A 288,358-nucleotide genomic window follows, 5' to 3' on the forward strand; every position below is an offset into this window, starting at 1 on the left:
TCAAGCTTCTCATGATGTAACAGTATTCTCTGATACTTTGCAAGATTCCCATCAAAGAGAAAGAAGACAGAGAACACAGGAAAAAGTATTACATCGTAGTCGATTTTTGAACTCACTCAGCAAAGAAATACACATCTCAATGAGAAATAGCCCCTGGATACTTTAAAAGGGATACGCTTTTCAAGAATTATTTATCTGAATTTGAGCGCCGCATGCTTCAGAGTTGTTCTAATTACTCCACTTTCCCCTCCCCACAAATAATAGGACCAAACATCACATCTGCAAGATCAAAATACGCATGCATTTATATCTTACAGAAATTAAATAATGTACTAAATTACTTAATAGGTTTAATGCAATTAATTTAAATTAAAAAAAAAATAATGCTTTCAATTGCAATCATTAAAATAATTTATCTACTTCCTCTTTTATTATTCCCATAAATAAAATTGAGATAAACCACTTTACAAAAGTAGTCCACTGCTGTTATCATTCAATATTTCTGAGTCAGTGACAATTCTCCCTTTGAATTTTGACCCACCTTTATTTTAAGACAACATTTTAGTAACATTTGGTAACATCTTTAGAAGTGCCTACAACTTGGAAGAGTTTTATTCTAAATCAACCGGCTTTAAGCAAAGTCATTAAGGGCTTCTGAAAACTTTACTGCAAATATCTAACAATTCATGCCTGTGACTGACTGAATTGTGGAAGCCTACAAGTTTCATAAACCCACAGCCTAGGGTGAAACCTGACTAAATGTCTGATCAATGTGCAATGGTTAGTTCAGCAAGGCTGACCTCACTGTTTCATCGAGAATAAGTTCTTATTGAATATCTTAATGTCTTGGAAGTACTTAGTACATGCACTCAACTCATTTAAAACTCCAGCACTTCAGTCATCCTTGTGGCTGTCCTCTGGACCTGTTCCAACAGCTCTGCATTCCTCCTGCACTGGGGGCCCAGGTTTGGACACAGTACTCCAGATGGGGCCTCACAACGACAGAGTAGAGGGGCAGGATCACCTCCCTGTCCCTCCTGTCAGCCCTCTTTTGATGCAGCCCAGAACACAGTTGGTCTTCCAAGCAGCAAGGGTACACTGCTGGCTGGTGTCCAGCTTTCTGTCCATCTCCACAGGGCTGGTCTCAATGAAATCTCTCAGTCTGTAATTATATCTGGGATTGCCTCCACCCAAGTGCAACATCCTGCACTTGGCCTTGTTAAACCTCATTAGATTCTCATGTGCACACTTTCTGAGCCTATCCAGGTCCAACTGAAAGCATCCCTCCCTCCTACTGTGTCAACGGCAGCACTCAACTTGGTGTCATCGCAAACTTGCTGAGGGTACACTCAATCCCACTGTCTGCCTCACTGACAAAGATGTTGAAGAGCACTGGTCTCAAGACTCCCTGGGGGACACCACCCATGACTGGCCTCCACCTGGGCATAGAGCCATTGACAACACCCTGACTACAACCATCCAAATGATTATCTGCCCAACAGTCCAGTCATCTAGCCAATATACATGACAGCAAGCTTACAGTACATGGGTGATAGCTGGCTCTCCTCAGCACTTGTTCACTGCAAGATACATTTTAAAAACAAATTTTAATTAAAATGTGCATTTCTCAGCTGCCAAAAGAGAAACAGGGCAATAAGAGTTGTAAAAGGCTCTAAACCACCTTCAAGCTTAATTTAAATATCACTTAAAAATTAAGATGAACTATACATACACTTAAATGTACTTAAATTTACATATAATGCATATGGACAGTTGTAAGAAATTTCAGATTTTGAGAGCTAGTTACTTCACCAGATTCACTACTGTAGAAGCAAATCAATTTGTTGAATGTATTTATTCATTCAGCATGTGAGCTCTGTATTGTTAGGAATCTATGAATCCTTACGAAATTCCTTATGACCATACTTAGGCCTGCACACAGGCCTGGAGTGTGGACTATTTTCGGAAGGATGCTATTTCAGTATTACAGCTCGGTATAGTCTTGCTAGAAAACAAGGAGTGACAGTTATTTGCACATAGTTTCTCCCTCTGTAGATTATTAAAAGGATGGGTTTTGGAGCAGGAGGGGATCTGGAGCTTCTTATAGTATGAGGTTTTTCTCTTCTGATGAGTAAACAAGTACAGCTCTCTCTGAGGCTGCGGAATAGCCTACGTCTCCAAGACTAACAATGAAAGAAAACAGATCTAATAGGTGAAGGCATACTGACTGTATGACCCTGGAAAATTTGCTTGGGGACAGATTCTTATCCAAGTTACACTGCTCTAGGTCACTGGTTTAATTGCTCCAATGCTCTTCATCTAACAGCATAACCAAGGGCAAAGCACTGCCCTTAATCTTCTACTGCTGTTAATATTAATTGTGTATTAGAGAAACAAGCGGCCTTTTGGACATGATTTCTACTTTCACATTTCACTGAGCAAAACAGAGAAGCAAACAAACACCAATTAGCTGACTTTAACTGATTATTAAGAACCTCACACTCATACATGTTTTACCTTATTCTTATTTGACTGGCAACAACTGGTGCCATTTACTGCAGCTGCATCTTAATTAAAAACTAAAAACGTGTTACATATCTCAAGTTAGGTCATGTGAGTTCAAATCTAGCGAGGAGAGGCAGCCTCATATTCACATGAGTTTTCTTTGACCTGCCTGCTCGTCTGAAAACTGCAGCTGACTTGATTGTATAAGAAATTTCATTTAAAACCCACATTCCTTTCAAGCAAAGCGATGCCTACAGAGAAAGGCAAAACTCACCGCTTGACGGGCAGCAGGAAGAAGTCATGGCTGGGGAACACAATTTTACAAATTATTTTACTTGGGAAAGCAGGGAGCTCAATGTGAGTGGGCTTTTGTGACTCACTGGATACACAGGCAGTCTGCAGCATGAATGAGTATTTCTTTACTTCAAAGCATTGGTAATTGCTGCCTGCCCTTCACATGGATAGATTTGTAAGAAACAGAATCTGACTTTGTTTTACACCAGTTTTTGCATTTTAACTGTGATCTGAACTGTTACTTAATCTCAGTAGTTGAGGAAACTTGACTCCAGCTCATCATTTTCCTGCCCTCATGGTATCTGTAATGGACAGCTCATGTAGATTCTCTGATGCCCAAATGGAGAGGAGAAAATTCAAGCTGAAATCTTGATATAATTGAGTTAAAAGAAATGTACAACAACTCTGAATAATCAGATTCAAATCCACTGGAAATCTGCAGACCTCAATAGCACCCAAATTATTATTATTTAAAAACACAGCTTCTCTTATGAAGTCTTCTGTAGTCTTATCACCCAGCTATCATATAGTTCTTGGATTGTAACAAGGAATCAATCATAACTGTGCTAAGACAAAATGAAATTACTTCCTGGAGAGGAATAGCTGCAAAACCTAACACAAATTCACTAAGCCAACAAAGTCTCTTTGGATATGTTACTCAAAAATGATTCATATTCAGATTCATTTTTCATTTTTGGATTTAGAACATATACAAGCATTGTAAGTAATGTTTTCCAATTCACGCTCCTTACCATGTGAGCTAAATATAAGAAGTGTTCTAAGACACACTGAAGGATTTAGGTTCACTGTACGGTCTTTCTGCTTTCATCTCAAGCACTGCACACTTGAATTAGCACTGACAGCCTCACCAGACAGCCTAGGTAGTTTGCTGATGCTTTGCTCAAGGAACCAACCCAGAAACCAACTGAGCATTACAGTATATACAAAAATAGAAGGAAGAGAATCAGTATTTCATTTTTCAGATGTAGGACCTAATTCTGTCTTTCCTGCACTCAAGGAGCAGCTGAGGTCACTTAGTTTGTTCAGCATAGAGGAGAAGGGAGGGAAGGCTTCACATCAGCCTACAGCTCTCTCATGCAGGGACTGGGGGGAAAGGCTCTGATCTCTTTGGTGACAGCAACAGAACCAGAGAGAATGACATGAAGCTGCATCAGAGCAGGGTCAGGTTGGGTGTTACAAAAAGGTTCTTCCCCAGAAGTTGGTCAGCCCTGCAAGAGGCTTCCAAGGGCAATGGCCAAAGCACCAAGCTGCTGGAGTTCAAGGAGCATTTAGACAGCACTCTCAGACACGGGATATTAGTTTGGGTGGTCCTGTGTGGAGGAGCTGGACATTATGGTCCATGCGGGTCCCTTCCAGTGTAATGTGGGATATTCTAAGATTCTATAATTCTATTAGCTTATTCAATTGGTTGATGTTCCAGAGGATGGGGTAAAGCACTTCAAAGACAGAGGAAAGACTTGTAGTTTCAGGTGCCTCCAGTGCCTCCAGCCAGGAGAGAGCAGAAAATAAGGTCTACTTAGGGGCAGAGCTGAGAGAATCCCAATAAACTGTGTATGTATGAAATCCTACTACTCAAATTTGTCCTTTAGAGAAGGGTAAGGTGGTATATGTGTCACCAAAGAACATGTGACACTGACTAAAATTTCAGTATGTTCCACAAGCAAAGGACAACATTTTAATGTAATGCAATATCTGAGAAGATAGGGGTTTTCAGCTCCTGTGATTAGAGATGTATCTTCAAACTACATTGAAAGTTTAGAGGTTAGTAATTTATCAGAAACATCACCATTCTGAAATCCATGTTTACTACTATCTAAAATATTACATTACCAGCATAACTTCCATCATAAAAGTACATCGTATTATCAGATATTCCTTAAAAATAGCAAGGAAACAATCTGCTACATGCTCTATTCTTCACTTTACCCCTTAGTTTATATAAACTCATGTATAATTTGCTTGAGATTAAAATAACCGGAGACAGAGTATGAATCATTCCACTGGTGTTTGTTATATTTACAGTTATGGCTATCCAAGATGGGAAGAGCCTTTAAACATCTTTTCTTCCACCTGATTTCAAACTACATATGTCTTCAGCTACAAGTTCGAGCAAACTACAAAAAAAAAAAAAAAAAAAAAAAAATCTTTCTAAAACTTTATTCTCCCTAGCCAAAACTGAAGATAGATGAAATCCAGACAAATTGAAACTGGAAGAGAAAAATTCCATATTAGACACACATCTGTATGTGTAAGAGTGGATATATACAACAGACATTAGGAAAACACAGCACTTGTAAGGTCTTGATGGCACTGAGTTATGAATCCAAATTTACTTCTACGCAAAGTTTTCTCAAACATAATAGAACAACTCAGGGAATAAATGTATAAATGTATGGAATACCTCTGGCAGACAATTCTCACAACTAGAGTATATTCACAGACAAAGCATAACATGGGAATTCTTCAGACCATGTTTCTCTGCGTAATGCTGCCAGCTGTGTCTGGCTCATTGAAGAAATAATCTCTAGACACCACTCTGTACTTGGAACTGAGAGGGCAACTCTGATAACAGTTGCTTCCCCTCGTTCTGTAGGAACAAAACAGTAACACTGAACTAGTTTTAAGGTTTCCCCTTTTTTGATAGCAGCTAGAACTGCCAAGGCTCAAAGAAATTGTTGTTAGGTTATAAAAACAGTATAGCTAATCATTGCTTTTGAAAACATCCACACAAAACAGCTTACTCATTCAAGCATGCATAAAAAAAGAACATTCTGTGAAAACAATAAAATAAAATGGATTAATGATTCAACTACAAACACCACTGCGAAAATTGATCAGCTACAAACACTACAATGAATTCTAAACAAACCTTCTGTGCTGAAGGAAACACTTTCAAGGTCAAATAAAGGATTCTTCACCGTATAATGAATATAGCGTGGAAATCACAGGAATTGAGGTTGGAGCAGAGCTTTCTTCTGTTCCAATATCATAAATATTTCATTCGTGCTACATGTTTTTATAAACATATCATGGATTGACAGTGTAAATGGTATTTTTTCAAACGTTTCTAAATATTTGGAAATAGTACTCTGGTAGGAACACTTCAGACTTCTATCAAGACACAAGAAAACCCAGCAGATAATTCAGATAATCCAGAATTAAAAACAGCTTTCCAAAGTCACATAAAGCACACAAGCCCATGTATGCTGGAGCATGGCAGACATACCTACAATACAAAAGCAGACAAAGAACAGCAAGCCCAGACCGCTCAGACTTTAAAAGATTATCTCCTCAACTCTGGTTAAAGACACTGACACTACTTCAGCATTACAAATGAAACTGAAATCTACCTTGTGGGTAGATATAGTTGGGGACATCAAACCTGCTATATAGAGGTCATGAATAGTAAGAGATGGAGAAAATTACAGGGAATGTGTAAAAGAGGAGATCTTTGAGGGGGGAAAAAGGGGAAAATTAATGTGGCAGAGAATACTCGGTAGGCAAATCCAAGGTCAGGAAGATAAATTTCAGCCAGCCTTTGGAGATGATTTAAAATAATGATGTCTGTCAAAGCAATTCAAAAGTGAATGAAGAAATTCTAGACATCTCTATGTAAGAAACATGATAGTCCCTCTTTTCCCTCCTTTGTGTGAGAAAACAATCTTCTTCCTGGTCAAGAACCCACGGCTCTGGAACTAGGAAGCTTATTGGAAATGTCCTGTGAAAGCTGAAGCAGCCCATAGCACACAGTGATGCAGTCATACAGGCATGACTGCAGGGTAACTGAAAATTCAGAGAAGTGAGCTCAGAAGACAGTTTACCAGAGGTGTTAGAACTACCAGATTAATTAGTAGGCTGAGAAGAAAACTGCTACATACAATTTGAGATAGAAGCTGAAACAGACAAAGGAGTTACTAACAGCTTAACTTTTACTCAAGAAAAACAGCTTTTGTATTTGAGATTGTCCAACTTCATAAATGCTGGAGGCAGTAGAATTTCTCTTCCTTAAATGATTCCTCCAGCCATTGCATTTACTAAGAACTTCCAATCTGCAGGGCTGAACACTGGCTTGCAAAGAGGAGAATGACACATGTCAGAGCATGCAAGAAGCTAAGGAATCTAATGGGCTATACCATGGAACCCAGGACTTCTTCAGGCTACATAAGCACCTTTAGGAATGTTTGGAAAAGAGAGATCACATTTCTGTACTGCAGATGATACTAAAATGACCTGAAAACACAAATCTTGGAGAACAGGCTAAAAGTAATAAAATGTATTCTAATACAGAATAAATAAAATGCATCTGGAAATTATAATTTGAAAGAAGAGAAAACACACGCACACAGAGAGGACATTTGTGAAACAGTAATGGCTAAAGTGCCCTGGTTATAACAGCAGGTGGAAATTAACTACAAAGAACATAACCTTGAGTTGCAACCTAGCAGTATCAGCTCACAGCACTAGGAGAGGACAGTGCTTCTCTATGTGGATTTGGTATAGTTACATACTAAGAATTTCAGTTGACTTACAGAGGATCTAGAAGAGTTTCAATGAACAATAATTAGCTCAACCAGGGGCACAAATAAAAGAGCAGACAAGATTCGGACAGCTAGTCACATACAGTTTGGTCTTTAACAGATAAAACAGTTAATGATCAACTACACAGACTTGCAAAAAGCACTAAAAGGAGATGAGGAAGGAGGAAGAAGGAAGTAAAATGACTCTAAAAATTAAGGAACAGTAAGAAAGGATGAGAATAACTGCATTTCTTGACACAGGAATGTTGAATAGTCAGTTTCCAGCAATGTCCAACTAATTAGTGGCATCATTGCTTATGACAGAAAACGATAGTACAAAATTCTTGCAATAGTGAGGTGAAGTGAAAGATATAAGCAAATCATTAGTTTTCTTCTCTTACATAACTCTAAATATCATTTATGAGGACTTCCAAATAGCTGCTTGGCCCCATTTAATATTACTCTGTATCCAACAGTACGGAACCTCATATATGAAAAATTGTGACTCTTGCAAGAATGTCAATGGTAAGTATTTTTCCTTCTAACGCTACGCACAAGATTCTAGTTCCTACCTGAAGCAGCAATATTACTTGTCACAAAATAAAGAGTCACCTTTGATCACTTGATGCTCTATCAGTTAATTAGAAATTTCATAGGAAAAAAATGTTTATTGGTTGGCTTCTATATCCTTTAAATTCTAGAAAAATTATGCATTTTCTATTTCGAAAACTGTGTGTTTAATTCTCCAAACTGCAGCTGGGGAGAGGAACAATAGTTACAGCAATTACAAACAACGACTCCTGAACTCTGTCACAAATGAGTGTCACAGTTACAGGCATCTTTCTATTATTATCACTTGATATGAAAACATGGGTTATTTATGTCTATGCTCAGATCTCTCAGAGTTAAAAATAAAATAAAACCCAACAACTAACTATGCAAGTAGCACCATTCAGGACACTAACAATTAACGTCAAACTTGGACCTCTCAGCTGCCCTTCATGTGAGAGTCTACCTAGAAATTCAGTTGTTTCCTGTCTCTGAGACTTACTGGATAGCGTTTCTGAAACAGCTATGATGCTGCTCCATAATGCTAACAGATGGATTTGAAAAATGGATTCAGAGGCTAAATGGTGCCACTGTATCCCTTCTGTTCAAAAGGAAAACGTGTACATGACCTGGCCAAGAAAAACTTCTCCCATCTACAAACCATAAAAATATGTTGCAGAACACTCTGGTAATCCAGCACAACAATAAACTTCTGAAATAAATACGAAAACATGAGAGATCCTCAAACAATAGGGAAATCCAGAGACGCAAATAGTTTACATAAGACAGAAATGACATTTATCATGTAAAACACTAATGTAAGATTTTTAGACTAAACAGTTTTGATGGTCTCAAATGTTTGGATGGGAATGAAACTGATTTATTCAACTGAAACTGGCCAAGACACCAATTCCAGCTGTGCTGATAGTTGTATACTGTGTTCACATAGTGGAAACGAACACAGGAAAAAACAACTTTAAAAGCACATTAGGAAGACTGTATAGTTTAAGCCATCAAGAGGGAGAAACATCGGAATGAAACATACTTGAATAACCTTAAATTGGCCCCTTTGTATGTTCAGATTATGACATAGACTTTAATTGCATGATTACATACTATTTTTCTACACAAATTCTGACTCATTCAGCATAATGAATAGTGTGTACTTAATGAACAACTTTTCTTTTATCCGCTATTCACCATTGTTCAGTAGTTCCAGGACTTATTTGCTACACATTATTCAGAGTCTGCTCTGAAGACAAAATTATGAACTTCATTGCGGACTTTTCCAATCACCTCATGGGTTTTCCAGGCTACTGTGGTGCTTGGATACTTAACAAATATTCAGTAGTTTATTTTGAAATCATCACTTGGAGGGAAGGCAATCATATCACTTCCATTTTACACCGAGAAAACTGAGGCACAAAAAGGTTGAGATAAACAAATACTGACTTTCAGTACCTATTTAAGATGGTTAATATATCCTTTGTTAAAGCATTGAGCACTGTGTTACACATGTTCAAAATCTCACTCACTCACTGAAATCAGCTGCCACTGTGGACTCGCAGTATTCCTGAAAGCCTCATTCCTTGGTATTAGAATCAAGCAAGCAGAAAAGGAGGAACACAACAAGTAACAATCCCCTTTGAAAATTAGGTAGCTCTTGCTCAGTTTCATGCAGAAAGTCTGGAATAGCCTTCAGGACAGAACTAAAATTGCTTTCTCCATTATTTCTTTCCCTACCTTTCAACACGCCACTCAACTCAGCCAGTATCCACTGTATCACATGAAGTATCCTATCACCATGTCAGTTCTGTCTGCAAAGAGGATGACCCATCATGTCTGCAATTTCTTAGGATTTACAGAACATCAGGAAAAAAAAGGAAAAAGAAAGAAGAAAAAACACGTAGAATTCTACCCATAGCTTCACCTCAGTTCTCATACAAGTAACGTATTGGAACACCTAGGTACACAAGCAGCCATCTCTCTGTACCGCTACCACCTCAGCTAAAGGGCTGACCACCTGCCATGCCAGACCGTCATCCTTCAAACAAACAAACCCAGAAAAGGGGTGTCATGCTTTGCCAGTAGATTTTAGATATCTTTGCTGGCAAATGAACAAGAACTACAAGGTAATACTGGGATCATGTCTGGCTTTTGAAGATTGCATGCGCTCATATGTATTGACCTTTGTCTATGAAACCGAAGGATGGCTACTTCTATACTGTTCCTTGAGTTTGTTTGCATCTGCCCCTGTTCACTGTTCAAGAGTCCTGTTTTTCATTCCTAAGGCTGCCAGTGGAATCCTGGCCTCTTCACTGAGCAAGACCCAGTTACATTTACTTACTTCTAACCTCTGCTGTCTGTATTTCCCTTTCCACATTCTCATACCTTGTTTCTTCTTTGCAGACAGGTCTCCAGGTTTACTTTTCACAGGCTCCCATTTCTAATTCCACTCTCTTTTATCAAACCCATCTAATCTAGGTGAGCATCCCCTCATCTTTTTTCCCAATTTTATTTCTCTGTGCATCCCATCAGAATTTGGATTGCCTCCCTTGCTCCTTCATTTTCTTTTCCCATTCTTCATTCAAACTCATTCTTCCTACCTCTGTTCTCACATTCAATCTAATCCTCACAAACATCTCCACCTCTTCAATTTTTCCTGTTCTTCCACCCCTGCCTAGCCACAGCCTGTCTCTACTAGCTCCAAGGCCATGTACCTTATGGACCAGTTCTTCTCCCCACTCCAAGCCTCCGAAGTTCCAACACAGTTGAAGATTTGTTACTCTGCTCTTCTTTCTGCACATCCATAGGTACCTTCTTCTTTCCAGCCACCTCTGCCTACTATAAAAGCAGACGACAGTGGCACTGCTTTCCCTCAGGCAGGATGCCAGCAGCTGAAGAGCAGTATCTGTAGGGGGAGCGCTGCACAACCATAACATGAAGCTTCACGAAATTCAGATGTTAAAACCTAAGACTGTTCTACCAAGTATCTGAAAAGGACTGGTTTTTAAAAGGTTTATAATTTTACGCTGTTATATATATTTCCATAGAACCGGCCTGTTCATGACACAAAAATCATGCATCTACTAAAAGCTTAAAGCCTAGGTGGGGATAATACAAAATTTATGAAATTGTCACCAGAATTTTTAACTCAGCTCATTCTTTCTTGGCCTAAATTCACAGAAACTTGGCTACAACATCTACATATGGCAAAGGGAAACAACACAAAAGATGAACTCATCAGAGTTTCAAGGAACTAAATGTTAGAGTGTGCAGCAGACATATAAAAAGCTGTACCAGTAAACTCACTGAAAATAAGGAATGATAGATATATTCATAGATCACAAAGCATGCTAAAAGTAAGAGCTAATAACCGGCTTTGTAATGTTGCTTTCCCTTTAGGCCAAACCTTACCAGATGTTTTTATTTAAAGATTTCCAAAAGGCATGTGTTTGTTTCATTTTGTCTGAAATTGTTAAGTTTTCTAAATGGTCTGATTCATTGTGAGAAGTGGTGGTGCTTGAAAGAGCATTGAAAAAAACAGAAAAAAATACTATAAAGATATGAATCATAATATCATTAATTATTTGCTCCAATTCCTGGATTTCTGGCTCCTGCATTTTCCACCACAGGATGCATAACCCCATTTTCCGAGCACAAAATGTTTCAATATTAATTCCTTCATCTTAAAAATACAAGGCAAAATATTTTGGTCTCTGAGAATCACAGAATCACAGAATTGTAGGGGTTGGAAGGGACCTCCAGAGATCATCGAGTCCAACCCCCTGCCAAAGCAGGTTCCCTACAGCAGGTCGCACAGGTCGGCATCCAGGCAGGTCTTGAACATCTCCAGAGAAGGAGACTCCACCACCTCCCTGGGCAGCCTGTTCCAGTGCTCCGTCACCCTCACCTAAAGAAGCTCTTGTGCACATTTGTGTGGAACTTCCTATGCTGCAGCTTATGTCAGTTTCCCCTTGTTCTGTCTCCACCTACCACTGAAAAGAGACTCCTCACCACTATGGCTCCCACACCTTAGATATTTATAAACCTAGATCAGGTCCCCTCTCAGTCTTCTTTTCTCAAGGCTGAACAGACCCAGTTCGCTCAGCCTTTCTTCATAAGAGAGATGCTCCAGGCCCTTCACCATCTTTGTGGCCTCCGCTGGACTCTTTCCAAGAGATCCCTGTCTTTTTTGTACTGGGGAGCCCAGAACTGGACGCAGTACTCCAGATGAGGCCTTACCAGGGCAGAGTAGAGGGGGAGGATCACCTCCCTCGACCTGCTGGCCACGCTCTTTTTAATGCACCCCAGAAACATCCCAGAGAAACAATGCCTGCAATTCTAACTTAAATATGCTGTAGAATTTATAATGGTTGAATTTGTAAGGCTATCATTTTCCTGAATGCCTTCACTGTTATTGCTGGGGAATAAAGGGCATTTTCCAAAGGTTAAAAACTAGCTTATTTTTAATTCACTACAGGTAATATATTAATTCTAATTGCAAAACTTTGACTGGCCTTGGTGATACCAACACACTACCTTGAGAGCTAACTCTTTCACAATTAAGACATCCTAAAATAAATTATGATACAAATGCACTAACTAAACTCACGTGCACAGTTTGGGATCTAAATGGGCTGCATATGCATTTCCATGCTTATCTAGAAAGATTAATGGCCAAATCTTTGCTTGCTTCTTTTTATGATCCCATTTAAGCAATCTTTTTGATACATAAGTGCCACCTGTAGGAAGTACTGAAGTATGCTCAAATACAATCTTGTGCCAAGTAAGGCACCAAGTTGCATATTTTGTATGTCCAATACAGGTTTCTCTTTCAGAAATTCAATCCTGTACTGTAAGAAGCAATGAACCTGTATGATAGTGGCTTACTTGAAGAAGATCAGTTTCTAAAGTCAGAGCTACAGGAATAACACTGCTTGGTAATGCAGTCTATTCAAATGAAAATTCAAATTAAAAATGAAAAACACTACATTGTTTCCAGTTGCTGGTCTGTATAACACTATTCCATAGAAATCAAGCAGTGCTTAACTATGCCATGTCAAATTAAATAGTGCCTGCAATGGCTAAAATGGAGTGCTTCACCATAGTTACCTAAGGCAGACAAATACTAAGGAGTGCATAACATCTACTTCCATTTCTTTCCAGAATCAATAAAAAGATGCTAACTTGAAAAAGTGTTCTAGCAAAACAACAGTCTGGCTTCTACCACACCACACACACCATTCAGTTTCTCTGTGTAGTGTGCTAAGCATGAATGGATGGAAGTGCAAACGCTACCTTAGATCCAACACTGAGAGAATCCAGTAATTTCCAAAGCCACCATAAAAATAATTATGAAAAAAGAGTTTCCAATTCCATAGCAATTTCTTTGATATTTCAAGAGAAATGGGGAGCTTAAAAAATTAATTGCTTCAAGTATTAAGCAGACGTTCATCAAAGAAGAATTTAAACACAAATAATTTGTTAAAAAAACAAACAGTGATTGAGAAAGCTGGACTGTTGCCATAAACATTACCTACAACAGTTACATTCCATAAATGCATCACAACAAGGAAATAGTTTCCTCAGTTCAATTATCTCACTCACTGATGAGGTATTTCCATCCCCCAAGATATTTACCAGGTAACACTGTCAAAGCAGATCACATTAAAAAACAAGAAGTTATTTTTGATCACATAGACATACACAGATGAGAAGAACGGCCCGATACAAGGACAGAAACGATACTCTGCCCTCCTACGGAACAATTTTTCATTGTTCTGAACATCAGTGCCTCCAGTTTAGTGTAGTAGGTCGCTGCCACTTGTGCACGAACGACGCGCGTTCAGCGTCGCGGCTGCGATCGCCCTCGGCCGCTGTCGTGGGCGCGGACGGCGGCTCAGCCCCGCGCACAGCGGCCCGCTCCGTGCCCGCCCCCGACGGCGCCCGCCGCGGCGGTGCTGTCCGCGGTGCTGAACCCTCCGCGGCCCCGCTCCGCGCCCAGCAGCGCCAGCGCCGGCAACAAGTTTCGCCACCGGCGCGCGGCCCTCGGCGGACGTGCCCGCGCGTGCCGGGCTCGGGCACCGCCGTACGGCACAAAGCAGCTCGGGGCTCGCGGCCGACAGAACCGCGACGCGGCCGCCGCTCCGCCTCCGGGTGCGGGCTGCGCGCTCCGGCCCCGCGGCCGGTCCCGGCGGAGCGGCGTCGTGCCGCAGCTCCCCGCCAGTACAGCCGCACTGCCGCACCGGGGGGGCTCCGGGGCGCGGCGGCGCGCCCTCCGCTCCCTCCCGCAAGGCGCAGCCTTCCGTCCGCCTTTTGTTCTCGGCGCGGGAGGGCGGCGGGCGGGAGGGCGCGGGGACATCCCCTGGCAGCCGGGCTAACAAAGGGCCGCACGCAGAGGCGATTAACTCGCCTTACGTCCGCCGGGGCAGCCGCGGCGCGCGCCCGGGAATTACCGCGCCGAGCCGCACTCACCGTCCCTCTCGCAGAGCTGGATCGCCTCCAGGCTCAGGTTCTTGATCACCTCCTCGCAGGGGCTCGTGGGGCTGCCCACGGCGTGCGCCAGGCGCGGAGCCTCCATCGCGCCCCTCGCCGCTCCCTGCTGTGGGGCTGGGGCTGGAGCTCGGGCGGTGCAGAGCCGCGGCCGCGCTTCCCGGCGCCGCCCGGCTGGCTGGGCTCGGCGGAGGCGGGCGGCAGCGGATTTGTCGCCGCGGCGGGCTGGGGAGGGGGCAGCAGAGAGGCGCGCTCCTCGCACCCCGGGCGCCGCGTTTAAAGGGGCCGCCGCCGCCGAGGCGCGACGGCAGCTCGGCCGGCTCCCCTCCCCCACGCCCTTACGTAACGCCGGCGGAGCGGCCCCGCGCCTCCCCGCTCGCTCCCCGCCGGCTCCTCGCGGCCCCGCGGCGGGGACCGCTACCGACGGCCGCGGCCGCGCGTGCTCGGGAGGGCTCCGCTGCGCTCCCTCAGGCTCCCCGCTGCCGCCTGAGGCTCCCGTCCCGAGGGTGCCTGCAAGCAGGGAGGCACCGGAGTGCGGGGACAAGTGCCCGCGGTCACTGGCTTCCCGCGGGGAGCGCTCGGGGAGCACGTGGCGCCCAGCACGGCGCGGAACTGCAATGCTGTGTGCAGTGCTTTGAGCCTTCGGTTACACAAGGAGCTGGAGAAATAAATGTTGGCCATTGCTAAACCGAGAAGGATATACGTGTCAGGACAGGGTGCAGGAATTAGTCATTCCTGCCTGCCTGCCCTGCACGCGTTCCTCCTGCACTCAGTGCAGAAATTACCAGAGAGCACTGACACCATCGCTGCCAACACCAACACCATTTCCACCAGCACGACTCCTAACAATGCTATCCCTATCAACAGCACCCCCACTGACCATCCCCACGCCAACCCTGCCCAGCCTTTTGCATGAAGCTCGATTCATTCCTATCAGGGAGAAGCAATTCCATCTCAGCTAACAGCTTCTGCAACAAGAACTGGGCTCGAAGGGAGAAAATTTAATTGGAGAGCAATGATATAAGAACCCCAAACTGCCAGAGCGCTGCACAGCACACTTTTATGACGGCCCTGCTCCCTCCCCATAGGCCTTGGTGGAGATGAAGGCCAGGCCCTTGGCAGCACAGCGTGCTTTCCACGAGAGTCAGCTCTGGGATGGAGCACGGCTGGATAGCCTGTGTCCAGAGAAGCCAGTGTAAGCCTGTATCCTGCCTTGCGGTGCACTAAACAGTCCCAGCCCATCAACTGCTGTTTCACAAAATCACATTTGGTTCCATGCGGCCACTGACAAACTGCAGCCACTGGCAGCACACAGAGTAATGTCTGTGAGTCCCTGCTGTGAACCTGAGCTACTCCTGGTCTGCACCTGCTTGGTGGTTCCAGGAGAAACCCAGTGTTTTTTCTGCTCCAAAATGGACAGCAAGCTCCACGCATGGCTAAACGATGGTCACAGAGGTGGATTTCTACCCGAATGCGGGATCATCCTGTTCTTGATAAAGGATCCTAGGGACACTAATCTGAGGAAATGAGCTCTGGCATTACTGTGCACAAAGCCACAGCCACGAGCTGCTGTCTGAGAGAAAGGAGTAGAATGGAGCCCTGGCTGGCTCGGCACTTTCAGAGGTCTGTGGTGCAGGATAGGGAGAAGTGTGACACTGAGTGCCCTTCTTGAACTGCCTGCACTTTGCTCCCTCCCTGCACTTTGCTCCTTCCCTGCCTTGCTCACCTTCCATTTGTTCCCCCTCTTTGTCTCTCTCCTGCTTTTTCATCTCAGATGAAAATGTGTACAGGAGTGTCAGGCAGGGAAAAAATGGAGTGAGTGGGAAGGAAACCTGAAGGAAAATGAAAGGAAAGCAGTAACAGACAGGGAAGGAGTGTGAGTCAATGGGCAGGTGGGAAGGGAGAGGAATATATGAATGAACACACAGACAAAATGAGGACAAACGGAGAATACGAGAGAGGAGAAATGGAAGTGGGTGAGACTGCATTCATCAGGTTTAATTCTGGCTCTGACAAGCATTCATTCCCTGCACAGAAGCAAACCCTTCCTACTCAGTGCTGCGAACATTCTTAGCACACCGTCATTCCTCCATAAGGCTGGGTAATTTCTGTTTGATGACTGAAGGTGTGTTTAGTCTCTCGGCACTATGTTTCACGTTCGCTCCTTTCCACAACAATGTCAGATGTTGCAGCAGCTCACAGAGCCGCGTTACTTATTTGCCAAAACACTGCATAAAGCCTTTCTAAACCAGACATCATTGCTGAATATTGAGACAATTTGCTTTTTTAATATTATTATTTTCTCTGCCTCTGTTTTGTACATTCTTCTTTCCCCTACTTTTTATTTTGTGCTACTGAGGTTGAGTTTTTAAGAACTGGTGAATTTTGCATAGGTCTTTGGAAGCAGACAGCCTTAGGAGTGTTTCCATTCCTCCAAGGCCTCTCATTTCTCAGCTGCCTCTTGGCAATAATCACTGGTTGAGCTGCATCTATTCACTTCCCCAGACCACAAGACTCTTTTTTTTCTGAAGAAAAAACCAGTTAATCTACAAACAGTGGCAGACTTCTGTGGAATGGTGCCGCAGAGAAACCTATTCCACAGCTCTGCCCTTCTACAGCACAAAATGAGCCAGACCTGCCTGTGACAGCATTTTGCAGAGTCACTCCTCTGACACGCTTCCTCCAGCCAACAGCTTTTCCCATCACCTGTGCTACACAGAGACACTTCTTATAGCTCAAATTGCTCACAGACTTCATTCCATTTACTGCACTGGAATCACTCGGTGATACCGTAGATATTTCAGTCTCAAAGCACACGGAACTATGCCTGTGGTCCTCTTACCTGAAAGAGCTATACTCTGGCTGTCTCCTGAATGAGGAATAGTGCTATCTGAGGGACAGGTTGTGTCTGTGCTCAGGGATGACAGAGCCTCAGCTATAATCAAAAAGTTTATTCTGAGATGGATTATCCTTGACAGTGTTTAGCAAAAATGTCACATACCACAAATATGGGTCAACATTATATAATGGGAAGGCTGCCAATGGCAGCAGAATATTAGAGACAACAGCATCATGTGTCTAGAACTGCAAATGCTTACAATTTACCACAGCAGCAACCTTTAGCACATTCAGCAGTAGATAAATAGGGTATTACCAGTTTCTGTAGCTCAACAAGAGTGTATCTATCTGTCATCACAGCAGACTCGTGCAAGCAGAGAGCAGCAGCATTTTCTAACACATTACACCTACCGGGAACACGAGAAGTGGCACACACCCTGTGCCTGGCCAGGTGCAACAGCATTGGCACAAAGGTCTCATTGCAGGGCTGCCATGTACAGCAGACAGGCAGAGCAATCCCCTGCAGAAGCACACGGCTTCTTCCCTAGAAACCACCACCTACTACAAGTTCAGTCCTGCCACTGTTATTTAGCACCCCATGTGGGGAAAGCTGCCCCAAAGCAGCACGGAGCAGTAAGGCAACCGCATTGTTCTTATTTGAAAACACTTTCACAGTTCACACTAGCAGGATTTTATTCGCGAGTTGAAAAAGAAACCTCCTTTCTCAGACTTCAGCAACAGTTCCAGCTATTCCTTCCCATTTGGGAATAAAGAAGACTTATGTCATTGCTCAATGGGCTGTGGAAACAGAAGGCAGAAAGGCTACAGACATGGCTTTCAGAAAAGGAAAACAAGGGAGAAAAAAGGCCGCCTTTTTTTCTATTAATATGTCACCTTTGAGAAAAAAACATTAAAGGACAGAAATATAGAAGGGTCAAAAATACCATCCAGTATTTTGGATCAGTCCTAAAAGGAACATTGACTAAACTTAGCAATTAACTCCTGAAGTTTCTTGGAGAAAATACTCTATGGTTTCACAGTCATTCTTTGTCTTTAGAGGACACTGCAGTAGAAAGACACATACTTGTAAAGGATTGTGTGCAAGATATTCTTGAAACACCACAGGACTGAAGAAAATCCTCACAGTAATGACAGGAAGACAAAAAAAAAAAAAAAAAGATTTAAGATCCTCCAGTGAAAGCCACGACTGTGCACAGTTAATGTGCAGTGTGACACAGCTTCCTTTTCTACACTGAGAAAGACATTGATGTATGACAATTTGGCACACTAGGCTCAGAATCTCGCTGGGAATTTCTTTGCTTTTTCTCAGACAGCATAGCAAGGGCCCCCTCAAACACTCAGACAGGGAGGGTGATGGCAACAGACACTCTTGTTTATCTGGGAAAATCCAAGGCAAGCAGCAGAGAGCTCCTGAGTGAGCCTTCCTCCCTCTCCCCCATCTCTTCAGGGTGAGCAGTGCAGCCAGGCACCCTCATGACAGGCTGCAAGCCCTCTTGCAAGGGATCTGCTGCTTTCTTCCCTAATGGTGCTAGAGATGCTGGGAAGCCCTCATAATTTCTGGGAACTCTCCGGTGAGATAAATACAATAGCTCCTACAGCTCCAAATGTCTCTCCTCTCTTAGGAAGGCTTCACTGCATTCAGTTCATGCATTCAGGCTATTCTTGCAAGGCTCTAAAGCATATTACAGAACATCAAAGACAAAATTCTGAGGTAATCTTGTGACTTCTGGTGCCATGGGGCACACTCAGGAACCTAGTTTTTTGTATAGCAGGGATGGAATGGAATATGTATGGGGAAAAGCTAGTCTGCTACGCAGGCAAAAAGCCCATCAATGAGAGAATGAGACAACTCTGGGGATATGCAAGAGAGGGTCACAAAATTAGCACAAACAGGGCAAACAAAGTTTGACTGTTTTCCCAGTCTCCCAGGACAAGTATCAGACAGTGTCAAATGCACTTAAAAGCAACCAGCTCCAAAACAAACATAAGGAGGTGGCACTTGTTAGACTTGTAGAACTGCTTGCCAAAGGAGAATGTCAGTGCTAAAGTTTATCTCAGTTCAAGGAGAGGCTGAAAAGAAATCCTTTGGAACTACTAAAAGCACAAGTGATTCAAGGTCCCTAAGATGAAAACAATTAGAGGCTGGGGAAGCATTACTGAGGAGTATATATGCATGCTTATCCTGCTCCTCATCTTCTCTCAACATCCGTGTACAACCATTGCAGAAGATGGACTTGCTGAATGTTTAGTCTGACCCAGCACTTCAAGGAACTGCCCTGCTGCCTGCCCCTTTATTCCCCGTTCCCCACCTCATCCCCATCCATAATAAACACTTCAAAGAAGGCCACTCTCCAGCTGTACCATCTGGATTTGCAACTCCCAACCTACTCCGAGCAACGTAAACAGTTAAAAGAAAACATTCCTCTCAGACTAATGGAAAAATACCAAGCAAACTATCATTTTATTAATGATATTTATGCGCTTTCTGAATTTCAGTTTTCACATCTGCTTTATAAAGCCCAAATAAGCATTTAGAAAAGACAGACTATGTCACAGATAACTGTGATGTGTTTCTGGTTTCATAACATTTATTTATTGCCTAATGAGCACCAAGTACTGTTAATGTTTGGCCATTATCATTTATTTATTTGTTTTTCTTTTAAGTTTAGCCTCACTTTATTAGATCTATAGTATTTAAGGGGAACAACTAGAACTTTTTATATTTCCTCTCTTGTCTTTGCTGCTAATCATGCTCCTTACTTCAGTATCATTTTCACATTTAATTAATGATTTATCCTCCAAATCTTGAACCATAACTTGACCTTCAAAGGATACTATTGAGTGCATACCCTTAAAAATGCCGACCTCTATTCAGATTTAATTTCTGTCTATGGTTCTGTGGCCAGCCTGTAATACCTTTAAATGAATTTTAGCCCAAATTGACTTCAACCAGTATTTCCCTTAAGAAATTCCGCAGTAGAGCATCAAATGTCTTTGTAAAGTTTTGATGCCTGTCTGTACTCTACCAACTTGTCATCATCTTATTAAAAAAATAAAATACATGCAGGAAGGAGTTTTCTTATTACAGTTTACTTTACTGTAGCACTGGAACCATGCTCTTAAAACAATAATTTTCACAGTTACTCTTAATTCAATTTTTAAAGACTTGCGTCATGCTGACACTTATTTGTCTCCTGATACCTCCTCAATTCCCTGTGATATTTTAACAACTAGCTGTTCCATCACTTCTATAAATACCCAAAGGGACACCTCAACTATATTTGTTCAAGTGATGATATTTCATTATGTACTTCTTAGTTACTTTTTCCTAGCAGTTCACAATTACATAAATGATTTCTTAACCAAGTCATTATTCAAAGTTTAATCACCTTCCCAATAAACTTTATGGCAAAAGTCCAATCAGTTTTACTGGGAATAAGAACTGGCCCCAAAATTTATCTCCCCATTACAAATTAATTACCATTAGTATTTTCTTGGTTAAGTCATTTTGCTGTACTGTACCTTCAGGACTTAAAACAGCCTCTTCACATTATCTTTAACCTCTTGGCAACCATTTCAGTGTATCCTTTGCCTGTTCCTATTTTTCTCACGTGTACTATATCAGAATGTGAAAGCCTATTTTGGTGGCCATCCAGTTTTCTGTTTCCAGTGTAGTTAATATTTTACTTTTACTTGTTCAAGTAGCCCACAGTGACCAATTCCTTTCTTCAGTATTTCCCATTTTCACTGAAACAAGATACATTTCTGCTGGCTTTCCGCTGCAGTATCAAGAAGTCTTTCCCACAGCCCTTCCCCTTTCCAAAAGGGCTTTCTATGATTATTTTGAATGGTCCTGCATATTAGATTTTCCTCATAATACTACACCTCTTCATTGGATGACATAGAAACTCCTTCTAAACTCCTTTCATGAAGAAGGTAACACATAAAAGGAATAAAGACAGTCTAAGTGAGTGATTCTTCAATGTCATCTACCAACCTAGTTTTCTTACACCTACAGAGCTTTAGGCTTGTTTTGCATAGGCACAGAAGATGGTCATTCCAGAATAATCCTGGTGCCTGCCAGTTTTTGTACCATCAAGGCTACTGTGGCTCAGGTGATGTGGCAAGACAGGAAAGACATCGTTGTCTTATTCCCCACTGCTGCTGTGAACAAAAGCTAATTAACTGCTAAGGAAACAGAAGAAAAATCACGCTAAATGAATGAGAAGGGGAACACCCAGATGTTCCCTCTCATTGGCTCAGAGCCTAGATATGTAGTGGGACTAGTCTTATATTTCATTCACTTGACTCATAGTCACTTACTACTAGCTCTTATACTCTCTTTCAGACCTCTGATTAAGTTCAGCATCCACAATTAGAATTTCATAAAGAAACACATTAAAAACAGCAATTAAGAGCGGTGTTTTACAAGTTTTTGCTCTTATAGGAGTGTATGCCTGCTTCACCAGCCACATCCAGACAGATAAAATAGGGAGAGTACGCAGACAATAAAGCAACCACAACTTTATAGCACTGTTTTAACATTCACCAGTATTTGAATTAAACCATGTTCTGCTCTGAGCAACATCTTATCACCATTACTTGTGTTCTGAATATACGACAGCCCTAAAGGATGCTATTTATTTTCATCATTGCAGTCTTTACAGGCTTGTTCCAAAACTGTTCAGTGAATGATTCCCTGCTCCTGGTTCTTATACCAGGCCACATAGCAGGACAGGTGCAAAGACTATTGTTAGCCAAAGGGGTTTCTTTGCCTTAGGATCTTTCCACACCCAGTGGGGAGAGGTAAACTCCCAGACAGCGTGTCTCCACCAGAGCTCCTTGTAGGTGTGCTCAGTTGCCCCCCCAGAAGTGCTTCCTCTTGATTTTACAGAAAGTGAAAGGGAAAAGCATCCTGAAGCTAAAGCTAGTCTTTGTGAATGCCCCCCCCATAATTCTTATATATTCATAACAGCTGCCACTGATAACCTGCAGGATACACTGTAATGAGAAATGAGAACAGCAAACAAACGTGGCTAAAGCTGTGCCTCCTATGCTAACGTTAGCCTTCCTAAAAGCCTCTCAGCTCCCTGTCCAAAGTTCAGGGGCTTAACATACATCACACACTTGCAGGGACAGTGCTGGCTGCAAAGCAGGGCAAGCAGTCATTTGTCCAAGCACAGCTGGTGCCTGATGGCAGAGATCTGACTGTGGCCCTGTGTGATGGAGCGTGGGTCTGTTTTCTGATTTGTATGAACACAGCTTATCTGTAACCTGCTGAACTCACATCAGAAGCTTGTCATCTGTAGATCTGTTCTAATTTTCTTTTCTTCTTTCACTAATTGCTAACCTGGTATCTTGCATGAACTCTTCTTACCTAATTTACTACAGTTATTCCTCTGTTTTTCCCTTTTAGTATCAGTATTTTTCATCTTTTTCATCTTATTTCTTTCTTATTTTTCTCCGTTTTTAGGTTAACCGTGTCTAATCTCATCTGTCTCAATGCCCACTTCTAACACTGATTAACATATCTCCACATAAATTCAGTGTAGCCACTGACAGTACTTTAAAGGTTTGAACACGTGACATTCACCGGCTCATTTGTGAGTGGGGAGGAGAAATGAGGAGAAATGAACAAAGAAAAAGTCAAGCAACTGTTTTCAACATTGAAGATGTTCTTTTTAGTGAAATTAGTTTTACTGGTGTCTTGTCCTTAGTGTGACTAGTAGCTGCTAACGATAAAGCTGTTTCCATGGATTTTATCAGTCCTGTAACATATTCCTCGTCATGCTGTGGAGATATGAATTTGCATATAAGTGATAGGAAAGTTTTAGAATAGCAGATCAACAAAAGTAATTGTATGAGATGGAGCTACAGGTAGGTTTGGAGTTTAATTGCTAGTCACCTAGATCAGTTCCACCATTTTGCTCTGGCAATAGCTGCACCGCTACAGTATACTTTCTTAATTTTTTTTTTTTTTTTTTGAATGTTCACTACCCTTTAAAATACATTTTATAGCCATAGCTACATCAAATTAATTTAGAGGTTGCACCAGCCTAATTATACACACCTCTAAAGTGGTACAGCTGAAGTAATACAGAAACCGTAAAAGAAAAACCTCTTAGAAAAACCCTTACTTTCTCTATACCACTAAACACCTGCCAGAACCAAATAAGCCCTGGTATGAATATTGAAACTTGTGTGTATTTTGTGAGCAGAGCCGAATGTTTCTTTATAGCCAAAAATCTAGAAACATACTACTATCTGTGTATTTACCTTCATAAAATTGATTCAAGTGAAGTACTCAGAACAGATATATATGGCACAGAGTGACCCAGAAGACAGGTGGAAAACTGATATTCTTCAGCACTGACCAAGAACAACTCACATTTGCCTAATAGTGCAATAGTGGCTGAATAATTTGCCACTATGAAGCTGGGAGAGCAACTGAAGCACACATCAAGCTAAATCCAAGGTTAATGAGATTAGTAGATATCAGATCCATAGGCTATCTATAGCCTGATCACTAAGTCCCACGCCCTCAGGAGTTAATAACAGGTCTATTGCAACCACCAAAAATGCATGACTGGCCTCTACCTGAATTGCAAGCAACCCTACTGCTTCCAGCACAGCAGTAGGGATGTCTGACAAAAACGTGACAGCAAATAATCCAGGAAGAAAAACAGTAGGATGTTCCAACATGTTGTCAGTGTTTCTCCTCATGCTTAGGAGGAATAAGGAGTGATTACTGAGACAGGAGACGCACAATGGGAAACCCAGCTATGAAAGAGAGAAGTATCTACCCCTACTTCTCTCACCAGATTGCTCAGAACTGCTTTCTTCACTAAAACATGCAAAGAACGATCTCAAAAAAATAAACTAATTAACTTAAAAAAAATGTGGTGAACAGGATAGCCAATGTGAGGGAAAACAAGCTGTCTGCAGCCTTGGTTTTATTTCAGTGTGCTGTACTTCAGCATTTGAAACCTTGCCATCTAGAACTTCTGAGAACAGTCATTACCACCAACAACATGAAATAGTAGCCATTTTGAACAAAGGTGCTCACTCTTGAGGCATGGCTGCTGGTTGCAGAACACCAAGATGAGGAGTGCCAGGAATTTCAACATAAAAAAAAAAATGGAGCAAGCAGTCGGATTAGATTCCAGTGGTGTTAGGTTTTTCAGCAGTCATTAAATTGACTGCATGACAGCACAGTCTAAATGGAAATATTGCACAACTTTTCTGCAAACTGTGAATTCATCTTTCTGTATCTTACAGAGAAAAACAAGTTCCAAGACAAACATATTCAGATGGAAATCGAACATGCAACCAATTTTAGAGAGAACGCATGGTCCTATTTTCTCAGTTTGGACTTTTCCACCCTCTCTAGCAAGGATGGTCTGAACTCTATTCTGGCAAGCACTCGCTGACCTGAACAGAAAATTGCTTATCTCAAAACAGCTGAGCAGTGCTGCCAGCTGCCTCTCCATCAGCCAGTTCTTTCTGCACTGGGATTGCAATCGTGTGGTTGCAAGGGAGACAACTGAGAGCAGGGCCAGTTCTCCAGCCTGTCTCGTGGTGGTTCCACAGACTATGGGAGAAAAAGTTTGGCTACAATACTTGGGAACATCTTTCACTGCTTTTAAATTGTTTTCTCCCCTTCCTTACCCCCAGCCAGCCATGCAATCTTATCACTGATTGATCCATGTGAACCTCAAGGCAAAGTTTTCAGCACTGGGCACACTCCTGCTGAGTTTCCTATGAATTATGAGCCAGGGTGTTTAAATAGTACATCAGTTCCCTTCCCTCAGGCTGTCTTCATGAACGCTTATTCATCTTGAAATGATGGTACACTGAGAAGTCATTTAAGCTCTTAAGCTCCCCTGATCTCATGTCACAACTTGAGAGAGAACAACAAAAAAGGGGAGAGGAAGAATGCTCTCAAAACTGAAGAAAAAAAGAAACTGAAGTCACAAACATCTTTGCAGTTGCTGCAACTGCCTTTGAATAAAACGATCACTCCCTGCACAAATATAACAGTGCAGTTTGCTGCATCGCTCATAACAACTTTTGATTCACATTAACATTCATGTGGACAAAATATTGCCATGATGTCCTTCTTGCAGAGCACTTTGGTAAGGTGCCAGGTTGCAGGCCCCTCCGTATGCACATTTTTAGAGACTGTAAAGGAGGAGAAGCAAATATTAAAAAGATCACCAGTCCTCACCCATTGTGGGGGGACTGTGGTCTCTTCCTGACAAGAAGAGACTCTGCACAAATCCCTTGCACTGTCCTCCCCTCTAACTAAAGAGCAGACACTGACAAACCTCAAGGGCTGGCTTGGTGCTTGTCTGCAGGCAGGCTGTACTTGCTGTGTCTTACACTTTAGTGCTATAGTTCAGGAGTATAGCATTGCTTCTCTTTCTCTCATGCCCTCTGCCACATGCCAGCAAGCAAACAGGAGCATGGAAGCAGCTGACTGGTTTTAATGCCAAGGTGGACTGTAACAGTCTGTGCTTGCCAGCACTTTGCAAAAGAAAGGAGAAGGCAGTGTTCCTCCCAAGCCTCGTGTGAGGGCAGAGGGAATGAAGGTGAGAGAATACTGCTCTCTGCACTCTTTCCCCTTTTATGGGAGCTAAGCAGAAGTCAGATTTAAGTAAATGTATGAACATTATACCATGGCAAGCTGTCCTCTTCACACAACATAGCAGTTACAGCAGTGCTGTCAAAGCCATGCAAAGCTAGCTGTCCATGTTGGGCTCTCACACTGCAGGAAAGCAGGCAAGATAACTGCACATGAGCTTTGGTTCACCCTGACGCTGCTTCTTCCCTTCCCAGGCCGCAGCCTAGTTGCTGAAGCAGACAAGGAAACACCACAGCAGTGCTCCCAAGGCTGCTTTTCCTCCTCCAAAAAGTGAGCTTCAACAGGTGGCACAAGTAACTTTCCATTTTGGAGGTGACGAGCAGTGCAGTAGGGCTCTGTTCTGCAGACATGTGCAGGTCACATGCCCCTCTATGAGGACAGATAGCAGCACAGTAAGATACTCTGACTCTTAGAGGCGAGGAGACTCCATTTGAAATGCACCCTGCGATGCCTACCTGTCATCATGCTGCCCTAAATCCAAGTCTGCAGGGGCCTTGAGCCACAGGAGGCTCACAGAAGGAATGGGCCAACATCTGCATCATTCAGAGACAGATTATTGATCATTTAAGGTCAAGTCTGATTCTATTTTCAGATCTGCGTAATGACTGTTGATGACATCTGCCCAGGATTGGCAACAAGCATTGATGAGTATTGTAAACAACCAGTTTCCAAATGCACTGCCATGTGCATCCTTTCTGCTTCAGGCAACTGATAAAGATCCATCAATGGTAGTTGCTCTTTAATATGGTAAATGGTTTGAACATTACAGCCTTAGCTTATGTAATCTCATTACATAAGGACTGTGAAAGCAAACATGCAAAGAGCAGAATGTCTACAGGGGATCTGGACCTCAGCACAGGTATTGCCTTCTTAACACTCTTTTCTGAGTATTGAAAGCTAGTGAAGAGCCAACTGAAATAAAATTCACTGACTTTTAAATAGATACAAGAAAATTAAATAAGAGTTGTCTCGCCACAGAATCCTGTGAGACCGTTCACTGGCTGATGTTTAGTTATGTACATGTTCGGCACATGAAAAGGCAGATATCCAAGCAAGTAAATTCTAATCCTAAGTAAAACCAAAACAACACCAAACAAAAAGCTCCAAAACATAATGTTTAGAGATTGCAAATGGCTTGTTCCTGGGTTGGAGAAAAGGGAGTCGCTTCTCCTAACCAGCGATCGTGGGCTGACACAGACAGTCTGACACTTTCTGCAGGCTGATTTAGGAACCAATGCCATGTTACTCTTCCTGTTCTCAGACTCCCTGTGTGCTGTGTCAGAGGCTCCTGCTGTAAGCACGTTGCTGGCTGCCTGTTGCTGTGGAAGAGTGCTACATTTCTTCTTTGCCGTTCCTTTCCCATGCTTATAGCAGGAAAAGAGAGGGAAGGACTCAAACTGTTTAAAATCTCAGTGGCACAGGGAGGAGAACATGAAGCAAAAGATAAAGAGAAGAGAAAGAAGCAAGAGCAGCAGAATGGATGGGAATCAGGAAGAGGGTCTATTGATAAAATCATAAAGTCATAGTATGGAGGGGGTTGAAAGAGAAACCAAAGATCATCTAGTTCCAAACTCCTGCCATGGGCAGGGTTGCCACTGCTAGGTCAGGCACTAAATCAGGTTGCCCAGGGCCCCATCCAACCTTGATGCCTCCAGGGTTGAGGCATCCACAGGCTCTCAGGGAGCTTGTTCCAGCTCCTCATCACATACTGACAAATTTCCCCAACATCTGATCTTCCCCTTTTTCCCCTTTAAATTCATACTTATTACTGTCAGCTTTGTTTATCTTTCTTTGTGATATCATTTATCATACTGCAAGCTTTGAGAACACAGTGTTCAGATAAACTGGCAAAACACCAACACGCAAGACCTGAACACGCCAGAGAGATTAAAAATGCCCATGGGCGGAGGCTGTGTGGAACGACGTGAGAACTCAGCAAAACATCTAAGTTAAAAAAAAAAGGTCAAAATCAGGAGGCAGCCTGTCTTGTCTCTACTTCTGTGCACAGGGCATAGGCAGATTTACAAACCTCAGTATGATTGTCCCTAGCATTTAGTTTTTCGCTGGTTTTAATTTGAGATTTGAATCAGTTCTGAAGAGAGGTGAGAATATTCTGGGATAGTATTCACCAGTGTTTGCTCAAACTTTTCAATGAATCCAGTTCAGCTATGTCTTTCACATACATTCTAATAAACAAATTCGGATGAGACTCACTGAAACCAAAATCATTATGCAAATTACTCAGTGAATGATTTGGAATAATGCAACAGCAAGGACTAGATCCTTAAAGACAGAAGCAACAAAGGAAATTTCTCCTCTGCTTTCCTACATCAGTTATAAGCAAAAGAGTCCGTAAGATTCCTTTTCTTTTCAAAAACTTGTAATTCTGACATTGTTAACCATAAAAATACTTTTCATGCTCTATTTTATCAGCTGCTCAAATGAAAAATTCTGCCTAAACACACATTTTATCTAAATCACGTCATCTTTTTTTTCTGGTTGCATTAACCATGCAATCATATGATACATATAATATGATACCATAAAATGTACACATCAGTTGGCGTGCATTTCTTTGGCAAGAATATCAAGGCCAAAGACAAGGAAAAAACAGGTTAAAGCTCTCAGTATTGGCTCTGGTTACAATTAAATGTCACAGATGGAACAAATCCAGACACAGTTTGCACCTATCTTTGCTTCTCAAATAGCTCTGAAGTATAAGGTAGAAAAAATCGCCAAAAAGAGGGAAAGGAAGAAAAAAAAATGAACACCAAAAGTTGGAGAAGATATAGTATATGTTCTTATTTAATGGAGGAAAAACAGTAATGACATATTGATCATGTAGCTAGATTTAGTCAATGAGAAAGAGAGGCTTTCACATGTTCAGTACTGAATTACCACATGACCGAGGTGTTACCACAGCAGCTGATGATGTCAACCCCTCCAAGCTCCCTACTTCAGTAACTCAGCACTGCTGCTAAAAGCCACCAGTGCTGCCAGCCTCCTGCTCTGCTGCTCTGCGCCCAGCGCCTGGATCTGTGCTCCTTACTGCTTCTACAGATTCAGCTGTGTTATCCAACTTGAGATAAATTCCTTGAGAGAGTTCTGCCGAGCTGGTAACCAACAGTGTGCAGGTACATACTTGGCTGAAATTTCTAAACTAAACCTTTCTTTTCTGTGGGACAGACATACTAAAAAAAAAAAGTTTTCGAGTGCTTTGCTATCAACTGTCACACTGAGAAACAGAGACACGAGAAACTCCTTCCTGCTCCAAGATGCCTTTTCTATTAATGATTTTCCTGAACTGTCTCTGCAGTTTTTATAACATTCCTACAGCACTCACTCTCCTTCCACTTGCAGCGTACTTTTCCATCACGAGCAGTAAGCTGGCTGTCTGGATCTCTTCATTTGCTGTGACATTTAGGTACTTAAGCCTGAGGCTCCAATGTCTTTTGAAAGGTTGCACAGGGTGGCAGTGCTTTGGTTCAGAAGATGAAATGCATCCAGACACCAAATTCTGAATTTTAATTATTTCTTGACCTACACTGACAATTCACACTTTTTTCACCCCACTCACTTCTAGGTGGAAGACATTCAGTTATTCTAATATTTCTTTTGGATACAATATAGCTTAGTTGCAAAAATAACAGAATGTACACAAACAGGAGACCTTATTTATGGCTGCTCTGTTTCAGACGCCTCCAATAAGAAAGCCTCCAATAAGAATACTTAAGTGTAGCTGAGCTATTTGTGTTGGAGGCAGCGGCTGCAGAGCAGTGTCATTTGGCAGTCACTAGAAAACTGAGCTTTCTTCGTGCTCCTCTGTACATGCCCCAGAAGATATGACTATTTTAAAAGTCAGTATTAACTACGTATTAGAATTCTGAAGTGACAAATTTTCTCTGCTTCTACAAACTTATTGTTATTCCTTTTCACTGAAGTCACGGTTTTCATTCTCCTCCTCTCAATTCTCTTTTGCTAAGTTGTCTTCTTGACTTATTCATCTGATAACAAAGCATAAATACGGAAATATTTCTATTAAATAGCACCTACGTACCTTGTAAGTAAGGAGTAGATGGTAAAGAAAAGCAGAAGGATAATACATCTCTTACAAAAAGTCCAGTGAGACCAAGATTATCAAGAAGGAAGTTTGCTGACATCAATGCACAGGTTGCAAAAGAAGGATTCCGCTCAATTATCCTCAACAGAATGGCACAGAAGGATTTTCACGGGAAGATGTTCTGAAATGACACCTGTAACTTGATAACACTGTATTTCAGTGTTAATTAAAATAAGTACTTTTTATCTGTTTTGACACAATCTAAGTGGCTTAAAGGTAATATGCCCTGAAACTGCAAACAAGCAATTTGGTGGTGATCCAGAGGAACACTTTATGTGCAGTAACCCCTCAGTAGGGGAATATCAGAAACTTTATCTAGGCAGAAGAGCCCTGCTTTTAGAGGCATACCAGTGATGCCTGTTTTTACACTTTCCTTCTAAGCTATTCAAATGTCCAATAAAACAACATCACACCAAAACATGGGCTAGGTCAGAAGGGAATACTAGCAAATACCATTGCAATGTACACACTCTAGAGGTTTTTACTTAAGAGTAAATAGTTCCACAGTGCTGCAAGGACAGAACTAGAACTGCTAAAAGGATTAACTATGACCCTCTTGTATTTCATCTCATAAGTAAACACTCTGTGCAGGACAATAAAACACCAAACAGTGATGGATTGTAAGAACAGAAGCTTAGAGAGCACTCAAACAAGGACGTTCCAGAAGAATCTCTCTTGATTTAGCGCACAAACTTCAGACAAGAAAAGCACCATTTGCATTTTGGCATGTCATTAACTTATTTTGATATTCTGTCAGTGTTCTACGGAAGCTGCCATCAATTTCTTAAATAATGTGCAGCAGAGTTGCAGGATTTTTCATTGTGTTTCACTGGTCAACAACAACCACAGTATGATTTTTATACACCTCTTACTTGTCACAAATCTACTGAGTATAAAATGCCTTCTAATAATCAAAATGAAGCTCCATGGACAGAGAAAAGTGATCATACAACCACAGAAATGGCACACACCAAATTCAGCTGATTTTTTTTTTTTTTTTTTTGAACATGAGAAATGTAGCCCCACTAAAATCAGGCAAACACATGTAAAAATAAAAATGGACACAAATTCAAGTCTTATATATGATCCTGCAGCATAATTTGTATATTCTCTTATTACAGACTTAGATTTGAAAGAAACACTTCTAGAGATGGAAAATTATCACCAATTATTGCAACCTCCATCTCTATGCATGTTTAGCTTGATGGTGAATATATCACAGGCTGGAGGAGCATGTTCTGGGAGGGCAAAGCCTATGTGGGCAGTTTAGATAAAAATGGTGGTTATGGAAGTCATCTTATCTTGTTGCAGAGAAGCACCATACCATGGGAAGCCTCCTTTAGTTGCCTGCTCCTACACAAGCCAACCAACATGTCTGCAAGCAGATACTGCAGAAGGCCGTCTCTGGGTAGGATGAGAGGCAGGACCTCTGTGATTGTAGGAAGCTCTACCACAGCTCTAAGTATTGCTGCTTGCTGCATAATGAACACCAGCACTCACTCTAGCTGAGGTTTCATGTCCTCACTGTCTGCACTAATCTATGGCTCTTTCATAATTCCCACAGATAACGCTAGGTATTTTCTGGCATTAAGAAAGGCTTAATGACACCAGGTGTGTTCTGGCTTGACAGATTGCTGTGTATCTACCTTCGTCTTTTATTTTCTCACAAAAATCTGCTAAATTCAGGAGACTGAAAAAAAATTGTGTTTGAGCATTAATTGGAGCAGAATGGCAATTTGTGGATTTGAGGAATACCAAAGGTGCCACTAGAGTGTGTAAGTAGGCATCTGGCACAGTAGCTTTTGCCAGCATTTGTGTTGATGTGGGAGTAGAGCAATATGGTAGCTGTTATCATTGTAGTCAACAAATCTCTCGTCATATGTGAAGACCTGACTAGCCTTCTGGAAGAAAAAACTGAGTATTCTCTGCATTTGCAGCAGGATTGTATGTGTAATTCCAGCAAATATCAGCAGGACATCAACAGTGCTAGAATATATTGCATACACAAAACTGCTTCCTTGAAATCTCGCACACAGTGAAATAGTGAAATAATAGTGAAGTAATTCACAAACTGCATTATCCAGAGAAGAGCAGTGTAATGCTCACCATTGCACCGTCTCCCAGCAGACTCAAGGCTTAAGGAAAAAGACACGAGCCTGCTGCTGTCGAGAGCACATAACAATCTGTTACTGTGAGATTTAGTCTCTGTGTGCTGTGTGCATGTCCAAGCATGCAAGAGAAGAACTCTGATTTTCAGCATGTTTTTGTTGCTATTAGAATAAGAAGAACATTAAAATTACTGTTCTAAGACTAAGGAAATGGCTTCTTTTTCACAAAAATGTACTATATTATCACAAAATAAGTATATTTTTCAACACCAAGAAATTCTAAAACAAACATAACAAAATGCCCTACCAAACCCACAGAGAAACTATACATAAGTGATAGAAATTTTCTCCATTCTTTGATAACAGTGCTAATCCAGTCTTCAAACCAGTATCCAAAATGAGAACACATAATACCAATCTATCTACAGAACATTACCCATGTTTGTATTTTTAAGCGTACAAAAACATATCTGTCTTTTACAAAAGAATTTGGGAAAGTAAGGTGGCAAGGGGAGAAATGGCAGCACTAAATGACAGTACTATTTCAAACTAAGAAAACATCACAGTGCTTATGTTACTATCATGTAAAAAAATGTATTTTTATGTGTAGGAAATTAAGTTTTATAGCTTCCCATCCAAATAACAAGAAGGGCCGTTTATGCTGTGCAACTGAAAAGTTAATGGCTTGTACTTCCCTAATATGATACTCTTGGCAAGACTCATTAAGTAGGCTATTTACATTGGTAGTTGATTGCTATAAGCTTAAAGAAGGAAGGCTCTTTTTCTACTCTACCCTTTAAGCCTAAAAGCTTGAAATTTATATCAGTAGAGAAATACCAAACTGCAACGTTCCCTAACAGCATCGACCAAAACACAAAATTGCACCTTCTAAATGAAAACAAAGATGCTACAACGTTGCTCCAGAAAGTGAGGTATCAGCAGACTGCTTTTAGCAGCAGGCAGCCATGGCAGATCACAGTGGGGGCAGATGTCATTTTTCCTGCCACTGCGGGGTCAGCCCACTGCTGGGATCATAGAATCATAGAATGGCCTGGGTTGCAAAGGACCACAACGATCATCTGGTTTCAACCCCCCTGCTATGTGCAGGGTCGCCAACCACCAGACCAGGCTGCCCAGAGCCACATCCAGCCTGGCGCTGAATGCCTAAGGGATGCAGCACCCTGCTGCCTGCTGCCAGAAGGCATTTCTCTTTTTGAGCACAAATGACCTGATGAGTGAAGTCTGATTGGTAGCAAATCCCAGGATAGCAATTCTATCCCATTTTCAGCTCTGTATGTTTTGTGCCTTTGATAAAGACAGGAGAAGGCTTTAATCTTGTCTGTACTGGCCAGCTGCCTCCAGCATGCCCTCTAAATACCAAACAGATCTTCTAAGAAATATCAGCTCGAGAAAGGCACAGATGTGGTACTAAGAACACAGCTGAGTGGGGAACATTGGTGGTAGGTGGATGGTTGGACTAGATGATCTTAGAGGTCTTCTCCAACTTTATTTATTCTATGATTCTATAGTAAGGATAGTCAGAATTTAATATTCCACATAGCGTTCCAGTAAGAATTTAAATTAAAAAAATAAAAATCAGTAAATCTGAGCATGCAGATCAGTGTGTGATCTGTGAAAATGGAAGGTTATATGCAAAAATTTTATGTAGCTTAGAAAGTATTGAGAAATGTACAAAGCCAAGTGCTTGTCATTCTTCATTTTCCAGAGTCCCACCATGCCATTGGGTTTTACAACCATAAAAACAAAACACTTCAGCTACAGACTGAAATCACCGATTTCCCAAAGTAGGTATCAGCTTAAATAGTCTGACATCCTACGCTGTAAAATAGATCATGTTGGAGATGTGTAAATAAATACAACCCCAGTCAGCAAAAAAAAAAAAACCAAAACCAACCACCAAGTAAGAAAACCTTTATCCTAGAGCATCTGGAATTCACAGGCATTCAAGTCCAAGAGAACAAATCGTATCTGAACTTTATCACATGCTAAAGAGGTCTAACTATCCCTCCAGAAGAAAAAACTATCTGTTCAATTTTCTTCCCAAATCACACTCATGCACTCTCTCTTCAGCTCCAAATAAAATAAAATGTATTTTTTCCACAGAAAGAGCCATAACTTTTTGAACAGATGAGAAGCTTGATGGCCTGAGATGCATCAAATCCTTTACTTAATGATTTCAAGAATAGAAACCAGTTTTGAAAGTAGTTATTAAGATTTTCCCAGCTCCATGGCTCAGAAGATCAGCAATATGGAAGACTACGATTTTATGTTTTTAAACTCGGGAGATAAGGGATCCAGACAAGCTTGCTTAATTTGAGCAGTCCAAAAATTTAAAGAAAAATGCACATCAGATATTTCTGTACAATGTAGGCATTCCCACCCAAATCTCTCAGACATTTCATTCAGGATTGCACCAATCCCTTAATTATACAATAATCCTCCTCCTGCTCCTCCCTGCATCATTGTTCTCCCTACTTTCTGCATTTCTGAGCTTCCTGGATCTCACTTTCCTTGCAGGCAGTGGGTCACATTCCTCCAATCCCTCAAGTCCTGGGTTCTTGGCTCTTACCAGCACCTTTCTCTCTTGGTTGTTCAGCTCTGCTGTAGTTCCCTTCCTTGCCTCTTCCCAGTCTCACTCTGCCCCGGGACCACCATACCTCATGCACAGGGAGATGGCTGGATCCCTGCTCAAGGAGCCTCCTTCACTACTGCAGGAGATGCCCACTCGTCAGAGGGATCCGTGCTGCCTTCTGCTGCAACTCCCCAGCTCCCGCTGGCCCCCTCCGTTGGATGCAGAGAAGAGAGATTTGTTAAAGTGGTGTTGGAGCCCCTGTGGGGAATGGCCCTGCCCACTGTGGCCAACAGCCAGACTCCAAAGGCACCAGAAATGAAGGGGCAGTCAGGACCTGGGATGCTGCTGGTGCCATCCCAAAGCCATGCAGATCTGAACTCTTAGCTCAGAAGACAGCCTGCCTCCCCTGGTCCCTTCACAATCAGTACTCGTGGAGACCTCCTGCTAGGTACACACGCTCACTCTGCACCAGGACTAGGGAAGGCAGACGGGGAGGAGGCTGTAACCAGGCTTGCCCTGCCACAGTTCCCATCACATTCACATTACAGAGATGATCTGGCTGCCTTTGTGGGGCCCCTTGGCAGGAGCCCAGCAGCAGCCTCAGTGCCACTGCTCACTTTGTACTGCTTGAGCATAAACACAGGCTTGTCCACAGCACAGTCAACAGTGCTGGAGGAAATCCACAATTGTCCAGTGTCAAATGGGCTAAGGAAACTGGGCACCTTTCTGTACACCAGCAACTACTGCCCGTATCCCAACCCACATCTCTTGTGACAACATGGAAATTTTCTGGCATCAGAGAAGAAAAGAGATCACGATGGGATTGCAAAAAATACTCTCACTCACAGTTTGATGCTTCAAAATTGCCTTTGATGCTCCACTGACTAGACAATATTGAGCATTTCTCAGGACCATGCCATTGTGCCTCAGATTTAAATAAATGAGACAGAAAACATATAATGCTTAAGTAAAAAAGAGTTACCACTGTCAGGAAAAACACAATTCTAAAACCAGAACAGAGCACCTCAACCAATCTTCTCTCTACACTAAAAGTATTCAAAAGCAGTAAAAATTATCAACACCCTACTCCTTCCTGTCTAAACTCTCTCTGTAAGGCAGGGTAATCCCAGAAAGAACAGAGACAAGACCTTTCATCAGCACCAGAGGCTTAATACCCTACCACTAGGCACTATATATGAACTACCAGTGCATTACTCTCCCTTTGTATAAATTTCAAGCCCAAGAGCCCAGAGCTAGACCAGAAGGAAGCCAGCATAGTTGGTACTTTGCAAGCTTTGAGATTTGTAAATCTCGAAAAAAAACCTCTAGAAAAACTCTAGAAAAAAACTCCCCTGTATTATCAGAGCTTCACTTGCAATCTCCTGGCCTTCATGGTTCAGCAGCTCTCCCTGCCACAGCTGTCATGCAGGCCCTGTTCTTGTCTTCTGCAAATATGAGTGTCAGACTTCTCTAGAGTCCCACCATGTACAGACCAAGAGTTAATGATGCTCTTACAGTAAACTCTGGGGAAATTCCAGCAGCTTCAGCAGAGCTGGTGTACGCGCCATAAAACAAAATTGCATTTTTTCTTTTTATTTATTGCTTGCAGGAGTTGCATTGCCTGCAGTGGGAGCCTGCCCTGAACGCAGAACCTGAAACATAGGGCAATGTAGGTGTGCAGGCAGCAGCTCCAGCTCCTCTGCTCAGCCCACTCTACTGTGGAGCAGACAGCAGGGTAAAGCACATATCCTATATACACACTGCCAGACTCTGCTTTGCTTGCCTCTAAAACACAATGTGGCATTTCACTAAACAGCCCTCTCTCTACAGGGTCAAAAGGCAGGATGACCCTATCCAACCTCTTGGCTTGCTGCAGGAATCATTTAGAAGCTGATGTAAGTTATCTTAATTCCACTGTCCTCTATGCATCTTGACAAATTTATACCCACTGAAGAACTACATCTTATACATTACTGCAATCTTGTACAAAGGAATCTAGTAATAAAATCAAAATGCAAATACGGTTATGAAAAGCTGCTATCCTGTCAGATTTCCACAAGACCATAACAGTGTTGGCTACAGACTTACAGAACACAAACAGATTTGTGTTCCCTCTGAAATTAAGATTGCTTCAAGGAAGCCCAATTTTTGTAACATTTATCCTTTCTCAAATCAGCTACTCTTTCCTGTTCTGCATTTATTTTTTAACAAGGAATTAAATACATATTCTGATCAAAAAATCAACTTCCTTTTGAATTACCCAAGTGTTAAAACCACACTTCTGTGGTGAAGAGATGGTGCTCTGAAGAACAGAGACATCTACAGAAACCTTTTTGATAATGGCATCCTTCTTTCAAATCCAAGCATTTCCTTGATGTAGAATACAAATTGAGCTCTAGTGTATAAGTCAGCTAGGATTTCAAAGTTGGCCTTTATACTTTGCCATTAATTAATTCCGTCCAAGAAATTCAAACAAAGATACAAACAAAAAAGTTCTCTAAACACGTTACATAAGGCATTCAGAATATTCCAATTCATTCCCCTCCAGGAACACAGCAGAGTCAAAGAATAGTGTACACAGCATGTTTAGACTGTAGAAAAAGCACTAGGAACTGTAAGAATAGTTTAGAACCCATTTATTTAGAGCTCTCCATTATAAGAGCTATTGTAGAGTATTTGCTAATCAATCTACACTTCTGAGTTCTAAACAATTGCAGGCTTAATGAATTGTAATTTCCTTCACTTTCAGAAGTAGGAACAAAGAGTTTTGTATTAAATGGGAGGAAATGAAAGCAGAAGGCAGAAGACCTCTTGCAAAACTTACTGGGGCTTCAGAGCAATTTAAATATTAAATAGAAAGTCAGCTGCTATTATTTTGTATCTTTATTTTGGGGGAAAGACACTCTTCCCTGATGCAGCTGTATAGCCTCAAAGCCAGGTAGAATGAATATTCTCTCTGATACAATAAGGAGGGCCTCCTAAAGTCTGGCAGGGAAGACTCATACAACTTAGACCTTTTTGTTTGTTTGTTTGTTTTATTTTGTTGCAACTATTGCAGCGTAACTAAAAGAGAAAGTGAGAACTGGGGCTGGAGGTCAGTCATCAGGAGGACAGATCATAGAGAGATCTGTCACACCAAGCCATTAACTATGTTTTCTGAAGTAAGGAGCACAGCATGAGGTAACACCGCTGCAGCACCTCTTCAGCCTGAAAGAAAAGCAAGAGCTCTTCTTTTCTCAATGCCTACTTAGTCTAACTTATCCAGAAACATAAGTGAAGCTTGCCCCCTAACAACTTTGACATGAAACTTTCTATTATTTACTCACCAGAAAAACAGGGCTGGTAGACAGTGGAGAAGGCAGAGCCACAGATGTTACGTCTCACTAAAACCAATGCGAAAAGCAGACTTTGCTGTGCTATTCTGCAAGACATGTCTCCCTTCCTGTCCCTCTAGTGCTGCTATGACAATCCTCTGTAAGACATCACAGAGCAAAGAGCTACCAGCCTATCAGTGAGACAATCCATGCCCATTTTCAACTCCTACTCTCATCTCTTTATTGTTTGGAGCCCAATAAGGAGCACAGAGGTTAACTCTACAGACTATACAAGGACAGAGAAGCATACATCTCTCCATTTTTCATTTGTGATTTCTTTATGTTAAGGCTTATAATTCACTGTATTTGCCATCATGCAAAATTAGATTTTTCTTTTTTTTTTTTGAGACACATTCTAATTAGTGGAATTCTTTTAAATATTCACAGTTTGCCTATGGGCACTGAACCACCAGCACTGATAGGCGTAGATATATTGCCTGGAAATTCAGTACCATGTATTTTTGTACTAAAGCAGGATAAATGAATTCAGGATACATCTAATAGTCACAAGGACTTTGTGAAAGACCACTAAAGCATCAGTGAGTAATGATGGCATGTTGATTTCGATGGTACAGATTAAAAAGGAATTGCACCCAAAACCAGGAGCAAGCAAAAAAGTGTTCATGAAACCATAGCAGCCTTTGATGTTAATATGGATTTCAGAGGAAAGGTGAAATTCCCATTTTCTTAAGGAAACAAAGCCCATCTGATATCACTTAGCATTACACTGCATAGCCAGGTACGCAGATATGAAAAGAAGGTGAGCAGTATCATGTGAGTAAACATTGTGGCTTCATTGTGACTATAGTTTACAGACTGGTGTGGTGACAGATGAGTGCTTGAGCTGCACAGTGTGGGACGACTGCCCATTATGCTAAGGGCTCACTGTAAGGAAGGTTTCCATGACAGCATTCAGTGTATCATTATTATTTGGGAAACAGCATTTAGGTTTGATCTCTGACTTCTACAGATTTTGTTCCCATGAAACATGATATCCAAGTGGAAAACAGACAGGGCTGGCACGCATATTTCACATACGGCCAGAAATGTCTGGAAGTAATATCCCTGTGATAAACCACAGAGCTACTGAATAAATACACCCATTAAACACCTTTAATTACTCTCTCTACCCTCTGTCCAGTAACCTTGCTCTCTGGGACTTGCTCTGTTTTTATTCTGTTGAGCAGGTTCAGGCAGCTGGCACTGCCAGCTTGCTATCCACGTTAGAATACAGACATTTCATTGTAAAACACCTCTGCCTTGAAGCCCAAAAGAGGTTAGGTTCAATCCTGGGCCAAAAAAGTGGCTTTCTATACATGAAAATGTGATAGCTTTTAAGGTGTATAATCTTGTTCCACAGAGCTGAGGATGTGTTTAACACTGAATGAGAGGGGAGCACTAGGAGAGGAAGGGCCTCAAAAGTGCTTCACAATCAGACGTTTATAAAAGTTGTTCCAAGTGAGTTTTGAATCTGTTTTGCATCTCTCCTTCTTCCATGTTTGGATGGGAATTTTTCCAAAGCATCTGAAGGATTTTACACCCCAATTCTTACTGAATATCAGCAGTATTCTGCCTCTTAACTCTGATGTCCTGCTTCACAGGCTGCTAGACATAAAACATAGCCTCTGCACACTAGCACTGAGTATCTGTGATTTTTCAAGAACAAGGGCAAAATACAGACCTTATCTGCAGCAGAGGGACACTGGGTGACTTTGTGCTAGTTTGGAACTGGGGACTTCCTAAATTCACCTATGAATCTGATAAAGCAAATGATACTATCACATTATGCATATCTGTCTGTAAGCATGTATGTACAATTTACATACAATAAAATATCTAACTAGTTGCAATCTGCTTAAGGAGCTTTTCTCTTAATCCATTTGCATTTCAAAGCCAAGCTAAAATTGCAGGGGGAATTTAATTGTATACAAGATCTGAGCTTGGATAAGCGATCCGTATGGATTCTTAATCTTTTGTGGGCAGCCAGTACTTCTTAATCAGCATAAAAAAGAATTCAACAATAACCACTATGAATGGGTTACATTAAAAAAGGGTGTGTTTCCTGGTGCCTGTGGAGGTAGAGCACACCAAATTCCCTTCTGATAAAGGGAAAGGAGATGCACTATTTTCAAAGTGCAACTTCAGTTGACTGCAGTTCTTAGATGATTATGAGAAAAACATGAAGATGTTGGCAAATGGAAAATACAGGCAGTATTACTCTCAAACTCTATTCCTGGAATAAATTCAGTAGTGTTTTTCTGTACAAACTTTAGTTGGGAGCATTAACTACTGGTGCTCCACTTTTGTGTGTGCTCTTCCATTTCAGGCTCCAAATAACCCCCAGAATATCCCAATACATTACCATCTGCACAAATGTCTGCCAGTAATCCTGCAGTACTTCAGGAAAGCCATTTGGCTGGGATGTGGCATAAAACCAGCCACTTGCTCACTGTGAAGGATGTGCACGTTTAGCTTGTAAAAAGCTTTTTTATGTAAAAGACAATGTGATATCCTTTAATAAAATATATTGTAAAATTAGAGCTATGACTGTAATCAACATGAACAAGATGCACTGGCCTACTTTCTTGCAAAAGTAGGTATTGCCTAACAATTAATAAAGAAAGAATCTGCTGACAGACCATGGCTAAGGAAGAGACTAAGGTCCTTGGTGCAGCCCCAGTGGCAAGGGTGCTACGTGCCATAATAACTTGTATATCTCTCCACATTTACAGCAAGAGAGGGATGAGGTAAGGTGCTGAGGAAAAACATGCAGGTGTAGGGAGATTGTTGCTAAGTTTATTGTGATAATTTTCTTTGTCCAATACTAGAGTAAAGCAATACTTTTAATCATCTTCAGTGTAAGGTAATAATCTCAGGGAGTCCTCTTTTTAACATCACTCTAGAAAACACCACCTTGCACAACTGGAAAGATAAGCAAATGGAAACCTGCAATCAAGGATAAAGTAAAACTGACACAAAACAAGTTCTGATGATGAAGCGTTTCCAAAGCAGACAAACCAGACGTATGCCATCTTCAAGCCCAAGTCACAAATAAAAGCAATGAGCGACTGAACAAGCTGCAAAGGAAGCCAGAGAGGAACTTGGGCTCTGTGAGGTCCTGGCATCTGATCAATGCCTGAGCTGGAGCAGGCTGCATTATCCAACCTGGCTCTCCTGCACAGGGAAGGCTGCAGAAGACACATCAAGCTAGCATCCACAGGCAGCAGAGCAGCACAGGTCAGTAAATCGGAACATGCAAGTTTGCAGAGCATGCAGATACCCTATTTTAAAATCCATGTGCCATAGGAAAGTGAAGATGGATGTTGGGAAGACTTTCCCTTCTCCCGAGAATACAATGGCAGTGTAGGCATGGTTACTGTGTACTCTGCATGCTTGCCTTGTATCAAAATCTTAAACCGCAAAGTGCACTGACATTTCTTTGGCTCAGAGGGATAGGATTCCTTATGTGTTTGGGGTTTTTTTCTTCCTTACCACCAGAAAAACACTTGAGCTATAGAAAATATACTTTAAAATTCCTTCTTTCAAACGCACACCATTTTATAGAAGCTGGCAAAGTCCTGTGGCTCCTTACTTGTTATAGATCTTCTATCTGACTGCCTCATGAGCTAGCCACGTAATAGCTGATGCTTATAATTCACTTACCAGAAGCTATCCTACTTTTTTTTTTTAATCCAAAAAAGAATACCATGCAGCTCTAATCACAGTTGATGTAGATCAATACAAGCCCTTGCTTTCATTTTATTTAAAGGGACGAATGATTTATTGATTTGTATATCAAATTTAGCACACGTATTTTCTGTTTTGTCTGCCGTCAGCATGCTATAACCACAGATCTCCATGTCTAAACATCATTCAGTACAAAACCAGTATAATTCCATGAAAATTATCAAGCAACAACAGTAACAAAGAACACATTTGTTTTATGTTGTGTTCAAGTTTGTACCATGTAAAGGCCCCTTCTTGAACATAATGAAGTAAGGTAATGCTCAGGAAAAACATTGAACTGGAATGGCTGTGCTTTTAAATATTATACAACATGGTTGCTTACTGGACATGAGCACGGTGTATTTCTACATACTGAAATCTAATTTAGAATTAAAAGCTAATTTATCCTGTGTCATTGGTCATCAGCTAAAAGACCCAAATAACTAATTAAAAAACAAAGGCCACACTCTCTGCTGCCATGTATCCTTTGCCTAATGTGCCTTTTTCTTGATTATTATTACTTTTTTTTTTTTACAATGTGGTCTGATTATACATCTGACATGAACTGATGACTACAACGACCAGTCAGCATTTATCTCACTAGCCATATACAGCCATGCATGTGATAGAGCTTCTCTACAAGCCATGCAATAGGACAGGCACCTCACCTAGCCATCGCTGCATTGGGACCCTCTCCCCAGCCATCTCTACCCAGATGACTGACCATGGCTAGGAACTTGAAGTTTAGATAGCCAAATACAGAAGATCTGATTCCAGCTGCAGTGAAAGCTTCTGTTCTTTCCTTAATTCCACAAGTTTGATCCAGCCCTATGGCCTTGTTTCAGCGGTGCATTACAACTGGCATTCCTGCAGCCCATTTCCACGAGATGAGAGCACTCATACAGTCAGGCAGGAGCAAAAGGGACTCACTGAATCATGTCCTCAGTCACAGACTCATGTTCTCTTGTTAAAGCATGTGTAAATCACACGCCACCCTTAACCGGATTAATTAACATAGTATTAAGGACAAAGAGCAAACCTCTGTCTGTAGTATCTCATATTCTGAGAGGGGCTTTTAGCACCCTTGACCTTTCCTTTCCCAGCTGAAGTGCAGAAATGTCATTCAGATTTATTTCCACTTGGATGACAGGAAAATGAACATGAAAAACACGTTAATATTGAATGATTGTCCACTATGGAGTTCTCATCACCTGCTAAAAATCTGTCTTTTTTTCCAGGACATGGGGCACATCCATTATGTGCACTCTGTGTATTAGCAGCACTGGGTTTGGGGTCAGAGAGCACCAGTTTTACTTTCGCTAGATGAATAAAAACACAATCCTATGTGAATGACTCACTGATGTTGTGTAAGCTCGTACAAACCTTTGCGTGAAAGATGAAGGCGTTTTAGTTGAGCCTACTTGAATCAGTGCTGTCCTCTCAAGATTGAGGACATTGTACTGAAGAATATAGACCTGAAATGTGACAGGATTTGAGCTACTGTGTTATTGGAAAAAAACTTTCCCAAATCTCGGTTACTAAAGATTCTTCACTTCAACAAACAACTCAGCAGGGCTGAGGAAAGGCCTCTGGTCACGATCTCTTGTGTAACTTTGTCTCCAGTTCCACAGCTTTTCTGAGGGCAGATAAGGCCATTCTGAACAGATCCTGGTTAAGGAGTAGGTCTAAGCTGTGCACCAAGTGCAGTTTATTTAATGCTGACATTTTCAAGTGATTCATTCAACACTAACAGATCAACCCTTTTTTCTTCAATCACTATTTACAGGCTTAAAGAGAAACCTACTATTTTTCTTGCCTCCACTTTTCACCAAACTCAGCCTGTCAGATCTAAGCATCCTCAGATAAACCTCCCTCAGCACCTCTGCCCAGTGCTCACTGTCAGCTGGATGCACCACCACCGTTCCTCTCTTCTCAGCCACACTGCTGCCAGAGGAGAGATGCTCAGGGATGCCCGGCCTGCCAGGCGCACTGCTCAGAGAACTGCGCTCCCTGCCATGCCCACATGTGGCCTGCTGTCACTTGAGGAGCTGTTAGCTGGGAGGGCAGCAAGCAGCCTGCTGCATGGCTTTGCCTCAGGGGGTCTCCTGCATGAGAAGCAGCCCAATTTGCTAAGTTCTGGCATGTTCCCTGGTCACAGGACTGGAAATACATAGGGCCTTTACAAACTAAGGACTATTATTTCAAGCAATGCTTCTTACTCTCCTATCAACTCAGGAAACTGTATTAGCAGATACCAGCACTGTATTAGCACAGCCAAACAGGAAAATCCCATACAAGTTTATCATCTTACATACATGGCCATACCTAAGAGATAGCACAAGACATGAGAAGCTTGAGAAAACAGACACATTTCACAGGCCGCTATTCTTTAGCCATTCCCAACAATGTGTTTCTCTGTTGATTTTGCTTCCCTGGGCAACTGTGCTGAGGCTGCAGCACTTCCTTGACACAGCTCAAATGCCAGTTTCTGTTTTGTGGAGCTACACGATTTGATTTGCTTCAGTGGTTCAAAAGTTCAGCAGGGAAGAGCTCCCATGGAGAGGAGAGTGCAAGCAGCTCGTGCTAACAAATGGGTGCTTGCCTTGAAAAACAGCACACGTCTGTTTGCATGCATCCAAACTACCAGCTGCAAAAGCATCCCACCGAGAGCGAGCCCGGCAGGGGAAGCAGCTCCACAGACCTCCGAGTCATCAGAAGCAATGCAAACGGGAGCCAGAAAAAATGTCTTGCTGCTTAAAAGGGAATTGCTATACAGTGCTTGATGAAGTTTATTGCACCAATTTGAGGAATCAGAAGGGAAAACAGTACCCAGTTCTTTGAGGAGAGCATTCAGATGTTAAATCTGACCTCAGCTCTTTGGTGCTGTTTTGACTGGCTAGAGACACATTGACAAAAGGACACACAAAACCCCTAGCTGAGAAAGGGAAAGAAAGGCTGGTAGCCAAAAGAATCCCAGCTGCTGCCTAAGGACATTATAGTGAAGTCCAAAGGGAATCACCCACGTCCAAATCCACTTTCAAGGCAGAAATTAGGACAAAGGCAGTAGTACTGAGAAGGCTTCAGTGACTGTGCCTTGCTAAGGTTGAGTAAAAGAATTTTCAAAGCAAATGAATAAAATAAAATGCGTTATTCTCTATCACAAAAGGAGCAGTTTGAATAAGAGTTATTTCGCAAGCACTGTATGTTACAAAGAAATACATTCCTCAAAAAGAAAGAGTTCTGCACTAAGAGAAAAGAATGAGACCTGTAGAGTAAGCAGAGATACAAAATTTCCACACCGCCCTACCACATCTATATGGCATCTCTTACCCCGTAGGATTTCAAAAACACTTGTCGTGCTCCACAGCACTAAGACCACTCAGGCACCAGCCTACACAAGCTTCTCTGTGGCTTCCCACCAGCACCTCTCCCTGCCCGTGGCTTCCAGGACAAGGTGGAGCAGTACATCTTGGGCCACCACCTCCTCCGTACGCTACCAAAGAGGCTGCACGACCTGCTGCATTTGAATAGACCTAAAGAAATGTTTTAGAGCTGAAGTGACCTGCTGATCACATGCAGTCCTTTGAGTCCTGTGTTTGAAATTTCTGTTTAAGGTTTGTTATTTTTCTCACATGATATGCAACAAGTTGAATGATGAATCCAGACACTTGTAGAGAACAGAAAGATCAAAACATTTTAGACATTGTGGTTAATGACAGCAAAAAAGCAGTTACTTAACTCTGTGGTTTACATAAAGCGCTCTTAATGTTATTTTTTAAAGACACACCAGACCTAGAAATACTCAAGTTGGGTGGTCAGTATTTTTGTTTCAGTCTCATGCAATTCATGGAAAGTAGGATCAGACTGCCACAAAAGTTTAAGCCTACCTTTGGCAGCATTTCTGGCAAGAAATCATTGCTCAGTCTGTAAATGCTGCCACAGTCTACAAGAAGAAAGCTGTGGATGAAAAGTTATCTCAGAGCTGTGTTGGTTTTAACATGAGGCTGTTATGATGAGACAGAGCTAAAAAAATAAAAAAATAAAAAAAAGAATAAAAAAAAGTCCAAAACCACTGAAGGCATTTTGGCATTTGTTTCAGACAAAAGAAATCTCCTGCATGTTTCTATTTGTGGTTTATGATGCATCTGCACATCAGGAGCATGTGCACTTTGATTTGTAACGGTTCAGAAACAGGACAGGAGACCTGAGCCAAGGATAAGCTTTGTTTCTGCTTTTTTTTTTTTTTTTTTTTTTTTTTTTCCCTGATCTGAGATTTGGGCTGAGTATGGCCCTGGAATGCTGGAATTATACTTCTCTGCCCTTATACCAAACAAAGGCGCTAAGAAGAAAACCATGTCAGAAGCCACCTTTAGACACTTCATTCACTTTCAACACTTTCCCCCAGCATTCTACAAAACAAAATGTTTCTAATAGTAACAGCGAAGCTCTTAAGAAACCCAGGAAAGAGAAGCTTAAATATCTATCACCAAAGTGTTGAAGCTGGGAGCTCAGCTGGCGCTGTTGCCTTGCAGCTGGGGAGACGTGGGACAGCTGTAAGGGCCGTCAGGGCAGCACTCGAAGCTGAAGGATCCCAGCACATTTGCCAAGGTAGAAGCTCTGGCTCATGTCCTGGGGGAGAAATCCCTGAACTGGCAGCCCCTTACTGCAAAGGTGCGACACGCTGAAAGGCTGAGTGAACTGAGTCTGTTCAGCCTTGAGAAAAGAAGACTGAGAGGGGACCTGATCCAGGTCTATAAATATCTAAGGTGTGGGGGCAAAGTGGCAAGGCCGGACTGTTTTCAGCAATGTATGGAGACAGGACAAGGGGAAAGGGCCAGAAACTGCAGCATAGGAAGTTCCGCACAAATGTGCACAAGAGCTTCTTTAGGTGAGGGTGACGGAGCACTGGAACAGGCTGCCCAGGGAGGTGGTGGAGTCTCCTTCTCTGGAGATGTTCAAGACCCATCTGGGCACCTACCTGTGCGACCTGGTGTAGGGAACTGCTTTGGCATTGGACTCGATGATCTCTGGAGGTCCCTTCCAACCCCTATGATTCTGTGTTTCTGTGAACCTGATGGAGCTGTAGGTTTCCCTGTTCACTGCAGGGAAGTTGGATCAGATGACCTTTAAGGATCTCTGCCAATTCAAAAGATTCCATGACTGTGAGTAAGGTTGCCTTAGGCAAGCACTTGACTGGTAGATCACGAAGCTGACAAACTACTTTTCCATTAATCTGAAATCTTAACTCTACCAAGATGCATTTTGCTGATTCAAGGCATTTTGCTGATTAAAGCAATTAAAAATCTGAAAAAGAGTAATAGGAGAAGAATCACTGCTTGGCATAAGTCACAGTGTGTTCAAAAGCTTTGTAAGTTCAACCAGGCTCAAAACAATGTTCAGCTAGTTTTCTGACATAATTGGGTTTTCCCACTTGCTGGTTGTGAGCATTTTTACTTCTTCAGTTGCACCACAACCACTTGTTTGGATAGCATGCTGTCTTCCTCCACGCCCATGTTCCAAGATTAAAAAAAAAAAAAAAAAAAAAAAATTAAAAAAAAAACAGGCTGTGTATGAGAAGAGCAAAAGAACTCCACCTCAACCTCTAAATCTTTCATCTTAAGATCTGATGGATGCAAGTGGTGCCTCACGCACACAGGCAGAGATTTTCTGCACGCACAAGCACAGCTATAGCTGTGTGGTTTCTGGAATTTAGACGTGGCTGATGCACTATAAATACTGCTGAGTTCCTGTCTCTGCCTGCAAAGGGCCAGCTCTCTGCCCTCATTTTCACTATTAGGAAGCTTTTGAAAGGCTCCCTGTTATTTAGTATTTCGAAAGCACACTCTCTCTTCAAGCATAAATTGTTGGCACTGATAAACACCATCAGTTTTTATGCAGTGAATTGATCAGATTATTTTGTTTAAAACTACTGTTCCAATATAATCAGAGACTTCTGCATCTTGGATTGAGTTCTTCTTGGCCCCATCACAGCTGAAATTGTGACCTGAATCACATATAAATATTTGCCCTCTTAGCATTTATTTTTATTTTAATCCATTCTCAGAGTTAGCATTTTATTGCCTTTTTTAGAGAAGTATTCATAAACTGGATTAAGCAGATCACTTCGCTACACAGCTTTGTCATGAATCTCTCCTCTAAAGAGCAAGATATTATTGCCAGATTTTTCTTTCAATCTCTGTAAACATTTACTTTACTGTCCTGTAATTGCTTTAGCACACATTTTTGTGTGTAAGTTCACTATTCTCCATTAATTTTATTAGCAGGAAGATTCTGTGTAATGTTCAAATTCCTTCAAGGGGTAAACTCATCCTTATTTATTTAAATACCCCCATCAGGCTTAGTAAATTTAGTACCGTGCTTTGCAAACAGACTTAACCCCTACTTCTAAAGTGGCCTTTGCAATGAAACACAATAATTTTAGGAACATGCCCCGAGTCTAATCAAAAAAGGTCCATTTCAGACTGTAAAGGTGCATCTCTGGCACTGATTGATCCAAGAATAGTGTTTGCATGTCCACTACTTCATCTGGGGACAGATTCTGGCTTCAGATTTGGATGAGATGAATGGCTGGTAAATTAATACATAGGTCACACTGGAAGAAACTCCCATTTACTTCCATGGAAACCACAAGAGGTACAAAGAGCACTACAACACTACCTGAGAGAGAAAATTCGCAGCTACAAGACACTCCTTTTCAACACAGTCACCACCAGTAGCCCTGCATTTTCACCAGCCTGAACAAGAGCCTGCATGTCACCTTTATGAAAATCTCCACCAGCACAGGTGACCCACTGTGCTCACATCCACTCCATTCAGCAAGCACCTGAATTTGTGAATGTCTCTGGGTGTCATTTTTTTCCACGTGGAGGAATTCAGTGAACACCTCTGCATCATAAACACTTTCATGTCAGATGCCATTATGTCAGACTGCCATTCTCCTGCTGTCTGTCACACAGCAACAACACTTAACAGAATATTGGTGGGAAGGTTCTACTGCCGTACCACCAACGTCTGCCTCTGATGTCAAGGTACAACTGACACATGGAAAACGCCCTGTGCCATATGGCACACATGTGCCAGGGCTGCCCAACGTTCCTCAGTGCATCACACAAAATCGTCTTCAGGGCCTTTGCTTTGAATACTTTTAAAAATATACCTTGTCAGAAGGCACTCTGTTTCTACCAAAGCTTTGGGGAGAGGAAAACGAATGTATCACAAGCCCATTTGAAGGAAGCTTCAGAAATGTTCTAACTTTATGACACTCTTGTATAGAAAATAAAATCATGTTTCAGCCAGTCCAATTTGTTATACAGTAACAAGATGCACTGTAGTCCATCATCATAATCAAATGGTGAAGTTTCTAATGTTCTTTTCCCAATATACAAGTGTATACGCTCTAGAAAGATATTAATAGGGCATCAGAAGGGAAATAAGTGGATCTTGTAACTAGAGCTGCTTATTGAAGGCTCCTGAACTGAGCTCAGCCACTACGGTTGGACCAAAGCACTGGAAAAAGGCCAATAGTAAGGAACCGAATACTTCACAGGAGTGCATCATCTCCTTTGATATCTTGTTTCAATAGTGAGTTACCAACACCATTCAACATTGTTTATTTGCTATTGGCACTGCAGCTTCGGCTGATCACCTTCCTCTTGCCTTCCTCCTCAACACTGAGGAGCCCATTAAAAACCACTAGGGTATTTATACCCAGTAATCAAGTCACCTCTCAAGCCTTTTCCCAATGAACTAAACAGATTGACCTCCTTAAGCCTCTCTGTGTTAAGGCACTATCTTCAGCACTCAGATCAGTTTGGGAATTCTTACAGCATCACCTTCTCCTAGAAGTACTTAATGCTCTCCTTATTTTCACCACACAGCTCTCAGATTATTTCCACACCACAATACCAATTTCTGAAAGGTTACAAAGCAGCATCACCCATTACTCCTCCTTACACTATGATTCCTTCCTGCCACCTGGGCATTTTTTTTTCATTCTTGAATCCACACCAAGAGCTCCACATGGAGTGCTGCCCTCTTGTCCTGCTGCACCACACAAACAGCAATCCTTGTCCTAAAAGGTGCATCACTCCGAGCGGTGCACCTGGGCAGCAGCTGGGTTAGATCTACCCTTGTCTATCCTTCTTATTTAATATTCTACTAGCACTCATATCATTTTAATATCTTACTTTCAGATTATTAGAAACTGTGCCTATCATGTAGCCCATCCATCACTCACTGAAGAGTGCTGTACAGTTACAATGTTGCAATGCTAAGTGACGGAAGCATACATCTCAGTTGAAAAGCGCCTTCACCTCCAAAAGTGAAAGCAGGCTTGCTTGACCACATTGGTTACACTCTTATTCTTCAGTGCTCTCTGTCAAACCTTTTTTTCTGAGGATTGTTCTCGTCTTTCTCTGCAAAATGAGAACTCATCCCTTCTTCTGGACCAGCTGGAAATGTCACCAAGCAAACTCCCTGCTTTTGCAGAATATTCTTGATCTTTTTGTCTCTCCCTTTGTATTTTATAGCTTGTAATGTAAGCTGTTTCTATCTTTTTCTCCACTTTGTATATTCCATACTTCTAATTTATTACTTTGCTTTCTCCTAAAGTGGGATATGCTTTTAGGCAAAATAATATTTGCACTTTGCCAAGGAATTTGAGATTCCTTGGACATTTTAATGTGCATTTGTGAATATATGGATCTGTGTTGTGTATACAGACAATGACACTATATATATACATGCAAATACCATATAGTTATATCAACAAGGAATAAATATAAATATATACATGACTATATGCATGTATATAGTCATATTTGCTCTTACTTTTCTCCAGCTCTGACAAAGCAGACCTTGGAAATCAGCCACCACGCACAGCAGCAGCTGGGATTGGTCCTCCTTCCATCACTGATGCAATCAGGCCACAGGATTTTGAGCAAACACCAATTTCTGGCCAACTGACTAACTCCCTCCTTAGAAATTAGGCTTAAAATGCAGCTATCATATAACAAAAGCAAGATATCTTTGAACAGAATATTTGGCTTTACAATTAGAAATGCTGATGATGCTCCACTTTGGGTGCTTTCTTTCATAAACCCTAATTATTTTCCTCCCCATTTTGGAGAGGTACTGATGAAACTGCATGCCATGTTCTCCTGCTTTATTTCTGTCCCACAAAAGGTTCCCTGCCAGCATCTTCTGATGGGCTTTGCAGCAATAATGCATTCAAATAAAAGCTAACCTGTTCTCATTTTTCCATTTAATTAAAAGATAATATTTCAATTAACAGACAGATGCAATATCAGCAAACTAATTAAGATCCACCCCATTCCAGGTTCCACATTTTCCCTAAATTTTATCTGAACTGCATGCAGACCAAATGCTTTTGGTAAACTTAGCAAATTAAATGGTTCCAGTTACCTTAGTACGATCTTTTTTGTTTTATATGGCTTCAAATCCTATCTGTAAAATCCTTATGACTTAGAAACACTGCCATAGAAGAAAAACAGTAAGCTGCTTATCATAGTTTGAAAGTCAGATTAGACTACTGCAGAATGTAACAGTTTTTCTGGAGAAAATCCATGCATGCAGCAGCTGGAACTGTGTCTCCTGGCCGTGTAAGCAGTCATCTAAAGCCAAGCTGACACTGGGAGGGCAGAGCTGCTCTTCCAGCACAGCACGGTGCAGCCCCACATGGTGTTGCTGCTGGCCTGCCAGCTGTGCCCAGTAAGCTGGACCTTCATGCAGCTACAGCAACTGGAAGGCTGCTGGGCCACAACCGGCACCCAGGAGCTCTCTTGTGTTATGCCAGCCCTGTGTGCAAAGCTGCATGGTCTGTTTTATGGATGACTAATATACTGTGTGATTATCTCTATTTTTATTCCTTATTCCAAGTGACAGATTATATAAACATGTTGTTACAGCTTTACGTACAGCACAAGAGAACTAAACTTACAAGAAGGCTGAGCTGCAGACTCAAAGGAAACAGTGACAGCAGAGGTGAGCTAATACGGAGAAGGAGGCTCAGAACATAAAGGTAAGATCAGGTGAAAACACACTTTGCCATCGATGGGATAGGTAACAAGGTGCTGAATACAAGAGAAAGGAGATGTTTAGAGAACTGGTGTGTGGGTTGCTGCCCTGCTGCCTGGTGAGCCCATGGAAAGACTGGGTATGCTTCTGCATTTGGGAGCAGCTCCTTGTGTCAGAGCAACGTAGTGAGAATGACCTCTGTGTCACAGCTGGGCAGGTAGGGGGGCACATGCCAGCTGTGCTGACATTCCTCACGCTGCTTCAGCTGGGAGGTTATTTCAGAACATCTGACATTATCAGAGAGCTCCTATCAGGCTTTCAGATAAGGGCAGATGCAACCAAGCCAACCGAGGGACTTCTGCTATTGGTTAAATTGACAGCATAAAATGGTGAAGAAGTCCAAGAAAGAGTGGAACATCCGTAGCAAAAACATTGCAGTGGACAGATGATGAAGAATTCTTATTATAGCTAACAGGGAACAGGAACCAATATCTGCACTGATGCAGAAAAAGCAGCGAGCAAACACGAGAACAGTGACTGTGACTGCAGACATGCTGAAATCATTAAAAGCCACGACAAGAAAGGTATAGGCATCTTATGCAAGATTTATGAAGCTGCCTGAAGAAGGCTACGCAAACACTGCCAGAGAGAATTAAGCAAGAATTAGAATGATATTGCCTAAAACATATGTAAACAAGGTATAATGGAAAAGAAAGAGGCAATGGGAACACTGGAAAGTAACCTAGACACTGGGGTCAGAAACCACAGCATCAGCACTTTGTCCTACACCAGCAATCATGAGGAAAGGACACTGAGGAACAAGCACATGCCTACTCCAGTAAATCAAGTTTTCTGCTCAGGTACATCACAGAATGCTGCAGCTAAGAGGCTCTCGTGCATTTTTCACCCTGATGGGCTGTCTGTGCTTTAGCTGGGAAATCAACCAGGAATAGAAAGGTGGAATAAAAACGCAATGTACGTGTGCCAAAGGAACAAACCGGAAAGCCTGAGAAATAGAGTTCAGCAAACTACAAGTGCTTGAGTGCACAGGCATCTGAGCCTCTATTCAGACCCCCAGTTTCAGAAACATTACTAATGCATTAGCCAGAGAGAATTCATAGTTGAAAGTTATGTTTTTCTTTTAATATACGCCCTGATCAAAAACTGAGATGAAATTTCTCAGGTTTAATTGTCAGCATTCAAAGCATATTTCCTTTTTGAAGTTGAGATCTTAGGTGAAATAGCACTCTCCTCTATGGCTTACAGTCACTCTCTGGAACAACAAGCTACGTGAGTTATTTCCAAGGCGCCTTTGTTATTTTTGACTGACAGAGAAATGTTTCAAATTGAACTGAGCACTTTCAACTGACATGAGGAACTTTAGGCAGGAGGTTTTCAGTCCCCACCTCCTCTGGCCCTCATGCTGTCTGAAGAATTATCACAAACAGGAAAGGCTGATTTCCTTCCACAGGCTGCAGGCATGACAAGCCAGCACTGATGCTATAACAAACGAGCTCCCTCTCACAGACCAGTTCCTGATGGATGACATAGAAGGACTTTCTGCAAAGGCCTCCTACAGCACCAGCATAGAAAAAGCTGTGCTCGTAGCACAAATGAACTTGTACCACACCCACATGGAGAGAAAACATTTTTCACATTTTGTCTGTGTTTTTCACATCTTGACCGTGTCATTACTCTTCTATTACCTAAAGCCCCCTTCAGCAGCTCTCCAGTATTCTGCTGACTGTCTGAGAACAGGACTTGTTCCAGTGTGCTGTGACCTGCCGGCTGTCTGGCAAGTGCTTGCAAAGACTCCAAGCCAAAAAACCAATCTCTTCCCAGTTCAGAATCCACAGGGCTTTAATGAGGTCTTGGGGAGAAGCAGCAGTTATCAAAGATTCATTAAAGATGAGGATGTCCTCACACAGCTACTAATTGCTCTAACTTGCTTGTTTGTACTGTTGGTGAAAACTGCAGCTTGCCAAGCAATGCTCTCAGTTTATATAGTCACAGTGCTTTGTGCGTGCCCTGGAACTTGTCTGCTCTGCTCCTGAATGGAAGCACAGAATGGAGTTACTTGCTTTTTTAGCACAACAGAAGAGACTTGTCCTACTGGGATCCGGGAATACCCTTATCTTGCTAAATATGCAGCTACTGAAAGCTATGCCATTGCAAACCTTCTGAGTAGTAATTATAAAGGTATCACCAATAGTATGTTCCTACACACAGTATTTAACTACTAGACTACACCCTTTTCTAAACTACACAATGACTATTTTGTTGCTACAGGTCTGATTAAAACTGCAATGAAATCCCAGTCTTTTTTGAAGAGATGTGGCAAATCAGTACTTGCTGAAAAAATGCATTATCACAGTGACACTAAAAAGCCTCCAGCACACACTGCTTTTGATCTTATTAAAAAAAAAAATCCTCTTTGATTAATCTGTTCATGCTTTTTGTGCATGCAGTAACTTCCAGTTTACCCAAACATAGCTGTACCCACAACAATCATTAACTACGGCACTTATCAAAGTTCACATCTAATGGTGTTTAAATGAAGGATGAGGCAGATCACAGCTGTCAGTACCACTCATTTTGCTTAGAAGTACATTCTGGAATCAAGGTTTTGTTTCAAGCCTAGGAAAATTAGCTCTGAACCTATGCATATACAGACCAACAACAACTTGAGAAACTCCACCGGGCATCAGTTATTCCGCTAGAAGCGTACGGGCACAATATTAGCAGAGAGGTATGTAAATTAAACCCAGCAAGGTATTTGAGATCTCAGACATTTTTAGAAGAGGCAAATGGCAAGAGCTGCCACCTGCAGCTTTCAGCTATGTGCAGCTGACACCCCACACCATACCTATGAAAATCTACCCCAGTGCTGCCTCCCCCTCACCTGCCTGGGTGCAGCGGATGGGATGTGCACCTGACAGACATGGGGCTGATTGGTTTTATTTTATTCTTAGGGTTGTAGTTTCTTGGGGGTGTATAGGGGGGAATTATCATGATTAGCAGCTGGTTAAAAGCTCTACACTATGGAAGGGGCAAACTTGGTCTATAAGGATAACCTTCATTTGATGAGGATATAGTTTGTTGTGTAGTGCATGGCTATGAAAAAGTTCTCTTTCCCAAGCAGAGGGGATCAGAACCTTCATGCCTTACTTAAGATAAACAAAAAAGGAAAGCAAAAATTCAGAAATAAGACTATAAGAATCTCAACTCCATTTCATAAAGATCAGCCTGTCCAGGTTATTGTGCAGAGAGGCCAGGAAAACTGCACATGCAGTTGCACTTGGCACTGGCTACTTGCTGACATACTGTGAGGTGCTGCACTGCTGCAGCTCCAGGCAGCTGTGTCCTAGCTGCAACTCGGGTTCCCACTGTGCTTTAACACCCTCTTCCCACTGGAGAATGAGTCTGGCTTTCAGATAAATCGGCAAAAAATTTGTAGTAGTAGCTGTCAACTACAGTCCCTTGCTCTCTATTTTAACTATAGCAGTTTTTATTGAAGGGGCAGAAGTGGCAGGTTATCAGGGAAACAACACTCTTTGGAGAAGCAGTGGTTATTCCTGATGCTCCTTCCCTGATCCCCGAGGCTCTGCCAGCCTTAAGGCAAGCAAGGATTTCCTTTCTCCCTCTGGATTTCTCACTGAGCTGCTGGAAACAGCCGAGGAGACCAAAAGCCACCAACACTTCTGCAAAATCCATCCTCTACTACTCTGTGGAGCTCTCCACAAGGCCCCTCACCCCACGGAGTGCCTGCTGTGGTGTTGCCAGGGTGACTACCCTCAGCCACCCGCAGAGCCATGGCCCAACAGCAGTCACACTGTGACACGCAGCCAACAACTCCATCCTGCATAGCATCTGTGAGCTCACTTTGAAATGGATGGCAGAAGCAGCTGCACAGCCAAAATGGAGCTGTCGGTCCCGTGGGAAGGTGGCATTGCTCCCCGGTGCAGCCACAGCACACAGCCTTAGGGACATGCTGCAGGGCAGTATTCTGCAATGAGATGTGGCAGCTGCTAAAGGCAGCCGAGCAGCACAGATATTCTCTGAAATGTGCAGGGAAAATCTGTTTGCATTCAAAAACTGAACAGTGACTGCATTTGGAAAAACAGCATGGAACTTCCAAAGCAGAAACAGCATTTCCGTATGCATGCTGTATGGCATGGGGTATTTTCTCGGCACTTGTGCTCAATGATTTCAACAAACATTAGTTCTTACATAATTAGCTGTTCAACTTGAAATGGACACACAGCCTTTACAGACCGAACGAGGATGTCTGCTAGCTCATGGCCATCACCCCGCCCACCCCTGCTGCCAGGCTCTGGGATGGGACCTGGCAGCAGCCCTGCATGCCCACAGGAGCTGGCAGTGGCTCCATACCCTGCAGGACGTGGCACTGTGGAGTGCTGTGTCGCTGCTCACAACGCAGCAAGAGGGCACAGCATGGCACGAACACCCCATAGTGCTGCACAGCTTCTCCAGCCACAGGGCAGGGCTCAGGCCTTCAGCACAAGCCTCAGTCAAGGGGCAATTGGTGAGCAAGCAGAGGAACCTGCTTCCAGAAAAGCTAAGCTGCAAACCCCAAACCTATTCTTTGCACAAACCTATGTTTGCACAAGGGCCTATAGAATAAAAATGAAACACAAATGCTCCATGCTGTAAGAGAAGACAGCCGCACAAGCAGGCACAAGGGTAGGTCTGTTTCTGGAAAGTGTGCTAACACAGCAGATGTGATGTAAGACTTCATTCAAACCAGTGCTGAGAGGATCAAAATAGAACTGAGGCAAAGAGGAGAAACGTGGCAGGGTGAGTTAAGGGAATTAACACAGCTAAGAAATATGCAGAATAAATTAGCCACAATAGCTAATTTATCTTCGATGAACACATTTATATATAGGCCTAAATGAATGAATCAGATGAGCAGAATTTAACTCTGCAGGTAAATGTTCTCCAATTTGCATTTACCCTAGTTCTTACTGTGCTGCTCTATCTCCATTTAATTACAAGGAGGATGACAAATCTGTTCCCTCAGTAGCCCTGCAAAAGGAGAGGTCTGTCCAGGCGCCAGCGACAGCCACAGGCTGAGCTGCTCAGGGCACGTCGCTCGGCTTCGCTGCACCTCCTCCATCTGTGATTAAGAGACAGGAGCTCAGCCGAGAGAGAAAATGAGCACTGCAGCACTGCTCCTTGCAGGCAGGAGCTGCAGAAGTCCTAGAGACAGAGACAAGTATTTGAAGAACTCTAAGGATAGATGCAAAGTAGTGGAAAGTGAATTTTCCTCTGTGATTCATGCCTTCCAAATTTTTCAACAACTGATATTTCATATTCCCACACTATTAAGGGACACAAGCACAGGCTTGGGTGCTGCAGCAAAGAAGGATTCCTGCTTGAGGCAGTACTTGAGGACACTGAGGTACTCAAGAGTCCACCTGCTATCCTTGCTGGTATCTTCCTGTTCTCTCTCTTCTAAGGAGGAATTCTGACTAATGATGTGCCACATTCTATCAGTGTCTGGCTGACTACGCTGCGTACACAGAGTGCTGTACATGAGCTGCAGGGTGCGATTCTACCTCAGAACAGCCCTTGAGAACAGCATGTCCTGCAGCCATCATCAGCAGGTATACATCACCTTGTAGGGAGACTATTACATCTGCACCCACCAGAGGCAGCCTCTGGCCCCAGATGACAGCAAATAAGAATGTCAAAGAGCTGACAGAAGCCCCACAAGGACTTAGACACCTCCTGTAGATCTACAGAGGCAAGAATCACATTTTTCCCCTCCAGTTATTCCCTGTTTCTCAGAAAATTCAGCTTGATTCTTGGACAGGTATCCAACACCCTGTCCCTCTTCCAAAAGACACCTGTGTTTCCCAGCTGAAGAGCACACATGAAGGGTCAGCAACACCAGCTGCCAGGCTGAATAAGTGGTTTGTGAATGCCACAACATACTCATGTGAATTCACCACAGCTACATAGTTTATCTACTATGTAGATAACTACATAGTACATCATCTACTGTAGATAACTGGTACATAGATCTACTATGTGCCATTTAGTATCATGTGGTAAATAATTTACTGTCCTCTTCTTAAAGATCCACTAATACAGCACACATGGAAAATTAACATGACTGACAAAAATCTAGCTTGTGAAAGAATTCTTGCATTTCCTGAATATGAATAAGTTATGTCCTGTACAATATTCAGCTGTCACAGTATTCAGTATCATTCTGCCTGCACAGTAAATAATTTATCTGTTTATTTCCATAGATGTCGTATGAGCAATCTTGAATGGCAGCTGATTACATGCCTAGTAAGTACAGCCTGAGAAGGGACTTGCAGCAGCCATGTGACAGAGCACTGGCTCCTGCTGCCAGTGCAGAACAGCTGGGAAGCAAACCCACTCCCTATTGATAAACCTTCCTTGGGGGAGCACCCACAAATAGATATGCCCTGTGCCAGCACATCAGCTTACCAGCTTACTCTCTGTGCTTCAGTAGCAGTGAGGGGAGAACCAATGGATCATTGCAAAGGATGTCATTGGCCATTCCACATTCATTTTTCTAAGCCATCTTAAAGCTTCTCAAATGAACCTTAACAAGACATTTTGATGTCCCTGTGGCAATGAAAATGCGTTGTTTTTTTTTTTCCTCTGAGATTATAGGATCACCGAATTGTTAAGGCTGGAGAGGATCACTAAGGTCATCTAGTCCAACCATCAACTCACCCCACTAACCTTGTCCCTCAGTGCCACATCTACATGTTTCTTGAACACCTCTAGAGGCAGTGACACCATCACTTCCCTGGGCAACCTGTTCAGTAACATAGCAGTTGAGTAAACACTTGCCCCTCAATAATTGCCCTGCATAATAATTCTTTATCTAATTTATATCTTAACATATCTCTTCCAGGTAGGAAACTGAACTGCAAGACAACCTTTCCCATATTCTTCCAGAATCAAGGATTTGTGAGGACTCATTGCTATCTCAACAGGAACATCCTCAAACTTTCAGGCTCTTGAGGTTTCCAAGTCCTAGACACTTTGCCACTGAATGTATAATCCCAAGTGAATAGCAATAATCTCAAACGTGGCTACATTGCTGCACTCCAATAGGAGGCTGAGAGTACAAACTAGTATTTTTAAAGATTATAGCTGCAATTTACAAATTTGCCTGCTAGTCCTCTTCCACCTGACAAAGAACACATTTCTGTGCACTGCTTTTGCTGCATGCCACTGTGCCCAAGGCTTGAACTGAGAAGCGTTTCACTTCTAGAAATCTCCCTGCAAACAAAAGATTGGTCATTCCCAGCAGTGGCTCACCTAAGAGTGCAGCCGGGATCTGATCTTTATGTGCCATAAGCACTCCTGAAAGAAGCCCTCGCAGCAGTTCATAGGCTAATCTGCTCCTCAGAAGAACTAAGAAATCAGATTCTGCTGCCAAAGGCAGTATTTCATCTCATTTCTAACCCTCATGCATCTCTGTGTCGCTTATTGAACGTCATACAAAATTGTGTGGTTGAATTAGTAGGGTTCATAATGTGTGCCAAGTCAGGTTCTGTCACCTACTTCATGCAATGCCTTTGAACTACATGAACTCAACACATTCAGCACTTTGTATAGCTTCTGAGAGTAGCGGTTTTGATTTTAAAACAAAAATGCTTTGGACTGTGAATTCAATGAGATCTACTTGCTCTTCACAGTAGTTGTAGATTAATTGATTTCAGTTGAAACGGAATTACATAACTTCTTATGTCAGTGTCATTAGGAGGAGAATCTAGACTCCTAGCACACAGCATGACCTGAAGACACAGTACTCAGGCTGAACTTTAAGATGCAGGGTTACAAGGTAGCATTCATTTCCCATCTGTCTGTCTTAGCAAGTTTTGTAAAACAGCCAAGAAATAGAAATAAGACTGTTTGGAGACTTCAGAATTTCTTACTGACCTCCATTATCAGGAAAACTGGATTTTGTGCTGAAATGGAAATTAGTGATCCTGCCAGGTTTATTTTATTGATATTCTATGCTTTTACATAATATGTATGTCTCTATGGGCTTGGAAAATTCTGGTGGCTTTTTAATGAAAATAGGCTCTGTATTAAATCTACAAAGACATATGCTATTGCCTGCACTTGGAAAGACATTTTGTTGAGTATATTTTTAGTTTCAGAACTGTGTTGTGAAAATCCTGAGTTACAGAGAGTTGAATTACACATGGGATTACTAAAGCTGTGTGGTTTGCAAACAGCATGGGTTTCTCACATTACCTGAGCTATAAGTTACTCCAGAAGTCTGGGCACAGGTTTGCCCAGAGATGCTAAGCAAGCTGGATACAGTGCAAAAGTGACACCAGTGTGCCGTAGGAATAGAATTTACCTCTAGCAGAAGTTTATATCAAAGAAGGAGAAGTAGAGCAGAGTGAAAATTTCTCTTTCAGTTTTGATGTTTGCTGTGTCAGGTGTTTTTAAATGTTTTGTCCCTCTTGATAAGGAACGTTAAATTTTCATTCTTTATCAGATCTTTCTTTGCTATTCATTTAAATACTTCCCTCATGAAATAATTACAATTCACTGTATTTCTATAGTCTCAGTCTCTATTGCTACTAACAAAGGTTTTCTCAAAGAAGCTGCTCACCAAATCCAGACTAAATGTGGAAATAGCCCTGGTTATCTGGTTATCTGGATGCTTTTTTCTGACCCACAAACAAACAAAACACTAGCACATGCACAAAAAACAGTATTTTACCTGCTCTGCACCTTTCAAAGAAATCAGGGCAAAAAAGCAAAATAAGACTACAAGATGCTGTTTCATAAATTAGTTGTTTGTTTTGATTGTCTAGCTCCAATAACTACCTCCAGTGCCTACCTGTAGCTGCCAGCCCACAGTTTAAAAAGAAACGAACTCTTGTCCAGCACATTTCCTATTCAAAGCATTTCACAAGTAGTAGCTAAACAACCCTTGTGACATTCTCACACAGTATGTATGTAAATAGTCTTTAGAGGCAGAGAGAGACAGGATCTAAGCAACTTGCCAGAGGGCGACAGGAAAGGAATCTGCAGAAATTAGCACAAACTCTGAGCTTCCCATTCCCACTCACCACGATCCATGGTTATTACAAGAAAAAATTTCTGTCCTTTTCACATCTGGGCAGGAGTTAAGATATGGCAGCCGACACAGAGAGGCCATATCTCACCGACCCTTCAGTAGCACCATTCACACCATGACATCCTTGCCTCGACCTCCACATGTCACGTCTCTACTCAGCCTGCCGGAGCTGGCCACACACCCAGAACAGGACAAGGTGCAGCAGGACAGCTCAGCACAGCTCTCACAGCATACTGGGGCTGCAGATCCATCACACTGCAGAGGAACATGGGAATCCAACCACTTTGGAGCATTTTTTTCTGTGTTTATTTTAGCCCCGAATTACGCAAAGCCTGCATCACAGCCCAGATGCCTTTGGGAGTCAGCAGTTGGATTAAGAGCTGAACTTGCAGGCGAATCATGCTGGGCTTTGGAGAAGCAATTATTCTGCATTGACAGACACGAACTTTAAATTACCGGGGTTGAAGTTATTTCACAATCTCTATTGTAATCCTGGCAGTTCCAGACTGCCTCACTGAAAAATATAAATTTACAGAGAAGACAGAAGTAAGAGGTGGCAAAGACTATGCATTTTCTCCCAAAGTAAAAACCACAGAATGGCTTTGGTTGTTGGGGCCTGAAACCCACCCAGCTCCAACTCCCGTGCTGTGGGGGGGGGCACCACCCACCACATCTGGATGCCCAGGGCTCCATCCACAAACACACAAGCAGCAAGCAGAATTCCCACAGACCTAATGCATTCTGGACTGTGGCAGTTTATGTTGAATTCAACAACAAGAAGCTAGAAAGTTCTTCTACCACTTTGCCTTTTTGCTCCATTTTTGTTTTTGGGTGAGATGGCTGCTGTTTTAATAAAGGCTAAAAAATAAAACAGTCAAACAAATCCAAAAAGCCAACAGCAAAAATAACAGCTGTCAGCACAGAACACATTAAGAATGAAAAAAAATCTTCTTTTTTTTTGTTTTTTGTTTACAATGATGTGTCTTGAGAACACTAATAATAGGTGCCTCTTTTCTCTCCAGCACTGACTTCCTCCCTTCATCACGCATGACCTGACGCAGGCCTTGTCTATCTGTGATATCTCGATGCAGAGCAAGTGGGAAAAGGAGCCTTTGTCTGCTATTTTAAAAGCAGGAGCTCTGAGCAGAGAGCGGGTGATTAAAATGCTCCGTGTGGCAGAGGCAGACAAGTGACTGTCTCCCTGACAACAATGATAATGCTCACATGAATAAAATCTTGTGTTTACATGCAAGCACTGAAGGTTTGGGCCCTAGAAACGTCAAAAGCAGCTGAGATGGGTGTATAATTTAGTATTGCTATTGATTTCTTAATTATCAGGCACGGAACACACTGATATTTAAGTTTATACTTTTAATAGTTTTCTCTTTTACTATTGCTATTCCAGAGAAACATAACATTTATAAAACTGTAGGTCCAACTACATCATTTTTTTCTAGTACATGCTGTTAAATGCAATGTCTGATACATTTATTGCCCAACAATTTCCAAAGCAATTCATTACATTAGGAAAGAACATTATTTGGTTTTCTTTATTGCCACAAGGCATATTAATTAATTACATTAGATGTTCACATAAATTTCCCTCATTCCTGGAGAAAACACACAAAGTTAATATTGCGTAGCTTTGGGGAAATGATGCCATTAGGTCCTTGAGAAGAACTCTGATGGGAAAGGAGCCTCATTTCTGCGTGAACATAGGTTTAGGTTTCAGCACCAGCTGCCTCTCATACTCCAAATCCAACAGCATACATCTGCAATTTCATTAGGGCAGAGGAAGTTTATGCTTGAGAGCTGCAATCAGTAGATAAAGGCAGGTTCGCTGAACTAGTTTCAGTTAAACTGCGGCCCAGAGGTTCCACCAGTGGCATGGCCTCAGTCTCCAGGGCGTGGTGTCTGGTCTGAGCAACAGAGAGAGCAGCCAGCACTGCACTGTGAGCCCAGGGACATCCACTGCATCGGCAGCACATCCTCTGTAGGGACAGTGTGGGGCCGGGCAGCTGGAGCCTGGCTCCCTGTGAGCCCTGGATGCTGAGCTGACCCTGGTGAGCTCTCATGTCAACCAGCAGTGTCAGCCAAGTCTCCTGCTCTACCTCAAGACCAGTCTAACCAATAGGGAGCTGGGCTCTCTTTACATCCTACATCTTCCAGTCTAACAAAAAGCAACCCCAATCTCACTTGGAGAAATGACCAGCAGATCTTTCCGCTGCTGCTGCCTCTGCACCAGCCTGGCTTGAGGAGCACGCCTGTAGCAGGACAAGCTGCTGCCTGCCTGGCACAGCCACACTTGCACAAGGTTGGGTGTCTGAGCTCAGTGCTACAGCATGAGACAGGGCAGCCCTTGCACTCAGCACAGGACACCGTCAAGATATGCAGAGCTGTACAGAATGAGGTCCTTAGAATCAAACATCTATTTGAGTTGGAGGCACTTTTAAAGGTTATCTAGTACAACTCCCCTGCAACGAACAGGGACATCTACAGTTCCATCAGGTTGCTTGGAGCCTGGCCCAACCTGGCCTTGAATGTCTCCAGGGATGGGGCGTACACCACCTCTGTAGGCAACTTGCTCCAGCGCCTCACTACTCTTACTGTAAAAAGCTACTTCCTTACATCCAATTTAAATCTCCTCTGCCTTGGATCATTTCTGTGGCCCTCCTCTGGATGTGCTCCAACATGGTAGCAGCTTGGCCCTAGCTGGCTGCTGGGCTGCTGCTGCCAAATGCTTGCCGCAGCCCAAACCCCTCCTCTGAGCCTTGCACACAACTGAGGCTCTCTGTAAGAACTGCTTTAACAGTGAAGTTCCCACATTTCCAGTCTTCCAGTGAGAGGTGTCAAATAAGAAAGAAATTACTCAGGTGGTACAGATTGTGATTCTAACAGGCTTTCTTATCACACCTTTGCTACCCATGTCTGTTATAACAGTGCTCAGGTGTGTGATTGCTCTGGGCAGCACGCTGACACAGAGGAATGCGTGCCCTGCGTGCTGATTGCCTTGCACAAATTATGGTGTATTTTCCTGTCATTATGGGGTAGAAAAAGCCCTGTAAACACAGTGCTCAATTTTCAAGGATACAGCTTTTATAGAAAAAGAGAAGTAATTAGTACTGTGGTCCTTGGCAACCTGACAATAATCATTTGAGGGGTTTACTTTGAATAACTTACTTCCAGAGCATGTATTCAGTATACTCTAGTTACATTCCTAGGGGACGACTAAAATTTTCCTTCCTTTGTTATGGAAAGGCACTCCAATTAAAAAAGAACTTGAAGAAGCAGTAATAAACATACATTTAAAATATTAGTAAATGAAATTCAGAGTTTAAATATTTCTTATAAACAATCATTGTATTAGCTAAATGAAATAAAGTTAAAGCTCACAACAGTATGAAAGATAATATCAAAAGGTAACTGTAGCATATGCTTTTTTGTTTGAGTGATTCTTTCCATTGATTTTAACACAACCAGTACTGCTTTTCAATCTGTCCATAACTGGGCTTTACACTGAGGCTTTGGCAACACTTCAGTCCGACTCGCTCTATAACTCTTATTCCTGAAAAGCTAAACAAGAGGACTGTACTGCTTTTGCCACTCAGCTCTTCCACCTTTGGGCTATGAGTTGAAGCACCATTTCCTAGTGCTTTGCCAAGCAGAGCAGCAGCAGACTAACCGGGAATCACAGAGGGGTTTCATCTCAGCAGGATGAGCAGTCAAGGCAAATGCTTCAGACTGGAAGTTTTCAGTATAAAAGCGTTCATGAAGCAGTTCTGTAGGCTGAAATCAGTCACTATAACCATCTGTTCACAGATAATTCACAATAAACAAGGAAAAAAAAGCCTAATGGATTATTTACTATGAATAGCTTGCCAGGTCGTGAGCATAGCTGTAGTAGGCCTTGCACATTTGCCTGCTCCAAGCACACTGTGAAATGCAGTCAGGGCTGCAAAGCCGACGGGATGAAGGGGTGGATGCTCTGCTCCATAACTCTCAGTCTCTCAGCAAAGGCAAAGGCCTGATGTAGTTACAGCCAGCAGAAGCCCTCTAGTATTTCAAAGAGCAGCAGTGCTGTTAATCAATGTGAGCCACGACACAACACTCAAGACTATGCTTCCACAGGTCTACTAACATTAAGTAGGCTGGTCACTTCATCATGAAAGGTTCTTCACTAAGGAACAGTCTTTCAAACACTCAGTAACTGTTGTAACCACCAACAGAAGTCTTCAAGGTAAGGTACCATTTTCCTAATTTCTTTCCCTTTGTTTTTTTTTTTTTTTTTTTTTTTTTTTTTGAAGGTTAGAAATCATCATTATACATAGGTCACTCTGAAAGCAGTGCCTCCTATTTTTTCCCATGGACACTACAAGAGACACAAAGACCACAACAGCACTATTTGAGACAGAAAATCCGCAGGTACAAAACACTCCTTTTCAACACAGTGATCACCAGTAGCTCTGCATTTTCACCAGCCTGAACAAGAGCCTGCATGCCACTCTCATGAAAATCTGCATCAGCAGAGGTGACCCACTGTTGCTGTTGCCACTGCTGAAACACAGCACTCACCACCTTACTGTGCTCACATCCACTGCTTGGTCTCCATTCAGCAAGCATCGATGATTGTCAATAGGGGCCATTTTTTTCCACAGCACGCAGCAGCTGCCATGAGAAACACAGCTGCCAATCATTCCAACAATCCAACCTTGCCAGTCAAGGCCCAGACCAGACAGAATGTAAAAGCATCAGAACTTAAGGCTAGCTTCTTCAGGACTTCTTTCCTCACTATGCCCCCTAATTATGTATCATTGTTTGGACAGTTCAGGGGTAAAATTATGGAAATAAGAGAAGTAAGACTTATGGAAGGGGAGAAATTATTTTTGTGATAACACAGCAAAGACTATCCTCAAGGCCAACACTGCATAGGCTTTATTACGTTATATGCTTATCACACAGTATTTTTTAAAATTGAACTATTTGGTGATTTATGTTTTTAAATCTAGGCTGGGTATTTTGTATCTATTCCTGCCATTAGCTAGTGAGAACTAACCAGCAAACATTTCGTACTTTTTGGTGCACACAGCTGGAGTTCTGCTAAGAGACCACGCCTGATGTTTCAAAGATGATGTATTTTGGCATGAAGTGATTTGCTCAGTCCATTTGTCTTTCCCTTGGATGTGGGTTTAAGCACCAGTAAAAGACTGTTTTTTACTTTTCATTGAGAAAAAGAGCAAATGCCATTTCATAGAAGAAAACACTCTTAGAGGCTACAAAGATACAGTGAGCAAAAATGTGAACTGAAGCTACATCAGCTCTCTGCATTCCTCTGCATTCACCATGAGCTGTTGTCCCTCCATCTAGGCAACAGTGATGACAGTGAAAGAAAAGTTACTGATCATCGTTTCATCACTACTAGCTTTCCATTTCTAAACATGCTTGGTTAAAACTCCTCATATCAAATCAGGCCTTTGCAGAGCGATAAAGAATTGCTTTATTTTCTGCACTGTGGTGAAGAACAGTCTGTGTCAGTTCATCTGGAATAAACGTGCATTCAGCGCTCACTGTCCTCTGGTTATGTTGTTTACAGTTTGCCCTGTCCAGTGTGTGGTAGATGCTGGCTGTCACAGATGTGTGCTGTGTCAGAAAGGGCTATCTCAGCTACCAGCATGCAGCAGCTATCACTCTTTGTCTTCCTGCAGTTTTCATTTGGTCTTATTCACACGTCCCTGAGAGTGAGAGAGTCAAAGTCATCTGCCCTACGGTTATTATGCTATTGCACAAAGGAGTTCTTCAGGCCACAGCAGGAGTCTGAAAACAAGCCTGTTGACAAACTATTGTGCCCATCCTATTCGTATTTAGAACCACTGCAGCTGTCCTGAAGCTGAAGTTTACATCCCCATCTGCACAACCAGATTTTACAGCCCTAAGCACAGCAAAAGTGCCATGGATGGAGGTCGTGTTGAGAAATTCAGGCAAGTCCTCAGCTATCTCACATCGCTTCTTTAAGTATTGAAAAATTCTTATCTGCGTATTAAACTAAATGAGCAATTTCTCTCCCCCAGCTGGTATCACAAAGCTGAGTGTACCGTTGGGCTCAAGATTTTACATTACTGGAAGATTATGTCAGAATAGGTACAGAAAACAATTTTGAAGAGTCACAGTCAGTAAGAAGACACTGCTAATCAGCAAGTAACCCATCTTACACAATTTTTTCTGCATGCCACAAACACCCAAATTGCTTTACCAATAATGCACAAGATTTCCTGCGGTCTGGAATAAAAGTACATAAAGCTTGAGATGTGTACAGGGGAAAGTGGGAAGTCAATAACTTCCTCAAGTAACTGAAAATGAATACCTACAGCAGTTATTAATATTTCTGTTGGAAACAAAATACATAACACCTTCCAAACGGAAATGAAATCCCTCTACTGTTATTCGAGCAGCTTCCACAGAGCAACTGACTGTACCTTAGGAACGACATTGATTTTCAAAGACACATTTGCTTCTGATAGATACCTTTCCTATCTGACATGATTTGAGGTGTTTTATCACATGCAAATCCCTACTGTGAGGAAGGCAAAATCAAATACGCAGTACTGTGTCAGTGATAACGAGTCAGGCAGCAATACACAGGAAAGCATTAGGAGTCATCTTCAATGGAACAGGCGTATGCAAAGCAATGCTGATGAACAGGAGGCAGATTTCATGGGCTGCATTAATAAGGCAGGCAGTGATTCCTCTCTATTCAATGTCAGTGAGGCCTCAGTTAGAATAATGAGTACAGTCCGGTGCCTGACACTCAATTTTTGTCTTTGGAGGTTGAGGAAAAATTGTGAAAGGGTTTAAGAAGAAGTTACACAACTATTTTTCAGGGATGCAATAGTTGAGCTTGGTCTTAGCACAAAGTTAGACTGAAGCCTCTCCAGAGGTTGCTTCCAGCCATATATAACACTATTAACATATGTGAATATCAGCCTTAGTGCCCCAGGTTAGAATGAAAATAAAAATAAGACAGCCAAAATTAAACCAGAAGGCATCTGTTGCATTAATGGATTTTGTGCATTGACCTGAAGTTGGTGTTAATGACTGCTGCACTATGCCGTTTCCTAAAGATACGTATTGTGCAGTAAGTGGCCCAAATGTGTTTTAACATTCTTAGATTTCAGGATAAAAAAACTGTCTCCTCGCTACCTCTATCTTACGATGTAGATATTTTCCCAGAACTGAATTATGGGATGACAGCCACATCAGTCCTGGAAACAAGGGACTCTCAAAGGAAAAGTGGCAGAAATGGCTGCTGCCCCTACCTGGCGAGATAAAGATTTCCACAGAAGTTAACACACTAGCACAGAGCAAGTCTGCCAGCACAGTCCAAAATGGGGGCTGACAATGCGGCACCCAGGGAACCATTGGCCTCACACAGCTGCTAGCTTTCCTGGGGTCCAGGGGAACCCCAGCAGCTCTCGTTTGCCCTGTCCAACCATGAGCAGCAGCAAGCAGAAGCCAGGCTGAAAGCCCCTCTACCAACAGGCACCAGCACCTAGACATGCAACTACATGTGGTGATGAATCACAGGGTGCCTTTGGGTTTTACAGCAGCTGCTGTACAGCAGCTCCCGCACTCAGCCAGGGCAGTGCAGACACAGACCAACTCCTGACATTTCCTGAATGTGTGCTCCCTCAGCCTGATTCAATTAACAGAATTGAAAAGAAACTTCTGTAAAAACAAAAAAAAAGTAAGCATCTCCTAGAAGGCACTGTGCTCCCACATAGCATGCAAATGCAGCAGTCTGAGCAGGGGCAGTTCAGCTGTGTGGTCTATCCCCCCAGCCCTTTCTCCAGAGAAGCCAACGATGTTGTTTCATGGATGTGCTGAATATAAGTAGCATGGCCAGCTACTAGTCTGAGTAAATGCCCACTCCAAAAATCAACTCAAACTTGCACTGTCTTCTAGGAAAGACAAAATCCAGTGTGACTTTTCAAATATTATCCCAAAGTAGATACGAAGTTTTAGTTAAAACAAAGCACATTACTGCAGCTTTCCCAGTGCCCGTGGAAAGCAAGCACCGTGAGATAGCCTAGATTTTGTTTCTGAATCCTGCTGTGATCAGTTTGAGAGGTTTCTGCTTACAAAGAACCAAACATCCAGCACCTCCTACATGAAAGCAATGAAAAGTGCAAATTCCAATTCTTCATACTGTTTTCTGGACTCACAGCTGCTTTGACACTGTTGCCAGAAGGTGCAATTCACAGCCATTACACGCAAAAAAAATGAGTCCAACCCTCACAAATCAATATCATTGCCTTGATGCTCTGCACTTGCCTCGAAGGTGAGAGTTCTCTTCTTTCACTGATCCCTAACAGAAACAGCAAAAGAGGGAAACGTACAGCTAATGCCTCCCCCATGTAGCGTGGCCCAAGCCACAGCTTTGAGGAGTTGTTATGATGATTGTTTGCACCAATCGAGCTCAGCAGAGGCTTTCGTGTCCAGCACACTGCATCATCTCCAGGGAGCTTCCTTTACAACATTTATAAATGAGAAAACAAGATAACTTTAGACTGCACAGCTGCAGGGTGCAGGAGGAAAGCGATAAAATAACACTGAATTAATCCATTCATTCAAAGGCCACTAAATTGTAGTGGATGGATTTAATGAGATTGGTCTCTAAATAGCTGACAAAAAAAAAAAAAAAAAAGGAAAAACTCCATTCTTGCCCCATCTCACCCCACACCCAGCCCCCCAGCCCACCTCAAAAGAACACTTGCAGGCAAGGCTGCCCACATTATATAGGTCAGCACCTACTCTAAAATTCATCTGGTTTAGTGAAAATAGAGGGCAGGCACAGAGAACTGTTTCCTGACCCCGGCCTTTCAGAGCCCCCCAGTCAGAGCTAGCATGCTTTTTTCCAGGCACTCAGCATTTTGCCCCTGGCGAGCCGGAGCTCAGCAGCACATGCAGGTCAGGTCATTCTCCCCTCTGAGGCTGAGCAAGCTGTGATGCTCTGTGGCTGTGAGGACAAACTGGGCACTTGTGGTTCAGACTTAGGCACTGCTGATATTTTTGATGATTACATCTCATAAGCTGAGCTAGGCGAGAAGAGCCACAGGGACACGGGAAGCAGAGCAGCCTGGGACCTGGCCACTCCCCACAGGCTGCTTCTCCTGCGTGCCCAAGCACACACCATCTGTCAGAAACTGTGTGCACCTCCCTCTCTGAGGGACAGGGCATGGACGAGCGTGTGACATTGATTTACTGCATTAGGCACTTGCATTTCAGGCTCGCCAGCCTGGGATAAGGACCTAAGCAAAACAGTGGGGAGGGGGAAGAAAAGAGATATTCTTTTCATACATTATATCAGGCAGAGTCACGCTTCACAGATGTGAATCACAGGAACACCAGGGCTACTGCATCAGGAGGGACGCACAGCAGTGGCACAGGGCGTGGTGGGGGACCTCCATCACAGCGCTGCATTGCTGACTCAGAGCCCGCGATGCACCACAGAGCAGTGCCGGCACCGCCGCTCCTGGAGAACAAAGCAGTGCAGCTCCCTGCAGGTCAGCGCGTTCACAGCCGTGCACGGGCATGCAGAGGTGCTGCTCGGTGCCTCAGTGCACTGACTCTTTCACAGACTGAGGCACCTATTTTCTGTTGACACTGAGAATGTTTATACAAAACAGATTATTCCACGTATTTCTCGATTCTTGTACCTTTGTCTAGCCTGAAAAAAAAAATTTGAGTGTTCAAATTGTGATACACAAACAGCAAAACACGCTGTGCTCCTCACAGTCATTATTTTCTTTTAGGTGTCCAAGGTTCCATACGTGGGACCAGAAATGGGAAGAAATGTTCCCCCCCATAGCCATTCTGCAAGGGACGAGACTGCTGCAGCAGGGGCTGGTGCTGATCTCTGCTCCTATTGGCCTCGGCATTGGATGGGACTGCACTCCTGACCCTAGGCGGGATAGGGCTTTCACATCCTAGTTTTCCCCTGCTAGGGCTCTGCTATGAGCTGGACTCAGCAGGACCTTACATGTGAGGCACTACAGGCAACGTGAAAATAGAAACACCATCTTGTAACCAAAAATTAGTAGTCAGCAAGCTTAACAAGCCACTTACACACAGAGAAACTACTAGACAGATTAAATGTTGCCCTAAGATCTGATGCTAAATTCCTGTCTGAGACAGCTTCCTGTGCTGGTAGGATGATACTCTCCACATTTTATAGACAGAGGAGGGACTTGAAAAAAGAAGAGTTTCAGATGCAGCTAGACTTTAGCAGAATTTAGTGAATGGCAGTGGTGCTAAGCCCTAGGAACTCTTCCAGGCTCCTGGGCTACAGTGACATACACCCACTGATTGACAGAGCACTCTTCCCCATGCTGCCTCACACTTCACAGTTCCAGGCTGCAGTTTCTGGCATGGAAAGTTGAGTCCTTAGGCTAGGCTGGATTTTGAACCCACACTAGAAATTGCCTCATGCATATACAAAACAACTTGCTTCAAACTCCAATAATTTACCTCTTGTACAATCTGCCGCCATAAGAAGGATTACTCATAGCCCCCGTGGATGTTTTGTGAACTCTCTGGGAGCAGCTGAGGACACAGGGAATACCACAGGTTGGGCAAACCAGAATGTTGACAGGCCCTGTGGGACTGTCAGCTCTACCTGCATCTTAAGTGCAACAGGTGCTGGCAGTGTCCCACAGCAGCTGTCAATCCCCCTGCCACCCATTCATTGGGACATTCTGGCCAGAAAAACACAGGGGAGGTAAAAGACCCAAAAAGCACCCAAAAAGCTTTGTGAAATTACAACTGCCCTCTTAATGTGAGTTTCCAAGTGGGTGAGCACCCATAGCTGACACTGTCCTTCCAGTTCCTCAGCTCTATAAACCCATGCATACATGTGCAAGATCAGACAAAGAGAAAACCAACTCCCTAAAATACCTGCCCACAGAATTTTCATCCTGTGCACCAGAGAGAAATAACCCACTGAGGATTTCACCATTGCTATTGATGTGAGAATTACGTAATATAGCAAAACCCCAGGTGGCAACGTAAGATCCTAAAAACCTGTTGAAGAGATGCACTAAAAATAACCAGATCAATAGAAACTACATAAAATACTCCCTGCATTAACTGAACAAAGTTGAAGAAGTCTGTTAGACTGATCACTGAGATCAGGGTTTGGAAATTCACAATTTCCTCATTTTCATAAATTGCATCCTAGTCTATCTGCCCAATGCATCTCTAGTGGTATACTTTTTGTGCACTAGGCTCTCAGTTTATGCACTCAAGACATCTTTATAATTTTAGCTGCACCTCAGCACAGCATGTTGCCTAAACACAGCAGTGGCAGCAGAAACAACCCATACCACAGTGTAGCATCCCAACCTTCATTTCTAAACACGGTTTGACTCTCCTGGAGACTTAAGGCACTTTTAGATTTACTCCAGTTCAGTGCAGACTGTTTTAAAATTATGTATACATACACGCATGGAGATAAACACAGCGTAGGTGTGCCTCTGACTCCACCAAAACGATGCACCCATCGGACTGTGAAGAGCAAAATTAGTTCTGCACGGAAAACCTTGTATTTGTATGTCTTTGGTGACGAACCCCCTCACACAGACAGGAAAGGTGTTATTAGTGCTGTTACTCTGACACCATCACACCCAGATCCCTTCAAACAAACTTTCTTCTTCCTCCTCCCAGTAACCTTCTCACCAGCCCGAGAGCTGCAGCTGCTGCCACCAACATGGCTTTCCAACTCCCCAGAGCCACGGGCCCAGTGTTTCTGCAGATTATAGAAAGCAGACAACTGCTTTAAATCTCTTGCGATATGACCTTGCACGTGAGCTTACCAAACACCACTCCTGCTCGCAGGTGACTGGCGAGGCATGGAGCGGCCGTGGCACTGCTCCTTTGTGCCTGTGGGGATGCAGGGCACAAGGGCCACAGCTACCTAAGCAACCATGCCCAGGGGCATGGCTGGCTGCCATACCTCCACACCACTAAGTCACTAGGGATTTATTTTTTAAAGAACATTTTAGAGTTTAGCTTCTCCTTGCCTGAGATTTGCCATGGTCTCTATTCATTATGCTGCTGGGTGTGGTTGGGCAAGATCTGAGAAACACAACAAAAGAGAAATGAGCATTTACCTCAGCTAACTCTCACTTCCAACTTGTGGTTAATAATGACAAGATAAATTGCTGCTGGGGTTGGTATGTTTGTTTTTAAATGGAACATGGTTTATACTTCCTAGCAGCAGGCAGGATTTCTACTAAGCAGTACACTGGTATCAAAATTAGAACAATTTATTTAATATCACATGCAGATTTATCTCAAATCTGCATATCTTCAGTCCTCAGATTCAGTACTTCTTTGTAAATCTCCCTGATTAAATAAGCCACTTCCAGGGAAGGTTGCAGTTTCATTTTGACATAGTCTGCACTCTAATCAAAACAACAGAAATACCAGGCTCACTGAGAAAGAGATGAGAGATGGAGAGAATGCTGAACACACTTCATTTACAGAAAACAAAGATGGCGTTGTTTTTTATTCTGTACTGCAGTTTGTGCTTTCTTCATCTCAAACCATTCAATCTCTTCCCAGAGCTCTCTCCTCTTTAGTATTTCCTCTCATCCATTTTCATTCTCAGGCAGAAAGCCCTAATTGAGACACAAGGAACTTCAAGCCTGCAGGTAATGCAGCAGCCATTGTATGCTGCCTGACAGGGCAGTGAAGGTTTTTCTGTCCTGAAGGGTTTCAGTTTTGTTTTTACAATGTCTCACATGCGAACGATAGATTAAAGGAGTAACCATGAGCTCGTCAGCACCCGGCATGTAACCCACTACTAAATGACCATGCTGCCCAGGGGAACGTGGTGTTGTCTCTGATGGTGAAAGTTTCAGGAGCTTTCAGAATTCTTCATTTCTTGTCATTTTGTGCTCACGACTACGTGGCAGAATAAGCTGGGAGGTTCCCCCTGGAGATGGCAGGAGATTATCAGGCTGCTCCCTGGTGGCACCAGCTCATCGGGTATCTCTCAGCTCTGTGCAGGAGAGCAGGCCTCACTGTCCCCAATTGACAGGGCAGAGATGCCTTTTATGGCAAGGCTATTTCTTCCTTTGTACTTCTGCCCAAGCCGCTGCCAGGAAATACTGGCAGGGACTTCAAAAGCTGTTTGGAATCAGCACCTAGTGAAGTCACAGGCAGGTTGAGCCTTGACGTCCTCTATGGAGCAGCACCAAGGTTTCAGTGCATTCCTGCTCCTGCCTGGCCTTCAGCCAGAGCTGAGCTTTTCTACCTGTGAGAAGAAAGCCTAAAGGATGTGTAAGCACATGCACAAACCTTGCATGTCACCTTTCTCATGGAGCCCACTGTGTGCTCCCTCTCATCATTACCACCACTGTGCCCAGAGCTGCACATCTTTGCTTCTGCTCTGCACTGTGCCATCCTGCAGCCACACAACACTTGCTGGAAAGCCAGACAAACTCAAACCAGAGCCTCATGTTTCCCTTTCAGACTGGGACTGCTGCTTTCTGCAGACCCTGAGCAGAAGGACTGCTTTGCAGCAGTGTGCTTCTCCTTGGCAGAGAAAGTGCCAAGTTAAATGCAGCAACTGAAGAGTGCCACTGCTGGCTAGAAAAAGCATAAAACCTCACTCCCTGAACATGCAGCTTTTCCCAAGGAAGAACCTGTGGTCTGCTGCCTGCTCAGCAGACAGGCCTAGGGCTGTGCTTCCCCCAAAACACAGCACCAGGGATGTAGGCAAGCACACACAGCCCTGCTGTGTGCTATGTGACACTGCCTTGTTAAAAAGCTGTACAATTAACTTGTGGGGAGCGCTAGCATTATCTGAAATATTTTAAGACTTCCTACCCTCCAAAATCCCATTTTCCCTCCCTGCCTGTCCTTTTCCTTTTCTATGCGTGATATAATCTCAAAAGATGATCTGAAACCCCATTTTCTCCATCCATAGGTTACGTTCACCTGAAAGAAAGATCATTATCAGCTGCAGCATACTCATCAGTGCTCATAATCCAGCCAGGAGCCTGAGTGCCACTGTTCCCTTAGCTGGTCATCTAATGCGTGTCTGACTTCTCCCCTCAGTGAAGTTTGGGATGAATTACTCACTTCTCCACTCCTCCAGCCCAAGGTGAGAGACAGCCTGAGGGGTCAGTGACAGTGCTTCAGACCTCTCAAGTTCTTGCAGCCAAAGGGAAATGTTTTCCTTTGTGCTGCCTTTTACATTTGGAAGATGTGGCTTTTGTGGTTATTAAATGCTTCCGTGATGTGCTGACATCTAACCATCCTTTGTAAGCTGTTGAGTGTGCATTGCAGACCATAGTCTTTTACTGAGATGGTATTTTTTAATTCTTCTAATGAATTGTGTCTTTTTTGGTAGAAAACCAAGCAGTAAATCGCATAGGCAATTGGTTTAACAAAATGGCCTTCAAGCAAAGCACAGGGAGAAGACCAGGGAAAAAGGCAGTTCAGTTGCTACCAGCAATTCTACATGGAGCCCTTACAGCTTATTTTCTTGTGCTGCCAAACACCCCCAGCCTTTGCATCCTCCTACCCCATATCCCTCACATTGCACAAGCCATCTCTGTCCCGCTGCTACTCAAAGCAGACCTGGCAGGCATTGGGCATGCACTTGGAGATTGCGCAGCTGGCTTGAGCTCAGGCTTGGAATGAAAGTGAGCAGGGCAAACATGGGGCAGGAGATGCAGCTGTGGCTGCAGCATTGTGGAAACCTGCACGTGGGTCTGGGAAACGCTGCAGCCAGGCCAGCGCACACCTGGAGCAGCTTTCACGGCTTAGTAAAGCTACCCAGAGGATGCAGTGTAAATTAATTGAGCAGCTCAGGCACACTGGCGATGCTGCACACTGTGTAGAAATCATTACTATCTTTCTCTGTGCAGAGAAACTACTTAAATTTTGTATTGTTGCTGCAAGAATCAATTGGAGCCCTCTTTCAGCTTGCATACCACCTTACACCGAAGCCTGGGGAATTCTGAGTTTAACAGCAAAGTTAAGACACAGCATAGTACACTCTATGCTGACACCCCTCAAATTGGGGTGTGCACTAGGAGAGTAAGGCACAAAAGGAGACAAAAGGTCACTAAAGAACAGAGAGTATAGGATACAAACACCTGCCACAAAACTCTGGGAGTCAGTTTCAGGTTGTTATCTGTGATTCCCAGGATGAGGCATCTAATGAGGGAAGAAATCTGGAAACGCTGTAGGATATTTGGAAGGGGGTGGGAAGACCACTTTCCCTCCAAGAGCACCAACCTGCACCCCTTGGCACTTAGCAGGCTGAGAGCCATGAGGAGGTGACAGATTTGAGGAGGCATGAAGATCTGCCTGCTTCTCCAGGCTGTGCCATGCAATGCCACTGTTGTATCAGCCAGATTATAGAGCAGCCCTGTTCAGCCCGCAGCTGTGTTTATTGCTGATATAATTGAAAGCCAACCCAGAATAAAGATTAAAATAAAAAAAAAAAAAAGGAGAAAAAAAAAAAAAAGGGAGTGAAAGAGACAAAACAACACGTTTTAGTTTTGGCTTATGACACTTAGGGCATTTTATACCAGAACAAGTGGGTGTTTGTCTGGAGTAGTTCTGCAGAGACACTCCAGCTGAGATGTATTTATTATTTATCCAAGCTCTGGGCCTGAAGAAAGCAAGAGGCTTATGTAAGCACCCAGTTGGGATTTCTAGATCCTCGTTTAGACACTTGCTGTACCAGCTTCGTGTGGAGACTGCCCACTCAAATCAGGGATAGAGAGCAAAAAGGATTCCTCCATCAGAGCGTAGGTGCCATTAAGTGCGTGACTTTGAGCTGCTCTTGAACAGCTGAAATGTAATTTTCCTCAAAGTGGGAGTGGGGAGCAGGAAAGAGCCCTAAGGACCGCTCACTGCTGAGAGCAAACTGCAGCTATTACCTCTGCCCACACAAAACTGTCCAAGCCGAAGCAGCTCGGCTCTCTGCTGGCAATAGGAGGGAGTGGCAGCCCCTGGCCAAGGCTGGCAGCAAGAGGGCAGAGGGCTACCCCAGCAGGCAGGGACACCCCGTCCCCTTCTCTTCCTTCCCAGCAAGAGGGCAAGTCACAAGTCCTGACTTCCCAAAATTAATCACAAAGTTATCTAACCTGACTGTTTACACTCTGCTCCTCGCTTCTCGAGGACTGCTTGGTGTCAGATCCCCGATGACACAAAGCGATGGACCGCAGCCAACTCCCACAGCCCCACTTTCAACCTTTCATTGGCTATTCTCCTAACGATAGCAGATCATGATAGCTGGTGAGATGAAGATGTACATTATGTGCCCAATGCACACTAAGGTTGTATGAGTAGAGGACTCTCACCTTCAGAATGGTCACCATAGTTTGGTGCAAAGCTTTGTAAAAGTTTAATTTCTCAGGAATTCAACCATATCTCTGTAATTAAAAGGTTTTTGCTACTAATGTTGGCTATGAAATAGTAGGCAGCCAATTGAAGCTCATATTGTATAACAAAGGTCAAAGAAGCAGATCATTTTTAATTGAATATGCAAATTATATGAAGTGTCTAGATGCCAAGAAGTCTGAAAGCAAAGATGCAAGTTGTGTAAGTCATTCTAGAAACCAAATGAGAACTGTCTAATTAATTAATTGTAGTTGGAGGGCTCTAAAGCAGCAGAGGGAGCATTCCCACCTGCACTGGGAATTGGAGCCTAACAAACAGAGATATGGCATGAAACTATAAATGAACACTTGCAGACTGAGGATAATTTGAGCTCTGAAAGAGCATTACTATTTGCTACAGATCCAGCCGTCTTCAGATAGCTCCAGGCACTGCACTTCTGCATTCCAGCTATTTACTTTCTGATTTCACAATCTTTACGGTTTCCTCCATTATCTTTCACAGCACATGTGTAAAAGCCCACACAAACAAAATCTGACAGACTGTGCCGGGGAACAGTAAAATCGACTCTACAGAATGTGCTGTAAAATGCAATGCAATGAACTAAACAAATAGAAAACCAGGTGGTATCATTTCTTAATTTGTTTCATCTACCTTGAGTTTACTTGGAGCAGCACTAGGTAGGCATTTGCTAACAAACGTGCAAGTTTGCAGCAGATGGCCCCCTATTAAAAATGTGCTCTGAGAGCTCTGGGAAGCCCTTGGAGAGCCGAGGAAACCAGCAGGTTGGTATTTATGCCTCTCCCCAGAATTCAGGATATAAAGCCAACCCACGTGAGCCATACACCCAAACGAGAAGGATAAGCAATTCTTTCCTATCTCTGCCCTGCCGAGGTACTGCTTCTCAGTGCGGTCTGCAGCACTGTTCTTTAACCAAAGATTGCAAAAAGATGGTGAGAAGCAGCAGCAGCAAGCCTCAGCAGTAGCTTCTGCATCAGCCAAAGAGTGGCCACAAATAAATCAAGATAATAGACAAATTTGTTCTTGACAAAGAGCATAAAATACAATTTTTCTATTACACTTCAATGCCCAGGGAAGGCTGGACTATGTGATTATGTCTCAGCTCCTAGATTTCCCCATGCTGCACATGGATGAATTTTTAAAACCTGATTTTGAAGCAGTATCTTTGAACCTCAAAGCCACCAGATAAGGTAGGGAGTTGGCAGACATCATACAACTGCAGAAAAGGGTATGTTATGTTTTAGGACACAAAGTAACCCTAACTTGTCTGAAAGGATGATTGTAGAAAGTGCCTTGTGCACATCACTGTGTGCAAAAACTAATTTGAAGGCAAGGAAGCGTTTTGCAGGGCCATCGACGCAAAGCAACCACAAGCACAGCCAGGCTTGTTGGGATGCCAGAGCAGCCTGGGACTTCTCAGCCTCGAGAGCCAGCCCTGCGCAACCATCCCTACCCACACTGCCAGCAGCACCTCTGCTCACACCACAGCCAGCCTGCCAGCACAGCACATGGAAACCCAAAAACTCCTCCAAGAGATTGGAGCGAGGGCTCAGGAATGTTCATCTAGTTTTCAGCTAAAGCACCATCTGTTTTAAGAGACTGAGCAGTGCAACACTCACACATGCTGCACTACTGCACATCAGGAGATGAAGACTTGATACGTTTGGAAGATCTTCCAACCAAAATCAAGGGCAAACCTTCTCTAGGATATCTGCTCTGTCTACCATCACTGAGGTGCTCAAGGCAAACACATTTAAAAAAAAACGGGAGGGGGAGCAGCTGTTTACGATGTGGATAGTGATAGGACAAGGGGGAATGGTTTTAAACTGAGACAGGAGAGGTTTAGGTTAGATATTAGGAGGAAGTTTTTCACACAGAGATGCACTGGAACAGGTTGCCCAGGAAGTTGTGGATGCCCCATCCGTGGAGGCATTCAAGGCCAGGCTGGATGTGGCTCTGGGCAGCCTGGTCTGGTGGTTGGGTACCCTGCCCGTAGCAGAGGGGTTGAAACCAGATGACCATTGTGGTCCTTTTCAACCCAGGCCATTCTATGATTCTATGATTTATCCCCCCTGAAGTGGGGTCACAGGTTGGGGACGGGAGAGAGAGGCTCTGCTCCTCTTTGTGTGTGCTTGTGCTCTCTGTTTCATCATATTTAGGATAGAAATAATCCTCTTTATGTCCTGTATGGATCATTTCAAAATCTACTGATAAAAAAAATCAATAGGAGGTGATTTCATGGAATAGAAAGTTACCTCAATTCCACACAACAGGGAAAATTTGCTCAGTACCCAGACACTGCAGCTCCCCTTAGAACACTGTGCTGATTTTCCCATACCAGCACTTTTTGGGGTTGAGAGGAGTGCTGGCCTCAGGTTTCCCTGATGGAAGCATTTCTACAAATCAGAAGGGGGAAAACTTTCACGTGCTGTTTCTCTCCAAACACGCTGCATACACGATAGAGCCTTCTCCCAGCTAAAGGCATGGAAATCAAACACCCTGTACAATTCACTCCATTGACCAAATGCAGAGTCCTACTGCAAATCTGGTCAGATAGAAGATGTCTTCCTTAACAGCAAACAGAAATCACACAAGGGATGAATATGGCTGTTGCCTGCAGACATTTTCTTTCCTTCCTATCTTTGGCTCCCAGGCTCCACCCTGAAGATATTATTTCTCTAATAAATACATGCAGCAACAGAACACACATCTGTTGCAAAAACGTTTGGTGCTCTAGTTGCTTGGTAGTAATATCCACATGGCTATAAACACTCATCCATATTTCTGGCTAAGCTACTTACAGTAATTCCCACTGCCAAAAAAATGCAGGTGCACTTATTTACACACATTCCTGTGGCTCATTCCTGAGCAGACACTGACTTTCACAAGAGGATTCCTCAGCTGTGGCAGGCACACACCAAGTCCCATTGCTGCTGCACAGTGAGGAAGGAGCCAGGGCCCCATGCAGACCCTGTGCCAGCAGAGATAGGTGGAGAGAGGTGGGAATGGGGTGCTGCACGGACTCGGTCACGCAGGTGTGAAGGTAACTTCTCATTGTACGGCTCATTGCCCTGCCTGCACTGGTAGAGGCGCTCATTTTTATAGCTGCTATCACACTGGGATGGTTGAATCACTTTAAATGTCCTCCCAAAAATAGTACAGCAATACCTTTAGAGAAATAAAGCTGATTCCAAAGTTACATTATCCATAGGAGGTCTGGAAAACTTGTGGCAGCTTAGTAGAAGGCACATCTGGTCTGTAAGTAGTACAACATACAGAAAGTTACTATCGAATTACTGTAACACCTCAACATCTTGCAGCATGTAGAATTGTCCTTACTGTCTGCATCACCATCTTTCTTCTTCTTTCTTTATTTTAAAACTGCATCTTTAATCTCACCAAGTCATCCAACATCTTCTAGGTTTACAGCTTTGGGTAATCCAAAATGCATTATAATCAGGCTTACACATCTCTGGACCCTTCTGGTATCCCAGAGAATGCGTGCTTTAAATCGAAATGGTCTAACTAGTTGCTAACTGATACAATATTTGGGGCAAAGATTATTACTTCCAATCTTGGAAATATTCTTACACCCACCAAATCTTCCCAAGCTTGTTCTACAAACCCCTCTGCCCCATCACCATGTCTCCCATCTGCAGGCCATCAGATCACCATACAGCTTCTGTCACAGTATGGAAAAATACTTTTAATTACAGAAAAGCCAATAGATTACAGCAGCAGAACAAAAGCAACAGAAGGACCTGAACACACATACTTTTATATTCCTGCCTCAAAACTAAGGAGGGCTCTCACGTGCCCACTGGTCTCCTGACCTCAGGTGCTCCTTTTGGAAATCTGTGAAAACATTTATTTCCTCTCCTTGTTTCCCATATGGAGCTGTAGGGTACATGCAGGGGCTGGCAACTGTGCAGGCACGCCCTGGCCCTTCTGTTGCTCCATGCCATAGAAACCTCTAAGGCAATGGGGCAGGGCGTGAAGCAGCGAGGCCAGTTGGGCAGAGCACCCTGCCAGAAGCTTCCCAAGCTTCAGCACGGCTCTGCAGAGCCTGGCTCCTTGCAGGGGAGCTGCAGCATCACTGCTGAAGAGCAGGGCACATCTGAGTCATCACCGCACACCTCTTGCAGATAACATCTTGCAGATGTGCTTCATTACTATTAAAGGTTCCAGCGTTGCTGCCCAGCTTCATTTCACAGCCCAAATATGTAAATACAATTTCCCCATCTAGTGGTCCAGCAGAGTAAAAATTCCACTTTGCTGCTACAGCTGCTGGGGGACCATATCTGGCAGGGACACCCTCAGCTGCACACCCAACCACCCAGGGCAGTGGGCAAGGGGCAGGAGAAGGACAGAGACAAACCTCATGGCACACTGCAGATCTGCTGAAAATGTCTTGAAAAGCTTAAAAACAAACAAAAAAGCAAGCAAAGTTCCTTCGATTGCTCCAACGAAAGCCATGTAGAAAGAAGCATTTTCCTCTGGATGAAGCAAGCCCAGGGCATTCTGAAGCAATCAAACTGGTCCCCTGAAAAATCAGAATTACCTTGGAAACTCTGACAAGCTATGAGCTCTGACAGCAACAAAATGGCTTCCTAGAGCCCAAGCTCTCTGATTGAATCCTCCTTCACTGCTCCAGCAGCCAGCATTATTGGAGCAACACGCTCACAGAAATAACAAACCAAATCAATTCGATGAGGCAGCTTTTGGCTGCAGTGAATTACATTTCCATGGACTTCATTGCAGCGATTCTCCCCCCAGTGACAGGATTAAAGCAGTGAAGGTGATGGGCTGCAGCCCCCAGCCCCTCCCTCCTTGCAGCCAGCTGGATTTCCCAGGGGGCTTCAAGGTGTGAACAACGGCCAGAACAAAAGCAGCCCCCACTCCAGGCGCCAGGCACCTCTCCTTCCTCACCTGCCACAAAGTGGTATTAATCCCTGAGCCGCGCTTCCTCACGCACTTCCTTTGCAGCAACAAAGGCCTGGAACCAATCTCTGGCACTACTAAAGCAGTAGAAATCCTGCCCTCACAGAGCAGCCTTAAGTTGCTCTCCACAAACACCTGGTGCCTGGTCCTCACAGCGCTGAGACCAAACCATGCTCACCAGCCGTGCCATCCCTTTCCAGTCCAACACCAAACCACATTCCACTCCCTTCATTTTCCCCTTGGGGTAACCATCCAAACGCCATTTGAAGTGGATACTCTGTGACATTCATGATTAAAGGGACTTAGGGCAAAGAGAATTTAATATCACAAGGAACACGATCTATCTGCCTTGATGCAAAACTAAACCAAATAGCCCAAAATCATCTCGAGTTGATAAATTTTCTTTTAGAAAGAGTACCCAGGGAGGTATTTTTGCTGGACTCTTTGTAATTCATAAAGTTTCTCCTCTGCTATTTTACATCAGTGGAGAAACAGTTTCTCGTTTCCCATTTTCTTTTATGGATTTTCCATAGGAAGCACCCAGCATATGAAAGAATGAGGCACGCCCACTTTTGTAACATAAAAACATCCACTTCTTTTAAACATATTGCAACTTATCTGTTCCATGCAGTTTAGATCTAGCTTGGTCTGTTTGCACACACACACAAATATCTTTACAGAGAATGAGGCATTCCCATAAATATCAGATTTCAATTTAAGAGAGAAAGGCTTGTTAATCTCACAAGAGAATTTGGCAGACCAGACTGCCTTTTCAAAGCTGTTATTTGGGCCTTTTCTTGACCACTTCACATTCATGTGACAGACAGCATTTTTCCTAACAGCCTTCAGTTCATACTGGCTGAAGCTGAGAAATAGTTTCATACCTCAACTTAAGCCATGCAAAATATCTCACTGGCGACCTGCACAAGGGAAAATCCCCTTGGGATGATCTGGTCTGTGCAGTAGGGGTGAAAAGCAGCTTCTGTGACTATGACTGTGGATGACTTGAGCTTGGAGAATGTGAAATGTGAATGAGACACCAGAGGTGGGGAGCAATGGGCATCAAAGGGGAAAATCTCCCTGGCCAGCACATGCACCCTGAGCTGAGCCTTATCCCTGCAGTAAGCTGTGCTCATTGCACAGGGAGGACTTGGAGAGAGAGAAAGCAAGCCTGCCAGCTATCTAAGGGCAAAACGTGGCTAAATCTACACCCATATTGCCATAGCTGTACCGAGGACAAAACAAACCTTTTTGGGTTTTATTATTGTTACTGGAAGAAGCAGAGGCTGGGGACTTAGGGAGCACACAGGAAACTAATGATGGTTGGTTTTTTTTTTAAAAAAAAAAGAACAAGGAAATTTAATTGTATAAACACCACGTAAGAAGAAAAAATAAAAATAAAGTCCATTCATATCCAAGGGAAACAGCCCAGCAGGGTGAGCTGTGAAGCCTGCGAGCAACGCCCAGCCAGGCAGGGACGCCAGATCAGAAGGTGCTTGGAGGGAAGGGAGCTTTTACTGCCCCATGCTCTCGTGGACTTCCAGACTGCATTTGTGCAGCATCCAGCACACTCTGCACTCATTGTCCATCATACCAAAGGGAGGTGAGCCCACAGAGATGTCATCCTGACGGCCTGGGTCACGTCAGGCAGCCTGCACAATTTAAGCACAAGGCGGCTGAGTTTCTCCCAGCAATTCCCAGTTTTAGTGCTGACTATCAGATGAAGTTATGTACGATGCTTTTCTGGAAAGTCAAAGTGTTGTCACAGGGCCATTATCTTACAGTTCTGAAACCACGAGGATCTCATGGCTCTTGCTTCAAAGAGTAGGCTTGCTTTCCTCTTTTCCCTCTCCTTCCCCTAAGCAGATAAATAATTCTCTCAAAACCACGCCTTTGGATTCAGGAGACCCAAACCACTCTCTCCACAGAGCATAAACTACTTGGAGAGCAGCCCTGAAAACTTTCCCACACTGAGGCCGTCACCTTCTCCCCTCCCTTTAGGAGAATCACTGAAACCAGGACACTAATTTGGCTTTCTGGCCCTCTCCCCCCTTTCACTCCTTCATTCAGCGCTAACAACAACGTGGCCACATGCCAAGCACAGCACAGCGTCTGAGGAGAGGACATGCACACAAGACGGGTGGAAACAGAAGATGCAGCCCATTTCCCACAGGCCTACTCAGAGGACAGTTGTCCCCTGGGCCTGTGTTCAGCCACTGCTGCAGGCACAATGCGGGCATCCTCCCCTCCCATTGGGCGTGCAGTCTGTGACCTACAGATCAGTGAGCAAACACAGAGAAGAGCCCACGCAGCACAGAGCAACATGCTGTGTGGTGGAGCACTGCCAGCGATACCGTGCTGAGCTTGTGTGGGTTTGCCACCAGAAGCTGATCAATGGCACAGGGATCTGGCAACACTGCCCACCTGAGGTCAGGCACCTACCACCCCGGCTTCTGTCTCACTTCCCAGTCCATCATCCAAGAAGCGGAGCCCTTACACGTGCTATGGATCATGGAGATAACCTTCTCTAAACAGCTGAATATTGAGATATGAAAAAGCCTGGGTTGAAGCCTTTAGCAACAGGAAGGAGGTTGTTACAGCAGTAATTTACTGTGGTAGGTTTTGCAGTGTGATTGCAACATATCATTACACCAGTTTTATCCCTTTCCATTTGGCAGACGCTGATTCCTTCCCCCTGTTTCTTACAGAACACAAGCCAACATGGCAGTGTTTCAAATGGTTTTAAACTCTGCCAATAGCAATAAAAAAAATAAAAGTTCTCACAATTGCATTGGCTTACCCAAAACCAATACATACATACACACACAAGTGAAAAATACACAGAGCTCAGCCAACATGTGAGGGCGGTGCCAGAGCAATGGCAGCTTGGGCTGCTCGGGGTAGGTGGAATGAGCAGACTGCGGGCAAGTGGGAGGCTGGGAGAAGGGCCTGGAGCTCTGCAGCACGTACAGCCCTTCCTTCCTCAACAGCCTGCCACCTCACACATATTAAGAGCTTTGCAGGCCGCTCTGCCAGACCTGTGTGCGCTACAGGACGTGGAATCTGAATCACAGCCCGCAGGGATGGCAGAGAATCGCTGCTACATATGCTGTGGGGAGGGAGGGGCACTCAGGAAATGAAATACTGTACTGTGTTCCCTGTCCTCAGACTCCTCTTTGCTATTCCTGCAGATCAATGGAGTCCTGCAGTAAGAAGTACAGATTCAGTGCAAACCTTTCTTCAAGAGGCACAAAAGAACCGAACCTTTTATTAACGTAAATGATGAAGTAGCTCCTGTTACATCACTGAAGTTTGACTAGGGCACAGCCAAGAAGGAGGAGAAGCACTCAGTCTTTGTGGAGCTCTGGTGCAGTGGGACTGACAAGCTCCATGCAGGATCCCGAAGCCATGAGCGTGGACAGCAGTCGGCTGCCCCTGCCTCCTGAGCAGCACAAGGAGGGTGGGCTTTGCACTACCTGTCATTCTGGGTTTCTGCTGAGGCATTTTGTTGTCCTTGTAAGCTCTGGGAGGATATGGCAGGATGCTTCCTCTGCTGCTGGAACCATTATCATTCACATCCACCTCCTTTTTTCAAGAAACAACTGTCAATCAGCATCTCCTTGCAGAAACCACTGCTCCTTCTCACTCCAATCAAGTATTCTCTCAATTCAGGAGCTGGCAGCACACAGCACAGAGTGAAGAATGTGAGGAACACAACAATGTAGGGAAGTGACACTTCCCTGGGTTTGGCCAACCATGTCTTCACAATGGGGTCAGAGACCCATCACCTATAACAACCTCTGCTGCTCATGCAACAAACATGTGGAGAAAGGCATTTTCTTTCCTTGCTGCTTTTGATGGAGCCAGCAGGCCACCGAGGCAATACACATGCGCATCCCAGATGCAAGAAAGTGCCCTGGGAGGCAGGAAAGTCTAAGTTCTCCTGGTTGTACCTGTTTAAGATGCAACAGTTTAATTCCTCCTTGAAAGCAAAGCATTATGCCCAAGCCATGAGAAGAGGGGGAGTAGATATTAGCCATGAATGGCTCTTACTTCTCTCATTCAGTGGAGGATGCTTAGGAGATAAAGTAGGGCAACTTATTACTCGCTTATTTAAAGGAAAATAAATTATTTTAAAGTATTGAGATTCTCCTTCAGAGGAACTGTTTATAATTTGGTTCAACTAATGTGATTTATACATCCTGGGAAGGAACTTAGTTGTAAAATATATTGAAGCAAATATCTGTGAAAGTTGCAGCCATTTTTCAGCTTAGATCTAGGTAACTGGCAATTATACATAGTGATAATTCTGTCTTTGCGTTATAGATTTGAAAACCTGGTTGAGCTCCAGCCCCACCCAGAAACGCTTGCTTCTAAAATGTCTGCCATCTTACGTACAACTTGCACTCACAGCTCTAGCAGACTTGGCAGCGATGGCAGTGGAGGAGAGAGGAGCAGAAAAGCTGCTAAACTTTCTTCCATTTAAATTCGTGTTTATGATTTCAGTGGTGCAGCACAAGTAACCATAAGCAATAAAATAATTTCTGTTTTCACATAAAAAATGTGAAGCATCAAAAAGTATTTGCATTAAGAATGGACTTCAATAACTTGTCAGAGCAATAAAACCATTCTTTTAAAAGTCAGCTATTACACTTTCCACGGGAAAAAAAGAAGAATAATCTTATTAATCCTGAGTGACTTCTTTAAATGAAACCATAAATGACTTATTTCCTTCCATTTTCCAGTATATATTATCAACAAAGCATTAATGAAAAGAGACTCCAGCAAAAATCCCTCGGAGGGCTTTTTTTCAAATAAGGATCAGTTTGGTTCAGCATAGCAAAACTACGTGGTCAGAGGGAACAGATTTGCAGGAAATAACTGCAGAACGAGTACCTCAGCAGTTAGAAGGAAAAGCTCATACGTTGTACAATGTTTCCATATGAAACGCATTTGAGCATGAACCCTTCTATTCGCAGATAGACCTTTCATCCAAACATGAAGGACTGTTTTTAGAGTTCATGTTTCTGCTAAAACTCCATAAAGCCAGCAGCCCGCTGCCTGCAGTGCGGTGGGCCCCATTTCTCATGCACCTGGCCGGTTGCTCCTGGGCACAAATCCCAGATGTGGTTCCTCAAGGAGATAAATTTCATTTGCCCAGCAGTTTGGGTTAGCAAAACTGAGCCTAAATGGAAGGAGGAGTAAATTTCACTGTGTGTAATGAGCAAGAAAAGGAAAATTGAGATCTACTGTGTTTTGCTAACTTTGCTGCACAACTCCAAAGTCAGTGAATACAAGAGAGATTCTTGTAGTAGCTTCCAGTCCCATCAGCAGTTCAAACAGCTTAAATATTCACATCTGTGTAATAATGGTGCAAAAATTAAAATTTACTTTAACAAAATTACACAGTGAAAGTCACAAGGGAGAGAGGCCTTTTTACCAGAAGGTTATTTTCTCATTATTTAACAGAATTTCATTTTAAGCACTGTGCAGTCCATCTCTGAATGAAAGCTCATAAAAGGCGTGCTCCTTTAGAAATTAAACTTTTATGAAATGCATTTTAGTGTTCTTAATAAAGAATTGTTGCCAGCATAATTCTCAAACCGCACCCAAGCCTACCCATGTCAGGTGAGCACAGAGCAATGAGAAGAAGCTGGGAGTATCTGCTATAGAGAAGCACTGTCTACAGAACAAAAAGACAAGCTCTTACAAATTCCCTCAGAATTACAGACACTCACCTCAGCCATATAAAATCTTCACTGCTGTTAGATCCCCACATTAATAAAATTGCTGATACAGAGGAAGAAAAGGGTTCTGACATTAAAAAAACTCTGCAGACTGAATAAGAGGAAATACCAACAAAAGACTGAGAAAACGTAGAGCAAAAACTTTGCACTAGACACTAGGCTGGAGTGAAAGTGAGGTTATTGTGTTTTAAAATGGAAATGTACACACACCCCACCCAAATATCAGCAGATTAAATTAAGACTGAGAGAGACAGATAACACACTTCACCTAATGTGATATCATGAAGAGAATCCTTTACTTGAAACAAGAAACATAGGGAAAATCCTACCTGTTGGTCATCAGGGAAGAAAATATCCCACAGAATGCTCTTTCGTGGCACTAAGCTGATATTTTCTGACAAGTTCCTCCAATGACCTTGGAAACTCTTTCCTATAAAGCTGGCCACTCATTCTGAGCTCTGAGTTTGTACTGCTGGAGCCACATCCTGCTCTTACTGAACGTAAAATTTTACTTCCATCAATACAAAGTCCTGACATTTTCTCATGCAGCTGCTCAAAATCATAAGAGCTGTATTTCTACACCAGAGCAATCCTGAATAACTATCCCAAATGACTTTGCATTTCCAACAAACTGTCACTCACTGGTCGCCCATTTCCTCAGAAAGTTGTAAGTTCATTGAACAGTGGATAACTCTCAGTAGAGAAACTTCCACCTGTGTAGAGGCTGGCTAGTTGTTCCTCTCTTTTTGGCCTTCACTTACCTATGTCCATTAACCCACCAGAAAAAAAGAAAAAGTAATCCTTCTTACTCCACAGCAGTTCAATACCTGTAGGAACACACACTGAAGCACTTAGAGTGCCACTGTACGTAAGTTGTTTTGTTGTTCTTGACACCTTGAAAAGCTCAGATGTATTATTTCTCTTGGTGAGAGCTGTCATGCACACAATATGATTTGTTTCTTATTACAGTATTCCATTTCTACCAAGATTCTGACATATTTTTAATCCCTATATTCTTATTTAAATCAGACTCCACTTCATGCACCTTAGATTTATTTTTTTAAGATCTGCAGCATTTGAATATAGACTGCATCTACACTTGCTACTTGTCCCATCTGTTTTTAATGTACTGTGATTATCAGAGGCCATTTGCTTGTTGTACTGTTATTCCTTTGTAGTCTATCATTTTCATTTCTGAATTACAGGATTTTCTTATTTCTGTATTACAAGATTTTCATTGTTCCACTGCCTTGTGATTCATCAATCAGATCTGAGTGGCAAAACACAGCATAGTATAAAAACCTCAGTGATGTATAAACGGGAACAGGCTGAGAGCTGGGGCTCTTCAGCTTGGAGAAGAGAAAGATTGGGGATTGGGGGGGAACTGATAGCAGCCTTCCTATACCTGCAGGGGGCCTACGGGAAAGCTGGGGAGGGACTTCTTAGAAGGGCAGGTAGCAAAGGATGAGGGGAAATGCCTTTAAACTGAAAGCGGGCAAGTTAAGATTAGTTATTAGGAAGAAGTTCTTTACTGTGAGGGTGGAACAGGTTGCCCAGTGAGGCTGTGTGTGTCCCCTCCCTGGAGGTGTTCAAGGCCAAGCTGGATGGGGCTGCGAACAGCCTGGTCTAGTGAGAGGTGTTCCTGCCTACAGCAGAGGGCTGGAACTAAATGATCTCAAAGGTCGCTTCCAGCCCAAACCATTCTATGATTCCACGATGATGTTGTCAGAGTGTGGCTGAGGTGAAGCCCATCTTTCTTACATACGTTTGCTCCAAAAGCAAAAGGTTCCTAAGAAACCTTATCCCTGCACCTGAGTGCTATCTTTTCAACTTGCCATTCACCTTTGCTGCTTAGCCCTGGCTCTGCAGACCTCTATGGGAGCAGCCCTCACACAGCAGTGCAGCTGCGAAAACAATCTGCACAGCTGACTCTTTTCTGCCCCTCCCCTGTGCTCGTCTCCCCTCCACTCGAGCAGCACAGGTCCCTCAGAGCAGCAGAAAGCACATGGGCACACCCCTAGTCGGTTTCCTAAGTGTGTGGAGGAAAAAGAAATACATGAAGCCTCCCTGAGCTATGAAACTGCTGGCATAGCAACAGCAGAGAGGAAAAACATCAAGCAGAATATTTTTCTGCTCTGCTAAATCATTATTCTTCAGAAGCCTATGATTAACCCTTCTCTGCTTAGCAGGCTCCTTATAAGAGTGCTGTCTGTGAGGGAGCAGGGAGGAAACTGTGGTTATGTCAATTTCAGATTAAACTTTCTGAAACTGCACATCAAAAGCAAGTTCTCAGCTGATGACATGGCAAGAAAGCATCTTCTTCACTACCCACTGTGAAATGCTAATTGAAATGGAGGTCAAGGTGATTTGCATTTCAAGGATCAAACAACATATGTTCAGTGAAGTAAAATACTGCCAGATTAGCTGGATTGCATTTTTAAAAGAAACTAACAGAGTTAGACTGAGGAAATGAATTAGAGACAACTTTATGTTTATAGATTCTAGTAAGGGATCTGATATATTACTGCTTGATATCCTGAGGGAAGCCATTAATTAAATTGGCATGCTCTGAAATGCAGTCAAATTGATACAGAGCAGGTCACAGAGCTACAGAAAACATGTAATACTATTCCAGAGTCCTCGCAGTATCTACCAGAGCTGGCAGACCGAGGTTAAGTTCTGTGTGCAGCATCAAAAAGCCATGACAGGAAAGGCTTCAGTTTGTGAATGGAGATGGTACTGCACACCCAGGGAGCCACAGGAATCCAGCCTGACCCTAAGATGGCAGAGCTAACGAAGTAAGGTGTGTCTGGGGCACTGCCAACACAAGTGTATCAGGAGCAGGGAGCCTCAGTTGTGTGCTGTCAGCCTTTGGAAACAGCAGCAGCAAAAGGGACCTGGCTATAAGAGCAGAGAGCAAGTTACAGCCTGGTGCACAGGGTGATGTGGTAGCAAGGTAACTCAGGAGCCAGGCAGCTAATGTTGCTTTATCTTAATGATCTGTGTATCCAAGGTCTGCAGCTAATGGTGCTGTATTTTACCAGTTTGTGTTCGCATGGTCTAACTCTTTCTCTAGTGCATCCACATCTCAGAAAAGTGCATTTATGAACACAAGCCTGTGTGGCCGCCATCCACCTCACAGCACTCAGGTTGCCAGCATTCAGCTCTCTAAGCGTTCTGCAGCCCCAGAGGCACATAATTTGAGAGCAAATAGGTGAACTCAGCTAATAGTACCAGGCCTCACACATCTGGAGACTGGCTTAGTGCTGGGCTGAAACCAAGCCAGTGCCTGAGCTGGATACTGATCAGCAAGTGCATGACAACAGGTTTCTCTAACAGAGTCACAGAGCCTCCTTCTGGGGCATGGTGGAAGGAGAAAGGCAGAAAAAGAGTTTTCAGCAGACATGTATGCAAATGGAAGAGGAATGTTACACTTTTTCTCCTCTAAGCTTAAAGTATATTTGCTATACTTATGAGAAAGGCTTGTGCTGGCTCGCCGTCCATTTGGTCTTTAAGATGTTAAGTGCATTTGATACACATAATGGTATTTCCCGAGCGGCACAACTCAGCTCTCAACAACAGGTTTTGTGCTCCTGGGCCTTTGACACCTGATTCACAGTTCGCCAGCAGCGCAATGCACGCAATCAGTGCTCCCTTCTCCTTTGCTACACCTCACCTGGTTACTCATCAGGCTCTCTCTCAGGCAATTCCTTGGGTGAAAGCTGTTCCTCTGGAACTGCAGTCCTTCATCTCCAATGAGGGCAGTGCTGTGCCCATATGAAAAAATCCAGAGCTGTAGGGGATTTCACGCTGCTTTGCATATTTCAGGGAAAAGGCCTTTCCTGTAAGGGACAGCACTCTCCATGCAAGCAGTAGGGTGAGGATTTTCACTTGTCAGGTGAAGAAGAAACCATCTGGGCTACAGAACTGCCTGGATCTCTGCAGCAGCCTACAGGGATGATCACGAGACCCAAGTTCACCCACTTGGCAGTCTTTTCCTCCAGCCCTACCCAGCAAGGAGGGTAAAGTGAAGTCGTGCCCCTGGCAGCTGCAGTCCATCTGCACCCAGAGCAGCGCAGCCATCGATCATGGCCATCAGCTGCCTCCACCTGGGGAACAGCACCTTAGTGAGGATGATTTTGATTACAAGGCAACTTACAACCTTCTAAGGCTGTAAATACAGTATTCTTTGTTAAAACGTAAAGTTTTACCTGCCTCTAATGGGATTTCATCAGAATAGAGAAACAACTATTACTAAGACACCTATAAGCAGCTTATCCCTCATCCCAGGGATATTTCTTCTTCCTTAGGGCTTGCAGGATTGTGGCATCAAGTCCATGAAAGCTCCCCAACATGTGGAAAAAACTGGATGAGAATCAGATGGACCAGGAATGTTGTGTTGTTGGTTTTTGGTTTTTTTTGTATGAAAAAGTATGCATAAATAAAAACTAAATGGAAAAACCTGTTGGATTTGCTTACACACAAGGGCTTATGCAATTTTAATTATGCAGAATGTTTAAAAGGAAAGAAAATCCAGTCTAAACAGTTATCCCAACGTCCTGACAAACCCAGGCAAACTAAGACTGAGAACAAATGAAAACCGTCCTCGCTGATAACATGGAAATTTGTTCCCTGACAAGATTTCTGAAAGCACAGCAAGTTTTTGCACCAATACCAACATTTTTATTGTTACAGTAAATAGAGAACTTTGCTTGGAGCACTACTGCAGTATGTCATTCACACAAACCTCAAGCAAGATGATGTTACAAGCCTCAGAGTTGTTCTGCCTTCCCAGTCACCATCATATCACAGAACCATCCATTAAGGCTGGAAAAGACCTCTAAGATCATCTACTCCAAACCCAGCCCCTCACTGTTAATCATGTCCTGATCCTGCAGGTCTAAACCAACTCACTAGATCTTCACCAGCCCTAGTGCCTTTAAAAAAGGTTGTGCAAGGAACAAGCAGCCCACGTTAACCAAGCTACTGTATACCTAAGTGCCTCAGATAAAAGGGTGAATGCAAATATTTTGATGATACTACTCCTCAGGCAAAAACTGGCCTACTGTGAGCCAATTCCCAGCTCATCTGTAGAGAGTGCCAGCAGTGTACTGGACTGGGCTGGACTGTCCTGTCACAGTCATGGTATCTGGATTTGGCACCTTCTGAATTCCATCTGTTTGGGCCAGATGGGCCTGCTTTATGGGGAGAAAAATCACCCCACGCCTTCACAGGCAAGTAATCACAGAATTTGGCTCAGTTATTTCCAGGCAAATTGGCCTTATAAGAAGGCAATCAGAAGGTGCAGAACAATCTTGGGGTAAGCTGCATATGAGAAATATTACAACTAACTAATCTTTGTTACAGATGTTCCCCGATTTGCCTTTTACTGTATAGGGAACCCCAGTTGTTGTAATAGGAATGCAAAAAGGAAGAAAGCACACTTTTGAAGTTTGTTGGAAAGACTTGAATTAATGCTTAAATAAATTCTGTTTTTTAGCCTCTCTTCAAACCACAGATACTTGAAGGGGACATCCATGGGATTTAGAGAGCACTGGGGGATGAGCCCTGATCTCAGGAGAACTGCAGCCTTAAGGTGACATCAGGGTACCATAGGAAAAACTGATCTGCACTTTTTGCAAAATCACAGAATTGTAGGGGTTGGAAGGGACCTCCAGAGATCATCGAGTCCAACGCCCCTGCCAAAGCAGGTTCCCTACACCAGGTCACACAAGTAGGCATCCAGGCAGGTACCAGCTATAATGCCAGCTACAATGGCACATGGGAAGGGCACAGGGTAAAAAGTTATCCACACAAGAACTATTTACTGAGGCACAAACGCCACCAGCAGGCTCATGCACTTGTCTCTGTTACTTACAGACAAAGATATGTGGGGGCTCTGGCCCTCACTACTGCAAGGCCTGTGAGTCACAGCTTCCATTTACAGTCCCAGAACACAGTCAGAGCTTAAAATATTCCAGAGAGCTGACAGGACTTGCGGATTTTCTTAATTCTAAGTTAAAATCCTGCATCAAAGCGAGTCTTACACATCCTGATAGGCTGCAAAAATACCCCACAAAACCAAATCACCACCAAAAAAAACCCCACTTAAAACAATCAGATCGAGACCTAGATCAATCTCTTTGCAAGTTGTCCCTGATGCAGATGTAGACAGCTGGAGCACCCAGCACTGCAGTCAAAGCATCATCGCAGCAGATTAATACTGTTGGAGTGAATTGAGAAATGGGATAGATTTTCTCAGGTGCAGAGAACTCCAAGTTTTTGCACCAGAGCCTAACACAGCCTCACAGACAAACCCAAGCACACATCTCTGTCAGCCACTCAGTGGGGGCTGCCCTTCCCTTCTCATGACAGCCCTCTCCCCCTGCTTAGTTTGGGGACTCTGTGTGCATGTGCACAGCTCTGCAACACAGGGCTCAGCTCCCCCCCCCCCCAGATGTGCTGGCCCTACCAACACAACCCCTCCTGTACCCTCACAGAGCCATCACAAATCAATACCAAGCAATGCTGCACATGCAACCCTGTGATGGAGAAAAAAAAATAGCTAAAAAACAATAATAAAAAAAATCAATGCTTTAACAGACCTTGGCCTGGTCTGCTGGAGAACAGGGCAGTGTTTGAGCCTGGGGGAGCTGCAGAGGAAAATTATCATTTGTGAAGTGAGCAGCAGGCCGGCTCAGCAAGGAGCCTTGCTTTGAGAAGGACCAGAACAACAAATTTCAGCATCCACCACCTGGGGAGCTGCCATGGCTCAGCACCACGAGGGAGCATTTTCCCAAGACAGGAGCAGCCCTACTGAGCTGTGGGAACAAAGCTGACAGCCTGCACATCTCAGTTGGCTGCTGCAACAAAGTCTACTTTACTAACAGGACTTTAAAGAGGCACCTAAGACAAATATTAAGACATAAAATACCTAATAAAGTGTTGGCCTAAATTGAATTTGGACTATATTTTGGCTCCCTAACAAGAGCTGAGGCACGCTGGTACTGGTTTCATTGGTGAGAGGTTAACACCCTAACAATTAAAATTCTTTGCATGCTGATGTTTTCCATTTGTTCCTTAACAGTGGAAATAACCACAGAGACTTCACAGCGATTATTCCTAGTGCGTAAGAGCAAGAGCTCACGTGATGTCTTTCCTCAGGGGTGTTTCTGTCTGGCAAGGCAGGCAGGCAGCCCCAGGGGCCAGAAGAGCAGGAGAGCAGGACCCAGGGGCTGCTCTCCCACATGGCTGGCAAGCCAGTGCCAGAAAACATCTTCACAGCCCTGAACTAAAGGTGAGGCAGAGCCCTGCTTGTCCTGCAGTGAGCACACACTCAGTTCTGCTGATGATAGCGGGTGACGTCTTCCTGAGGAGCTGCTCTGTTTTCTCCCATGTCCACAGACATCTGTTTTGAAACAGTGACAAAGCCCCTACTGCCCTCCAGACAACGCTGGTGTGGTGCCAGTACAAAACATCCCCCTCTTCTGCCTCTATCCAGCCACCTCTCCCTGCCTGCATGCAGTGGGTGGGAGGAGAGCAACTTCCTTTTGCTAAACCATCCCCCTCTGATCTCACTTCAGTTGTTTCTGGACAAGCCTCAGATTGCATACCTCTCCCAGCCACACGCTCTGCTGCTTTCCATACTGTGGCTTCCTATTCTGGCCATGAGAGCAACCCCAGGGCATGACGCACTGCCCCAGCTGCTCGACATCAGCCATGTTTGGGGGCTGGTAGGAGCTCCCAGCAACCTCCCCAGCACAACACAAGGGCTGTCCAGAAGACGAATATCAGTGAAGTGATGTGCCGTGTGTTCTTTTTTTGCTCCTAACAGGATTCCACACGCTGGGAAATAAAGGTTCAGGAGAACAACTTTGGCCCTTAATAGTTGCAATGCAGAACTTGTGGATGTTTTACCAAGAGATATCAGTGCCCAACAAGAACATGGAAGAAACTGCAAATGAGCAAGCAGAACTACTGCTAGGTTTTTAAAATATTGCCAACTTGAAAAATATATTATTCAGAATACTTTTTTCTAAAAAGTGAAGAGATCTCCCACATGCCAGAGTCCTGAACACTGTGAGGGCAGACAGACAGAGGTCCTGGATTTGCATACAGAGCATCTCCCATTTGCACAGTAATCACCAAAGGAACTCATGCACCCCTTAACAGAAGGTCTTTCTCCTCCCTTTGCACCCCTCTCCCCACAGCCACCCATCACCTGCTGAAAACATGACCGCCACGCTGCAGGCATTTCTGCTGGCAGCACCCAGCAAGCTGCAGCCCACGGACAGCAGGGACAATCAGGGCCCAGCCTCAGCTGCCTTCCCCAGTGCTGTGCTCGCACCCATCCTTCCCACCACAATAGCAACAGAAGAGAGGAATTCAGCATTGAGAAATGCTACAAGCCATCCAAAAACACAAGCCAGCAGAGCAGGCGGCCAGCAGGGCCGTGTAAGTATGCAATACGTGACAGCGTGCTGCGTTTATTAAGCAGCAAGCACCTCGCCACAGAGAGCTGTCTCCAGAAGGTTCGTTTCCCTGCAGTTGATCGGCAGCCCAGCATCCAGGCTCACGCTGCTCCGACCCAGCATGCGTGGGAGGGCCGCTGGCAGCAGCGACAGTGATGGGCGCCAGCGTGTGATGGTGAAGTGCTCTCAGTGCAGAGGAATCAGTGCGTTCTCAGAGAAATGCCAGATACTGGCCCAGTCCTTCACTCCGGTTCTGGTGCACAGGGCTGCGATGCGGGGAAGTCGCTGCCTGTGTGCAGGGCTCTCAGCAGCCCTGTCTGCACCCTTGCCTTCTTCAAAGCCTTTAACATCTGTGCTTTCTAACACAGAAAGGCTCCTTTCAGACAACGGCATTTTTATTTTGTGGTTGTTCTGTGTTTGGCTCCACAATCAGGAAGGGGACCGCGTTGTCCCCATCCCCCGGTGCTGGACGCACAAACGTCTGCCTGCAGGAAGGCCGCACACAGAGCCATCGCCTTCCCGTAAGTCAACAAACAATGTTTAGAAAGGTCTGTGGTGTGGGAGGATTTCCTAATGCAACACAAGACAGACTTAAAACACATGCCTGCTCTGGTAAAGTTAATAAAGCAACAAGGCCGCACTGTAAAACAGATAGAGGAAAACAAGAACTTTCTCCTGATGACTTCATCCCACAGGGGTCAGCTGCAGATCAAGGCAGATTGGTTGGGAAGGAGAAGCTCTGGAGATTTCATGGAGAACTCGAGAGGAAACTTGCAGAGCTGAATAACAAAAACAACATTTTTCTTATAAGATTTCCCAGCAGTGTACCATAAGAGCATCACTCACAGGGTGTCTGTCGCAACATGGCTCCGCAAGCAGTGAGCCTGGCACAAGCACCAGGGTTTTTTTCACTCCTGTCTTAAAGCATGGACAGCACAATAACAGGGATCACGTGGACTCTCCCATGTACCACATTCACCCGTTACTCATGCAGTAATTAGTGCAGCTTAACACTTCAACACGCAAGCAGCCAGGCTTTTGGCTGAAGCAGCCATGTCACCATGGAGATCTGCCCCTACCCGCAGAGCAGGAGGGAGGGATGAGCACTAGGAATGACAAGGCTTCGGAAAAAGACAGTTACAGAATTAAATTGAGGATCTTTTCTCCATGTTCTCAATGATAGTTATCAAATAAAAGCTGAACCAGTGACCTGGTAGTTGGTGAGTAATCAGCTAGAGATCAAGTTCTACTCACAGCTCTCAGCTGAGCAGCACTGGGCAGGCAAACCTTGCCTGGCCCGAGTGTGACTGTTCCCAGGTATGCCATCTGCTCCCTCCAAACAGTGCTTCACAAAACAGCCTTCTTTGTTTTAGGGTACCCGGCACGCAACCAAAGTGCTTGTGTGACATGCTGCAGTTGTAAGAGTTGCACTCCTTTTTCCATTGCTTAGAGTGCAATAAATGGTTTTCATGCATCACAGGGAAGGTCTTTGTCTCTACAACTTCACTGCCTCTATAGGTGAGCCATCAGCTCATCTTCCAATTTTTAGTAAGTAGTTTGTTGTAAAAAAGTGCATTAAAATCCCACTGTCATGTACATGAAAAAAACAGTCTACAGTGGTTCAAGATAAAAAACACGTGTGCTTATCTTAACTCCTGCAATGAGCTTTAACCAACACACTTAATCTACCTTAAGCTTTAGTGCAAACAACAGAAGATCCACTAAATCTCTTATTTCCAGTCTTGCATTCGATTCAATATTAACCACTGAAAACAATAACTATACTCACAAGAACATCATTGCTGCCAACTCACTATGGCTTCTCAAGAAACAGCTTCCCCAAGGCTATTTAGAACGCAGTACGGCAATGGTAGAAATAAATCAATCACAGGCTCCCTTAACCTCAGCTCAAGTCTTTCACCTTCTTTCCTAAAAGCACGCAAACCATACTATCAAAGATAAACACTGAAGTTACTGCAATTCCACAGACCATGTAAAATACGCAGATATTCGGCACTAAAGTGTCTAAACTACCAAAACACTTATTTTCTTAAGAAGTAAGAGTAATAGACAAAGAAATTCAGTGTTGTTGACTATGGAACTCTCAGACTGGAAGAAGTTTTAATAAGCAATAGGTCACTTTCTCAGACTTCACTAGCTGTAAGACCTCTAAGCATGTAATGTTTTTATTTAACCTGGCGAAAGCCTGTTTTAAACTCTCCACTCTGCATAGCTGTGCTGATCTAACCAAGTCCACACAGCTGCTGGCAAGTCCTGATGGTGCCTCCTCAACCTCAGAGCTCAGGGGCAGGTTTTAAACCACTATTCACAGGTCACTTTCTTCAGACAAAGCTTCAGCAGCGTTGTGCAAGCAACTCCTCCAATGCAACTTTGCTCTACGACAGCTTTGCGTACAAAGGAGAAAAAATTGTTCATTTAAATGATTGATCAGTAGCATTCTACAGAAGCTTCCTTTACTGCTCATGACCTAAACCTGAGCTGCAGCCGTCCCCGGTGTTTCTTTAGCACCAGAAGCTCCTTATCCCTACATGCAGCTCTCACAGCACAGTGAGTGCACTCCGTTTCTCAGTACACCAAACACATCAGCTGTGAAGTCCCAGCACACAGCTACAGTAGGAGATTCAGCCTCGCAGCTAGTCACAAGACACTTATTTCCACAATAGACAGTAAAACTGAAGAAGCAAAGAAGAAAATTGTTTCAATTTAAACATACTCATTATTCAGCAGTGCAATCAACCGACAGCTCTTAAAAAAACAAACAAACAAAAAAACATCAAAACCCTCAGCATTCAAAACTGAGTCATTTGGAATTATGTTAATTTGTGCTCCTCAGTTGTTAGGGATATCATGGCAAAGCCATCACTAACAAATAGCTTCTTGCCACAAGGCCAAGAAGCTGACGTTTCCACATTGACACAACTGCTGCCATCACAAATCTTGCATCTACAGAGACCGCTTGGGAAGTTATGAGAAGATAATAATGTTTCATTATTTTGGACTGCTTAAGTGAATAAATAGCAAGAAAACAAAAGTACAGAGATAATGCATGAGGTGAAACACAGGCTAACCTAGAAGCTTTTTTTTTTTTTTTTTTTTTTTTGGTTTTTTTTTTTGTCTGAAAGTTGTAGCAGAAGAAAAGAGGGTTCTTTTTCCAGCATTATTTTAAAACTTACAATAGCAAGTACAGGTGACAGCAATTATCCAAATAACGCATTCGTATTTTAGTGTGTTTCTTGTTCCAGAAACAACAGCTTCTGCATGTTATGCAGAGGCTTATAGAACACTGAAAAACCCTTGTATTCGAGCATATGAGCTAATAGAAATCCTCAATTCTGATATTTCACTTCAGGGAAAAAAAAATAAAGAAGTAAAATAAAAAATAATAATAATAATAAAAAAGTCGGAAAAGGCCAGAAGCAAGGAAAACCTCACAACGTCACTAGGAGCTCGCTACATTTCTGCAGTGCCTCGGGCATCTCCTCAGCATTTGCTGCTCTCTCCCAGCCCGGCCCTGCCCAGCACCTCCTGCCAGCTCTCCATCTGCTGCCACAGCAGGGCGCTGGGAGAGCTCTGCTTACACGTCACGCTGCTGAGCGCTGGCAATTTCTGCCATCTGCTATTGCCTTTATTCCCATGCTCCTCTAAAAGTATCAGACACTAAAGCAATCACTTTACACTTATCAGACTCTTAAAGATATTGTGAATTTGAATTGCAACTGCTTTCAATTGCTCTCGCATTCAAGCAGATGTAACAGATGAGCACAGACTAAGCAATAATGATGGACTGAGTTGTATAGATACCAGTATCCAGATACATACAAACACCTACTCCAAATCTACTTCTTACAGCACCCTCTATTATTTGGATGACTCTTAACACGTGCAAACCTTTCCCTCCCAAAGCCTCAATGCATTGCTCAGCATCAAACATAGTGTCACATAGTGGCTGCTGCCATGTGACTTCAGGGAACTGCTTGCACCCACACCAGGCCTCAAACGAGGCACAACATGAACTACCTCTGTTTACAACACAGCATTTTAAAACAAGTTAAAAGGCAGCTTTATAAATTGTAAGAAAGGACTGGACCTACCTTTGCTGCTGCCGCCGCCGCCGCCTCTACTCCCCAGGGCAGCCCGCACTGCTCCCTCACGCAGCCCACAGCCCCACATCACAATGCGTGGGGAAGGCTTGGCCCTGAGGCAGCTATCAGTCACAATGGGCCCCGCCTGGGGCTGGTTCCTCAGCAGCCTCCCCAAATGCATGTCATCAGCACAGAGCTGTTATTCCCACATGGCTCCCCAGGGCTGCCAGATCCTTACCTTTGTGTGTTACCAAGCACGGCTGCATCTCCACGGGCTGCAGGGCCTGACGGAGGGGTGGCGGCGGGCGCCATCTCTGCTTGATTGAAGACTGCAAAGCAGTGGTGTGGCCAGTGCTGGGGATCCCCTCAGGGTGCCTTTAGAGCTGCTCCCAAACACACCCTGCAAGAAGCAGGGAGCAGCAGCACCAAAGAAGGGTTTAGTGCCTGTACAGGATGCCCAGTAACCAGCCACAGGGCTGAGGGTGTTCTGTGCGGAGACACCAGAGCCCCTGGAATGTTCCGGAAGGCTCCAGCTGCCCCACGCAGAAGGCACAGCTGAACACCTCAGCAGAATCTGATTAAAGAGAGGGCAAAGGCCCCACAGGGCAGCAAAGAGCAGGAAAAAAAAAGCATGAAAGGTGAATTCTTATGATGTAGAATTGGCTTTAAGTCTACAAAAAGGTGTTGTGTGCAAAATTGCAGTATGCAAGGAGGAAAGAAGGAGTGCTATTGTGTTGTTTGTTTCTGTGCTTAAGCACAAGATGACACTCGATAACTTCCAGCAAAGGGAAAAGCTGAAGAGTTAGAGGTCAAGCATAAGAGCTTTCAACATCTTTTTGATCTTTCCACACCTCCCATGTTGATGGGCACAAAGACACATCAGAAAAATTATGGGAAATTGATTTTCCTTCAGGAGCCATAAAGCAGTTCACGTGCCTTGCAGCAGATTCTGTGAGCCTAGAAAATCTCAATTAGATAAAAAGTGCTTAAAGATGAAGCTGAACCGTTGTGAGGTGGGGAAAGGGAGGTGGAAGGAACCCAGCTGGTAACTCATTGTCACAGGCTGAGTTTTGATGTATACAGCGAATGTACATAAAGATACAATGCCTCTCCGGTACTCAATTCCTAGCACAGCCTCAACAACAACAACCAAAAAAAAAGAAACCAAAACAAACAATCTTGAAAACAATTTAACAAATAGAAGCAGATGTAGAATGCCTTGAAGCTTAGAAATTCATCACAAAATACAGAGCAGAGAGGAGAGCTGGAGAGGTTGTGGTTCACAGTTTTCAGCAGACCAACACAGCCAGAAGAAGCACTGGCACTAGGAACTACATCATATGCAATCCTGGATGTGGGGACTCTTTACCTTGTCTCTGCAGCAGTTCCAGAAAGGAACAGCCACATATACTGATAGGGAACTGAAAAACCAGGACACATTGGTCAGAGTAGTAACATCAGTGACAGAAGGGAAGGAAGAAACGTGCTGTTGTACTCCAATAGTGTGAGGATGATGGGGTAGACATTGAAGAGCCTATGATAAAATATGTATCTACTATTAGTTACAGGAGTCACTTTGCCCAATCTTTTTAAAATTGTACCAATACTATGCAACAGAACAGACGCTCCTCTTTATTAAGGTATGTAAAAAAGAACCAGGCAAGTAAACAAATATTTCCTTTAATTATTCTTCATCCACAAGTACCCATCTGAGGAAGCAATGCCTTCATCTTTACTGGCCTTGTATCATCTTATCCTTTACATTGTGCTTACAACTTTTGTTTTACTTTGCCTAGTGATGACTACCAGCATCTGTACCTTCAGTGTTATAGTTCATAGACTGCTAAAGTCCGTAGAACAAGCAAAGGAAATGCATCTGCCTGAAAATTTGAAGTTCCTCAGAACATCCCAGGAATAATCCTCTGAAAATTGACTGCTCACCAGAAGGGAGAGTAGAAACTAGGGCCAAGTGCGGGAGAGCCAAGATCTAGGAGAAGTGAGCAGACAACACCAGCAGCCAATAAAGACAGCAATGCCAGGAGTGTTATTTCCAGTCTAGTCATGACTTTTAAATCCCTTAAAAAAAAATCCTCCTCATCCATGCTAGTGGTTCTGGACAGCCTCTACATTAATCACTTGCAGGAAAACAAGTCAACACTGTGCTTGGGCAAGCAAAAAGCTCATGAAACTTCATGTAAAATTTAAAAGTGAGCTCTGCGTAGCATTTAGAATCCAAGTACGATGGAAAGAAAGCACTGGTTCAACAATAGAGCATCTGCAACCACTTCCAGCGAAGATGGAAGATAAGCTGGTGCTAGAGGAATGCTCAGGAGGAGCCTTTGTGTGTGATAGATGCCTGCAGCATTCCAGCTTCCTGACTATTGTCATCATTTGGTAGAAGGAAAAACGCTGCTGAGACTAAGATATTTTTAATATACTCACACAGAAATATTTATTGGCCCACAGAATAGTTACCTAATTGTCTCCCATCCAGTTTCTAAGCAAGATTCAAATTTGTCAACAATTTAGCATCACTTACAGTGTTATCTTGGTTCATACTGACTTCTAGATGCTGGACAGGACAAGCATTTTTCAGAATCATACAAATCAACGTATTAAATAGTGAATAGTGAAGAAAAAAAGAATCCTGCTAGATGAAAAGATCGTGGCCGTTTTGCTGAATCTGAACTTTGAATGTAATTTACTTCGAAATGGATTCATTCTCAGGTTCTATCTTTTCCCACAATGTGAGTGCACTATGTACAGCAAGTTTTACTGTATTTCATGCTGGTTAACACTGAAGGTTTCTTCTATCATTTGTCTAAAATAATGTACGTCTCCTCCACTACATTCCTATATTGTCTGTATACACTTGAGACTGTTTTTCCTTGGATGTTTTTTGTTTTTAGGATCCTTAACTTAATATCATGTCCACGTCAGGCCTATTCAAATCTGCTGTCCTTGTTACATGAAGAACTGATTTTGCTGTCATAGCAAAATACCATAACAAAATCCGTATCAGTTGATGATCCTTGGGTTTCTATAATAGTGGTAACAATCCTTAAAACATTCATCACCCACTGTTAGAAATGACAAATTTTTACTTCATTATATAATTGGTTCTTTTTTTTGTGTGTGTATTATGTTTTGCTTTTCCCATCTGTTAAGTTTCCATGAAGTTGCAACACACTTTTGGCACAAACTAAGTAATTTCCATCACATTGTATTCATCTCTTCTCGTGTTTTGGTCAAACATCTGGAATCGTTCTGCATCTCTCAGTAGAGCAAACATTGCCCAAATCTTAATCCACAGAAGAGCAGAGAAACTTGACACTAGGCGATGCTTGGACTCATGTACTAGGTTCTGCAACTTCATAATCAAGTATATTAATTTCCCAGCATAATTCAAGCCTATTCCAATTCAATACTGTCAAATTACACGTACAGAACACTTCTAATAATTATAGCCCAATATACATCAGAAAGTAGGAGAATAATGAAACAATACACTGTAAATAAGTGTACAATTCCAAAAATTTCAGAGCATTTTTTGGACTGCTTTAAGAAACTGCATACAGCTTGGAGAATCCACCTCTTTTCTCTTGCATATTGCCAAGATTTCTTAGTAAGACATCTTCAGACAGAAGACCACCAGCTTTGCTTATCTGAATAGTTGAAGAGAGAGGCAACGACCATCTCTACAGCAAAAAGCCTCTTTGCTCAAGGAGCAACACTGTTCATTCCCTGCCATGATAGCTGCCAGAAACACTGCTCGCACTGCAAGGAAAGTGGCAGTCAAGTTCTCATGTGCCATCATTGCTCCTCCTTTTTCCCATACTATCTTAACCACTCTGCTAAATGAAGCCATATAGTAGTCCCATTATAAGCAATATTTCCAAGTAAACAGACTGCAAAGGAAACTCACTTGAGATCCCTGTAGTTAACTATTGCTCAGGCATCAAAGGGGCAGTGATATTTGCAGGTCCACCTGCCTGTGCAATTTTCACTTAGTTTATGCCAGTGCCTGTCAAATAGTTGACATCTCCCGTTCCCATATCATTTCCCTAAATATTTACTAGGTATAACAAGATAACAGATTTTTAAAAGGTCAGTGATCCAAGAAAACTAATTTGAGTAAATGGAAGGAAGCCTGTACAAAATTCAAAAAGAAAGCAAACATCATACTGGAATAATGAAATGCCTAGATTTGCTGTGTCAATTAAGTAAAATTAAATGCATGTTCCTACATTGCAAGCACATGGACAAGATTGACTCAAAACAACCTAAATATTACCCAGGTGCAAAAGCGATGTCTCTTGCTAGATTTTGGCTGGTTTCATTGACAGCATCCTAAATAAAGGATTCCTTTTATTTCTCAAAAATTGAGCTCTTTTACACTGAATGTGAAACTATAATGACCTCCACAGAAGAATACATACAACCAAAGTAAAAGCTACACAGTACTTAAAATGAGAAGACCAAAAGAATGAAACCTGCGTAAGCTGAATCATGAACAGCTGCTCTGATCTGAACCCGAAATAACTAAACTCCTTCTGCATGTTTTTTGAACAAGGTACAGCCAAAAAGGTATTCTCATTTAAAAGCTAACTGTATTGTGTGAATACAGAAAAACAGTCAAATGTAGTACTACTGTGTGAAAGAAAAGTTGCAATTATGAAATACTGCTTTTGATACTTTATTAACAAGCAAGCATCCCTGGAACTGGGTCTAAATAAAAAAAATACTTCATCAACCAATCAGAATACAAGGCAGTTATATAAATTTATTTTATGCAACATTGATTAGTTTTGAAAATTCCCATTTTTAATGTTTTAATTCCATCTTTGCTTTATTTTTTAAAAATCACTAAAAGGACACAACCCACAAAAATACAATCTGTATCTGCTCTGTATTTACAGATAACTGGTCACTATTAAGGCACAGATTTAAAACTAACATTTTTATGTAATAAGTCAAATATTTGTGCATAATATAACACTAACAATATGGTATGCTGTACTGTCATATTCCCTTTGTGGAATTAAAATAAGTGAGAAATTTTCTTTTTCCAGTGTGTTCTTTTTTTGTGTGAAGCCCTATTGAAAATCATGTTGTTAATGGGAAATTCTTCACTTTGGTGTAGATGATATAAGCACTGCTCAGGAAAAGACCACATCAACTTAATACTGTAGTAAGTTCAGTTTCCAAATATATAGTACTGTCTAGATACATAGCATGTACTTATGAAAGATTAAAATTTCAGAGTGTAAAGGTATTCTTGATGTTTTTAATTTTAGACAAAGTAAGCAACAAGGGGTTGCAGAAAATTCTGTACGAAGTGCTGCTGAGTATGTCATTAAAATATTTTAGAAAACAAACATAACTGAAAACAACTTGATTCTCCAACGCTAGTCTTAAAAATGAAAATATTTAAATGAAAGCTCATGGGTAAGCATGTAAGTCAGTCCACATCAGTGGAGATACCTACAGGCTTATAAGCAAGCACAAGCATAAACACTTCTTGAATTAGGAGTTGTGGCTTCCACAAGGGTTTGCATGAAGTTGCTCTTGCCTGTGCAACACACACACAAATACCTCACAGATAAGTGGATATTCACCTACAACGTTCGAGCACAAGAATTGATGTGAACAGCTGTGTGCATATAAGATGCAGTTCTATCCATTCCAATCTGAAAAACAATTTTCAAACCCCAGAGTAAGCTACTGCTATTTGATCAACAGTGGAAGTCACCCAGCTATACACCATTAAGTAGATATGGCTGAAGTAAGTACTGAGCAGTTATTTTTTGCTAACCACAAGACTTTGTATTATTGCTTGATCATCTATGCCCTCAAGTAATAATTTCTTTAAATTCCCTTTGTGTGTGCAAATTTATCTATACATCGCTGTTTTCTCACCTTGAAAGAATTATCCTTGGAAAGTGTCAAAACTATTTCTCACCCATTTTTGCATAAAAACCAACTACTGTAAATGTTACTCTAATGCCTTCTGTTTAAGAGCACTTAACAGTGGTTTATGTCCATTCTCAAAAGGCTTGTACACCGAACATAAATAATTCATTACAGTAGAGGTAATTCACAATATTTCTCATGGGAATGCTTTGCAAAAACATAATGCTCATAATGCTTGGAAATGTCATATTGCATTGCAGAAAGAGGCACTTGAGGAAGTCCTTCATTGTACGAGAACCCTTCATAAACGCACAAGACACTTGTAAAGACATAAGAATAATATTGCCAAATTATTTGGACTTTCACAGTATAAGAATGCAATAGTTAGCTCTAGCCACTTATAACATGGACTCTGGTGAACATAACTTGTTTCAGAAATAGTTCATCTCCAGATTCTTAAACACTTCTGCAGCTGACCATTACAAATCTAAATTGAACAAAACATGCTATTACATCCATTTCAAGTTGGTCACTTAATTGCTGCATGCATATTCACGTAAGTAATATTCGTCATTTATTAAATGGCAACACTGCTGTCTTGTCAAATTAATTAGTTCTGTTTAATCAAACTGACAGCCCGGAGCTCTAGTTTGATGAATGCCTTTCATTCTCTACCATAAGTCTGCAGTAGATCAGTACAATCTGTTACATACTGTAGATGTATAGGATCTAAAAATAAAAGTCTGATATAAATAAATGTCCTTTAGTGGCAGGATACTAAAAATAGCCCTTTGCTTTGAGACAACCATTAAAAACAGTTTTAGCATAACAGGCAGCAGTTAAATACGATGACTGCAAAGGGTTAATATTGCAAGGTCCATTTTGGTCTTTCATTGCATCTGTTACAGTGAGTTTAATTGCAAGCAGCACTACACTGCTTCACCATAGCATAATAGGACTGGTCTGCTAGCACGTGGCTTGATTTTAGAACAATTTCTTCAGGTAGCTACTGGGAGACAGAGAGAAGGGAAATACGGCTAAGAACCAGCTCCTAGTACCATTATAGTGAGATGTGACTTAATGCAGGAACATCTGAAAAAAATTTGATTAGTGCCAATATAAAAATCGATATGGAAATGAGAGGAATAAATTTCCACAGGACAAGAAATCAGAACATGTAAAGTGCAGAAAGACCTCAATAATTATTTTAAGCAGTACCAGAAAAATCCATCTTGATAAAAAGCAAAATCTATGCTCTCTGGCATCCCAGCCCTTCATTCTTCCTTCATTCAACAAAGTAAAAATTCAGTGCATACATTATAGTTATAGGTAATAAAATACTAAACAAAGAACCCTATATTATTATTATTGCAAAATCTGTCCAATCTACTTGAGTAAAACGTAACCCACATTTGGTGTTTTGAAAGACAACAGACAAAAAGTGTTTTCTCATTTTTGGCACAGTATCGTGCAGACAAAACGCTTTGGTCCTTGATACCCAGACTCCCAAAGTGCAGAGGGTGGTGTGCAGTGAAGGCTGTCCACAGGATTGCCATGTCCGTCTTTTACAGTTGTCTTTTTGAGCCACAACTTACTGCTACCAGCGACCGCTGACACTAGCAATGTCCGAATGATACTGACGTGGCAGTCTTCCACTTGCTCCACCTTCCAGAAACGAGGCACGTATGTTTGATGGATCAAAGAGCTTTCTTCGGTTTTTATTCAGTTCTGTAAAGTTAAGAAAAGCAACTCTCATCAGAAATATTCTGACCTAAAACCAAACCAAGACTTCTATTGTCCGAAAATACTTCGGACAAATGGTATCAAGTAAGAATGTCAGCTTAGGAGCTCTTCAGGATAGTATAGGAGCCAGGTTATGACTATGTAGAAGCTGCTTGGGAAATCAGCTTTTATTTCTTTCAAATCTTAATTTGCCCAGGTGGAGTTAATACTACTTAGCAATGTTGATTTTGATCAAATTACCATAGCCAAAACAATTTTAAAAGCTCCCGCTACCAGACTCAAAGGCTGCAATCCCCTAAAGATGCACGTACATCAGTGTATAATTCTAGCATAATCATGTTACGTAGAATAACGACAAAAGCTTATTAGCCTCTCTATAACTTTATGATAGCCAGGTCTTTATTTTATGCAAAACATTGGAATGATTTTTCCAATAGAATTCATATTAAACAGGTGTTCACCTCTGATTCAAGTATAGGCACCCTATGTTTGTATTAGTAAATGCTCAAAGCGTTTCTCCTTTTCTCACTTTTCTTGTGAGCAAAATTTTTAATAGATAAAAAACTGAAGGATTACACAGATTTTTTTGTGACTGCTGCTGAATAAATCCACTGTATTTTCACCTCCTTTATCCCATTGTTTTAAATACGAAAAGCACATTCACTAACAGCATTATTAGAAGAAATGCAACTGAGAGGAAAGAACTGACAACCTGAAAAATTTCCCACTATATATTCAATTCTGCCAAGATAGTGATAAGAGATTTCCCATGTAATAGAATTTCATGTAGCAGTATGTTATTTATTGAAGTTAGAAAAAATTCCTGGGCATCACATGCTAACTAAAATGCATTCTAAGAAACAGTATTTTGTCTTCTTTCTGCACATAGGGTACAAATCAATCTCATAATGGAAGTGAGCTGGAAAAATTCCAAGTAAGGTGTTTCATTCAGAACTATGCATTTTGCAGAAACACTTCACTTTGAACAAAAAACTAAACAGAAACACACCAATGCACTTCTTCTAGCTAGGATGAGTGTGAAAGCTCCATTAAGTCTGGTTTCAAGTGCCTTTTGATTAGAGTTGAGTCACTATGACCTCTGTGGACTAGATTCTTAAGTTTCAATCTTAGAAAGATCTACTATATACACTATTACTATACTACACGACTACTATAAACGCACAACTCAAATAAGAAGGAAACAAAATACTAAAAATCAACAAATGAAAACCCGTGTGAATCTGTTTCTTTACCTGAGATTGCAAGCAGCATTTTTCTTCTGGCACCAAAAGTGGTAATGCCTAATTCTTTCAAATCTTGATCAGTAAGAGTAAGGAATGTTTGCAGATCAATCTAGAGTAAAAAGAAACAGGAAAGTTGAGCAAAACAAGTCTTTCTCCAAAGCTGCTAGGTTTTAAGCGTGGTACAGAATAGTCTCGCTTTTTTTTTTTTCCCTAATGCTCTTGACAGTTCATTCAGCAATCTGTTCTCTGCACGTGAACAGCAATTGGTGGGTTCCCAGTAACTTCCTCAAAGTTTCTCACTTGGCTATCTTTGACAGCAGGCAGCTTTAGAAAAGCACAGATCCAGTTATCGCATTTAACTTTGACTACTGAAATTGAGTATGTGGCAAAATTTCTGCAGCATAACTGGAAACAGCCAGATAGATATGTCTGTAGGTACAGTACATGTTTTTGACTTTACTACGTTAGAGGATGATTGCCCAACTACCAGTGACGTAACTGGGTTAATTAAAGCATTGAGCATTTCACAACATAGAAAGTGTGTGCGACCACGGACATCTGTGGTTTGTTGCTCCTCACACAACTCGTGGAAATATCGTGAAAACTGTTGAGTTAGAAATTGCTCTGGCCAAACCGCTTGGCTCATCACACTTAATCAGCAACTCTTGAGATTAAAAAAAAAAATAAAAATGAAAATCCCATCAGACTAAAGCCATTTTTAGTGTTAGAAACCAACACAGCCACTTCTCTTTTTCAGGCACTGAGAGTAGCCTCACAATAATAGGAAAGGATTAATGACTGGCTAACATGGGCATTATTAAGCACGCAGAGGAGTAAAAAGGAAATAAACCTGCCAAACCGCACACAGAATTAACTGAGGCACAGCTGGATTTGTATTCACTCAGACTGAATACTGACCCTGCCACACAGACTGGTTGCACAAATAAAATTCCTCCACAGCAAAAAAGTATGATTAGAGATGAGAAGCACTGGCATGAAACGCACCAGATGCAGCTGCCTCGGGCTGAAATGGCAATATACTTCACTGGACCCAGGATGATTCTATGAGTGCATACACATGAGTAACCTAGAGTGCAGGAGAAGGTACAAATCTGCCTCATGCCTACCCTTGGAATCCTGCTATGTGCACTCAAATGCACATTGGTGTGTGCAAAGCACTTGTCCTCCCACAGAAGCAAACCTGAACACTGGTACACTACTTGAGAAACTCAAGTAAATGGAAGATCCTCTCAGTTTGTTCTTTTGAACACACATACACCCAATGCCAGCAGTGTGGTTTGACACATGTAGCTTTCTACCTAAGATGACAGTGCTTTCAGGAGAAGATCGGGTACTCTGTGCGTAAGCCAGCAAGTCTTGCAGTTGGGCTCACTGCACTTCTGTGACACAGATTATCTGTCACCAGTTTAAGTGACCAACAGATAAACAAAGTGACTCTACCTATACAGCATTCTGTGACCATGCACTAGGTCCACTAGCACCTGACCTAAGGTGAGATAGTGACTTAGTGGGTGCAGAGGTGGAAGACAGAAGGTCCCATATGTGACTGGCCCATCTCCCTGCTGGGAATGGAGGAAGTCCATTCAACTGGATGAAGTTCACACAGGATGAAGCAACAAATGAATGTTCACACATCCCAGCTGTAGCTGAGAGAAGATGTTGCTGCTCAATGTAGAATAAGTTTCCATAACATATGCAGGAAGTTGGCGGACTGCTATTAAATTCTGGGTATCATCCTGCTTTACAATTAAGAGCCAAGGTTTAAAACTTCCTTAAATGAAGAAAAAGATATCAGTTCAGTTTTTTGTATAAATGAAAAGATATATGATGAAATAGTACCCATGTTAAGCTGACTGGGAATTCATGAGAGATACAACACACCTTTGGTCAAGAAACAGAACAACTACTGTCATAAAACATACTATCAACACAAAGATGCCTTGCAAAAGAATGCCAACCTCTTGCTGTTGAAATACGTCTGTATATTTGCCCAAACCAAGTTTGCTGAACAGCTCAGGCAGATCAGATCCCTTGAAGAGGCTGTTCAGGTTACAGCCATTGCTTCCAGTCAGCGAGGAAATGCAGTCCATGTAATTACTGCTACTGAGATAGTGTTCAGCTGAAAGGAAAGGAAGAGCAATTTTCAGTCACGCCACAGAAGTGCACAGTTCTCAGTCACAAGAATTGCATTTGATTACCCCTTCAAAAGCCAACTTAAATTAATTTTATTTAATAACAGAATGGAAAGGAAAAAACAAAACGCACCTTTAAGTGGTCTGAAAGAACAAACAGATTGAATTTTTCTTGTTAACCTCCATATTTATTTTCTATTAAAAGATGTTCAGGTGAATCTTTGAAGCAATAAAATCACATTAAGCTTTCACCTGGGTACAAACTCAGGACGTCATACAGGGGAAAGGATTGCAACACTCTGTTGCTTTTCCCCCTCCTTAACCCCTTTTCCTCTTTTCTCCAGTAGGTATTTTGAAAAGCATCATTGCACACAAACACAACCAGCCCGTTCTTTTTGGAACAGGGACATCATGCCAGAGCATTCTTGGTAGCAAGAGTAACTGCGTGATTTGGTTATCATTTCAGTATGTCACAGACAAAAAAAAAAGTGGAATAGCTTTATAAATACTGCATCTGGAAATATGCTACCTATATAATCTTAAATTACATTTCCTAAAAGGTATATTTAAAAAAAAAGAATTATGGGTTAAGTTTTCAAAGAAAACAGATTTTGGTGAGCAATCCATTTCCTCTGCACATACATACTGATAGTACACAGCAGTACTACATGACCAGACAGTTAATAACAATTTTTCCTCCTGTTGCATAACAACAAGAACAAAGGTAACTGCCCAAGACTGCATCAAAACACTGTAAATGGGGCCACTTGTTACAGACACTGCAGTATAGACTAAAAGGATACTTTTCCAGGTGAGTAATATTGAGATTGTTCCAAAGCCTTCTACTATAGTCTCCACCACTGACTGCCAACAGAAGGTTGTAAAAACACCACTTTTCACATGCATTACGTTAGGGCTCTTATGTTCTGGAAGCAAACTATTTAGAAAGTCTCCAGACTGTTAATTTGATCCCAAGTGCCTCCACCAACCTTGGTGTTGTTTTGAAAGAGAATTTTATAAGATAGCAAACTACTCAATGTTCAGTGTTGAAATTATGAACGTTAGGTTTGACAAATGAAGCAATTACGGTGTTGGCATTTTAAAAGGTGGTGCCTTCATTTCTTCTGCATCAGAGGAAAATACTAAAAATACCCAAAGAGAAATTAATGATCCTACGCTTGGGGCAGATTATGCAAGACAGCATACTAAAAGAAACAAAATTATTCCATTTTATTCAATTTACATGTAAATACTGGCATGATTTTAAATAAACTTTTCATCTCTTCTATACTATGAGTATTTTAAATGCTGCATGTAGCCATTCATTGTTGAACTAATATACTTCTTAGAAATATATATATATATCATATACCAACCACGTGTACCAACCATGAGTAATTATTCAAATTGAAACTACTCAATCTTATGATGTCCAACTTTATTATTCTTATCTGCGTACCTTGCAATTAGTCTGGGATTTAGGTTTTATTCACCTTTGTAAGAACAGAGCATAAAAGCAGCCATAATGCCATCAGACAGTATTGTCCCATATTCTCTATTCCCTTTTTTTGCTGTCTTTCAGAAAGGCATATATTAAGTTACTGAAAAAGGAAATGAAGTTTCAAACAATGTGGATGAAGTAAAATTGTGCTCTGTAAGCTTTAAACTTCTTTTTAAAAGAAGGAATTAAAACCCTTACAGCCTGCAACCAAAGGCGTGAGAGTTTAAAGCCATGGGCTAGGCCTAGCCAAACACATAACATTATTTATTTTTATCACCATAAAGAGAATGCTTTAAAATTCACCATTAGCACAGCTTATAGTTGCTGCACCAGCAAGCAGATAGCCTAGTAGATGTCTGGCTGTTGCTGCACTGATAACAGCGGAACGATGGTAGTCTAGAAATAAACTCTTATTAAGGCTGTACGCCTTGAAAAAGCCAAAACAGCAAAGAACTTTTAGCAAGAATGTCTTGAATTTAAAAAATTTCCTCAAAGGTTTTCCTTTTGGACCATTACTTGTATATTATGTAACACAATCTTACATATGCTTTCACTTCCCAATTTGTAAAACAACAACAGAAAAAAGCCTTAAGTTAATTACTTCATTTTACAAGCAACAGTAATGCGAATCCCCAGTGATGTAGTCAGGAAATACAAATATTAGAATAAATATTTACTGGTATCGATTAGATTTTAAAATAATAATGATCAGATCTTAGGACATTATTAACCTGATTTATTTTGTTTCCTCTTGGGGCTGGCAATTGAGGAGACAAATTCATGAGCTGTGGGTCCAAGGCCATTACGATCTCTCCAGTTATCAGATTCACTGCCAGTTCCCAGGTGCTCCCGACTGTTGGATCGTGAGAGAGACATTGATGAACCCTGCATGTCACAGAAAGAAAATTTGGGCAGAAAACAGAAGTTTAATTGTGATTCAAATGTTTTCTTTGCAGCAGTTCAGTTAAAAAAAAACAGCTTTAATACTTTTAAGCGTCTTCTTGGCAGTTGATCAATTCGAAAATAATTGTAAACTGGACACAAAAACAGCAGGTGTTTAAAACAAACGTGGTTTAAGGATTTCAAACAGAAGTTTAGAGACCACACTTCAAAATCAATTCCTCAGTGTTTCTAAGTTTGTTTCCAAAGGTTGCATGGTATCACATTCCCACACAAGTTGTAGACAAAGCAGTCTGTATACTGCATCCCTTCATGGCAAACAGGCCATGAGTTGCAGAGAAGTGGATCCATTATACACTACTTGACAACTATGTTGCATAGCAACAATTCTGCAACAGTTTGAGAATTTTTTTTAAATAGATTCTCATATTTCTGTAAAGACCATTATCAACTCTCATCAGCACTGCTAGACAGTGCTCCCGATTGCTTACATTCCCTGAAAAGCTGCAGTTAATTATGGAATTAGGATGAACATATCCCCAAAATTAGGGTGATGCCGCACTTGCATGAACTGAATACAGAATTAAGTGAACAATTTAACTCCATATATTTGCATCAGATTCTAACTGAAAAGCACAACTTGAGAGTTAAGCAACTTCTGTACTGCTCAGAGAAAAATATCAACACCACTTGTGAAAAAAAGCAGAAGCTCCTTGTCTATGGCAAAATCAGGAAGGTGTGAACTGAGGCTAGTAGAACTTGACAATTGAAGAACAGAATGGATTTACTCCAAGTCTTCCAAACAAACAAGAGACTGGGCTTCCGTAATGTGTTTGATCATAGTTATGGTTAAAAGTTTTAAGGCAAAAAAGATGTCAGTCAGTTTTTCTGGAAAACTGAATGTTCATTAATGTATCACAGTGAAGTTTAAATGTTCAGTGAGGTTATTTCGCAAATTAACTTTCCAGACAGTAGACTGTAATACCAACACCACATCTGTTCAAAGACTGGGCCCTCAGTGTATCCCACACAGTTCACATCAAAAACACATGTGTAAGGGAGGAAGGGTGGCAGTAGAGCCTCTGACACTAATGGCATTGAAGACTGCTAAGTGGAAGCAAGAAGCAAAGAATCCAAGATATGTATTTTTCCCCATGCTTCCACAATAGCTCATAGAAAACAAGGACGACAGGAATCCTTACGTTTCACTGGAAGGAGCTAAGTCTATGGTTTGTACACAGGCAGACTCCCAGTAACTAAAACACAGAACATTCTTAGAACATCTTTGCTTAGAGACCTTTAGAGACCTTTAGTAGCTGGGGTGAAAATCCCCAGCTCATCTCCATTAGTATAAAAACAACTTTAAATAAAGTTACAGAATTCATTTGCTTTTTCTCTCTCACAAAGCTACTGCTGCAAACTCAATACAAACCTCCAAATCTATTACGTATAGTTGAAAGCCACACGAAGTTCATATCAAGAGGGGAACAGCACAGTACCCTTCCTCCTATCGTTAAATATCTTATTTGACTTAAAAGATAGGTACATCCTACAGAAAAGTTGTCCAAAGTTTCATGGAAGAAACACGTTGCTTACATTTTATAAAGGTGGGTTAAAAATAAAGAAAAAGGAAGCAGGGAAATGGGCACAGCAAGCAAGTGCATATAAAAGCAAAAAAGTGTAACTTTTTTTTTTTTTTTGAAGTTACAGACTTTTTCCCAAAATTAACATCTATCACCATCATTCACTAGAAATACATTTCCATTACACTGTGGTCTTTATGTACCTCATAGGTAGTTGTCATAGATGGCTTATATGATACATGATTAGCTCTTCTTAGTTCTTTGATTGTTTCTGCAGGCATAGATTTAGAGAAGCCCAACCCGCTCCACGTATTTGTTGGAGTTCTCACTTCTGTTACAACCGGCTTCTTTAACATAGCTGAAAAATGAAGAGACAAACCAGTAAACCTCAACCTTAATAAAGGTGATGAGATGATAACACTGAAGTCATGTATGCTACGACTTCAACATACCAAACAGTCATTTTAACTCTTCCATTTGCTACAGATTGAATTGTACCCCTCCTGAGGGCAGTTTACTCTGTTAGGAGTAAACCCCATTGGGTTGCAAGAAAGTAAAAAAAATAAAGTATCAAAAGGGTTTCTGTTTCTCTTCCAGTGCCAGCATATACAGTTTATTTTTAAACAAGGTCAAAAGATCCATAAATTTTTATGTCCCTTATGAATTCTGTAGCTTCATCTATGCCTGAAATAGTGATCAACTTAACAAATATGACAAACATCCTAATGCTTAAATTTCATTTAAATGAAGTCAATTATGGCAATTAAAGCTGAGAGGTTTTTGAAAAAAACATGGTCGAATTGTATATGGATGTACTCGCACTGTATCCCACGTGCAACTTCTTTAACACCATGATTATTTCATACTATGTTGGTGTTAAAAAATATTTGGAACACGAAAAATAAATACGTTTCAGTATCAGCTTCAAATCTGATTACAGATGGAGTTATATAACTGAACCTTCAGAAAATTATTTCAGTGGACTCAAATGTCCCAGAAGTCACTGTTTATTCACATACCTTTGGTTGCTAGTAGCTTCTTCTGTTCATAGTCAAATGCCTAAAAATTAAATGTGCAGAAGATAGTTTATCATTCTTAAATAGATCTTTCTAAAAAACTTTTTATATTATTTCACAGATCACCAATAACTGAAAGTTTCCCCTGTATGTAAATGCCTTCATACAAATGTAGGTAAATTTTAAATAATTATGTGAGGCTGCAGCACTATTTAGAAGGCAGATTTCTTTCTGTGAAAGTAGTGTTTAACATATATACTTAAGACAGAACTAGGGTGGTTACTTCAATAAGTGTCCCTGTAAATGAGCCTGAAGTTACAGAAAAAGAGCTGTGTTGACATTGCTTATGAGATCTTGTATTTTTTTCATCTCCACTGTTGTGAAGTAGTAAGACTTTGCACACATGTTTAAGTGTAGATTCATATACCCATGCAATTTATTTTGTGCTGAAATTATTTTATTTACTCATAGAAGCATTGTTTTAACTCCCTCTTTGTCTTCCTTGACTTAGAGTTGAAGACTGAACCTTTCTTCTTCCTATTTCTTCATATTCCAAAGAAAGCAAGATTGATTACTAAATTAAGTTTTTGAGACATACGAGGGTATTTAATTACTTATTCAAAGAGGTCTTACTATACTATGTGGAAAATAACTAGTAATCATATAGCAGTTTCAGCACAAAAGTGACCCCATTTTCACCCTTCTGTAATGTACCACCTCATTGGAAATCATTCTGAGCTAAGGGAAATAAAAAGATTGCAAGGGAAGCGATAGAGTCAAAGAAGCCTCCCATAAACCATACTCGTATTCCTGTGTTAAGTGATCGTATCTCATGTAATCTCACAAGACCAGGTACCTCAGCATTATTTCACTATCTAAAAACCAACCATCAACCCAGATACAACCACATCCACGTACCTCGAAAGAATGAATAGCTTATCTGGGAAATACTTCTAATGAAACAGTACTGGTGGTCAGCGTGCTAGCCAAAAACCCCCTTTGTATTGTGTGGTGCATACACTCTGCAATTATCAAACTGTGCAGTAGACTTGGGCCTACTGGGGGAAGCATACCTGCATATTTACATATGATGGCTGAGCTAGACGTGCTCTTTCGGAGTTCTGCTGGGCAGCTGCTGCTCGCTCTGCGGCCCGCTCACTTCCAGGAGCCTTTTTGTCAGCCACAGGACTTTCAGAAGCACTTAACTCTGCATCTGAGAGCAACCTGTCGGTGGTACTGAGGAAGCAAAGTCAGTATTAAATCCAGCCTTCTCACCTTAACAGTAAGTATTTGGTGTGATTTTCATAACTGAGTTTTACCTTGAGAAGGATGGCATTTTCAACACGAGCCAATGTGCAAACATTTCATCATCCTCTACAATACTTCCAAGTCTCAGCTCTCCTTTACCATACATACCTGCTTTCTCCATCAGTGAAACAAAACAAATTGCTGCTTCGTATGCTACCAAGTATGAGGTTATGAAGTTAAATTTGAGCTTTCTGGAGTCATCACATGCAACCCCTACACAGTAGGGGCTAATGCTATTTAGCCTTGCTCAGGCTAGCAGCTCAGCACATCTAACAGAGTGATAATAATAGGACAGAGAGAGAAGTTATGAAAACTGATAAAGTTAACGTAAGCCCTGCATCAATCATTGCAATCCTATGTGCCAATGTACCTCCGACTGAAATCCTTTCTTTCTAAAAACAGGAAAAATACTTAAAAATCAGCTCTACTCTGTGCCTGCTCTATAAGTGCACACTCCTCCTTCCTTAGTTCAAAACATAGAGATGTAATCGCTTTTTAAATGATTAGCCCAGAAAGAAACTCTGAAGAAATTTTGAGTGCTGTACCCACAACATAAAGAACAAAACATACCAGCAACTGAGTTAAAAATCCTTGGATTTCTCAACTGTGAGAACAGAACTCATGAAATATTATATTATAGCTTTAACAGTGTAAATAAATGAGGTAAGGAAAAAACAACTCTAAAGAGTCATGATAAGCAGTTATCACAAGCTACTTAACATTACTTAAAAACATCTCATTAAGAACAAAACCTGTATTGCCAAGACACATGACTCAAAAGGGCCCTTCCCACTGCTAGGTCATTAAAAAAAACAAACAAGAAGTCACTGAGAACAGTGTTTGAGAACACACTGTTATGCCCCAAATGTACTTTTTCTACCAAGGAAACAGCCTCAGATACAAACAAAAGCAAAAACCCTTGCAGTTAGGAAATGATCTCAAAATAATCAATAGGAAGGCAAAGTACAAAAGAGCATCCTTTAGAAATATCTAAAGAAAATTTCTCTGTAAAGAGTGCCCTTTCTTGTGGAATAGAAAAAGCATTTATCTTTCCTGCCTTTTTCCTCTCCTCTGTCATGGGTACGAACCAAAGAAAAAAATTCCTAGGAACTACAAAAATCATTCAAAATTTGCAATCAAAAGGCAAACTGAAGGGTATGTTACAAAAACCAAGCTCAATTTAAATCACCTCTTTGACAACTAAAACATACATTCTACCTACAAACACACGTTAAGTGTTTTTGCATGGTGAAAGCTCCATTTATCTGCATTTGCACTTTTAGCTTACTGTAAGTGAGAGTTTTTGGTGCCTTGCAGTAATTCAACTGTCTGCCTCTTTGCACAGGCCTGTTTGGAAGAGCTTATCATCTGCTTCAGATCACTGGTATTTGCTGAATGGGACGGACTTCTTGGCATGCCCACTTCTACAAAAGCATCATTGCAACCTACAAGATCAATAAAGAAAATGATTTAAAAAAACCACTTAAATCTTGTAGTGATCATTGCTTTAGTAAGCGTACTAGAATACAAAGCACAACCTGCTTTCCTTCTTACAGAATTAAGCTCAGTTTTTAGAATAACATCTTGAAGTCAGTCAGAAATTTAAGTTCAGATGCACTAGAAAAAGCCAACAAACCTATGTATCAGTGTCAAAAGAGTGCCTGTTATATCTAGTTATTACTTTTCTTTATTAAAGTAAAAGCCAAGTAATATTAACCAATTTTAAAGATGATTAGAAGTGACTAGTTATTTCAAATGAATTTGATTTGTTATTCTGTTCTATTAAATCCTGTCAGGTGCTAATAGAATCTTCACTGGAATGAAAGCATCCCACTTAATATTCAAATATCTTTAGAGTTAATTTTTGCAAATATTTTTGTTTGATTGGCCGATGCATCTTTCATTCAGACAGCTTTTCAGATGACCACAAGCATAAAGAGCATCTCCTTTACCGATCAGCATTCACAAGAGGAGCAAGGCCTTTACAGAAATCTACACAAGTTTGAAATGGAATTGATATTCCCTCCCTCCAAGAACTAGAGGACAGCTCTTTATGCTGCACTTTAGGAGCTGAAGTAATCAACTGAAACGTTATTATAAAATGTGCAAATAAATTCTGCTTGCCAGTGTCATCTAGGATTGATGCACACATAATTTTGTGCAAGAATAAATCTGTCAAAGGCATTAAATCTCTCCTTCCACTGAAAAGAAAAATAAAACATTGCTTAAGCCAGCAGATAAATCTTTAGCAATGAAATTAAGCACCTATAAACAAAACTCTAAAATTGTACAAGCACTGTACATTTGTATCACAACCTATAGATGTTGCACATTTGTTTCATGAAAACACATGGGCTTCACAAACACTACAAAAGAATAAAGTGCCAAAATCTTACCTTCTGTACCATTTGACTTGGCAGCTACTTGTTCTGAGGCACCATGAGTGCTTGTCTGTCTTGCTGAATCACCGTGGTTTGCGTTCAACACATTTTCTCCCAGTGAAGTGGCAGACAGCGCAGCATACTTGATATTTGTGGTCTAAAATAATTGTCAAATTGAAGTGATTGTTACACTTAAAATATTGCAAATTTTGCTTGTCTGTACAAAAAACTAAAAGATTCATCTCTGACATAGGAGAACAATATATTTGAATGCCCCATTTTTCAAGAAGGAAGGGGCATATAACATTTTGAAAACACTACTGTTCAATTTGGAAACTTAGTAGCCTTCAGAATCTACTAATGTCTAAGAAAGTCTGAAGGGATAAAGAAATGACAAGGTTCATTACAAACAGATCTCCAGAGATCATGTCCCTTACCTTCACATGACCATTTAAAGAAGCTGACCCTTTTTTATTCTCTGACTGCATGCCATTAACATGGACTTCAACAGGAGTTAGGCCCGGTGGTGGAGATGGAGTGTTCTGACTATAATTAGGTACTCCAGACAGCAAAATACTAGTTAAAGTTGCTTGAGCAGTTGATGGTATCATTAGGTGTGGAATAGCAGAGAAACCTGAAAGAAATTTGGTAATGCTCTAGTTACATTTCTCACTTAACTCAATGATTCAAATAAATACCTGTCATTATGTAGGTTTGAAAGTTTCCTTTAGAACCACATGCCAAAACTATAATACTTTAATCATCACTTTGCGAATTAACCAAGTTTATTATACTCGCCAAATGAAAACATTGTACATGACAGTGTGCTATAAATCTATACGAAATTATAACTTCAAATTACAACACATTCATCTGTGTGAACGTAAAACTTGGGAATTAAGGCTTTAAAAATGACTCTGGACTCTTCTGTTATTCTCCCACTTTACTGTTGAACAATCAACAAAATAATTCGATCTACATTTAACTTCCACCAACCTGTGGCATTTGTGTTAGCAAGAGACGTTGTCCACAGTGCGGGGCTGGGTGTGCCTGAACTCGGACTCTGTAGGGGACTCACTGAGCTATTGAGAGCATTCAACAGAGAATTTGGAGTAGTTGAGGTGTTGACAGAGAGTGCTGTTGGACCTAAAAGGCCTGGCAAAAAATCACGTGTGAATATTTAGCTAAGACTTGATAAAAGACATTCTTGCAAGTTTTAAGCAGCATTAAAAATAAAAACAATAAACAACCTAAGTAGCACCAGCATATATTTTATAGACAGATCTTAACATTAAGCTTCATGTTAATATGGTGCAAATAGCACACTTAAGGACTGAGATTCTTCAACTGGGAAACAAAGTGTTGTAACACCAGTCTGAAATAGCTGCTTTTCAGGCTTGCCATCCTTTGTATTACCTCCATTGCTTCTGTCAGTTTGTTTTACAGAAGCATTACTTACAGAATAAGCAACCGCATTCTATAACCTTGCTTTCATTTCAAACAGCTTAACAGCTTTTTTTCTGAAAAACCTCATGAACTAAACCACTACTTCCCCAGTAAGAGCTATTTAGTTCCTTTTTGCAATTCCAATACTGATAGTAATCATCCTCCAAACACATTTCCTCAAACTAGCTTTCAATCCTATTAAGTCAGCTCAGAAATATATTGAGATGAAATAAAAACCCAAGGTGCAGGCATGAAAAGAAAATTACAGCAGGAGCCATGTTAAAAATCACAGTCAAATAGAACATTAATTTGCATCTGTGTGATCTTGACAAAGGCATCAACAGAATTACACAGCCCTCCTGATGGCAGACTGCAGGGTAGTTGCATGGTAATGCTGAATTTTGGGGACCAGTGCCATGAAATTGGTCACTAGATTCTCGTTGACTAGTTCAGTTCTGTACTTGTTTGGTAATTGGGTCTTTGCAGAGCTTTGAAAAAGAGAAGGTAATTTCAGTCTGGACTACCCATTCTTTTTATGAAATTCTATCAGATAGGAAACCTGGATATTTCTGTCCTATACTTCATACTGGTAAGGAAGATCTAAAGTAATAGCCTGTGCTTCACTTAACTAAAGCAAGATACATTAATAAAGTAAAATACATACCAAGTCCAGTGAGTCCTAGTCCTGCTGAAGACAAGATATCCAAACCAGGACAAGACAGACCAACGGGACATGAGACAGTAGAGGCATTTGATGCTATGGTGACTCCACTGCTTTCGAGTCCCAGAAGACATTTCCGTGCCTCATACATATTTAAGGCATTTCGTTCAACACTTTTTACAATCACAGACTGGAGTTAAAGACAGACAGGAGCAAAACAAAAGGAAAGAAGAGGAAAACCAGTAACGAACAGCTATATAACATGTCTGCAACACACACAACTCTTAAATCTCCCCTAACAGTAACATAGCAGTGTAAGACAGTGTGGGAAAACAGCCATTAGCAATTACTTAAATTCAGTGGCCTTAATGGTTAGGTTAGGAATTTTGTATGAATTGTAGAAAGCAAAAATGATGAACATATTTTCTATCACTGGTTATCATGGCTTATTATTAAAAACAGGTTATTACTGAACTTTAGTGGTATTGGACATACCAAATCTGAAGTGCCCCAAGATCTAGAAAAGTGCTCCAATAATTTAAGTCTTACACTCTTTTATCAGGGTACTATATGCCAAAGTAGACAAAACTTTATACAAAAGCAACCAAATTCCTAGCTGTCTGAAAAAAGGCACAAGTAACACCTGAAAAATTAATGAAGAAAGTAATTATTTGTTCCCTGTACATCTTCCTCACACTGTTTCTTTGTATGAACTGTACATATCCCTACACAGAGATGCTGAACCGATAAGAGTAGCCAACGCTACTTTGATGATTCTGTTTGTTACAACAATATGTATAATGGTATAGATAACTGAGTACTTCCTACTCACATTTACCTGAGTATTTTAACAACAAATATCAATTCTCAGAAATATTTTGTAATTCTTTGTTGCTTTTTTTCCCCTTCAACTTAAATCTGATTGCTAAGGAACTCTGCAATTATGTGGGAGATACATGATTCGAGGATTTTCTTTAAAACAGAATGGGTCTAATCAGATCTAATATTTCCCTCTTATTTTTTCCCCTCAGTATTCCTATATAAAGTCTAGTTACTTTATCACCAAATATTTAACGAATAAGTGAAATCACCATAAAGGAGAATATTACAACATTTAAATTGATATTTCAAACAGAAAATACACACATTTTACAAGTTTATGATCCATTAAGTCAGGAAGGAAGGGCACACACATCAACTCACCAGCTCTGAAAAGCTGACATGAATGCCTAGAATGAATACATGAGCTTTTTACCAACCTTGCTTGGTTGCTTTGGCTTCGGCTTAATGCTTATGAAGACATCTAACTGCTCCATTAGCTGCGTTATAAATTGTGGTTCTACTTCAATTTCTTCCTTCATATCAAACATGAGCACAAGAGGAAGGCAACCCTGAAAAGATAGATGCAAGAATTTAAACATATGCTTTCCTCACATTAATGTTAGCAGTGAAGTGAAATACATATTGACTGCATGCATATGCATAAGGATGTAATAAGCCCAGAAAAAATAGTAAGGATGAAGTTTTAAGTAAAGCCACTTTATTGCCAACGAGAATGTAACTGTAGCTTTTTACTGCTGGATTCTAAACAAACGGTTTGGTGGTGTAGAGATGAAATGATTTGTTGAATATTTTGACATCAAAGTCAGTGCATATATGCCCCACATCACCTACCTAGCTAAATTAAGAGTATCTAGAGGATGCAAATTCAGAAATGATTATTGCATATCAAATCAGAAAAAGATGCTGTCAGAAGCATCCACATTAACTCCACATTAAGCTCAGCTTGGAATAAGGGAAAACTCTAAAAAATTGTCTCCACAAGTCGCTGTGATCTAATGCTCAATTTCTACTTCCCTTTTCCTATACTCCATAGTTACATCAGGACTTTCCACTAATAGAAATGACATCACTGAAACATTTCAAATATTAAGCTTCAAATTAAAAATAACTGAAAAAAATACTCGAAAGCAACAAACCCTAAAAAACAACCAACCAAAAACATAAAACAGATAAACCCACCACAGCCTTCTCAAGGTATCTAGGGGTTATTAGATTGCTCATAAATAACCATATCAGTACAAGACAAGTCCCACTTAGTGGGAATTTGGATTCACAGTAAAGTAAATATAATACCACAAGTACCAGGAAAAAGGTGAGTAAGAAAACAGACATTTGACTAAAAATGATCACTTTCTTAGTTTCCTCCTTTTGCTTCAGAACAAAAGTTACAAATTGGTATATCCTTCACATCTCTAGCTTAGTATTTAATTTTTATGCATGTCTTCTCACAGCACCACTTCTAACTATAGAATACTTCCATAACATAATTTTAAATTAAAGCAAATTCTCTTGATTATTTTGACTTTAGAAAGACTGATATAGCTTCACTAAGTAAACTTGGCTAACAAGAATGATCATGAAGTTAATCTAAAGAAAACACACTGAAGCCAATAATCCAAGCTCCCACTAGAAAGCTACAGAAAGTAATTTCACAAGGTCTAATCAAATGCCCACTGAACAAAACTGCAACTCGAAGGTTAGTAAGACAAAAAGGGAAAATGGAAACTTGGAAATTGGAATGTTAGGTTTTATGAATGTAAATGGCTGGACTTTTGCACTGAAGTTTTCCTCCTGTGTTTAGAGCACAGGATTTATCACTATCATCATAATTAAATACAATACAGTCCAAAACATCATATGCATAATCGATAAAGTCTACTTTTTTAGCAATTATAAAAACAAACAAAACCAGGGGGTTAGAGATGAGAGAAAGACAGAGCAAGAATACTTTATCAAGACCCCTCTCACTCAGTCTATTAGTTAAAAGTCACTGCATCTTTCTTCCTTTTACAGTTGGCCTTCATCACTACTATGACCATTGCCTTAATCAACATGATGAATATTTCTCTGCAAACAATACATAGATGATTAGAAACTGAGACCAGCAACATGTATACTCACACTTTCCACATTAGATAGCCTTATCAATGATATTAGTTTCTAGCTAATATTAGTTTCCATTCAGACATACTATTAAGCAACTTCTGAAGTAGCACTGCTACACTACGTATGTCATAAACAAAGGCACACATTAAAGGCAAACCGTCAACTCTGCAAACGTTTACAGCATTTCTTTCCTTGGTATAAGTGTCTAGGTTCTTCTAGTTATAAGATCCCTGAAAAATTAAAACAAAATACTTGACCTTTATTTTTTTTTTATATCACATTCCCCTTTCTATAGGACACTTCTACAGCCTGACTGTGAAACAGCATCAACCATTATTCTGGATGAACCAGAACAGCTGGAAAGAGCCAGGAACAAACGTGACCATGGGAAGAAGGCCAGCATCCAGTTCCACCTCGCAGAAAATTGCTCCAGAACACAGAAAACACTGGACTATGTCAGAGAAGAAACAAGAAAATAGTACTTCAAATGAAGCTCAGAACGATTACACCTTATAGTTTAGTTATAAATACAATTGACAAATTCAGATGTTTATATCTGAGGCTGAAAAACACAGATTTACTAATTTAGGAATTGGAGTTAAGATTTTATCTGGTTAGCTGCTTCTTCCCTCAGCCTTTCAATTGACTAAATAAGACAAGCAGAAGATGACAGCACATAGCAATAACTTCTCCCTTCCAGTCTGCCTTCCACTCAGGAGCACACTGTTACCATAAATACAAATTGCTTATGCTGCATTAATACTGCCACAGCCTTTTTTCACATCATGCTACCACAGATCACAAGAATTTTGAGTAACTACAAACACACACAAAACACTGACAAAATTAGAACATTCATCTGATTTAGCATTTTGCAATGTCATAACACTTCTCTAAAATTGACTTACATTGGACCAATGTGGAAAGGGTACATTTTCCATTATTTAGCATTTTTATAAGCAAGTTTTACTGAAAGTATTTACCATGAGATATTGTCTGGCAAGACAGACAGACTCAATTGTGCCCTGGAGGTAGACAGTAGATTTCTTCTGTGGGTTACTAGGGTCAGGGAAATGGATCTGAGCACCAGTCCTCTGCATGATATGTTTGATGTTACTGCCATTTCGACCCATCATAAAGAGATGATGCTGTGCTGCAATGTCTAATTGCGTGCTCACAGGGATTGCTGAAGCCAAGCTCCCAGCTAGGTGTTCTAGAAGCATGGCTGTTCCTTCCTGCAGGGGCAAACACAAGAAACTGATGATACAGTGCTTGTAGGAAAACAAGTTGCATCAGACTGCACTTGGCATTCAAGATAAATTTGGTTTGATGACAAACTCAATTGATTTGTAAGAAACTTCACTATTTCCATCTTAAGACAAAAAGGAAAGTTTAACTGTCATCACTGAAGACACATACTAAGACATCAAACTGTCTGATCTCAGCAAAACTCCTGGGCCACAAACACAGCAAAAAGAAACTCAATTGAGACTTTATTGGGTAGGTACACTTGCAAAATTTATCTTTCAGTTTTGGCCTCAGTTATTCTCCGGGGCTTGAGATACACCCATATGAGACACTATTTATCTGCCACACTGCCAGTCATTAGCAAAAGTTTCTCAACTTTATTACAATAAATAGGCTCATGGTAGTGAGCCTAACTTCTCTGTTAAATTCACATCTCACAACCCAAGATCAGCAAGACAACTCTGACGAACCATTAAGGCACATTTCAAAGTTAAATATTTGATTGCACATTGAGAAAATTGAAGCACGAAAGACTTTCTACTAATGCTTTTATTTAAGATGTGGGTAGGATTATGACACATTCCAGAACTGTTGCAAACCTAAAGAGGTATATAACAGAAACACAAAATATATATAACTTGATGTTGTGCTGAGCTTTTAAACTTAAAACTTCCACATTTTTACACTTTATCTACACCACTTCAAGTTTTTTGAGAATTAGTACTAAGATTTCAGAAGTGATTTTGCCATCACATGTATGGATGGGGAAGGATATAATGTTAACATAATTCTTAGATATCTAGGTTACAAATATATGTACAATATGCAGAAACCTCCTTCAGATGACGTTACCTTCACAGCACTAGTATTATTTTGTGACCCTCTGACAATGACTGTAGCACCATACATTCGAGAACGTTGTTTAAAGGAAACTGAAATGTTGTATGTCTGAGATATATGCTGAATTGTGTGAGAATTAGGATCAGGGATTGGTTGCAGAATTCCAGCAATAGGCAATTCAAACATGAGTACCAATGGAAGCAGCTCCTAGAACATTAAACAGAAAATACTGAAAAGCTAAGTCATGCTCAATAAAATTACCATAACTTTATTCATGAATTAGAACATATTGATCAGTTATAACTGAACTAATATAATATATGATTTGTTCATTTGGGAAGATATGATCTTGAGTTAAAAAGGCATTGCTTTTCCAAGGAAGCACGTTTTATGTTGTTATTTTTTTGTTTGTTTTAGACAGCAGTTCTCTTTGTTTGTTCAAAAATAATAGGAACTTTTGCAATTATGTGGCAATCGTAAAGCCATAGTTTAATTACCCATATTTATCCACACTGCTAACAGAAGTCATTATTTGCAAACATTCATAGAGAAGCTTCTGCTCAGTTCCAGACAGAGGCTCTTAAATCAGGTACAAAGCTACATAACATTGGCTTCATGTCTTTGAAGTCGAAGACCCACATTTTTAATTTATTAGATTTGTTACCTATGCTATGATGCATGCAAATCAAAACCAGGAAGGGAAGACAGGAAGTGCTATGAGTGGAGAACGGAGCCAAATTCCACTCTAATTTTATCATTTCCATACACATAATAACAGTAATGGCTGCCTTTTAAATTATATTCACACAGGATGCCTGAGCTTCTACAGATCAACTATGGAGCATAAATGAAGATTCAATTTTAAGTGCAGTATGGGATACTTTACTTCTTGCTTGTACTGTAGACTGTGTTCAGTGTTTTCCTCAAGCTAGTTAGAAACTGATTCACATTCTAGTAAAATCTATATGATACCCTTCGTATATTACTCATGGATACACTTGTTCATTCTGTATTTCTGCTGTTAGAAGACAGAGCCAAACAACTATAAGGATCTGCACAGCAATGTTTTCCTTCAAGGTGTTTTCAGGGGAGCATTACACTGAAAAAGGCTATTACCCGAATTCTAACTCTCGCAGACTCCACTCCAGCTGGCTGTCCTGCTATAGACACCTGAAAGGGTAAGAAAATAGTCAACACTGCATTACATTTTCAAGTGAAGCATTGGAAAATTTATTAAAATACCTACGCTTTCTTTGAAAATCAACACTGAAGTGACAGCCAGTAACATTCCAACTGTTGTCTAAACCATAGCTGAAAATTTAATCCAATTTAAAGAAGAAATCTACATATGAATATTGCAGCATCTTAGGTTATGCACACTTCAGCAACTAGAAGTTTATCAATTGATCAGTACAGTTGTTTGGATTGAATAATGGAAATACTACTTTATGTGCTCAAAGCTCCTAAGTATGTTTTCTTGAATGTTTCAAAATTGCTGTGTTCTGATGAAAAGCCACTAGGATGTCCAAGAGAGACTCTAAACACCAAGATACAAGATGAGAAGGTAAGCATTTCACTAATGGTTAGCATTACAGGAGACATCCAAAACAGATACAATGGTTTATCCTTCTGAAATTAAACTTATAATAGAATGTTTGTATTTGTCAGCTATGCACCAACTCTGGTTTTCAAAAACATAACAAGAGTCAGAACTAACAATAAGTTATTCATGATTCAATGAAGAGTTTAAAAAAAAAAAAAAAAGGCTTTGTTTTTCATAGTGCTGCTTTGGTAGAACGCTCACACTAATTTGCTGACTTCTGTATGCTCTAAGTAATTTTAGCTTTAAAAAAAAAAAAAGATTCATGAAGCATCACAAATTGTTCTGTTCATAAAGCTTTCTTTTACGAACTCCTGTGCTTTCTACAATGTAAGCAACAAATACTTAATTCTCTGAACTTGAATTCCACTCCTCTTCAGAAAAAAAAGATAATTGGAGAAAAGTTCAGAACTGTTTCATATTGATATAAATATTTGCCCAGAGAAGCTGTGGATATCCCATGTGCTCCATCCTTGGAAGCATTCAAGGTCAGGCTGAACTGAGCTTTGGGCAACCAGACCTAGTGAAAGTTATCTCCACCTTAACAGGGAAACTGGAACTGGATGAGCTTTAAGATCTCTTCCAACCCAAACCATTCTATGATTCTAATATATTTGAGAAATCTACAATACAAATTAGCTAAAATTTAGTAGTTAAATTAGAACTATACATACTTGGTTGCTTTTTTCTGCTTGATTATTCCTATTTGAGTCTGGAAAATGGATATGGCATCCTGTTTCCTCCATCACCTTTTTAATATTATTGCCACCTTTACCTATCACATGAGAATGTTCTGTATGAGAAACATCCATCTTCAAGGTTACCCGGTTGCTCTGGAAATGAAGCACCCATGATTAGAAATATTCAGAGCAGAACCTGAGTATTTTATAGTATTGGAACTAAAAGAATGACACTGAAAACTGCTTTTCAAAGCATTTTTGTAGTGGCTCATCTTCTACTCAGATGAGACGCTTTAATATGGATCACAGTCATTAATATTTTCTAATACAGAAATAACATGGAGATGAAGTTAGACTTTCAAAATACAAACCTTTTTCTGGTACATCATTTTTTAAATGCACAAACATTGTCTAGAGCCTTTCTTAATAGTTAACAGTTGCTACTAATGTTCACAGTTATTAAAGAAAAATGCTGCTTATCACTGGAGAACTCCTTCTGGCTGGCTGTGTAAGAGAATGAAAAGTTGGCATACAACAAAAGTTGGCAGAAGCTCCACACATTTACATGAAAAATTTGTTAATAGATGAAATTAAAATCTGATAGAAGTACAAAAACTCTTGGCCAGATTCTAGACATGTTAAAAATTCTGTTCAGAGTACAAGAACATAATGGTTAAAACCAGAACCACATAAGTGCTCTTAAAATTAATTGATACACATTTCCAACTTCAGACAGATTGGTACAGATGTGTTTGAGAATATGAACTAGTACATCTACTAGCACTTTGAATCTTCAGCACAATAATGCAATTATTATGCCTTTTGGTACAAGACACCTGTGGATAAACAGCCATATGCTTTCAGAAGTCAAAGAACTGTGAAACAGGAGGAACAGGATATGAAATATGTAAAACTGCATATGTACAGACATTTCCCAAAAGCCAAAGACAGAGATAAAGGGTTTCAATGAAGATCTTCACAGAATTTTACATTTACTGAAGTGGCCACAATCTACTGTTTGTAATGAGGCAGTATTTCAGATCTTCAAGATAAGAAAACAAACCAATGAAGAAACTAGGCATGGTCATATGGCTGGGAATATTATTTCTAGAGAGTTCAGCTATGCAGAAGTGCTTTATCTAAGCACGTTCCTGCTGCATGCACTCTTTCTTTTGTATACATCACAAGTCTACATCTAGAAGAGCTTTTTTTTTTTTTGATTTAAATAAGGACATTAAAAAAAAAAAAAAAAAAAAAAAGGAATTTCACAACAGAATTAGAAGATTAAGATCTGAAAGTAAATTTTTTCTTACTTTTGTGTCCAGGACTGACATGATTTTCTCTTTAGCTTCTTTAACATTTTCCTTTTTTCCAGAGACTTTAATATGAGGATCTATAAAATAAATAAACACCTTTAAGAAAGAAAGAAAACCAATATCTCTCAAACTTTTGTCACCAGTTAGAGAATAACAGTCTTGAAAAAAACATTTTTAAAGCCTTCAAGATTATTCTTACCCACTTTCTGTCGTTTATTGATCAACTGTACCGTCAGCCTTCAGTTAAAAATCAAGTATATTATTCAATCCATTCAGTTAGGAGTTCAGGATTACCCAATGAGTTTATTACACACTGTAACCTACTTAAAATAAATACAAATTACATGCCAGATGTGTTTTCTCAGTATTAAAAATAATGCCTGTGATACAGTTATCTAGCTAAGAAACCACTTTTAAAAAAAAGATTGAGGGCAAAGAGAAAGCTCTTAGCCTGCCTCAGTCGAGCTTTTGACACAGAACACATCTGAGGAAGAACTGACACCACCCAACCCTCAGCATCATTTCATTATTTAGTTTCTAGAAATATCTTCTGCTGTCTTAAACTGGCAATAAAAATGAAGCTGCCTCCAATAGAAGCAGCTTTCTAATTGAATTTACCAAATCAAATTTGAACAGTACCACTAAATTATAAATAAATACAACTCTTCAAAGTGTTTTCATTCACCGTTAAACTAGATAGTCAAAGCTATCACCAGCTAATTGAAGCTTCTGCCCCGTGAGATGTAAAATTGTGGATCTACACACAAATAATTTGCATTATGGTTTTCAAGCCATTGTCCTTAAGAAGCCTATTCTGTTCTGCTGAGCTGACAGGCAGAGTATCACCTAAGTTAAGCATCATACACACTGAAGAGTGAAAATCACACATTGGATGGGTTAGCAGCACCACCTGGTGCCCAGAAGCATAAAGTACCATAACATCCCGCAACCCAAAATTACTCTCAAAACATGAAGCAAACACCGCCACCCCAATTTTTCAGTCTCAGAAACAGACTTGATCCTGCAAGTGATGCTAGGCACGTTTCTCTTTCCCTAATACTGGAATAAATTTGCAGGAAAAGCGCTTTTAGTCCTGGTGTGGAATGAACTGTTCTCCTCAAAAAACCCTACATCATCTTCTGGCTAATTAATGCTAAATTTGTCTAATTCATTATGCTAAACTGGTATAAACATCTTCATTCACAACAGTAAACGTGCTTTCAGTGGCAGGAGAAAATAGTGTAGTACAACACATCTGCTTTTGTCATCATCTCAGAACAGAAATATTTCACTAGTACATAAATGCCAAATAATACAATTTAGAATTGTCAACCTGTTGTGCTCAGTTGAAAAGTGATTATGTTTAAGTCATGCTTGGATGCTCTTTTTCCAACAGTAAAAAAAACCCAGTGTTTCAGCACTGGGAAGTTTGGACGCATTCAGCTGGGAACACAAATGTTGAAGGAACAGCAGATTCACTGCCAAGTTTAATGAAAGTCAAGAAAAATGTGGCATTTTGAGTTCTAAGAAACAGACATATTTCTTTAAAAAAAAAACCAAACAAAACAAAAATTGTAGCTGCTAGAACATGGTATGTGCATAGAACCTAAGAAAGGCCCTGAAAATATGCTGCTTCAGCCTTTTCACAACAAAGTAAGAAAAAACAAAATAGTCTTAAGGGCATTATTTTTTTTTCTGTTTTAAGTTGACAATAAGCCATGTGGTTCTAATGTGTTTAAGCTGTGAGTGATATTTGAAGTGGATGGCGCAGGCTGAAATTCCCAGAAGCAGATTCTAGCACATGATGTGTGCTCCAAGTGCTCATTTGAGGCAACCAGGAAAAACACAAAACCAAAAACAAGAACAATTCAGGGTTGATTTTCACATAATTGTAAACACAGCATTTCAATACCCATTTGGTCACAAGTATGAAAAATATCTGGTATCACAGCTAGCATCCCATAGCTCTTAGTACCAATGACAAGTACTGAGGCTCTGTCATGTTTGTTCAAGCAGGGGCCAAGATAGATTTCAGGTCATGCATTTTCTCCCTCATTCGGGTCCCTTTTCTGTTGATACTTACAGCTTCAGAAAGAAGTAATTCTGTATTGCTTCAGTTTTCTTTGCTTTTAGAGGAAAAAAAGCTCAATTCCTCACATTAAGAAACAAAAAGAACCCAGTGTTGTCAGTGACAAATCTACATCTACTGTCACTGTTGTCAGTGACAAATCTTTCAAACGTGGTCTTAAGTACTCTCTCCTCATTTGACTCCTTCTCAATGGCACAGTGGTTGGAAATGGATATGAAGCAACTTGTTTTCATGTTACCAGAATTCCTCCTCTGAGGCTTGCTCACTCCTTCAAGGAAATGCAGTTTACATATGACATTACAGACAAAATCTTGCATTTAAAAAAACCAGACAAAACTACAAAAACTCATGCACACAGCAAAAACAAAAGTAAGCAAGCAAAAAGCTTATGTTCAACCAAGAGAAGTTGAATACTTTAAGTGGGCTTTGCAGGAGCTGAGAGTGCACTGGAAGGATGTATTGCTGAAAGGTGAACCAGCAGACTCCCCCACAGTATCAAAGTAACATGCAAAACCAGGTCACCACTTCAGGAATTGATTAAAAAGTCAGAGCAGCAATTGAATTAGGTAGTCTGATTTTCTGTGTACTACAGACATTTACATTTCTTAAATATACCTCTCTAGAGAATCAAATTGTTGCTTTGCAGTTCCTCTGTAAGATGTGGACAAGTGGAAAGTTTTCTACTCTAATGATTCACCAGATTCAGCCTCCCAAATCTATACCTCGTCACGTTTTTCACTTAAATTCTGTGGTTCTTGTACTTTTTTTCCTGAAATTAAATAACAGTAATTTCTTCCTGGGAAGGTACGTACATACAGTCAGGTCACTATCATTATGTTTATTTTTTTTTTTTTTTTTTTTTTTTTTTTTTTTTTTTTTTAATCCAAATCCTACTTGCCTGTCAAATAACAAAGGAAAATGATACAAAGGAAGATGATAAGCTGCCTTTTTTCCGCCTGGCTAAACCATACATTATCAAAGTAAAGGCCTTCCTATTTCAGTTAGAAAACACTACAACAGGCTTACCAGAGGGTAATCAAAAGGCAAGTTTCTCCCAGGTTTCTTGCAAGCCTCCTGCAGACCAGGCTGCATTCATCCTTAAATGACCATATGCCAACAGAAACAATCTGCCACTAAAGGAAGAAGCATTCACCTTCAATTTCACTTTTTTGGTTAATCCAAACTATTTCCTACATAAGTCTGACACCAAATGGTAACCAGTAACTGTTTTCAAAGTTTATATCACTGAATAGCATTAAAAGAGCACTGATTCTTCATGCATCAATACAGGATGGTAATTAAAGCTGTTGACTTAGGCTTCTTAAGTATTTTGCATATCTGTACCAACTAAACTATAAGGAATGAAACACCTAAAAAACCCTTGTTCCAACTGACTACTTTTTAGCAGCATAAACTGAAGATTTGGTCAGTAATCAACTGTGCCAAGTGATGCCTGTTGGCTGCTGCATTTACATTAGATAAGGCTGAGCAAAACTTCTCCATGCTACTTATTTTCTCAGGTGCAACTGTTTATTCCATAGCACTTACACAGTAGTTTTTTTAAATAAATTTTACAATCTCACCTCTAATGAGACAAAAGAAACATTTCTTAGGTAAAGCTCTATATTTACTATTTGAAACACCCACATGCTATGAGCACAGCAATGCAGTCTCATCTGACAAAGCCCCAAATAAGATGACTAACACTGCTTAGAGTGAGAAGAGCATTGTCAGGCAGAAAGATCTGGCAGGTATAACATATCCATAACATTGTCAGGACACCCTTCTGCTAGTATCTAGACGAACCCAAACCCCTCACAGCACCTGCACATGTTCTTAATGTGAAAGAGCCCACTTTCTTAGTAAGCTTCCAGCAGAACGGGCTCTGAAACACAGGGACAGAGCAAGGCATTCTCCTCCAGACGCCAGCTGGGTCAGATCATTAAGAAAGCATGAACTATTTTATCCTAAAGAACATAGGTTTTGTACTTATTTTTACTAAAACAGTCCTCCCACACCTTTTTCCTTTAGAGGCTTTTGAACACAATCAAGACTAAATTCCATACTTAGCAGTTCCCCTGACTGGAAGTGTATTTTAAATGTGTAATTACGGCAAAGAACAGATGCTTATTATGAAAGAAGAAATGAGACACTGAATCTTTATGAACTACTTGCTACAAAGACTAAAGACTTCAGGAAAACCTGCATGTTAAAAGCACATATGGCTGTACACCATCAGAAGCTGGAAAAGATTGTGACTTAGATAACATTTAATGTCTTGCAAAAAGCAAAGAACTTTGCTGCACCGGCATTTATCTTGTAGTCTGTTTTGAGGTGGAGTTTCTTTCCTAAGAATGGAAAATATGCAATTTACTTTAACAGTTTGGTTTCCTTTGAGTATAGGGGAATGTTGATATAAAATACAAAGCTGAAGTTGCACAACAGAAAACGCTGGATGTTTTCCTCTACAGTCTGCATTTTGCCAGACTCCTGCCTTGAAGTGGCCTTTTATTTCTCCTCTCCTCAAATTCCTCACTCCACACTTTGGCAGTGTTTCCACCTCCTCTGTCTTTGTCCACAGCTCTACCAGCAAGCTTCAAGCTTTTTTGCTACTATTGTGTGCAGCATTTCTATAAACAAAACTCCTCCAAGCAAACCACATTTGTGCCACTGCAAATGAACCTACATTAACTTCTGCCAGGCAAGAAATATTCAAAATAATTAGACATTTAACTTTCAGGCATCCACTGTAAATCAGACATCACATTTAATGGGTAAGAGCTGTTCAGACCACAGTTACGCTTCTAGCTTGTTTACATGATGAACAGGCTCAACTTACATTGCAGAAACACCACTACTCTAAAATTAGCTAGCCAACTGGGCAGCACAAGGGCAGATGACAGTCATCCACAGTAAGAAGCTAAACAGGATGTGAATAGCCCATGTGTATGTAATTGAATCTGAGCTACTCAAAGAAGAAGACAAAAGAGATGCAGCATCTTTAAGGACAAGTTATGAAAAGACAAGTTTTGAAACCATCAGCTGAAAAGGTATTAGTAAAAACATAACAAGCTATACCAAAAAGTCAAACAAACATGCATGTTCTCAACAGAAAGAACACTGTTCACATTCCAGCAATAAGACGAAACATGTCTATAAAACCATAAATTTTAATCAGGAAAAGTCAAGCAGGAATTAGTATTAATGCAGAAAAGAGATAGTTAAAAAAAATGTTTTCAAATAAAATAAGTATTGCGTACACAGTTGCTAGAGTGGATATATTCACTGACCAACCAAGATAGTTTGAGGTTTGATGTCAGTGCCTAACATAAACTTGAAACAGGCTCACTCTAGTTCCATGGAGAAAAAACACGAAGGCAAAAAGCATGCAGCAAATGCAAGCAATTAAGGGCATATGCAAATTAATGCAATGAAGCGAGAAAAGAAATTTGTCATTTGGGCACTTTTTGCTGTTTGGTCATCAGCTGAGAATTCTCACCCTTCTCCCCAAAACACCTCATTGCATTTATCTCCCTGGTATTTAAATTGCAGAAGAAAGCAGCTACTTGTATTGAGGCAGAACACAGTGGGTCATTTCCTAGTGCAGCCTTCCCCGCGTCCTCAGAGATATCACTGAATGCCAGGGGATTGGGTTTCGTTCTGTTTATTTTTTTTTTATTTCCCTCACATAGTTTAAATTAGACTGCGGAGCTCCCATATCAGAAAAACATTTCAGCTGGCTAAATAGGGATCATCAAAAGCCCAGCCAAAGCACCACAAAACTCAACATGGGCTGCAAGCAATTAACAGCGTCTTCAGAGTAGACATATCCTAAGGCTCTGGGCATTCTGGAGGATCTATTGTGGATGAACAGATGACAATGAAATGCTCTTGTGAAAAGCTGGAACCACTGCCTGTATGTATGCACATACTTGAGAGGCTCTTGTTTCTCATATATTGTTATATATACATATATCATATGTTTATTTTGACTCTCATCCTTCCCTCTTACTGCCGTTTAACCTTCTTAAGAAAGACTTCTGTTCTACTCAAAATGAAAAGGTGGAAAGCTGCTGCTACAGCTTCAGGGAAAGCAGTTCACATGCAACCCTTGACTCATTCTGCATTTTGGTTACTGCTATTTGGTCACCTGAGGAGCATTAGATATCAGAGCATTACCTTTCAGTCCTGCACACTATAACAACGTATGGTGGTGAAGCCTACCATCTTCCTCCTTACTTGTCTCCAGCATTTAAAAAAAATAAATACACATACATACACAGAAACACATGTAAATGGATGGGTCCACATAACTCTGTATTTCTGAAGCAGGGACCGGGTAAAGCAACACTGACACCATCTCCCTCCACAAAAAGCAAAGAACTGAAGAAACACTGAGTAACATTTCATAGAATTGAGAAATGACATCTTGTTTCTCTGACTTCATGTATTATATAGGGTAGTTTAAAAGATGACCTTAAAAATGTAAATGGGCTACCTCAAGTAAAAGCTGTTTGATGTAATCTCATAAATGAATAAAACTAGGAGCACATATACATCAAATCACAGCTGAATCCTGCATTCACATCTTCTCACAGCCTTGAAAATGTCACCGCAGACCACCAGAAATTAAAGTTTAGAAGGCCCAGAATTAAATAACAATCAGCCAGAAATATCAGATAAGCTTAAAAATAGATTACCTGTACAATTTATCATTTTTGGAGTAAAACTATTCATGACTGGATTTCTGATCTAGAGACAGAAGAAAAGACTTCTCTGAAAGTACAAGAAAGGAGGCAAGACAAGGCAGAGGTAACAAGGCATGGCAAATTGAACAGAAAAGTAATCAGATTTGAAGGGAGAAGATGAAGGCCAAGGTGGAGAAGAGGAAAACCTGAAAAGAAGAAATAAGAATGAATTAATTGTAGTCACGTGAAGAGTTCCACTTCAGATACACAGTTATCATCAGAGCACTCTTCCTATTATTAGCTTAGATTCTTTATTTTTACTTTTTCTAAATATCATCATTAGAGGCATTTTGTAAGTGCATTCAGACATTAGAAGGCAGATTATCAACACTGCTACTCCCTGGATAGCTGTTCTTCAGCCTTGCCCTTAAGAAGCCACCCCAGGCAAGGCAGTCCTTAGCATGACACAAGGTCTGTTATATCTTAAGCATGAAAAATACACAAATGAATTAATAGTTCATTAGTAGTCTATCATCATTGATTCTCAAAGCCCAAATGCAGAACCACAGTGCTTAGGAAAGAAAATGAGAAATAATGGGAGGAAAAAAAAAAAAGTATTATAAGAATAGTAACAGATGACTTAAATTCCTGTGAGAACACAATTGTATCTTCAGTGCACACATGCTCAAATTTAAGACTACAGCCTTGATGCAGAAGCCCGGAGATTATTTTAGATTACACGCACGTACTCCTCAAAAAGTCATTGTAGCTTTCTTTCCTAAATAAAAGGGAAAAAGCATCACAGCACCTGACCCAGTCACTAACCATATGTCTTAGGCACAGCTGCCTTTGCAAACTGCCCTGCATTCCAAATCCAACTGCATTTACTTTGAATCTTCATGCCTCCTGATTACTGCCACTCCTTTTAATGCCTTATTGCTCTAACTGCATCTCACTGTGTGAGTTGTACCCTGTGCAACTACAGGAATAACTTACTAGCACCAACTGTGTGGCTGGAACAAGTGGATGCAACCAGTCTTTCAGTAAAGAATACTGCACTGAGATTATCTGTGTGAACAGAGGAAACAACAGTCAATCTGAGAACTGATAGGAATTAAACATCTATCAGAAAGACAGGAACAGCAGGTTCTCAACACTGCACTAGGCACTTGATGACTAAAGACAAAGATGATTAAGGATGCCATTTTTGGTTACAATTACCAATACTCTACAGCTTTCTCTGCTTTAGTATGGTAGTAGTAAGGGTAAAAAAAAAAAAAAAAAACCCTTGTCTGGATAATGAAGTTATTTAAAGTGTCTTATATCATTTGTGTTTCTAATGAACAATGCAAAGGCAGTTGTTTTGTTTTCTTAAGAGAACAGTGCCAAGTGTAATACAGAAACATTTGAACAATCTTCTCGACAGCTTAACTAGGTAGCAACAGCTACAGGGAAATGGTTTGGATCAATCTGCTCTGCATCAATCCTTTACATCTATCTCCAGCATAAGATCAATTGCAAAACTCACATCTGAAAAATTTATCTCCTACTGAGCACCCACAGGATGTGAATGCCTCAAATCTGAGTTCAAATGGGGATGATGCAGAAGAGCAGTCACTCTCAGTGCACACCACCAGCTACTGCCAATGGCAAGAAAAGCCTAGAAATCTAAGAACAATGCATCAGTTAGCACCAGTTTTAGCAGAACAGATAGCAACAAATGCGTATTCAAGTAACTTAATTACAATGATATGAATTTGTATTGCTGCATTCCAGGTCCAAAAGTTTTAGTTTCACTGCCATTCCTGCCAAGCACTCTCATAGGACAAACCCCTTGATAATTCCCTTCATAAATGTGCTTGTATTTTGGCTCTGCTTTATCTGCTTGAGTATAAGCAAACTGCTGTTCTTTACACAACACACAACAAGCCCTGATCACAAGCAGAAAATCTTACAACTGCGTTCCTACTTTTCTTGAGGAATGACAAGAGTTGATGTCATTTTCTTCTTGGTTTTTTTTTTTTGTTTGTCTTTCCCTTCTACCATTCCCACCTGCTACATCACTCACTATTTCAGTGTTCCCTTGAATCACTCACAAATATGACCACAAAGTACTGCATGTTTCTCTAGGTTAATGCTTTGGTGTAGAAGCAGCACTAGATACAGCACAAGCACTGAGCACAGAAGACTCAACAGTTTGCGTCCAGTTCTGGGCTCCCCAGTACAAAAAAGACAAGGATCTCTTGGAAAGAGTCCAGCGGAGGGCCACAAAGATGGTGAAGGGCCTGGAGCATCTCTCCTATGAGGAAAGGCTGAGTGAACTGGGTCTGTTCAGCCTCGAGAAAAGAAGACTGAGAGGAAACCTGATCCAGGTCTATAAATATCTAAGGTGTGGGGGGCAGAATGGCGAGGCCAGACTGTTTTCAGTGGTGAGTGGAGACAGGACAAGGGGAAACGGCCGGAAATTGCAGCATAGGAAGTTCCGCACAAATGTGCACAAGAACTTCTTTACAGTGAGGTGACGGAGCACTGGAACAGGCTGCCCAGGGAGGTGTGGAGTCTCCTTCTCTGGAGATGTTCAAGACCTGCCTGGACGCCTACCTGTGCGACCTGCTGTAGGGAACCTGCTTTGGCAGGGGGGTTGGACTCAATGAGCTCTGGAGGTCCCTTCCAACCCCTACATTTCTGTGATTCTGTGATTCTGTGATTCTCCACAAACAAGACTTCAGCAAACACGACTTTCTTTTAAAGGTTTCTCAGTTCTCACCTGTGCTGCATGCAAAGCAGAGAGAATTTGTTGGTTTGTCTGCCTTTTGAAATGGAAACAAGCTGAAGGCTGATATGAGTAACTCCAGTAAATGAACCCTGTGCTGCCAGCTGCTGGCACAGGGGATGCTGTGAATTTGTGCATGTCAAACAACTCCAATCAAAGAGAATCAACTCCTGCAGCCAAGTTCTGCACAGCCTGGGACAGTCGCCTCACTTATATTGCAAAACAGGGAGGAGACCATGCCTAGGTCAGCTCCTCCAGAAATGAAAGGAATGGACTAACTTGCTATCTAAATACAACTGCTCTTTAATTTTTAAACTACACAATTACAGAGTTAGGGGAATTTTCTTCAAAACTTGAGAAGCTGTTTGCACTGACAATTTCTCATTTATGGAGAAAGTTAACAGAAAGCAGATGCAGCTTATAACACAGAGCCTGCAGTACATGTTGCAATTAATCTGGCATTCCAAACAATAAACACAGCATCAGAAAGAGACTTGCTTTAAATCTTGAAGTCAATTATGTATTGATAGCCTTAGCAACACATTCAGGAAAATATTTACCCATTTTCAAAGCCTTGTGAAGATGATCCCTAGTTAAATTACTGTCTAACAGGTAGCCTGTTGGTTAATTACAAAGCATCATGGGGAGAGAATACATAAAGACTACAAAGACCTTTCCTCCAATTCGCTCACGAGCAAAGCACCAAAGACATCAGAACAACCCCAGCTCTACAGCTTTTTTTTCTCATCCAGATGAAAGCAACCACTCATGGAAGAGCACGCCTGCCAGCACGTGTCTTTCAGATGACAAAATACAAAGATGGTTATTCTTGGCACATTATTAATAGAAAACAGTATGATAAAGGAAATCTGGGCCTTCAGGTAGAGGACACACTGACTCGGGAAGAGGGTTGTGGTGGTTGCTGTGTTCCACTTGAGATGCTGAGAAACAAAGGCAAGCAGACTTGTCTGTTTTGAGTTCTACATTCACCATTTGAAGCAGAGAAACTTCCAGTGTTGATTTCCCACTGTCTACAGCAAGAAAAAAAAAAAAGTCCCTTCCTAGCAACCAATCAGTTCAATCATTTTAAGGTAGAAAAAGGCAAAGCAACAGCTGTGGACAAACAACATTAAGACAGCTGAGAACTGTCCCCACAGTTCAGCTGTCTAAATATTTGTGGGAGAAGACAAGTTTTCTGTTCAATGCAGACAAGTCAAAATTCTAGCTTTCAAGTAGAGTCCAGAAATGTAAAAAATAAACATTGATAATTCAACCAATAAATTCCATACTACAAAACTTCCTTTCAACTTATTTTAGTCAGACAAAAATCAGTCAAAATTGTTTCTGTTTCCTGCTATGGCCAGGCATAGGAGTAACTCCAAAGCTGTGTGCGCCCACGAGACTTGCAAATCAAAGAGGCTGCTTGACAGAAATTCCAAAGCATGACAGGTATGCCAGTACCAATTGCAAAAGATTAGGAGGAAAAAAGGAAAAAAGCCCTCTGCAGGAAACAGAGTTTTAAAACATTTTCAGAATAAAAATCCTCAATGACAAATACAGAGAAACCCTGCATCTCCCAGAAGTTCTGTTTGATTCACTCAGCCCTCTGCAGCCTCACCTTCCTTAGGTGAGGCACAGATGTCTGAACATCTGCACCTGGCCTTCTACGCACTACAAAAGGGCAGCACAGGCGAGGGGACGCACCCACGAGATGCTGCATGCAGTGTTCTTCTTCAAAACCCAACGCATCTGGGTACCCTGCCACCCACTAGCAAAAACAGCTGGCACAGCAGAACATTCCCTGCTCAGTTATAAACATCTAGGCAGTGTTGATGGCAGCATACTAGCTGTGACACAGACAGCACAGCTGTATGTGGACGAGGGTATGAAATGAGAAACAATGGAAACTGAAATGTGACAAAGCGTCGTGAAGAGTCCACCTCAGTGAGGAACACCCCCTCCAGCACTTACACTCATCCCAGCTCTGTGCTCACTCCTTTTTCCCTGCCAGCAGACCAGAGGAAACCAGCAAAGGATACCACATTCAGATACAGATTTAGGAATCTAAATGTAGATACTCAAACACAAGTTACAAGGCATTCATTTTCAGCTGACTGTGGTACGAGTTTTTACTAAAATTGCAAGAGAGCAAGCAGCAAAAACTATGCAAAAAATAAAAAAGAAAAACACCAACAAACCACCAGCCAAACCACCACAAACAATGCTGCAGTATTACCTACCCTTGTCCTCTGTAATATCTAAGAAATCTCTTCTCAACAGAAGTGTTTGCTTATAATCCTGTACTAAGACACTGATAACAATCACTATTTTACTACCACTACATAAATTATTACTATTTTAATACATGAAACATTAAGAAAAAAATTTTCCTACTTTGTTTTCTAAGCATCTCCTCTGCTTTTCCCAGGAATTCCTCCAAGTAGTCCAAATCCTGACGAGCAGCACCTCTGACTGGGCACGACAGCATTTCTGAGATTTCTCTTGTGAATATGAAATAATCCTTCCCTTTATTTACGAGCAATGAATCTAAAAATGCCCTATTTTGCTTTATGCTGAGATACAGCATCACACTGCACAGTCTGCTTAGCCTGTAGTGTGTAGTAACAGATAAACCCCTCTCTTCAACACCATATTCCCCACCTTTCTTCTCAAATCAGCCTATGCCACATTATTATTACTGAGATCTCATTTCTTCAGCACGCTCTGACTAAAAGTTGCATTTCTACCTTGATGCCATCTGCATACTTTTAAAATACATACTATCCATCCACTAATAATCAATAAAACAGCTGACCAGAACTGGAAAGTAGTCAGAAGTGCAACACAGCAGTCACTTTAAGCATCCCTGTTTCCTGGAAGCAAAGAGGAGAACAACAAATACTGCACCTAAACATTCATAACTGATCTTTTCTTCCTTCTTTTTTCTAGAACGCGTACACATTCTGAAAACACAGATTTCTTTGAAGTGACCAAATGTATATTTACACACATGCCAGTTCACACATTTATAATTCTGCAAGTCAGAGACAGCACCCATAGGCAGAAAAGCTAACACTAACAGCACTCCTACATTTCACTCCATACTGCTATGGCAGAAAAGGGGAAGAGCAACATACACATAGAAATACTCTGCATTCTTGATGGGAACAGTTTGGCATCATGATACTTCAAGCAAGTTCCACAAAATAGCTTGGAATTTCATGAAGCCCAGTACTGTCTCAGCTCATTTTATCACGTTTTATTCTCCTCCAGTGTTAGAAAACCAAGCAGTTTACATTATCTGACAATGCACTGGACACAAGTATAATAAACTAGATAGTAGTTGCACTCAAATGTAACCCTTTTTGTTATCTTATTTTACTTGCACATATTCTTTTTTTTTATATATTTTTAGCAGGAAGTGCCAATATACTCAACTCCCAGGCAAGAAACTGTTTTGCATTCCCTACATTTTAAATCAAAGGTACGTTTTGATTAAAGACATGGTACCTGTTAAAAAAATTTACCTACCCAAGATTGGAGTCATCTTTATCGAAGTTGCATTAGGATATTAGATATAAGAATGGTAGCACGGTAAGTATTAAGTCACCATTTTAAAACAGCAAGCAAAATCTGCATCAACATAATGGTATTTACCAGCTTTTCCCCATAATACTCTTCCAGTACAAACTTCAAAAGGGTTCCTGACTAAGTCCCATGGCAAAGAGCCATGAACACTGGGTAACAACCCCCCTCCCCACTTGGAATATTCCTTGTCATCATCTTCTTCTCCCCAGCACCTTCCTCTTTCCACCACTCATCTGTTTTCCTGTTCTCCTATGCCACTTCCATTATTACCTCTTCTATTCTCCATTTTCAAAAGCTTCATTTCTTTGAGATTTCCACTCTATCTTTATGCTTCCTGCAAACTATTTGCTGAACTACATCTACATCTTTCCAACTTACTTTGGTCTCTTCATCAACCACTCATTTCCTTTCAGCGTTTCTCCCTTCTCCCTCCATCCCCAACTTGCTCCTTTCCCACATCTTTCCTCCCATTAAGATACCATTTGCTTTTTCCTTCCATGTCAGTGGAAGGTAGGGGGCAAACATTGCCAGCAGCTCTCAATGACTAACCTTGGCTGATAAACATCACTGAACAGTACCAATCTCAATAGACAAACAAAACCAATTTAACAGTTGCAGCCACACAGCTAGACCTACACACTACCAGAGCTCAAGACAAACATCTTCCAAAAAAATTATTATTTCTTAACTGCTCACCATCTAGGGGCAAGTCACATGTATCCCAAGAACACTATTGATGCCCTGGCTTCTGCTTTTTGGATCTGAATTGCTTTACAGGAAATATTAGTCTTGCTCCATAACCAAGACATAAAATTACTTGCAGAGTTTATACAAAGTTAAGCTTGTTCAGATCAAAAGCTCAGAGTTCAGAAAGCCATTCCATACTATAGCTGTTTTTCAGATATTCCCTTCTACTGCTTACTCCAGAAAGATCATATGATTCAAATTAGAGTTTTCCAGAGGAAGTCATTAAAGTGCGTTTTTATCAATGATGGTTTTGTGTGTTTGCAGTCAGCCTTTGGCACAGCCTTGGGCTATATTTAGAATCCACAGCATGAAGAATGTTTGAAATGAAAGCAATTTCAACATAAATGTATCAGAATTTTATTTATAATACAATAAAATCTACAGAGAATGTAAGATACTTACATTTTACTTCTAGACAGCCTAAAGGTGGTGCACCAGTTTAGAGAGATTAACATGGCAGACCTTTTTTTCCTGCAGTCAGCAATAAGCCTGGAACATCCCCTTCCTGAGGAGAGGATTGCACATTGGATAGAGCTACAGAAAGATAGTAGTATGGAACTGGAATGACAGCTAAGTGTGGGATTTCTTCAAACATAAAATAGAGTGTATTTGGTATTATTTCTTTAGAGTGTAAAAACAGGGTGGTCAGGCACTGGAACGGACTGCCCAGGGAGGTGGTGGAATCACCGAGACTGGGGGTGTTCAAGGAAAGACTGGATGTTGTGTTGAGGGACATGGTTTAGTAGGAGCTATTGGGAATAGGTGAACGGTTGGACTGGGTGATCTTTTAGGTCTTTTCCAACCTTGGTGATTCTATGATTCTATGATTCTATGATTGTTCTGACTCCTCAATAAAGTTATCAAATGGCTTTTTTTCATTATTGCTATTATTTCGAAGTCTGACAAGTTCTTGAACTTCATTTCTGCTGCGTATGTCATTTTCTTTATGCTCTGGAAAGCTGTTTTGGGGTCCTACCTTCCCACACTCAAGTCAATTTTGTTTCAAATCAAAACACAGCAATTTGCATCTTGTTTGTTAACCTCATGTCATTATTCTTCACTGGCCAAATGCTAATGCATAAGTGATGTATTTTAATCAGTATCTTTAAAGAGGCTTGCAAAAAACTTTGTTTCATGTGAATGCTTAATACTAATATTGCTCATAAAGTGCACATCCAGAAACTTCAGATTCATTTGAAACTTTATGAACCATTAGGATTTAAACACATGGAAGCAGGAGTGAGTTCAAAATGAAACAACACATGTCTTTCCTCAATGCTTTACCAATCAAATTCTAGACAAATTACATGCTCCGAAACAAAACCAAAAACACTGTGGGCTTCAAGTGACATTTGACATCCTCGAAGTTGATCATTTCTTATGAAAAAGTCCTAAATCACAGAATCACAGAATTGTAGGGGTTGGAAGGGACCTCCAGAGATCATCAAGTCCAACCCCCCTGCCAAAGCAGGTTCCCTACACCAGGTCGCACAGGTCGGCATCCAGGCAGGTCTTGAACATCTCCAGAGAAGGAGACTCCACCACCTCCCTGGGCAGCCTGTTCCAGTGCTCCGTCACCTCACTGTAAAGAAGTTCTTGTGCACATTTGTGCAGAACTTCCTATGCTGCAGTTTCCTGCCATTTCCCCTTGTCCTGTCACCCTTCACCACTGAAAAGAGTCCATCCTCGCCATTCTGCCCCCCACACCTTAGATACTTACAGACATGGATCAGGTTTCCTCTCAGTCTTCTTTTATCGAGGCTGAACAGACCCAGTTCACTCAGCCTTTTCTCATAGGAGAGATGCTCCAGGCCCCTCACCATCTAAAGATTGTGTATAATCTCTTCACAAAAGGAATAACTTACTAGTGAGTGGTAATAGTCAAAAAGCAGATGATACACAAATGCCGCTGTCAACAATTGTTAGTTGTTCTGTATCTTCAAGAAATACAACCTAAAGCCTAACAAGCCTGTTTCTGATTGATAGGAATTATCTGACCATCACTACTATATCCCAATGAAGATCAAAGTGTTCTTGTAAGCCTATTTCAGTTCAAAATGCTTATTTCAATTCCATCACAGATAGATCAAATCTTGAAGCATTTCAGATGATCTGAACCACAATCCAGTGAAGTTATAGAAAGCCACAAAATCATTGAGTGAGTACTTGTCAGTATTATAGCAAACTTCCAAAATGAAGGTATTTTGCATTTCAGATTACAGAATTATTTGGCTTTATTTTACCTCAAACATACTGTTGATCACGTTTTTAAGTATTTACCTATGTTAAATGCAAAACAGCATTCATTCTGCTGTAGAAAGCTCAAGCACAAAAATAATTATGCCATTTTGATGAACAGAAAAAGCGTGCGACCTATCAGATTACATACCATGTTGGAATGGTTTGACAGATTTTATGAACAAATGCAGAAGAAATGATTATTCCTTCCTCAGTAAGTCTTACTAGAAATTCTCAAGAAACATTTTATGGCATCCTTTACCTCCTGACACAACTGCTTGCAATATGCAAAAGCATTCTATTGCTAAATTCACATGCTGCTCAGGTATAAGTAGATTTAAAGAATTCATGTCTGCTTTGTTGGTTGTTTTTTTTTTTTTTTTTTTTTTTTTTTTTTTTTTTTTTTTTTTTTTTAATTTTACTTTTATACAAAGTTAACAATTACATATTGGAATGAATCTTCATATTTTTTTTTTCACTGAGGTCATGAAAGCCACACGGGAATTCTACTGCATGCACAGCCTACAGCAGAACACCAAACCCAGCAGTTGTGTTGTCATGGGGCCCAGCAAGTACAAAGCATGTAGATGCCAAGATTAAGAAAAACCTTTACTGACCTGGTATGAAGTTAGACATACACTTTTTACCTTAGGAACCAAAAGTACAAAGCTTTACAAAGATTCCACTGAGAAAACAGCGCTGTCCTAACAAAGCACTGGTGCTGAATTCCCTCCACAGCATCTGCTTTGGACACCAGGGCATGCCAGGCTGGAGGGCTGAGCTGCCTAGCAGGCAGCTATGGAGACAAAGAGACACACAGCAGGCATGCAGGAAAGCAAGAGATAAGACCACAAGCACACTGGTCAGCAGCTGTAAAAACAGCTCTGTCTGCCTTGACTTCGTTTCTAGCAAAAGTGGTTAGTGGTCTTTGCTGTTAGAGCACTCAGAAAAGTCACAATTGAGCACATCCTTATCATTACTCATAGTATAGGGAATAGGGGTGCTCTGGTGGCATGGTGACAAAAAAACATCATGTCTATTAATACTGTCAGATGCTTTGAATTAATGCACCAGGATCCTGTTGCCACTTACAGAGGAGGAATAACACACACAGAATCACACAGAATGGCCTGGGAGGGTTTACAAAGATCATGAATCTCCAACCCCCATGCTGCAGTCAGGCAAGGCCACCAACCTCCACATTTAACACCAGACCAGGCTGCCCAGTGCCCCATCCAACCTGGCCTTGAACACCTCCAGAGACAGGGCATCCACAGCCTAAGCAGCCTGTGCCAGCACCTCGCCACTCTCATAGTAAAGAACTCCCCCAACATCCAACTTAAATCTTTCCTCCTTCAACTTAAAACCATTTCCCCTTGTTGTATCTCTACCCTTTCACAAGAGTTCACCATATGGAAGAGTTTCCAAAACCTCACAAAGGCCTCAGCACCTCCCTGCTCTTACTGTTAGAGGAACATCCCCCTTCCATTCCAGGCATTCCCACACTGCCCTGTGACTACCAACAGTCAGCCTGGATAGGCAGCACTATCTGCTGGCAGAGTTCACACTGGGACATGGAACATCATTTACAGTCTCTAGACAACAAGCAGTATTGCATTATGCCATTTGAACTGATGTTTCCACCTATCCACATTGAAATCAATGCTGAGACAACAAACTGTTGAGTCTGAATATGCATGGATAAGTAAGTTAACTTGTTTTTTAAGCACTTACACATCTATGCACCTCACAGAACTTCAGCTTTCTCTTCACACAAAACTTGCACTATTTCACATCCCTAATTAAAGCCAATATAATAGTTCATCAAAAGCTCAATGCAATGCTGTAGGACTCCAAGGGCCTGAGCAAAATACATGGGAGTAAAACAAGGCTCTAACTAAATTAAGCAGCTTTTCATAACATGGAATTTAAGGTGGGAAAGTTACCTGGTCAAGTCCCATGACGTTTTATGTCTTACACTGTCCATTTGTTTTGCTTTGTCTTTTCCTGAGAACAGCAGAAACTACAATAACTTTAACTAGCAGCAGCATACAGGGAGATGAAGACAGGTCAGGAACAGAAGTTGACCAGAATTATCAAAGATCACTGCTGTTTGCTGCATTAACACACCTGGAGTATTTGGCAGTTCTTTGACACAGTATCACACCTTCTTCGGTGGGGCTGCCTCAACACTTTTGACTGACATGAATTCAGTCACAAAACACATGATTGCATTTACAGAAACTATGGACAACTTCTGCAGTAAGTTGTAGTCTTTACTATGGTCTTTGAACTTGAGAAAAAACTGCTATGGGATAAAACAGCTACTGGCAAGCATAGAAGCAATTGCAGCGTATTAAGCTTTGTTTCCCGTGTCACTTTGTACATGTATTTAAAAGGTTCTATACAGTTACAACTAAAAAGACTCATTTTAGAAGTGAATGATATTATAGGACTTCTGTGATACGCAAGATTAAGTGCTTGAAGAGCATCACCACAGTTCACATGATTGAATTCCCTACAAAAACAGCAGGATTCACTTATCTTCAAAGAATTAAGACAGTATTAAGTGTCAATAGGAAATTTAGCCTTTGTAAGAAAAAGTTTATACATTTTTGGAAGTAAATAACCTATCATTTTTAGTAAAAAAGTATGCCCTGATGTTGTAGCTGAGGTTCACACACATGAAAACTCCCCTTCCCGACCTGAGAGTTAAACAGCAATTCACCACGAAACAGATGAATTTGAAGAAGTTTATGGCCTCAATCTGAAAATATAAATATCTAAATCTAGTCTGTGAACACTCAAACTTACTGTGTGTATTCACAAAAGAAAGTTGCTTATTTTCCTCTACTTACATATACACTGGCACATATGGTTTTATTCTGGGCTAGAATCATTTTCATCATGAAGAATTCAGTAATCCCCCACATTACACTAACAGCTATGATTTTCATGCAGAATAATGCTAGTCTGATATCTACACTTATGTTCAGAAAAGTACCAAAATAGGCTGAAGATTTTTTTCCCCTCATCATTTTATGTGATACCAGTTTCATATATCCAGATTTAAAAAAAAAAACAAAAAAAACCAAAAAAAAAAAACGAAAACGGAAAATCAATTCATGTTTCCTCAACATTCATTTCTAGGAATGCTTTCAAAAATGCTCTTATAACATTGTACAGAATATAAAAATGATGGAAATGAAAGCATAGACACATTTAAATATGTAATTCTTACTATTAACATCAAATCTGTAGTCGTAACTACATATGGGATTTTGGGTTGTGAAGTGGGTTTCTTCCCCAAATTGTTTCATCCTTGTTTCAGAGAGCAGTCAAATAGACAAGAAACACCACCACCATGCCCACAAACAAAACAAAAGTTTAAAATATCTTTGAGCTCAATGGGTTTAATTAACAGATGTCACGTTGTCAACACCAGCAGTTTTTCCATAACACAGCTACTTACAAATTGAATTTTGTTCTAATTTAGGTTAAAAAGTGAAGCTGACAGTGCACATATATGCACTGTGAAAAAGAGAGCAACTAATCTCTCTTCACCCCATCGGTCACAAATAAAATACAGAATAACAAAGCCCAATTACGGCTGTAAATACACTAAGGAGGAATAACATATACAAATAATGCTTGAGAAAGGAAAGCACTAGACTTAAGTTTCTTGTTTTTCTCTTTCTTTTCATGCATATAGATGCACACATATAGCACTACATTATATATTTAAACTGCAAGGTCATCAAGTCTTATAGCTGCCAAACTGCTGGAAACAGTCTACAGTTTTCAACATAAGCTGTTATATAAGACAGAAGTAAATAGTCTAAACTATTAGGTAATCTTCAGTTACTTTCATGCTTGTTTGACTAAACTCAGACTTGGCCAAATTCTTGGGTAAAACTGCAGTTTATATAACTGCTCTTTGCAAACATGCCAGCTTCTGAAGTACACCAAGTCTCCTGGTATTTAAAAAAATGGTTATTTAACTTACAATTTAGTAGCATGCTCTGGAACCCTTTTAGTATTCCTGCATCCTCAATGATCACTGGAAGTAGAGAAAACTACTCGTTTATTCCAACTTTGCATTTATTACAAATTAACAGCAACGCAGTGAGGAACTCCTGCTTTGAGAGTGCCAGACCACTTCTTTATGCCACACACTTCTCACAGTACTCCAAGTTCCCCACTGGTTGCACCGTTAGTCTCAGTTCTAAGTATTCGTGAGGACAAGGACCATTTCTCTGCTACTACATCTTGGTACAAAATAGTGAGTGTAGTTTGTAAAGGAAGGAAACAAACGGCCAAGTCTGGTGAGCAATTCTCCTCCTGTGCCTCAGGTTATGCTGCATGGTAACCACAGGCCATGTGTCAAAAGAGCATGAGGAGGGAACACTGCAGTCGTCTATGGAAGAGATGTGACAGACATATTCAGAACACATGCGGAACACTCCTGCCTCACCTGTACCCCATTTACTTCCAAGGGAATCGGCTCACTGACTCGGATGAAAATATTCTGTTCAAATACAACCATTCATGTTTCATCTGCATCTATGATACACTACAGTAAGCAATTCTGAGGCGTCACTTAGCTTTTATGCTCTGTTTTACTTAAGTCTCCATTTGGGAACAGCAATTCCACCTTTGTGTGAATCTGGGATTCAGCTCAGTCCCAATAGCTGCAATGGTCAGGGATGCATTTGCATGTTATGAAATGAGGTAATCTCTCCAAGGAACACGTGTAAATCATGAAGTGTCTGCACACGTGACACTAAAAACTGGCAAACAAAATGCTGAACTGCTTATATACAAGCCAATCATCCACGTACAGTATTTTATTACCTGAAGTTCAGAAACACTGGACTTTCCCTGTTCTCTTAGTTTACTTCGTGTTTCCTTTTATCACCTTTTGTAATCTCCTCAAGTGTTCCCGGCTCCAACTCTCTGAACTTGCTCCTGCTAAGTGTCACTGATTTTCCAGATGAAGCTATTTGAGGGCCTGTTGTTGGCCATACGTGTCTGCAGGGCTGCCTATGCTCTCAGGACACACATTCTAACTTCTTGAAATACAAAGGCACAGAGAGAACGAGTAAAAATATTACGAGGAAGAATCAAAGAGATAAATATGCATGAAATCTAAACTCTAAAATCCAACTCATTCCCCAAAGTTCCTAGAGAGTACCTTAAACTGCCAACATGTGCTGCTGCTGTCATACTTTTCATCGGCTTACACTGCTTCCGTGCATTAGGCATTACAAGTTCACTCAACCTCAACCTTGTAACAAACAAGAGGGAGGACGAAGTGTGGGTTCAAGCAGCTACCAAATGCACAGAAAGACATATCCAACAGTAAAAATTACTTATAATTCGTCTTAATCCATCCATGACAATATAAACAGCAGCGACAGTGTAAAAAGAAAGGCTAAACAAAACAACTGGACCAAGAATAGGGCAGAAGTATTTGGAAAGGGATAGGGCAAACATTTTAGATCACCTAGAGTTTCATGTCCTGCTGTGGACTTGAGTATTACTGAATAAGTCTTCTCAAGACAATTAACAGCACTCCTAAGCAACATTAACCATCCTAGGGGGAAGATGCACATTAACTGCAAGAGGGTAAATATAAAAATTCCTCTGTCCCAGTTAGATCTGTAATTCACTGAACTTGGAAAGATCTGAAACCTCCAGAAGATTAGTTGCTGGTCAGCCCTGAACTCCAGCCCTTGCATCCCAAAGGCACATGGCTCAGAACATAAATTCTGGTTGTTTCAGTCACTGGCAGAGAGGAATTGGGCATTACAGAGCTATTTCACAATCTTTTGCTTCCCTCTCTAAAGCCTTAATGATACAGAATCTCTTTTAGAAAGCTATTTGTTCAAGTTTTCAAAGATGCTACTAGAAGACTACCTGTGCGTGTGTTTTCTAAACGTGCATTTCAAAATACTTTACCCTCAATCACTTAAGCAAGACTGCAGCATCTGGTATTCATTAAAGCCAGGAAATTCCTGTTTCAGTCTCTATGTAACTACTGAGAGCTGATAATTGATTTGTGTATTCTAGCCTTTGTAACAAGTTTTTTGTTGCTGTTGTTTGGTTTTTTTTTTTAAGCAGTTTCGTATGAAACAGAATTTTTAATTATTAAACGGTTTAAATTTTATATACAATGAGTCCCAGAAACAGGTATTTTGCAATCCAAAAATTTTAGAAAACATTCATCAAACCCAAATGAATGAACTCCTATGACAATACACAATATATAGCATTTCGCAATTATTACTGTAAAAGTTGCAGTGAGTATATATGAAGTAAAAAGTAGCAACTTAAAGGTTTCTACCCTGAATGTTTCATCTGTTATCAAATTTCTCCTCAAAGGATCAGCATAAGATGCAAGGGCTTGTACAAAACTTCACCTTCAGATCCTTTCTGAACCTTATTATGGTTAGATTGCATACAAATTTCAACTAAAGTGCTGTAATTAGGAAAGAAATTGGTATGCTGTCCTTCCTGGAAAGGCATCAACAACCTCAAACAAAGAGCTGACAACAGCAAGAAGAGAAAATACTTCATAGTAGACCGGATATGACAGAAGCTGCACAGACTTAAGTCTACCTAATGATTTTTCTTTATCTTCTGGAACTAAAATGAACGACCAAAAGCCACATATACCAAGACAGTACGATGCCACTGAAATTGCAGGCAAACTACCATGAAAAGTTACATGACAAATGGGGTTAGATTTGATTATGCTAGGATACGAGATACAGCTGGGCTGCAACACTGAGCACCAGTAATCGCTTCTCCCTCACTGAATGACTGCTAATCAGGCACTCAGTTTCCAGCCAAGGAGATGGCAAAAGATACGATGCTCTCAGAGTTCAAGTCCACTGAGAGCTGGCCAGTTATTTGTTTCAGACTCCCCACTCAATCACAGCATCATTAAGCAATGCTGGAGTATGTTGAACACTTAGAGTATTTTCCCCATATAAACAGCTGCTGTAGCCACAGATGCAAAGTTACAGAATTGCAAACAATTGACACCAAATGTAAACAGAATATATAAACTACTCTTTATTTCACAAGAAATGGGAACCTCTGGGTTAAGGGGTTCCTTGCACACAGACTGTAATTTATTATCTTAGGTATATATGTACACAACTGCCCAGAATAAAGCTAGTTAGAGAGTAAGAGCCTTAACTCAAGAGCCACCCTGCAGTTCACAGGCATTTGAAACATTATTAGTAGCTCAGCATATTGCTCAAATGCCTTATTTGCAGCCCATTGCTATCTAAAATTTCTGGCATGATGGCCTTCCAAGATAACCACTCACTGAAGAAGCACTCAGTCTGCTCAGCTATATCATGCATTTCTTCTCCCCTTCGACTGGTTTTTGATTGTTACCAGCTCATAACTTTCAGCTATTTTATTTCCCCTGGTATTTAAATTCATTCCACATACTTACAGAGCCTCACTTACAATCTAACATTATTTTGTCTTGGAGATAAAAAGAGTTTAATTTACTTAATGTGCATTTTTAATTACTGACCCAGAATTCCAGCCAGCCAACTCTCTCATCCCTCTTTGTGGCCTTTAACCCACGCTTTTCAGCTTCAGTACTAGGCTCATTTAACTTGGCAAGAAAACAAATGCAAGCACTGCTTTATTTCTTTCCTTCCGTTAAAAAAAAAAAAAAAGCTACTATCATCCAATCATCATCTTTCTCTGCCATAGTTTCCTGAAGAACTTTTGCTTTGCTTGGATTTGCAGCAACTTAGTCCCACATATGAACACACACACACACAATAACAGCATCTTTTTCCACCCTGAGTTCTTGCTCCGTTTTCCCTTCTCCAGTTCTTTTTTCCCCTCTAGACAGGTGGAAAATTCATACTTCAAGAGTATGTGGGATAGTACCTCAGAGACTGAATCTCACTTTACATGATGTTCATAAACCTGTATGTTTCTAAAGAGATTATTTTTCTTCTCATAAGACCTTTTTCACTTACAAAGTTTGGCTACAACTCCACCATTACTTTCTAAACAAGCCAGAAGTTATTTGAACTCCACTTTCTCAGGTTTAAATATGTATCAGCCTGAACAAAAATACAGACAACATTGAAAAACATTCCTAGTTTCATTATTTCTCTGCAGAGAAGGAAGTATTATTACCATTCAATTGCATTTCTTTAAGAACAAAACCACATGGCAAATTTCAGGAAGATTTCCCCAACAGAACTCTTGATACATTTTAGTAGGCTGAATATTTAAAAGAGAAAGGAGGCACAACTTCAAAGAGATAATACTAGCCATTAGCAAGGAACATAATTCAGTTTCTTTAAGAAACCAAAGAATCATAGACTTTCACTGTCAGGAATACAAAGGACGTATGTTATCTCAACTGGTTTAGCCAAAACACATCATCTCAATCTATAAAGACAAAGTAAACAAAACTAAACAGAAAGAGGAGACCCACTAATATACATTACCAGAAAAATGAATCAGATTTGGCTACAATAAAATTGTTCAGATTTGATGTAGAATTACACAGAAGTATGCACGCTGAAGACAGAAGTAGTTCAGTGCTGACAAAAAGCCTGCAGAAGCACAAGCTACTTAAAATACACTCGTACATCAGATATTCACATAAAGTTGAAAATTTCAACAAGAAACTCTCATAATAAGAAAAAGATTGAAGTGAAAAATTTGTCTGCTATTTATAAGGTTATTCTACAGGCAGAATTCCTTGTTCCATGGTTTTACTCTTTTAAGAATTTGTCCCAAACAGTATAAATAAAAATAATGAAACACTGTACCTTTTTTTGATTTTGCTCCAATCTTCAACTTCGACGGCCAAGCAATCTGTGTATTTGTTTCTTCCATGATCTGTGAAAAAGAAAGTGTTTAAGAAAAATTAATTTTCTACTGTTCTCCTACAGAAGATAAGAGCACACTCTGACAAGACTTATTACTATATACAATCATTCACTGTTGCTATTAGTCATAGCTAGCACAAGTAATTGACTTGTATCACTGGTGATTACCTTGAGAAGGCTCTTTGGTTTGTACAAATCCTAAAAGCAAATCAATAATCACAGAATGCTTTGGGTTGAGAGGCATATAAGATCATCTACTTCCAACCCTCTGCTGCAGGAGGGACACCTCCCTCTAGATCAAGTTGCTAGTCAATAACAACCTACAGCATAATGCTGCTCTGTTGTTCGCATGAAGTTCAAGAGAGCAATACCAGGCCCAACGTGCTCCAAATCTACCTTAAAGCATATTTCAAAAGGTTTACAGATTAGTAAAAATACTTTAAGTTACCTTTAAATATTTTCTAAGCACAGACCATTAAATTCAAAACAAGTCCTTTGAGATGTCTAAAGATGTAGCTGCTTGCCTTCAAAGGTTTTTTGCTGTGCGATTTTTTTTGCCTCATCTTGACCTAAGTGCAATTTTATTTTTAAATATGAGGCTGTTCAGAAACCAGAAATTTTACTTACCACTTTAGCTGCTCAGATAATAAGTTTGACAATATTTAATCAAACACTGTGCAACCTAGCTGTAAATCTCAAACTAGTTTACAAAAAAAAAAAAAAAAAAAAAAAACTTTGCAAGCACACATGCACCTCAAAAGCTATCTGATCATTTGGCTCAGTAGAGACTTCTGTTGCCTTTTTTGCTTTAGAGAAAAAATCCACCAGGTAGATAATATTTTGCTAGAATTTAATAATGACAGTTACAATGCATTACGAACACATTTAGCATTAACATTGGAGAAAGAGCCAAACGACACCAAAGACTTCACTGAAATTCAGTTCCAAAATACATGGGTCATGTCTCTACTGAGACTAAAAAGCTCTTCTGTGTTGAGATCTCATCAAGCAGTGTGATGAAGCACCTCTCACTGCACTCGAGATGGCAGTGTCTGATCAACATGAGTACCAACATAGTATTTTATCTGGAGAAAAAAAAAAAAAAAAAAAAAAAGGAAGATCTGCCCATATTAGTCCATGACAGGATGGTTATATAAAACGTCAAGAAAACACATCTAATGAAAACAAACAAATACCATCTCAGGCTGGATCAAACAAGGTGTTTTTAATAAATTTGCTAATTATAGAAGACCCTGATAAAGTTTATCTGGAGTAAGTTGTCCAGTTCTGTTGTTGCTGGACAAAATCCTGTCTGTGCACCAAGAGAGTTGTTGGCTGCTGCCCCTTCAAAAATTTCAGTAATCAGTTCTCTCAGCTAACACTCTCACTAACATCTTTCAGTAACAAGTGCACATGCGCTCATCATAAATTTATGCAGTAAACTAGGAAAAAAACACATTAATTTAGCTGTTCTTCTAATCTGCACCTGATGTACATAAGTAGGAAAGACACAGTAAGCAACAAAGAGAGCTTTTCAGACAGCAGCTCTCAGGGCTCCTCCTCCATAAAGACTATTTGTTTAATTTCTACACAAGCAGAGAAAACATAGGAATGCATTCTTTGGATTGCTTATACCAACGACAATTATAAAATTATAATAAATGAAAAAATAAAATAAACATGGATATTATCCAAAAAAGTCAATTCATTCATGATGAGGGTGAGGGAATCAGATGAAGAGAAGTATTTTACCATTTCTAGTCATTGGTAAAAAAAAAAAAAAAAACTCAAGCAATTAAGTCCAAAACAATTAAAGTCACTTCCCAGAAGAAAATGTAATAAGAAATCAGCTGCATCACAAATAAATTTTCAACAGCAGTATAGATCAAAATTAAGGCAGACTTTGCTAAGAATCGTTAACTCTTCTCCATTCAAATCTTTATACACCAGAACAACTTCCAGATCAGCACACCACTTGGAAAATCTAGAAGTGTTAGCCACATCTCATTATACTATATTTTTTGTTTCAGCAACTATTAGATAATAAATTATAGATGAAATAAGACATTTCCAGGAGAAGGAAGTTCTATCAGCAACATATACCTGCTTCTCACAATTTTCCAATCCAGATGTGAAAAACACCATTTCCAAGAATCCACTTTTAAACAGAGGGCTTTAGGCCATGTTATTCCTAATTGTACAGCAGGAAAAGAAATGCACAGAAAATAGCAAGGAAGAAATGAAAGGAGAAGGGAGATGCTGAAACAAAAGTTCCAACATAGAGAGGACTACAAGAGAAGAAACAAAAGTGGAGAGGATAACATTTGTCTTGAATAATGCTCATGTCCCATCAGTACTGTAACTTCTCAAAGCTGGGAAATTTGTTAAAGAAATTAAACCCGTCATACTTGTCACAATAAACCAAAAGAAAATCAAAGTGGCTTCAGAGGTGCACATGTTCTGAGGACAAAGATGCACAAGATCTTCAAAGGAAAAGGAGTTAACTGAGTTAACTACCAAGCTCTGAGGCTTGGCTGCCCAATACCTTCAGGTCCTTCTCAGAATGCAAGCCAAAGTACCTCCACATTAGATGAAAAAGAAGGTTCACAATTTGGTCACTACAAAGATAAGTTTATCTCCTGTATCAGTTATGCAGAAAAATGTCTGTATGCATTTAAATTATGTGCATTTATTGAAGTTTAACCACAATCAGAGCATTGCTGGCTTTGAACTCTAACCAGTAAACTTCTTAATAAATTCCAATCTGAGCATAATCATTTACCATGTATTTGAAAATTACATTTATATAACAAAAGTTTCTGCTGCAACACTTTTTCACCCATGAAAATAACCTCATCTGTCAACCAATTTGAGAATCAAAAAAAAGGTCTGCCACAAAAATATCCTGTTACATTTGACAAATCAGGGTTGTCATAGGAACCCTTAAGAAGAATTGGAGCTGCATGTCAAAAATAAGGCTTATATATTACAACAAACAATAGCTAAAGAACTTTTATGAAGCAGATCAAAACTGCAAAGAGTTGTATTCTTTTTATTTTTATTTTTTTAATACTTACTGTATGTGGCAGGAATGCCACAAAGAAACCAGCTTCTTTTCCAGCTGCTACACTTGAAATTCTGCATAGTATAGATGACTGTTATCTCAGCTTCACATTTTACCATTCCAACTTACTCAGTTTTAAGTGCCCAAAAGAGTAAGACCCAGGATTTTTTTTTTCTTTTTCCATGAAACAAACTTGGAATCACCCCATCAAAACCTCAATTGCATGTTGCAATGGGATACTTTATTAGTGAAAACTTGATGTTACACAGCATACTCTGAGAACAACAGTGCTACTCTCATATTAACAAAACAGAACACAAAACTTGCTCTGCCAGCAACACACGTATATACATATTATATTAGTAGAAATACATCAGTTGTAAAACAGGATTCAGTCAAGGGATGAGTAAATTTGAGTTCCTGATCACGTAGATTGCTGAAGATCACTTCTAGTCAGGTTTCCCTTCTTTTCACATTAACTAAGTATCAGGATTTGCACTAATCTATAGTGCCTCAACCTTGAAGAATCAACTGACCAGGACTAGGCACATTTGTCAGCAAGATTTAACCACACAGTAAACAAATCAAGATGGTTCTTAATGGAGAAACTCTTCAGTTATTTATCTGCCTCTTCTTCTCCCCTTTCCCAGAAGAAATCATAGCATTTATACAGCCAAAAGATACAAGTAATACATACCGTGAAAAACACACAGAAGATGACACAAGATGTGGGAGACACAATCAGAACAGACAGGGCTGTGCCCTGACAATGAAAAACTGGCTCTAGTTGCAGATCACTGAGTTTTTAAGAAGAAAAAAATAGCATAGAGACTTACAGCTCAGACAGTTGGAGGAAAAGCTTTCACCCTCCAAGAACTGCAGCTACTTAGAACTTATTTGAGAAATTTATTGTTTAAACACTTGGAGAGCTTTTACATTAAAACAGCTGACTTTGGATGAAAGCTGGAATGCTCTCAAAGGAAAAACAAAGTAAAATTTTCTTAAAAAAACACAAACATTTTAGAATTCAGACAAAATAGATGAAGAAAAGGCTTTGCTTTTCTTATAAGCAATACGTTCAGTGGCAGCAGTTTTATTATAATTTGTGTTAAACTTTTTTAAAAAAAAAAACAAACAATTTTCCTTCGCTTTATCTCTTCGGTTTATCCACCTCACCTATTTCTGTATCAGTCCTTACTCACGGTGCAAAAAAAAAAAAAAAAAAAAAATTAAATTAAAAAAAAAAAGGGGTAAAAAAAATGAATCTGTCACTTTTCTATATCTGCCAGGGCATCTCTGCAATTGTTTGTATGTTTGTTTTTTTAACTTCAACATAAAAACTAGTCCACTTGAACTGAAATAACAAAAAGGAACTTAAGAAAATCACAGATGTGGCTATCAGTTGAAACAAGGAAATAAACAAGTAATTCATTTCATGAATAAACAACCTCTCTCTTTCAGTGTGGGAAATCAATCTCCTCAGTTCAACCTTGTTGACTACAACAGAAAAATATGACAGCTGTTCTGAAATTAATTCTTCCTATTTTATTATGTTATCCCCTGATGCCAGAGGCAGATGTTGGTCAGGTGGCAGTAGAGGTTGACCCTTCTTACCAATACTTCATTGCATAGAATTGCCATGCAACAGATGCCAGCAGAGGGGCAGTCTGACACAATGGCACCTGAAATGAAAGTGAGAATGGGGCAAAGGTGCATCACTCAATTCCTCCATGTGGAAAAAATTGCATCCACTAAAATTCACTGATGGTTGCTGAACATTTAGGGAGAACAAACAATGGATATGAGCAGAGTGAGTTGGTAGGTGGAGCATTTCAGCAATGATGACAACCACTTGAGAACGAGCCACATTCCAGATGGCTGTGACACACAGCTGTCACATCACAAAGTGAAGAGCAGTCAGTCAGCAGCAATCAGTCAGCTCATCTGCAAAATTGGTGGACTGTGGTCCACCAATCATGGGAATCAAGGGAATCACGTACAGAACTGAATATCAGCTTCAATGCACTGGAAATGATGGTGGCAATATTGCAATATCACAAGGCTTGTGCCAGGCAAGTCCCAAAAATGTTCACGCAGGAAGAGAAAGAACAGCACATAAGTTTATCAGGTCCTACTGAGCCAATACAAGGCTGAAGGTGACAGTTTCCTGGGTTGCATCATTACTGGTGACAATACATGTGTCACCATAGCAAGTCAGCATCATAGCAGCAGTCCACAGAGCAACAACATGAATTGTCCATCAGAGAAAAAAGTTCAACATACAGCCCTCAGCAGGTATAGAAATGTGTACTGCCTTTTGGGAAAGGAAAAGTGTGGTCCATCTGGATTTCTGGAACTGGGACAAACCATCAAGTCTGATTACTATATCATCTATCAATACCAACTATCATCACCAACTAAGCTTAAGGTTTAAAATTCCAGAGTCAGGCCAGAGAAGGCAGCAACCTCTCTCTTGCAACACAAGTGTCAAGTCCCACATCACCTGGAATACTGCGGAGCACTTTGCCAATCTTGGCTGGACTCCTACTCCATCCACATAAATACATAGTTTGTATTTGGTGCCTTCTGACTCCCATCCATTTGAGTTGATGAAAGGCAGACTGGACAGGCAACATTTTTCTACCAAAAATGCTGTCAATAACAGTTGTGAAACAGTGGGTCATCTCCACCAACATAAATTTTTACGAGTGCATCATGAGCACTGCTTTTTATTGCTGGCAAATACGTATAGCTAAATGAGGTGACTTTGTTGAGAAAAGAGTGTTTTGTGGCTGAGAATTTGCTCTCTCAGAGTTATTGTGCTCTTAGTATCTCTTGTAGTTTCCCTGCAAATAAATAGGAACCATTACTTTCAGAGTCACATACAGGCCTTTTCAAGGCACAGAGCACTGAAGCAATGAAAAATTATAGGTTCAAAAAATAAGTTCAAATTAAATTCCTATTTTAGAGAAGTACATGTATCACAATCTACATTTAAGAACTTTTTATTTAACATACTGGAATAGGTTTTGCAGATAGGGTGTTTTTTTTTTCATGCTATTAAAAAAGCCTAGAAAGCAATTAAATTGTATGCCTACTGGTAGTTCTTATTTGTTTGTCCAGGCACTGTTTTTGAACAACTGAGTTCTTGACTTCAAAGTAATTTCCTTCTAGGTTGCCTAATTTAGACATGAAAAACACACATCCCTCTAAGGCTTAAATCACCAACAAAACCCCAGATGAGTTTAGATGGTACTTCAGCTTTCACTGCCTTATTGCAAGGAGCAGAAATGGTAACCTATGGCCCCCAGAATTCCACATGCTTAGTCTTGTGTCAGTGAGAAAATCACTCTGTTGAGAGCTCTAACACACAACCCAAATAACTTTCAAGCAAAGAACTTGAAAGGAGTCAGATGTTCAAAGCTACGCCTCTTGCTCAGTGACAGCCATGGCAAGTCTGCTGGTCACAGGGCCCAAGGGCGGCCAGTGCTGCAAGAGCAGCTTTGTCTCTGTCACCTGAAATGGCACTGAGAATTTGTGTGAACATAACTACTGCAACATACCTTGCTTTCAACCATCAAACAATGGAAGTTAACATGAAGCACTTAGTTTTCCCACTTGGAGTGTTTCACAGGCCAACATGCACCATTTCTGATAACAAGCCTGTCTAAGGGCCTGGTGACAAACATTTCAAGCTCAACATTCTGCTCAAAATAATCTTAGTTAAAAAATACAAGAATAACCAGCATTCCAATACAATTGAAGTTACTTTTAAGTACTGATACAACATTCCAGTTAAGCAGAGACAACGTAGGCAACAAACTCCCATTTTGGTTTGTCACCAATAAATAGAAATCCTTTCTCCAACAAGAACTATCTCCAGTATTCTCGAGGCTAGAGGTGAAGTTACTCCCTGCCAAGTCACTGGAGCTGGCAGATTGGGCAAAATATTAAGAAGTCAAACTGAATAACTACAGACTACCACATCCATGAATATCAGAATCACTCTCGTCTCTGAGACAGTGCAAAACAGGTGGATGTGAAGCAAGGAAAGATACTTCAAAACTATGCAATTGGATAATGCAAAAGCAGAGTAATGATTCAGTGCCATTTGTGCAAGGTTCTGCAAAGAGCAATTTGAAGAGGAGCCTTCCAGGTACAAGGAAATGAACGCATGCATCCCTTGGAGGTGGGGTAGAGCTATAACGTTTTCCTGTATTATTTTCCAACTGCTAAAAACCCCAAATATTTTTACAAACCACTTGTATGCAATTACTCCTTCTAGTGGTAGTCCTTCTAAAAGACTAGACCTTGGCAATTTTACCTGTCTTTGAAAAGGCTAATATTGAAATGATTCTACAGACTGTCATCTGGGATACCCGACATGGATGAGGTTAAATATTGGCAAAGAGAAATATTTTATTATTCCACTGTGAGTTATTTATTCCAAGATCAGAGGAATTTGATCTTCACATATGAATTAGCCCATTTTCTTTCAATTGATTTTAATTTAAAATTACCTGCATTAAATGCCAAAACAACCTCATCCAAAAAAGTGAAAGTATTTCAGAATTTTCCAGCTAATCTAGATTCAGGTATAAAAATGCAACAAAAACACATCTCTCTTTCCAAATGGAATTTCTATAGTTTCCAGCCAAAAGCAAAAATATGAACATGCTTTCCTTTAACTTCTCATGACCCATAATTTTGTGGTCTGCATGTACAAATGTTGAGACTTTCACAAACAAGCCAAGCAGGATGTTTTAAAGGACTACACCGTAGCCCAGATTAACAAAAACACACACTGACATCTTTAGCACATTTTCAGAACCTGTTCTTAACATAATTATCAAGAAGGTAATCACATGCAGAATGATGAAACAGAGAAGCTAAAATTAGAAAACAAGATTAACATCATAGGTAGTGTGGCAATCTAGTCATAGTACTGATCAATGGATATCAGCTTTTAATACTTCAGAAAGCTATTTAATATAAAGTAAAGGCAATTAAGGTAGCACCTGCAAACAAGATCAGCTTGCACTACAATATCGTCAGATTAGTACCAGAGGGTAAAAGAACAAGCACACATAGCTTTTTTTTTTTTTTTTTTTTTTAAAACCTAAATTTTACCTAAAATAAAATGGGAAAAAATTTTTTTTAAGACGGGTGCACACTAATTATTGCTGCTGCAATCTAAAATCTAAAAAAAAAAAAAAAAAAAAAAAAACAAAAAAACAAAAAAAACCCCCACTAAACTAAAAACAGCACTAAGCAAACCTCTTGCACCAGTCACGTTCACTAAACTCTGTACTTATTTCCTTTATAAATACAGTAGGAAAGAAAGTTATCAGTTAATTGCCCTTACCTACAGAGAAGCATTTATGCCTTACCTTAACTTCATGTTTTATGAGCCCTCGATTGAGATATTAATCCAAGATCATGCTTTTCTTTTGACTGAATGGCTAAAACAACATATCACAGAATCATAGAATGGGCTGGGCTGAAAAGGACCACAATGCTCATCTAGTTTCAACCCCCTGCTCTGTGCAGGGTCGCCAATCAGCAGACCAGGCTGCCCAGAGCCACATCCAGCCCGGCCTTGAATGTCTCCAGGGATGGGGCATCCACAACCTCCTTGGGCAACCTGTTCCAGTGCCTGACCACTCTGAGTGAAAATATATAACCTTTCAACTTTTTTTTTTTTTTTTTTTTTTTTTAAAAAAACGAAGAACTCACAAAAAAAAAGCCCTATTAATTTATCTGTGTTACAACATTAATTCTAAACAGTACTAGGAGAAAAACGCAAAAATTCATCTGAGAAGATTACTTAGCAGTGACATCCCACAGCATGCTGCTGGAGGAGCAACTGGCAGCCAACTCTTCCTCCCCTACCCCCCAAGTAGAACAGGCAGTTTCCTTCCAACAAATCCAGAACCCAGTCTATGTTACGAATGTGCATCATTCTCACTCACCTCCTCTTTCAACAGTTTCACAGAAAGAATCAAGGCATTTCATGGTCAAAAATCCTTCTTCTGAACTTTCTAACTGGAAAGATTTAAGCATCTCAGTGGGGACTGTGATGACAAACTTTCCCTTCTGTTGCTTTAAACTGCAAGAGATCATGCACAAAATCTGAAGTATAGCAGTGAGAGTACGTAAATTAAGACTTCCTCATCAACTAAACTGATTCATTTGGATCTCAGGCTGAGCTCCACATCATGAAGCAAATCTTCACTCCATTGAAAGGATCAAAATGCCCTCTCCTGACAGAAGAAGTTAAGTACAACAGCATCAGCAGGGACAATCAGTGCTCTGAAGTGACCATCACATGTAAAAGCCTTAATAACTAGACCCATCAGACAGCATTTCCATACTACAGGCTAACTCTCGAAATCACTCCCACTATATCAGAAGCAGCAAAGATTAAGCTAAAGATCATGATTTTTTTCATTTGCATGTTAAAGGTCTCATGAGTACTCCATTCCCTTAATGGAACAGTGCTACAGTAGAAACGTGACAAAAACTTATCTGCAAGAAGACAGTCTTCCCATCACTCAGGCTTCCCCAAACTAAGTGAAAAGTTCAAGTGAACATACTTGCTTTACCTTTTTAGTAAAACTGAACTAACCTGAATAGTCTCTTCGTTTCTTTTGTTGCAGTTTCGCTAAAAGGGGGACCAAATTCTCAATCTCATGATTTTTTGCAAATGTTGACTACTGATATTCTTTCAACTCTCTCATCCATACCAATATCTTGGAGCCGCCTCTCTACCTTCCTGGTAAGCTAACTGAGAGGAAGCTAAACAAATTAGAAGCTCGTGGCACTACCGACTAACACTGAAACAAGTACTGGGACTGTATCACCTTTGCAAACCCTTAAACACATGTTCTGAGCTGAAAGTCTACATACAATTTAACGCTAATGGAGATATATGAATTGATTCCTACACAGAAAGATTGAAGGTGTGGAACCAGTATCTGCAAGTCACAGCTGCTCCTGGTTCTTGCAGTTGAAATATAAAGCCCACAATAATGATGGTGCATAATCAAACACGAATTCAATATATCTAATTAGCAAAATACATAGCACTGGAAGAAACCCTTAGTCCAATAGCAACACTAGTGCCATCAGAAATGAGAGTATAGCCTTAGGGAAACGTTAATTACAAATACAAAGTTTCAGAGAAGTCATGGATGAAGACACATGCAAACCCCATCAAAAGTTTCTGCTGAACAACATTATAATCAGTCTGGGACATCTTAGTTTCCGGTCAATGATTAATACCTATGTCTCAAAGTGCACTAAAATCATGCACATTTAGAGCTTTACCTACACACTTCATGTTCGAAGATTAAGAAGCAATACTGACCAATTTCCAGCATGACCTACAGCAGACAGAGACATCTTGGGTTACATTTATATAAATACGTACTTACAAAACCATTCATGTACACAATAACTCTGTCAGCATATTCACACATGCACTTTGCAAAAGTTCATGTCTGCCTAACATCATCCCAACAAATGCTCTTCAAAGAATAAACAAGTGAAAATAAAGGATTCTGTAGAACACAATACTATTACCTTAAATGAATTGAACTTGAGACTGTTTCCTTACTGCCTCTTGCTATGAGAGTATCCTAAACTGAAAGTAGTGTACATTCATTATTAACTAATTCATTAGTTCATACATTCATTATTAACTAATTCAGATGACAATTTCAGTCTGATCAACAAGTGATGAAAGATGCAATTAGGTATGTCTATCTGTGCTTAGTTTTTTTCCTTTAATCTTCTATTGTAGTGTTTCTCATCTTTATCCTGGAGAAGTAGCTAGCTTTAAAGGATAGTTTCACTGATTAACACTTCTAAAACTGCAGTACGTTCAAATGTCTGACTCATTTTACGAAGAAAATGAGCAAAGAAAACCCTAGCCTTCCTTTAGACACTGAACCACATTGCAGTGAGGAGTTACACCCAACCTACATTTAAGCACTTGGGCTGAACCCCATGTGCACATTTCCAGAGGCCCTCTTTCTGAGCACAAAGCCCCATATTAGCCTAAGAACTCCAGTCAGCTGAATCCCAGCATTCTCCCATCAGCGTTGTGATTCAAGTTCTACATGCACTGATGCATTGAGGAATTTCAGAGTTAGAGGTTATCATTTAGCACTAAGATTTCCAAATATTAGAAAAAGATAGAGACAAGGCAAGGAGGCCAGAACAAAAAGCAAGCAGAAATGATGTATTAAATTCCCCTCTGTCCATGCAGCCAACTCTCATCTGTTTTGGATTACCAATTCCTTACGGCAGAGACCCATCACCTTCTTACATTTTACATGAAAGTGCCATGCATATCTATAATGCTACATAAATTATACGTTCCCTGGAACAACGTCCTGGCTTTGTCTGGGAAGGGCCTTGCTAGCACGAGGCGTGAACCAGATGTTACAGAACTCAATGGAAAAATTCTGCCATCGACTGCAAGTGGGCTTTGGATCAAGTAATAATTTTACATTAACTATTACCCACAGAAAAAATGAGAACAATAATAGAGAGAGCAAGACCCACAATTATATTTCGCATTAGCTGTTCTATGTAATAGCAGCCAACCAGTTCATGCTTAATTAATATTACCTGTCACTGAACCACAAACCAGAGTGATTTGGAGAGAAAACTATTATTTATTTATTTAAGTAATTAGCAACTGCCAAGGGTTTTGAAAAATCTATTAGACTATGTTAGGTCTTCCCCCAACTCTGAAGCAGTAGTCAAGATTAAAAACATTGAAAGCATGATGAAGTCCTCAGATTATTATTAAGTAACACTAGAGAAGAACACTTCGCTATTTTCTTTCTCATATTTAATTCCAGAAAAGTGGAAGTTGTACATCATCACCATCTTCCCCACAATATGGCAGAAATGATGGCCATATTGTCCCACACAGTAAAGAATTGATGGGAACAAGGGCTAATTCTGCAACTCCATCAGCAGAATACATACTTGGTTCTGCTAATATGCTCAGTGAAATGATACCTTGATACTTGAACTGTTATTAAGCTTTTAATGCAAGAAGTTGATAGGAACAGTTCATATCCACTAAAGCCTACTTTATTACAAAAATTAATGGCAGCAATACTGCTTACTCATGTTGGAAGATCAGTAAAAAAAACTTAGCACCACAAAACTTGTGTTAATAATCCGGGATGAGTTCTGGCTTCAAGCCCAGCTCAGGGAGCATGAGTAACTTCTGTTCCTCCTGACGTCTAACTTACACTAGCTGAGCTGTCTCTCATGGCCCAGCCACCAAGCCAGGCCATCTGCGAGCAATCAGCATTGCCTTGTTGCCTCCAGTACTGGCCTCCTCTCTTCTCTTTTTATCTGCCTCTCTCAAACTGAATCACCTTCTGAGCCTTTGCCCATTGTCACTGAAGCACTCGCATGAAAACTTCTCACACCCAGCCCACTTCTTTCAACCCACAGTAAACGCAACACATTTGTCAGAAAACATCTGTACTGTCTGAAGATGTTATACACAACAGTATTTATGCAAATTACACTCTCAAATCTTGATGTCACTCGTAAGTGGCTCCCTTCTCCTCACCAATCAACTCCAAAGTCTGATAATACAGCTCTGGAGAGGCTCATTTTATAAGCCATTTTAAAAACACCTTCAAATTCATACTAAGTTTCTGAAAGTATTTTCTCCCTTAGCTTCCAATATATTTTCAATGTTTCAAATCACTCTTCCTCACTACACAACCTGAAACACATCAGAAGTCTTCGTTTTACCTCCAGAAACTGCCTTATTCATTTCACATGAGAGAAAGGAAAAAACGTAACCTTGATTAAAGGAAATTGCACAGACAGACTGTGAGTAAGCCATGAGACACTGTCCAAAGATTTTTTCTTAACAAAAAGAAAACTTGTGAAGATAGCTTCCATCTGTTTTTATTAGCTGTAGTATCACATGTACGTACAGAGAAGATTCACTAATGTACGTTAAACTACAGAGTTGCTCAGACACTAAGAGCTTTAGTTGAAGTGAACCACTTTTAACTGTTGCTACATCCACACTCTGCCTAAATAATAACTTCACAGGCTTATGCCAAAATAGACATATCAATATTGCTAAGTAATATACTCTTATTCACAAAGGACATTCCATTTCCTATTAAATTCAAAACAAAATTTTTTGCTATACTAACAACTGTGTAATTCTAAGGTAGATTACACCTAGAGTAAATAATCAAGTACCCAAACACATTAAACATGCAAGTCATTCAACTCCACAGAGGAAACATTCAGCTGTAAGAAGTATGAGCCATTTTACATAAGGGCGAGAAAATATTGTACCATAAAGTGATGTGTAGAACGAAGTACCTGCTTTAAGGCTTTGTTGCTTCAAATTAAAACAAATCCACACATTTTAATAACATTCTAAAGATGAATTCTTAACACATCCCCCATCTGTGCACGCTAATCATGAAAATTAAGCAGCACATTCAGAAAACTAACTCATTTGTCAGTCCCAGTGTAGTCTAATGTAATCTAGTGCAAGAATGTAATCTAAGAATCCCATGTAATACTTAATAAAACAGATATTTTGCCATTATCCACACTCCTCCCCCTCCAGCCTTGATCAGGGCATCTGCTGATCTCATACAGGATAAAGTGTTCTTTCACATTTAAAAACATATCTTTTGAAAGTACGATCTCTAAGTATGAACAAAATATGGAAAATAAGGGCAGCCACTTGTTTAACAGACAGCTAATCAAGATGAAGTTTCAAGGCATTTCTGGATACAACCTGAATGTTTACACTGTTTTCTCTGGAGTGCAGAAAGACAAAGCAGCTCATTTTTATTTGCATACTACATGCACTATCTTCATCGACTCAAATACTAATTTACACATTATTCATTAAAAAACCCACGTTGCTTTGTAAAAAGCAATTTCAAAGCCATTACTCTTGTTCGTGTTTCTCTTTGTAGCCGAGTTACTGTGGGACTATTTTTTCCAGTCCTTCCGTGCCTCTGTCTAACCACAGACATTATTGAAACACTGTGTGGATTGTGCATTTCTTTCTTAAAAGGACTTTGCATTTCTCAACCAAATATTTATGCTTTCAACGATAGCACAATAAGTTTCATGTCATTTCTTCAATAACAGGATGTAGTGTTTATCCACAGACTAAAATGTTAAGACCACCACACCATCTTTCTGGTGAACCCTCTGCTACTAGGGTTTGAAAAACCTGCTACTAGGTTTTGAAAATATTTTCCCCTAGTTTGAAACTTCCCATTGAAGAATAATTAAGCTTTTAAGTGAATTACAGTAGCATACACCAAAGAGCAATACTTATCATTACAGTTTACAGAAAGCTGATGGTTAGTAGGCGTTAAACAGCAAAACTGAAGAAATGGATTTGCTCACACAGTGGAAACTGCACCGTAAATTTCACTAGTAGAAATCATGAATAAATAAAGAGCATCATTTTTTGTCTAGTCAGTTGTTATGATAGAATTACAGTAACTTTCTTACCTTCTGAAAAAAGTCTTCCCCACTTTTCCCTTTGCCCTCAGCAGCAGCTGTAAAACAAAAATGACATCTGGTTATAAAATACCTGGGAGAAAAGTTCTAGGTCTACATATTAAAAAATCATCAATGAGCCCATGTTACTGTGAAATTGTAACTCTGGGTAAGTTATTTCTTATGCAATAGGCATTTATCAACAACTGACTAATAGTTGGAACAACATCTTGTGAGTCACTTGCTAAGGATCAGTTCCAAGCACATATTTATTTGCATAATAGAGCTACTATACATATATACTTTGTAACTCAAATTTAGATCTACGATCACCTAAATCCAATGATTTATTCACATTGCATGCTTTGCCATGCTCTTCTATTAAGATGTAAACAGAAAGCTGGAAGGGCACAGCATTCGCTAAATCAAGATTAAGAATCAGAACCAAAACAAAACTAAGCGGAATATTAAATCTGAATCACATTAGTAAATACCTCTATTCTACTATTAACTTTTTCTTAATACCAAAGGGAAATAAAACAACCTCATAGAATACTGACTGCTCTTTGGTTTACTGAGGTTGACAAAGCACCACAGAAATCCAAGCACACTTTCGTGCTGTTATATTTGCTTGTCAGGCAGTGAATTTATGGAGTACTCCTTTAGACCAATAGCACTGCTGAGCTACTACAGTCAACACAGCTGAAAAGTTAAAAACAGCCCTAGATACTAGGAACAGCCCCCATTGTACAAACCAGAAGCATTAGCACTTTTGATTACAAGAAGAGCATTCAACAAAGGTGACCTGACTCTAGACGGTACACTGAATGGGGCTGCTCTCAACCATGGGCAAATGTGAACTTGTCATGAAGGAAAAACGTTGTGAGCTCCTCAGCCTAGGAGGTTTTAGAGGCTGAAAGGTGAAAGTATTGAGTCCATGAAAACAAACTGCTCAGAGGAAGAACAGCAAACGACACAACAATAGAAAAACCATCAACTTGATACTAGTACAGTTTTGTAGGTAAAAAGCACAAAATGGAGAACATCAGCTCCCCCTCATGCTTAGCATGGTTCTATGTCAAACTGAGCAACCTGTGCAAGAGATCAAGTCTGGGGATTCCAGGTCTTGAGCTTCTGTGAGGGAGAGCAGATAAAAGGGGCATCGATGCTGGTGTGTGCAAGCGCGTTGTGCTCTGCAGTCTTGAAGCCACACAGAGACATTTGGGTCAACAAAAAAGACAACAGTGACTCTGGTAAGAGCAGGCAACCACAAACCTAAAAATCCATAGCCAATAAACAAAGCATACAGCCTTAAGAGTATTTTTCAGTAAGCCTGCAGGAAAAAAAATACCAACAGTAGCATCATTTCAGAACAGGACTTGCAAGCATAAAAGAAACAAAGATGCAACTAAGTGGTTTCAAGAACAAAACAGGGATTAGGGCTTGGATTCTCTCCCACCTTAAATCTCTCACTGTGCTCTAGGGTGATGTAAGGGGAATGCTACAACTGCTTGCACATCACATATGTTGTAGCTTATCTGTGTTGCAACTCAAGGCACAGCAATCACAACACAGGGGGTCTTTCAGAAGCAAGATAATTATGAGAAGGATAATTGCCTTTTCTCCCCCAAAAAAAGGAATGCCTCCAAATGAAATTCCAAGTGAAGGAAACAAAAGAGGGGGGAAAAAAAACAAGTTTCCTGATTGGAAATTTGAATTGCTGAAGACAGTCATTGTCTTTGGGAATTTTCTGTATTTCTCATACGCAGAACAGATGTGCAATTAGCCCCATCACCTACCTTCAGAGCTGTTCCAGCTACTTAGTTCTCTCTGTTCTTTTGATGACACAAGCAATTCCAGACAGAGCAAAAGCCACTGAGGAGGTACAAGATACCTCCTACCCCAGAGGAAGCAATGCCACTGTATTTGAGAGCTTCTCAGAAAGAGTCTCTAACACAAATAGCATGGAGTAATCCTTGACCACGAATTTCTACACAACTGCATACAGAAGTCCCTGTTCTTTCATCCAGTGTCAAAGCAGAAGAACCCAGTGAAGCAGTCGACCTGCTGCAGAGTAAATCCCAGCTTCATAAACTGAGGAAAAAACAGTGCTCTCCTCGCCCTCCAAACCCACACCGCCTGTGACAGAAGAGTGCACTGCTGGAAGCTTCACTAGAGCAGGGTTTTTAGAAACAAAATTCAACTTGTGCATTGCAAGCCAGAGGTACTAGCAAGAAAATTGCAAACAAGAGCTAACTTCAGACAGCAGACACTTCATAGATGCATATTGTTTTTACACATCTTTCACTAACTCAGAAATTGCTTTGAAAAATTTTAGGGAGGCGAGTATCAAAACGCTCTTTCAAATGATAGATGGGCCTGATGTGCTTTTAATCAGAGGGTCCAGAAGACAAACTGTAGATGAGAAGATGACAGGGGAGCTGAAGTTGTAGCTTTGAGAATAGACAGATTTTGTTTCGGCTGTAAATACATGCCTTCTAAACTGAATACAAACAAGAGATGGCTTAGATAATGGCAATGATGCTCTGCGAGGCATTTAAGTAGAATGCTGACAATGTAAATTCCAAGTTTCTTACTGCAAGTTTGTTTTTAATTTGAATCACTCTGGTGACCTGATTTACAGCTTGACCTGACCAGCAACTGTATGACTCAACACATGGATCCCAAGAAGCATGGAAGACAGAAGAGGGAATGAGAGTGTCCTAATGAAGTTGGGGTGCAAATGGCATTTACAATTTTAGTCATTATTCAGTGTTTTCAATTGCTTTATTCCAAAAATAATAATTTTCAATTGAAAAAATATTTTTCAATTGCTTTATTATTCCAATAAAGGAATGGTCTTTCATTCTAACTGTTAAAGTCTTGTGGCTCCTAACAAAAGACGGGGAAGGCTGTACTATATGGTTGGATTTTTTTTTTTGTGGGGGGGGAGAAAGGGGGAATACGTTGAACTTTCACACTGCTGTATCCTAAAGCAGTTCTTCTATGATTTCAGTATTTCTTATGTGTCCTTTATGTCTGTGCTCACTTTCATATATAAAATAGCTGCTGAATATTAAGGTGGCCTAACAACATATATACACACACAGAAGAAAATTTAACATTAATGGTTCCTGATATGGTGAAGATTCTACCATCTCAAAGCCTTTCTTTCCCTGCAAAAGTGGCAGAGATTTGTTGCTTCTGAAAATGGGAACAGTTGCCAAACAAGGAAAAAGTTACCCATTTCTTTCTTAATTAAAAAGAAAAACAGATTCTGTTCTAACGCCACCAGCTCGGTATCACTGACAGGGAAATGAGACCCAAAATTATTCCCCAAAATTTTTAATTTTATACCCAAGTCATTGAAAATGGGTTCCAAATTGTGCAGCATTCACTACAGTGAGCTGCAACTCAGCAAGCTATTGAGGTTGACCTCAGTCAGACAAACTGAGATAAAAGCAAGCGTTAATTTGTGTTTAGGGAAAAAAGTCTGATAGGTCACTGCATCCTAAGCTCAACTTTTTTTCTAAACAAATCTTGAGAATTAACCCTGACTTTCAAAACAAATCTTGTCTTTGAAATATCATACTGAGAATCTCTCAGAATTCATAGCTGACGTTCATATCCTGGCAGATTATTTTAGTTATTTCACTAATATTAACTGTAATGTTAATACAAAGCCAACATTTCCTTAAAAACCAGGCATCACAAGAATGGCATAAGTATTAAAAGAACAGTTCTTTAATTTTGTAACAGCACATCTTACAGCAGAAGTAGTACCATGTCAGTGACAGCATTCCTTGAACTCAACTCAATGTCTACCACAACAGACATCAGCATCTTTACTGAGAAACCAAAAAGGATCTGTGCTTTGACAGTATATCCAGGTGAGCTCTGGAATTCCACATGTGGTCACCAGCCTCAGACCACCACACCCTTCTGTTGGCAGCCCCATCCTCAAAGTGGGCTTGACCACATTTACCATTCTGCCACGTCAAGCAGAACGCTAATTAACACCATGCACTGACTCCTGACTGACAAAGTTTTTCATTTTCACCAACCTCTCCTACTCAGCAAGTATTGGTTTCTTGGAAACACTATTTATTTCCTTGTATTCAATAATTACTTAACTGAACTTCACAAAAACTAGGATTCTTTTTACACAAAATGATAACATTGGCTTCAGAAATACAAGGAAAGACTAAATAAACGTGCATAATAGGCATTTTATATTTTAAGCTATACTCTGTTTATTATAATTTCTTCCATACCATGAAATATTTTATATCTGGTTTTCACTTTTCAAGATATATTGGATTGCTGAGGTCCCATCCAAAACAAATATGAAACAGTTGAAACAGGTGTTAACTATTATTATACCCATTAAGTATACTGCTTGTCTACTTAATCACCAAATCAGAAAAAAGCCAGATTGTCATTTCTTTTAAGTTCACATGGAACAGTGAATTTTAACTGTTATTTTAAATGTTCTTTTAATCATGAAAAGAATAGTTCACAAAGTAGACCACGTTTTACAAGAACTGAACCAAAGGTACTCGGATTCAGTCAAGCTTTGTTTAAAGAAGCCATTACTGCAAATTGATCTCACAAATCAGCTTTATGCCTCATTCCCTAAGCTCTTGAAATCGGTATTGAAAACTATGAAAAATATTTGTACATTTGCTTTTGGGTTGGTTAGTATCAGAATTTCTTCCCTCCTCTTGAAAAAACCTCTACATTTCTCAGAGAAACTAATTGCATGTTCCCGTCTCAGGGTTTTAGTTATGAAACAAAATTATTCCTTGCATCAGGAAACACATTTAAAAGAGCTAAAAAAAAAATTGAGTTTTAACAAGACAAACCAACTTAACATGATTTTGTCCAACTGTAGAATTACATACCTGAATAGCAAACTTTAAAACCTTCTATAGCCAATAAATCACAAAGAATTTGTAAAACTTGTCATTTTCCCCATATTAATTAGTTATCTTTTCTCAAAGTTATAAAAAGGTGTTGACCCAATACTGACTTGATTCTTCTTGTTTTCAAGTAGTGAAATCACTCATTTCATAGTGATTGCTCACTAACAAAGAAGAGCATACATTGTTCAAAGAATCTGACCTTCAGTTGAATTTGTTGATATCCAAACAAAGTAAGTTACCATTTTTCTTTAAATTCTAAAGCTAGCCTCACTTGCTGTTTTCAGCTAGCAAACTAAGAAGTTAGAATAAGAGCTGATGAGCCAAAATGAAAGTGTTTGGTAAAAGAACATAGGAAAGCTTAAATAAGCCACCCATTTGCATAACAACCTTCAGCTCTATTACTGTATTGGCCTCTCAGTAGTATTTCAGCTACATATTCATCTCACGTGAGATAATTTAGGCTTTCTGTGACTACTTATTAGTTTGCTGCAAGTTACAGATATTCTCTCTGTAACACAATTAACTTCGTGTTCATGTAAAGAACTTTCCACAATGTCGAAAAAAAAGTTACCAGCTTTCCTGCGTAGTCAACTTCCCAAGCAATAAAGGGAAGAAAATCACTCATTTTATGGTATCATGAAGTATTCTGTAACTTACACATTTCGGTATTTTAGGATTTCTATTAGTTTCTAAGTATTCCAGAGTCAGTAAGCAGAAAAAAAAACCAAACCAACTAAGTGCTTCTATTTTTAGGTTCACTGATAAGGCATCCTGTAGTCTTAGAGGATGCTCACCACAGACCAGGCAGAGTACATTACAAAGTCAACTGGAAGTATCAGAAAGAAGGGTAATGGATGGAAGACAACGCAAAGTCCTCAAGAAGTTATTGGCACAGTCACAACTAAAAAAGCTGGCAAAAAGAAAACCATATATCATGCTGACAAACTTGCCAAGTGAGAAGGTACACACCATCTATAATATTACATAATTATCCGATGTCTACACGTCATGTGATGAAAGGATTCCAGGACTAGGTAAAAACATGAGTATCATCTTTGATTAATACATAAATTAAGAGGAAAAACAATTGAAAACAATTAAAACAAAAAAATACCCATGACACAAACACAAATCTTACATGGGAAGTTTCTTCTTGTAGTTGAGCAGCCTAAGGAGAACTGGAACAATCTCAATATTCTCAGTAAAGGACAAAAAACAGTCTGTTAAATAACTAGATGTTTTTGGGTAGGTTCCACTGTATCTCCTTCTCTTGGAAGGAGTTTAATACACAAGCTATGAAGCTATTAGTGAAAAAGCCAGTTCTGACAGACATAACTAATGCAAAGAAAAAAAAAAAAGAGTAGCCTCTGAACATAAACTGCTTTTACACTGTTGTTGAAATACAATGTTTTCTGAGCACTGCAGAAGCTCAGCACCTACAGCCCCTATTTGGACTACTAGCTAGCTGCGTGAGATTCTTGAATTGAGGCCTTTCCTGAATGCACACAGACAGAAGTTGATATTTTTCATTCATCCCTCAAGTCCCCATTTACTTTCATGTATAAAATTATGAGGACTATCTATCATGTGAACTACATAAACAGTCAGTTATTAAAACAATTTTTCAATAATCTTTTTCCTCATGCTATAATAAGACTTTTGGCAATTAAGTTAAACCATCCCACAACCAAAATGCAAAGTTCCCTCCATCTGTTACTTGCAATGAATAAGGAACAAAAAACGCCAAAAGGAAAAAGCTTGAAAGAAATTTAGCTTACTGCCACTGCATACATTGCCAAAAAAGAATGTTATATACACTCAAATGACCAAAACAGTTTTGAACTAATATTCCAGCAATTTATGTCAAATTTCTTTAGGGACTTAATGGATTTGACAGCTAGTAGCATCAAGAAAAAATAGAATCAATGCTACAAGCTACTGCCTGGTCAATTTTCTCTCCCCGGCATCAAGATTTTCTAGAACTGCATACTATGAAGTTCATCCAGAACCTCTGACTTAATACATAACTGTAAATTTTACACTTACAAATTTTACCAACAGGTTTTTCTCATATTGTAAAACATTTGTTTCTAAGGAAATGATTTCTGCCAAGTCTCTGCGTAGAGAAAGTATGCTACCTGTACATTTCTGTAGTCAAATCAGACTTAAAGCTAGCTGTGAAACTGGGGTTGCCCCAGGACCTCTTTTCCTTGTTGGGGATCTCTCCTTCAAAATCAAATGGGTCTGCCTCACCTACCCGAGCACAGGGTGCTTTCATATGAGGCAAGGAGCACAGAAGACTCTATGGCCCAGCATTTCAGACTTCAAAAGATAGCAAGTGAGTGCTTTACTTCGTGCCGGCTACTCTTAAGAAATCAGTCAGGAAAACCCAGTAGCTGTCAGCAGTGCATTACCTGATTAAAACTGCTCTATTAGCTCTCTCAGTGTGGATTCGTCAGTATTAAAACCCAAGAAACCTGGACCACTTATGTTGCTTCTTTTCCCTTGCACGCAGAAATTCACATAAAAAAAAAAAAAAAAAAAACCTGCCATCATCGCCCGGCAGTTCAATTATAATTTCTACATCAGAATTAAAAACATAGATCAGGAATAGGCAAAGGGAGAGAAAAAATGCTGAAATGACTAGTAGTGAACAGCACTGTGCAAGGCACTGTGCACTGTCTTCTACTCTCTGCTTCAACATATCAGGTGGATAATTGCTGAAAGCCTCCTACATCATCCTTCAGAGGCATTCAAGGACTTCAGTTGCTACCTATAGCAGACATGCCAACTCGTGTTCCAAGATCAAGTTTTCAGCTTCCCCTTCTTAACACACAAACTTGGATCAGCTTTTTAGTTCATGCTAGCTTTTTCAAAGTCCATTCTTACCTTCTTATTCTCACTGTCAAAAACTAGATTGAAAAGGCTCTTTCCTCTATTTATACTCAGCAGGTTAAGCCATAAGCTGAAAACCAAAGAGTCATTACTATTCTATACTTAAAAAAAACTTCTGAATTATTTGATGGCCAAATTATGGTATTTATCATGAGTAATTCTTTTATCTACATGGTGTTTGTAAGAGTTAAGATACTACACCAGGGAGACTGACAGCTGCATTGTATCTAAATGATGTAAAAGAGCTATTAAGAATCTTTCATTTACTCCAATTTCAATAACAGATTAAGTCATCTGGCCTGCTTCTGGGAACAGTTGAGGGCTCATCTGAAATTCCTTAGCTAATTCAAGTTCAACAGAATTCTACATAAAAATAGAAACCCTAAGAATTTCCTTAAAGCCTAAGAAATCTCAAGCTAATAAAGATTGCTTTTCAAGTCCTGCATACACAGAAAGCATAGCTTGCTTTCAGGCTGTAGGTAAGGAAACGAGAGTTCAAAGCAAGAATGAATTCAAAAACAGAACATCTCAGCTAAAGCACTGGTGGCCATAATACAAACTAGATATTTTATGAAAGAAAAAGAGCAGTTGTCCCATTACCCTAAGTACTCACAAGCGAAACTAAAAAATGATCCAGTTCTAACTATTTCTGGTCTTACCACTGGGACTTAGAAAGCAAGTTTAAAGTACTGGCCATGAAGTCAAGGAATATCTTTAGCATAGGCAAACTCAAGTCTTATTTGCTTTGTCAAGGTGTCTCTTTTGAAGAGCAGTTTTTTTTTTTTTAATTTTTTTTTTAATAATGTTTCATACAGAGATTCCCATATTACTATCATTTTTGTTTATTATAAATTACTTTTTTCCTCTATTTTGATCAAAGTGGACAAAGACAGCTTTTCAGAACCTAAATTCTGTAGTAGCAGAGCTTTATTTCTGATTTCTCAAAATAGAAAAAAATTACACCTGCATGTATACACCTGATAAATGGTTTTTAAAGAAAAAACACCTATCACATACCACAATTTGCAGTAAGATAGGTTCACTTAGTCTATTAGCATGAGTGAAACCTGATTAAAACACTGTATTAAGACCCTCTGTGGACCCTCCCTCACTCCAATATTACCCTCTGTCCCCCAGTTTTGAGACAAACATTTTACATTATATTGTATGTGGGACTAAAAAGTAAAGACTGTAACTGATCCTTATGTTTCTAAAATGTTTTCCTAACTGAACAGATATATAACAAGAGCAAATAATCCATCAACTCAGTCTTCTTACACTCCTTACCCAAGCTACACTCCAGGAAAATAAGTGGAACCCCACTGCCAGGAAGTGTTACCTTCACTAAGATGCAGCAAGGAAAGATGAGGTAGTTTAGCTTTTGCCATTTTACTCTAGGGGTAAATTAATTGGCTCCTCTCCTCCAAAAGGCCTTTCTGCAACTCAGCGTGCCAGGAAATTTGGGAACCTGTGGTCAAAAAGATAGTCTGGGATAGTAAGATTTCATATGGTATCAACTTGGTCCAGATGCTTTGTAGGCACATTGTTGACAGGACCAGCCCACAGCCACGTCAAGTCAACAAAAAAACTGTTCCATATTACACACTGCCATGATGATACAAATTCCCTTAATCTATGATCCTCTATAAGCTGCAGAAGGGCTGCTCTAGTAGCTGCTGGAAAATCTAAGATCCCATAGAACTTACAGTTGCTATAAAATACTTCTAATCAAAGAAATGAAAAAACTATTTACCCAGGTGTATAATCAACAAATATTAAGATGTTATAATTACGAAATAAACAATAGAGTTAGGCAAAGCAGATAATGATAACAAAGAGAACAGATAGAAAGCTTACCCGTATCCTGGGCTCACTTACAAAACTCCAGCAGAGTGGATCTCCAGAAGAGATCCTTCCCCACTGGTAGCCAGCTCTTAAACAGGTATCGGAAAGGTTGCAGCCAGGCTCCACCCTTCCCAGCAGCACAGGTGAATTGCCTGCACCTGTGCTCCCATGGCTGACTCATGGCTCGCCTCAGGTGATCAGAGGTTCAGGCCATGACTCAGCAGTTCCCATACACCCAGGCAACTCATTTTTCCATTACTATAAGCCTACTCCTGACACAAGGGAAGAGATGAAAACAATGCAGTTCGGTTAAACCATTCCAGCCCCACTTCCACATCGCCTGCCTCAGCTGACTTCCCTGAATCATCCTTGACTCTATTGTCAGTCTATGAGCGAGCACACAAGTACCCAACGCTGAATTTGGAAGCTGTTTTTTCACCTAAGTAGATAGTGAAAGGAAAGATGGAAAACAAAGGAATTGTCTTTCAGGCTTCAGCATTTTTCATCTTGTCTGAAACCTAGCCACCACTTTGCAGAGGAGCAGAAGAGCTGACAGAGCTAACTTCACATTGTCACACACCTAGAAGTGGGACACACTGGTGAGTCAAAGCATTCCTGCAAGAACAAGAGAAGCAGAAGGTGTGAAGCTTGGCATTTTTCTATAAGGCTCCATGGCAGGTCTGCTTTCCTGAATCCCTGGGTGCTGTGGAGACAATTTCTTGAAAGCCTCAGGAGGCAAAACTTCTGCTGCCAGTGACTGACAGAACTGAATCTGCCCCCAAGCCACAGTCTCCACTTAACAGAACTTGCTGTTTACAGGAGGGGAAAAAAAATATATATATATATATCATTTCAGAAGTGTCCCAGGGGCTGACAGAGGATAACTGCCAAATACAAAAGCTCTGCTCTCAACAGATTGATGACTAGGGATACTCTTTCTATTTGTTTAGTGTCCCATTTTCTCTCTATGCACAACCACTTTTCTTGTCAGGTATGCACACAGATACTGTATGATTCATTACATAAGAGAAAAGAATGCAGTGAGGCTGTAAAAAAATTAGAAACAAAAACCCTACAGATTTGGATAAAAATGTACACAATATTTTTCTGATGGCTCTGCTCGTTATGAGTCACTCACAGATGTGGAGCTACAGGATGGAAGCCAAGATTAAGTCAAAGACAAAGCTTTATACAGGAAACCAGCTTAAGACTGTTGCAATGCAGGTTACATAGTGAGCTACAAGAAACAAGCCTTTCCCATCAGTAATGAGACACCATGCCTATCTGGAACCATTAGGCTGAAAGATTCTGAAAATACATAGAGACAAGGACAAAAAGAACACCGTTGGGAATTAACAGATCTTCTCCCTTTCTCAAAACCAACCAGCCACACTCTCCAGCGTTGTGGAATTAACTGGAATACTTGGAGAATGAAACAAAGAGTTTCTTTCTTTTCCTGTTGAAAAATACCACTTTTCATTTCTCATACCTCAAGCCTAGAGCAGTGGAGCATCATAAAGCTTGCACTGATTTGTCACTCATTTTCTCATATATTACACAGGCAAGGAGTCCAAATTAAGCATCAGCAGAAAAACCTGCAATGTACTTTAAGCCCACAAACTAAAGTTGACTCACAGCATCAAGGTCCTTCTTTTAAGAAGCTAAGGAAATGAAGTAATTGTTTAGGTAAGATGATCAAAGTACAACAAAGGTCTCCATCTTCTGGTAAAGGTGAAAAAGTTTTATTTTCGCAGCTGTTTTGTTGTCCACATTTTTTTGACAACTACGTGATTTTTTTTTCCCTATGACCAGTTCCCATATTAAAAAACACAAGCACTACATACAGCTGCAGAAAAGTTATCTGTTATGTATTTGTATAGAAATACACAAAAATACACAAACTCAGAGCAAAGAAAGACCACCACATTGTACAACTACCATTTCTAGAGGCAGTTTATGTAAGTTCAAAGCTTAGTGGTCAAAGTCAGCAGGGAGCTTAGCATCCACACAGACTCAAATAGTTCTGTGGTGGAAGATGTGAATCATATTAGCTACTAAGCCTAATACACCAACTTGTATTTTAGTGTGGTCAGCTGTTCAGCAGGAGGACAAGCAAAAGCATTCTGATTTCTCAAAATTGAACCAAAATCAAGTAAAAGAATTATATTCATTTTACCTCCCAAATTGAATTATTCTGTTTCAGAAAACCTATGTGCTTGTTCACTGAAATAATGCTACTCATGTAAACAGCACTGGACCAAGACATAACACAGGCATATATCCAGGAAGAAAACTGCTCTAAACCAACAGGCAAATAAAGTCTTCTTATGGACAACAAGATGCAGCTCTAGAACAAATTCTGCCCTTACACTGGTCAACTGACTTTCTCTTACCAGTGTGTTTTCAAAGCAGACTTCCCAGAAGACGTTTGCAGAGTAGAAGCAAATGCTTATGAATTTCAGGTTAATAGTACTTCTGCCTTTCCAGTAACTATTTTTATAGTTAATTTTACATCAATAACTACTGAAAATTTGCAATATATCGATCTGTCCACATGGCAAACTGAAAGACAGGCAGATAAATCTATAAATCTTATCCACTTGGGGGAAAAATCCTAACCAGCTGTGGACTGGTTCAATTGTCCTAAATGCTGCTTCAGAAACCTACAAAACTGATAGTAAGAATATAAAACAGGAGCAGAATTTCAAGTGATGATTAAAAGCAAAGCAAGATGTGCCATTGCCATTTCATCAGGAGCTGCTTAGTTTAACATTTTTGTGTCCTCAGTGCTGTAACACCCACAATCATCTTCAGACTGCCTTGGGACCGAGTAACTCCCAGGGTTGCTCAAGTATTATGAAACTGGGCTCACTTTATGTGCTACAGTGACCAACTTAGACATCTATAAAAGCCAGAACAAGTAGAACACTCTTTACATTCCAATGCAAAGGGCAGCTAGCAAACCTGCATTCTGATGAGGCATTACTTATCTCACACTGCACTCACTGTCACAATTTCAGGGTATCTCCTTGAAGGGATGCAATGCACAAGAGGTAGTAAAAATAAAGGCCTCCTATACAGACTTCAGCCAGTCTGTTCCAGCCAAAGCAACTGTCTTCTGCACAAAACACTAACTGAAGGCAAGAGAAGCAGAGCAAGACAGGTTTCTTAGAGCTGTTTTCAAATCAAAGAAAATATCATCAACAGCTTGATGACCAGTTGATACACACAAAGAAAACAGCTTTGGTCACTTTATTTTTCTGTGAGCTTGGTATGAGATTTACTACTGAGTCTTATTTCATGAAAACTCCAAGTCTCTGTTTGAACATTGAAAACAGACGTGCTAAAGCAGACACCACAGACAATGCATGTATGGTAGTAAATAGACATTTTCCATTTTTAAGAGGCTTAACCTGCTCCATTCACCCTGCATTTTTACATGGTGACTCCTGTCACATTCAGACTGATCAAAACAACAAAAACTTGAGTCAATGACACAATGCTTGCAATACTAGAACAATAATGTGAGCACTGTAGCAATAATTACCACCGACTCTATGGCTCAGCCAAACCTCACCCATTTTTGGGCCACGCTTTTCAGCATAAACTCATTCCTGTCTATTTTCAGTCTTCTGTTGTTTTTCTCAATTTCCAAATCAAGTACAGTAGCTGCACAGGAGATGTACATAAACAAAATTTTCACTGCTTGCCCAGCCCTCACAGCAGCTATGTTCTTGCAATGTTAGATCATTAACCACAAGACTTTTCCTGAATTTCCCCTCCATACACATGTTAGGATGTGGCACGGGGCAGCTGACCCAATCCTGAGGACTGCGGGGTCCTGGCCTCCCCTGTGCAAGTGCCACACTTGCAGAACGCAGCAGTCTACATCTGTGCTTCTCAGTTTTCAGGAAACAATGTTAAACCTCTCATTCCACATGTACAGGTTTGAGTAGTCAAAGGGAATATAGCAGAATAGCAATAGTCAGCTGGGCTATAAGTAAACATCACCTTTGAATTTAAGTTACAGGATTTGAAAACCAGTCTCTGAACTGGTGAATCTTCAATTCTAAGTAGATTCAACTGAGCAAGATGCTGAAGAAACAGTCAGGAGAGAGTAGTTCCAACATGACACTGCCTACACAACAGGCAACAAGCCCATTACTACAAGCCAATCTGTGCAAACCATGGAGGAGATGGTGTATTCAGTCCTCCGCTAGCTAATATCTATTTTATGAATACAAAAAGCTACACTGACACTGTTGTTTACAGGAAACAAGTAGAAGCCAGAGAAATTCTACATAACTGTTTACATGAACCTGTGATACGGAGCAGGAAATGCTGAAGTTAAATTAATGACCCCGGGTAAACAAGAAAGCACTGTGGTTAGACAACCCATTCTGAATTACATAACTCACTTATCTGGTTACCTTGAGCAATTCTGAAATTTAAAGTTCTTCATCTACATTCTTACGACTCAAGAACTATCAATTCTAAGAAGAAATAATACCAGAAACTTCATTTTGTGCACAGTAAACTAAAAATAAACTTACAAACTTAAAGGCTCTAAAATGTAATTTGTGGTTAAGTGAAAAATTAAAACGAAGAATGTTCGATTTCTGCCAAAATCTAGAAAAACAAACGATAAAGAGCGTGGAACTAATATTTGGCCTTCTTCTGCCTCCAGTTCCTGTGTGGGAGCTTTAGCTGAAGAAATACCATATTTCTGCAAACACAAACACTATTAAGCAGCAAGATGTTAGTGCAGCTGACAACGTAATGTTGTTTTCAGGAATAATTTCTCCCATTTGTACACCGCATTATTACACTCAGATCCTATCAGTAAAGCTTCATGCACATATTTTTTTTCTTGTTTTATGTTAAGTACGCACTCCTCTTGGTGCTTACACAGTGGTCAAGTAACACACATAGAAGAAAGCAAAGAAGTTAATCAGAATCTGATCTGTATGAAAAAGTTTTCATATATCATAAAGCACGCCTATAAGTGACCTTGAGCATGACATAATATTTAGAATTGACTTTCTGAAGTTTCTGCTGATCACCGCAAGGTACACATATCAGTTAATCACAAAATAATAAGCATTGAACTTGCTATCTACAAAGCCATTTAGCATACGCTAACATGGCACTGACCAGTGTTAACAGTATCCCTGAAGTCTCTATCAAGTTCTTTTTTGTACACCTATTCACAGCTTAAAAAAAAAAAACAAAAACACACCTCAGTGAGTCTCAAGTATAATGGTAAAAGCCTCTTCACCCAGCTGATGTACCAGCCTATTTCTCCAAAAACAAAAGCCTCAGCTTGCAAAACTTTGAGGAATAACTGATAAAGTTTACAGCTCTTTCAAACTGGAGCAGATGAAGTGACACTGACAAAAACAAAAGTCTAGTTTGTTAACACAAAACACAGAATGATATTACCAGCTATCTGCACAAAGCAATATGTACAAAACATCGTGTAACACTTCAGGCCACATCTCTTCACATGATGTACCGCTTGCAAAAGACACCAGTTTTTATAAATATTCTCCATCTGTTTCATGCCTGCATAAAGCATTTGCCAAAAGCACTCACTTTCTGACATGGAAAATGCACTCATTTGGAAAGAATGTCAGTGAACCAACAAGAGAAAAAAAAAATCAAGACTAGTTTTAAAACCTTGTCATTTGCCCTCTGTTACCTGCCAATTTGCACCCCTTGGAGGAGTCATAATTAACTGAAATAACTTCACAGCTGTGGGGTAAACAATTAACTGTTCTCCAAGAACTTGTAAAGATTAGATGGCGGTGACACAGACAACACAGACTTAACTGCAAGTAATCATGCTTTTAACAGGTGCATAAGTATTGATAAAGTTACTTTAAAATAGGCCAACAAATAAAGTAGCCCGAAACACCAACTTAAACAACATAAGCCTGACAAAAGACAACATATCAGCCAAAAGTATTGATAAAAACAGCACAGCCAACAACTGCAGCTGAACATCATAAGAGACTGCTCGTGAAAATAATTCCAAGTAGCAATCAGACGGACCTGTAATGAGACAAAGTACTGTTCTCTTAGGGAGCCATGTTTGCCCCTGAAAAGTGCCTAACCACATTCAATTGTTACAGTGTAAAACAAATGAGTGTATTCATGCTAGTCATTAATTATACAAAAAAAATATATGATTTTTAATGATTACATCTGTGGTTGATACATTAGAAAACAATATTATATGAATCCTATTTTGAACCCCAGAACACTTGATTTAAATGGACAAAAGTAGTTGAATTGCAAAGCTTGAAAAAGCAGAGAGAGCAAAGTAGCTCAAACTCAACACTGGATTAAGCTTCTGTGAAAGAGATCAGTTTCTCATCAATGAAGTAGTAACTGTTAACAACAGCTGTCAGTAGTTCCTTCACCCCAAAGCAAAAGACATCAGCATTTTACATTCAACTGAAATAAAAGCAGAAAACTGAAGTAAAAAACTAGAGTACTCAGATCTGTCATACCTAAACAAAAAAAAAAAGTTGATTGGACAATATTCTGCATTTGCTGCTATTTTGCTTCACTAAATAGTAGTTAGCAGTTGACCAAAAATAAGTTAAAAAAAAAAATGCAACAATGCCTTGCTGATTAGATCTAATAAAAAAATACTTCTTTACAACAAGAGTGGTGAGGTGCTGGCACAGGCTGCCCAGAGAGGCTGTGGATGCCCCGTCCCTAGAAGTGTTCAAGGCCATGCTGGATGGGGCCCTGGGCAGCCTGGTCTAGCATTAGATATGGAGGTTGGTGGCCTTGACTGCGGCAGAGGTTGGAGCTTAACGATCCTTGAGGTCCCTTCCAACCCAAGCCATTCTATGATTCTATGATGATCCTACGAATATTGATAAGAAACCGATATACACTTGCATTCACCAAACCCTGCATTAAGAAAAGACAAGAAAGTGATAAATAAGAAAGAACAGTAACATCAGAACCCCATAAAAATGCTTACAATTTCCATCAACCACTCTGATGACTACTCAACGCATACGATCTTTCAACACCAAACTGCAATGCATAAAGCTAAGTATCACAATCACAGAAGCATCCAGAATCTTAAAGCCCTCTATTACTTCTGGGTTTTAACAAGCCCTCACACACACACACAAAAAAAAAAAAAGCTTCCTTCTAATGCTTTTGTATTTTACAATTAAAAAATAAAATTGACAGCCTTCCTTAATAATAATGATGTTCTTTTCAACATATTGAGCCCTTCTCCCCCCTTTCACCTTCCCTATCCAGACTGACTCAGACCAGAGAAAGCCCTATCAGTATTCTCACAGGTTTGTAAGAATTCAGCAAAGCCTAGAATGATGCTAAATAATCCCACTGAATCATCCAGAAACAACAACTAGAAGGCACAAAGGGGCCAGCAGCTGAAGAAGTGAAATTTTAGAATACTCATCTACACTAGAGTTGCCAGCCTTACATTCCACCCCCTACTCCCCCAGCAGTAGAGAGATAGGATGTGGAGCCTTCTCAGAGAATACCTTCTACTAAGGCACAGAAAAGCTAAACAAGTGATTACAGCCTTTGCTCAGCTATCCAAAGCAAGGATACACAAAGTTCTGCGGCAAAATATAAACTGTCCACAAAAGATTCCTAACATTCCTTATTCATTACAATAATTTGGTCTTCAAGGCGTTCCACAACATGAGCTGCAGCTTTACAGCAGTGCAAACCAACTACCAGAAAAAGTGTGCTCTTACAGTTAAAATGAATTAGCCTTACAACTAAGCAGAAAGGGAAGATTGAACAAAGAATGCTAGGTCTTGCTGTTCCATTTCCTCTGTTGAATGTTTTGTAAAGTTCATGTTTCAGGCGTTTTTAAGCCAAGTAAACAGTAACTCAAGGCTGCGGAAGACTACATTTGAGGAGAAAAAAAGATTAATAGAACTGTAAGTTATGAGTACAATTTTCTTGCAAGTGCATTATAGGGAAAACTTCCACTTCTACACGAGGTAATGGCATAACAAGTAGCACCTGAAGCCTTAAAGGAGCCTTTATTTGTTATCTTTGATCAGGCATTTGCAGAAGGATGAGTGCAAGGCAAAGCAGAGCAGGTGTCCAGCTCTGCTGTCACTGTGCAGATGCAGCAGACACAAGAGAAAACAAGTGCTCAAGTTCAGAGAAGTCCCTCTAAAACAGGCACACCTGCTTAGCAGGTACAACCATTTAATGACAACTCTGGAAAAACAGCAAACATGGCCCTGCTCACACACACAAGCCATGTCTTCCAATATTAACTTCATTTAACTGGGTCTTCCCATAGTTGCAATTAATCCACAGCAATTTCTCTAGTTTCTCAGCTAAAAGAGAATTCAAGCAATTTTATATTCATTTTAGAGTTGCCAATATGTCACACCCACATACAGAAATGGAGAACTAGAATTCACACTACCTCCTAATACGGATGGATAGTCTATAAATTAAGTTACATTCTAATTACACAATACATATAATACATAAAAACGCACACACTAAATTTGGCTGCATTCAAAAGACAGTGCTTATCAGTACTTGTTACTCTTTAGCACACCAGGTATTACACAAGTATTACAATCACTTGCATGCAATAGCATGCATTCAGTGCACCAGAGGCACTGCTGTTCTTTGTGCTTCCGAGCCCCATTAGACAAGCAAAGTCATTTCTCCTATCATCAGTTCTTCAGATAGACCTGACTGAGCTGAGTTTTCCAATGCATGAAGAGCCATTTCATCATTTGATTAATTTATTGGTAGTTACACTTCTCCTTCTACCTCTTTTTTTTTTTTCCAATAGCAGCGTGACTTCAATTATTGTAGCTGTGCTGCTATGGCATGTTTTTCCTGCATGTTCCTAAAAAAAAAATAAAATAAAATAAAAATAAAAATGAGGCACTGCATACAATTAGAAATAATTAAGCTGTATGGAGAGCAGTAGATTGTTCTGTAAGGACAGCTAAGGAAGTTTATCAATTACTTTTTTCTATTGAGACAGCAAAGTTTCCAAAACTGTCTCGACGCAGAGTAACACTGCAATGATCAGACTGAAAGACAAGAGGGCTCAGGAGATTCAGATATCTGCAAATCGCAATCGTGAATAACAAAAATAAAATCAAGAAAGATTAGAGGTAAAGTTTGCATAGTCTACTGCATTCTAGAATTCACAAGCCCTTAAGACTGCCAAAAAAAAAAAAAAAAAAAAAGCAACATTTCCTATTTGCTTTTTTATTATTTTGATTTTTGTTGGATGTAGGTTTTCTGTTTCAATTCAACTGGCTCTAATCATAAAATACTTGTCCGCTGCTTAAGTTCCTACCCTGAAATCATGAGACAGATTGGCTACTATGAAGCCACAGTCTTGGCAAAGCCAATTTGCAGAGACTGAGATAAATCTTCTCTGTAACTTGCTGACATGTAATCAAACTTAAGGTGCTTCAGAAGAAACATTTTGTTTCAGAAGAAGTAGATTTGTATCTGTTGTGAAACATTCACAATCTCCAGTGCCGGCATCCACCTACTTCAGGCCCAATGAGAAAAGTTTCTCCATAAAAGAAAAGAAAGCAATACTGAAGAAATAGCAGCGTGTGCAAGCTAAAGCACAGTCCCTCATGTAGTCCTGGGAATAATCAGTCAGCTGCCAAGCTTTACTTTGCACCAAGTCAATAGCTCCTTCCACAAAGTAAGGAACATGCTGTGTTGAAGCAAAACAAGCTGCTAACAGGGTCAGGACCTGTGGTCCAGCTGGAGAAGTAAAATCACATTTATATCAGAAAATACTAGAGTTTTTAATTGAAAAATACAAAAATTAACTGAAGTTACAGAACAATTTGCCTAAAAAGATATTGTCCTCTTAAACAACTCTGTACAACTCTTCCATCTCCCCAAAAAAGTGGTACTACTATCCCTGTCAATTTAGTAAAGTTCATCTTAAGATCTATTATCGAGGTAAAGTGCCTCTGCATTTCTGAAGAAGAGAAGAGACAGAAGTAAAAGCAGACTACAGCATTTGGGAATTACAAGAGACCACAGTGAAGGACTTTTTTTATTTTAATTAGGAATTGCTATTACGATTTCTGCTGAAGCTGAAATCTCCTGCATGATATAAAATTGGGCATCATTAAGAACTCATTCTGTCGATTATTAAAAGAATGTAAGACAAGTTACAAGATAACACTACATACTAAGGACTGAGCGTTCCATAGTAAGAAGCTCCATCCAGAAGTTTACCACTTACTTTGTTACCAGACAGGAACTGCCTACCTTAAAATTAAGCAAGCCTTCCTGATTATTTTTAACCATTTTTCAATTTGTGGCAGCAATTGGTAAAACAAAGCTTAGATAATATATGCAGAAGAGACACACCAAAAGCATCCCAAGCAGAAGCTGACAGCGCCAACCCTGCAGCACACACTGAAGCTGGTCTCTAACTCCTACTGGCTCCTTCAGTAGAGCAGGAGATGACCCCAGTGCCAGCACTGCAGCAGTAATGGAGTGACCAGGTTACAGGGTCCTTGTCTGCATGCAATTGGTACTCCATACGCAAAGAAGTAGCTTGCATATTCTAAGTTTTAGTTGGAATAATATTCTCAACTCAGAACACCACCACCACACCCAGCTTCATACTGAACATAATGTTGATTTAAAAGTTTAATTCAGCTTTAAACATTCTGTAATCCAAGCTCCATCTTTCAGGTGATGAACCACTTACAACCATATCAAACGCTCAGTAGGATTCTCTTGGATTCAACACTCCCAAACCTATAACACAATACCAAGTCCTGTAAATAAACACAAACAAAACTACAACAATTCAATCCCACTTTCTCATGGCTTAAACAATTCCTCATGTTTCAAGCATCAGAATGACTTTTATTTCTGCCAAATCTCTGGGAAAAAAAAAAAAATCTAAAAATGTCACTGAAGGCCATTTAAAATAAAGAACCTGACTGTTACTAAGCAACCCAGAAAACATCCCTACATGTTCAATTGTTTAGTGCATTAAAACAATCTCACACATCGGGGAATCCATGGATTCTGGACTCCAGTGATGGTAATGTCTTCCACACCGAGAGAAAAGAATTCTGCAGGATGTGTTCATATATCAGAAAGGAATTGCTTTTAAAGTACTAAGATTTGATCACATTTATTCACTGTTTCTGCACATGGAATAGATCAAAACCAGACATTCTTATCTGCTGCTTGACACACACTCCACAGGTTTACTAAGGGAAAAACAGCACTTCTATTTGTTCTACTAACAAAAGTACCGAGACTCCTTTCTACCATTTAAAGAACGCATAAATATTGTACTCCATGACCAGATCTTTTGATACAGCACTATTTTAACCACTCTAACTGCATATAACCAAGGGGCACTTGATGTAATATAATATGGCACCATTTCATGGCACTTCTTACCCACAGATGCACTGCACTCCCAGAAGAAGTGAGACCTAATCTTTTGGCCAGGCCCCAGAGTAGGAGATGCATCAGTTCAGGTCAGAACACCCTGGATTGTATCATTAAGTGACTAAGCTTGCACTCATCGTGGTGTTTGCAGTACAGGAGAGCATTCCACACAGGAACCACCTCACAACACAGCTTTTGATTTAATTATCCAGCAAACAGCTCACAGAATCATGGTTTGTATTCCCTCAGGCAATTCAATTGTCTTACTGTAAAGGTCACGGGGAATACCCTCAAAAGAAGCAGTCTGCTAAAGCTTTCTGTAACATAAAAATGCCTCAATGCACCACTTAATTGACCTAATATTTATTTTGGAATTAAGGATTTCATTTTCTACATTTCTCAAGATGCTTAGTCTTAAGTTACCAGCCTCGTATATTCAGCTGCCATAAATTTATCACAGACGTGCTCTGAACAGCACAGAGCCAATACAAATAGATAAAATCAAAGCCCTCCATTCAGACCAAGTTATTGGCAATAGGGAAAAGGCAGAATTGAAGGTCAGCTTAAACCACTACTCCAGAATGGCAGTGCAGACCTTGCTTATAATGGACAAAGTGCCATCACTCATACGTAGAATAACACTACAATTTTAATAATACAATTTTAATAAAGTAGTGATAATATATTTAAACTTTGGAATAGCTGGTATCCCCACCATGAAACTTCAGAACATCAACAGAAACTCTAAAGATGAAACTTTATACAGCAAGATACTAACAAGACAGCTGGATGGTAGAACAGAGGGTTTGCATGAGTGTGTGCTTATTAGACTTAAAAACAAGTCAAGTATGTATCCATAATGCTGTTGGGAAGGGCTGAAATGGTAGAGATGAAGCTGCTTCACTGTAAAAACACCACCGTTTTTTTTCTTCTTTCAAACTCTAATAAATCATTAGCATCACCAATTTCTAACTCCAATTATCTATTAACGTTGTCTCTTTCAGGCCAGATGTACTTGGTCTTTGCTGCTCATTTCCAGACGTGCTGTACTATGAACTGTTTAGCTGAATTTTATTATTAAAATGTTGCAAATTTTTCTCACAGGAAAGTACAGCATAATTCCTTTCCAGGAATGAAGCTTACCAGACAAAGCCCATGATCTGACCTCCTCCACAAGTAGTAAGAGAGTCTATTAGGTTTTTTTTCCCTGCAAGGAGCTGCCTCATTGCCAGTAAGGGGTGTGAATAGTTACTTCACACCTAATCACTGCAAAATGCTAATACTGATACCCATAATATCAGGATAATGCTAATACCCATTTTTACATTACCTACTTATTCACTTGAAAGATCTTGAATGAGAACGTTTATTTTTTCCTCCCTTAGCACACCTTTTCATTTATGGTTTTTGCTTCCAGATGCTGTATAGCATTCCAGTATCTACAGCAAAGCATCCTGTGGCATTACATCCTTGAAAATAGAACTTAACTTCAATAGCTGGAAAACATCAGAGAGGAATTGGAAGGCCTAAGTCAATGACAACACCATAGCTTGCTAAATAAAAAGTTAAGTGGGAGGGAGCAGACAAAACTGAACAAAACTAAAGAGTCTTTTGTAGCATCAGGGAAAAACATACTTGTAAAAGCTACAGTGTTAAAAAGAAATTCCTGAATACGTATATACTGCAAGCCTTATAGAAAGACTATAAGCAGAAGGATAACTGCTTATTTTTTCCTCGAAAACTGTTCCTACAGACCTTACTCATATCACCTCACTTTAGTGGAAAATTGAAAGGAGACTCCGCAAAGCCTGCTGGGCCTGGCCCAGACATGAGTTTAGCAAATGGAAAATGGAAAGCTCAGGCTTCACTTGCGTCTACACAAGTTCCTAACAGGCAAAAAGCCAGAAGAAGAATGGGAGTTGCTGTTTTCTGAAAGTAATATTTGGAAGGAAAAAAAAAAAAAAATAAAACACCCACGATTCTCCATACGAGTTTATCAGGTTTTCTGCAGAAGCAGCATTTCTCACAAGGCTTACAGCAGCCCCTGCACATCAGGTGAGTGCCGGAATTGCATGGAGCAGGAGCTTGGGGCTGGCACCATTCTGACCAGCCCCCCTCTCCTAGAAAAGGCACAAGGCCCAAACAAATGTGGGCAGCAACTGAATAGAGCTCTCAAGGCAGATCAATGCTCATACTGCTCTCAGTCCAGCAGGTTGCATTTGTACCTCTCTAGAGATGCAGCAACAGCTTACAGCTGGACAACACACACCACCAAGCACGTGCTCAGGAAGATCTCCAGCTGATCAGACTGCTTGTGTCCTGGCACACAGCCTGCTTCAGTGACCGCGGGATGCTCCTATGCTGCTTAGCCTCTACAACAAAGATCTGATTTTAACCCATTTCTAGGTGATAGCAGACTGAGCAACTTTGAAGAAAGTAATTCAAGTAGTAGCTTTACTTCGCAGTACTTATGGAACTGCTGACCAAGACGCCAAACTCTAAAGCAGCTGCTGCTGGCCACTGGCCATTTGAGAGGGGGTCAGTTCTTAAATCATACAACGGTATCTAAAGAACAGCAGTAGCCATGCTAAGAGGGGGGAAAAAGAAAAATAAAAAAAAGTGAGCAAGAATACAAATTAAAGAGTATTAGCAATTTTCTACTTGTTCAGGAGATAGACAGCTTAAAAGAGCAAAAGCAGCCTACATAACTTGTGCCTGTACCATCACTATTTGAAGTTCCATTAAAATAACATTATAAAGCAATAATAATTGGGAATAAAAAATCTTAAAATAAACATCCAAATGGTACCAGCACTTTGACAGGTGCAGACCATATTTTTCCTAGGAGATGCTTCTCACACTCCTGAGGAAGGCAAATCCATTACAATATTCAGGCACACCATCAATCCTTGACTACAGTTTGTGCTCCAAAGGGTTTTTTTTAGTAATACTTGTAACTGATTGAGCACCTAGAAATTAGCATAACTAATCTCAGTTCATAACTGAACACTACAAAATTGACAAATGAAGATTTCTATGGATGTTTTCTAGAATAGATCCCATTTTATCACGTTGAATTGTATGTCAACACGCAATAACTCTTTGGGGAAAAAAATCAGGTAGACTTTCTTTCTTTTGATCACAAGCCTTACAACTTCGACTTTTTGTGCAAAGACATTTGCTCAATTATATACTTTAAAAAAAAAAAACCCTCCAGACTATTGCACAGCATTTCAATTGCCTTAATTCCCTATCTACACCTTCATCCACAATGAACCAACGAAGCACGACCTCCACACACCACCCAGTCCATTGACACTGCCCCATGCATTCCTACCCACAAAATCCAAGTGCTACAGATATTATTGATACAAATCCATTTTTCCTGTTTTTGTAGTGTGAAACAACTCAACCAAATTCATGAACTCAAAAATGAAGTGCAGGGATTAAATACATTTCCAATTATCTTCCATAAAAAAGCATCAGCTACAACTATTTACTTTGGGTTATGCCCAGTCAGGTTAACAACAGCTTCAAGGATGGAAACACCACAGCCTCTCTGGGCAATTCACTCAAGTTTTCAACTACCTCTAAAATGTAAAAGTAAATGAAAGTTTATTTTCGAAGAAAAGAAAAAGGCACAGAAAGTAATTTAGCCTTGTACCCTATCAGTAGTCACTGATCTGAGGAAGTCTGTTTTCTTTACACGCCCGCTATGCACAATGAACAAGATCTCCCTTGTGCCTTCTACATTTTAAAGCTGAGCAGTCCCAGGTGCCTCAGCCCCACCTCTCATATCAGAGGCTGCAGCCCCTCTATCTCTTTATGACCCTTCGCTGATCCGAGTGATCCAAGTCACCTGCTGGGAGCACAGGTCCAGACAGAGCACACACTTCCCAGAAGAGGAACAGGAGCTTTCCCCACAGCCATTCTGCAGGCACAGTGCTGGTGGGTGCCCTTCCGTGCTGTGTGCCCTGCTTTCCACTGCACCAGAGCTACGCACCATGACAATGGCTGGGACCAACCACTATGGATACATACATTGTACGCACCCACATGAAGCCAGGTTTTCAGCACAAAATTAAATGTTACACAACTGGACAAGGGGATCCATTCAGGGGATCTAGCATTTATATTTTACATTCATTTTAAGCCCCCTAGCTTCCACTCCACAAATTCTCCCACACAAGTAGAATTTTTCCCACCCAAAAACTATAGTGTCATGTATTATTACGGAGGAAACTTGATGAGCACCCCAATTCCTGATTCCTATTAGAAATAACAGCAGAAAGGGCATGGTTCATTTCTACGGACTGCAGTTAATCCAGCAGCACCGGAGTGAACTGGCAGAGGGCTGCTAGCACTCACCAACCAACACCTTCACTTTGCAGATTTTGCTCTGCTCACGTCTGTTACAAGACAGATCCTATCTGTGGCTGATATTGCAAACACATCTCCTCAGCCTTCAAATACGTACTTATCTTACCTCGGTCTTTTGAGAAAACATTTCCTCAAAATATCAACACGACTTGAACAGGAAACTTAAAAAAAATGTTCCTATTCCAGTAAAGAGGATATCATTACAGAAGTCTTGACATAAATCAGCTGTTAAAGTCACTGAGACATGAAGAGTTACATTACCCCACGCAAGGCAGTCACCCTGATCTGAACTGAAAGCACAGTCATTAAGATACTGAACAAAACCCTCTGGTTGCTCAAAGTCATTAGGAAAACAACCACTGATTAACAGGTAGAATCTTCAAGAAACCCTTCCATCAATTTCTCTCTCCTTGATCTAGAAGAATTATATGCAATTCATGAGCTCTCCAAGGGCCAACTCACACATAGCGAGTTCTTATGTTTGAAGCACAAGAAAACCACTGAGCCTTCACAGTACCGGATAGTGGTGTAAAAACAATTAATTTAAAAACACCGCTAGTTTTTCAACATAGTGTTCTGAAATTAAATAAAAGCTAACACGTTTAATCGTTTGACAGGCATTAAGCCAAAAGCCTGCAATGAGTACTCAAAATAGGACATATTTTCCAATGGAGGTAAAGATTACAATATAACCAACAGGAATGTGCAAGCCAGCAATACTTAATTCAGCAGCTCATGCCAAACCATGATAGTCCGTTGTACTACTTAAAAACACTGAAACTTGAGAAAGTGGTATTATTACAATTGTTAACAATGGAATGTAAGAACATTTTTAAACTACAAGTCACACAAATTCATTTCATATATTTATTTTTTGTAGAAATAGACTACTCAGCACTTTGGGGATCTGAAAGCGTGACCAAGAAACTGAACTGTTTTTCTCCTGCTCCATGGAAGTTAAACACCAAATGTAAATGCTATTAAAAAGGCTCCCATTACCCCACAACTATGTTCTCTGTCCAGGCTATGCTACTACATTGCAAGGTACAAAAAAAAAAAAAAAAAAAACCCACGAACTAAAATCTCATTCTTAAGTACAAAAAAACATTTTCTTTCTCTAGGAAAATAAAGAGATTACAGGCTAGGAAAATAAGAGTTTGAGGAGGAGTTATTTCAGTAAGAATCTCAAAGAGAAGACGTATTTCACACTTCTTATAGCTCCAACAGGGACCCTTTAACCAAGAATACAAATCAATAGCATTATGCACCTGTAAATTCAACTGCAAGCAAAGTATGCTAATTATTCAAATCAATACTGTACATTTAGTGCTATTGTTTAGATTTCTGCCACTATCACACATGAAAATCCAGAAGGGAAGGATTCATCCCTGTCCAGCCATTCAAACATCAGTGTCAGCATATTTAATACGCAGGTCACTGTCCCCACACAGAAACTAGTCAGGATAACCCTATTAAAATAAAGATTAAAGACAGCCTATTAAAGATACTAGCTTGCTCAAATCTTCAGAACCCAGCTTCTAATGAAACTATTGTTTGCAGCAATGTCTCCACCTCTCCTGGAACATCTCCAGTTCCCTCCATATGCTCAAGTGGTTTTCTTCCCCCCACCACACAAGCCTGGCCAGTCAGACATTAATTTATCATTCTCTGTAGCTGATACCAACTAGCCTTGACAGTTATAGGTAAAGTAGAAAAAACATACTTGCTTAAAGGCAGCAAGTTCCATCTGAGAGATCAGCAAACACAAAATAAATCAGTTATCACCCAGGCACCAGAGGTAGGTCATTGCGTAAGCGCAGCCTTAGCACCAGGCAATGGCCTCAAGGGTGAGCTTTGGGCAAAGGAATTCACAATTGATTTTCAATAGTCTTACAGGAAATAGGCAACGTTCACCTAGCCTAAATGAACTGAAAATGTATCAAAGAGCAGCAGGACTTGTTTGGGTCAAAAATAACAGTTGAGCGTTCTTCCAACTCCAAACCACTGGCAAGGAACACCAAATCCACCAGAGAAAAATGAATCTACCTTATGTACATGAAGATGGACACGATTCCTACAGATGTTGACTTCCTTGAGTTAAAAAATGAAAAAAAAAAATGAAAAAATAAAAAAACTCATCAGCCAGTACCACATGAGCCCAGGATGAGATTCCCACTTGATAGCAACCTCCTCTAGAGCACACTCCCAGAAGCAGAAAGGTGCTTCAGTAACTGAGGAAAACAACAAATTACCTCCAGTTCCAGACAGCAAAACTAAAGTTACCTAAAGGCATCCCCAAACTGAAAGATGTGTTTTAAAAAGCAAATTCTGACAGGCACAGACTGTCACAGTTTTAGGGTTTTTTTTCTTCTGTTATTGCATTCTTCTTTCTGTAAGGAAAGATAGGTCATGTGGCATCTGCATCACTGCTGCAGTTAAGCTTCTCTTAAAACAAGAAATGTGGTTTTGTGGTGTTGCTTTTTTCCTTTTCTTGGCTCAAGTGCTGCTGTACAAGAGTGCATTATAAAATCCAAGTACTTAAGCATGCGCTCTACATACATCCCACCAAAACTCCCTTACGTCCGTTAAAGAACGACATAGAAGAAAGGATTATTTTAAATAAAACTGGCACAATACTTCACAGTTAAGTTGCAATGCAGTAGAAAGGTGTTGGAGTGTCTTTCTTTTTCTCTTTGTTATGGATGCATGGGTAACTTTTGAGTCTTTCAATGGTTGCTGCATTTCTTGTTAGGATGTACCTTCTCAGACAGCTTTTTCAAGTTTAATAGCTTTCACTTTTATAATCATACTCAGCTGCTATGGTAACAGGCACTTAAATAATCAAAGTGAATTATTCCACAGCATTAAATCATCTGAGTGTTCCCCAGTACACAGCAGCTATGATTAAGAGGAATAATATGAAATACCATCCTATGGTCTGTTGCTGCTGAAAAAATAAAGCAACAACTGATCTGCTTTATTTAAGTTTGTTTCTTGGAAAAAAAAGCTCTCAACCAACAAACTGATGAAGAGATGCACCGTAAGACAACATATATCCCACAGTAACCATTCAGATTAATGGAACAATATTCCACTCATCTTTAAGTAATAAAACAGTAATATAAGACAGTTTGATGTGGAAAAAAAAAACTGATGTTCAAAAATGTTCACCAGTTTTCATGTTTGCAGATACTAGTAAAAGGAAAACTATTTGAGAGTCTCCCTCTACTTTTATTTAAATATTTCTCTTGAGGCTATTAAGAATCCACCTTCAAAACACCAAAAACACAAAAAGATCTGAGGAAAAAAAGAATAAGCAACACTCCCACATCTGTCAATGCTTTCTGCCATCTCAGTTCAGAATTGGTTTCTGCTTCAGAAGCGACTGGTAGCCAACAGGCCACATCAACAGCTTCTTGGAAGAGAGTAACCTTGTGTATCTTACCACACCACTTCCTCCCTCTATGGATTCTGCAGGTGACATCAAGGCACCCAAGGTAAGTGAACTATAAAACACATTTGCAGTGCCAGCTAAATCCCACTGAAGTCTCTGCCTCTTGAGAAATTCTGCACAACATAGCAGTGGCAGAAAAGATGGGAAATAATCGTGGCAGAAAAGAGGATTTAGTAATACTGTCCTAGAACACAGAACATGCAGCAGAAGCACCAGGCCTAATAGTTAATACTAACACTTAGCTTCTTCAACTTTTGTCTACTACCAATTGCTTCTTACATTTCTTCATTAGCAAACAGCAGATGTTGACTATTAAAAAAATAGAAAAGGTTCCCAGAGCAAGAAAGAGAACACGTCAACATTTCCTGATAGGTTTCTTAACTAGATGCTGTTTATAATTTGGCTTTAATGACAACTGAACTCAAGGTATTGCATTCTTGCATTCAGGTAACCTAAAAAAGCTACTGAGAACACTTCAACAAGCCATAAGTCTTAGCTAGACTAAAATCTAAAAGAGTCCTAATCCATCTAATATAAGCAAGAAGCTATATTTACCCCAGCCCAGATTTAAAACGTTGGGTAAATCTTGGAAGTCAGAATCTGATGATCACTTCTCCAAGGGAAGATGACAAAAATGCTTCCCTTCTACAATGTCATTTTTGCATGTTTTAAGAACTTCCCCAGTGAAGAACACAGGGATTAAAAACAATAGGAAACGTGACCTTATGAGTCATGTTTTCAGAATCAGAAATTCACTGTAAGAGGAGCTGTAGTGAATTTCTGAAGAAATTTTCCATCATTTCTTTCCTCTCAGGGTGAGGGAAAGTTTACACTTACAAAAGATGGCCACACCCATCTACCAAAATCAACTTTGTTTTGCAATTTGCAACATAACTGACTTGAAACTTCCGGGTACCATCTATGGCTCTGGCTTCACGATGCTATGTGTGACACCCTGGTAACCTTGCTCAAGTAATGTATCCTGATGTACCCTCCTACGAAATAGGTCAAGTTAGACCTACCTTGTAGGAAAGTCAAGACACAAGATTAGAACTTGTACAAGAGTGCTGACATTTAATACATGGTTGTTTTCCGCTTTCCTCTGCTACATTTCCCAAATAGTATGCTCCTTGTAGAGCCAACAAGCCAGAAAGCTTAGGTTTTCACAACAAACAAAAATCACCTGATACTGAGTTCTACATGCACTGTTCTTCACAAAAAAAGAATAAAAAAGAATAACAGAGTCAAAAACCTCCCCAAAACACTACCTGAAGCATGTATGTACGTACCTACTGGAAGGGACATAAAGCAACACAGAAACACACAGCATTCTGCCTGCGCTACCTATCAGACCTCCTACTGAACTCTTATAAGGATAAGAAGAAACTGAAAACAGGAGCAAGCAAGCAGCCCCACACTTCACATTGCAGAAGATTCCCAAGTTGAAAGGGACTCATAAGCATCCTAGAGTCCAATTCCTTTGACACTGGCTACTTCTGGATGACAGAATAGATTAAACTTGGATCCTTCTCAGGAGCTTTGTTTACTCTCACACACTCACTACCTCAGGCAGCAGAAAGAGAGACTGTGTGGGATGAGATAATGGAAATTTATTTCATTAGCACAGGAAAAGGTTAAGGCAGCTGTCAATCTTTTCACAGCATTTGGTGCCTATGAAGAAGCAGGGAAAAGTTACCAATGCTTTCTTTTCCATACCCATGGATTTTAGTTCTAAGTCACTCCGATGAGTACATCTTCAGCCACAGTTGTTTCTACTTATGATAGTTGTTCATCAGAATTCCTTACTCTTTACCACATGACATAAAGAGATTTTTCTACTGGTACAAAAGAATTATCCGATTAAAGATTAACCCACCCCCAGGAGACAGAATCTCATTTTAAAAAATTCCAATCATTGCAGTCACTGAGTCAGACCACAGCTCTGCAGCAGCCAATTCACCCACGTTTCTGCGCCAGCTCTCACCTGAGGGACAGGCAGGTGCTGGAACAGGAGAGCCAGCTACCTACCTGCTGGCTGCAGCTCTCAATGGCACGCACCTCATGAATAATTGCAACATATCGATTAGGGTTTTATTTGGAAAATTTACTTACACAGATTAAGGTGCGAGTGTAACACGGTTTACAAAACATCAGTCTCAAAGCTAAGAGCACACTTCTCAAAAGCACCCTGATCCTCCTGGGTTGCTCCCCACACATCCTGCTGCCTCAGGGCAGCACAAGCCCTGAACTCACCTCGTCCTCAGGGCTCTGGGGTCAGCAGCAGGAACACCCAGCATCAACTGCTCACTGAGTGCCAACCCCAGTGGCTTTAAAACCATCCATCTGCCTTTCAGAAACAGAGCCAGGCTCGTGATACTATTTGTCCAAAGCCATCCACGCAGATCTCACTGAGACAGTCAGATAATTCTAGGCACAATGGGACAAAGCACGGAGTCCCGGGGGAAAAAAGCCCAAGGCACACACAGCCAGCTGTCAGCTGCAAAGCCCCGCCGCCCCCTCGCGACTCATCGGAACCGCTTTGCTGTCTAGTTACGAAAGACCCGCAGACGGCGCTCCGGGCTCCGTTCCCTCGGCTCTCGTCCCGCCGGGCTCCGGGAGGAGCGGCAGGGCCGGGCGCGCGGCTCCTCCCGGACAGCACCCGGCCGGGGGGATGCCGCCGTTCCACTACGCTACGCCGCGGCCTTGGGAGCTGTTCCTAGAAAGCGGCGAGCTCAGAGCACGCTTCCAGGGTCGACGTTCGCTCGGAAGCGCTTCTCGAGAGCCCGAGCCCTTCGTAGCGGCGGCCCCGCCGCACGCTCGCCCCGGTGCGGTTCTCGGGAGCGGCTCCGCTCGCGACGCCGGGGCCGGCGCGGCACCTGAGCGCCTCGAGGCGTCCCCGGGGCAGCCGCAGCACGGCGCGGCCGGGACAGGGGCGGTCCCGGGGACTCAGCTCCATAGGAGACCGCGAGCCGCAGCCGTCTCCGCACAACCCCGGACGGGAACGCCGCGCTGCCGCCCCGGGACACTGACAGGAGGAGCGCCGGGAGCGGGGACCAGAAGGGTCGGGCGGGCCCGGACACGGCCCCCTCTCCTCCTTCCGTCCCGGCCGGGGCCGCCGCCGCCCCGCGCCCCCCCGGGCACCGCCGGCGCTGCTCCCCGCCCTCACCTTGGAGCATGGCCTCCAGTTTCTTCCTGTCCACCCGGAATCGCTCCTCGCCCCACTCGGGGCTGTGCAGGGGCCGCGGCGGGCCGGCCGAGTCCTCCTCGGAGCCGGGCACAGGAGAGTCGGTGCTGCGCTCGCTGTTGGAGCCCGGGTCGGAGAGCGGCTGCTGCAGGTACCCGCTCAGCGGGTCGCACTGAGCCGCCATGGCGCTGCCGGGCGGCCCCCGCCGCCGCTCCGAGTCCCACTCGGCCGCCTCCCCGCGGGACGCTATCTGCCCCCACAGCCGCCCCCCCGCCTCATCCCAGCCGCCGCCTGCCAGAGTCCCGGCGCCGCCGCCGCCCGCCTCTGCCTCCGGCTCCCCACCGAGTGCGCGCGGCCCCGGGCCGGCGTCCGCGGCTCGGCGGCGCCCCCAGCCCGCCCGCAGCCCGCACAGCATCTCCGCCTCCATTGGGCCGCCGTCGGGCCGCTGGGGAGGGGCCGGGGATATCCCCGGCCGCGGCCCGGGAGGAGGGGGCGGCGGGAGGCGGGAGCGGAGGGGGAGGGGAGAGGCCGCCCCCAGCGGCCGAGGGGGCGGGCGGCTGTCAGGGCGGGGTGCGGCCCCGACCCGCGGCACCGGTCTCTGTCTGCGGGGCTCCGAGAGCGTCGCGCCGCCCCGCCCGCCCTCCTTCCCCCGAGGCCGCCCTCGCTTGGGCAGGGCCCGCTGGGGGATGAGCGGCCCCCGTGTCCCCTCAGCCGCCCGCCGCCGCTCTCTGAGGGAGGTCCGGCGGCGGCCGTGCGGCCCCGGCTGATGTGCTGGAGAGCGATGGACTCGTAGGGGTCTTAGTTCTGGAAAATAAACGCTTAACAACAGCCCTCTCCTCCCCCCCCACCTCCAAAAAAAAAAAAAAAAAAAAAAATCAACCCACGATTCCCCTCAACGCTGATCGAATGTGCAGCGAAAAGAAACAAACTTCATTCTGTTCACAACAACGTTTGTTTGTGAGCACGCATTGGAGGCAGCATCTGTCTGCACTGGAGGCAGCATCCGTCCCGTGTGGCCGGCAGATCTCTGCACTGCATTAACTTCCATCCTCGTGGTTTTCTGGTTCTGAAGCTTGGAAACACAAAGTGCTTCACATGAGGATGTGTTACAGAGCCCTGAGCTTGGAGGTAAAACCACATTAATTTACACACGGAGGTCTTGGGATGGCCTACCAGCAGAATTCAGTCTGAGTTAAACATTGGGTTTTACCGCAGTGCAGTTTGTATCGTTTTGCAATCAGTCTACGTCCAAAACCGTGCAGTGGTGTAGCGGGAGAGCGTTCAGACAGCGTGGCATTGGCTGTGGGGCCAGATAGGACCGGGTGATCTCAGAGTTCTTTTCCAACCTGAATGGTTCTGTGATTCTACGGTATGGATTCTGGTGGCCAAAGTGCGCTGCTGTTCACTGCCAGAAAGCAGTAGGACAGCGGTAGCTGACTCCAGTGATGCTTACCCAGCTCAGAGCTAACACCGGGTTGGCGGGCTGTGTTAGAAGTCATCAGGAGCTGGGCCAATGTCAGGTAGATGGATCTTGTTGCAAGATGCAGTCACATGCACAGAGGTTGACATTTTGGCTCACTGCGTCATTAACAATTTCTCACATTGTGCTGTGAGTGTGATTTCCACACCTCTGTGGTTGTGCTTCTGCCAACCAGGAGGTGCACACCAGGAGGCACTCTCTCTGAAGCTCCCTGTGCTCAGCCACAGCAGTTACTCCTCCTGCTGTTCTCAGCCTCCATGGATCCCAGCCAGGGACCTGCAGGCAGCATGCTGCTCACAACATCCCCTGGTACTTCTCATGGTGATGGGAAATAGAGCAGCTGGATCCAAGAGCAACAGAATACAATGTGAATACAGATCTTCAAAAGAGTGGATCTCCGTTTGCTGCTTGTAGCACAATGGCTGGGCTGAGGGGAGGCTGAAAGCACACTGCTGCTTTTCTTCCCGGTTCAGAAATTTAGTCATCAAAACCCTATTTTTATTGCAGATGGAAAGTGAAGATGGTCCGTATCAAACCAACTGGGAGTCCAGAGAAAGCTGCTGCTTCCCCCTGATCGGCGCCAGCTGGACTTGTCTGTCTTCTGGGTACCAGGACCTGTGAGTTACACAATCCAAATGTTCCCAAGTTATGAGTGTCGACAGGGCCAATTACAACCCACAGCTGCTACAGGTGCTTAGCACCTCTGAGCAGAACAATTACTTGGGTATTTTCCACTCATAAAGCAGTGAGATTTACAGTCAGGGATTCTCAGTGTGTGAGGTCCCTTTCTTTGCATTTTATCAGTTCCTGCAGCTTGGCCACAGAATCCTTTCTCATAAATTAGCTACGGTCAAACTCAGCAGTATTTTTTCAGCAGCCATGTAAACAATATAGTAAATCAAACATCTCTTTAAAAATAATGATGTACATGGTTTAGTTTTCATGAATTGAAAATAACCCTTCCGTGGTGTGGTTTTAGATCAAAAATGAAAAGTAAACCTATCAAAATCTATATAAATGGTCAAAAAAGAGGCAGTGTTAGTTACAGAAGTTTTTTTTTTATCGATACTATGCATTTAGGAGAGTATCATTTGTGCTGCAAAGGTGGCATTTTATTTCTCTAGTATACTGCAGAGGAAGAATAAAATGTTACAGAAAAGTAGAAAACCACACTTCAATGGCTAAAACAATATGGAATGTGGATAGAATTGGGGAAAATGGGAGGAAGTTGGCAGATAAAAGATCAAATGGCTAGAAGGAACATTAGCTGAAGTTGACTTTGGCATGTATAACGTATGTTGGTCATTTTTCTGTGGCCAGTAGCTTGATCAAAGAAAAGAATAAAAGGACTTTCCTCATTTTGGCGTAGGATGCCTGTTTTGCTGTGTTCTCCCCCATTTTTTTCACCCTGGTCTCTTTTCCTCACCTCACATACATACAGTATCTGCAAATCTCTGAAAAAGCCTAACTGAATAGAAAAGTGTTTTTTTACTCACACACTTGACAGTAAGTCTATCATATAACATCCATCAGGGTGGAATAGCTTATATGAATTTAAAGGAGGTTGATGAATCAGGTTGCATTCGCTCGTAAATCACTTCTCTTTGGGACTGCATAGAACTCCAAAATTTAGAGCTGCATAGGCCCTCTCCTATGGCAAAGGAAGAGAAGTGACAGCCACCAAGAAAAGAGCACCAATCAAAGCTACAGGTCTGCCTTAGGGCTGCTGCCAAAGCATGAAGTGGACAGCTGGCTATCTCTGTCCTTCGCAAGCCTGCGATGCAGAGGTTATCTACAAATGGAGGAGTGACACAATGTAACCTATCAGTACAGCACAGTATTCCAGAGTTTGCAATCTTTAATTTATTTAATGTGTTAATCTATTTATTAATAGCAAAGTGCCATTATCTGTATTTTTCCAAGTTGGGAGCCATGTCCAAAAAGAAAAAAAAAATGAAAAAAAATGAAAAAAACAGCTCATCAAGCTGTGAACTGAGAGTGGGGAAAGAGAAGGAGACACACAGAATCTTTATAAGTCAACTGTGATTTCTAGAAATACTTCTCTAGAGAGAATGCCAACTTTGGTTTCAGTTATTTAGAAGAGGTTTATTACTGATGAAAATGAATGTTAGTGGCATTTTGAAATGCTTTATTTATGGCAATTATCTCCTTTGCAGGAGTAACAGCCTGTAAGATTTTGACTTTCATTATGTTGTACTATATTCTCCAAGCAGGCCCCATTAACTTGAATTTCTCAGAATAATATCAAGTGGCTTACTCTGTACTAACATACTGTGTACTTAAGGCACACCAGCAAATAAATAAGAGGTTCTCCACAGCTATTATAAAAACTTTTCCACCCATAGAAATTCCCAAGATAATTTTTCTAACTGTAAGAGCAGAGAGGTTTCTGAAACATCTTTATAATTACATTTAATCGTGGAACTATAAAAAAGAAATTGAAAGAGATCTCAAAAAGGTTATCTAGTCCATCTCTTAACTATGCTGAGTTCATTTCTGAAAATATATTTGTTTATCTTCTTGACAATTTCTAATGATGAGGTCTCCGTGACCTCTCTAGGAAATTCCTGTGCTTCACTTACCATCAGGAAGTACTTTTTCTCCACAATAAGTGACCTGAATACTACTTGCTGCAATTCAAATCAGTTAATCCTAAGTCTTCCAGCCCATTCAGAGGTATTATCTCTTGTTGCTCTCCAACAAACTCTTTCCACAACAACCTACAGCCTTCTTGAAATGCAAAGCACAAAACTGGAGAGAAAATACCAGCTGAAGCATTACGAGAGGTGAACATAACTGCATGATCTTACCATATGTCTCATACCTGCTTATTCATCTCTGCATCATGTTTGTTCTGTCTCTTCTGTGCGACATTATTGGTTTGTGCTGCTCCACTATAATTCCTAGGTGTTCTGAAAATCTACTGTCTATCTTGCTGTTGTTCACTGTGGATTTGTGACGTTGTTTACTCTTCATCAGTATGACCTCTTGGGCTTGTCCCTACTGAATTTCATCTTTTTTTTTTTAAGACTGTTTTCCTTTTTTTTTTTCTTTACATATATTTGTGCTAGTGCTATACTTCTGCATTTTATTTTTTTATGCCCCTAAGAAGCATATTCGTAGGTTCTTCACCAATGCTGTCAGCAAAACACTGAACAGACACAGTTCCAGGACAAACTATTGCAGCCCTATCTTATGCACCATTCCATTTTCACACCAAAACAATGACAACGATCTTGCACAGTGAGGTTTATTCACCTATTTGCATGTCATTTCTTTGTCAGTTTTAGCTATATTGTATTGGAATGTTACAGGAAACGGGATTTAAATTCTGTTCAAACCCTCAGGTATGGCCTCTGCTGTTACCCACCAGTCTGCAGACTTTCTTTCTCTGTCACAGTAACACAACAGTCTATCTACTGTGATTACTATGACAATTCAAATTCTGCCAATGTGTCTGCGTTTTCCTAATGATATCTTTAGAAAGTCATCACCTGATCATGAATACATACATGCATTTTGTAGTGACTGCTCACGACATTTATTGTTACGAACATTAAAGAAAAAAATTGTGTCTGAATTTTTCAAGGTTTCATTTTCTCAAAAATGACCAAGTATGTATCTTTATTACATAATTTTTCTTCCTTGTTAGAAAAAGAATTAGAGCAAAAGCAACTGTACTTGATTTAAGTGGGAAGATTTAAGACACGAATGACTGGGCAACTCTGGAGAGGGTATCTAAAAATCATTTTGTTTTGTTAGGAAGGGAGATTTAGGTTGGATGTCAGGGGGAAGTTCTTTACTATGAGAGTGGCGAGGTGCTGGCACAGGCTGCTCAGAGAAGCTGTGGATGCCCTGTCCCTGGAGCAGTTCAAGGCCAGGTTGGATGAGGCACTGGGCAGCCTGGTCTAGTATTAAATGTGGAGACTGTGGCCCTGCCTGACTGTAGCAGGGGGTTTGGAGATTCATGATCTTTGAAATCCCTTCCAAACTGGGACATTCCGTGATTCTGGAATTACTTGACCATTGAGGAGAGTTTATCTTCACTTGATGTCAACTATATACTTAAACTTTTTCCTATATCGGTGGAAATAACATTACAGTGGTTTCTGGTTTCTGGCTCCAAATGATTCAACCTTCTTTATTTATATGATTCTGGCCTTTTTTTTTTTTTTTTATTTGCTTATGTTTGTACACGTAGTTTGTACTTTTATTATCCCACACAGCTGAAATGCTGCAGTTACCAATGGCACATTGATAACATCTATTTTTCCAGTTATATGTGCATATGCAATTCACTACATTATTATAACGTTCCATCAACTAAGAGAGGGTCTCCTTTACATGTACAGGCACCCTAAGGCATTCAAGGCTTTCATGTTGTGCAAAATGGCTGCCGTAGTTCCTATATTTCTACCAGTAGCAAGACAAATAGCTGCTAAGATCACCTGTTCTTATCCACCAGAAATCAAACAGCAAATTGTAATTTGATGATTTTTTTTTTCTTTGTTTTCTTATACAGGTTTAATACTGTCATGGTTTGGCCTGGTTTGCTAGCACTTTGTGAGTGACCATTTAAAAAATCTGGAAGGAATGATTGAAATATGCTTTCTGTTATTTCACACAGCTATTCATATCTCAGTCCATGATGGTTGTGTTCTGACATATGCTGTCAAAACAGGCAGTTAGTGCACCTGAGTGCACTAATATGCTCTAACTGCCCCAACCTGCCTCACCTGGGGCTCCACCTACAGTCTCCACCCATGGGCTTGGGAGATCTATTTAAGCTCAACCCCAAGCCTTAGCTCTTGTTTTGGATTGTGTCAGAATGAAATCTGTTTTCTTGTTTTTGTTTCTTGGCTGGATTTTGGTTTGTGTTGGAGGTATGCGGATGTATCTTTTGTTTTTTGCTGTTGTTTCTACAGTGAGTTTTAGTGATTGATCACTGTTCCATGTCTGATCCTGTTGATAGGACCTTGCTTGTCCTGTTTGACTTAAGTAATTACGCTTATACACGTGGAATTGCACTTGAGTTAGTAAGATTTGTTGACCAATGTTCCTGTCTTGTTCTGCCTTATGGATTAGTCCTGCTCTTCTGGCTCTTGAATAGCAACTTCATATTTTAGAATGCATGTCATCAGATGGCTCTCTTTTCTTTTTGAAAATGAGCCTTCCTCACAAGTGTTTATACTGCACACTTAGATCTTAGATTACTTAATTATGACTGAAATGTTTGAATTGAAATATTACTAAGCTTTAGATTGGACTTTACCATATTTTAGTGTGATGCAGGCAAGGAATTCTAGTTATTAGGAAAAGAAAACTGGCAAACTTTGTTAGCTTCTGTAGTGGAAATGTAAGTCATGGCCTGAACCAGTGATTGAGCACCTGATGGGAACCCAGGGGAGCTCAGGCGCATTCAATGCATCTGAGTGAGTGGAAAGGGTGGAGCCAGGATCCACCCCTTCCCAGATCTCATTTAAGGGGTAGCAGGGGGAGGTGAAGATGTCTTGCTGGAAGTCCTTGCCTGCTGGAGGCCTTCTAATGGTAAGTAGTTTTTGTTCCTTTGTTTCTGTGTTGATGGCTGCTGCATTTGTGCTTGTACTCATTTTCTGTAGTCTGGGACTGTGCAACCCTGCTATTATTGTAGTATTTTCCATTGTGTTACAGCATCATAGTGTTGTTGTGAAGCTCTGGTGTCTGTTTCTCTTCTCCCCTTAACTCTAGATGTTTGCTTATTCCCATGGTGAAAAATGCTACTACTTTTGAATTTCTAGCATTTCTTTGTCAGATGCTTATGTCTACTTTATATTGGTATGTACCTGAGTAAATCAAAGGGAATTAATTCTTATGTCAAAATAAAAATGTGTGAGTTCTTACTACCTTTTTCCTTTAGCTATTGAAGAATTTCTTTGTTTTATTTCAAGTAAGTTGTTGATTTAGAGTGAATGAATTGCTTGGGAAAAGCTAGGCTTGAAAACAATTCTGTTATGTTTCTACCACCGCGAGTTGGTTTATCTTTAGTTTTTGGTTGTATGAATCCTGGAAATATTGAGTATCTATTCAAATTCAAAGTAGACTTACATCTTCTGGTAAAGGAAGTGTAATGAGAGATCTTAAAGCTTCAAGAACTGACTGTGAACTAAAAAGAAAAACTTTCTTGTCCTAATGAGAAGGCATGCAAGTGCTCAGAGGCAGAGAGACTGTCTTATAATGAGCAGTGAAAAGCTGGTGGTTGAAGTCTTCATTTTGCAAGCTATCATCTTCATGCAATTGAGTGTTGTTATACCCATTCAGAGCAGGCAAAAATTTTAGGAGATAGTGTTCTATGTTATGCTTTCTACTTGCCACTTGCATAGCTAGTACCATAAATTCTACATAACTCTATATGCTCCATTTACCTTTGTGGAAAGCAGTATCTGAGCTGTGTGTATTGTTGTGTAAGTATCTGTAAGTATCTAGAAACTTGATTTTTATTATTTACTACAGAAGTGGGAGATAAGAAGGTTTTTCCACTTTTGGGTGTTTGCCTGTCAGAGGCAAGGAATACTTTGTGAATAAATTTTTGGAAAAACTGGTCTGACTGTTCTAAACGTGCTATGGCTGGAAAGAGAGTGGTGTAAGCTTTTCTGTGCATTTGTCTGAAGCAAGCAGGCCTGATTTAAATGAGTTGGCATGTTGGGCCATGAAGGGGGGAATTTGGATTTGTGGATGGTTGCTGTAGTGTTTAAACTGTGCACCATTCCCATTGGTGCTTGTAAAACAGTGAGAAGCCAGAGTACTTTATTGATCACTATACTGGCCTTATATAGGGTCATATTTCTTATCTACTCAGCAGTGACTTTTTTTTTTCCCTTGTCTGTGTAGTGTTTTTACTGTGGAAGGCCTTACACAGGTGCCTATGGTACCTTATGCTTTTCCACAGTGTTTTCAAGTCTAGAATCAACTAGAATCACTTCAGCACTGCAAGCAGCCTGGCACCCCGCTGCTTCAAACATGACTGAGAGCAAATTTGCTTGATCTTTATCTCTGCTTGACCTGTTGTCTTGAGCTATATCTTTCAGGAGGACTGTATTCTACATCTGGATTTATTTATTAACCAATTCTGTGGGTTCTGTGTGATCTGGTCAGGAAAGAAATGAAAGGGACTTATATTCAGAAGTTAACAACTTCATGCACTGACATTCTTGTTCTCTTGGTCTTGCCTCCGTTGTCAAGCCTTGGGTGTTTGTAGAGGAACTGCCATAGCTGTGAAGAATTTCTTTCCACTTATTTCCCAAGTTCAGTAGTACAGCCATATTTTCAAGCATGGGAAACAGCTAGTCATCTGCAAGGGCTTTATCAGAATTGATAATAGAACATAAGGCTCAGACTCTCTGTGAGCGTAAACTACTTTGGCTTCAAAGAAGCTGTACTGACAGCTGTGTTTGGATGACTTCAGCATTAGGTCAAATTGTAGTTATTTCAACAAAAATACCTTAGATAAAACCTGTGAAACAGAGGACCAGTTCTTGCTCACAGTGGAATTAAAACCCAAAGTGGAAGAGGAGCACAGGCAGTTCCTAGTATCCTAAAGGCTGCAGCCAAACCAGCAAAAGGTTTAAGGAAATGACTCACAGTACTCAAGAAGAAAGAAAAACATCATAGTAATGGCGAGAAAAGCTAGGTTAATGTAACCATACTGTTGAAGTTGAGTTTACTAGCCCACAGAGGCAGAGACAGGAAGCAGTGAAATGACTGAATTACATTCCTAAAACAAGTCTGTAATAGTGTTTTATCAGGTTAGTGACTGTAAATATCCAAGAACTTCAGCAGGCATGGAGAAATACATTTCGCACATGGATGTTTTTACGTGGACATGCTGAAGTAGATGCATTTGCACATGCAACAGATGGAGATTTGATCCAGACATATCAGTATATCAAATGTCCTTTGGTAATACCGAAAAGTGTTTTACGTTGCTTAATAAATGCTTGACTCTTGATCCTCATATGTTTTAGATGCTACTTCCAAAGAAAAAGTGTTGATGCTTTCTGGGTTAATATTTGTATTACATCTCTTTCAGAAGAGATGGGGAAAAAAAAAACCTCAAAGTAAAACTTATTGGGATAATAGTGTAGAAATGCTTTCTATCTTACTGCATGAGCTATGAGAATTGAAGTGAAACCTGGGTTTATTCTGTGATTACAAGGATCACACATTGGCAGAGTTCATCTTAATTACAGCTCAAGTGATACTTCTAGCTTTCCTTTCTGAATGATTCCTTCTATTTTTTCCTGTAAACAGTTGGTGTTGCCTTTAGATTAATCTCCAAATGTATTGTGGCTGCAGATAGCAGGGTTGTCTGATTGATGGCCTTTCTTTTAAAGGAACACTCAAATGATGAACAGACAGGAGGCTGTGGACATGAACTTGTGCTTGGAGTCATGAACAGATTCAATTCAGGACATGACCATGAGCAGCACTATGCAAGTGGCCCTGTTCTGACCATGGGAGTGAACTTGCCTTTGAAAATCCTATTTACTTAATTCAGTCTTCTTCTGTTTTCGTCTTTATGCAGGAATTGTGTACAGTTTTTATCTGTATTTGTTTTTCCAAACTGTTACATGATCTTATTCCAAATGCTTTTTCTATGTGCCGTTGTCTAGTTTGGTACAAGAGCATTATATGGAACTTCACTAATGGTTTATCTTACTATTCCAAGATAAATCACATCTGTTAGTTCTCCGTATGGGAATCTGTAACATGCTCTTTACAAATCTGGCTATTCTTTAAGCCATACACATTTAAAAATCATTTACTAGTTTGTTCCAGAATCATCTGCTTCTTTCCAATCTCTCATTTTCTGGTTTTTTAGTTAGGTGCTGTGCTCTTGTTTTTTTTTTTTTTTTTTTGAGCTTCACTTTTTTTATTAGGATTGTGTTCCACATATTTTTGGGGGGTTCCTCCACTTTCCTCCCGTATTGTTTTCTGAGTTGGTCACTTGCATGGAGTGCTAGTCAGAGTCTTTAGGAAATACAGAGCCTCTGCTATGGTAACTTGAGTTCCTCATTTTCTCTTGTTTTGCGTAATGCTCTCAATTCCTACTACAGAGGGCATGAGGGTAGGGTTAGGTTTGGCATGGAAATACTGTTGGCTAACAGAGGCAGCAAGTAGTCTCTTCCCTAAAGCTACATGTTCAAATCACCAAGTGAATAGTCATCATCTGTGAGGCTGACCACACTAATGTGATGTTTTTCTGGCAGCAGAAGGAACAGATGTACTTCCCAAAGGGCTAAAATGTTGCCTGCTGGAATTGTCTCTCTGTATTTAGTCTGCGTAGGGGAGTATACATAAACGAGTTTATAAAAATAAAAAAGGTTGAAAGTAGACGTTCATTTTCTGTTCACTTAAAATAAAAATTAACCACCTAGTTTATTCCAGTGACAGTGTGCAAAAACCACTGCCTTTGGCTTCTTCATGGTTTAGTCTTTCTGCAGAGCTGTGAACAACATCAGTAAAAATGAATTTGTTTTTTAAGTGTAGCTCAGAGCAGTGGCTGGCTAGGGCTGTTAGCCACAGTTTTCTACAATGAAGACACAACATGCAAGGGACTTCACAGGTGTGTGTATGTGTACCAGTCTGCATGCTTTCAGAGTGATGCGGTGTTGAAACTGGTGCAGCCACTGGGATAGTTTAAAGCCATTCAAGCTTCTCAGTGAGCCTCAGATAGCTCTAGGAGACATACCTGCATATTGAACTGTGGGGCTTGCTGTACTTTGTTTTATAACTATCAGAGTTCAGTGATACTGTACTTCCGTATGCAGCTATAGTACAGAGCGATGCATGGATGAAATACAAAGTAATTAGTCTTCCATTCCTTTTTTTTTTTTTTTTTTACCTTAGTATGTGCTCTTTTAAATGAGTTGAATTACTAACTTGACTTGGTTAACCCTAGGGGAAGGCCTTTTAATTATTAACTTAAATAGTTGTGGGAGTCTTGTACATTTTACTCTAAGAATGTTATGCATTCTTTAGTAAAATAGTCTGTGTTTTATCTGACTCTTTCTGGATATTTAAAATAAACAGATATTAAAATATACAATGCAAAACCACGGCTGACTAAATTATACTTAAGAGGTGTGGCAGTGATTCCAACTAACAATGAGCAGTATCCTTCTATAGCCATCCTGCAAGGGATAGACACTATTAGAGCTGGTGGAGTTGAAGAGCGGTGTGATTTCAGAGTGTTGTAAGGAAACATTGAGTTGGGGACCCTTATTTACAGAACATGATAACAGTGCAATACAAGGACTTGTATGCAGATGCTGCATGCTAATTTTGTTAAATAATGCAGTTTGTTAAATAATCTGTACCTTACTTGCCTTCATTTTGTGTAACATACTGTGACTAGTGCTAAAATGGCAAAAGCTGTGATGTTTGTCTTGAGGTGAGAGCAGATGACGTACATGATATATACAAAAGTAGTCTAACAGATAATTAATCCACCGGTGGATATGAGGTTACTGGAATGACCCTATATAGCTGTAGAGGAACAGATTGCTGGAATCTCCTGTCAGATGTAGTAATCAGCTGGAGAACTCACCTGCAATATCCCCTCTCTCAAGAGGGAGGCAGAACAGAATTCAGATCCTTGAGTGGGCACTCTGTACATGTACACATGTACATTAATATACATTTTCCATTGATATGGTGAAAATTCTGGACACAACTGCTCTGAAATAGCTAAAGCTATTGCTGATGTATGTTTCTTGATATTAAGATACCTAGAAAGCTGGTAATTAAGTACAGAATTGTAAGAAGCTGTAATTAGCAACAGTGCTTCAGCTTGGCTTTAAGTATAAGGATAAATTAACCAATATCAGTGGGCTCACGAATATAATTTATGCATTTAAGTGTACTGTTGGAGCAGTTGTATACTGCAAACAGCAACATGTGAGAATGTGTTTCAGGAAGCAAGTACAACGCACAGCAAGAAATGGAAGAGTATTTGGTTTCTATTAGGTGCAGGTCTGAGAGCCCAAGGTTGACAACTGGGACTAGTTTTTGTAGCAAGTAGATTTGCTGTCTTGTATAGAGGTGTTCTGACTCATGACAGTTTTCTGTATAGTTGTTCCTTGTTTTAATAGGAGAACTTGATGTAAGGATGCTTTGGAAAACCAGCTGACTACTGGTATTCCAGTGGTAAGGAGGCATTGCTAGTTAGCTACCATGAACATTTTTGTGAAAACTTTTTGTTATGGAGTAGATAAAGCAATGGCTAATCATTAAATTTCCATGTGCTCATACCAGATTGAGTTTCAAAAGCAACATTCCTGTGTCTTACAAATGAGATACCATGGCACTGATTCCTGAGCTATGAGAAAATGTTTTCCTTGGTTTACAGGTGGGTTAATATTGGAAATTCCTATGAACAGTGCCAGATATTATTTGCTCTGATAAAGAACAACAAATTAGTTTTTATCTTGTGTTTGGGAGAAACAAAGCCTTCATCTAGATTCAGATAGTGTTTAGGTAGCAAAGGTCAGAATGGTGTTCTTGAATCTTCCTACTGTAGTTCAAGATAGCATATGAAGTTACAACATGTTTACCTCTTCCATCATTATGCATTAGATCACAGAGTTGTTTAAAAAGCTGCCTTTTTGTTAGTAGATCAGGTGCTATTCTTGAAATTCATGATACCTGATGAAGGATTAGTTAAGTGAATGATTTTCAACTTCATGAAAGCAGCTGCTGAGCCATCAGGAAAAGATTGCATTTCTTGACTTAAACATCTTTCGTGAGTGTGATTATTTTCGTTTTCAGACTACTAAGGGCTTTGGGATCATTTTCCTGAACTTTCTGTTCTGTCTGGTTGAAATGAACCAGTCTCCATCATGATGATTATCTTGACTGGCTGGAAGTCCTAAGAAAAGTTCCTTGAGCTTTTGGAGGGTTTTTCCTCTTCCCCAGAAGCTGGACTTTTCTTCTGGCTTGTACCTTGGCAGGTGGACCTTAGGGATGCTCCTGTAGCCTTTAGTCAGGTTGTACTCCCAGTGAAGCAGAGCAGAGGCATGCAGTGCAGAGAGTAAATTCCCTTCTGGTAGGGGTTGCACAATTAGTCCCAAGGGGAGCTGCATCTGAAGTGACTGAGGCTATGACTAATAAAAGGGCAAGCATCTCAGGTAACTAATTGGCTTGCCTATGGGTAATTATTTAATATGTTCTGCTACCACCCATGGCTTAAATCTCAGAATTGTTGCAGTACTTGGGAGGTAAGTGTAAATAGTTTAATCAGTCTTTCAAAAGTCTGAATTGAAATATAATTGTAGCATGAATGTAGACATCTATCTTAATTGCAAGAAGAATGTGTAATTAAAAAACCTAACTTGGAGAAAATCTTTTTGAAGAATATTGTATATATCAGTGTATATATAGTGGAGTGGGGGCAATCCTTGAAAGAGTTTATATAGCTTTTAAGATGACATAACTATAGTTTACAGAACGAATATGGAACCCAACTTAGTTTACAGGTATGTTCCTTATGTTTTCTTTTGCTAGCAGTTCTAATAGTTATGATTTTTTTGGGAATGTAGGATTTTTCATCTCCCATTGATAAGTAGAATATCTAGAGATTCTTAGGTTAAGGCATTGTGTGGGAAGTCTTCATAGTCTGGATCTAAGTGCTCATGTGAGTAAAAAACTGGGATCGGTCTTTGTTACTCATTCAGATGAATTGGTAATGTGCATAATGTTCTTATGCTCTGACTGTTAATTGTAGCCTCATGTTTACTCAACACAAGGATGTTGTCTTTAAGCCATCTGCAATTAATCATTTTTTAAAAAAGAGAATGATTTGGTACATATTTGCTATCTGATGTAAGAAATGTATTTTTTTCCCATTCTATTGACAAATGAAATAAATAAGCTGTTGCAGGACTCTTCTGTAACTCTGGAAAGTAAATGTACCTCTAATAGTTTATGATGGCTTGAAATCAGCCTTGGTAGAAAGCCTAAAAATTCCTGCTTCCTGTTGAAAGCACATTCAGCACACTGGGACACGTTTGTCTGGATGTAATATGTAGAAGGTCTACTTTTTTTATTTACACTAAATTTTCAGTGATTCCTGTTATTTCAAACCACATACACCCACACAGCTATGGTTACTTGGAATCTGTCTTGACTGGAATATATCAGGAGTAATTGGGTTGGTATGCCATCTTTTGTTGATAATTGGAAACTCTTGGATCTGACACAAGAAGCTAACAAATTCCCTGTACTTAGCCATATGTTTTAGAAGTTCTTGCAACAGCAATTTTCAGGTCATTTGTCTAGCTGGAATTCGAGAAGAAACATATGGCTACTGCCCATGTCCTGCCTTAGTATTCTAAAGAGTATTCTTTCATAACTAGAAAAGAGATCATTAACTGGCAAATTATTCATAGACCTAGCTGGAACTGTACCAGATATGCACAGAGTCCTGGAAGGCTATTTTGATACCTTATATTTGGAATTGTTTGGGCAACGATGTTTCTCTTTTCAGTAAGACAAATGAAACACTACAAAGCAGTTCATCTCACTTAAACTGAACTGTATGGCAGCTTCACACAGAGTGTTTTTCATGTGTGATAGTGAATAGAAGAGAAACTTGCTAATAAAGAAATCATGGCTTTAGCTGTAACTTGATTCCCAATGAGCTGTATAAAGCTATCGCTTATAGTCAAGTAATTAAAGTGCTCAGATGCATAGCAAAGATGACTGTTTTTTAATTTTAGTGGATACATCTGCTTTAAGACTGTTCCAGACTTCAGTTTCAGAGGGCCCTTTGTATAAAAGTTAAAATATTCTCTGGTGCCACCTAATGGTAAAATTGTACACTTGCTTGAAACTGAGAATAAACAGTGGGTACCCACCACATTTATTATTGCAGCAAGATCTGTCGGGATCAGTTCTGTGGCCTGAATACATATATGTATATATAGCAAAAAGATGGCTTCTGAAATAAATTGTTTCCAGTCAAAACATTTCACTGTCAAAGGAAAAAGTATGGTTAAACCTTCACTGCTCCCTTTAACTTTTAGCTGAACTGATCCTTATAAGGTTTGGATGCAAGCCTGAACCAAAACAGTTAGGTTTTATATTAAAGCTGCATTCTGAAACCTCTAATTTTGTAGAAGACCAAACAAAGAGCACAGTATGCAGCTCTCTTACAGAGATCTTAGATTTGTCTGGATTTTTTTTTTTGTTACTACAACTCTATAGTTTGCTAGTCCCAGCTGACTTCTGGGAATCTGGAAGATCCCCCTCTGAAGATGGGAAATACAGCATGGAAATGTGGCACTAGTGCCACTCCTTTTGTACCACCTGTGTAATGTCTGTCTCAGAGCAGTTTGCTGTCTGCAGTTGGTAGCTGCTTGGTGACCATGCTCCTTTGGACATGCAGCATGCTAGAGGATGTGCAGGAGTACCTTGTGTCCAGCAGAACCAGGAACTGTGTGAGGCAGAGGAGGATGGAAGACAAAACTGATCCAGAAACTCTTTATGAAGCCTTGTGAGTTGCTCAGGAAGAAGGTTCTTATAGATGAATCGTGGCCTGGAAGGAGGCTTCTTCATGTGCTTATAGTAATCCTTGGGAGAAATGGATCTGCTCACTCCTGTGAAGGCTATATCTAATTCTTTATGTCCATTCATTCCTGATCGTCTAGTTTGATCTTTATTCATTTGCTTAAACAAACTTGAGCAGTGGGGTCTGAGCTTGCTTTCAGATTTACTGTTGTCACTGCCTTGCAATTGCAATTTATACATGCTTTTCCTTGGGAGGAATGCAGAGTTGTACTATGGGGAAGAAAATGTAACCTCCTACTTGAAACAAAGTAAAAATAGATGTGAATATTTTGCTCAAGTCTGCAGAGAAAGAGCTGTAATGGGACAATAATAGATATAATTCTTGATCCTTGTAAGAATCTAGTGGGTGGGACAGTGTAGCCAAAAGATGTTGCGAAAGAACTACTTAATTATTTCTCAGTCCTCTGGAAAAGAATGTTCAGAATGCATTGACTGATCAATTCTGCTATCACACATTTTCTGAATACCTGGTTAGGATGGAATTATCATTTGAGGCAAGTAAACAACAATGCCCTAGAGGCAATGAATGGTTTTATCCAAATAGCTGAAATATTGGATTTCCTGCTGACTTCTGACTCTCAGAAGGCTATTAAAAATAATGCAGTTATTAGTTACTCATCAGAACTTACTGTGCCCAGCATGTAGGCTGCTCGCTTCCGCTCTAATGTCTTGTTCTAAACAATAGATTTACAGATGTTTGGCTTGTTGTGAATCATCTTTTGCTTTTCAGTCCTTCCAGGAAAAACAGTCCTTGCAAATAAAAATGACTTGGATGAATAGGAGTTCAGGTATCACTTCTAGAGAAGCTTAATTGCTGATGAAGTGACTAATTTGCTTTTATTTTAGCTGTGGAATAGTTGTATTTGGATTGGAAGTTAATCTTTTCTGCTAGTTACTCTCTTCTGGGGCAAGAAATCCCACCTTCTTTCTCACAGCTCTTGCAGATTGAGAATCAGTATGTATGAATAGCATAAATAAAGCAGAGATATAAGTAGCATTTTTTCCCATTGCATAAGCATGACTAGGGAGGAAAATATGGGTCAAATTATTTGCAGATGCAAATTGTTGTGGCTTCATTGACTTGCAGACATTTTAAAAGATTTTTGCCCAGTAGTGTATGTGCAAAGCACTTCTGATGGTTTGGCCAGTTTGTGGGTTCTCAGTCTCAGCTGAGAAACTGGCACTGTGCTTTTGCAAATGTGGCTTTCAGAGGATTGTGCCACACTACAAAACCAGAGTTTTTGGCACAATTATGAAGCTAACTGCCTGAATACAAGTCTTTGTTGTTTTTGTTTTTGTTTTTTTTTTTTTTAAGTCAGTCCACTAACAAAATTGTTTCCTTCTTTGAGCTGTAGATACTCATTCTCCCTGGATGGATTGTGGATTGTTGTCATCAAAGGCACTGCTCACAGTCAGTGTTGGTTTCCTCTTCATTGGGATTTTTCTGTGTGGGAAAAAAGGTCCAAGAATCTACCAAGTTAAAATTTCCCCTGTACACAGTCAACGTCCAGAACCCTTCTGCTTGTCTCTGTAAGGAAATTGTGCTCCTTCATAAATTTGTGGCTGATGATCCACTGACATGGTGCTGTCTACTCCAAATGTTTAACTCCAGATGTTGAAGCTGGTCCTAAATTGTGATGTTGATTTCCCTCAAAGATACAATTAAACCACTCGTTTCCAACTGGATTGTGTAGAATGGAAGAAGGTGGAGGAAATCAACTTGTTTGTTATAGAGATTCAGCGGCCGAGGCACTAGATGAAACTTTGGCACCATTGCAGTGAGCATCTACTGTTCTGCTCATTCCACACCAGTCACTTTAGCCTCATTTTAGGGGCATGCCTGCTGGTAACAGCCAGAAATGCAGTGTATGGTTTTATTTTCATTTCTTTCTGAGGTTATGGAAAGCCTAACTCTGACTTGTATGCTTCTAGTCTCTTTTATAGCTATTTCAATGTCTTCTGAGTTGTTTTTGTGGCACATTTTTGTGCCCTCTGCTTACACAGCTTTCCAGTCAGGTGTCACCTGTTCTCAGCAGACTTGAATCCTTTGCTAGAGGCTGGCCGTTTTGCTAGTGGTGCTTCTTAGCCATGCCACAATGGCATGCCTATCCAGTGGGACATGGCAGAGAATTTTTCTCTGCACCTGCATGAGTAAAACCTACTCAAATGGCTGGCCTAAACTTCTTAATCTGGCTTGCAGTACTTAAGTTGTGCAGAAGAGAGGAGCAGAATGGAAAGTGTTGTGGTTTAGCTGCAGCCTTTTCGAGAACATGATCTAGGAATAGATGGACAGTGTGTTAAGTTCACTATGGTTCTGTGTTTTTATTGAATGTACCTAATCTGTTAGGTAGGAAAGCAAGATATTACAGCACTTTGTCTGAAGTGTACTGTGTTGTTGTTTTCAGAATCTTTCAATGGAGACTCAGATTATTTACTTAGAGTAATGGTCTTAGTACAGACTGCATTCTGAGCTATCTTGCATGTATGTCCTCAGCTACAGGAATACCAGAGCCTTGGGTTTATATGCTGGCACTGAATCTCCTGATTCTGAGTCTTGTTTGATCTCATCTCAGGGCAGATTAGCTTTGTTCAAGTACTTCTGTAAGTTTGTTGTAGGGGAATGGTATTTCAGAGAACCTTCTTCAGAGCAAGAGTAGTACAGGAGCAGTGGACAGTTTCCCAGGGATGTCCTTGGCCAGAGACATAGGAACATGAGTTCCTAGAAGCAAATCCTCAGGTTCTGGTGAGGCCAGATAATCAGTGACAAACCTGGAGCACCAGCACCTGACAAACTGGGGTCTGTGCTGGATGTCTGTCAGTGTCCAAGGGTGGTGGTGTGATATGAAGCCCTGGCAGAAGCTAAGTCCTCACTAAGAGCATTGCAGGTGAAAAGGGGCAAGAGCACTAAAGGACAAGATAGAGATGTCAGAGGGTGCCTGGGGTCACAACTTAGTGGGCTGAGTATGCCTGAACTTAGCTGTTTCTGTCCTTGGTGCTGCTGTATCTGATTTGTAGGATCTTTGACCTCTTCAGTGATGGCAGTCTAACTTTCAGAGGCATTGGAAACACAGGTGTTAGTCCTTCCAACAGATAACCAGGGGTTGTTCCTCAGCTGTCACTTCTTGTACCCTTTAGTTTTAAACTTAAAAAAAAAAAAAAAAAAATTAAGCTCCATGTATTTTCTCCTACATATTCTGCCTTAATAACTTTATCAGCAGGATGCTTGGCTTGTTAAATCTGCTGAAATATTTGCTCCTGATAAGCCTTATCAAATAAGCCCTTTCCCCTTCTCATGCAGCATGACACTGCCCTCTTGTGCTTGCAGGCCTGGCCGCAGCACGGTGTTTGGTGTGCTGTCTGGGATGCTCAGCCATCTCCTCACAGCGTTGGCTGAATAAGTGACAGCAGCTTGTGCCGGCAACAGTTAGCTCAGAGTCCTTTCAGCTCATCCTCACGTTGTGTATTGTGTTTCTTTGCAGAAGAATTCAGTAAGAAAGTAATGTTTGCATCTTTTAGTAAATGTAGCTGGTTTTTACAATGTTATTTCTTAATGTTTTTGACAGATTTGCCCAGGAAATACCTGCTGTTTTGCAGGCAAACACATCTGCTGTCTGTAGAGGTGTTGACTTCTCAATCCAGTAAGTGCAGGATAGGCAACAGTTAGCACAGGTAACAATGGTTAGCTGTGTAGCCTTTGTTCAGCTGAAACTCCAAAGGTAAACATTTTTTTTTTTTAACCTGTTTGATGCTGAAGGAGTCTCCAGTTACCAAGTCATCTTTTTTTTTTTTTTTTTTCCTAAATGCCAGAGAGCTTCCATTTCCTTAACAGTCCCTGAAAGCCTTTGGCATTTGGGGATCACTGGTTTGGAGTGTTGACGGTGCTTGTTATTTGATTTTTAAAGCCTTGTGCAAAAGCACAACTGGCCTGGATGTTTTGTAGCAGCAACTTTTATAAAATCTATCCCACTAAATTAAAAATCTAATAGTAATAAAGACAAAATGATGTATGTATATACATTAATACCTCAGTTCTCAGTCTCTGAAAGCAAGTCCAGCACTTGAGACTAAAATAGGAAGGCATATTATAATATGTTATTGAAGCTGGAACCAAGGCTTCAGAATCAGAAGGCATCAGCCAGGAAAAAAAGCCTTGCAAAGATACAAAGATAAAATAGAAAAATAATTTACTTGCTCAAAACTGTGAAAGCATTCCTGAATCTATTTGTAGGAAGATAGTGAACCTATTTTTCAATAAGTGGGTTGATGAACTTTTCAATAAGTGGGTTGTTAAATAATAGTGAAAAAAGGAAGAACAAAAGATGATTCTTAATATCAGATAAATAATTCAAGGGCTGGTGGCATTTCTGAAAGTGGTGACAGTCACTGCTTTTAGGTAGCAATGTATTTCGAAGTATAGAATATGGATGAGATACTGCTACATTCTGAAGTTGTTTGGAAGCTTCTAGCAGTTGGATGAAATACTGGGGAGTGTTGAAGAGCTCCCTGCTGAGTTGGTTTGTCAATGGCAGGTTTAAAAAGCCCATGTTTCCTTATGTCACAGACTGATTGCTGCTGCTTGTAACTAGAGTGCAGGAGGTGATGTAAGAGCCTGAGCTGACAGAGAAAGGAGAAGTGGATGTGAAGCCTGTTCTCTCATGTTATGTATCCTGCTCTTGGTGACAGTGACTGCAGTTTGCTATGTGGAATGGTAGCTTAGAAAAGGAGTCCTTCCATAAAAATAAACTTGGGAAGATATGCATGACCTTGGGCTTTGTTTTTGGCTGTGACAGGACTTGAGGTTACAAAAGCTAGAAGCATGGAGATTGTGACCCACCAGGACACACTAAGAAAAATACTTTTGCCTGATAAAGCTGTTGAGGACTTAATTTAAGGGATCCACAAAAGCAGAGCATTGCTGTAATAATCTTCTGCGTGAAGAAGAGTCTATTTCCTACAACACAGATTAAGGGGTGGGCAACACATTGGAAGAATTCCTAGTAGCTTAGGACAGACTAGACTGAAGGAACTGAGCTTCCCCTGAAATTCAGCAAGAAGAGTGCCAAAAAGTGTAAGAGGAATGTGCCTTGGGAAATGATTATGGTGAGGCTGCAGCAGCCCAACATTATTCAGATGGGAGAGAGAGAGGGTGGAAAGATGCCAAATGGCTCTAAAAGCAAAAGGGCTTCTGGGTGTTGAGGGCAGGGAGCTGCACAACAAGCAGCTGGTAGGGGCAGGAGCACTGTTACATGGAGCCTTCGGATGCTGCAAGGATATATGTGAGCCTTTGCTACCAGAACAGCAGTGAACAAAGTGGCACCTGGCTTAGAACTGAGTGCCCAAGAGCTGCCTCGTGGGCAGGCTGTAGGCATGAGTGAACTAACAGCAGCTGCACAGACTGGTGCACACAAGCAGAATCACAGTGGAAAGAGCAATGGAATGGAATATTCCCTGCTGCTGCTGGCCTCTGTGCTACAGACCATGCCTGGATGCACACGTGGGCAGTGTAGGTTGTTACCTTGAGGGCAGGCTGCCTGCTCTGCTTATAACAGATGTTTGGTTTTGGCAGAGCAGCACGTTCTTCTCTACAGCCCAACTGTGTCTCCTGTGAACAGGATTTCTGGTTGTAGAGAAATTGGGGTGTGGGGTGGTAGCTGCTGTGAGTGAGAACCCAGCAGCAGCACTCTCACCAGTTGTCGCTCTGCTGATGTCGTAGCTGGGGTTGACAAACCTGATATTTGCTAAGGAGTCTCAAGTTATTAAGAACGTACTCCATATACCATACTCCATTCCTTAGTACAGGCATGGGTATTAGGCAAGGTGCCAATGTGCCTGTCTCCACTCAGTGACGTTTTTGTGATAAAGGTATAGAGGACAAAAGCAGGGGTTAATGATCTGATCGGCTAAGGGCTGTAGATCAGCAGTATTTCGTATGTGCAGCTAAACTATCTTCCTTTTCTTCCTTTCTCATTATTCTGGTTAATAGTCACTTGTCAGACTAAGTTCCCCCAGAATATAAATGCCTGAAGTAGAGGAAGGCAGAAGAAAACATTTAAGACTTCGAAGTGGAGGTGACTTCTGTTGCTCTTTGAGCTCAGACTGATTTTGGCAGGAGCGAAATGAAGAGAAGGCTTGCCCTAGAAAAATGCAATGCAGCTGCCAGCCCCTGTAATTAGCCAAAAGGCCTGTGGAGTGTAGAAGGAGGTCAGAACATGGCTCCTGCCATAGTGCTGCTCAATCCTGGATACTGCCAGCAGGAATGTAAAGCCTAGTCAAGGCCTGCACATTGCTGCTAATCACATGGAAAGGCCAGAACCCTTCTGGGACTAATGAGTCTGCTTATGGACAGGATGCACCATGCAGAGGCTGAGCGAACATCCCCTTTAGCATGATGTTATAAAGTCTTTGGAGCAGGAAATGTTTAATTGCTTGTCTATATGCAGAGGACAGATTCTGTCCTAAGTGCCTCCAAGCATGTTTGGAGGTAATAATTATTCAGAGTAAGCTACAACCTTGATCCTGGATAGCAAGTGAACTTCTGAAATGTACAATAGTGGAATTAATTGCTTGTTTTTGTGCAGTATAATTGCAGAGGAAAGGATTGCAGGCAAGATTTCTCTAGCAACCTTTGGGTCAGTCACTCTATTACAGCTTTTTATACATAAATTCCAGACCTGCCAACAGCATATGTGCAAAATATTTTCTGCTGATAATGGAAATTCAACATGTTTTCTTATGAAGACTTTTATTTATTTATTTTTTAGTATTTTTCATACTCTTTCTCTTTTGTCATCTAAGGAAGGTAATCAAGGAAGCAGACAACAAAAAACATGTTTGTGAGGCTTTGTACTACAAATACTTCTTCCTTCTTGATATTTAAAAGGAAAACCACATTTACTTTTTCCTAAAGCAACACATCCATTGATACAGGCTGGGTTAGGGATGTCGAGATCAAGTACGTGACTCTCCGGAGTCATGCAGAGATGGGTGCGGCCTTGATAACAGAGGCTATATATTAAGAGAACAAAACAAAAACCTTCCCACAGCAGGATTCCTTATTTCTTTCCTCAGTGGGTAGCAGCACAGCAGTCTGTATGCTCCCAGCAAAACTGGATTCAGAACTAGTCCAGGTCCAAGTTTTAGCCCTTTTTAGACAATATTTTCTCTATAAAGATAAAAGTCAAGCTAGCATGCAGGTAATAGAGAAGGTATGTCAGCCTGCTTTACTTGAGCTGTGGAACGGAGGCACCTTGATAACAGTTCCACAGACTTTATTTCCTCCATCCCTGTGAGCTGTTCAAGCAATGGGGAGGTTTGATTATTCCAAACCAGCTTGACTTAGGGAATTTTTCATTTTCTCATTAGCTGATGGACTTGCACACAGTGGGAAGTTAGAACTTAAAAATAGTGATGCTCCTTGAGGGGTTTTTCCCATTTTCTGTGTTGTATTTCAGAAGCATTTTGGGTAACCTATCTAACTCATGAGTGCCACTGAGTATTTTATTTCTCTGTGCATGAATGAATTTCATGTTCATGATGCCTCAGTGAGGCAGCTGAGAAGGAAAAAAAAAAAGCATGCAGGAGAAGATACAAAAGTGTAATAATCTGAATGAAGATAATCCCTTTGCAGAATATTATGGCTTTAGAATATTTTTGTTGACATGTATTAAACTGTATGGGCTATGATATGGATTACTGTTGGTTTTGGAAATAGTCTTCGTTCACTCATTTCAAAGTGTCTCTGGAAGAACCTTCAACATTTTTTCCTTGTCTTCACAACTTTGCTGTGATATCTGACAGGGATGCCAGATGGCCCAATGAGATAAATGTCAAACAAGTAAAGTGTCCCTGCATCCAGCCCTTTGATAGTCTCTGTGGTGACAGCTCGCTGGAGATTTATGTCATAGAAATACTTGCACAGCACTTTCTCTGACTTGTGCCGAGATTCAGGTCCAGAGCACGTGTCTGTATTTCTCAGTTCCATCCATACTTGATCTTCTTCAATTCTTTTCTTGTACACACAGTACTTGCTCTGCTCTTGTGTTCCTAGCCAGGCAATGGTGACAGAGTTGCAAGTCCTCAGTTTACTGAAAGACTTGATTTTTAAGCTCTCTGGAAGAAGTGGGAATAGGGGCTTATGGAAATGGGGGGAGACCTGCACTTTCACAGAAGAGTTGGATTCCTCTGTGGACCTTAGCTGCACCAGGTACATGTCCAATGGCTTTCCCTTCAGTGACAAATACCTCAATCCCAGAATGTTTTCTGATGCCACTATTTTACCATTTTTTGTTATGTGAACCTGTACTTGACCACGGCACAACTGAAAGGCAAATTGTACTTTCTTGTGCCTCGCTTGGTACTGCAAACTATACAATTTTTGTTTTTTCCCATCCAGTACAACCTGAACTGTCTTCCCATCTTTTAGCTTCATCACTTTAGGTTCAGGTTCTTCTAGAGTTTTTGCAAATGTCCCAGTGTAAGCAGCACTGGCATTTGTGAGAAGATTAACAACAAAGACATCAAAATAGTATTGAGTGCTGGGACTGAGATCGGGCACTGTATAGGTGTTCTTGGCACCCATACATATCTGCCTGACTTCTCCACTGCTCACTTTGTTGATGATGCTCAGTTCACTGTCTGATAATATCATTACCTGCTGTGGTTCAAGAAGGTATGGAGAGAGAGACAAAGCTAACGTTGGTGGCATTTTCATCCCGGAGAATCTGATTGCTGTCTCAGCAGCACACAAGCTCTTATAATTGTGCTTTTCATTAACTAGAAGACAGTACTGGATGCTTTCTCTGTGTTGCAAGGCAGAGGGACTGTGTTTCCATGTCAGAGTCACTGTTGTATGGCCAATGCCGATAACATCTATGCGTGGATCCAGTGGAAGTTCTGGATAGAGGTGCCCAGACGTTGTGTCAGTTGTTAAGTACACAGTGATGTGTGTGTCACGCTCGGTAGATAAGAACTCTAGCATATAAAGGGCAGACTGAGAAGACATACCCATGTAAGTCTCTACAGAATTTCCCTTGTAGTTGAAAATGGTGGATATCATGCTTGTAGCCTTCTGGAATTTTGAGACATCTTGTGTATTGAGATCACCTGCAAGGAGAAGCAGAACTGCAACATCTGCTTTAATGAATGTTGAACATTGCTTGGGTTTTGTTGTTCATATGTTAGGGAACATCCTGCTTTCTTCCTCCCTGAAAATAATCATAACTACAAATGCTTTTTGCTACTGGTAATTTATTGAAGTAAAATTTCAGTGACTTTTTAACAGTGCTTATTGTGATTTTCATAAAGGCTATCATTATAAAAACAACTTGCAAAAGTCTTGAACTTTATGGTGCCTTATGTGCCTACAATTTTCATCTCCCATAGATTTCTCTTTGGACATTTTACTTCAAGGAGATTCATTTTCCATGAAAGGAGTTTTCTTTATATTAGACTTTTGCTGCTTTTTTTCTATGAAGAGAGAAAGCTTACTAATGTAAAGGAATTTTATTTAACTCCTTAGTTGGGTATGCCTGTCTGACAAGAACTTGCTAGTGGGACCTCTCAAATTTCTGATTTTTTGGGGGGAATTAATTCCAGAAATTATTTAAAATAATGGAATTTCCTCTTAGGCTAAACTTTGCTTAATGCCTACTGTTGTGATAGGTGACATTACTTTTAAAAAAAAAAAAAAAAAAAAAAAGGCTGTATCTTCAGCACATCAATTAGAAACAATCCAGAAAGTGACTGGTTGAAATGGCTTAAGCCATGGAGAAGGAGCTGAGACAGCTCTTCACTCAGCATGGGCTGATTGGAAAGCCTGCTTCGTTTAATGCAGGGAGAAGAGGGATTTTGGACACTGCATGGAGATCAAGGGGTGCAAGCAACATTTTCCAGTGTGAAAATGTTGCTACTATCAGTTTAGATTCTTCGCAGGAGACAAACTTGCAGGGAGAAAATTGGATAAGTGCAAAGAGTTTGTGAAGCAATCCATGTTGTTCTCGGATACTTTTGAGTTTTTGACTTGTATAGATGTAATTTTTAATCTACTTTGGCAAAATCCAGTGAACTGCAAATTTCACCTGTGACAAATTCCTCTGATGCCTGTTTATAGAAGGAGCAAGTATGATATTTAAGCCTGTAAAGAACTTTGTGTAACAATACTTCTTGGATAATGTATAATACTTGTAACTTATACTTTCTACAGCTCTTCTAAGGTAGGCTGAAGATCTTACCTTGTGCTGCTTTCCCAAGCAAACGTGCTGAAGGTTTGTGCACAAGTATGCTCCACTCAATGGGGGCATCACAAGGGGTCACAGTTATTGTGAAAGGTACAAGGGCCGTGTCTTCTTCCAAAACGAAGTAATACCTGTAGATGTGGATATGAATCCAAGGAGAAACATGAAGAAATTCAGGTCTGTTTGACACTCACAGGAAGTGTACCTTTCTTGATGTGGACATTTCAATGTGGATAGAAATGACTGCTCACTTTCGAGATGCATCAGTGCAACAAAATAAGGAATGTCTGGAACTTCCACCTGCAGGAAGAACATGTATTGTTCTTTTTTCTAATCCATCAGTTGTTCCTGGAGGTTTTGTCCACTTAGCACAGGCAATATTTTTCCCTGGTGAATTTCAGTACATTTCAGGTGAATATTGCATCTCAGTACTTACGTGCTTATTTTGGATGATGAATGTGGTAAACTAATTACCTTCTAGATAACCACTTGTTGGCTAACTCTTGGGTACATTTTTTTTTTTCCCTTAGAATTTCCTGACTGGAGTTCCACAGTGACTCCTAGAGAGCACGCTCTCTCTTACCTTCTTGCATGTTTTGGTCTCCATCTGTGTAAGATGAAGATACAATGATTCTGATCAACCCTGAAGATTGTCTGTCACTGGCAATTTCAGGTAACTCTGTTCTAACCAGTTTGCTTGGATGACAAAAGCTGTGGTGTGTTAGTAGTACAAGGGAGCATCAATCTACTCAGTAAATCTTTTATTCTTATTTACAGTGAAGTCTTGCTTCCTGTACCACCCATTTTCTTTCTGTTGTTTCTGTAAACAGTAAACTGTGGCTGTATACAGCCACAGGAAATGTTTGGATGCTGATAGCTCACTCTGCAGTTAAATGTAGACAACTTATTTTTGTTTGTTTGTTGAAAAAAAAACCTATTTATTATGAACAGATTACATCAGCATAAAGGTCTGCATTAATTTCGGGGATGTGGCTATTTGTTTGGAGTTGACCTTCACTGGAAGCAGCTTTGCATTCTCAAGTCTTTTATAAGCCAAATCTTTTCATCTTCTGGTTTCCTGTCTGCATGGTTCTAGGCTTCCTAAGGTTCTTACTTGATCGTGTGAAACTGAAGGGTTTTGGTTTGTTTGCCTGCTAATAGGAATTTTCCTATTATGTCACAGAACAGTGAAATGTACTGTTCTTTTAGATCTAAATGCCTATTTTCCTTTAAAAGGAAGAGCTAGTTTTGCTGCTTTTTTTTTTTTTGTAAGCATGTCACATTATATAATATGCCATGTTTCAGTTTCTACGCAATGAGTGTTGGGAGAACAGAAGTTGTGAAGCAGGGGATGAACCAGATGGCTCAATATTCATCAAAATCTCTATGTGCTGTTCCACTGGTCAAAGGATTCTGATTAAACCACCTGAAGTTCATCTCTTCCTGAACAGGCTAATTAGTTTGCCTTTCCTGTTTGAGATTATCAGCTGTAATATCTACATTGTGTGTATGTTCAGATATGGTGGAAAACTGCAAGTATTTTGAGGATACGAAGAAACTAACTTCCACATGACACTCATATTTGATCTTAACAGGCTTATAGTATTGTTCAACTAAGACATCTCTAGTATGCAGGATGCTAATAGATGCTTTATTATAAGAGAATTCTGCATGCATTTTACTGATTTTGGGGTCACTGTTGTGCTAGATAAAATTCTTGTCTTTTACAGTTGCTGTGGGGAGGCTGATGTTTCTGTGGTTCAGAAGCCAGACTGATTATGCAGCAACTGATTGCTGTTGGAACCTGCCAGTTCTGTAACCATCACAGAAAGCTGCCTAGAAAGAGGGGGGTCATTCTAGGTTCTGGGCAAAGCAACAGTGTACACTGGAAGGCACCTGTACTTCACTGGTGTGTCAGTAAATTCAGTAGACATGTCAGAGCTATGCAGGCACACAGCAGTTCGTGACTTGGATTGTTAGCGTGTGGCTGCTGGTGTTGCAGGAAAGTACATGAGAAAAGAATTGACTTTGTGGCTGATCTGTGCTTACCTTTTAGGGATATCCTTCAGCAGATGAACTGTAGTTTCCTTACCATCAGCAAGAATCAGGGAATGGTAGAAGTTGAAGAGACCACTCTCGAAGCTCTGTTGGGAACTGGCAGTGGGTGCTTTAAGGGAATGACACAGGCAAGCAGCTGTGAGAAGGCAGAGAGGCAGATAAAACCAGACACAGGACATCTTCAGTACTGTGAAGAGAAGTGGAAGTTGTTTTAAAGGAGAAAATGATCAATGATGCTCCTTTTATTCTTCTAGTGATATTTACTGTTACAGCAAGCCAAGCATTTGAGCAACAGTCTTCAGATGGCTAAATTGCTTATGATTCAGAAATATTTTAAACTCTGCAAAGATTTTATGGCAAAGCTGCTGTAAAGTCTTTAACTGTAAAATTACACATATGCAGTTAATGTGGCAAGGTGCAATATCAGCCAGAGAATAGCTTCACTACTGACAAAATGAGTGGAGAATAAAATTATTTTTTTCCCTGCTTATAGAATTCATTTAATAAATTCAAAGCTGAGTTATCCGTAACAGAAATGTGACTTCTGAACTTAAAGGGTGTCACTATACCCCAGACATACCTTCTGTCCGAGGTCATCTTATTTTTTTTAATTCACACAGATTGTAAATCAGTCATGGCAATAAGGACATGTGAAGAGGAGGATCAAAAGAAGTTACTCAGGGCTGGATGAGATCCTGTTCCATGGAAAGTGTTAGATTCTGATAACCAGCCCTAAACTGGTTCTAAATGGATTGTAAGTTTTTTTTTGTCTATCTACTTTGGAAGATGAATGTCTTACTGTGAGGAAGGTGGACAAATGTAGCTGGATAAATCACTGTGCATTAAACATGTCTTTCATAACTGTGTTGTTTCCAGGCCATTGCTACATCTGCTGCTCACTAGAACCATAACAACTCTGTTTTTTAACCATATCAGGTATCAAAAATCATATATGCCCATCTCCTTTTGCAAAGAGGCTTAATTGTCAGCTTCAAACATTTGAAAGAAATCTAAGCTGCTCAAGTATTTCTAGAACTTGCCTACAAAAATGCTGATGCTGCTTGAACAGTTGTGTACATTGTGCTGAACTATGCAGATAGGAGGCTCCAGATGAGAACTTTTGGTAATACACTGTTAACATGAAATTATTAATTATTCTTGTGACTTTCTCCTCTCTGCCACATCCTGCTTCAGAAAAGGAAAATACACAAGTGGAAAAGGTATAAAAGTGAAAAAGGTGCAGACCTTTAAAACAGGTGGCAGTTGTAGTTGAGGATTTGGAAAGCTACAGGAGCTCAGAGTTTTGTGTTTATCTTTTTCTTGGTGGGGGGAGAGGTAGTATTTTGTTGTATCTTACCAACAACAAGAAGTAGTAAAGATCCTGGTTTTATCAGATTAACAGCCAGGGACAAAAAGAACATAAAAAGCAGAGCATCAGTCCTTTGTAACATTTGCTTTAGATCAGCCCTTTCCTTGTCACGTTTGGAAATGAGCTTTTGACTTGGACTAAATCAACAACTCAGCTTCTGCCTGTAACAATTTATCTGAGTCCATGAAGGGGCTATTTCAGTTGTAAACCCATTCAAGATCGTCACATTTAAGCAAAGCAATGAAAGCACTGTAGACTTTCATGTACAAAATCTTCATCAGTGATTCTCAAATTAGTGTATATCTTTAGTATTGGTGAGGCTATTACAATGATCGCTACTAGAACATTTAAATGCCTTATTTAATGTCCTAGTAGGGTTAGACTATTCTTTTTTTCAAGGTCTCTTCAATGTTTTTTGCATCTGGCTCAATGAAAAATTAAACAAATGTCTGAACAAGTTGAAAGAAAACTTGAAAATATTTTTTAAATTATTCTTTAGCAGAGCTTCCCTTATGACTCTGAGGCACTTCTTTGCCACTTGGTTCTTATTCTATTCTAACTGTAGCTTAAATAAAACCCCAAATATTTTTCTTTACCTTTGTCAGTGGAAACTGTTTTGCTCTTTGCTTTGGAGAGGATTAAAAAAGTCTGTTTACTGTTTAACTGCCAGGATCTTGCACACCACTCTGATACTATAGCAGCTCAGCTTTTCTTGTCCGGGAAAACAAACCAACCAAGTGACCAACCAACCTATAATCAGCTTATCCCAAGGAGAACAGCATCCTAAATACCGTTTTCGCTCAGTTACACAAACACTGTACACTCAGGCTCTTGGAAATACGTTACACAAAAATACTGTTCTTACCTATTGTGTTTCTGGCCAGATGAGCCCCAGTTCACTCGCTTTCTTTGCTGAAAAAGCATAAAATAAAACATGGAATTCTCAGATCTCTGTAAACAGATGAAAAACAAAACTGCACAACCAGTTTAACAGGACAGAACTGTTTTTTCCATATGGCTCTTCAATAGGCATTGTCGTTAGATTGCTTGCCGTCTTTCAAGGGAAGAGAAACAGTTTTGATATTTAGGTTAGGATTTTTCAAAGGTTATTTTCAACTTGTGTAATTCTGCAATCTCCAGACCTCTGGCTGCTGCTCTTTCTGTTCTGGAGCTCCTGGGGGACTGTGCACCTTCACCCGACCCCAGGACCTGGCTCAGCTCACTGTCAGCAGATGCTGAATGCTGGAGCACTGAGCCCAGCCTGGCTGGAGAGCAGAGCAGGGCTCTGACAGAAGCACAGGGAGGGGGGGAGACAGGGAGAGCAGTTAACCCTTATTAGTCCACAATTCTGGCCAGCAATGGGCACACTAATTGCCTCCAGATAATATTTGGCATTAGACTCTTCATGGAGCAAGTCCATGGGACTTTCTTGCCCTCAGCATTGAAGCTGTTCAGGATTGTTTCAGAGCTGCTGTGTTGTTTATGGCCCAACAGGTGCTGACTGGCTCACAGAAGGGAGGGAAGAAAAAGTGTGAGAGAATACTCTGCATTTTTTTTTGAAGTGGTCTGGAATTAGCAATCCTTTGAAGCCTGTCAGGAATTATTGAACAGAGCTGTGCAGGTTTCTTGGCTTGCAGTGGCTGTATAAGAAACTCCAATGGTGTATGGGCTGTGTTGTGGCTGAGGGTTCATGGGAAACTGCTCTCAGCCAGATAAAGAATTGCTTCTGCAATTGGGGCTGCATAGCAGCTGTAGGGAAGCCTTTGTCACGAAAAGGCCTGCTTCTGCTGTGTGAGAGTGGGACATGCTGCTTCTGCTCACTGGCTTCTGAGCCTGATGTGTCAGGAGAGGAGAACTGAGATGTCTCTGCACAGACTTCATCTACTCCAAAGGACAACCCTGGAAAGTTGCGTGAAGTAATCTGCAAGGTAAAAAGACAGAACGTTAGGGATGTCTTTTATCTATTTAAAACTGAAGCTGCTTGTTTGGTGTTTGAACAGAGTGATTTGCAGCAGCACTTTGCTCTTGCCACCCCGGGTTGAAGATGTATCATTTAAGCCTTGCTAAGCCTAAAAATTCCATGAAGAGAGGGGAAGCATAAAGAGGTCTCAGATTCTGCATAACACAGCCCAAAGAAGACTTAAATTTGCTCATCGGTAGGTATAATGGAGAGAAATATTTATAGTGTGTTTACTATTTCTGTAGAATATGGCAGGGTTAATTCTATTTTTTTTCAGTGAGAGTTCCCTATAAATTTAGTTGAGCAATGCGCTTGCTGAGCCTGTTTTTTTGTTTTTGTTTTTGGTTTGTTTTTTTTGTTTTTTTTTTTTTTTTTACAAAGGGACAGCATGTAGGAATCTTGGTACAGATGCTCCATGATCAGAATGTTGGTGCTGTGGTGCTGATGAGGAACTTTGTAAGATGTTTAGACAGCTAGAAAAAGCAGAACTAAAAAAAAAAAACAAAAAACATTCAGACAACAGGATAAAGAACTAATGGAGATGTAAACACAGCCAGAAGCAAACCATTCCCCTAAAAAAAAAAAAAAAAAAAAAAAAAGAACATGAGAGAAAGGTGCTGTGAAATTATTCAGTGACTTCCCTGACTGGGTGTGGAAGAGGGAAATGTAGGTCAGGTGAGGTGCATTGAAACAAGCATGAGAAAGAGTGTTAGCCATAACATAAGTATGGGGATTGCAGCATATGTTTTGCTTTGGAAGGACTTAAGTGGAAGTGGACAGCAGGGATTGTTAAGGAGTAACTGGTGGTGTTAAGTAGGAGGATCTTGGGAAAAAGCCCAAGAGCAGATGTCTCTGATGCCTGGTAAATCACCAGTAAATACAGGCACAGTAGATGGGTTTATTATGCAAGAGATCAGAAGGGTAAGACACACTGTCTTACCCTTGCAGAGCTTCCATGCTGCTGTCAACATACTCAGAGCATAGGTCAGCTTCCAGAGCAAGCAATGGGCATCTTTCCACTGTCTGTTTTATCTGTTTTAAGCCAAATGCCCAAAGGAGTACTCTGTCTCCTGCTGAATAGTATGAACAGAGCTGTCAGGAGAAAGAGGCTGACAAAGTGATACAGCTATGGAGGTATACCAGTTCCTCAGTAGTTTCTCATGCTTCCCATATATGTGCTTATATGCTTTGCTGGAGCAGGATGTACATTGGTGCATCCAGAGCTTCACTCGTATGGTTTCGAAGGAAAAAAACAGTATTGTCTACTGGGAAAGTAAGAGGTAAACTTATGGTCTATTTAGCTTGAGTGAACTCAGTGGCCTTGCAACAGGGATAAATCAACCACTCATTAAGCATAAAATTGGTACCACAGATTTCTCAACAGGAAAGATTAGTCTACAATGAATCTGTTGTGCTTCAGAGCTGAGGAAATAACTTCAGGAAGGCTGCACAAGAGATCCAGTTGTTGTCCCAACCCTGCTGGCCATTAATAAATGCAGGAGATAGCCACTTTTAACATCTAATATGCGAATTATACTCTTTATGTAGTAGCCCTGCTGAAAGATCAGTAATGCTAAAAATGAAGGAATTCTGATGGAACAAGAAGTCTAGCTTGAAGCTCTCAAAGATACTTCAGGTGTGTATTTCCAGGAAGAGCAGTCCTGGTAAGGGCTCCCACAGGGCAGAGCAGCATCCTGCAGTCCCTGGCAGCTGTTTCCAGCACTTCCTGCCTGCAGCAGGTTACTTTTTCTGTGGATGCTTTACAGAAGGCTGCTTAGAGTGCCTCTAGGAGACAACCTGCCCAGCCTGACCCATGAAGTTTACCATGTCTTTGCATTTGGCACAGGGAGAGAAAACCTCACCACAGGTCTTCCTGGTGAGAAATTGTTCACGCTGCTAGCTTGTCTTTGATCAGGTTGTTTTCATCAGAAAATGCAAGAGATTAAGGTGTCTTGTTTGATCCCCAGTACAATGCACTGGAGCGTGGTAATAGGGCTGCTTGGCATTCCCACCACAGCCCATCTGCATCAGGCCCTGGCTGTAGCCCAGGCTGCTGCGTACACAGATAGCTTCCTTGTGTCCCCAGCCCTGCCCCAGGAGTTCTATTTCATGAAACTCTGTAAGCACATTAAAAGTGCATGGGGAAATAGAAATCTAATCTTTCAGTTATGAGACAAGTAATGTTCTCCTTTCCTGTTCTTCAGATGCTCACATATGCCTATGTCTTTCAAACATCTGATTCAAAATTGATAGTCTTTTGGCTCTCAGCTGCGTACCTGTCTAAAAATACCTCTTTAACTAGCATTAACTCCTGTGTTCATAGTTCTGACTGGAGGCAAGCAGCTATGGGTGTCTGACATTTTTGTACATGTTCTGTATTGGATCTGCAGGGGAAATTATAGCATCTAAATAGCTTTTGCATTTTCCATGGCTGCAAGTAATAATCTTTTCCTCTTGGCAAAAGAATCTCGCTTGTCCTGATGGCTATCAGAAGCTTGCAGATTTCTTTAAAAATCTGCTTCCAAGTGGAGGGATTGTCAGAATCACTGCTTGATAGCTATCAGAACTAATAGATCCTTGAGAAGTTAACATACTGCTGGTTAATATTACTGCTCAGAAAATATCTTCTTAGGCATGCAGCTGGGATCCAGAAAGGAGCACACCTTCCTTTGAAACTGTGAAAGAGAAGCCTAAGCAAAAGTTTGGATCTTCAAGCATGGTGAGGTACAATGGTGGGGCAACTGCTTCTATTTCTTTCAGGTTTTGCCAATCCTTGGCGATGCACAAACACTCAGAGGACTGTCTGATAAGGAAAGCCCTGGTCTGTTTCTATTTAGCAGCATTAATAAAGCTGGAAAGACAGGGAACTGCTCCTAGGTGAAGAGTGGACTTGGGATTTTTTTATTTTTTTTTTTTCCTGCAGCAGGAAATGGGTTGTCCCAGCATTGAGTGTTGATTTTACAGGCTAAAGAGTCAGTGGCCTGCCACATTTTGGATCCATAACCCCTGCTTTGGCATGCCTCTGAGTTCTCCAGGGGATTGTATAGGGGTGATAGCTGTATATGCTGAAATTCCAGATGAGGATTTTTGCTTAGCAGTCACTTTCCAGGGAACAAGATACTGCTACTTTTTTACTTGAAAAAGGAGTTTATTTTTTTCCCAGTGATACTGTAGACAGTCTTGAAAGGAAGGTCTTTTATTAAGAAGTTATCTGAAAATATGGAAACATGATTACCCTTCATTATTGTCTCATATTTTAAGTGTGATTGTAACTACTCAGAGGAGTCCAGAGAGAAATATTACATATTGTATATGGGAGAATTTGTGTGCAAGGCTTTGTTCTTGCAGGATGTGATTGCTTCTGATGGTACTATATCCAATTTATTGGGGGAATTCCTTATTTTTGTGTTCCTCCACAAATGCAAATATTGTGCAATAGCAAAATTGGGTCCCCAGCCAGGATTCAGTATTACACTAACAGCTTCGTGAATTAAAAAAGTATTGAAGGTCCTGAGCTGCTATTTTCATTTCCTTTTCCTTTTGCCATTCCCTCAGGCTTTCAGGATTTTAGACTGAGACCTGTCAAATAAGGACTTTTAAAGCGGTTACAAAATTCCCTTCAAGACATCGAAGTAACTGTTTGAGCAGGTATGGAATCATGGTGTGAAGTTGTCAATTCAACCAAGAGCTGCTGAATTGAGGAAGCTACAGAAAGGGAAGGAGTCGTACTGTTGATAATCAGTGCGCTATGTTAATAGGGTAATCCCATATTTTGTTTTTAGCTGTGGTCTTGTTTTTTTTACATGCCAAAGGATTAATCTCATATAAATCAGACTAATCCATCCTTACAAACAAGGAACATCCAAGTCTTTTCTGTAATGGGTTCCCAAGTGCTGGTTTAATTCCTCTTAATGACAAGCTGTAGAGCAGCAGGTAATGTTAGCAGCCAGACTCTGCTCTCAAATCAAACACAGTCCTGCCAAATTTCTCTTTTCTGGAGGAAGAGTCCGTGCTTGTATTTTATTCCAAAAGATTTTTACAAACACTTTCAGTCTGGCCGTGAGGCCTTTCATCTCATAGGTACTGGTTTTGTTTTGACCATTTTGTTTTCTTCTTGGGCACCTGGGAGAGCTCCTCTTCTGCATACACGTGGGATTTTCTACCTAAAGTGCAGAACCACTTATCAGAAGGATGCAATCATTGGTCTTTGCTCTGTTTGTCCTAAGGGTCTGCAGCAGTTTGCTTTCAAGATATCCACCAAGTACCTCGTATAGTGCTGATGGGAAAGCATGATTTTTCCTTCTGGATCTGTTCTCAGGCAGCCAACAGAGAAGGAGTTAACTGCTGTCCTCTTTTCTGCTGTTCCTGGCTGGAGTTGCTGGCATCCCATCTGGTCCAGGCTGTCCGAGTTCTTCCAGCTGTCTCTGGGGAAGGTACTACAATACCCAGGAATTTTAACAATCCTAAACAGATTGGGGCCACATATGGAGCAAAATGATGAGATTAGAAGAAATCCAATCACATTTGCCGCTCTGGCGTTACATTTTTAAGCTTTTGGGATCAGGCTTTCTGCTCAATTATAGGTATTTTACATGCAGCAGAGATAAAGTTGTACCGTTCATCTCTGCATCTTGTCCCAATAGGACAAATATCCGTTTTAGTGTTTGATTGTAAGAATGTAATGAATAAGTTAGTGTTACATCTAATTAAATGTGCCACTTTTGTCATAAATTATCATAGCGATGCACTGTTTGTGACAGCCATAGTTATACTGCAGAGGAGAGGGAATACAAAACATGTGTACAGAAGGGGAAGAATAATCCCTATGCTGTGTTTATTCTGCTTTGATTATTCTAATGGTTTGGGATTATTTTTTCTTTGCAGCTAAAAGTTGTTGGCTATTTCGTGAGAGCTTAACAGTAAGAGTTTTTGTCTGTGGAACAGTTTTTTACAAAAATCTGTCACTGAGCAAACCCTTGGTGCTCTTTGTGCCATCTGCATCTCTTGATACCATCCTCCTTTGTGAGACTTAACATCCCAGTGTGACTCAGCTTGTTGCAGCAGCCCTGAAATCTTGTTATTTCTCTTACAATCCCTGCCTGAGCACAGAGCACCACTGAGTTTGTTCCAAGGAAGAGTTCTTGTGTAGGAATATCTTTGTTTTTCAGTAGGCTTCATGGGCTTTTATCTGGTGTTGAGCAACACCTGCAGAGATGATAGAAGAGAATGGAGGTGGACAGAAGCACACATTCAGTTGCATGGAGAACTGTCCTTGCACCTCCATAGGTACTCTCTAGAGCAGTCTGGTATCTGTTCTCAGTGCACCTCTGCTGTGTTCTGCTTCAGTGCTCCAGCATCTCAAGTGCTGTGCCTGCCCCAGTCTGTGCTTCAGTCCACCTGCTCCTATGCCTTCTTGCCTGCTGCCCCTTGTTTATTTATTTGTTGTGGGATTGGTAAATGCCTATGCTAGGGCACAGGAACACAGGTCTTTGAAGACCTGTATGTGGAGGGCCTTGTAAAACCAACACAGCCGTTTGTCCAGGGGCAAACCTGAGAGGTCACAAAATTGTAAAAGGGTCTCTTAAGGAATCTTCTTAGTGCTGGCAGATCTGGGTCTGATTGTTTTCCTTCCCGTGGACCAGAAGCTTTGCCTGGGCTGAGTTTTCTGCTTTGAGAAGTTGATGATAAAAATAGTCTTGCTAATTCTTCTCATTACATCTTGGGCATGATGCTAGCTCCTCCAGCAGCCCCTGAAGGAAGCAGTCTGCCAGGCTGCACTAGGATAGCCCAATTGCCACAAAGTGCTTTACCTTGTCTTTGGCACAGGTCTGCAGGAGGAACCTCAGCAAAGGGTGGAACATCTTTGCTGTAGCGTGGCAGGACACCTAAAATGAGGGATTAAGAGTAGTGGCTGGAGCCACCTGATGCTTCAGGGTTTCCAGGAAAGCTGTAAAGTTGCAGTGTTGATTTACTTTGAAAAACATGACTGCTTTAAATTTACAAGCTATTTTATGGACTGGTTAATTTTTCATGGGGGAAGGATAAAAAAGACGCTGGAGAGGAGCTCAGAATATGGGCTATTTACACTTGATTTATAAATTATGAACTTGCAAGCTGATACTTTATGGTGCTTGGTATGATTTCATAATGAAATCAAACGTATCATTCTGCTTCTGTGTGGGCTCTGGCACAACATTAAAATTTCTGGCCCCAGGCAGTTACTGACAGCAGTGACTGGAGCACGGGTTGGCCCATAGCTGATAGAGGGTTTTCATTTGCAGTGCCCTCAGCTCATTTTCCTTATGTTCCTGCTTTCCCATGTTGAATATCTGACTCCCATATTACCCTACTGTGACTCCACCAAATTCTGCTGTGAGATTTCTGCAATACAGGAGAGAACTAGGGAAATCTGAAAAAGCACGAGTGGCACATTCATTCATATTATGCAAGGTACTCAGGAAAGGGGTAAGAGATATTGCCCTTTTTGAGCCTCTGCTGTATTCAAATAACACCCAGTCTCCAGGAAAAACTCCTGCTTGGGCCTCTGAGGAGTTCTGTAGCTGGGCAAGAAGCAGAGGTGGCACTGTGAGGACAGAAGTGCAGAGGATCTGGGGAAATCGCAGCCTTACACGTGCTTACTGGGACTGGATTTGCACTGAATTAGATGCAAATGTGTGCAAAGAGCAGCCACAAGCTCACCTGGGATAAATTTGGTATTCTCCCTTTACTGACACTGCTGCTATGTATTAGATTCAGACTGCTTTAAAATACCGTTTCTAACATTAGATTAGCTCTGGCATTGTCCAGCATTTCAGATTTATTCCTAACACTGGCCTTATTTATTTTACCACTTGGCCAGTGGCCATTTCTCACTAGGTCTTGCCTTTAGGTTTCAGCATGAATGAAATCTCGCTGCCTTGTTAGTGCTGTCTGTCAGTGCTCAACTTCCTAGGAAGCTGCTCGGAGCAGGAGCTGCCTATTAGCCAGCCTTGTAAGCAACGGCCTGCACTGCTGGCCCTGCTCACTGTCAGCCCTGCAGCTCTACTGGGACCCATGGCCAGCAGTAGAGTCCTTTGCATCCATAGGTCTGAAGTTCCTGCTACTCCCAGTGCGATGCTCTGTAAAGACCTCGAAGCTTGGAGTAACCTACAGCCCTTGCCTTCCAGTTGTCTCACATGTTGTTGTGATGGTCCCTTATCGGGGAGCTGGGGTGGCCAGGCCAGCCCAGCCACAGGGCAGGTGGCTGTCTTGTTGTGTGGCTTCCAAGTTGCCTTCAGCACAGTGATGTGCTACTTCCTGCTCCTGTTGGAGGATCTTTAGAGGATTCTGGTATTGACAAACCATTTCAGGCTGAATACTCCTCAGAAGAGGAGAACATCCTGAAAAACAGGATGTGAAAGAGGAGCTGTCATTTGGAATCTCTGAACTTCCCTCCTCTCTGTGTTTCTGTGGGCTTCGTTTTATGTTGTGTTTTTTTTCCCTACACAGATTATCTCTTGTCTTGGGTCAGATTTGATTTTAATTGGTGTCAGTATGAGAACTGATGTTAGGAAGAAGTTGCCTAATGTGCTATTGCAAAAACCTCGGTCTCCGTAGGTGCATCTGGATGTCTCAATTTGCATCTTTTGGTAATTTGTTTGAGCATCAGTTAGAAATAACTTGTTATTGGATTTCACTAGATTTAAGATGTGTTGCCCATCAGTGTGGTCTACCTGTGTGACAGGAAGCAAAAGCATTGGATTTTTGACCTTTCCTGTCTTAAGACCCTCAACACAGCCTGTTCACAATGGAGTGCTGCTTCTCACACAAGCTGCTGTGGACCCTGGCTGTTTATACAACTCAGTGAGCGAGGAGAGGTAGGGGTCACCTCTGGCCCTTCAGCAGGGAGAAACACAAACTTCCTTGCTCTGAGGACATAGGTCTTGGATGGGGCAGAGGGGGGCACATTCCCAGAGGATCCAGCTAGCAGGAAGGGGTCATGCTTTTCACCTTTCCCTTTGGCATGGTATGAAGTTGGACTCTCTTGGGCTGGAGGCTGCAGAGTTGGGGTGCAATTGCTTCATATTCACCTCCACAAATATAAGGCTAGAGGGTTGTAGGTGAAAGGCATCGTTTGAAGACATGCTGGGCCGCAGGGCAAACAGCAGGCAACTGCTGATCTTGTGGAGGCAGAAGGAAGCAGAGCCTGGAAAGGCATATTCAGAGGAGTCGATATGGCAGGGTCAGGAGATGACCCTTCCCAACACTACTTGCCTGTTCCCATTCAAATGCAGCTAGGTACAGGGCAACAGGGCTGCTGCTCCAGATGGTGAGGAGTACTGCTCCAGATGGCAGGGGCAGCATTATCTGCCCCTGCAACACAGGCAGGAGCAGGGGGAGAGAGGAGCTGCTGGCTGAGGAGCAGAGAGAGTGAGCTGGTGAGTAGGGACTAGGAGATAGGCAGAAAGAATAGGAAAGGCCACCTTATTTAGCACTAGACTGGATTCTGTTGGATGTAGGGAGCTCTTCTCTTCCTGTTGTCACAATGTAGGTTTCTTGGATTTTCTTGGCTGTAGCAATACATGTGGATGTGCTTCCTGATCTGTTAGCTTCCACAACTTGGTAGGCATGGGCCAGTGGATAAAAACATGTTCTGTCCTTACTTGGTTCTTGGGATCAGTTTGTCTGTACAGTCATCAAGATTAAGGTTTCCGATTTATGTCAATGATCCCCTTTTCACAGGGGAATTGGGGGAGGATCACTTAAGGAGTACTTTTAGTAAGGAAAAATGAGCCACTGGGAAACCAAACACTGATAAATGCCCCTTCTGGGAAAACAAACTTCTAAATGAGACTAATCCCAGATCTGTTGTCAAAGAAGGAACATAGGAACATTCCTAAAGGAATGAATCCTTCATAATCATCTCTGAGCATTTTTATGATACTAGCTTAGTGATTGCACTGCTGGAAGCAGGGAATTCCTGTTAATCAATTAAAATGTGCTTTTTTTTCCACTGTATTATGCACCTGACTTAATTATCTGAGGGAGAAAGATAAATCATTTTGGTTCAGAGAAAGATGCTAAAACACAATTTGGAGAGAAAACTGGGGAAGGAAAGTAGACTTTCCTCAAAAGATCTACTCAGAAATATGAAGCAGATTGCCAGAAAAAAAAAGTGCATTGAAAGGAATAATGTCTGTCGCATCATATTTCAACTATAGGACCGCAAGGAAATGAAATTCACCTTCGCACTCCAACGTGACAGTCTGATCCAGCCATAGAAGGGATGGGGAATGCACGCTGTACTCACGAAAACACTAAGGAAACTCAGCAGTGTAAGTGGTCAAGAGAAATGAGACATTCTTTGAGCCAAGTTGGCTTTATTCCTGGTCTTTATAAACCCACATAAAAGCTCTCTGGAGTTTAAAGTGACTATCATGTTAGTTCTGTTGTGCTCTTAAGAACAAAGTCCTTTCAAAGGTGTTCTGTTTCGTTTTCCAAAATATAAATGTCACATCTTTCTGGAGTGAATCCTTTCTTCCTTTATTTGCAACAACTGTGAAAATGTCCAAGGGTCACAGCCTGCAAGCACTCCTTGTGAACAAATTAATTACCCAGGCTTCTCCCAGAGAGGTTATGCAGAGGGGTAAGTGGTCAGGAAGCTGAGCCTTTGGCCCGGAGAACCCATTCTGTCTTGGAAAGGCACTAATAAATGCAATTAAAAAAGCCAGTAACGGAACCAATACCACAGACAGCACAGTTAAGCAGGAGGTGGACCTGTGAGATAGAAAAACCACACAATTTCTTCATCTCTACCCTAGCAGCTTAATACACAAAAGAGGCTGATAAATCTGGCAGCCTGTCCACATATTTTCCACTTACTGAAATGAAATGTGTGTGACTGTTTCTCCAAGCTGCCTCGAGAGTATCTACCTATTAAGTTTCAACGTAAGATACTTCCCTGAGATTTTCCACTCCTCAAAAAACTGTTTTCCATGCCAGCAGCTGCCACAGGAGTATCTGAGACTGCAGCTACCCCCAGTACTTGGAAAGCCTGAGAAACAGGCATCCACATGCATGCTGCAGTGCAGAGGTGCAAGACAAAGGGGTGAGTGACCACATGCAGGCTGCTCACAGCACTGTGTTCTCCACATGGCCCTATCCCACAGGACAAGTGCTTTCACAGGAGGCTGAACCTGGCCTAGGGGAGTGGCTTTGTTCTTCCTGGTCGGGAGTGCCTAAAAGCTGTGTAGGAAAAGCAGAGGTGCAGATTGTATTAGTTCTCAGAGAAGGAGACAGCTGTGCTAAGTTGGTGAAAAACCTGCTCCCTGTGATCTTGTTCTATAAACCATGCTGCAGGGTATTCTTTGATGATTAAGAGTGGCTCATCTCACTGAGCACTCCTGCCAGCTGGTGGCCTGCACTCTGTGTCTGCTTTCCTTCCAGTTAAACAGAGAGGGAATAGAGTGGAAGGTGGTAAGGAAGAGTGTCAGAAGCTGCTGGGTAGGATAGGTTGAATGTGAAATGGGGCTTGCAGGATGTGCTGAGAACTCTTTGGTGTAAAGTCAGCAACATCAGCCAAGCTGTTGCAGATCCAGAGTTTGGAAGCTGTTGTGTTCAGTCTACATCAACTAAAAGAACCTAAGTGAAGGAAGTGCCCTCCCTGTATTACAAAAGCAGCAGCATATATCAGCTTTTGAAGATGCAGGAACAAAGGCTTCAAGTCACAAATGCTTCTAAGGTTCTGTTATAGACCTCTGTTTTGGCTTTTGTTGCTGATGGTGTTTTATTTATTAAAAAGAGAGATATGCCTGCTTTCTCCTTGAAGTCTTCTTCCATGGGCAATGGGGGGTGAAAACTGGAGTAGCAGACTGTTAGCTGGTAAAACAGAGATTAAGTCAACTAACACAGATGTCAGATGTTGTGAAATTGCCTTTGAGCTCAGTATCTTATTCTTCCTCTTTCCCATTCTTTTAATGTGTTTCCAGCACCCTCAGTTCCATTTCATGCCCATCACCTAGAGACTTTGCATTGCTTTGACCATGCTTTGGTGGGCCCTGTACCTCAGATGTGAGAACGCAGCCTCAGTCAGTTCTGACCAGAATTCCCTGAAATGCAATTTGTGAAGATGACATTTCTCCATGGAGAACATTCAGTATAATGCTGTGGTTTCCAGTTTTCTCCCTTTTTGTAATTTTGTATCCACTATTAACTCAGTCTATCATTCTGGGCAGGTGTGTGATTTTGGTCTGTCCGTTCTGTTTGGTGGGAAATACAATACTTTTGCCTTCTTACTAAATCCTGTGTCAGGAAGATAAAAGAAAGTTTGAGAAATACTTGTAAACCCTGGCAAAAAACACAAACCATTATAGGTGCCAGAATTGGAAAACAATGTAATAACCATCTGGAAATAATAGTAATAGTTTCACAGCAACATAAAAGCATAACTTATAGTATTCATAGCTTGGCTGAGTCTGCTTGTGTTTTCTCTTTGTAAAAATACCAGTTTTTGAAACATATGTAAAGAAGTTAGGCTGCAATTGGACAGGTTGTGCTACCCCTGAAAATTTTGCCATCAAACACATCTTGAAAAGCTGATTGATAACTCTCATGAGGTGACGTTACCTCTATTTCTGTCTGCCAACAATGGAGAGAAGGCATCTGTGAGACATGGTATATCAGCTTCTGAATTGTGCTGTGTTCTACCTATAATTCCTGCAGCGCAAGCCTGCACTGTCTTTGACCTTGAGACTAAGACAGCATGTACTCATGTTACTTCTGGCAGGAGGTGATCAGCTTTAGCCCTGATGGCCCTTTACATCAGCCTCTGTGGGACTTTGGGATGGGCAGGCTATGAGGAGGACTTTCCTGGCTGACATACAAGCCTTAGATGTAGCCCTGTGACCCAAGGTGAGGAGAGACCTTTCTGGGGAGAAGGCCCAAACTGTGGTGGCTGTGAGTGCACTGCACTGTGAGCCCTGGTGTAGGATGTGTGCTATTTCACTGTGCAGACTGCCTTTGTGCTCAATATGAACTTTTAGAACTGTAATGGTAAATAAATACTATGAGCAGATCTACTCACTGTATCACCTTCAATTACTTTTTTTATGTAAAAACACTTTTCTATATGCATATTTCTTCAGAGAGAATACTTTCCTATCTTCCATGCCAATGGGTGGCACCATTTCTGGTCCTGCAGTGTGAACACTTGGCAGAATTCTTTGCAGCTGGAGTTCTCTTAGGTTGAGTCCTTTGAGTCTTAGAGGCATCCTTTTGAGACTGAGTGGGACAGATGAACACCTTCCATGTGGGAAATGTCTTCAAAGTAAAACAGGTCTTTTAACTAAAACAGAAGAGAAAGGCATATAGATTCTTTGGACGTTGGCAGAACTACTTGATGACGTATTGATACCTCCAACCTGTCATTCAAAAGATTTGAGCCTACTTTCTTGCCTCAAATTCTGTGTCTTTGTGTTTTAGAAGGAAGAGGTGCCCTTATAGGTCTCCCACTAACCAAAGGACAGTATACCCAACAGCATGACTCTTGTGACTCCCTGTCATAGGTATGAAAAAGATGAAACCTTTACTAATGGGAATTTAATTTATATGTGACCTTGAAAGGAGCCATGATAGACATGTTATCATTATTGAAAACAAGAATAAATGTAATAGAATGAAATAACAATGTTTGGAGCTTAAATAGAGATATCAGCTCCACCCAGGCATTCCTGAAAAACACATGTAATATGCAACATATGCAATAACACTGAGCAATTCAGGGAGGAATTCCTCTTTTTTTTTTTTTTTTTGTCCCCAGCTGTGAGGCCTTTGAGAAGTATGCTATCTTTTCCTCTGAGAGCAAAAATTCCCCTCTTTAGACCGGAAGGAGAACTTGCATCAGTCTTGAGAGTTCAAGTATGTGAATACACAGCTCCTGCTACATTTGAGTTGACTGTTTCCTGTTTGCAGATCATGACCCTCTTGTCCTTTGTACATTGCTAAATGGAGCAGGGTGGGGTGAGCATCTAGCTGGGACCCAGTGCACTGACAATGGCTCACTTTTGTGGAGAGTCACAAGGAAAAGTTGAGTCACTGACCTCATTTTTTATAACAGAGCAGACTAAATAGGAGGAAAGACTGTTTCCTTAAGACTGATACTTACATGTGTGTGCACTCTGAAATGAATGATAATCAGTTAATCTACCTATAGTTTGTTTCAGGATGTTTTTTAATGTTATCTGAGATAGTGTTATTTGAGTTGGGCTGGTTGAAAGATTTGTACTGCACAGCTTGTCAGCATGTTGTTGGGAGTCCATTTAAGTTTTTGTCATTTATTCTCTTACTGATTCACTTTTACACCATACTGCCATCATCCAAAAGCCAGAGGATGCCAAACAGAGACTTTCTTGGTTCCCTGACCTGCACTGAGGTCCTGAACTTCTTTGCTGTGTTCTTCCAGACAGGTCCTTAGGTATTAGGTCTTTTTTCAGACCTCAGGTGAGCAAGCTGATCACAAGTATGATGCTCATCTTGGGCACCTTGATTGCATATTGACATTGCACTGTCAAGTCTTAAATTCATGCTGTATGCTCTCAATGGAGATTTTCAACTCTGGGTGACTTTGGGATCTACTAATACGACTGCAGTCATGATTGTCTTATGTGAAATGGTATAAGTCTAACTCTCCAGGTGAAAGGTCTCATTCTCTATTTCTCATTATAATCAGGTTTTGGTTCTTTTGGTGGGGAGAGTATACAAATGCCTCACCAGCACAGTGAGAGGCTGTGTACAACCTGCTGCTACCCTAAGAATTGAAAAGGGCACCAGGCAGTTTGTGGAGACTGAATGGAAATCTTTCCTGCTTTGAGAAATCTGAAAGGATCACCTTGTATACACACTTTAAATAGTTTTGAAAGCACTTTATAAATACTGAAATTATGAAGTCTTACTGCATTAAGAAAAAACTAAGTAACTGTACCATTTACACACTGCGTGAAATGGAACTGCTTTACAAAGCAGCTTCTTCCTGGTAGCATGGGAGAAGAATTGCTGTTGTCTTGCAGTATCTATTGACATTATATTTGTCACGTCTTTATTTCTGGTGGCTGCTCCATGGATGAACTCAAGAGATCTCTCTGCAGTGCTGCCAATCAATAATTTTCATCAACATTCATCTAATTTTCAGGGTAGAGAACAACAACCCTGCACCAAGAGGTAAGAACAAGTCAATGTCTGAAACAGCTTGGCATATTTTGATATTATCTCTCATTGCTGTTCTGAGATTCTTCTTGTGCTGGCTTGGAGCTGGCTCCAGGGTTTGTACAACCATCTGCAGCAGCAGGAAGAGGCCATTTGAGGCTGGCACAGGTTTTCCTGCCTCCAGGAAAGCTAGTAGAGCTGATCCTGGCCTACAACCGCAACATTCTTTGCTCTGGCAATAAGCCACGTGCTGTTTGGAAGTATTGCACACAGCTTTGAGAGCTGTTGATGTGGAGGGAGGTCAAATGAGGCTCTATAGTATATTCCACAGCAGCTAGCAGCTGATTACATGCATTTCAGCTGCTGTGGTCAACTTGTGGTCTGACTCCTCTGAATGGCAAAGAGGAAGTGGGTGGTGCTTCTGTGTGCTCAGTTTCTCATTGCTGGCAGCCTGTTAGCCAGCAAACTGTTGGATTCCAGCTTGACAGCTGAGGGAAAAATAGGAGTGTAACAATTACTTAGGCAAGCAAGAAAACAAAACGCAAATATGCAGTTTGACTTTCATGGCTATGGCTGTATGGGGCTCTCCTCCAGTTCAGACATGATCAGATCAGAAGCAATCTGGCAATTAAATGTAATAGTCAGCTTGCTGGATTACATCAGCTGACAGCAGTTTTACAGGGACAGTGCACAAACCAGGCAAGCAGGGGTCCTGCAAGTGGGTTTGAGTTACTTGATAAAGAGCTCAGCAAGATTCTCTGTTTGGTTTTCTGAATCTTCTTCCTGAATTGCCTTACTGTGTTGGCTGTATGCTGCTTATTTTGGGTGTGTATTTGGTAACTGAAAATGAAAGGCCAGAACATTGACGTTTAAGTGAAGGCAGATGCCCCTTTCACTTGGTGCCTTTGAAAATTTTCTTAAAGTGGGATAATGTTTCTGCATGGAGTTATTCAGTGTTATTTGGAGGAAGGGAGGAAAACACTCTCATATAACACAAACAGCACTGACTACAATAACACCTTTGATTTAGGAACCAGATTCTTCAGTTCTTTCTCCTCACTCTTTCCTTTCAGGCTTGTTCAGACAGCCTCAGGATTGCCCCTATAACTTTGCAGTTGTGTTGATGTTTTTGTTTTGTTTAGAAGATACTTACATCAGTGAACACCAGAGTCACAGAAATATTTACAATTCAAATATAATGGGGTGGATATTCATATCAAGTGCTTACACATTCATCTCTCATGAGAACTAACATCATGCAGCCTATCTGAACCATCCCAAACAATCAAATTGCCTTAATCAGTAATAACTGCATAATTTTCTGCTGTGGTTCTTAATTAAAGGATAAATGTTGGAAAGAAGATCTCACAAAGGCTGTGGGGAGAAGTGCTGCAGAGGAAGGATAGCGCAGAGCTGATGGAGTATCTGCTCTGGGTGTAGAGTGTGGCTTCCTTGGTGCTGCTGTGCAAATGCAGGATTGTGCTTCCAAATGTTTTATTCACTGTGTCATGATAATTTCTGTTGTTTCTTCTTTTAATTGCGTTAAGCAATAAGTCACACATGCTGTAAATTATGAGTTAACTTCAGTTATCATGTGGATGGAGTTTGTCCTAGATGTCTAAGGCAGAATGTGTATGTAGAGCTCTGCTCTCTGATTTTGGAGGGAATCTATTTTGAAACAAAGTGCTGGTGTAGGGTACATGAGAGGTGCCAAAAGAAACATGCAACTCAGATAAAAAGAAAAATAATGCTGCCAAAAGCAGCCAGGCTGCAGCCTTCCAACTCCGGTGGCCTGAGAGGAGCTGGGAGGAACAGGCTGTTATTGGGCTTGGGCTGCAGCCCTTCCCGCCAGCCCTCCTGGCTCTGCAGGAGGAGAACATGCTGTGTTGCTTCCAGTATGTCTGTCTCATCCTTCTGCCAGCTGTACTGCAGCTCTGAGCCCTGCTCCTGTGAACCTCGTCTGTGACTCCAGGAGAGTGATGGAGACTGACTGCAGACACAGGTAACTGCAGAGGTTACAGTCAGTGACTACAGGAAAACAGCAAAGAGCTTTTTTATGCGTTTCATGGATCATGTCCTGTTTCTCTGCCAACTGAAGTTTCCCAAGTCCTGATGCCCATGGTGTTTTATTCCACTTCAGTATTTGTGTTGCAGAAAGGATGAAGAGGGAACAGTTTGGTTCTTTGTGAATCCCTTAACATTTTCAGTAAGAGATTCACTGGAGAAACTTGTGCCCTGAGCTACTGGGCTTGTCTGTTACCTGCTGTCCTGCCATCTCTTTGTTGGCAGTACAAGCACACACACTTACCCCTGCAGGTGTCTCTCTCATTCCTGGAGTTCAGTGAAGCCCAAGGGCTGTTCTATCCATCTTCTCTGACCAGATCCACCTGGAGCAGCTCTCCAGAGTGGTTTCAGCTTTACCACTACATGCATGAATAAGAGAGTCCAAGTACAGGTCAGAGATGGGCTTCCTTTTCCACCATATGCTGTAAACTGGTAACTGAATATCTTGTTTGGACCAGTAAGGACCTGGGAGAGACTATGGTCTCTCCCCCAGCCCCATGTGCCAGCTGGCAGTCTCACTCCACCTGCAGATGGCCCTGCCAGCCTTGTGCTCCTTGCTCCCTGTTAACAAATGAATCGGAGAAAAACAGTCTGCTTTTGGCCAACCTGATGTGTGTGCTGTGTCTGTCAGATGATCCCTTTATTTGCCTGGTGCTAATGAGTATGTAGCAGTGAATGGATAAATATGCTCTCTCTAGGAAAAATTTGGTTTCTTAGTAGAGATGCAAGGGAAGTCATCCATCCTTCTTAATGTTTAAAGTAAAAATTGCCAGACTGTTAGCTGTGATTTATTGTTTTTGCTTGGGTCCTACAAATGGAGTAGATTCAGAAGGTCAAGCCCAGATGAGCTCATGCTGTTCAGCTGGATGATATTAGGAGTTAATCCCTTTGCATGGTTCCATGTTCTGTAATACCTCTCAAGCCTGATGATTGCAGCTGCATTTTAAAAGCTTTTTTTAAAGATAATCTGCTGGAAATGTGAAGCTGGTAGAAATAAAGAGTCATCTCTTCTTTCCATAGAGAAGATGCAGAATTTTATTTCACACTTAAATTTTTCTTTAAACTGGCTTGCTAAGCAAATTCAGGATTGACTGCGGCTTTCCAGTGATGACTTGCAACGTCAGATCTGTTTTAGAGATGTAACTGGTAATGTTTCCACAACTGCTGTATGTAATTAAAAAATCTCCTTCACAGTTTTAATAACTTGCTTGTTTCATGGTTACTTAGTAACTTTTTTTTTTGTTCCATGTACGTTTTCTTTGCTTTGTGTTGCTGGCTTAAGATTGCTGGTTTCTGAGAGTCTTTGGACTGTGTCGTGTTTTGACTGTAGCTTATCATCAGCCGGGTAATTTTATAGCCTTCTGGTTATGAGATTATCAAATATGTATAGCAAATCTACTCTGTGGCCTGAAACTCCAAGTGTATGCCTGACTGAGCTAGACGTACCAGCAGGGGTTATTTATTTGATTCCCATGCTAACAGAGTGTTTTAGGGATTTGCTGCTTACATGTAAAATCCTCATAGTGGGTTTCTGAGCCTCTACCAAACAGCTGATCCACTCATCCAGGTTAACCTTCATGCTTCAGTCTGTGTCACAAGACTCAGAGGATGGAAAGTGGATTGCAAATAGCAGATGAGCTCTCTTTGAGGAACTGTGGGAACACTGCACTGCCCTGAGTGTTAGCAACACGCTTCCGAGCTCTATATGAATTAAAGTAAGCTTACTTTTGAAAGAAAGCCAGTGTATTGATAACTCTGGCCTGCTTTAATTCTGTGGAGTTTTTTCCTGCAGCTTCTGTGTAAAAAGGAAAAGTCCATATGGTTGTATGGAAACATGTGAGTGAGTCCTAGTAACTTGAAAATCAGAAAGCAGAGCGAAGGGTTAAATATAGGTAAAGGTGCCTGTCCTTTGAAGGTCTGAGATTAATGCAGAACTGCAAAACCCAGTCTAGTCTGTTAGAGCCGAGGAGAGCAAGGAAGAAGCTCTTTTTCATACAAGTGTTTAGTGCATCACTCCAAGCTCCTTGTGGGCACATGCTCTGTGCAAATAGATGAGCTCTGCAGGCATACTGCAGGGTGTTGTTTCTAAGATCTGTGTGATCTGTAACTCAGTCAAGTAATTCTGAGGGCCTGGATTTTGATTTAGGAATGCTTAGACTTGTCAGTGCCAGGAATGAAGCAGAAAGTAATAGGGTATTTGGAAGTGAATGAAGTGATGAAGGAGAAACAGATGGAAGAGGAAAAAAGCATGATATTGTGCCATTCATACTTTTCAATCGGTATTTTTCTTCATATGTTTCTTGATTCCTTTTCAACTCCTTTCCCTGCTCTCCATTTCTGCTTCATGCCTGCTTAGGTTCAAACATGTAATGATAGAAAAAATTGGTCCTGTTTTATTTTTTATCTGCAGAAATGTGTAGAAGAGATAAAAGTTGAAGGGACCTCAGTGCTCAGCTGGATTTTGACTAAAATAGCTGTGACTAAAATAGATGACCAGTATGCAGATTTGGGTGAAAGTATCAAACTGTCTTTGTGGTGTCAGAAAAGTTTAAAAAAAAAAAAAAAAAAAAAAAAAGTTAATCTTAAAGCTCATGAATTTAACTCAGTGAGACCAAAAAGGTCATCTGTACTAGGCGTGCAATTTTGCTGTCTTACTAATCGATTGCAGTAGTTTTCAAGGTTTAATCTTTCAGCTTTTCCTTTCTGGCATAGACTAAAAAGCCTCCTGGTTGAGACTGAACTAAGACCTGAAAAATATTTAGTTCTCCAATGTCCCTCTGACCTTTGGCAAATTTGTTCTTGGTGCATCTGCTCACCAGAAGGGTGATGCATCTTCCAAGAATGGGAGAGGCAAGTCAGTTGTGCTTATGGCGTCTGAGCATTTGGTGAGGTGAGAAGCATACAGATACCTGCAGAGACTGGAAAACTTCTGGGGCAGTAATTTGGAGATACCTCTCTTATTTAGTATGTGCTGGCTAATGGTTTGTGAGAGGTTTTTAAATGAGCGTGCCTAAAGTCTGTTTAATTTTCAAATAAAGCAATGATAAGAGCTATTGGCCTAAAGGAGGCTGTGTCAAATATTTGCCAGTGCTGTTATCTGTGCTGGTATCAGCCAGGTGTTTTTTCTTTTTTGCAGGCTCTTTTGTGTCACCACCCTAACAAGTCACTCGCTGGCTTGTTCTTCATATATCATAACATAGCTTGCATTACTGTAAAAATCAGCACATAGTGATGAAAAGCTCATCTACAGAATTTAAGCTGCTGTATGTGGTGGCAGGAGGATGGGTAACTGGAATCTGGCTTAACAGCACTGTATACCTGACTGGGTGGCTGTGTGAAAGCCTCTTGAAGGTAGGGAGATGTGTAGCTAAAGAGTCCCTGAAGTTGTTTTCAGTTAAACTTGGAGTTCCTGAGTGCTCAGCACACGAGCTCTTTGTTTCAGACTTCCATCATAGTGAGAGTTGGGGAGTTCTCCAGAGATCTGTACTTTGAGAAGTACTTTCTCATCCCTGGGCGCTAGAAAATGCACATAGCAATGAAACACAAGAGGTGCAAGAACAGAGAGGCACATATGGAAAAGGAAGCAAAGCTTTCTGTCTGCCCCATTTAAAGGAAAGATGTGTTGTTATTTAAGTGGAGGAGATTTTCACTCAAAGATTTATGGGGAAACATTCTTGAGAATGCTGTGCCAGGGGAAGACACAGGTAATGAAGTTCTCTCAGCCTCCCGCTGGCTGCATACATGGTTTCCCTTGTGATCTGAGATGTGGATTCTCCACTGCAACATCCCCAGAAAAGAAGAAAGGAATAAACCCAAAGCATTTTTACATTACTTGAAGTTTGGATATATTCTGTGTATTTTTAAAAATGAGAAGAGTAACGGAGAGGCTGACTTGCACAAGGCTTCCTTCAACCATCGTGCATTTTGGATGCAGTAGTATTCATTCTGTAAGAGTCTTTCTACAAACCTGGGTGAAAGATGGCTTTTTCAAAAAGAAACCATGTTCCTCTAATTTGCTGAACTTCAAGTACATCAGCCAAGCATGGATATGTGCATACTCGGCTTGTGATCGTGAAAACAAATCTGCTGGCAACACCACCCTTAAAAGCATGTTAGAGCAGTAAGAGATTAAAGCAATGTTCTGGTTTACATACAGGTTAAAAAGCAAAGTGATGAAAAGTTTTAGTTGAGTTTCAGCACAAAGCTGAGTTAATTATGACGTACTTCAAGTTTGTGTGCTATGGTCCAACTACACAATAAACAAACAACAGCATTTTTGATGTTAAGGTGGAGATGGTCAGGAATTCCCAGGACTTTTCCAATTTCAGTGCTTTCCAGTGGCAGATTAATATAGAATTGATAAATACTGTATTATCCTAAGAAGAGGAATCAATCTAAGCAATCTAAGAGTGCTTAAGAGTTAACTACTGACTCTACTATTGCTGCCTCAGGAAAAGGTGCAGATATCACTGTGTTGCCTAGCAAAATTTGTGTGACAGGCCAAAAAATGTAAGACAACCAGAACACACAACTTTGGGCGCATGGCAGTGTGGGCACCCTTACCTAATGCTGTCACCAGGCCTTGTGAACCTGGGCAATGCATGAAAAGCTAGGACTGGGTGAGTTGGAAATGCACTTGCATTGAGTGTGCTATTGAAGCATGTTTTTTTTTTTTTTTTTTCTTAGCAGGAGAACAATGGTTAAGAATATTTCTTTTATCCCTTTCCTGTTTTTACTGCATTATAATCTGAGTTCTTGACTGAATACCCTGTAGTATAGCACAAATGTGACCTGGAGCTGGCAATTGTCCTAGGAAGTGGCCATGTTGCTGTTAAGAAGAGATCAAGTGGTCCAGAGCAGGATGTGTGTGGCTACTCTTTGTGAGCCCCTGCTGCATCTTGTCCAAGGTCTGCACAGACATGACAGAAGGAAGGCCAAAATCCTGATGAAGGAACACATGAGATCTGGGAAGCTAGCACAGCTAGCTGCCTGCAGTGAGCAGGAAGTTTTCCATAGTCTGGGGATGAAGAGTAAAAGAATAAATCTGTTTGACAAGCCTGCACCTGGCTGCTTGTCAGGGCCGTCCCTTGTGCCAGCCCAGCTCTGGGCATGCTGCTGGCTGGCAGAATGGCTCACAGGGACTGACTGATCCTGGCAAGGTGGCTCCTTTCCCAAGCATTGCCTCAGAGCCCAGGTAGGTCACTGGCTGCTCTAGGCCTCAGTGACTGCCACAGTCCTGACTTTATTGTAAAATGCCTGTCCTATGACCTGGTTACATAATGGTTCAGAATATCGTACGTAGAGCCAAAGCCACATCATTTTAGGTGATTTAGGCTAATTGTGAGGGTACAATTTAGCCCCACCGTGTAGGTTTTAATTGCAGTGTACCATCTGGCAGCAACGTGCTTCCCAGGTGTGCTTATGAGGAAGTATTCAAGTTGATCACTTCAGTGCTGAACCTTCCTGCAGTGCTTGCTCTTCCCCTTGCTCCTGCTTCTGGGTCTGTGCTGATGGGCAGCTTTCTTAGGGAAGCGTTTTGGCTTTCTTTCTACAGAAGATGTGCAGAAAAATGAATTACGTGTGATAACATCTGCATAGGCAGAGCTGTTTGATATGATTACACAATGTCTGCTTTTTACGGGGTGTTCAAGCTGTGTGCCTCATGTAGCCTAAGGACAACCTGTGAGCACACCTGTGTCCATTTTTTTCATACCAGGGTCCCATGGCTTTGCTGTCTTCAGAGCTTTTCCTCACAATAAGAAAGAAAATACACAAGGACAGTGCTCTTTTGCCTTACCCTTTGTGCTGGTTCTGGTAATGGCAAGAGAGCAGGACAGAGCCTGGCGCCAAGGCAGGAGCTGAGCAGTGATGAGGCTGAGCCCAGCCAGCCCTCCTGGCAGCTTGCAGGGAGAGGGCAGGCTGAGGTTAGATTGAGTAAGGTGAGCTGCAAGAAGGCTTTATTCTGGGCTTAAGGAGGAGCAGAGAAAGAAGTATTGAGCAGAGCACAGGCTGACGATTGCTCAGGTTACCTTAATCATGGTTTTGTGATGCATCAAATCCTGCTGGACTGGGGATACCTATTGGGTCTGCTCAGCTACATGGATGGGTGACTGTTCCTGTCACCCCGTGGCTGTGCCAGGAGCAGATGTAGCTGTCAGCTGACACCAGGCAGGTGTCCTGGCAGTGCCCATCAGCAGGCAAAAACATGCCTCTGCCTGCAGGGCACAGAGCAGGTCAGGGTGGGAGAGTTGTGCACGGCCTCTTCCATCCGTCAGCAGCAGAAGGAAAGAGCAGGCAAGTACCCCAAGGCCCTTGCTATTCTTTCCAGGTGAATAAACACTTTCATTTTTAACAAAAACTGATGCTATGAAAGCAAGTAGAGCTGATGATACAGGATACAGCTGAGAGAGCTTATGTCACTTCCTGCATTGAGAAAACCTGCTTAGGCCTAAGAGATGCACCCCGTTGCACTGTATTGATTTTTCTGCTTTGCGATGCGCTTGTTAGCTTTTTCCCCTGTGACAAATTGGGTCATCCCCGCTGAAGGTCGCCGATAGTTTTCAGCATTTTTTTCATCTCCGTCAGCTGTTGCCTTCCTTGTCCGTGCTGGCTTCGGCCACCGGAGGGTGCTCCATGCAAGGTTATCAGCGAGCAGCTTCGCTGCTAGCGTCTTTGCCAGGCGGAGCTCCGAGCTGGGGATGAAGAGCTGCTCTTCTGGCACCTGAGAGGCCTGTAACAAAGGGCGATTAGAAAGGCTTATATCCTCAGATTGCCTGTCTGTGTAAATGTTCTTTGTTTCATACTGTTGAGACTTGCCAATCTCGTAAATGATTACAAGTTTTTAATTGGTGTTCAGTTGACAATATATGTTGCTTCACATCCTTGATGGCGTCTTTGGTAGAAATGAACAAATGCTAATAATTAGAATTGTTTAGAAGCAAAGCTGTAAAAGCCCTTATGAAGTGAAATCACCACTTAAAAAAAAAAGAAATATTTCTTAATGAAGGAAGTGGATGTAAAGCTAGTGCTTAAAAGCATCGATATGAAGGGTTTATCCTCCAAGATTAGCCTCAAAATATCACCCATCCCTTCTGTCCCTGGCCACTTTGCTTTCCCTGATGTCCCTGCCTGTGTAGCCCACCCCTCCCTGGCAGAGGCCTTCCTTGCATTAGGAGGGCTGCTGGGCCACTCCACTCCATGTCTTTCCAGGCAGGCTGTTTGCCTCAGTTCCCATAGAGATCGTGCTCCTGTTTCCTAGCTTATCACTGTCATTATTGCTGCAAGCCCTCGATGAGGCACAGGTTAGTTGCTGCTTCAACAGAGCTGCACAGGTCCCTGTCTGGGAGGAGACACAGATGAAATCCTGGGGTGTTATAGATATATTTCATATGTAAATCCATATCCCTCCTGTGCTCTTCCTCCTACAACCTGGACTTTGCTTTCGTGGCGCTGTTTCTCATTTGTCCTCCTATGATGTCTGCTAGGAGGTTCTTCTGTAATGGTCAGAGATCCTACTGGGAAGACATGGGAATTTTGTTCCTTCTCTGCATCTTGGCTGCAGGAAATCTTGCCTGCGGAGCCCCAGGTAACTACTATGTGTATGTGCAAACTTTAGCATCCTTTTCAGTCCCTTTTTATTATTCTTAAAAGGAAAGTCTTGGCCAGCTCCACTGGCACCGTGAAGGTGCCATATTAGCACAGCTTGTAGGTTTCCTTTCTGAGTGCTGGAGGTGTCACCACTACCATCAGTGAGGGTGATGTTCTGCTGTGATTTAGGGAGATGGCCAAGATGGAGATCATCTATGTATGTGTGTATGTGCTCTGTATGTGTGCTCATGTCCAAAAGGGTTCTATACTTTACAAAGTGACCTTGAATGACAGCGATATGGGCCACAGCCTTTCCTAATATCCATCCATACTGAACCTCTTGCTCTGACTGTGACTCTTTCATGCCTGTATGTGCAGTATACTCCCCTGTCCTTAGCAAACAACCTTCCTGCATCTTTGTGGCATGCTGAGGCAAGGATTGTCTTGTTTTTCCTGCTCTGAGTTTCCCACCTTTCATTTTTCCCTTTTATAGCACGTGATGTTATTGATCTTTCTCCTGCTTTCGCAGCCTGATGCCTCTGACCCTTCTACAGTGACATGGTAAACCTTGATGTTGACTGTTCCACTGCACCACTCTTGACTTGTTTGCAGCAAAGTGGTGTTTTATTCCACTACAACAGATTTCTTAAATATCTATGAGGCTTTTATAACAAATTTAGCAAAAATTCTACTATGGCTGTCTGTGTGAATTTTCATCTAAATTTCTTCCAAACTCTGTGGTGTCAGAACAATTTATGGCAAGGTTTAATGGTTAGGCTTTGCTGCTGGTGTGGTAAGACCACTGCCTATCACTGTAATACTGTATTATTGGGTTTGTACTCCTGTGCTCTTATCTTCTGTAACTTAGGTCTTGTTTTGTACTAGATTTTAGCCATTGGTAGAGAGATAAACTATGATTTGGGTTATGCTGTGGCAAAGTGAAAATAAAAAAAAATTGTGGGTAACAGACAAAAAGAACCCTACTACCATTTATAAAATGAATATCTAAGCATGAATAGAAAAGTTACATATCATCAGAGCAGCTAAATATAAACTCTATAGTTATAAGTCTGTTCTTGTTTGCTTTTCCTGGAGATGCTACATCAAGGTATGAATGGAGGAGATTGCTTACACCACCCTGTATTTCTGCCTGGGACAGAGCAGCCCCATGTTTAAACAGTGGCTTAATGGTGTGAAAAGTAGAGATGGAATGCTTGCTTTGAGAAACAGTGCTGTTTTGCTGTATTCTGACTCAGAAACCAGATGCTTAGCTTATGAATAAGCCCACTTACAGAACTGAGGCTTTGAGTATCCAGCTGTTTAGATATTCCTTAATAGTATTGCTGCATTAGACTGTTCTGTATCTTCTCAAGGATTTGTTCTATTTTCTTGAAAAATTCTTGAATTTCCTTCTTTTATGTGTGCCTACTTCAGAAGCTGCTTTGGAGCTCTCTGTGCCACTTAAATCCTTAAGTAAAGAGCTAATTAAGGGCTTCAGTCATTTTTTCCCTTACAGTCCTCAGTTACTTGTGCAAAGTGTTCACTACTGTTCTTGAGGGCTCTGCATGCTGAGCAGGTCAAGTAGATTCTTCTAATTCCCTAGCTTTCAAAGCTTTACACAGCATTAAAGCCACACAATTCTCTCTAAAATCAGTAAAATGTATCTGACTCCAGTTCTGTGCAGTGCTCTGAAAGTGTAATTGTACCTTTTCTTTAATAGCACAACAATTTTTGCCTTTGATTCTTTGGAGTAGATGCAGACTGAACTATAAGCTGAGCTCGTAGTAGGTGCTGATGGCTGCTTGTTTAGGATTAATGAGGTTAGTGAAAATGACCCCTTTCCATACTGCAACAAACATGCTTGCGTGTTTGCACGTTCATGGAACAGCAATGTGAAGCTGTGTGTACAGATTTGTCATGAATTTCAACAGCTGTGCCACTTCATCTGATGTGCAGCACGATATGGCTACATACAAAATAAAGATTCATTGTAAAGCACGCAGGGCTGTGCTGTATGCCTGGTATTTTGGAGTGTGTGAGCTGGGACTCGCAGAACCGAAAGTGTTCCTTTGTCAGGAGCGCAGCATGAGCAGAGAGTAATGGTATCCATCTGGGGCCGTCACCCCACACAGCTGTGTAGTGCACACTGGCCACTCTGATCTTGTTTTGCAGTTAGGGCTGGACCCTACCCCTGCCCTCTGTCTGAGGAGCGGAGCTGAAAAATGAGGCAGTCTTGTGCTGCTCCCAGGAGGATTGGTCAGGATGGTGGCAGTAGTGTGTTTGGCCTCGCTTATCATTTTGAATCCTGAGCTACTGTGAAAAATAAAATCACATGGAGCTGCTTTGCCTGGAAAGGTACATAATGCATCTCCTCTATGCACTGCACAACACTTCCCAGTATCTCAAGGTGATTGCAGCCTAGAAAGCCAGCCACATTGTGGGCTGCATCAAAAAAAGCATGGCCAGCAAGTCAAGAGAGGTGATCCTGCCCCTCTGCTCTGTGCTGGTGAGACCTCACTTAGAGCACTACATCCAGACATGGAGTCCTCAGCGCTGGACAGACACAGAGCTGTTGGAGCACGTCCAGAGGGGGGCCACAAACACGATCCGAGGGATGGAATGCCTCCTCTACAAGGGCAGGTTGAGACCTGAGTGCAGCTTTTCAGTGTCTAAAGGGGAGGTTTATGAAAGAAGAGAACAAACTGTTTAGCAGGATCTGTTATGGCAGGACAAGGGAAATGGTTTCAAACTGAAGGAAGGGAGATTTAGATGGATATAAGGAAGAAGTTTTTTACAAAAAAGGTGTGGTGAGGTGCTAGCACAAGTTGCCCAGAGTGGTGGTGGAAGCCTTGTCCATGGAGACATTCAAGGTCAGGCTCTGAGCGACATGATGGAGATGTAGATGTTGCCATTCAGTGAAGGGGAGTTGGACTAGATGAGCTTTAAAGGTTCCTTCCAACTCAACAAGTTCTATGAGTGGAGGTTGTAACTGTATTCTGCAAATGATGCCTGCAAAGGTCTTGGGCTCTGCTCTGAGACCCTGCAGTCACTGAACAACTGCAGTTTGCAAAACTTAGTGTCTGTGAGTCTTCCTTCTGACAAAGGCAAACTGGACCCCAGAGTTTCCTGATCTTCCTTAGTGTAATTCCTTCTTGATTCGAAGTCTAGCTACTGGTGTAAATGTTGACCACTTGTATTCAAATTAAAATGACATCAGTCCTTTGTAATTTCCTAGTAATGAGCAGAAAGGGCTTGCATGAGATATACCTGCCCCCTTTTCAAACTAAATTGTGCATTAGGGAGAAAAAGGAAGCCTTTTGGCCAGGATAAGTGAAGTGTGGTATTTAATGCAAAATGTGTGGTAAAAGCAATAATCATCAGGGGGTAGTTACATCTCCTTCTGTTTGTAGGGCTGGAAACAGGCAATTAAATACTCATTCATGAGTTTGTTTTGGTTGCATGTCTTCCATGTATCTCTGAGCGGTGTCACCGTTCATGATTCTGCCTGTGATACTGCTTCAGTGCTTTGTTCCTATTATCTTTTCAGTTAATGTCACCAGTCTCATCCTCAGTCCACAGTTCAGCTGCTCACGGCCTCAGGGGCTATCAAGGCTCTCCTCAAAGCTTGTTATGTTTCCAGTGCAGACCTGATTCTAGCTGTGAGAAACTGGGGTCTGGTTCTGCAGCTCTGCTTGTAAACTGTGTGCTATAAACAGATCCTTGGCCTTAAAAACAGTGTCCCGAAAACAGTGAACTCTAATTAGGACCGTAGCTCATCTCTGCTCCTACTGAGCTCTGGGGTGCTTGAAGCAGGTGCTGCCTCCTGCATGGTGCCTGGATTATGAGGAAGAGCCTGCCTCCATGGAACCCAATCTGTGAGCACGATCCCATTTTGCTGGCAGCTGGCCAGCTGCTGAGGCCTCTCAATTACTCTCATTTCCCATCTGGACTGGATTTGAACCAGTGACATAGGGGTAGAAAGCTTGCTATCCCATTACAAATCCCCTGAAATTTCTGCTTCACCAGCTGCCCTTATTGGTAAGGTTTTCTGCTTAATGACTGCCTCTCACGTCCTATCTGGATGTCTTATGGCTCTGGCCTTACAGTTTGTGCAGTTTTACCAGTTACATTTCCAGACAATCGGTAATGTTTCTAAAAATGCCTGACTGCCTTGAGCATCCACGCAGGGATTAGGCTCAAGGCATCCTTTGGTTTAATTGGATAATTGCCCAATCCTGTGAAGGCAGCTAAGAATGGACCCACCCCATTTTTCATATTGCTTGCCTGCATTTGTGTAACACAATTGGTGTGATGCACTAAGTAGCATTGATGCTAATTGCAAGGCTGCCTCTGGAAATTTTTGTAACTTCCATTTTTGCTATGATTTTTCAATTTGAAAAACACAGTTGCATTTTAGAGCAACAGATGAATCATCATTTTTCAGCACTGAAAAGAGGATGTCTGAGCTGTCTCTGGGACTTCCCTATTAAAAATAACTCTCCTGCCTCAAATCCTATTGCATAGCATGATGCATACTCTGAAATATCATTAGTTCAGCAGATAGTGGAAGAAAGTCCCCTCCTGACTATAATTCTTTATCTCGGAAGGGATCTTTTCTATTATTAGGGAAACTGTGCTCCTGCACAGAGAGCACCACTCTTTCTCTCAGCAATTCTTCAACCTGTGGTCCACAGTTCCCTGCCTAGGGATCACACTGCTTGAAAGCATCTATCAAGTACTGTGTTTAGCAAGAGTAACTGGGTTGCTGACTTACAGAGTGATGTTTTTATGTAGTCATTTCAATGTGCTCTGTCTTTGCAGGCCGCTAGCAACATAAATTGATTTTTGTGCGTGGCTTCGTAGAACAGTGCTCTCCTGTTTCAGTACAAGTGAGCATGCAGGGAGATCTAAATACAGTGGAGCCTGCTATGTGGAGCTTACAGTGAGCTGCACTGCTGTGGAGCTGTTATGTTGGTGCTGAGGGACACTGGCACTGCTGTCCTGCTAAAGTCAGAGGTTTTAGAGGTGCAGAACCAGGACAGACCCCTGCGGTCTGCTTCATAGCGTGTGTGTTGGACTTGGATGTACTCTTAAAAAAAAAAAAACCAAGAAATTGTAAATATGGGGAAGTCTTAGCTGCAATATTATCATATTAAAATTTTTTTGTGGCTTAGTCTTCAGTTAATTGTTTAATTTCAGTATTTTGGACAGTGCCTGCACTGGGATAACTGTGCAGCACAGACTCCCTTAGTCCAAGCTGGGACAGACCACAGGGATGTGCACAGGACAAAGCTGTAGCAGGTCTCCTGGAGATTTAACGTGCACTTACATTAGGAAACAATTGCTTTCTCCTGAAGAAATGGTATAGGACTTTTACTGGAGTTAAAGCCCATAGGCCTGTGCTTAGCTGAAAGAGAAGTGAGAAGCTTCTATTTATGCCATGCAGCTGTTGAAATGAGCACATTGCTGACTGGAGGCATCAGCACAGCTGCCTTGAGTAGCTTATTGAATCTGAAGCTTTGCTGTTTACTGCTGCCCTTTATTTCTTCTCAAAATATGAACAAAAAATTCTTGTTTGTTATTACAGAATAGATACCACATTCCATTCTTTCTCTGGGAAAAAGACTGCTTGCTTCTGAAAAGCAATGCGGGAAGACAAATGAAATAGACTGGTCCCAGTTTTCCTAAGCCAGGACAAAACAGTCACCACATGTGCAGTGAGAAGTCAGCCCTGTTCTCAGCCTTCAGGGCAGGGAGTCAGTACTTGGGCACAGTATCATTTTGTGCAGTAGGACACCCTATGTCACTTTGTATTTCTTCCTCCAGAGCAGTGGAAGAAGCAGTCTGGATGTGAGGATACCCTGATGGGTTCCCATTTGTGCACAACCTGGATTGGCACCAGGTTTCTAGAAAGCACAAAGGTCTCATGTGGCAGACTCTGTTCCCTGCTGCCTTCTCATGGTGGAGCCTGGAGAGTTGTGATCTGGTGTGCTGTTTCCCTGCAGCCTTTGCACATCTGTAAGATGCTGTTTTCCTGCTTAGTGCCTCATAAGCATGTAAAAAAATGGAACAAAAGAGATTTCAATTCTATATGAAACATAATAGAATAACTAAATCTCACGCTGCCAAGGCAATGTATACATAACCATAGGCTGTCACACACATTTCACTGTTGCTTAAGAATGATTAAGTAGAGCAAATCAGCTAAGATTTGTTAACGGATTTTGTTATGGATTTCAGTACAATATGAATGTAAATCAACATAAATGGCTGCCAAGGAGCTAGAAACAGTGCAACTTCTGTGTCAGCTTGTGAGGAAAGTTATCCTTCATTTGAGTTTTAGATATGGGGCTGGAAACATCATAAGGTTTAAGCTGAATAATATATAATGAGTAATTTCAATTGCAGTAACTTTATCTAAAATTGAAGAAGTTTAAATGTCTTTCCAGAGTACTCCCATTCTTTTAAGAAAACAAGAGCAATTCTCTAATGAAAGCCGTTACAGAGAATTGAAATTAATTACTCAGTTGCATAAAAGGGCTGACAATGAAGTCAGTACAGTAGAAAATTCTTCTTCTTTTTTTTTTTTTTTTTCAAAACTAAATTGAAGATGGAAGAAACTTCAAAGGAAATATTCCAATGAGAATCTTCTGCCGACTTCAGTGGGCGTGGGTAAGGCTTATCATTATCAAAGAACTGTAAGAAATGCCTTAAAAAAATAAAAAATAAAAGGATGATTAGTAAAGGAATAAAAGCACAGGGGTTGGTGGGTGTGGTGGGGATAGGTTGACAGTTGGAACAGATGATCTTAGAGATCTTTTCCTACCATAGTGATTCCATGATTCTATGAAAGCAGTATGTAAATCTCAATAGGTAGTAATGAGAGAATAAGCTCTAGATGCTTCTCTTTGTGTGTGTGGGGGCTGCCTGTTACCTTGACAAGCTTCCCAGCAGTGTAGGGCTGTTGTGTTTGGAGAGTTACATTGAGCCCCATCCGAGCTTGCCAACTTCTGGCACAAGAAAGTGCTGAAACTGTGATCACTAAGGATGAAAAGGGGATTTACTGGAGGTCTGTGGGCCAGCCATGGGATTAGCAAGCAGGCAGAACTCCTGCAAGTTAGATCTTAATAATGTCAGGGTTGTGTCAGATTAACCAGGGGCCCGGGCAATGTTAAGCTGCTGGAGACCACCTTGGCCTGACCCTGGGCTTCCCTGGCTCTTGTGGGGCAGAACTGAGCAGTGAGCCTTCTGAGCCCATGATGTACAGAGTCTGTGAGTTGGAGCCCACAGTGTGCCCTGCTGTCACTGGTATGTTCTGCCTCCCAGGATATGCAGTTTTTAAGATCATTCCGATGCTGTAATGTTATCTATGTGCCCTCTGCAGGTGAAGCCCATGATAGTATCATGTTATTGATGCAATTTATCTGTAGTCACTTGAGGCAAAAATTGTTAGTGCTGAGGTGCTATCCTATCCTACTGGCAGAGGATGGAAATGACTCATTCAGAAATCTCTAAAACCTGGCACATCTCATCAGTACTGCAGAAAATACAGTAGAAAACTTGAGCAGCTCTGCAGTATTCTTCATCGTAAGGAAGTCCGTAAAAACCCCATACACAGGCTTCTGCCATTTGAGATCCAGATGGCCATTTAACACTGTGGGGAAAAAAAAGAAACCTGCCTGGAAGCAATGGGAAGGATTCTGGATGTAGTGGGAAATCTTAATATCATCTCCAGGCCCTGCAGTGAATCGGCTTTTGTATGAACTAGGTACAGAGCAGAACAGGGTTGGGTAGATGCACATACCAACAAGAGTCTATGGTACGGAGACTTTAAAACTTCTTTTACTCGCATAACTACAAATGGCTCTGCTGTTTGTTGTGAACAGAAGGGGTGATGTGTGTGTGCAGCTCAGCTGGCTGGGCTCCAAAGGGTGGCTGTGCCCTCACCTCTGAGTGCTGATGGTTGGGGCCAGGGAGATTTTTAGATCCTGCAGGATGCAGACTTCACAGAAACGGCTGTTACAATCACCTCCTAATTTTTCTTCTTGCTGCCGTAACTAGAGTGAGCTGAACAATAACTTATTAGTGAAAGTTGAATTAGCTTCTGGAATCATCAAGCTATTTATATGCAACATGCAGAAGTCAAAGAGGAGAGGCAGGTTTATCAACCTGCTCAGGCAGGAGTAGAGATGTGTGCGTTCCTGCCTGCAGCCAGCTCAGCTGTCAGAGGCTGAAGGAGAAAACAGGTTTATTTAATTTTCTAGTCCTGTAATGTCCCTTGTTAAACATAAGGAAAATTCTGCAGAGCTTACCAGTTGAACTTTTGTATCACTTGTGCTGAAAGCATCTTGTTTACTGCCGCAGAATTTGCAGGATGCCCTCACAAGTGAGGGAATTTTCCACTTTGAGATGCATTTCGGTCTCAGGAGAATATTAAAATGCAGTTTGTACAACTACCCATGCTGCTTGGAGCCCAGGAAGACTCCTCGTAGATCCCTTGGGCTCTGTGTCCCTCATTCTGCCCTGTCATCCTGCAGTGCATGCTGCTGTAGTTCTGCTGACAAATCAATTCCCTGGCCATCAGCTGACTCCTATGGGCCTGATACCCAGCTCTTCTGTGTATGGAGTTTTCCCTTCTCAGGAAAATACAAGTTGTTTTCTGTTAGGGAAAAGGCATAATGGTGGCAGGCAGTGCACAAGCAGTACTGCAGAGCTGGCTGGGACTTTGCACGTTGGATTTATCTTTCCATCTTTCCACTATCGCAGAGGTCTATGCTGTTGTTTTATCAGGGTAAATAAAGCTGCATTGCCCATGCTGACACCTTGTAACTCCACAGCCTATTGACTAATATGCTGCCGGTATGCTAACTAGCAGTGCAGATGTTTCCAACTCCACTCTGAGAGAGAAACACTGTTTATTCTGCTGTACATGTATGTTGTGCGTATGGACTGGTGGGGGTGCACCAGTTGGGTTTAAAGGAGCCTGGATACACCCTGGAATTTTCATTGTGCCTTATAAATTCAATCACAGGAACTGACATTAAGAGCACTCTAAAAGCACTCTTCATTGTAATTTCCTGGACAACTCTATTTCTTTTTTCTACCCTCATGTGATGCAAGCTTTAGTTCTGCTTTTGCCTTCTGATGTCATGTGGATGAAGGTGTTGCAGCCTGGATCATGGATTCCTACTTTCCTTGCACTTCTCCCTATAACTCCCAAGGAACACGCCGAACAGAGAGGGTGCAGTCTTCAGCCCTTCACTTGGAAATGGAGGTTGCAAATTCACTAGCTTTACTCCAAATCCATATTAGGGTAAGAGCAGATCCTGGCCTTGGTAATCTCTTGGTGATCTATTCATGCAAATTTTCCATTGTTTCTCATCTTTTCACCTACAATTCTCTGCCTCTCAGTAAGACAGCACTTCAGAACTCACCTTTTCTGCAATGAAAGGCTTTGGTCATCAGGAGTCTGCTAACATGGGAGCTTTTGGATAGGACCTTAGAATTGTTTGAGTTTGAGTAAATCTCCTCTCCTTTAGTTTGAAATAATTTCCTCTTGTCCTATCACAACACACCCTGCTAAAGAGTCTGTCCCCTTCTTTCTGAACTCCCCCCCTTTTAGATACGGAAAGGCCGCACTCAGGCCTCCACAGAGCCTTCTGTTCTTCAGACTGCACAGCCCCAGCTCTCAGCCTGTCCTTGTAGGAGCATCATGTGGACATACCTTGAAAGCTTTGACAGCTTAAAATAGCATACAAGAAAATCCCTACGTCAAGACAGAATTGTAATCAGCCTCTTCAGTCACTGGAGCCACAGTATCTATGTTGCATCGGATTTACTCCATGGCATTGCAGTCAAGCATCCTGTTGACTGAGAAGTGCTTAGAGATTTTAAGCTCAAAGTTAGTAAGGGAATGCAAAGAATTAAATTAAATTGGTACATATAACTCCAGGTCTGTGAAGACAAAGTAGAAATATAACATAAGAATAAGTGCATTACTGTTGATAAGCAAGACAAAGTAATAAGTGTAATAAATGTCATAGCAAACTACAAAAAATTAAGTTGAAATACCTCAAACTAAAATCTAGAAGAGAAACTTCACATTGCTGTAAGCACTTATTCTAATTTTAAAAATTAAATGCTTTCTGTATTTTGCATTTTTTAAGTGAAACTGACCTATTTTTCTCTTCTAATTATTGTACTACCACAGTGAACTCAATCACTGCAGATTTATCAAGAAAGCTATTTCCTCCACTCGGGTCTTTCATTAGGTAGATCAAGTCCTGTAAATGCACACCTATTAAACACAGTTTCCTGGCAGGAATAGTTACAGTTGATTATTGCTAACTGGCCTCCTGCAGCAGAGAATGGCCATGCAATGCAAAACCAGTGGGCTTTGCCTTTGGTAAGGCAGAAAGTGGAGGTCGCAAGCTGAAGGTCACAAGGCAGCGGCCAAAGGGAGCACTGCTATTCAGGAGCTCCATGTTCTGCTGCTGTGGGCCTGATTCCACTTCCACAGACCCAGGTGTTTCCAGAAGTGCTTCAAATAGCAATTTTTAAGGGTTAGTGAGATATGCTAAGTGACCTCTAGAATTCCTTGTGAAGCTATCATCTGTGCTTTGGGTGCTTACTGAAGGCTGTTTACGCTGTCTCTGCATAAAATCTCCATTCTTATGTTTCCTGCATGAGATAATGAAATAGTTGCATTAACAGACTTTCCCATGTAATCCTTTCTTTGATCAATAAAAATCTTAGTAGCAGAGCATGGTATTCCAGATTGCTTACTAGTGAGTGCTATGGGGCCACAAGGCTGTGGTTGGGCCATTTTGTCTAATTCTTTGGTAGTGCAGGCAGCAATGGCATATTGTCCTTCTTCTAAACCAACACAACTCTGCAGATACAAAGTACACATCCTTGATTCGCTGACCAAGGTGGCTGTTGTCTCCTGCTTTCTACTAGCTCCAAACTAAGCAACTTCTACACAGAATCTAAGTGGTTATTCTTCTAAAGAAAGGTTTATACAGATCTCTTAGAAAACAATGTGTTATTTTGGTAGTTTGGTTAATACTGAGTGAACTGGCTGTCTAGTTACGTGACTAACCTAATGCTGAGACTTGAGAACCATCAGCTCCTGATAAGCATTTTTCCCAGATAAACCTACCAAAGATGGCTCTGAGATGCCATATTGTAACCATCCAGCACTAAGGGCCACCTGACTCCAAAGTGAATTGGCTGCTGCAGTAATTTGTATTCTTAGAAGCTGCAACTTCAAGCTGTTTCATTTTTGGGATTTGGGCTTCACCATCTATTCCCAGTGCAGGAAAACTGCATCCAGCTCCTCAGAGCTGCAGAGGTAACAGTGGTTGGCTCAGCCTGGAGTCCTTCCATAAGCTTAATGTAAAAGCAGTTTTTCCCCCTGCATTAATGAGAAGTACAACAATTAGTAGCAGTAGCAAGCTAATTGATGGAACTGTTAAAAACCATTTTGACAATCCTGTAACAAATATCAGAAGCTGCCTGTGACAATGACAACTTTGGAATATGCACTCATCTGGAAAAGTGGCTCTAGCATTGACTAAATTGCCAAATCTATTTTAACATGATGTTGCATTTCTCATCCATCTTCAGCAATGATTATATTACAGAGGCCTGTACTGTATGGCTTTTGACTCTGCAGTTTTAAAAATCTGCTTGAGGTACCCATTAAGGCAATTACAACTTTACTTTTTGCTCTGGTATATTGCTCTGGGGCCTCATGGGAAGCTTTACTGGAGTTCTGTTCTCCCTGCTGCACAGCTAGAGCCAGCAGGGCTCCTCTGAGCTTCAGAAACACCCCAGGGCAGCCAGAGGTGAGGGATGGGGGATTTATGTGAGCGTGATGAGAGAGGGGCTGTGCCTGGGCAGAACGGGCTGCACACTGTCACCGATGAGATGCTTTGGTATAGCTGCAGCCATTTGGTTTAAGGGACCCAGCAGCCATCTCCCTTCCTGCAGAACACAGATCTAAGTTCCTACCTATGGCAGCTCACCCCTGCAGCAGGCCTTAGGTGAGAACTTGGTATAGATTCTGTCATTACAGGTCCCAATTGTTCTGCATCACTCTCATGCTGACAAAGTCCCAGAGGTTCATGGTTGCAGCTGAACTTTATTGGCAGATTTCTGGCAGAGGAGGCAGCCAGAAACAGCCTTTTGTTCTTCGTGCTTCAGAAGCAAATATCTGAATTTGGAAATGAAATTGGAGTTTCTTGCCAGAATGTAGCAATAAAATTTTGATGGAAAGATGTCTTACATATTAAGCCAAATTTTACTAAGCCTTTCCTTTGGGAAAGGATAGAGGTATCTAGGGTGAATCATGCTGGATATGAAAAGTTAGGAACATCTCCTTTCACTTCTAAGCTACATGCGAAGAAAGCTCAAATGTGTTTTAGCCAAAAGGCTGTAACAAGTTAATCCTCCCTGTCAGCCACTGGGATGATTGCAGGCTGACTTGCAGGCATTAGAGATCAGATCTTTCTGCCAGCATAACCATGCTGTATGGGGATGATCAAGAGTCTTCCCACAGAGGTCTCACAGGGCTGATCAGAGCAGATTTTTTCTGCCACTGGTGAAATGCACAGCTAAGCAACTTCTGTAAAGCTCTGCTGCTTCCTTGTACCTCATCCAAACACCTGGAATCTGTCATCAGTTAATGGGTAGGAGCTAATAATTACCAGCCTGAATTTTCCCAATTTGTGAATCCTTTCCCTTGCTTAGGCAAGTAAATGCAGGGGCGGTGGCTTGGATGGGATAAACACAGTGGTGGTGTCCATGTTCCCTAAAATCTCTGTGTCCCTTCATGTTCCCTAAAACCCCATCATTTCTGGCTGCTGATAATCCTCTAGCTTGGAATAGTAGGGACAAGCAGACCTTCTCTGCAAAAAGATTCTGACCTCCCAGGTGAATTCAGCCTTTTGCAGTTCAGTTTGAGTATTAAATAAAATTGCTTCTCAAAATGTATCAATTCAGTTAGTTGCTGTAGCTTTTCCCACACAGCTTACTGAGGTAACAGTCAGCTGGGCATGTAACCAACAGGAAAAGCACGAAAAGAAAAATCTGAGGCAATAAAGAACATAGAATGAGCATAATTACAGGGGCAGAAAGGATAAAAAATTCTATTCTCTTCCGAACTGTAGACGTGTGAAACCTGATATGCTATTAGTAATCTCACTGCTGTTGTCCTTTCTCCCACAAAACATTCCTGTGCATGGCAGAATGTACGGGAATCAGTCATTAAATCCCCTTCAAATAAGCAGTGGTTTCTACATTGTTTCTGAGGGCAGCGTGTGGCACATGGGCTGTCCCCAGCCCTCCTGTCCAGAAGGCACCCTTGAGGGAATGAAGCAAGTTATGCACTGGCACTCCAGGACATCAGAGCAGAGAGGGTTCACCATGCAGCTTTGTAGTAGCTGCCAGGATCTCATCTGGTACCTGTTGGGGGGATGATCAAATGCCTTCGATCTGAGCCAGGAGTCAAATACAGCACAGTCCAATCCATAATGCATGAACTCCTACGTGAGGTTAAAAGGTGGTGTTTAGACAGAATGCATCTGCATGGTGACCTTTTATCTCTGTCCTTCACAAGAGACCATCAGTTCTCAGCTGATGCACTGTGCCCCTGTTTTTGTGTTCAGCATTTGTCTCCGCAGGGTATCAGGCACTCTCACAGGAATGACCTTACAAACTCTTCTGTGATACAATTATGCAGAAAATCACAACTCACAGAAGCTGCTCAGTTTATATTGCAGTGCATGGAGAAGGGCTGCAGTAATGTGCTCCTGGTTCCACCTTGTGTGCCACAGTGACTTGTTTTGATTGTGAGTGGTGAAACGGCAGAGTTTATGCACAGCAGTGCAGATGGAATTGATTCATTAGAGTTCAGTAGGTTATCATTACTGTAGAAATAGATAATGATGTATCTTCTAATTAGGAAAAATACTCGGTGGTTAGGGTGAATTAAAGGCTAGAGCTGATTTAACCCCAATCAGTACAAATGAGGATATAGTGCTTCATCATGCAGACAGCACTGATAGCATCAGGGTCCAAAAGCCATCTGCTCTTTCCAGCCTTTAAAATAAATGTGCTTAAGGGCATTTCTAGGACTGTTCTGATTCAGACGATTGTTTTTTATGCAAATGGACTGATTTGGGTTTCTTGAGTGCAATCACTTTAACTCTGATTTAAGTCACTGTGTTGCATGGGTTCCATGTCTACTTAGACTTCACAAGTTAGTAAAAGAATATCATACTTAAATTTGTTAAATATGAAACGCTTCTAATTTTGCTTTTTTGTTGTTTAGAAACCTATCAGAAATACAAATAAGTAAAAATACAACCCATGCTCTATTCAACAGGCTACAATGTCCAAAATGTGAATTGAACAATATTTGCTTATTCTGTGCAGAAGAAACCTCTCACTGATACAACATTTTTGTGGCTTTGTGTCCAAAAATAGGAAGAGAACCTTGGAATAAGCTCTCCATATTAAGACAGCTTTCTTTAGCTGATAAACATTGGCAAGAAAGTCTTATGAAAATAAATGTTTTAAAAATCAATAATGCATAAGAATGCATAATGTATCCATCTGCAAAGTATTTTGTAAACACATTTTGGAAAGACAGATAATTGTCTTTTCTTGTTTTTCTTACGTAGTTCTACACTGTGCAACAATTTACTCCTAAAAGGATTAGCTGAAATTGAGTTTGGACTTCCACTACTTAGTATAGCTCTTTAAAATTTTGGACTGTTGGTGTTGACCTCTTTTTGGTGGAGAGCAGTTTCTCTTGCAGTTTCTCTTCCACTTCTATTTCATTTCCTTGCACCCTACCCTGCTTAGGCAGCTGTACAGAACCTAAGAACTTAAGAACCTAAAAACATTTGCTAAATTTGGATCTGGAATCCTTGAAGTGAGAAAAAAAATTACAGAGACACAGAATCATAGAATTGTATGTTCACATGTAGAATTGAACCACTTCTGTTTACTACAGCTGTACCCAAGATCAAAATGTCAAGACAAGGGATGTTTTGATTACAGTTTGAAAAGTAAGAAAATAAATAATACAGTCTGTTTGGTAACTGTTTAAATTCCATTGGCTTTACAATTACATGGAGGGTTAAAAATTTGATGGGCAAGTTGTAGGTTTCCCCTTGTTTTTTTTTACGTCATTGCATCTCCTCTGGCTGCTACTAAAATATTTTAATGAAATAAAAGTCACTGTGTGCCATAGGCTGCATCTGCAAGCTAATTGGTTTGTATATCCAAAAGATGTTTCAGTGCCACGTGCTTCCATTGCAGGCAACCAGCATGGTAGACCTTGGCCTAAGGCTCTTTCCCAAAAGGGATGTTCCTGCCACTTCCAGGACTGCTAGGGGTGGGCTGAGTGCTTCTGCAAAACAAATGTGGTACCTGAAGTCAATCATCCGGGAATGTGGAATGATGTTGAAACTCTGGTTTTATGGCTACTCAAATGCACGCAGCAATTTCATGGCGGAACAAGGTTGCAAAATTGTGGACCCCAACTTTGCAGCCTTAACTTCAACTCGCCATGGAAGAGTCGGCCATTAATTTTCATTTAAAAAGAATTTTTGCCCAGAGATAGCAGAAAAAAGTGCAACTTAACAGCAGGATTCTGCATGCTTCCTGACTGCATCTTGTTAATAGTTGATATGTCTCTTATCTGGGATTGTAATTACCCTATCACATGCCTAGCAATGTCAGCTGAGCAAAACAGTGCTTTTAATTCTCGTTTTTTTGCCTTTCAGCTGAACAAAGAGACTTTCAGCCCTGCCTGACCAGTTCAGATCCTTGGCAGGAGCCTGCTGGCCTCTTCTGCTCCTCTCTTAGGATCATTGGGCTTGTGCATGAAATGGAGGGCAATCTGAAGCTCTGTTCCACTGGCCCTCCTTCCAGGCTGTTGTGGGAGCACAGAAGAGTTCACCCAGGGCTTTTCATCATGGTTTCTTTTCAACCATAAATTCTTGGAACTTGGTGTTCCACTTTTGGATTTGAACACATTGGGAACAGCATTTTTGACAGTTCAACACACTGTGTACATGCACAGTCCTGAACTTCCGTGTACCCAGACTGGGAGGGCAGGAACAAGGCAGAGAGAAAATTTCTTTGTAATTAGAAAATAAGAGTGATTTAACAGCTTGTTGGATGGCTAGAGCAGCAGAAGAGATCAGTCTAGGTTATTTTCTAGTCAGATTAAGGGTTTCCATTGTGGTAGAGAATATTGCAAATAGAACTGAATTCCAGAAACTCTGTGGAAGAAGTGTTCACTTACAGGAAATAGCTGTTACATTACAACAAATTAAACAGTTCTTCAACAGCAGATGTCACTGAAGCCTTAACATATAACAGGATTTCAGAAAGCTGAGGAACTAGAATAGGCAAGCCGTGGTGTTACTTCAGCTGTAAACATGGTGAGTATGCATATTACTTTCTTTACTCTGAGAATCTCATTTCTAGGAGATAACTAGTGATATAACAAGAGGGAATGGCCTAAAGTTGTGCCAGGTTGGAGATTAGGACGAATTTCTTCTCAGAAAGAGTGGTCAGGCATTGTAACAGGTTGCCCAGGAGGTGGTGAGTCGTTTTCCCCCTGGAAGTGTTTAAGGATAGGGTAGATGTGGCATTTAGGGAAGTGGTTTAGTGGACAACATTGCTGGTAGGTGAACAGTTGCACTACATGATCTTTTCCAATCTTAATGATTGTAAGATGCAACAAATGTTAGATGTTTTTACTGTCAGATTTGGCTTGAGCTTCACTAAATTCTACTTATGGTGTGATTTTTCCTTAAAATTGACTTCTTATTATTAGCTCAACTTTATCAGCAGCAATAGGAGGTGTTAGGATAAAGATGACTCATATTAGCGTTCCATCTCCAGCCCCTGATTAGGGGGAGTAGTCAGTCCCATGCAATGCTCAGAAAAGAATCTGCTGCTGTAGCATTTTGATGCATTCAGTTAGCTACTAGTAGCAGTGTTGATCTGATGAGTTCCTCGTGGTGGGTGGTGATGCCTCCTGATCTCAGAGACTAAGCATGAATGAGAAATGTGGTTCATTTAGGGGCCTTGGGTCTTGTTTGGGGCCCTTGTTTGTCTGACCGAGCTGCGAGTATGTCTGGGTCACCTCTGGGTCCCGACAGGGTCAGCCAGTGGCTGTGATTTTATCAGCTATAGCAGGCTCACATTCCTGTGCTTTGCTGCCTTGTGTTTGTGTCCCTGGGCCTGGCTGCCCCACTGACCTCATTCGCTTGCGGCTCAGATCTCTGTGCCCTGAGACAGGACAGAGGGAAAAGGTGTTGGCAGGGAACCCAGAAAAGGAGTGTCCAGGATAAAGATATTAGAGATTAGTCTCCATGCTGTGTTAGAGGGATATTAAGCCTCTAAGTTGTCCCACTTTCCAAATCTTTTTTAATAATGCCTCTTAAAATGGAAGCAAGCTTAATACTTGTATTTGAATCAGCCCTTCTTGGTACAGCTTGAGACAACCAAACAGTGCAAAAGCAGACTCGGATTGATTTATCTGTGCCAGATTCTGAACTTTCCTTCTTCTCAGCTTTTTTCAAATTAACATAATGCAAATGCAATTCCATTTTCTAACGAGAAATTGACCCCATCTTTCTACTGTAAAATGAAGTGAGTGGACAGTCACAATCGATTAGGCTCAGTATGGCTGAGCCAGAAACATCCATATGGATGTAATTGTAAAACATCCATGCCTGGTTATGTATTTCAGAGGCTTGCATCATTTGATGGGGCGTCAGACACAGGGTAGGCTTATCCACACAGAAACTTACATGGTGGAAGATTAGGAGAATGATTTTATGAGCTTTCATTTCACACCTTGTTGAGATTATTTTCTTAAGAGAAATCAGATGATGGTACAAATGTCATATGCTTTATTGCTGAAGTGTGTAATGTGAAAAAAGCTCATCTTTTTTTCCATCATTTCCATATTTGTATTAAGCTGCTGAAAAGAAATCAGTAAAGTTTCCCAAGCTCTTCTATATAGCTTGCTAATCCAAAATGTCTGAAAGCAGTATTATTCATAACAGTAGTTCATGGAGGATGTGTAAAAATATCCAGGAGCAATGTCAGACAGGTACCTTGCACTGAAGTCCTAGCACTAAAGTGTAAGAGTCACAGACTGTCCCATGCAATTCACGTCTGACTCAAGAGGTACGTCCTGCATGTAGGTGGTGTGATGAGAAACCTGGGAGCCTTCACTCCCCTCCCACCCCATGAGTGTGTTGGATGTGACTCAAAACTCCTACATGCAGTGGGGTGTTCACCATCACGCCTTTCCAGGCAGTGTGCACAGGGCTGAGCTAGGCTTGGCTAACATGAGCCGGCAATGAATGCTGTGCTGATGATGCTCAGACTCAATCCCTAAAACCTTTTAAAATTGTTGAAAGAGTTGCTAATGATCCTGTTTTATAACAAATATTTACAAAATGGCACTCTTTATGATTCATTTTAGAAATTGTAGAGTTGCTCTCCTTTGAGAGAGAAAATCTCACTGTGTTGACCTACCAAGATTTTCTGGCACACACATGGGCTGTATTTCATACCTTTGGCTTTGGTTAAGCATTTCCAAATAATGACAACTGTAGCTACGATTGCCTGCTGCTTGTAAACCACAGACTCCTAATTCTGAGCCGTGCTCTCCAGGGCCCATTGAGAATGCTCCTAGACAGAGTGCAAACAAACAAACAAAAGATGTTTAGGATTATACTGTAATATTAAGTCACAGGTCCTATAGGATGTTGAAGATTTTGACCATCTCAATTTGCTCGATTGCTTCAACTCTGAACTGCCCCAACAGAATGAAGTACTCTCAGGCAAAAAAATAAATGGAATTGGTATATGATGCTGAAAAACTATTTACATGCATCTTCGGAGTAAAATACAATTCATATAAAGGAGTCAATAAAGAGACAATGTGACAATAAAATTACTAAGCCGAATGAAGACACACTACAAGCTATGCTGTAGTCACTGTGTAGGATAGCAATAAAAATCTGTGACACTATTTGAGTACAGTACATTATGATGTAACTAGAGAATGGAGAGCATGTGTTTGGATTTTCCCAGATAACAAGTACACAGCCATTTCTCCACAGAATTTCTCAAAACTGGTTTCATATGCAGTGTGCATTAACCACTGATAACTGTGGCAGCTATTGAGGAAGGAGCATGTGAATATTCTCTTACCTTGCTGATGTTATTCTGCATCTCTCTCAGGAAAAAGGCAATTTCAAGAAATTGCTGATGTTTTTAAAATAGAACAAAGTATCAAATAAAACACATTAAGATATGTATTGATTACTGGCAGTGCATTTCAGAACTGATCTGGAAGTTGTTTTGTCCAGCTGTGACTGTGCTATAAAGAAGGATTGTACCAAATTGCTATCTGGCCAAGAGCAGAAATTGCAGCAGCCAGGACAGTGTCCTCTGTGTTTGTATGAGACTCGCCACAGTTCCCAGCTCTGCAGAATACTGCTCCAAAGCAAGACTGCTTTGCCTGTCCTAAATTTAATCCAGTGGAAGAAATCTTTTATATTATTTCACTGTCCTTTACTGACCTTCAGCTCTTACCGGTAGGTCTTGGTGCCAATATCTTAATTTTTCATTTTATGCTGGTTGCTTTAACAATGTGCTCTTTGGCAGTCAGCCATGTCTACAGCACTCTTACTATTAAAATGCCCTCTCTCTATTGCAGCTGTCCATTTGCTTTATGGTCTGATCAGCCAGTAGAGTGTAATTTAAGAGAACAGGAATAAGTCATAGTTGAGGGCACAAAGTGTAAGCTGATTGCTGTGTGCAGGTCTGTCCTTTGGAGATTTTGAACATAATTTGTCATACTACCTGTTTATTTTTTAATTAGTGCATTATGTGAAGAGGAGGAATGACTTGCTATGCTGCACACAGTGGATAAATAAAATCAATGCTGCCCTTATGGAAATACTCTTGGTACCAAGAGCACTCAGGAGTGATGCAGCTTTCAAAGTGAATGCAGCACTTACTGCTTTTCTTACTTAAATGTTAGTACAGGTCTAAAGGGCAGGATAATTTGAATTCGTAATGGCAGTAACTTTACAATTTGAATAGAGCAAGAGGATGATTGGTTCTTAGGAGACTCAAACATTGTAGGCTTTATCTTCAGATGTTAACGAGCCAAACCAAACTGTAAAATTTACTTTTAAGTGAGACACATTTTATAAACTGTCCTATATGCCTGTAGCAGTGGATGTTGAGAGACAATGCACAGAGTGGCTTACTGCAGCAATGAAAACAAAACCATCTACTGATACAAGCCAAGGACTGGGTTGATATCCTGTCTAGTAAACAAGGGAAGAATGGAACCAGAAATTAATGGATCCTAATTGACATGTCAGGAATTAGAACCAACTAGCAGACAGGTGGGGGATGACTGCTCCAGATCTTTTCTGAAGCCATTAAAAAGTGTGGGAAGTGGCAATGGAGAAAAGCGAGGAGGATGGAAGGAATTTTTCTGTCATGTTTGTCATCCTTAGTATCCCTGGGATTTAGAGAAGTCCACCTGCTTCCTCCCCACACCCTTCTCAGAAGTGCATAATTACTGGGCCTGATCAGCAGTACACATTGAGTAGAAAAGCCAGAGACAAGGAATTGAGATTACCATCTCATCCAGGCCAGCAAACAAAAGCTGGAAAGAACCCTCTTTCCTCTTCTGCTTTTTTTCTCTCCTCTCATTTTTTACTTAAAAAAATATTGGCATTAGCAAGACATGACTTGCTCAGCCTCAATATCCCCATAAGCTGTTGGCCTGTAAAGCAGTTAAAAGCAGTGACTCAGATGGCTTAGTGATGGTGTAAATTTGCCAAGTCTCAGAGCAGCCAATGTGAATGAGTGCCTGAATTCATCCCTCCTAGAGCAAATTGGCAACGTATAGGAATAAATACACATGATATATGTTTATATATAGAAATAGATGTAAAAAAAAAGCAAGAAAGGAGAATGAATGATAAAAATAAGCAAAACTACCTCCAGAAGGGATCCAGGTTATCTTCTTAAAGTTTAGTACAAACAAGAATGCATCAGACCTGAGATAATTTTTTCTTTTCTGCAATAAGAATTATCTTTGTAGAAAGAAGACCTTCAGTATATTCACACTCTCACTCCTCCCCGAGTTTATTTGTAAGCTGTCAAATACATAATTTACTACAGTAATACAAATATAGCCTCCTGCTGCTGACTGCATTTTGATATGGAAATGTATTCTGACTGTAAGTATTATTTTACAGAACTCAGTCCTTGCAGAGCAAATATAAAAACCACTCTTACTAATCTGTTTCTGCTCTTTCTGTTTACTGTGCACATTGATGAACTTTTGGTGTTCACTCACTGTTGGCAGTGACAAAAGACCATCTAATATAACGCTTGAAATGTATTACTAGCTTTTGACTGAGTAATTTTTAAAAGAAATTACACGCTCCAAAAAATGATAATGGGTAATAGGATCTTTATCTCGAAGGAGTTGTAGAGGGAATATAGTAAGATTCAATTCGCAGCCACCGACCGGGTCACATCTCAGTGAAGAAGATGTATTATTTCTGACAGCCATTATGGGCTGATGGCTGTGAAAAGAGCAACAGAGTAAATTTCATGGTCCTAGTCTAGACCTCAGTGGTCAAACTTACAGTGAAAGCTAGTGTTCTCCATGGGTGTTAATATTTCTATCTTGCAACCATGTGGTCTTCATTCTATAAAGCCAGATGTCAGTAGTTTTGGTAAAATGACCATGGACTAACTACACATGGATCTTGAACTGTCTTTTCCTTTAAAGATTTCATAGAGAAGATGTGTTGGCAGGGCAATATGTTCCTTGCAGTTTTTTTTTGGTTTTGTTTTTGTTTTTTTTTCCAAAACTGTGCATAAAGAAAGGATTTTTCTTTCAAACTCCTTAATGTGATACCTTTATCACCACAGATTTCTAAATTTATAAGAGACCCAAATCATCTGCCACTGAGTTATTAGTCATGGAAAAATCTGAAAGAGTCTATCCACGCATTTGTGTTGTGCTGGTTTTTTTTTTCTTTTATTGTTAGAATTCATGTTTGCCATCAGCTCTGCACAACTAGTAAGTTCTGGTGCATGTAAACTATTCTTAACATAACTTTGTGAAACTGGGGAAGAAAGCAAGCAGCAGAGTGTTTTTTTATGATCTTTAGAGTAGTGAAAGATTAACTACTTTTTTTTCCAATAAGGACCAATTCTATGCCACAAATCAGAGCAAATTATTAATTCTCTATATTTAAAAGGTAACACACTATCCCTGAAGCTGAGCGCTTTGTGAATGAAATGGAGAAATGTAGCAAACGATCTTTCTGGAGGACATTGTGCAAGGATGCAAGCCTTCACAGAAGCACATAATCATAGAGTGCGTTAGGTTGGAATGGACTTCAAAACTTACTCAGTTTCAACCTCCTGCCATGGGCAGGGTGTCCACCCACCAGCTCAGGCTGCCAGCCCCCCCACCCCAACCTGGCCTTGAACACCTCCAGGGATGGGGCACTCATAGCTTCTCTGGGCAGCCTGTGCCACTGCCTCACCACCCTCTGATTAAAGAAGCCTTCTTTGATGGAATGCCCTGTTTGCAGCTACAAGGACTGCTCCAAAAGCAATGCCTTCTATTTTATCATGTTGGCCTGCAATGTCAGAGGAGGGTGTTGGTAGTATAGCAGTAGAGGTTGAACCTTCTCACCAACATTCCATTACATGTTGTTGCTGTGTGACGGATGGCAGCAGAGGGGCAGTCTGACAAAAATGTGTCTGACATGGAAGTGTGTATGAAGCAAAGGGGTGGAAATGAATTCCTCCTGTAGAAAAAAATGACACTCATGGATGTTTGCTATACATTTATGTGGATGTGAGCTCAGAGAGGCAGTGGCTGGTGTGTTTCAGTAGTGGTGACAGCAACAGTGCTTCACCTTCACTGGTGCAGATTTTTATGAGAGCACCATGCTCTCATCACTTGTTCATTGCTGGATAAAATGCAAAGCTAATTAAAAAGTGGAACATATTTGCAAAAGAAAACAGTATTTTAAGTGCCAAAGCACACACAATGCTACATTAGAGCTATGCAAGTTATATTGTGGATTATTCCTAGAAAATCGAATTATACAATTTATGCTCTTTAGAGTAGTGAAAGATTAACTACTTTTTTTTCCAATAAGGACCAATTCTATGCCACAAATCAAAGCAAATTATTAATTCTTTGTATTTAAAAGGTAACACACTATCCCTGAAGCTGAGCGCTTTGTGAATGAAATGGAGAAATGTAGCAAACGATCTTTCTGGAGGACATTGTGCAAGGATGCAAGCCTTCACAGAAGCACATAATCATAGAGTGCGTTAGGTTGGAATGGATAATTGTATTATAAACACATAGGGCTAAGTAAGTGTGCATCTGTGTTGGAATATTTCTCCCTTCTGTACTAAAGCACGAAAAAAAATAAAATCATATAAGACATGTAAGAAAATATCTGTACTGTTAAGACCAAGAAGCCCAGATTCTGCAAGACCAGCTCTATGACTAAAGCTGCACAAAAAGGTGCATATCCATGGAACACTGAAATAACATCACTACAGGTATGTAAACATCAGATCAGCCCAGCTGAAGCTCCGATGGTGTCAGTGGCATTTGCTCTGTTGCTTTTCTTAGCACAACCATGGCACAGCTCAGCAGCTCTTAAGAATTCATTACAAAGCCAACATGACATCAAAAGAATGCATAGCTGGTTCTGTTACCAGTGAGATTTGATAAAGGATATGAATTCCCACAAAATATTTTTCAGGGTGAAGTGAGTTAACTTCTAAATGGTGTTGAGTATATTGCACTGTCTTGCAGGAGCAACCATACGAAAAAATTCAGGTGATTCAAAAAAAACACACCAGTTGCATCATGTGCCAGTCTCTCTTCTTGCTCATCCAGCTGAGAAAACAATACTACTGACTTTGTTAGCTGAACTAACAATAGGTAACAGAAACAACAGACGTTAAATGCTTGTAAAGGTGTTTCACTTTTCCAAAGCAATAAGGCACTGATATGAGAAAAATAATCTAACTTGTAATTCATTTTCTATACCTGCATTACTATTAAATGTGTAGTATGTCTTGGCAATGCACATTGTTGGGGCTGCAGGCAAAATGATAATGTCTTCCTACATGCCTTCAATCAAAATACTAATTTTAGAATATATTTCTGGACTGCATTCATTTAAGCAATAATCCTGCAGATTCCCTGTGCTAAAGCCAAAAGCTTCTGAGGATGGCAAGTGTCTGTGCATCCATCTTGAACTTGCAGAAGATACACAGAAGAAGATAAATGAACACAGAAGGTGTTCATTTACACAGAACGTGTTCATTTAAAGTGAATTCCAAATAAAAAATTCCCCAAGCTGATACTGAATCTACAAGGTACACCTGGGTACTGAGAGGATCACAGGACTGCAAATCCTTGCCTCAGCTATTTTTAGAAAACCAGTAACCTTGGACACTAATGTATTAAAATTGCCAAGTAAATTCTGCTTTTAAAATGACAATAGATTTCCATGACTCATGAAATGGCACAGTAAGCTGTACCAGCACCTACCTGTTCAGTGACTAACAAACTAGGAGGTTCTCATGCAACCAGAAGCACTGATGTAGAAAACAGATTTAAGGGCTATTATTCTTCTACCTGATACATACATTTTAATTCATTCACTGAATATGCTAACTGTATGTTTAGCTAAGTGCTTATAATTGGCCCCAGGTGTAAGATTCTAAAGATCATTATCGTTGTCTCCATACTGATACTCTTGTGTATCCACCTAGAAAGAGGGTACCCCATATTATCATAGGAAATTAAAGGCAATATGAAGAGTGCATGCTTAGGGGCATCCACCACTTCAGGGAAAAATGGTGGGCCTGGTTTTTTTACTCCTCACTTCAATATTTCATAAGATCATATTCGCTTACCAGCAAGATTCCCTTTTTCCTTCTCATTTGGAAAACCTTCATCTGTCTCTTATTTTAAATGTGTATATTTGTTTCTCTTCTTTCTAATATCTGATTCCCCTGTTTTATCCCACCTTTGCACCACTCCAGGTCATCTGCAACCAGATAAATAGTGCTTAATATTCTTATCTGCAGCTCTTTCTGTGATCTTTGCATTTTCCACAAAATCAAAAGACTCCCAGGATACCTGGACTATAACAGAAGTACAGCCCCAGGGAGAAAATGACGTTCATTTCTCCTAGTGTCTGCACTACTACTCATGATTTAAATGCATCAGCAGCACATGCTGATGTTTTCTTAGCATCAAATACAGCCTTCTAAACACAAACTACCACACTGCTTCTACCAGGATGAAAGGCGCAGTTATTTACTTAGGTGATTAGAACAGTAAGGAGTTCTATTCTAAATAAAATCAGCATTAAACAATGTTTTTCCATCTACTATCTTGCTAACTACTCTGGAATCAGCAAGACAATTTCAGCTGTTGAATTTTCACCTTAATAAGGGTTGTTATCTTTGAAGATTTTCTTAAGAGTTAATAATGAGGTATCTCTTTTCAAATAAAATGAATTAAAATGAAAATGCCTCCAAATCCCTTTTCCCTCTGGATACCAAAGCATGCCTTGAACTAATTACTGTCAGAAATTTAATCTCTGAAATGATAACTTCTTTATCTTCAGTGCTTTCTGATGAACATGAAGAAAATGATGTTCCATGCAATGGTTTGTACCTCTGTACGTAACTGATGCAGCGGCTGAATCTGGAGTCTTAGGAGGAATTAAATGCTACAAACATAGAGCAGAGTGCCTGTCACTGCCTGCAACGGAAGAACCAAGGTCCAGGTGATACTATTCTTACTTCAGTAAGTGAACAATACACTGAGGATGATAGTCCCCTTTCACCAATCTCCTCTTTTACACATAAGTACTATATCCATACTCAGCACCTCTCCTTATGTTACTGATAGAATTGTGTGCAATATTTGGCCTCACTTTTTTCAATACATACAACTACATTGCCAGAGTATCATTTTGTTCTTGAAAATGCATTGCATTGTATTATAAAAGTGTAACATAAAAACAAAATCAGACACCTAAAAAATGGCTGTAAATACACAGTTTGAAGTGATATTGAAAGATGGATGAAAGCCAGGCACTCCTTAAAAGCTTATTCACCTCCCTGTGCATTCAATGTAGGTTTACTATTTTATCAGTGCTTATCTGCTATTACTTTCACTACGTGCATCTCTGTGGCTTGAATTAGTTCTGCAGTTGACCTGCATTGTCAGTAGAGGCTTCCTTTAGCTTGTCTGTGTTGTCCTCTTTTCTGCATCTCCGAGAATTACATGCACCTCAGTCATACCTGTTCTTAACCACCAGCATTCCATTCAGAGTATTGGATTTTATGTTCTTCCTCTATGCCATTTTGGTAGGGTTTCATCCTGGGTGTTGGTTCAGTCATAAACACACAGATTTGAGGTGAGGAACTGCTGATTCCAGATCTTTGCCACTGACTTTTCAGTTTGACCCTTGCACCTTGTATATCCCAGTTTATGTGAAATGAATTAGAACTAGCCTTACCTCTGCTAACATGTATTCCAGGGATGCACTCATGCTTGCAGAGCTCTAGGAGTTCCCTGATTTTAAATGATTTAGAGGAGAAAGTATTTTTCATAGCTATTTTTATAGTAAGGCAGGAAAGGCAGCAGTTTTATTCACTATTTTGCACAAAACTTTTGGTCTGTAAGAGTTTTCTAATCGATTTTTCACAATGTGGACCAAAGACATATTTTTAGCCATTAAAATGCCAGTCATGCTGTTTAGAATTTGTCCTTGAGCCTTGTGACAGCCATCTGAAGCACAGCCACTATTATTTATTGCATGCATTTCTAAAATAGTTCAGTCTTTTTCCAGCTTGCTGCTATCTACAGTTAATAATTATTAACTCAGAGAAAAACACCTTCAGCATCTCGAGGTTTAAAAGTACAGCAGAACCTTGCTAAATGTCTTACTAGATAAATCAGCTATTGAATCTCTGGCGCCAGTGTTTCTGGCAAAATCTCTTGGGATGATGGCTTCAGAAGTCCATGAATCAAGGGAAGGCACCTGCTTACAAGAATAACATTTCTTCTGTTTTGCATTTGTGAGAATCCAGCTTTCTCACTTGACAGGAAAGCAAGTGGCTAACACGCACTGCAGCCAAAATGTTTGACTTTCACAGCAGTTTCCAAAAGATTCAGTGGTTAGGAAGGACCCTGGAGACAGTGACAGCATGTCCTTCAGCCGATACTGAGGTGAACCAACCAATTCCTTCTGAAGGAACAGTCAAGAGCAACGTGTATAAATTGCATCTCCAACAGGCCGAGGCTGCTAGTTAAGAATCATCTAAATGGCCACTTACATTCTCCAGATGATTCCCAACGCCTAAAGAAAAAGGAAAGGAAAGAAGCACAGGAGAGAAAAAAAAATCCTTATAAGACAAAACATTTCTGATGTGACATTTCATGATTTTTCCAAATGATTCTGAGTATACAGTGTTGCTGTACTTAATGTTCCTGTGGAGCGCTGAGACATTCAGTTAATTATTGAGCTGTACTGGGTAGGTTGGTCACACAAATTTAGATAAGGTCAGCTCTTTTCTCGGAGCACATGTTACTGCCACGTGCACAAAAAAAAGGAAAAGCAATTGCATTTTTTAATCTGCATCTTTGAGCTCTTTATTTTCGTTGCCAGTTAATACTAAAAATGTAATCTAGTCACTGAAAAAATGGAATTTCAGCTTTCATTTTTTATCTTTGGATGCTTTCACATGTTCTGACAAGAAAGATTAGGGTCAAATACATATAGGGAATAAAATTGTTTCTGAAATCCTGAAATGTATTTTGAAACTGCTGTTTGCTATTGGAACAGTCTGCTTCTTTTTTGTTTCTGTTTGTTTGCCTTTTTAATGCCTCACAGTTAATTGAAACTAATGGCTTTCATATGAAAATTTAATATAATTGAGGAAATATTCATGGAAACAGTAACACTGTATTTAATTCCTTTCTGCAGTCTGCTTCAGCTGTGAATCTGGACTCACAAACTGGATGGCTCTTAGAAGGATCCTCTCTTGGATGAAATAAATGAGAATTAATACTTTCCATTATTATGTACCTTTTCATAGGGTTGCCCAGCTGGTGGGAATTTTCCTTAAGAAAGGAAGGGAGATGATTCTGCAGATCTGTCACTGCACCATCAGCTACCTTTTGTCATTTCTAAGCATTTTCTGAACGTGGCTCAGAAGGCTCATTTTTGTTTTCATCTGCTGAGTGATGCTGATGATCTCTCCCTGTGGATGAATGTTAAGATGAATGCTGTCAAATGAAAACAGATAGATACATTTGATGCTCTTATATTTGTATTTTGCTGTTTGCTTTCTTGCTTTTTACATTTGATTTCTTAACATGTGTAACTCCATTGCTATCATATTCACTCCAGAATTTACCAAGATTATAATTTATCAATATTGATCAGCTTAGGAAAAGCAGACATACAAAACAGAGGGAGCCAACAAACAGGAGGGGAATCAACTCTTCGAAAAGGTTGATAACTGCAGGACAAGGGGAAATGGTTTTAAGTTGAGGGAGGGGAGATTTAGGTTGGATGTCATGGAGATGTTCTTTACTGTGAGAGTGGTGAGGTGCTGGAACAGCTGCCCAGAGAGGCTGTGGATGCCCCATCCCTGGAGGTGTTCAAGGCCAGGTTGGATGGGGCCCTGGGCAGCCTGGTCTGGTATTAAATGAGGAGGTTGGTGGCCCTGCCTGTGGCAGGGAGGTTAGAGATTCATGATCCTTGAGGTCCCCTCCAACCCTGGCCATTCAGTGATTCTGTGAGATTTCATTGAATTCCAGCCCGTTATTCTGCTACGTTTGGATGGAGTTATTAGAAACAGTCTGAGTTATTTTTTCTATTTTGTCACTAACTCATGTTTTCATAGATTGGGTTAAAAGAAATCCCAAACACACTAGATAAATTTCCATAATAATGTCAGTACTGGAAAGATATTTTTGGATTCTGAGATTATTAGTCAACATTTCAGTAACAAACTGTGGTGAAAATGTTTCTCCAGCCTGATTTAGAATAATTTTTATTTATACAAAGTGATATAACTTCCATACCTATAAATCAAGCTGAAAGAATATTTTTTTTACTCATGTGTCAGGAGCCTCAAAATTCCTACTGACTCAGAGGAAATGTTAGACATTTGTATTCCTTGGGGCATTCAGGCTATGTGCATACCAACTAAGCTGGAATTAAAAATAAGCTATATCAGACTTAAATGAAATATATGCTAATTTGTTTTAACAATTAGATACTGAAGGGAACATATTTTAAAAGAAATGAAATACTGCATAGTTGGATTTTAGGCACGTACAATATAATTTTATTTGCTACCTAGAAATGCTTTTGCATACTGTGGAAACACGGCTATTGAGGACGTGCAGAGAAAAAGGCAGTATTTTACAAAGTAGTTTTAATTAGACTGATGAAGTAGCTTAACTAGTCTGTTACATCTAAGCAGGTCTAAATCACTTAGACTAATGTGGTGTTTTGAAGCATTATGGCTGGACAGCTCTTAGAAGAAAGGGCAACCGCAGTGGCATGGTGTAAGGATTGCCCCAGAAAGGTTTTAACTCAGTTCTCACTGAACTGGTCCAGGCAAATTCTTCAACAGCACTGCCCCAGCAAAGAAATGATAACATCAAGCACATGATAAAAACATAAATATGGGAACTTTGTCTTAGGAAGTCCAAGGCAAACCTCTGAGCCAAGTACCTAAATAACAATGTGGCTGCGTGAC

The 288,358-nt window shown here is 40.9% G+C and overlaps 3 protein-coding genes across 4 annotated transcripts in view; all 3 read right to left on the reverse strand.

The window, feature by feature from the left end:
• Positions 1-61,217, reverse strand: part of PHYHIPL (phytanoyl-CoA 2-hydroxylase interacting protein like) — a 78,615-nt gene extending 17,398 nt beyond the window's left edge. The window contains exon 1 of one of the 2 annotated variants that reach the window (XM_042818365.1): positions 60,969-61,217. In XM_042818365.1, coding sequence (XP_042674299.1) covers positions 60,969-60,978 — 10 coding nt within the window. In that variant the 5' untranslated portion in view covers positions 60,979-61,217. Of the gene's footprint in view, positions 1-14,363; positions 14,470-60,968 lie in introns of those variants that run through there. The other variant, XM_042818364.1, reaches the window with a different exon arrangement.
• Positions 61,218-105,352: 44,135 nt separating this feature from the next.
• BICC1 (BicC family RNA binding protein 1) lies at positions 105,353-203,064 on the reverse strand. The gene is made up of 21 exons (XM_042818816.1): positions 202,863-203,064; positions 170,768-170,814; positions 156,100-156,169; positions 131,152-131,231; positions 129,833-129,991; positions 128,675-128,728; positions 127,571-127,765; positions 126,454-126,705; positions 123,781-123,912; positions 122,525-122,711; positions 121,411-121,569; positions 120,852-121,048; positions 120,430-120,571; positions 119,322-119,478; positions 117,799-117,961; positions 116,729-116,768; positions 115,913-116,067; positions 113,958-114,111; positions 111,552-111,712; positions 109,582-109,681; positions 105,353-108,313 (listed from the first exon to the last, which is right to left on the reverse strand). The coding sequence occupies exons 1-21, from the start codon at positions 203,062-203,064 to the stop codon at positions 108,183-108,185; spliced, it is 2,937 nt and encodes a 978-aa protein (XP_042674750.1). The 3' UTR covers positions 105,353-108,182.
• Positions 203,065-226,680: 23,616 nt separating this feature from the next.
• LOC122160265 (protein NDNF-like) lies at positions 226,681-233,598 on the reverse strand. The gene is made up of 4 exons (XM_042818651.1): positions 233,510-233,598; positions 231,267-231,462; positions 229,215-229,348; positions 226,681-228,087 (listed from the first exon to the last, which is right to left on the reverse strand). The coding sequence occupies exons 2-4, from the start codon at positions 231,452-231,454 to the stop codon at positions 226,736-226,738; spliced, it is 1,674 nt and encodes a 557-aa protein (XP_042674585.1). The 5' UTR covers positions 231,455-231,462; positions 233,510-233,598; the 3' UTR covers positions 226,681-226,735.
• Between the last annotated feature and the right edge of the window lie 54,760 nt (positions 233,599-288,358).

This window comes from Centrocercus urophasianus, unplaced genomic scaffold (assembly GCF_019232065.1).
Source record: "Centrocercus urophasianus isolate 14NV4802_14NV808 unplaced genomic scaffold, USGS_Curo_1.0 seq_17, whole genome shotgun sequence".
Taxonomy (NCBI): Eukaryota; Metazoa; Chordata; class Aves; order Galliformes; family Phasianidae; genus Centrocercus; species Centrocercus urophasianus.

Excerpts from the sequence above, each read along its gene's own strand:
- BICC1 (XM_042818816.1), bottom strand. The coding sequence starts at position 203,064 with ATGGCGGCTCAGTGCGACCCGCTGAGCGGGTACCTGCAGCAGCCGCTC. Across the intron at positions 131,232-156,099 it reads TGGAGCAAAATCAAAAAAAG|ATCCTCATATTAAAGTCTCT; the intron begins GTACAGTGTTTC and ends TTTATTTTATAG. Across the intron at positions 120,572-120,851 it reads CTTTAAATGGTCATGTGAAG|ACCACAAATATCAAGTATGC; the intron begins GTAAGGGACATG and ends CAATTATTTTAG.
- LOC122160265 (XM_042818651.1), bottom strand. The coding sequence starts at position 231,454 with ATGTCCTGTGTCTGGTTTTATCTGCCTCTCTGCCTTCTCACAGCTGCT. Across the intron at positions 229,349-231,266 it reads CTGAAGGATATCCCTAAAAG|GTATTACTTCGTTTTGGAAG; the intron begins GTAAGCACAGAT and ends CCACATCTACAG. Across the intron at positions 228,088-229,214 it reads GCTTGGGAAAGCAGCACAAG|GTGATCTCAATACACAAGAT; the intron begins GTAAGATCTTCA and ends TTCTCCTTGCAG.